The 284,735-nt window shown below is 50.7% G+C and overlaps 5 protein-coding genes and 2 pseudogenes across 5 annotated transcripts; 4 read left to right on the forward strand and 3 right to left on the reverse strand.

Annotated features, from left to right (window-relative positions):
* Window positions 1–21,074: 21,074 nt before the first annotated feature.
* On the reverse strand, window positions 21,075–112,497 carry HSF2BP (heat shock transcription factor 2 binding protein). The gene is made up of 7 exons (XM_012444800.2): window positions 111,924–112,497; window positions 99,795–99,898; window positions 92,888–93,037; window positions 90,257–90,389; window positions 73,638–73,755; window positions 56,686–56,789; window positions 21,075–21,838 (listed from the first exon to the last, which is right to left on the reverse strand). The coding sequence occupies exons 1-7, from the start codon at window positions 112,069–112,071 to the stop codon at window positions 21,630–21,632; spliced, it is 966 nt and encodes a 321-aa protein (XP_012300223.1). The 5' UTR covers window positions 112,072–112,497; the 3' UTR covers window positions 21,075–21,629.
* A 2,712-nt stretch (window positions 112,498–115,209) lies between these two features.
* Window positions 115,210–151,303, forward strand: RRP1B (ribosomal RNA processing 1B). The gene is made up of 16 exons (XM_012444792.2): window positions 115,210–115,355; window positions 124,601–124,683; window positions 127,493–127,550; window positions 129,051–129,136; window positions 129,776–129,837; window positions 130,187–130,316; window positions 131,363–131,427; window positions 131,803–131,984; window positions 136,583–136,677; window positions 137,586–137,683; window positions 138,793–138,812; window positions 141,442–141,579; window positions 142,122–142,840; window positions 144,844–144,996; window positions 146,236–146,299; window positions 148,491–151,303. The coding sequence occupies exons 1-16, from the start codon at window positions 115,226–115,228 to the stop codon at window positions 148,682–148,684; spliced, it is 2,277 nt and encodes a 758-aa protein (XP_012300215.2). The 5' UTR covers window positions 115,210–115,225; the 3' UTR covers window positions 148,685–151,303.
* Window positions 151,304–173,699: 22,396 nt separating this feature from the next.
* PDXK (pyridoxal kinase) lies at window positions 173,700–213,315 on the forward strand. Its single transcript, XM_021669434.2, has 11 exons — window positions 173,700–173,786; window positions 187,204–187,258; window positions 193,620–193,724; window positions 195,411–195,494; window positions 197,931–197,977; window positions 200,548–200,633; window positions 201,803–201,848; window positions 203,779–203,890; window positions 205,092–205,228; window positions 207,049–207,115; window positions 207,319–213,315. The coding sequence occupies exons 1-11, from the start codon at window positions 173,700–173,702 to the stop codon at window positions 207,429–207,431; spliced, it is 939 nt and encodes a 312-aa protein (XP_021525109.1). The 3' UTR covers window positions 207,432–213,315.
* LOC105713281 (uncharacterized) lies at window positions 207,581–213,315 on the forward strand (annotated as a pseudogene).
* A 6,269-nt stretch (window positions 213,316–219,584) lies between these two features.
* CSTB (cystatin B) lies at window positions 219,585–224,630 on the reverse strand. The gene is made up of 3 exons (XM_012444784.2): window positions 224,533–224,630; window positions 220,289–220,390; window positions 219,585–219,967 (listed from the first exon to the last, which is right to left on the reverse strand). Exons 1-3 carry the CDS (start codon window positions 224,596–224,598, stop codon window positions 219,839–219,841), a joined length of 297 nt encoding a protein of 98 aa, XP_012300207.1. The 5' UTR covers window positions 224,599–224,630; the 3' UTR covers window positions 219,585–219,838.
* Window positions 224,631–237,653: 13,023 nt separating this feature from the next.
* RRP1 (ribosomal RNA processing 1) lies at window positions 237,654–254,128 on the forward strand. Its single transcript, XM_064380204.1, has 13 exons — window positions 237,654–237,848; window positions 239,308–239,390; window positions 240,259–240,316; window positions 240,832–240,917; window positions 241,424–241,485; window positions 245,940–246,069; window positions 246,149–246,213; window positions 246,425–246,618; window positions 248,176–248,255; window positions 250,483–250,580; window positions 250,769–250,788; window positions 252,090–252,209; window positions 253,472–254,128. The coding sequence occupies exons 1-13, from the start codon at window positions 237,716–237,718 to the stop codon at window positions 253,726–253,728; spliced, it is 1,386 nt and encodes a 461-aa protein (XP_064236274.1). The 5' UTR covers window positions 237,654–237,715; the 3' UTR covers window positions 253,729–254,128.
* A 6,607-nt stretch (window positions 254,129–260,735) lies between these two features.
* LOC105713854 (uncharacterized protein FLJ46757-like) lies at window positions 260,736–261,648 on the reverse strand (annotated as a pseudogene).
* Between the last annotated feature and the right edge of the window lie 23,087 nt (window positions 261,649–284,735).

The raw sequence follows: 284,735 nt of genomic DNA on the forward strand, positions 1-284,735 counted from the left end.
GCAAGGCCAGGCCGGCCAACTGGCCCCTCCTCAGTGCAATTGGCAAGACACACATGTGGCCTGTGATGACACAGGCCCTGGCCTGGCCCTCGAAGGTCAAAGCCAGGAAGGGCCAGCCCTGTCCTCACAGGCCTGTGGCCAGCAGGTCAGTGCAGCCTCAGGGAACAAGTGAAGCGAAACACCAAGAACGGCCCCTCGGATGCAGAAGCCCCCGGCGGCATCAGGTCAGAACACGGCGCGGCTGCCTGTGGACTTGCCACCCCTCCCTCCTGCTCAGCTGAGTAACTCAGTGCTGCAGCATCTGCACTGATAGAAGCAGTCAGCCATCACAGGTCCCAGAGGCACGCAGGCATGGCCATTGGAAACAACACATGAGGACACGCAAGGCTGTCTCCACGAGACCATGACTCATCCCATCCAGACAGGCTGGGTCAGAAGCACAACACACCAGAGGTAAGCGCCCCCACCCCAGGACAGCCTGGCTCCACCACCCCCCACTCCATCTGCAGGCTGAGAGACCCTGTCCCTGCCCCACCCTGGGCCACTCTTGGCTGTGCCAGGCTAAAGGATAGCTGGCCCTGCCCTCACAGAGCACGCATGGCGAGGTCCCCGCTGCTGAGACAGCAGTCACCCAGCTCTTTCACTTTAAACGCTCCTGTGAGCCGGTGTCTGCTCTGAGCTGTGTCTTTCACACTGAGGTCTCTCCCACCCAGCCTGAGGGACCATCTCCCAGCTGCTGGGAGCTGACCCTGTACTCACAAGACACCTTAGCCCCTTCAGGCTTGAGGTCTGTGCACAGCTACCTTCAATGAAGAGCAGATATCATCCTTTCCCTGCTGAATTCCCCAGAGAGGAATGCATGGTTGTGCCCAGGATGGAAAAGGCTTCCCGAAGCCCGGGGGTGAAGCCATGCTCCATACTCAGTGCGGGAAGCCTGGGGTATCAGGAGGCCCCACTCTGCCCCTCATCCCGAGTTCCCGCTCAGAGGCAGCATCACACCTGAGAGCTGGAGGGAGGTTTCAGGGTGCAGTCTAGCCTGTGTGACCCCTCATTCCTAATAAACACCGGGCACCCAGGACAGCAGCCTCCTCTGTGCTCATGGAGTAGGCGGATGCAAATGCAGATGCAGAAAGAAGGAAGCCCCTTCTCCTGGATCCCACCCTGAGTCATTGCTGTGACGACCATTCCAAATGCTCATCTCCTTTCTCCAGCCTTCTCAGAAACATGAGGCTCCATAATGAAGTGCTCTGAGCCACTCTGCAGGGCGCAGCACCAGTGTTCAGCTCAGCTTCCAGAGCCCAGGAAATGTCCTGGCCTGGCAGAGCAGTGGGTGGCTGGTAGGACCCTGAGCTGGGCAGGGAGCCCCCTCCCCAGGCTTCTCTGTTCTTCCCCAGCCCTGGGAGGACTATCTGGATGGGGCCACCCTCTACCCACCCCACTGGTCTCAACACAGGCATGGCCATTCGAGACAACACATGAGGACAGGCAAGGCTTTCTCCACAAGACCATGACTCATCCCATCCCATGACTCATCTAGACAAAACTAGATTTGTGAGATGCTCAAACTCACAGGCAAGGACCCCCAAGAACAGCAGAGCCCAGCAGGTGAGGCCACCAGGGACAGCGGAGCTCAGCAGGTGAGACCCCCCCAGGGACAGCGGAGCTCAGCAGGTGAGACCCCCCCAGGGACAGCAGAGCCCAGCAAGTGAGACCCCCAGGGACAGCGGAGCTCAGCAGGTGAGACCCCCCCAGGGACAGCAGAGCCCAGCAGGTGAGACCCCCAGGGACAGCAGAGCCTGGCAGGTGAGGCCCCCAGGGACAGCAGGGCCCGGCAGGTGAGGCCACCAGGGACAGCAGAGCTCAGCAGGTGAGACCCCCAGGAACAGCGGAGCCCAGCAGGTGAGACCCCCCAGGGACAGCAGAGCCCAGCAGGTGAGACCCCCCAGGGACAGCAGAGCCCAGCAGGTGAGGCTACCAGGGACAGCGGAGCTCAGCAGGTGAGACCCCCAGGAACAGTGGAGCCCAGCAGGTGAGACCCCCCCAGGGACAGCAGAGCCCAGCAGGTGAGACCCCCCCAGGGACAGCAGAGCCCAGCAGGTGAGACCCCCAGGGACAGTGGAGCTCAGCAGGTGAGACCCCCCAGGGACAGCAGAGCCCAGCAGGTGACGCCCCCCCAGACACAGCAGAGCCCAGCTGGTGAGGCCCCCAGGAACAGTGGAGCCCGGCAGGTAAGGCCCCCCAGGGACAGCGGAGCCCAGCAGGTGAGGCCCTCTAGGGACAGCAGTGTCTGGAAGGTGAGACCTCAGGAACAGAGGTGTCCAGCAGAAGAAGATGCCTAGGGACAGAGGTATCCAGTGTCCAGTAGGCAAGGCCCCCCAGGGACAGAGATGTCAGCAGAAGAGGCCCCCTCAGGAGCATCCCCCTGAACGTGTGCTCCAGAGGAGACCCCTCTGGAGGCAGGTGGGTACAGTCTGGTGTCACCAGGCCAGCAGTCTGGTGGTGACATCCGGCATGTGCACACCCAGAGAACAGAGCCCATGCAAGTTCCCAGAGTGAATGCAAAGTTCTGCCGAGGATCCTCTGCTCTCTGCCTGGCCCAGGGGTGCGTGGGGAAAGTAGGGGAGGTGGCTTTTCTTTCCTATGGACCAGATCCCCCTGTGGGTCAGAGCTGAGCATCAGGACAGCACTCCCCCCAGCAAGCAATTATTCGCAGAGTCACCCTCCCAGGGCTGTCTTCCCTGCTGTCTTCCATGAAGCACCGTTGCTGCTGGTGAGAAGGAGGGAGAGGAAACCCATCTTCAGATGCTGGAGAACCTGCCAGGTATGAGAGGAACCAAAACTGATCTCTGTGGCTCCAGAAGACACAGCCAGGACGACTAGGAACAGTCAAACAAAGGCGTTTTCAACTCCGTGCTGAGAACTTTTGACAGTGAGAACGCTCCAAGAACAGACAGGATGAGCTGGAAGTTCCTCCTACCAGTGAGTCTTAGACCCACAGCTGCACGTTATACTGACCCTCTCCGCCCTGTACTGTCACCTGGGCACAAAAGCTTGCTGCCTGCCCTGCATCCTCACACCGGCTGGCGTGCCCTCCTTATCGCTGCACACTGGCCCCTGCCCAGTGTCATTCTTGACTTTTACATGAGCCTCGGAGAGTCCCCGAGCCCCCTGCTCCTGTTTCCTTTACATTTCCTGCAAGTCGAAGGTCTGGCCTGGATCAGTGATTCCCGAGTCATGCTCCATGGACTCGGAGGGGCTGGGCTAGGGTGGCCCGCTGGTCAGACAGGCCTGGGAAACGCTGGGCCCAGCAGAGTGAGCCCGCGTCGTTGCTGTGGATTTCTCAGAGCCTTTAATTGGCGCCTGTTGTGAATCTCTGAGAGAGCAACAGGGCTTCTAGGCTCCTCTGCCCCTGGAGCCACTCATCGGCAACATCAGGCAGGTCACATCCTGCGATGGGTGAGCGGCAGCCATCTGGGCTGGTGGTGCCGGGGTAAAAGCATTTACCAAGACAGGTGTAGTCAAAGAAAGGCAGATTTAAGAGAGGAGGTATGAAAACATGTGGCAAGGTTGCGATGGGCAGAATCCGCACAAGAGGAGCCAACTGCAAAGAAACGAAGGCTTGCTGGGGACTTTATAGGGTGGTCTTTAGGCTGCAGGGGGCTCCACGCAGTGTTGATAGCACCAAGGCAGCCGGGAACTAACCTGCAGGTGCCTGGCCACGGCTCGGCACAGGAAGATCATGTTATCTGTGCAGGAAGCCTATGTGTCCTGGACCATGAAGAAAGTCGGATCTATAGCTTATCTGCTTTTCTTTGCCTGCCCCCGGTCCTGCCAGCCTAACTCCTTTTCCATAATTAGGACTCCACGATCCCGAGAGCCTAACATGCCGGCACAGGCTGGGAGACACTGGCTGGTGCAGTAGGTGAGGGTCCCTGACGGCAGCGAGACACCTGCCGAGGCTCTGCTGAGACTCCAAAGGCACCCTGACATGGAACCAGAGAAAAAATTGAGGCCCCGGGTGGGGAGGCAGGAAGGGCTGCTTCAAAAGAAAAGGTCCAGGCTCCCATGAGCCTTTAACAGCCTCCCTGCAAGGCAGCCACTGACTGATACCTGCCAGGCCATCAGTGCAGGAGTGAACAGGGCCCAGGGTGGGGCTTTACCAGACGTTTCCAGAAGGTCCCCAGGGGAACCTTCACAATTCAAGGGCAGAAAGGATGTGGGGTCTGGTGAGGTTCCAGCAGCCAGAGTGGAGCCAGGCAGGTCTGTTCAGCTTGAGTGCCTGACCCATCAGCAGCTCGAGCTGGGTCGGAGCCTTCCTCCCTCAGCCCCAACCCCCTCCCTGCTACAGCCCCAAAGCAGACATGTCTGAACAGGTGTGACTAGAGGGGGCCAACAGGCAGGGCCCGTGGTGGGTAACACATGCTCACTCCCAACACTGACTGCAGACAGCAGCAGGGAAGGTAAAACCCAAATGATCACGGCTAGCCGAGTCAGCGGGTCTGGCGTGGGCTAGGGCACAGGTTGCTCTGAGCAGAGGCTGGTCTGGCCAGGCTCAGCACTGCTGACCCCTGGTACCTTGGGGAGGCACTGGGAAGTCTCAGCAAGGGAAGGAATGACTTATTTCTATTTCTAAAAGATCCAGCAAACCTCTGGAGAGAGAATGACTGAGTGTGGAAAGGCAGGAGTCTGGTGAGATGGAAACTGAAGGAGGAAACCAAATGGCTCTGACCTTTGTGATGGTCACGTTTGAGTCCACAGGCATGGACACAGAGCCCCATTACTCAGCCAAACTCTCCTCTAGGAGTTGCTGGGAGGGCATGTGGAAGCAGGTGACTTCAAGTAAGGGAGATTGTCCTCCAGCATCTTGGGTGGGGTCCTGTCAACAGCTGAAGGCCTTGAGAGCAAAACAAGCCTCCCTGAGGAAGGAGAGATTCCTCCCATGGACTGTGTCAGCTCCACTCTGAAAGTTTCCAGCCTGCATCTGCCCTGGATTTCAGACTTGCCTAAATAGCCCTCTACAGCTGCATAAGCCAGTTCCTTGCTGTATATGATGCAGCTACATTAAGCATGAAATGTCTATTTAGCATACAAATGTGCCAAAGAAAAAGACTGACACTGATCAGAATTTGGTGGCATTTGCTGCTGGAGCTGAGTGCAGGGGCTGCTCTGGAGATGGGTCCAGCCCAGGGCAGTGCCCATATTGAAATACACAAGAAAGGAAGCCAATGATGTGGGAGGAGACCCGGGAGCGTGCTGGCTCAGGCGAGAGGGACAGAAAGCACCGGTGCTGAGGGCAGGAGCACTTTGACCCCAGTGTATCCGGGCATCCAGGGAGGTGCAGGGGAGGTAGGGGTGGTGGAAGGGGTGCTGGTATCCGAAGGGCAGGAGTGGACTGATGGGAGACGTGTGCCGCCAATGTTTCCTGAGATGGAATGGCCGTTCCAGCCACAGTGCAGCTACATGGGACAGCCCAGAAGGGGCAGAGCTGAGTGATGCCAGGGCCAGCTTTGCCAGACAAGCTTGACAGTGGGTGAGCAGTGAGAACGTGAGGGATGTTCCTGATAGACTGGCTCTAGCATGGCGCTGCCATGGAAGTTTTCTAGGGAGGAAGGGGCCAACCAAGGTGAGGCACAGGGGGCTGCTGTGCCAATGGGCAGGACCACCTGTGCCAGGTTCAAGTGTGGTGCCAGCTTGCTGGGGTGTAGTCTTAGAACCAGTGAGAAGAAAAGTAGAAATAAGCAGGCAGGAGGTTCCTGTGGAACCTTTCAGAGGGGAGGCAAGGCCAAGGGGCTGGGCGGCCTAGGAGGGCCACCAGGACTAGTTCAGGTGGCCCAGAAACTAGCACCAGGTGGCCGAGGCCACAAAGAGAAGCTGATGAGGGGTGGCAGGGCAGCCAGGGCGTTTCCGTACTGAACCGTCCCCACTCGGTTAAAAGCACCATGACTGACACCGCGTCTGTGCACAAGGCGAGCAGCCACGGAGCAGCTCCTCTGAGAGCAGGTGAGGCACGAGGGCACAGAGAACCCCATTTCAGAGAACCCCATGGGGCGCACTGCAAGAGAAGGCTCCTGACAGAGGGGCTCTGTGGGGCTGAAGCTGTACCTCCCTGTGGAATTGCAACTCACTCACACATGCGGGCACACTTTCATACTCTCACACGTGCACACACATGCACAAGCCCACCAACACTCACGTGCCTATATGTGCACATACACACATACACTCACACGCAACCAAAGCCACCCCACCTGGCACCAGACGCCCCCTCAGAACTCCAGAGACTCCTGGGCGCAGGTCCCTGAGTCTGTCCAGGGCTCCAGCTCCCTGCTATGCTTGTTCCAGATCACTCTCCAGACTGCCCAGAGCAGGACTCCAGCTAGGGCCCCTCTGGGAGCCTCCCTCAGCCTCCTCCAGCTCACAGCCCCTTCCCTGGTCCTCAGGACCAAGGCAGATCCCAACCAGTGAACTCGAGAACCGGGACTTGGGACACAAGGGGATAAGAAATGAGTGTCCCAAAATGCTGCGATAACCATTCAGCACCCACTTGAATGAGTCTATCATCCTAAATATGAAAAGCAGATGCAGGTATTAAGCCAGTGTTTATGGCTATACTTAGTCCTCCCATATCCCAAGGAAGGATCAGGACTTCCGAAAATTCTAGTGACAAGCTTTCCAGGAAAAGCAGGCCTTTAGTGATGGCTGGTCTTGCAGGCTGGGAATGGGGATGGCTGAGCTCCAGGAGGAACTGAGCTCAGGTGCAGCCTGTCCAAGGGCAGTGGCTGGCTCCAGTATGATGCTAGAACATTCTGCTGCCAAGCAGACAGTCTGCCCTCTGTGTAAAGTTCAGACAGTGCCCTCCACACAGGCTTCTGCCAGCCCTCGTGACCTTGGGGCTGGCCTCTCTGTCCTCCCCATTCTTCATGTCCAGCCAGGTTCTCCCACACACAGGGCCAGGGTTGCCCGTCCCTATACAACCGGCTGTATTGAAAGAAAAAGGCATTTATGCCAAGGTGATTTTTGCCAAGAAAGAAGACAACCATGGGCCTGTTTCTGTCATTCCTGCTGCACTAACCCCATCAAAGTGTGACAGCCACTGCTTCCCAGGGGGCAACACAAGAACTGCTGAGCTGAGAAGCTGGTCCGATGACCTTCAACTGAGGAGAACCTGGAGGCCCTGCTCTTCTCCCGTTTCTGGACTCACAACCCCAAAACACACAATCATTCTTCCACAGTGTGGTGGTGAGTCATCCACATTGGGTGACCAATGGAGGCTTGGTAATTATCCAAAAAATTTAAGCCTCACCAGAGCAATTTATCTGGCCATCCATTGTGAAATGTATCTCAAACGGTCTAAAAAGATAGGAAAAAAAAAGAAAAATTCAGCCTGTAATCTTAGTACTCTGGGAAGCCCAGGCTAGGAGCTCAAGACCAGCCTGGGCAACATAGTGAGACCCCATCTCTACAAAAAAATACTGAAACTAGTGCCAGCTACTCGGGGGGCTGAGGTGGGAGGATTCCTTGAGCCAAGAAGTTCAAGTCTGCAGTGAGCTGTGATTGTGCCACTGCACCCCTGCCTGGATGACAGAGTAAGACCCTATTTCTAAAAAAGAAAAGAAAAATCCAGCCCTAACAGAACAAGACCAAAGCTAGGTATCCTCTTGTTTCCCCAACTCCTTCTGGGACAGCCTCCCTCTACAACTTTCTGTCCTCCTGGAAAGTGGCCTTCACTTGAGTTCAGCAACATTTATCGGATGTGGCGCTTACATCCCCAGCGTGCAGACACTGGGGACATAAAGAACACAGCCGGGTGGTGGCACAAGGTACAGAAACCATGAGGCCATGCTGGCCCTCCCAGCCCAGCCCCAACCACCCCTGCAAGTGACACCCTGAGGGGGCACATCCTATCCCTCAGTCCCGAAGCCCCTCTTCCCACCCCAGCTCCTTCTCTGACTCCTTGGCAGAGTGTGTGTGTCCTTCAGAGTCCAGCTCAGACACCACCCCACTGCCAGCCCCTTCCTACCAAAAGTGTCCCCTCCTCATCTGTGCTTCACTCTAAGCCCCAAAATCCTTCCATCATGGCCAGGACCTACCATCAACTGCCCAATTTAATCCCCAGCCACTCTTTCTAGAATTTAACCTCAAAATCCATGCCTGTGTCTGTGTCTATGGAATAATAATGGTTGCTAAGCGGAATATCTGACCAGAAGCATATAGGGAGGCGCACGTGAGATCATTCAGATAACAGGCCACGTGTGGTGCGTGCACACACTAGGCTCTTAGAAAACGTCTGCTGAGTATTCTGATGACTGATTTGAGTCTAACCCCCTGTTTTGTGAATCCCTGAATCTATAGGGTCTGACCCAGGGCCAGAGCACAGAGGTTCTGATACTCATCTGTCACACCGGCTGTGCCCAGCATTTTGGAGAGCCCTGCAGGGGGAGGAGGTGGGGTCTGCCCTCTGGAGAGCTGGAGAGCCCTGTGGGGGGAGGAGGTGGCAGCTGCCCTGTGGAGAGCTGGGTCGCTAGTGCATGTACACACTCTTTCATTCCTCATACTGTTCAGGCGTTATAAGTGTAAATTATGTAGCAAGTATGAGAATGATCAGGGATACACACTTTGACCTGCACTGGGGCAGGAACATAGGACTTCCTCCTGGACCTGTGTTCCACCGGAACAGAGCCCAAGGCAGGGCTCCTCCTATGCAGAAAGCTCTGCTGTGTTTTTTAGAAGCCCCACCCGCCAACCCCCAGGAAGAAGAATGGCCAGGGGAGCAGAAAGGAGAGAATGTCAACCCCAAAGTTGCATTCTTGAGTTGGTCACCTCCATGGGCAACTGAGGCTGTCCCTCAGGGACCCTCTGAGGAGCTGGGGTAATGGAGCTTGTCTGCTCCCCTGGGTGAATAGGGAGCACACGCCCTGCTCATGGGAGCGCTGCCCTGATGGGGTCCTGGCATCCCACCCTGCCCTATCTGGGAAGCCCAGGAGAGGGCAAAAGGGGCTGTTGGTCACACCTGCATACAGCAGTGGCTGGTGCAAAGCTAGGCCTGAAGCCGTGAGGAGGCATAAGAAGTGCCCAGGACCCAGACCCATCACTCCGTAAGAGACAGGGCTGTTGGTGTCATGCGGAGAAAGACCCTAGGGCTCCAAGCTCTCAGGATGTCAGACCAAAGCCTCTGCAAGACCCTTGTCAGGCGGTCACCCAATTGGTGCTCTCTAGAGGACAGAGGGGTAAATGGCAGAGACCCCCGAGAAACAGGCTTTCAAGACATCATGCCACCAGGGCACAGCAGGTGAACTCCTGACAAGTGCGTGCTGTGAGGCCCAGGCCCAAGGGGCATGGCACAGGAGGAGCCCATGTCTTGCTGCACGGGAAATCCACGGCCCTGGCCCAGCCTCTCTGGGGCCACTGCATCAGGACAGGCTCACGCTGGTGGCTTTGCTTGCCTCCAGTGTGCACTGTCTACAGAACATCTGGGTCCCTGGCTAGAGTCCCCGTCCTGTCCTTGAGTGCTCAGAGTATGCTAAGGAAACATCCCATGCTAAATGCAATCAGGGAGAAATGCAAACCTGGGCCCAAAACATGTCACATGTTCCAAGGTCAAAGGTGAAAGCTGTTTGTGACTGTCGCATACCACTTCTGCTCTTGGCCACAGCCCTGCCTCTCCCCAGTATGCTGCTCTGATAGTTGAGTGATGTTTTCGGTATGAAAAACTGTTACACCTGGAAGAAGGGGGCCCAGAAACCTGAGCTGCCGGGAAACCATGCTCCCCTCCTCCATTTGGAGGACGCAAGCCCACCCCCTAGGCCACCGTCAGTGGGCTGCTCTGATGGGGCTTCAGGATGTGCCCCAGCCTGACAGGAGCTTGCTGATTCTTGCCTCTGAATGGCCACGACCTGAGCTAGAGCACCTCAAGACAGCTTTGTGCCCAGAGGCCTGGGAGCTGCGGGGTAGCCTGGCCCCACTGCAGGTGGCAGGTCTGGGAGCCACAGGGAATGCTCTGCTATTCTGTACAATGCATTCTTCAGAGGCTGGGGCAACAGACAGTTTAATCGATTCCCTCTGAAAGACACTGTATCACGTGCAGGCTCGTAAGAAACGGGAATAACTTCAACTTTGCTTTGTTTGCTGTTCCTGGTGCGCACATTCATGAATCCCTAAAAACCTCTAAGCACACGCGCCGCCCCTGCCTCTCCTGCTCTGCTTGGTGGTCAGGCCACTCCATGCAGCAGATGAGCTCAGGCCCATGTGGCCTGGAACCATCTCTTCTACATGAGGCAAGGCCGGGAGCTCTGCCCCCACCCACAAGCACACGGAAAGGGAGAGGTGACCCCTTCCAAGCAGCAGACCCCGGGAAGGAGGCCAAGCCCTCCTCACATAGAACGTCTCCAGCTACCCTCTGAGGTGAGGGCTGCCTCTCCCAAACGGCACAAAGTGCAGCCCAGACCCGAATGTTTTGGAAGGTCTGGGAAACAAGAAAGTCTGCGCTGAGTAAGGGCAGGGGCTGCAAGTGACGGGGAAAGAGAAGCCACCATGTAGCCTGGAGAGTGGGCTGTGCCAGTCCTGCTGCCTGCAGCCTGCCCTCCCAGGCTGGGGATTAACACAGGAGCAGACGGCCTGGCTCAGAACCAAGCGTGACTAATTGAGAGGACAAACAGGAAGGCTTTTCACCTGCCCAGACCTCATTCAGGGTTTCCTACAAGACGATAGCATCAGCAGCCCTGGAGAGTACAGGCAGTTTTGTTCCTTGCTCTGAGTGTGTTGTGCTGATGACGTCAAAGGGGCCTAAGACAGCGCCCCAAACCTGGACAGAGCGCGGAGGAGAAAGAAGGCTGGCGAGCAAGCGCTTGGCCTTGAAGACCAGATCGCTCACCCCAAAGCCTGGGCCTGGCCTGAGGCTGGTTTACTGATTCCCCTTGTGATCCTAGCTCCTTTAACCTGAAGATGGAGCTTTTCTTCTGGCAATTTCCCAGGAAATGGGATTTTCTTCCAGCACAGCAGAGAAAACAGGATTAAGCAAGGGGCCTTGGGTCCTACGACAGCCTCCTGAGCTGGCAAGGGAGTTTGGTGGCTTCTGCATCAGGCCAGACTTCCACCTAGGTTTCTAGTGACAAGGTTGTTGAGTTTTAAGAGAGAAATGCAAATCTGATCAACATTTCACTCCAATGAGCAGACAGCATCAGGTTTGTCCTGCAGGATGCAGAGGTCTGTGTCACCTGTCACATCTATGCTTGACCTGTACCAAAAATAGTTAAAAAGATTATACAGCCGTAGAGACCTGGCCCTGTCTTCAGTGCCCACAGGGTAAAATATATCTTCTGGGCTCATGGGAGCACTGCAGTCACAGTGCCCTCCTGCCCCCTCATACAGGGGGTGCAGAGCCAAAAGCAAATGGGAGAGAAACATTCCCCTAAACCCTAGTTCCAGCCCACACAGCCAAAGGCCAACAACCCCTTAGAAAACCTTAATATGCGTGTTGCCAAATTCCTTAGGATTGAGGCAAAGGTGTAGTAGCGAGAGAAGCTGGCTGGACTAGAGTCAAGACGCAGGTATGTTTAGCACAGGAAGGAAGGTATGACAGTCCCTACACACAGAGACACAGACACAGAGAGATATGCACACACAAGCACAGGCACACAAAAACACAGACAAGACAGAGAAACAACACTCACATAGACAGTCACACAGACATACACGCACACATACATGCAGACTCATACAGACAGGCACACACAGAGATACAAACACAGAGGCAGACAGGCACTCACACAGACACACACAGATCTGTGGCCATCTCCACTGAATTCCAGGGACATCACTGAAACAACCTGAACTCTGTCCACACCTGGTCCAGGCAGTGTCTGTGGGTCAGGGCAGGGGTTGTGGGTGGATCCCACTGTGGTGTGACTGTGGGGAGAGTCCAGGGCAACTCAGCAGCCTCCAGGGAAGGACGCAGCCCAGGAGAGGTGCTCTGGGAGCCTGAACCCTAGTGGGTGACTTGGCCAGGTAGTGAGGGCAGCCCCCAAGGAATACTGGGGCCCAGCCAGTCAAGTGGCAGGGGCTCTGGCCAGCCTGGGTATGGGTGCCTTTTCCACCCAGGGCAAACCACAGCCATAGGGTCCGGGGTCCCCAAGGAAGAGAAGGCAGAATGAAGGTCTCTCAAGGCACCTTCTCAAAGACCAGGAAGACTGTGAAAGGAAAATAAATCTTGGGACCCCTAAATCACTAAGCCAAGGGGAAAAGTCAAGCTGGTGTCAACCAAAAATGAAATTCTAAGTCCCCTCGACCATCTGAAAGGAGCCCTCCTCTCAGCAAGGGCATCCCAAAGCAAACCTGAAAAACGAGTTCAGGCCACAATGGGAAGGGAAGTCAGGCATGCCTCATTCTACCCTCTTCCCTCTTGGAGTTACTGATAGAACATACTCTTTAAGAAACATTTACAATCTATCCTCTCCGAAGCCTGCTACCTGGAGGCTTCATCTACATGATAAAACCTTGGTCTCCACAACCCCTTATCTTAACCCAGACATTCATAAGTCTTTAGATAATAACTTAACTCTTTCAACCAACTGCCAATTAGAAAATCATTGAATCTACCTATGACCTGAAGCCCCCACCTTCCCGTTGCCCCGCTTTTCCAGAGCAAACCAGTGTACATCTTGCATGTATTTGATTGATGTCTCATGTCTCTCTAAAATGTACAAAAGCAAGATGTGCCCCGACCACCTTGGAAAGATGTCGCCAGGACCTCCCAAGGCTGTGTCATGGGTTCATCCTTAACCCTGGCAAAATAAACTTCCTAAACTGACTGAGGCAAGTATCAGATACTTTGGGTTCACAACCTGATGAGAGAACAGAAAGGCCTCCGTCTGCTGATTGCCCTCCTTGACACAGCACACCCACGTACCCGCAAATACAGCACGGCACACACTGAGGCTTCTGCTCCAGGCAGAACAGTTCATGGGACATTCAGGTGCTGCCTCCCTGAGCCTGGGGCTCTACCTCTATGGAACAGGCAGAGCCAACACATGCACCCCCAGCCCCTTTACAACCAGTTTCACACAACCTTTAGGTACACAGAGGTAAGAAATCTCATCCAAATGTGAGAAACCAGCCTCCTACTCTCATAATTGAAGGAAGTGTGCTCGTAAGATTCTGGAAAACTTACTTCCCTGGCTGAGGGTGGCGGAGGGAAGGACACTGATTCATCAAGAAGAGGAAAATGTTCCAAGTATGATGCATGAAGGAGCAAGCGTGCGATATATTTTTTAAGAATTTCCATGAAAATGGTTCTTTCAAAAAACAGCTTTGAGGCCTAAGGGGTGAGTTTCGGCTCCCAGAAAAAAATGCACACTTTGTGAATGTACGCTCACTCCACTCTGTCCTTGAGTCATCTCAATCTCTTCTAAGCTTCAGGTGCCCCTTTATTTCTTCTCTATCAGCATGGATTAAAAAAAAGAAAGAAAAGAACAAAGCAGAAGCACCTGCCACTGCAAGGCATGTTCTTACCTGCCCCTCTCCCTGCCCCCTCTGGCTTGGTCATGTCAGCCCTGGGCTGTGACCACCTGCCTGCCCAGAGCAGGAGGCATCTCGAGGAGAGAGGCCCTGTTAACCCTAAGCCTACTGATACCCTGTGCTGGCTTGCTGGCCTAGAGCAGGGAGGAGAATTTGTCCTGCTCCTGCCCTGGTTTGTTTCAGCCCCATGGAATCTAAAAGAAAGACTGAAAGAGAGGATTGCCGAATGATTCTAAGCAAGGTAAGATGGGTTGCAGTGATCCCTGGGCATGCAGCTCACTGAGACAGAAACAATAGTTTTATAAACTGCTGCAGATACTGAACAGAACCTTTTAAAAATCAAGACTTTTGATATTGATAATTAATCTCTGTCTCTATTCCGTGTGTGTGTGGTTTTTTTTTTTTTTTTTTTTTTTTTTGAGACCAAATCTTGTTCTGTTGCCCCAGGCTGAAGTGCAGTGGTGCAATCTCAGCTCACTGCAACCTCTGCCTCCACAGTGCAAGTGATTCTCCTGCCTCTGCCTCGCGAGTTGCTGGGACAACCACACCCAGCTGATTTTTGTATTTTTAGTAGAAACCTGGACAACCACAGGCATGTGCCACCACACCCGGCTGATTTTTGTATTTTTAGTAGAAACAGTGTTTCCCCTTGTTGGCCAGGCTGGTCTTGAACTCCTGACCTCAAGTGATCTGCCCGCCTCAACCTCCCAAAGCGCTGAGATTACAGGCGTGAACCACCCTGCCCAGCCTACTCTCCTTCTTCTTTCTAAATGTTATGGTGTGGTCAGGCGGCCACAGGATCCTATCACACATCAGCACATCTTGTCTCAGCACCAGCCTGGTGGGGAGCAGGGGTTACTGCCCCCCACCACACCGTCTACTCCCCATTCCGTTCCCTCCCTCTTGACCCCATGGGCCTGCTGGTGGCAGCAGAACAGCACATTGGCCAGAGAGGCTGCAGACCCTCTGTAGTTCAATGGCAGAACTGCAAATGCCCAGGAGCACGACAGACACTAATCTGGAAGCAAATGACCCTAGATGAGGTTACGGGCCAAGGGAAAGGGAGGTGACACCAAGAGGCACAGATTCTAACCGCAACCCTGTCACTCAAGTCCCGTGTCCTCACCTGCAAAGTGTGGCTGGTGATGCCGACCTCACAGGACTGACTGAGGTGAAGGAAAATGAGCAGAGGTTCTGAACTGCCACCAGGAAGCCAATGCTTTGTATCAGCTATGAGACTGCTGTTAACGTGGGATGCGTTACAATGTCGTAGACATCATTAAATGCTTTCAATGCTCAAGTGCCTGGTTACGTGCCTGGTACTACCCTAGGCCACACGAATTCCACAAGTCCAGGGCAAAGGGCTCCTTACCAGACAGCAAATGATCCTAGGGCGAGTCCCACAAACTCCCAGAAGTTGCAGAGGAAACATCAGATAAACACGTCCATACATTTTTGTATAGAGAAGGTTTCTCAGATTCTCAGAGTGGCCCATGACTCTAACAGCTAAGAACCACTGTTCTAGGGCTTAGAATCCAAAAAGAGAGCAGGTACAAGCCGTGGCCAGAGGAAAGGCTGCCGGTGCCAGCAACTGAGCATGAAGGCACGGGCAGCACAGAGGAGATGCTTTTCTCCCCAGTGAGCAGGTCGTGGGCCCCACTCCAGCAGGGACCTATCACCTCCACGTCAGCCCATACCATGCAGGACCAAGTGCATGTATGGCAGCTGGGCACAGTGTCCAGTGAGAACATGTACACTTGGGCCTCCAATCTGGGTGTGGCTGGAGTCTGTGCGGAGAGTGAAAGCTTTACCTTGGGGAAGCACATTTGGAAACAAACTCACTTCAGCCGTCTTCAGGGCTCTTCCCATTTAAGGTGCTGGGGGTGAGGGGGCGGCAATGACGAGAGGCTGCCAGTGCGGCCATCTGACGATCTTAAGAGCACGTTCCACTCCTTTTTACATTTGTAAGTGTGAATCAGAGGCTGCTCCTGCCCCAGGCCCGACAGCTGTTGCACAGAGCAAGGCGAGAGGTCTCCCAACCCATACCTGAGCACTCTCTGCTGCCCTTTAAGCATGCAGCAAGCCTGCGCTTACAGGGCCTCTGCACTTCTTCCCAAAGCCTGCACTGCTCCCAGACATCCAAACAGTAATATTTTGCATAAAAATATTTACTCCGAAAAGTTGGGCTGCAAATATGACTTCGATTAAAAAATATAATAGACTATGTGAGTGGGAGTCATTTTTCCAGCTAACAGTCATTTTATGCTATGATCTAAGAGCACTGCATGAACATTTATGGTGGGAAAAGCAGCAACTTAGCTCCATCGGAACAACGTAAAAATCCCATAATAAAGGCTATTCATGGCCAGGTGCAGTAGCTCATGCCCATAATCCCAGCACTTTGGGGGGCTAAGGCAGGCGGATCACTTGAATCCACGAGTTAGAGACCAGCCTGGACAACGTGATGAAACCCCATCTCCCTAAAACATACAGAAAATTAGCCCGGAATGGTGGCACACACCTAGAGTTGCAGCTGCTCTGGAGGCTGAGGCAGGAGATCACTTGAGCCCAGGAGGCAGAAGCTGCCATGAGCCAAGATCATGCCACTGCACTCCAGCCTGCGCAACAAAACACGATCCTATCTCAAAAAAAAAAAAAAAGGCTATTCATGAAGCTAAATAATTTTAAAATATGGTGAGCATATAAGCATAGTATAAATAAATGTTTGAGTTTTGAAAATCACATTTGTAATAACATTTTCAAATAATAATTATAAAATTCAGCAAATGGTGGGGGAAAACTGAACTATACACATGTGAAAGAATGGTGTTGGACCTTCAGCTGAATGATGTGTAAAAATTGACTCAAAATGGATCAAAGACCTAAACTAAAGAGATAAAACTATAAAACAAAGAAGAAAACACAGGAGAAAATCCTTGCACCAAATCATTTGATAATGATTTCTTGGATATGACACCGAAAGCATAAGCAATAAAAGAAAAAAAATCAATAAACTAGATTTAACCAAAATGAACTCGTGCACACCAAAGGACTTAACAGAGTGCAGAAAAGTCCAGAGAATGGGAGGTAACATCTGCAAATCCCACATCTGACAAGATTTCGCTCCTGTAACTCAACAACAGAAAGCAAACGATCCAACTCAAAAATGGACAAAGGTCTTGAATAGACTTTTCTTTAATGCCGCTGATTCTTCACTTTAAAATAGTTAAAATAGTAAATTTTAGGTCAGGCGTGGTGGCTCGCGCCTGTAATCCAGCACTGTGGGAGGCCGAGGCCAGCAGATTACCTGAGGTCAAGAGTTCGAGACCAGCCTAACCAACATGGTGAAACCTTGTCTTCACCAAAAATACAAAAAAAAATTAATTGGGCGTGGTGATGTATGCCTGTAGTCCCAGCTACTTGGGGAGCCTGAGGCAGGAGAATCGCTTGAACTCAGGAGGTGGAGGTTGCAGTGAGCCAAGATAGCACCACTGCATTCCAGCATGGGTGACAGAGGGAAACTCCATCTCAAAAAAAAAAAAAAAACAGTAAATTTTATGTTAGGTATATTTAACAATTTCAAAACTTTAAAACTGCAAATTAGAAAGGATAGTAACAACATTTTCATTTTGTAGCATGCACTAATTAGCACATTCAAAGGACTCCAATTTCTTATTCTACATCTGGAGATAAATTTAAATGTATACATTCTCAGAACGCAGAGGAAGCCGTGGCTCTTAAAGATGAGAGTTTGTGAAGACAGAGGTGTACCAGTTATCTCTTGCCCTGCTTACCTGGGCCTGGACTCCAAAAGCATCCCAAGGCCTTTCAGTGGCCTACAGGATGCCATATCCTACACTGTATCAGAGTCTATGCTCAGGCTCCTATACTGGTTGGAGAAGTTCTGAGGCATTCTCAGCACCTATGCCACGGAAGGAAACAGAGCAAACTTCAGGACTTCTCAGAAAATTAGTAAGTCTGCAAACGTTTTTATCAACCTTTTCCATTTCTATTAACGTGTGGCAAAACAGCTAATGGCAGGTCCAGCCGAACTGATGGAATGGGCAGGCACATTTACGAGTTTTATTCAAAACTTCTGTAAACCAGAAATAAAATTCTAAGCCTCTCAATCATCTGAATGACACCTCCTCTCAACCAAGGGCATTCCAAAGTTAGCCTAAAAAACTAGTACAGGCCGTGATGGGAAGTGGAGGTCAGACATGCCTCGTTATGCCTCCTCCCTTTGAAATTCAGGTGCAGCTGACTGATATAGACATTAGAACAGAGATCTTGAGATTCTCTGGCAATAAGACACCAAGTTCTAGCCTGACTGTAGTACAGCATCGCATGACAGATAGCAGGCCCTGAAAGAAATCAAAATATTATACCCTAAAATATGTTTCTTTGACATATTTTGAAATGGCCCTGCAAAGCTGTCTCTTGTGGGTAAAAGCTACATTCTGTAGAGAATCCTTTTCCTCTGCTCTGATCCAGGAGAGAATTAACTAAGAGTCTGGTACCCTTTTAAGTCTGATAAGAAACATTTCCACTCTATTCTCTCTGAAGCCTGCTACCTGGAGGCTTCATTTGCATAATAAGAACCTTGGTCCCCACAACCCCTTATCTTAACACAGATACTCCTCCTATAAATTCCAGGTCTTTTGATAATAACTTAACTCTTTTAACCAATTGCCAATTAGAAAATCTTTGGATCTGCCTAAGACCTGGAACATGCCCCCCACCACGCCCCTTCCAATTGTCCCACCTTTCCAGACAAAACAAATGTATTGTACGTCTCACACGTATTGATTGATGTCTTATGTCTCCCTACAATGTATAAAACCAAACTGCTGCCCATCCACCTTGGGCATATGTTCCCAGAACTTCCTGGGGCTGTGTCACAGGCCACTGGTCACTCACATTTGGCTCAAAATCAGTCCCTTCAAATATTTTACAGAGTTTGACTCTTTTTGTCACCACTTCCTTGACCACGGCATGACTTCCAGCCTTGGTCTAATTTTCTTCAGGCTCCAGACCTGTGAGCCTATGCTTGGTCCTTTAATTAACTTTAAAACCCTCTGGAATGAGTGAACAACACAGCCTATATAACTGTATGGAACTAGAAGAACTCTGTGACATGAGGCTTATCCCAAGCTATGCCAGAGAAGACATAGTCCCCAAAGCCACCCATGAAGTCTCCATTGCTGTCAATCAGAACAAGGGTTTGCTCTTTTCGGACTGAAGAGAAAGCAGCTCTGATGGTTAATGAGCTGCCAGACAGCAAGAGGCTTGCTCAAAGCCAGGTGGGGGAAGGGGTGAGAAAGGAGGGAGTCAAGTCTGACTGCTGGCCTGCCAGGTTTCACATCTTTATATACAAACTGACAGTGCCAAGGAGAAAAATAGTTCTTTAACTTAATCAATGTAAGAGGAATTCTGTTAAAATTACATTTCAAGGCCAGGTGCAGTGGCTCACGCCTATAATCCCAGCACTTTGGAAGACCAAGGCAGGCGGATCACTTGAGGTCAGGAGTTTGAGACCAGCCTGGACAACATGGCGAAACTCTGTCTCTACCAAAAATACAAAAATTAGTCCTCCATGGTAGTGCGCACCTGTAATTCCAGCTACCTGGGAGGCTGAGGCAGGAGAATCAATTGTATCCAGGAGGCAGAGGCGGCAGTGAGCCGAGTTGGTGCCACTGCACTCCAGCCTGGACAACAGAGTGAGACTCCATCTCAAAAAAAAATAAAAAATAAAAAAAAAACAACATTTCAAAATATATGCACTATTTTACTGCTTTGTCTGACTTTAAAATTCACAAGATCTCAAACACTACAAAGTCCGTGCTTTTACATATAGCTTTTTGAAAACTGAGATTTCTTTAGATCACTAGTTGTAAAAAAATTAAAGAACCTGTTTTCCTGTTGACCTTGATATGAAGAGCAGAAATATTAGAGAGGCAGGTCACTCCTTAAAATTGGCCTTAAGTGCTTTTCCTGGTATATACACTCAAAACATGGATTCGTCATATATTTCTTCCTGAAAGAGTTTTCGTAAGAACTCTTGCTATTCTTAGCACCTCAAAATCAGGAGAAAAGAAATGATCCTTCTTAACCACATCCATCCACTAATTAGCTAAACTACACAACATCCAGCAGTCTGGCCCAGGCTCACTCCTCTCTATACACTGCTGACCCCATCTCTGGCAGGAAAAAATCCTGTAGTCCTAGAGGCAACATCCCTCATTACCTCATTAAAAAAATAGCAATCAAAAAGAAGACAGTACCATGCTATTAAGAATAGAACAACAACATTCTCAATTCATTCACCAATAATCAGGACCTACGGAACCACACGGCACAGATGGATCGATTTCTCCCTCCATGAATTTTAAATTGCCTTTTGCAACATTCCTCTGGCTCAGATGAGCTAGTGTTCCACAATATGCTGGCTTGTGAAATCCAAGCAACTGTGCCTTCCTCTACACTTCTTCACTCAGCCTCTCAGCTTTAAATTGCACACTGCCTATAAAAATCTGCATAAAAGAAAAATGAAGTTACTCTGAAGTGCCATATGCAACAAAACAGTTTATTCTTGTGGACGGGGCTGCACTGGCGGGTGTGCCTGCATTGGTTTTGCTCTCACAGCATGCCCAGGGCCCGGCAGCCCTGCAGCACCACACGGAGGGAAGCAGCCCCCAGGGCCCGGCAGCCCTGCAGCACCACACGGAAGGAAGCAGCCCAGGAAAAGCAGGGCATGAGTTCTCCAGTGTGACTTCAAGGACTGATTTAAAGGGTGATATGCTTAAGCTTTGTGTCGCCACCAAATCTATCTTGAATTAGAATCCCCATAATCCTCATAATTCCCACGTGTCAAGGGAGAGACCAGGTGGAGGTGACTAGATCATGGGGGCGGTTTTCCCCATGCTGTTCTCGTGATAGTGAGTGAGTTCTCAAGAAAGCTGATGGTTTTATACATGTTTGGTAGGTCCTCCTGCATTCACGCTCCTTCCTGCCACCTGGAGAAGAAGGTGCCTTGCTTCCCCTTCAACCATGATTGTAAGTTTCCTGAGGCCTCCCCAGCCATGGTGAACTGTGAGTCAATTAAACCTCTGTCCTCTATAAATTACCCAGTCTCAGGCATTTATTTATAGCAGTGTGAAAACAGACTAAGACTAATGGCAGCTCTCACCCATCATGGTGTGCATGAGAAATGAAGTGTATTCTCCCTTGTTCTCTGCCAGTGGCCTACAAAACAAGCTGGACGGCAACCAGCAGGCAGGTAAGACAGACACAGCAGGGCCCTGGCACACAGGCACACCCATGCACAAAAAGGGAGCTGGAACTATCATTTCATTTAAGGAATCTCAACTAACTGCATGTGTTCTAATCTATTAAAGAGTTGTTTTTACAGTTATTTGTTAGAAGAAAAATAGGACTTCTAAGTCTATAGCCAAGGGCCCAGAACAATTTAAGGAGAGTTTTTTCCACCAACCAAGAGTAGTATGGTAATACGCAAAGATCAACTTCCTGGTATCAACTTTATATTTTAGACAGCAATGACTGTAATACAACTCTTCTGACTTTGGTTTTATTTTTATTCAAAAATAAAAGAGGCACAAAAAACATATAACTAAACTGTGCAATGTCATCCAAAATAGCAGGTTCACCAAAAGGTTACAAAGTAAACTTGCATTTTGGGGGAATTAATTACAATTACTAGAGAGAGAATGAATTGCTTTTCAAAGAAATGTATCTCAGAAAAATGCTGACCAATGGGGTAGATGGTTATTTAACTTCCGTTTTTTATGGGTGAACCTACAGGTCATAGTGTGCTGAGCAGTGAGAAGCTGCTCTGAGCAAGCCCTCTTCCAGCCAGCACAGACATGGGCCACTTTTCCAGAAGGACAGATTTGTTCATGGCCTCTCCTTTGGCAAGCTTGACCAACCACCTGCAGGTACTCTCACTTCCAGGGCAAGTTATCGGGGATACATATCAATTCATGTCCATCTCTAGTCAATCACATTTTGCCATCTCTAACAAATGGCACATGGTGATGGTTTTGGAATAATCAAATGAGGGACGGCATTTTCACCAAAACCCTGGTAGCCGAGCACACCTACACATTATGCTCTAGAGTGCGGAGATCTTCCAGGAGCTCTTGGGCTGCGGTTTGCAGGCGGGGATTGCGACTCTTGGACATTGCCAGGATGCGCTGCAGGGGCAGGGAGCTCCGGAACTCAGAGGCTGACTTGGAGAAGACTTCAGGTTCCAGAACCACAGACTGGACAAGCCTCAGTACATGAAGGCATACCTCTGCATCTGGATCTAGGGGAAAGCGGCAATGCTTCTGGTTAGAATAAAATTTTCTTTTTTTGTTTTTGTTTTTGTTTGTTTTTTGAGACCGAGTCTTGCTCTGTCACCCAGGCTAAAGTGCAGTGGCATGATCTCTGCTCACTGCAACCTCCACCTCCCAGGCTCAAGAGATTCTCCTGCCTCAGCCTCCTAAGTAACTGGGATTACAGGTGTATGCCACCATGCCCAACTAATTTTTTGTATTTTTATTTTGTTTATTTATTTATTTATTTTTGAGACGAAGTCTCACTCTGTCACCCAGGCTGGAGTACAGTGGCGTGATCTCGGCTCACTGCAACCTCTGCCTCCCGGTGTAAGGTCTTTTAGGCTGACTGATGGTACCATGGACACCATGGTAACCTCTGTGACCTGCACGGACACTCCAGATGAGTTCCTGGAACTAGAAAGTCTGAAGTAACTGGAAGACCACAAAAAAGAGAAGAATGGTCAACCCCTGCAGCACCTAATTAACTTGAGACATTCTTTCAATGTTCCTTATACCTGCGTCAGCTGATAAGGCAATTGGACTTTGTAACTGACCTTGGTCAACCTCATGACTCCAGACCCTACGACCCCTCCTAGCTTGCAAAAACCGCCCTAAACTGTAACTTCTGTAACTTTCCACTGCCGACCCCAAACCTATAAAACCAACTCCTATCCCACCGCCCTCCACTGACTCAGCCCACCCGCACCTGGGTGAATAAACAGCCATGTTGCTCACACAAAGCCTGTTTGGAGGGTCTCTTCATTCAGAGCGCACATTTAACACCAGGTTCAAGCGATTCTCCTGCCTCAGCCTCCCGACTAGGTAGGATTACAGGCGCGTGCCACCACAGCCAGCTAATTTTTTACATTTTTAGTAGAGACAGGGTTTCACTGTGCTGGTCAGGCTGGTCTCGAACCTCTGAGCTCAAACGATCCACCGGCCTCTGTCTCCCAAAGCGCTGAGATTACAGGCATGAGCCACCACACTTGGCCTAGAATAAAATTTTCTACCATAATCTACCCCTCAAGGGGTTCCCGGCCTTTCCAAATGACAGGTTTGACAGTTTAGAAAACTATAGGCTAATCTAGAAACAGAGTCACTGCTTGATGTAAAAGCTTAGCTCATAAAAGCAGCATCAAAAAACTAAATAGTCTAATAACCATCATCTTCAAATATTACAATCAAACAATTTTAAAGTGCTAAACTAGAAAAATGAGGGCTTTCTATGTTTGCCAGTGAGGACTAAACTCTGATTTTTTTATCTTGCCCAAATTCCTGTCTAAGGGTCTGGGGAGTCATGACCTACAAATCATAAATTGTGACTTTCCAACCTAACTCTGGTATAGCATTACGAGAAAAGGAAGACAATCAAAATATTTTACCCCAAAATGTGTTTCTTTGCCATATTTTGAAATGGCCCTGCCAAGCTGTTCTTTGTGGGGGGGAAATTTGCATCTGTAAAGAATCTCTATTAACATAGCTAGATCTTTTACTTCCAGACCCTCCCAATCCTGAAGAGATTAAGATCTGAATAGGAAACAATTGCCATCTATTGTCTCTAAGGGCAGCCACTGTAAGACGTCAAAAGAACTTTGGTCTCCACAATCTTCATCTTAACCTGAACATTCTCCTTCTATCAATCCCAGGTCTTGAGACAAACTCAACCATCAATCAGAAAATGTTTAAATTCACCTACAGCCTGGTAGCCTCTCCCCGCTTCTTCCTCCCACCCCAGCTTTCAGTTGTCCCACTTTTCTGGACCAAACCAATGTATTTCTTAAATGTATTTGATTGATGTCTCTTGCCTCTCAAAAATGTATAAAACCAAGCTGCACCCCAACCACCTTGGGCACGTGTTCTCAGGACCTCACTCATATTTGCATCAGAATAATTCTCTTCAAATATTTTATAGAGTTCGACTCTTCATAAACACTAGCATTCTGTCCACTTAAAAGACTCTTTTAAAAAGTATTACTTCTGGCCAGGCACAGTGGCTCACGCCTGTAATCCCAGCACTTTGGAAGGCTGAGGCAGGTGGATCACCTGAAGTCAGGAGTTTGTAGACCAGCCTGACCAACATGGACAAACCCCATCTCTACTAAAAATACAAAATTAGCCAGGCGTGGTGACATACGCCTGTAATCCCAGCTACTCAGGAGACTGAGACAGGAGAATCACTTGAACCCGGGAGGCAGAGGCTGCAGTGAGCCAAGATTGTGCCATTGCACTCCAGTTTGGGCAACAAGAGCGAAACTCCATTTCAAAAAAAAAGAAAAGAAAAGAAAAAGTTACTTTTTCACTCCAACTGCAGCAAATCCCTCAGAGACCACATAGCACCTATCAGGGCCACTGAGTTTACACAATGTCACTGGGTATACAAATTTCACATTGTTTATTTTCCATATGAATGGCCCTAGGAGTCATAGAATCTGGTAGCCTTGCATACATTGTAGCAACCACTAAAAATTAGCTAGACTAAAAACAACAAACCCAAGGGAAGCTTCAATCCTTCACCAGAGTGGAGCCAACTTTCCTTACCATTCCTCTCTACTGGCAGCCTTTACAAGGAGGTAAACTCACTTCTTGACTGAGTGCTGTAATTGGAACCAGGCTCAAAATCAGCACCTCTTTCTTAGCACATTTATTTAACAACAAAAAACCTTTAAAGATGCAGAGTGAAAGAGCGGACTCAGTCTCTCAGTGGGAGCTGCCACAGCACTAAGCCCCAAGGAGAAGCTTCTCACCTACAGAATCAGAAGGCTGCTGTGGCCAGGGAAGACAAAAGGCAACCAGCTACAGCCCTGGGGGAGGCCCCAGGAGCCAGCTTAAGCCAGGCTGTTAGAGCACTACTTTAAGGGAAAGGAGGGAAAGTTTCTCTAGCACAGACCTGCCAAAGATAAGGGGCAGCTAAGGCAGACACAGAGGCAAGGCCAAAAGCCATGGTGAAGACGCTTTGGCAACTCAGCCCTCATCCTAAGCTCAAGGAAAGGTTGGAAGAATCTGAAGCCAGCAGGACAGAAGGTACATACACAACAATAAAACCCAGACCCAGCTTAACTCCCCAACAATGATAGTCCAGCAAAAAAAGAGGAGCAGCCATTCCTGAGCGTAGCACTATCTACCTACCTCATTCCCCTCTGCAGGGTGGGTACACCACAGCCCAGAGGCCAAATGTAGCCCAGGACCTGCTTCTGTACAGGCTGCAAGCTAAGAGTGGTTTTACTTTTTTTTCTTTCTTTCTTTTTTTTGGAGACAGGGTCTTGCTCTGCCTCCCAGGCCGGAGTGCTGTGGTACGATCATGGCTCACTGAAGTCTCAATCTCCTAGGCTCAAGCCATCCTCCCACCTCAGCCTGCCAAGTAACAGGGACCACAGATACATGTGGCCACACCCAGCTAATTTTTCATATTTTTTGTAGAGACAGTGTCTTACCACATTGCCCAGGCTGGTCTCAAACCCCTGGGCTGAAGCGATCCTCCACCTCAGCTCCCAAAGTAGCTAGAATTATAGGCATGAACCATTGCACCCTACCAGGTTTCACATTTTTTAAGGGTAATTTTTTAAAAGTAAAAATCAGAAGAAAAATATGCAACAGGGACTACACATGGCCCTCAGAACTCAAAATATTTCCTGTTTGGTCCATTACAGAAAAAGTTTGTTGACCTTGCCTACTGCCCTCCACACAACGTCCAACACTCAATCAAACATTACAATGAAAAGGCAAAGGAGGCAGGGCCTGATGACTTACACCTATAATCCCAGCACTTTGGAAGATTAAGGCAGGTGGATCAGGAGGTCAGGAGTTCAAGACCAGCCTGACCAACATGGTGAAACCCTGTCTCTACTAAAAATACAAAAATTAGCGAGGCGTGGTGGTGCACACCTATAATCCCATCTACTCAGGAGGCTTAGGCAGGAGAATCACTTGAATCCGGGAGGCAGAGGTTGCAGTGAGCTAAGATCGCACCATTGCACTCCAGCTTGGGTGACAGAGTGAGACTCCGTCTCAAAAAAAACAAAAGGCAAAAGAAACAAAAGGCCCATTGTCAAGTGACAACAGAAGCAGACACACAGATAACCTGGAATATGACAATATAGAAATTTCAGAAAAAGAACCTGAAATAAATATAATTAATAGATGGGAAATCACTGTTTTAAGATTCTTACACTATACCTGAAGCAGCAGGTTATTATTTAAAGGTAGACAGTCCTGCAATGCATAACATTTCAGTCAACAATGGACTCACTACATGGACAAAGGTGGTCCTGTAAGATTAGACCGTATTTTTACTGTACTTTGTCTAAGTTTAGATACACAAATATCAGTGTTACAATCACCTACAGGATCCATTCACATGCTGAACAGGTCTGTAGCCTAGGAGCAATAGTTTCTGCCATATAGTCTAGGTGTGTAGTAGGCTGTACTATCTAGTTTGGGTGAGCATACGCAATGTTCATGCCACAGTGAAACTGCCTAGTGACACATTTCTCAGAGTATATCCCTGTCATTAAGTGAATGCTGTACTATGATTAAACAGTGTACTGTCAACCCTCAGCCAAATGATTTTTTAACAATGTTTTTAAGAGTGTAACGATAAACCACGAGTGGTGGTGCAGGTCTGTGATCCCAGCTACTAGGGAGGCTGAGGCAGGAGAACTGCTTGAACCCGGGAGGCAGAGGGTGCAGTGAGCTGAGATCACACCACTACACTCCAGCCTGGGCAACAGAGCAAGACTCCATCTCAAAAAAAAAAAAAAAAAGAAAGAAAGAAAAGAAAATTATAGGCTAACATCCCTAATTCTCAACAAAATCCTCAACAAAATACTAGCAAGCTGAATCCAACTGCACATCAGAAAAATAACACATCATTATCAAATGGAACTTATCACAGGGATTCAAGGATGGTTCAACATATGCAAATCAATAAACATGATACATTACATCAACAGAACAAAGGACAAAAACTATATGTTCATTCAACAGATGCTGAAAAACATTTGATAAAATTCAACATCCTTTTATGATAAAAACCTTAAAAAATAGGGATAGAAGGAATATACCTCAACATAATAAAGGTCATGTGTGACAAATCCGCAGCTAACATTATACTAAATGACAAACACTGAACTCCTTTCACCCAAGACCTGCAACAAGATGCCCACTTTCACCGCTCCTATCCTACATAGTACTGTAAGTCCTAGTCAGAGCAATCGGACAACAGAAAGAAATAAAAGGCAGCAAAACTGGAAAAGAAGGAGTCAAACTGTCCTTTGCTAAAAATATGATCTTCTACCTCGAAAAATCTAGAGTCCCCAAAAAAACTGTTAGAACTGATAAATTCAGTGAAGTTGCAGGATACAAAATCAATATACAAAAATCAGCAATGTTTCTATACACATACATAATACATACACATAATGAACAAGCTGAGGAGAGGACAGAGAGAGGAGAGGAGAGGAGAGAGAGAGAGAGGTGAGGGGGGAGAGAGGGAGAGAGGAGGAGCGGGGAGAGGAGAGGAAGGAAATGAAATCACATTTACAACAGCTACCAAAAAATTAAAATGCCTAGGAATAAATTTATCCTAGGAGGTGAAAGATCTCTACAAGGAAAATGACAAAACACTGATGAAAGAAATTGAATAGGACACAAACGAAAAGACATCCCATGTTCAAAGATTGGAATAATTAACATTATCAAATTAATCATACTGTCCAAAGTCATCTACAGATTCAATGCAATCTCTATTAAAATACCAATGTCATTTTTCACAGAAATAGAAAAAAAAAATCTAAAATTTGCATGGAAACAAAAGAGCCCAAATAGCCAATGCAATTATGAGCAAAAAAGAAAAAAGCAGGAGGCATCAGACTACTTGACTTCAAAACAGATTAAAAAGCTTTAGTAACAAAAACAGCATGGTACTGGTATAAAAATAGACACACAGACCAATGGAACAGAATCCAAAATCCAGAAATAAATTCACATATTTACAACAAAGGTATCAACGATATAACCTGGGAGAAGGACAGTTTCTTCAATAAATGGTGCTGGGAAAATTAGATATCCATATGCAGAAGAATAAAACTCGACCCCTATCTCTCAACAAATATTTAAAAAGCAACTCAAGATGGATTAAAGCTTAAATGTTAGACCCAAAACTAAAAACCACTAGAAGAAAATATAGGGAATACACTTCAGGACATTTGGTATAGGCAAATACCTTAGGCTAAGACCTTGAAAGCACAGACAACAAACAAAAATGGGCAAACGGGACTATACTGAACTAAAAACCTCCTGCATGGCAAAAGAAACAACAGAATCAAGAGACAACACGCTGAACGAGAGGAACTATTTGCAAACTACTCCTCTGACAAGGGACTAATATCCAGTATCTAAAAGGAACTCAAACAACTCAAATAAAAGAAAAAATAATCCCAGTAAAAAGTGAGCAAAAGATTTGAACAGATATTCCTCAAAATAAGCCAGAGAAATGGCCAATAAGTATGCAAAAATGCTCAGTATCACTAATAATCAGGGAAATGCAAACCAAAATCACAATGAGATATCCTCCTTACCCCAGTTAGAACGACTACTACTAAGACGACAAAAAACAGACACTGGTGAGGATGCGGAGAAAAGGGAACTTTTACACATTGTGGATAGGAATGTAAATCAGTAGAGTCCCTATGGAAAATAGTATGGCGATTTCTCAAAAAAAAAAAGAAACAATTACCATGTGATCCAGCAATTCCACTTCTGGACATTTATCCAAAGGAAAAGAAATCAACACATCAAAGGAATACCCCCATGTTTATTGCAGCACAGCCAAGAGACAAAATCTACCTAAGTGTCTGTCAACAGGTGAGCAGATAAAGAAAATGTGGTATATATACACAGTGGAATACTGTTGAGGCTTAGAAAAGAATGAAATCACGTCATTTGCAGCAACATGGATGGAACTGCAGGTCACTATGTTAAGTGAAATAAGCCAGGCACAGAAAGACAAATTTTGCATGTTCTCACTCATATGTGGAAACTAAAAAGTGGATCTCATGAAGGTAGACTAGAGGGACTGATAACAAAGCCTGGGAAGGGTCTGTGGGTGGAAGAGGGGATGAGAGAGGTTGGTCAATACAGACAGAGACAGAAGGTGTAAGCGCTAATGTTTGATAGTAGAAGAGGGTGATGATAGTTAACGACAATGTATACGATATTTCAAAGTAGCTAGAATAATACGAAATGTTCTCAATACATAGAAATGATACTCAAGGTGATGGATACTCCAAATACCCTGACTTGATCAGCTAGATCAGTATATATTCTACATATGCAATAAAATATCACGTATCACCCCACAAATATGTAAAATATTATATATTTTAAAAGTTTGAGAACAGAATGAAGGGAAGGATAACAGAAGAGAAGGATAACAGAAGGGGAGGACAGAGAGAAGAAAAGAGAAAGAAACAGAAAGATTTGCCGAAGTCATTCCCGTATCTCCTGGTCAGCTGAACTCCTGTTCTCCCAGACCCATGAACTTGGCAACAGGGTTCAGCAACCCCTGCCCAGCAACCCTCGGCCTTACTGACATCTCCTCTCCGATTCCTGGTTCCACCAGGATCCTCACTGCCTGGGTTCACATCCCTGCACCACCACTTGCTCCCTGGGTGAATTAGCACTGACCTGCCAGGGCTGTGAGTTAATGCATGGAAAGTGCTCACAATAGGGCTCAGCACAGAGCAAGCACTGAGAACTGCTCATGATCACCACTGTCATCTCATCAAGTACTTTGTACTGTCTGAATCTAGTTCATTTAAGTCTTGCCTTCTTGGCAAATTTCAAGTTCTGTCATACAGTACACAAGGCAGTAACCCTCACAGATCCACACCAGAGTGCTGTATACACTTCCGGCTGACACTGCACCTGAATACATACCACTGTGGTGAGCAGGGCTGGCTGGATCCACTGAGAGCTGCCTGCATCACAGTGAGGCCTACTGCATGTAGGAGGTGCTGTCCATACCCTGCATCAGGGACTACTGTTTGTGGGGTGTGCCAGCCCAGGCTGTCTATTAATGCCATACTCCCACACTGTCTAATAGACTAAGATCTGATATCAGGTAAATTCTAAAAATAAACAATGCCAAACATATCTTTGAAATAAGCTACATGTCATCTGCCACAGCACACTCAGCCAAGCAATAAAATTTACTTGGGTTTCCTCTGCTCCTTGCAGATCCTTTTCCTTTAGGCTAAACAAATAGGTGCCTTGAACATCAAACTACAATTTAAAAATACCCTGAAAGCCACCAATGTTCTCAACTACAATCTAAGAAGTATCCATTCAAATCATGCCTTATAGACTGCTATTTGTCCCAAGTGACCAGCGAGCATTTTCAAAAATCTCTCGCTTCTGTCAAGATGTTCATAAATCTTTTTGGCCTTTCACAGTGTTGTCTCCTCTGACAGCAGCTCCCCTCGCCATACACCAACACTGACTGTTTCTCTCAGATGACTACAGTGCCTGCCAGCTCTAACGCAGGAATGTCATGTGTGTTACTCTGGAGACAACATGAAGGACATCTCTACGATTACTTCTCTGCAGTAGAGAAGAAAAAATTTGGTGAGTCAAGAAAAAAAATCCCATTGAATTTTGTAAAACTAGTTTTACGAACTAACTGTATTAGTCCATTTTTATGCTGGTGATAAACACATACCCAAGACTGGGAAGAAAAAGAGGTTTGATGAACTTATAGTTTCATCTGGCTGGGAGCCCTCATGATCATGGTGGAAGGTAAGGAGGAACAAATCATGTCTTACATGGATGGTGGCAGGCAAAGAGAGAGCTTGTGCAGGGAACTTCCCATCTTTAAAACCATCAGACCTCATGAGACTTATTCACTCTCATGAGAACAGCACGGGAAAGACCGGCCCCGTGATTCAGTCCTCTCCCACCAGGTCCCTCCCACAACACATGGGAACTGTGGGAGCTACAAGAGGAGATTTGGGTGGAGACACAGAGCCAGACCATATCATTCCTTCCCTGACGCCTCTCAAATCTCATGTCTTCACATTTCAAAGCCAATCACACCTTCCCAACAGTCCCCCAAAGTCTTAACTCATTTCAGCATTAACTCAAAAGTCACAGTCCAAAGTCTCATCTGAGACGAGGCAAGTCCCTTCCACCTATGAGCCTGTAAAATCAAAAGCAAGGTAGTTACTTTCTACATACAATGGGGGTACAGAAATTGGGTAAATATAGTCAGTCTGGAGTAACTGGCCAAAACAGAGGGGCTGCAGGCCCCAAGCAAGTCCAAAATCCAGCAGGGCAGTCAAATTTTAAAATTCCAAAATGAACTCCTTTGACTCCATGTCTCACATCCAGGTCATGCTGATGTAAGAGGTAGGCTCCCATGGCCTTGGGCAGCTCCAGCCCTGTGGCTTTGCAGGGTATAGCCCCTCTCCTGACTGCTGTCCCGGGCTGGCATTGAGTGCCTGCAGCTGTTCCAGTGCATGGTGCAAGCTGTTGGTGGATCTACCACTCTGGGGTCTGAAGGACAGTGGCCCTCTTCTCACAGCTCCCCTAGGTGGTGCCCCTGTGGGGACTCTGTGTGGGAGCTCCAACCCCACATTTTCCTTCTGCACTGCCCTAGCAGAGGTTCTCCATGACAGCCCTGTCCCTGCAGCAAACTTCTGCCTGGACAACTAGGCACTTCCATACATCCTCTAAAATCCAGGGAGAGGTTCCCAAAACCCACTCTTTTACTCCTGTGCACTGACAGGCTCAATACCACATGGAGGCTGCCAAGACTTAAGGCTTGCACCCTCCGAAGTCACAGCCTGGGCTCTGTGTTGACCCCTTTCAGCCATGGCTGGAGTGGCTGGGACACAGGGCACCAAGTTCCTAGGCTGCACACAGTACAGGGACCCTGGTCCTGGCCTGAGAAACCACTTTTTCCTTCTAGGCCTCTAGGCCTATGACGGGAGGGGCTGCCACAAGAGTCTCTGACATGCCCTGGAGACATTTTCCCCATTGTCTTAGGCCTTAACATTCAGCTCCTTGTTACTTACACAAATTTCTGCAGCTGGTTTGAATTTCTCCTCAGAAAATTGGATTTTCTTTTCTATCACATTGTCAGGCTGCAAATTTTCTGAACGTTAATCTTCTGCTTCCCTTATAAAACTGAATGCCTTTAACAGCACCCAAGTCACCTCTTGAATGCTTTGCTGCTCAGAAATTTTTTCTGCCAGATACCCTAAATCATCTCTCACAAGTTCAAAGTTCCACAAACTTCTAAGGCAGGGGCAAAATGCTGCCAGTCTCTTTGCTAAAACATAACAAGAGTCACCTTTGCTCCAGTTCCCAACAAGTTCCCCATCTCCATCTGAGACCACCTCAGCCTGGACTTTATTGTCCATATTGTCATCAGCATTTTGGTCAAAGCCATTCAACAAGTTTCTAGGAAGTTCCAAACTTTCCCTCATTTTCTTGTCTTCTTCTGAGCCCTCCAAACTGTTCCAACCTCTGCCTGTAACCCAGTTCCAAAGTCATTTTCATATTTTTGGGTATCTTTTCAGCAGCACCCCACTCCCAGTATCAATTTACTGTATTAGTCCATTTTTATACTGCTGATAAGGACATACCCAAGACTGGGAAGAAAAAGAGGTTTAATGGACTTACAGTTCCACATGGCTGGGAAGGGCTCACAATCATGGCAGGACGTAAGGAGGAGCAGGTCACATCTTACATGGATGGTGGCAGGCAAAGAGAGAGCTTGTGCAGGGAAACTACCATTTTTAAAACCATCAGACCTCATGAGACTTAGTCACTATTATGAGAACAGCACAGGAAAGACCTGCCCCCATGATTCAGTAACCTCCCAATAATCTCCCACCATGATTCAATAAATTCCCACAACATGTGGGAATTATGGGAGCTACAAGATGAGATTTGGGTGGGGACAGAACCAATCCGTATCACCAACCAAAACTAATTATCTGATTCTCTAACCAAGAGAGAGTTACTGAGCTTTAAACAGTAAGACAGGTCAGATTCACGTTTAATATTGCCATAGGAGCCCTTGCATTAAAGTAGCAGTTTGAGTAGATTTAGTGCTATCATATACGAATAATACTTTCACAGGTGATGTTGACGTTTGCCCTTTTTTTGAGTGACCCTCACCCAAGTACAGTGCTCTTGCTGGTGCCATCTGCAGTGAGGGGAACAGGTTCTGGAGGGTTCAATGCCTTGCCTTGTCTTACCTAAAAGACCTGACTAACTGAAATTAAAACAAGAAGGCAACATGCCTGTGGAAATCCACAATAATCCTTGACAAACAAGCATGGGAAATGAAAAGGCAGGTGTGCTTTCAGCCTGTTCTTGGAGTACATTTAAACTATAAAAAGGGTGCTTGATAAAAAGGATCAATTTCAAGGCAACTTGACAAAAGTATTAACCATAAGATCTTGTTAAATTTAAATTAGAACATAATTTGATTTTTAAAATCATATCTATTAAGATATGCTTATATAAACAAAAGAATCCCTTCCCTGGAGAAAAATTATCTAGCTAATTCTTAAAAAAGAACTTAAGATTATAAAAAGTATTCCAACCAACCTTCTTAAAGAAAAAAACAAAGAGTAAGTAGTTGCCATTGTGTGGAACTAAGAGGGATGAAGAGAACAAGTAATAATAAACTGAAAAGTCTTCCACAGAAGAAAACTCCTCTCCACTAAAATCAAATCTTCATCAAGAATCTGCTAAACAAAATAAAACCATCCAGAATAAAACTGGTCTCTCCCTCAGTAATTCAATAAGGCAGAAGAGAGTATGGGCTGGCAGCGTCCCTCCCTTGCTGTCAAAACTGCCTCTTCCTTCCAGAGAGTCCTGCCCAATGACCAACGTCTGAAGTGGAAACAGCCCAGGAGGTCTCTAGGGCACTAGCCTTTCACCAGCGTACCAGAACCCACAGAAACCCAAAGTTTGCTCTCCCCTTCAAGGCACTCAGCTGTGTGTGTGTGATGAGGTATTATGTTTTCACCCCCAAAATACTGTCATTGTTCAGAACATTTTTGGAACTCCTCCTAGATTACCTTCAATCTGTGAGCCACACACAAACATCGGTGTTACCATCTTAGATTCTGATGCCACCTCCCCATCAGGATTCTAAGACTGAGAGTGTTACTTAAAAGTTATGTTGGTGGCCAGGTGCAGTGGCTCTTGCCTGTAATCCCAGCACTTTGGGAGGCCAAGGTGGGCTGATCATTTGAGGTCAGGAATTTGAGACCAGCCTGGCCAATGTAGTGAAACCCCGTCTCTACTAAAAATACAAAAAAATTAGCCAGGCATCACGACACATGCCTGTATTCCTAGCTACTTGGGGGGCTGAGGCAGGAGAACTGCTTGAACCCAGGAGACGAAGGTTGCAGTGAGCTGATATCACGCCACTGCACTCTAGCCTGGGTGACAGAGTAAGACTCCACCTCAAAAATAAAATAGAATAAAAAATAAAAGTCACATTGGCTACTATGAGCTTCATCTATGAGCCACTATGAAGGTGAAGAGACCAAGCGGCTCCCCCGGGCCCCACCCACACAGCTGGGTCCTCTCACCCACCCACCTGTAGGCTTACCTGCCCAGCTCAGAAGCATAGGACAGTCCCCAGTTGCGTGTGGAAACGCTGTTTCCACTTAGCCCTGGAGGACACTGCATCCTCCTGACTTTTCTCCGACCTCGCCTGGCTGCTCTGTGCTCCCTCATCATCTTCATCTGCACTGAAAATGCTGGCCCCACAGTTTCATCCTCAGCCCCGCCTCACCTTCTTAGCAATGCAGTCCCCTACCATGGCTACAGATACCTTCTACACAATGATGATTCCCAGCACCAGCTGTCCCTCTGGACCCCACTCCTAACATTCCCTCCTTATCCTCTCCAACGACACTGGCCTTTAGTCACTCCTATAATACTCCTTTGCCCGTAGCTGCCTCAGACCCTTCCCCTGCCATGCTTGGCCTGTGATGCTCTGCTCAAAGGTCTCACCACAAGTTGTCCTTTGCTTCATTCAGGTCTCCACTCAAATACCCAAAACAGGAGCTCCGCCCAACACTGTCTAGACTGCTCCTCATGCCACTCCATTTCTATTTGTATTACTCTATTATATATGCCATTGTATTTGTTCATTGTCAAGTCCCCTCACCTGAATATTAGTTCCAAAGGGAAACAACTCTTCTGCTCACTTCTGAGCCTGACAACAATAACCAATGGGGCTGGTCCACTCCCTGCATTCTGTCCCACCCGAGTGCTGGGAGCTCTACGACAACGGCCACTCCCTGCACACCAACCCAAGCGGAAGTGCACCCTCCCATGCCACCACACCCCACCCAGGGCAGGTTCAGCACCCTGGCTCAGCAGCACTGTCTGAAGAGGGGACACAAAGCTCCCTCAGTGTATTCTGCAGCAGACAAAAAACAAACACAACTACTCTCTTACTCTGAGTCCTTACTCTCTTACCTAGTTAGCGATTTTTCCTTTTTTTTTTATTATTTTTTTTTTGAGACAAGTCTCCCTCTGTTGCCCAGCCTGGAGTGAAATGGCGCAATCTTGGCTCACTGCAATACCTGTCTCCCGGGTTCAAGCAATTCTTGTGCCTCAGCCTCCTGAGTAGCTGGAATTACAGGCGCTCGCCACTATGCCTGGCTAATTTTTGTATTTTTAGTGGAGATGGGGTTTCACCATGTTGGCCAGGCTGGTCTCAAACTCCTGACCTCAGGTGATCTGCTGCATCAGCCTCCCAAAGTGCAGGGATGACAAGCGTGAGCCACCACGCCTGCCAAGGGATTTCACAATGAAATAGTTCCAGATAACAAGGTACAACTATGACTCCATTTGTAATATTCCCCACGGGATACAGAAGAAGGAATGATCAGACTTGAGGATGTGAAATCTGGAAAGTGGTTTCAGGTTGGATTTTGAAGGTCTAGGAACATCAAGTATCTACCATTTAGATGATTATGAAATGGGCTCATGAAACTTTATATAGTAGGCTATTTTATATTTCTGATTTTTTCTTTCCAAAATCCAAAAAGATGCTATTCCCTCAACCTTTACAGTAAATTAAAACTCCCTTATAATGGAATGTAACATCTTGGCTTCTTCCATTAGCTCATCTGTTTCTCAATTACACTCTAGCAACAGATTCCTCACTTCTCTCTTTCCAAAATCGCTTCTCAACTTTTTCAACATGATACTGTAGACAACAGATCACACACAGAGGAGAAGTGGAAAAGGTGTTACTTGGCCCAGCCAGGAATTTGCTCCTTTTCTAAAATATGCTTGCATGGCAGATGGGTCAGCTCTGATACATATGCAGAGCCTGAATCGCAACCAGATTAGTCCCGCTTCCACACATGTCAAAATACATTAAAATAAGCAGATGTCAGTAACCATAACAGAAATACCACTGGCAAACAGAATTCTCAGAATGGTATATCATCTATTAAAATGAAGGCAACACATCATTTTTACATTTCAAATTAAATGTAGGTTTAATTTATAAATTCGGCATGGCACAGAAGAAAACACAAGCTGAGGCAGAGGGTTTATAGTCAGGGGCCAGGGTATGAATGCCAGACGGGATGCTGCCTGACTGGCCTTGGCAAGCAAGGCTTTGACATTCTCTGAGCCTGTTTCCTTGTCAATACAACACAAAGTCCACCCATCTCAAAGAGTTTTACACAGCACATTGCATAATACATGTAAAACAAGTAGAAACCTACTAGTAGCTGTTAGGGCTCTCATTGGCTACTCTGCTTCCTTCGGCCATGCAGATTATCACATACTTATGGCCTGAAAGAATTATCTTTTTAAGAATTACCTTTTGCTTTGGTTTTCTGAAAAGTTTAGCTTATGGAGAGGACATTTTAAATATTAGAGTTTGTGTCAGTAAACATGTTTTTATTGTGATAACACAATGCGGGGCAAAGCAATACTTATGTCCCTCACTTTAAATATATGTACATATGCTACATTAGTCACGTATACTGAATTACTTACGTATAGTTAAAACAAAGACATAAGCATTCTCTTCATTGCAAATTAGATCAGAAATCCTGCAGAGATACCCAGATACAAATGCTGTCCCCACAAAGTCCATGAAGCCTCTCCCACCCCAAAGCACTCTGCAGAAGCCCCTCTGCTTTGACTCACTCCTGGACAGCCCCTCCGCCCTCTGTCCACGCAGCCTTGCCCTGGCGCTGGCTCACCTCCCTCCTACCTGCTGCCACTGCACACCTCGCGGAGGCCTCCCTCCACACTTGCCATCCCTAGCCTTCCTTCAATATGGCTTCTAGCACCACGATGCTAATGATTCTGATTTCCCCAAGGAGCCCCGGACATCTGGACGCCGGCTCTTGAGGCCTCTACTCAGTCCCCAGCCTCTTGGTCTTGTTTTCCTCTCCTTTTCCAGGCTTTCCTTAACCAGGCTACTCCGAACCCCTCAGCAACTCTGCCTTCCTTTCCTACAGGCCAGCTGGGAGTGCGTGGTGGCTCTGTCTCCTCCATTCACTTCCACCCTCATGCTCTAGCCTGAAGATGGAATCACTTCTGCTTCATCATATCTCAAAATAGCGCTCTCTCAAATTCACATTTTGAGTCTATTTCTCTCCCGAAAAGCTATCACCTTTCTGAGTCCAAACCCAACAAGGCAATGTGAGGAGTATGAGCAGAGGGACACGGCAACGAGGATGTGGTGACGCGTGACCACAGCCTGTGAAGGATACCCAGAGGTGAGGCCAGAGGAGGCTGGATCACAGACTTTGATCAGAACCCCTTCCGGTTTTCAGTGGGGACGTCAGTGGTATGATCTGACTGTGAAAGATCGGTCTAACAAAACGGCAGGGAGAGAGAGGGCTGAATCAGAGCGACCAGTCCTGAAGCCAAGGGAACCACCAACAGATCCCCTGGTAATCCAACAAGAAATCCTCAAAGCCTGGATCCAGTCAGAGTCTGCAGCAGACATTCTGGAAGTTACAACAGCCAGGAGCAAGAGGACACACAGCCTGACTGGACCTCCATGGTGGGAGTGAAGGGAAAGGCCAGGCCTCAGGGAGGAAAGGGGACACCATCAGCCAGGATGTCGAAGAGAGAGCGCAGGGCAAGCCCCAGGGGCAACATGGCAAGTCCATCTCTGGTAGTCACAAGGCGGCTGTGGGACATCCACGTGAAGGGAAGAACAGGCACTGGACGTGCTAGCTCAGAGCTTGGGAGAAAGATCTGGGCTCAAGCTAGATACTTCAGTGCCACTGTAATAAAGCAAGCAGTGATAGTCGTGGGTGCAGACGTGACTGTCCAGAGAGCATGCAGCCTTGGAGAAGAAGCTTGCTGTGGACAGGACCCAGGGGCAAGATGCATCTTCAGGAAAGCGGGTGAGGGAAAAACAGAGGTGTGAAGTACAACAGAGAGAGGGCATGTGAAGTCGCCCACATTTCCTACGCCAGCACAAGCACACACAGAGCAGACCCACTACAAAGCTAGGGGACAGAACTCCCTCAGGGCTTCAGCAGCAACGCCCCCTCTCCAGCCGCTCCCTGGACTCAGGTGTACCAGAGGGAAGGACAAGTGCTGCTGAGCTCTCCTCTCTGCTGGAAAACTAACCAATGATGTCTGGCAAAAATGACAGCTGCAGATGCTTCCTTTTCCAACGAGCTGTCTTCAGAGTCAGGGCTCTCTGAAACACACACGTTTTCCTGTATTTGAAAGTTTTAGCAAAGTGAAAAAGTTTGAATCTTTGGATAAATTGGAACTCAAGGCTTAAGTGTTCTTGGTATCTCTGACTTTTCTTCTCTTTGCTATAAAACTTTTGGATTAGACCCAAATCAATTCCACTTCCACAATGCTAAACAATTACAAAGCACACTAACACTGGAGTATACCAGTGAACAAACTTTAAATCTGTGAGAGTAAGAACTGTTTCCCTTGTTCCACAACACCAGCGGCGCACTTGGTCCTAAAGAGGCACTCACTAAGTGTTTAGTGAATACATGAATGAGCCCATGAGTGAGTGAGTCAAAGAACCTGTGTGTCCCCTGGCTGTCCGCTGCCACGGTTCTGCATGGGTGAGCCAAGCATGGTGCTCTGGAATCAGAAAAAGCAAGGCTTGATCCTACTCCTACTAGCTCTGTGACCCCAGAAAAAGCAGCTTTCTAATGCTGCTGCCCAGTGTGATGGGGAGGCTGACGCTGCCCACTCCCCAGCACAGCTATACTGCTGAGCCAGCTGTGTGGTGGGCCCACGTCGGGGTGCTCCATCCACAGAGCTACAGGCGTAGCCCAGAGGAGCACAAGACTCCCCTGAGAAGCTGTAAACAATGCTACCATCTCAGAGTGAAACTAGGAAAACCCACAACTTAGAATGTACATAATTAGAAATCCTCAATGTATGTAATTAGAAATCCTGGAAAATAAATTAGAAATGCAATCAATAACATATGAATAAAGGTTCCTGAATCACCCAAAACACCAATCAAAATGACCTTGCTGTAACCTTCAGAAGGCCAGACCAAAACACCTTCATTCATGTGATAAATGTAGATGAAACACTGCTAATTCCCCAGCTCTGGGTCACAGCTGAGCACAGAGCAATGACCAGGACTCGGTCTCTGCCCTCACCCTCACAGGGGACAGAGAAATTGTGCCAGTGGTGCCCTGGGGGAAGGCCCTGTGAACTGAAGGGGCACCTGGCAGCATGGGGGAGAGCATGAAGGATAGCGTGGGAAAGGCCATCACTGGAGCTGGCACTGTGGTGAGGGGAGGATGACACCTGGGCATCTCGGGGCTCACCTGTATCTAGCTCCCCACATCCTTCCACTTTGCTCAATTCCCGTCCTTTTGGGGCAACTTCGTGATGAGTAGTTTGATTTGCTAAGTCATTGGAAACTAGGAAGAAGTCATCTTGTCTGCATGGGACAAGAGCCTCCCAGTCACTAGCAAAGACAGCCTTGAGGCCAAGCCATCAACAAGCTTCTGATCCATGAGCCTCTGTGAGTGAGCAGGGCCCAAGGCAGCATTTCATGACCAAGATCACCGTGGGGCCCTCACAGGGGGAGGCGGCCAGACCAGCAGGGTCTCTTGCCAGACTGCCAGCATCCTGCCTTCCCCTGAAAAACAGCACACTTCATCATCTTGCCCTTTCAATCTGTAACTATTCAATTTAGCACTTAAGTTTGAAACAACAAAAAATCAACTATCCTTACTATCAGTCAGTTGCCATGCACTGGCTGACTCCTCTGAAGACATCAGCAAATCTACAAGTTGGGTGATTATCTTGGGAGCAATGGTTCCTAAACCTTTTTTTGAGTTTAAGCCCTTTTTCAATTCTGGTAAAAAGCTGTGGCCCAGTCCTCCCTCACCCCAACATCTACACATCCTGAGATCACAGAGCACACAGGGCCACGCTCCGTGGGTGCGGCTGTCCTCGGAGCTGATCTTGCTTTTCCCTCCTCCATGACGGTGCCTTCCTCACAGCTCAGCCTCCTTGGGACAGGGGGTGCTGTCAACCCAGCTGCTTCCTCTTCTCTCCCCATGAAGGGATAGCTCAGAGGTGCCAGCTGGACGAGCTATGGAGGACACACACAGCTCAGGCCTCAGGCTCTGCTTCCTTCCACCCCCATACACACAGGTTGCCTGTGTGTATGCGGTGAGCCTGACAGAACCCACAGGGCTCACTGCATACACACAGACAACCAAGGCACAGGAGCAGCAGGGCCTTCCCTCCCCTCCTGCTTCTCACAGGGCTACTGCTGTGCTTTTCAGGCAGCTCCTTCAAGTTTTGTTCCTGTTTTAAGAAATGGAACTCAAAATGTTTGGACCTCTAGGGTTTGGAATTCCTCAAATGTTACAGGATATTTATATCACAGTTCTGATAACAGGTACACTAAGTCAGCCACAAAAGTTACAGAATATGAAAACATGAGGCTCCATTGGGACGCAAGAGCATGCTCACCTTTTGGGGTGATGCGGCCTCATCCCTTCATGCTGACAATAAGGGCAATTTATTCTGAAGCCTGCACACCTCCGTGGAAAAAGTCATAAACCTGTCACAGAGAATTACACCCACCACCTAAGCTTCCAGACTCCCGTTAAAAACTTGAGAAGATACTGTAGCTCTTCAATTGCAAGAAGCGGGGAACTGGTAGCTAACACTGTGGGACAAACTGCCGGCACCCTCTCAAGGCCTGATTCTTTCCAGACGGAGAGGATGACAAAAATAACCTACACTTGACTAGCAATTTACCACTTACAAACTACTTTCACACATGTTACTGCATTTTTACTTTGGGAAGGAAGTCTTTAGCCCAAAAGAAAATGAAACACACTACTGTTAAGTAATCCTGCCAAATAGATAGGAAGTGCATCTTAAACCCAGCTGGACAACAGCGTGAGCCATTGTTAGGATCCCACTACAGACTAAAAAACTCCTAAAGGTAGCTTTCTTCCTATTTATAGTTAAAAGAATAGCCAAGATTAGTACAAACTAAGAGACAGTGGTAAGTGCTAAGGATATTTAAATTATAATTCAAAAGTTGGCCGGGCACAGTGGCTCATACCTGTAATCTCAATACTTTGGGAGTTTGAGGCAGGTGGATCACTGAGGCTAGGAGTTTGAGATCAGCCTGGCCAACATGGCAAAATCCCAACTCTACTGAAAATACAAAAATTAGCTGGGTGTGGTAGTAGGCGCCTGTAGTCCCAGCTACTCAGGAGGCTGAGGCAAGAGAATAACTTGAACTTGGGAGGGAGAGGTTGCAGTGAGCCGAGATCATGCCACTGCACTCCAGCCTGGTCTACAGAGCAAGATTGTCTCAAAAAAAAAAAAGTCATTTCAAAATTCTCATATCCAGTAGTATGTAATGATATCATTTCCAGATGTGAGGCCATCCTAGAGCTCAGAGACTTCAATTTCTAAGTGGAAAAGAAGTCAAGAGTTTCTTATTTGTTTTGTGACTTCCTGATTGTCCGCAAGCCTTAAACTTGTCTATAAGCATGAACTGAAGTCACCTCCACCTCTTACAAGTCATCACTAGTTATCACACAGAGCCTCTGCACTAAGCCTCAGTGTCCCCACCTACGAAATATGTCTGTCATCCAGATTACACCAAATTCCATGAGGAAAGGCTCTAGTCCAGTGCCTGTCACGTAGTAAATGCACAAGTAAATGTGCTATATTCACATCTGCCTCCCCAGCTGTTCACAACAAAGGCGCCCGTCGTGTATAGTCTGCACACACTAGATAGAAGGCAACCCTCCACTACCTCATCGCATCAATGAAAAGCTTGCCTTGGTAACACTAAGCATAAAGAATGACATAGTTATAATCTTCTGTATCCCTACAAATTAAATACTCTGTGCACAATCTTGAAAAATTAAATTTGTAGGTTATTTCTTTGACTAAGGTCTTCAATCATGCAAAGTGAAGTGAAACACGGCTAATTTCAGTTTTTAAAACTTTCACTGAACATTATTTGAAGCCAAATTAATGCTTTAGTTATGGGCACAGACATCCTCAATTGCGCTTATTAATGAGCGCTATCATGATTAAATGAATTATGCAGCTGAACCATGTGAAGCTGTCGTTCTCATCAGTCTAAATGGATGAGTACTGGCAGTTTCATGTGCTTCCACCGAAGCCCATCACCAGGGCCTGTGCCCGGTGCTCTCTGTAGGGCAACGAATTTCATTCTCCTAATTGCTCTGAAGTGATGTGAGCATCACCATTCTTCAGGTGGTCAAGGAGCTTGCCCAAAATCCACAACTGACATGCAGGGTGGGCACTCTAGCACCCCATCCCTCGACCTCCACTTCTTAGCCACATGCAGAGGGCTCTGTTCATCTCTATTTGCATTTGGTATCTTCATTTTTTTTTTCTTTTTGAGACAGAGTCTTGCTCCATCACCAGGCGCCAGGCTGGAATGCAGTGGCACGATCTCGGCTCACTGCAACCTCCGCCTCCCAGGTTCAAGCAATTCTCCTTCCTCAGCCTCCCCAGTAGCTGGGACCGCAGGCTCGCATCACCACATCCAGCTAATTTTTGTATTTTTTAGTAGAGATGGGGTTTCACCACGTTGGCCAGGATGGTCTCGATCTCTTGACCTTGTGATCCGCCCGCCTCAGCCTCCCAAAGTGCTGGGATTACAGGCATGAGCCACCGCGCCTGGCCCTTCATTTTTTTTTCTAAGAGACGGGGTCTCACTATGTTGCCCAGGCAGGAGTGCAGTGGCTATTCACAGGTGCAATCCCACTACTGACCAGCACGGGAGTTTTGACCTGCTCCATTTCCAACCAGGGCCGGTTCACCCCTCCTCAGGCAAGCTGGTGGTCCCCCACTCCCAGGAGGTCACCATATTGATGCCGAACTTAGTGCAGACACCTGATCAGCATAGTGTACTACAGCCCAGAACTCCTGGGCTCAAGCGATCCTCCCACCTCAGCCTCCCGAGTAGCCGGGACTACAGGCACACACCACCGCACCCGGCTATATTTTGTTAAGAAAAGCAAAGCAAGTAAGTGGTGTTGGCAGGATACGTTTTCAAGAAAATGGAGATGTTACCTCCAACTATCATGCCTTCTTTATATCCCTTTATTCTGCATATCAAGAAACTTGAAATTGATTTAGGACAGTTGGTTTCTGTATTACTATAGAAACAGTCAAAATACTTCAGCTAAAAGTACAAAACTGCAACTCAAAGTGGTTTAAACGTAGTAACATTTATTATTTTTTATAACAAGAAGTCCAGGGTTGGATCCAATGTCTTGATTATATTATTTGAGATCTAGGTTCGTTATTTTCTCTGCTTGCCCTGACAGCATCAACTGTAAGGCTGGCATTCGGGGACACATGCTTCCTTATTCATCTCCAGTGAAGAAGTCTCTCCCCCATCCCTCAGATCTAGATGTAGCTACTCAGGTCATGTGCCCACCTCTGGACCACGCACTGTTGGCAGAAGGATGCCATGTACTGACCACCTTATGCCTTGAATGCAAAACCCATCACTGGCACACAATAAGATGGCTAGGGCTGTCTCAAACCATTGATTTTCAATCCTGTCTCGTGTTAGAATCCTTTGGAGAGACTTACAAATCCTGACACCTGGGGGAAGGGAGGGGGAGGGGAAGGGAAGGGGGAGGGGAGGGGGAGAGGGGGAGAATGTGCTCTCTGAAACCCCCTTCTGGAGTTTAGCACCTCTTTCCCTAAGTCAGATGATCCACGAAAGGGAGGATGGAGCCCTGAATAAAGTTGAGGTTCTGTTAGAAATGAAAAAAGGAAAAAGGGTATGGGATAAGCCATCGATGGTGTCCATTCTACACAGACACAACCAAATCAATCATGAAGAAAGGCAACACAGGTCCTTCTCCAAGCTGAGATGGGCTCAGGCACAGCACCACTTTCACCAGTCTCATGGATGGCTCTGTGTCACGCAACACACAGGTGTGAGACAAAGGTTTCTCTTCATTCTTTTCTTGGTCTTAGCGTGCTGTCACCTGACACGACTGTAAGAAAGCCTCTGAAGGGTCCTACAGCCCCGCAGAATGTAAGCAGAGCTCTCCTGCACAGCCTCCCAGGTCAGATGGGGCTAGGGCCCCCACTCTGATCCGTTTCTCGGCCGAAGCTGTGTGGCTGTCCAGGGCCATGGTCTCTGTGGCCTGGCAGGGCGCTCTGGCTTGGGAGGGCGTGAGCCGGAAGAAAAGACTACCTGTGTGCTTTCCCGCCTGGCCGGGGATGCTCTGGGATGTCAGGACTTTGACAGGGCTCAGGAGGTCCAAGTTTTTCTTTACGATTTTAGCCCTTACACAAATGGTATATTTGTGTCCAAGAAACGTAACCCACAAATACTTGACAAATATTAACTCTCCAGTTTTTATCTCCTAAAGAGTTTCTTTTGACATCTGAATACAAAGGGTTTCCAAGACATTATGTAACTAAGATCATCATCAGTTGACTGTGTGCACAGCTGGCAGGCCTACAAATCATATGGAAGATTTAATTAGCTGGGGTTTCCTAATCTCATAAAGAACAATCGTCCTAAGCACCCAGATCCGTCATCAATGAGTTAATGAAGAACATTCAATGGCATCTTTTCTTAAAGAATAATAAAGAATTCATGCAGAAAGAATGATTGCCGAAATTATTCCAATATTGTGGCTTATAGTAAAACAAACAACAAAAATGGAGCAAGCATTACACTTTAGTAACCTACTTCGATGCCGTAAATGCCACTGTCTAAAGATGAACTGCAGGGAACAGTGAACTCCTAGCCCAAGAAAACGTTAAGAAAGGCACAGAGTATTTTGAAGCAAAATAGTTAATTCTTGTTCTTATTTTTCATTTTAGATTGAAATCCTGAAAATTAGGATCTGATTACCCTGAATACAAACACACAAAACTCTTTCAGTAACAAATCCCCCAAAGCAGCATCACCCTAACCACCCACCCTCTTTCCTCTCTGTCCATTCCTCCCAAGCTGCCCTTGTGCCCGACCCTGTGCTCTATGGGAAACCTTTTCAAAGCTCATCAATAATTTTCTGTTGTCAAAGGTTTCTCTTCATTCTTTTCTTGATCTTTGAGTTCTAAGTCTAACAACCATTGTATTCTTCTCAAAGAAATGTTTTTTGTCCCTCTTTTAAAAATGTAAAAGCCCTTGCCTGTGCCTATGTCCTGAATGGTATTTGCCTAGGTTTTCTCCTAGAGTTTTTATGGTGTTAGGTCTCATGTTTAAATCTTTAATCCATCTTGAGTTAATTTTTGTATAAAGTGTAAGGAATGGATCCAGTTTCAGCTTTCTGCATTAGATATCCAGTTTTCCCAACACCATTTATTACCAAAAGCAATGGCAAAAAAAAGGCAAAATAGACAAATGGGATCTAACTAAACTTAAGAGCTTCCACACAGCAAAAGAAACTATCAATAGAGTGAACTGGCAATCAACAGAATGGGAAAAAAATCTTTGCAATCTACCCATCTGACAAAGGGCTAATACCCAGAATCTACAGAGAACTTAAACAAACTAACAAGAAAAAAAACAAACAACACTATCAAAACATGGGCAAAGAATACGAACAGACACTTTTCAAAAGAAGACATTTATGCAGCCAACAAACATATGAAAAAAAGATCATCACTGGTCATTAGAGAAATGCAAATCAAAACCACATTGAGATACCACCTCATGCCAGTTAGAATAGTGATCATTAAAAAATCAGGAGACAACAGATGCTGGAGAGGATGTGGAGAAATAGGAACACTTTTACACTGTCAATGGGAGTGTAAATTAATTCAACCATTGTGGAAGACAGTGTGGCGATTCCTCAAGAATCTAGAGATAGAAATACCATTTGACCCAGCAATCCATTACTGAGTATATACCCAAAGGGTTATAAACCGTTTTATTATAAAGATACACATACACACATATGTTTATTACAGCACTGTTCACAATAACAAAGACTTGGTATCAACTCAAATGCCCATCAATGATAGACTGGATAAAGAAAATGTGGCACATATACACCATGGAATACTATGCAACCATAAAAAGGATGAGTTCATGTCCTTTGCGGGGACATGGATGAAACTGGAAACCATCATTCTCACAAACTGACACAAGAACAGAAAACCAAACACCGCATATTCTCACTCATAAATGGGTGTTGAACAATGAGAACACATGGACACAGGGAGGGGAACATCACACACCAGGGTCTGAGGGGTGGGGGGCTAAGGAGGAACAGCAGGGAGTTGGGGGATTGGAGAGGGATAGCATTAGGAGAAATACCTAATGTAGATGACAGAGCAATGGATGCAGCAAATCACCACCATGGCACATGTATATCAATGTAACAAACCTGCACGATCTGCACATGTACCCCAGAAAAAGTATAATAAATTTTTTTCAAAAGCTGTGATCAAGTAGTAAATAAATAATAAAATGTATAAAGCTACTTCTTGTAAATTTCCATTTGGATTTTTTTTTTACCGTGACGTCAAACTGACCACGTCACACACCAAATTCATCTTCACGTAAACTCATTCCCCTTTCTCAGTATCCTTTGAGTTAATTGTATCCTGGACTACAGTAAAGTTCAGATTACGTTCAACTTGTCAGACTGGATATATGCAAGCCAAACATCTTCTGACATCCCTTGACATATGAAGTGGCCATTTGACCACTCAATTATAACAACAGTGAAAAAAAAAAAAACATTTAAATTATATTTCTTATTAAAGTTATCATGTAAGCTTTGATTAATCAAAGAAAACAGTCCCAGCACTCCCTTGTGAAAAGGCTGACATCTTTGTTCTACCGGACCTTCTGAAGGACAAGTTTCAAGTCAACGTTTGAGAAATGTTTTTAAAGATAAAAACTACATCTTGTATTAGCTCACACTATTAGCCTACTGTTTAGACTAATAGACTCAACAGTGGGCTAATACAGAAGTACTAAGAGAAACACTTGACCAACATAATAAAACATTTACATTTAAAATTCTTTGTCAGTAAAGATCTTAAATATTTTTCTTTTCTATCAAATGGCCACCCAAGGTTCATGTAATAAAGAGGTTGCTTACTAGAATCATAACATATACAGTAATCTGACAATGCCCCACACTTGGGTTGAAAAGAATTATGAAGACACATCACTGAACATTCACTAGTTACTAACCCCCCAGCCTTTCTCTGTATTATGTGATATAGCCAAATTCCAGACACTCAAGGGAATCACATGCCATGTCAGAAGGCAACTGGGGCCATGGAAAAGATGTGGAATCAAAGTTGGGGGAGTGGGCACACTGCCCTCAAGGGAAGGAAAATGATGCTAAGTTAGCTTAAGACAAATCAAAGGACTCACTTACAAAAAACACTGGGTAACTCAGAATCTGAGGAAAAGCTAAACAGCCCAGCCTGGGCAGGGATAAAGCTGGCTGCAATCTGTAGGGCTCCTTTGCATCTCAGGTCAGCATTTATGTCTTGGCTTCAGCAACTGAGAACACAGATAAACTTTCTCCAGATGACCAGGAGCATGGCCACAGGCAGCTCTAGAGTCACATCCAAAAGTTCCATGGCCAAAGAATGGGGAAAAAACACTCTTCTTCACCAGCTCAAGCCAGAAAATTCCTGGAGAAAGACTCTAGCCCAGCACAGGGCACAAACCCACCACTAAAATCACCGCTGTGGCCACAGCCCTACAGCTAGCACTGCTAAGTCTCATCCTGGCCAGTGGTCAGAAGGGCCTGCTGTGGCCAATGAAGGCCTGCTGTGGGGGATGAAGCCCTGCTGCAGGAGATGAAGGCCTGCTGCGGGGGATGAGGGCCTGCTGCGGGGGATGAGGGCCTGCTGTCAGGGATGAGGGCCTGCTGTCAGGGATGAAGGCCTGCTGCGGGGGATGAAGCCCTGCTGCAGGAGATGAAGGCCTGTTTCGGGAAATGAGGGAGTCCCAATATCTGCAGTCCATGCACTGGCAGCCAGTGTATAGTTCCAGTGTGAAAGCCAGGAGGCTCGAGACCCAAGAAGGGCTGGTGTTTCGGTTTGAATCCAAAGACAGGAAAAGGCCTACGTCCCGCTCAAGCAGTCTAGGAGGAGATCCTTTTTATTCTACTGGGGCTCCAACTCACTGGATGAGAGCCACCCACCTGGTTGAAGGCAATCTGCTTTACTCAGTCTCTTATCCAGAGACATCCTCATAGACATACCCAGAGTTAATGTTCAGCAAAATGTCTGGGCATCTCACGGTCCAGTCAAGTTGACACAAAAATAACTGTCTTATGGACCACCTAGTTGGTTTGAATAAAAGCTTCAGCCAGGCGCAGTGGCTCACATCTATAATCCCAGCACTTTGAGAGGCCAAGGTGGGTGGATCACAAGGTCAAGAGATCGAGACCATACTGGTCAACATGGTGAAACCCCGTCTCTACTAAAAATACAAAAAAATCAGCTGGGCACGGTGGCGCACGCCTGTAGTCCCAGCTACATGGAGGCTGAGTCAGGAGAATTGCCTGAACCCAGGAGGCGGAGGTTGCGGTGAGCCGAGATCGCACCATTGCACTCCAGCCTGGGTAACAAGAGCGAAATTCCGTCTCAAAAAAAAAAAAGAAAAAAAAAAGCTTCAAACTTGCATGAAACCCAGCCTATTAATTTTCAGAAGTGATTTTCCCCCACTACACTCAATACCAAAGGTCAAAACAATTTTCCTAAAATAAACTCAGGATTAAGGGAGTTTACCCCTAAGCTGCTGGGAAATACCCCTGGGAGTTTCCTTTTAGGACACTGACCTGATGTGGGACCCCGGCTTTGTCTCTTATCTCCCACCCTGGGGGCCATGAAAACGAAAGGACACATTTGAAAAATACCCTTAAAGCAAGAAGCTAAGTTCTCTGTTAACCTCTGCCCTCTCACTTTCACTTGCCTTTCATGATCTAGGGGTGTGTGTGTATCAAATAAGTAAAATGCTTTCTCTGTCTCACCCAGCATTTTGACTGTTCAGTAAGGACAGGTGGTCAGGGATTTTTCCATCATACCCTTGGCTCCCAATTCATGGCCTGGAAGGGTGGACCATAGGGAGACCTATAGGAAGCTCTCAACCCAAGGTCATGGTGGCTCAAAAGTGGGTGGGAAAATCAGCTGGGCGTGGTGGTAGGTGCCTGTAATCCCAGCAACTGGGAGGCTGAGACAGGAGAATCACCTGAACCCAGGAGGCAGAGGGTTGTGAGCCAAGATCGTGCCACTGCACTCCAGCCCGGGCAACGAGACTCTGAACGAGACTGTCTCAAAAAAAAAAAAAAAAACCAACAACAACAAAAAATCTGGGTGGGAGTGGTAGCTGATGATCAGATTCTGGAGATGTTTTGAATGCAGAACCATCAGGATTTCCTAACAGATTGAATGTGGGTTTAAGAGATTAAAAGTGGTCAAGAATCACTCAAAGTTTTTTTAAAAGTCTGAGACACTAGAAAAATAGTTGTAATGAATAGAGATTAGAATTTGGCATGAGGGAAGATTAGGGGTTTAGTCTGAACACACTGAATGTGAATGTTTATTAGATGTCTATGTGGAGATGTCAAGTAGACCATTCAATCTATGAGTCTAGAGCTTGGGACAGAGGTCTGGGCTGAAGACACAAATCTGGTAGAACCTGATCAATGCTTCATGTTACTCAGACAAGCCAAACAGATATAAGTGGGAATAACTGCCTATCTGCCCTTTTAGCATTGAAAACATGGTAGGAAATGCAGCTTCCTGTGATCACAATAGCAGTCTGCATTAACAGTTACGTAACATGTGGTCACCATCTCAATACACTCTGTCCTCGCCAGTTATTTGCTAGAGTTCCATGCCAGTTCTGTGGCTTAAGAGGAATGTGAAGAATCTGGACAAAGCCTGGGAAAAAGCCAGCCATGTAGTTGAACAAAGGGAAGAAAAATGAAATCCAGCAAAGGTTAAAGGAAATGAGATGATTACTCAGGGATGGTTAACAGCAACTGGATCTGTACTCTCTGAATCAGAGAAGTCTACATACTTAAAAGTAACCTGCCACCTTCAGGGCAAGCAAAAGAAAAGAAAATGAGCTTTCATTGCAGCATGAGTTGTTGTTTTTTTTTTCATTTCAAGTCTTTTATCCCTAAAGCATGAGATATTTAGATTAGAAATAAAAAGGAGAACTAGCACCTATTTAACACCTACCACCTTAGGTGTTAGCCTAAACACTATTGCATTTTAACATACATTAAGACCCCTGAGGAAGAAATTCTCACTTTATAGATCAGAAAAGCAGGATTCTAAAAGGTTAGGTAAATTCACAAGCAGGAAAGCTGCAATTCAAATCTGGGTCTAATGAGTCCAAAGCCCATGTTCTTATTAAAATATATCAAATTTCTTAACAAGTTGATAAAAGTAGAAACTGATTACTAAAAGGGATAATGAGATATTTTTTTCCTCGATCTTTGAAAAATTGGAAGAGAATCTTACCTGCCCAGTATGTTTTCATGAACTAGACCTATTTAAAAGCAAAGGAGTAGAAGCCAGTTTACAAATTATCTCTTAGTCCTAAGCAGTTATGACAGTCTAGATTCTGAAAACAGTCCCACTACCACCAGCACCACCCTCAAGCACCGAGAACTATTCTTGTTCCTATTTTCCTATTCTATTATAAACTATATATTCACCTTCCTAAAACACATACCAAATTCTATAATTTAAGCTTTAAAGTAATCCCATACATAACTCAGGAGTCAAACAACCTAGGCTTAAATAGATCTTGTTTTGTTTGACTTTAGAACAAATGATTCCAAAGATTCTAAAGTAAGATGACCTTGCAATAGATTTATGAGGGGTTGGGCTGTGCTCCCCGTGTTGAAAAAACCAGTAATTATCTTCACGAATAAGAAAGCCTGGGATGATGTCCCAGAAGCAAATATTGCATTAACACAACTTAACAAGCACCTCATATTATCTGTTATTCAAAGCTTAAGCAGGAAAAGCCCACCTGAGTCAAAGAACACAATCTCCGATGAGCAGCAGGAACTAACACTCTTGGGTTGCTTGCTATAGACAGAGCTGCATAAATTAAGATGAAACCCATCACAATTTTCACTCACCCCAGGAAACTTTCGGAGGACCAGAGCTAAAAGGGCCATAGAGAACATTTAGCCTAAACTCTTCTTTAACTCTTTTTCTTAGGAGAAAGTAGGATTACTGGCTGCAAATTAGCCTAAGTAGAGACTGGCATATTGTTTCAGGGGAACTGATTCATAAACCAAGCAAAACCAGACCTAATTTCAACTAAAGGTGAGAAGTCATCCAGCACTAGCTGGGCGCGATGGCTCATGCCTGTAATCTCAGCACTGTGAGAGGCTGAGGAGGGTGGATCACCTGAGGTCAGGAGTTTGAGACCAGCCTGGCCAACATGGTGAAACCCTATCTCTACTAAAATTACAAAAATTAGCCGGGTATAGTGGTGGACACCTATAATCTCAGCTACCTGGGAGGCTGAGGCAGGAGAATCACTTAAACCTGGGAGGTGGAAGTTGCAGTGAGCCAAGATTGTGCCACTGCACTTCAGCCTGGGCAACAAGAGCAGAACCTAGTCTCAAAAAAAAAAAGTCACCCAGCACTAAGGCTTCCACCCCTGAGCCATGTCCTGCTGAGCAGCAGTCCCACAGATTGGTTGGGAAACAGAGTCTGGAGCCAGGTGGTCGGATTCCCAAATCCCGGCTCCACCACCCATAGCTATATAACCCTGCCACCTTACTCACCTCTATGTGCCTCAATTTCTTCATCTATAATACAAAAACAATATTTACCTTACAGGATACTGACAGTAATGCACTTAAAGCCATGATCAGTACTCAAGAAGTGTCAGGTATTCTTTTTTTTTTTTTTTTTTTTTTGAGACGGAGTTTCGCTCTTGTTACCCAGGCTGGAGTGCAATGGCACGATCTCGGCTCACCGCAACCTCCGCCTCCTGGGTTCAGGCAATTCTCCTGCCTCAGCCTCCTGAGTAGCTGGGATTACAGGCACGCGCCACCATGCCCAGCTAATTTTTTGTATTAGTAGAGACGGGGTTTCACCATGTTGACCAGGATGGTCTCGATCTCTTGACCTCGTGATCCACCCGCCTCGGCCTCCCAAAGTGCTGGGATTACAGGCTTGAGCCACCGCGCCCGGCCAGTATCAGGTATTCTTAATTATTCTCTCCCTGGCACCACCACCATCCCCTCCCACAAACCGACACTGTCCGCTTGCTCATGGTCCATGACAACCAGCCCGGATAGTTACCTCATAGTTCAGGACTAGGAACCGCCTCTGATTCTATGATTCCTGAGAGGAAAAAAGCAGTCCAACCCTGGTAGGTAAGTGTTATCAATGGAGCACAAGCGTAGCCTGGACCTGCCCTCAAACTGCAGAAGGTCTAGGGCTTTACCCACTTGCAAGCTAACAAGCTAGCACACTGGAGTTTTACAGATGCTGGCAGAAGACATAAACTCTTGAGTCTGAGACCAAGAACCTGTTATAGCAACAGTCATAGGCAGACTAGCAGTATTTATGCCAGCTTAAGACCCGGTTCCACAGGGCCACATACAGGCTGTGGGCTGTGTCTCAGGAGAGGAACCCCAAGCTGTGGCTGAACTTTGCCCTAGAGGGGCATTATCTTTACTACATGGGTGTAAATAAGCCCACCCTATGCTCTGGAAGGAGACAGCATCTCTGTCCTCTAAGGATGTCTGCTATACACACATCCTTGAAAAGATAGCCAAAAACAAAGGAGGTCGGTTCCTCTGCTCTTAACACACGAACAGGAGAGACCCTGTGTCTCGACAATATCTAAATAAATGGAGACATATACTTGTGTTCATGCACTGGAAGTCTCAATATTGCTAAAGTGTCAATTCTCTGCCAAAATGAACTGTTGCTTCAACACAATCCCAATAAAAATTCCAACAGGATTCTTTTTGGTAGCAAGTGATGAGCTGATTTTTAAATTCAAATGGAAAGGCAAAGGGCTTAAAAATAGACAAAACAACCTTTAAAAAGAAGAACAAAGTTAGAGGACTTACACTGCCTGACTTTAAGATTTATTATAAAGCTATCAAGATTTATTATAAAGCATGGTGGCCAGGCACGGTGGCTCACACCTGCAATCCCAGCACTTTGGGACACCAAGGCAGGCAGATCATGAGGTCAGGAGATCAAGACCATCCTGGCCAACATGGTGAAACCATCTCTACTAAAATACAAAAAATTAGCCGGGCATGGTGACTCGCACCTATAGTCCCAGCTACTCGAGAGGCTGAAGCAGGGGAATCGCTTGAACCCAGAAGGTGGAGGTTGCAGTGAGTCAAGTTCACACAACTGCACTCTAGCCTGGCAATAGAGCAAGACTCTGCCTCAAAATACATACATACATACACACACAAAAATAAGGCATGGTATTGGCATAATAATCCAAAAATAGACAAATGAAACAGAACAAAATCCAAAATGACCTTCACATGTATTGTCAACTGATTGTCAACAAGGTGCAAAGGCAATTCACTGGAGAACAAAGTCTCCAAAACAAATGGTACTGGATCAACTAGAAAGCCTTATGCAAATAAATAAATAAATGAATAAATAAACCTCTCACCACAAATCAAATACCTAAATATAAAATGCAAAACTATAAAACTGCTAGAAGAAAACACATTAGAAACCTTTGTGACTCTGATTTAGGAAAAAAATTACACAACAAAAGCATTATTCTTAGAAGAAAAAGAATGATAAACTTTATCACATTTAAGACAGGTCTTCTGCTCTTCAGAAGATGCTCTTAAGAGAATGAGAGACAAGCCACAAGCTGGGAAAAAATCTTTTTCCAACACATTTGTCAAAGGATGCACAAACTGAATACAAAAAGAACTCTAGATATTGAGTAAGAATCAATCCAATTTTTTAAAATAAGCAAAACATATGAACAGTTATTATCAAAGAAGTCATATGAATGGCAAATAAAACAAGAAAAGATACTCAACATCATTAGTCATAACAAAAATACAAATTAAACCACAGTAAAGTATCACAACATCCCTACTGGAATGTCTAGAAGTAGAGAGAATGACCAGACACAAATACACTGCTGCTGGGAATGTAAGATGGTACAACCACTTTGGAAAACAGGGTGGCAGTTTCCTAAAAACTAACATGCACCTACCATATGGCCCAGGCATTCCACTTGTAGGTATTTGCCAGAGAGAAACAAAAGCATATGTTCATGCAAACACTTGTACAACAGTGCGGCCACGCGCGGCGGCTTATGCCTGTAATCTCAGCACTTTGGGAGACCGAGGTGGGTGGATCATGAGGTCAGGAGATTGAGACCACCCTGGCCAACATGGCGAAACCCCATCTCTACTAAAAATACAAAATCAGCTACATGTGGTGGCACGTTGCTGTAATCCCAGCTACTTGGGAGGCTGAGGCAGGAGAATCGCTTGAACCAGGGAGTCAAGAGGTTGCAGTGAGCAGAGATCATGCCACCGCACTCCAACCTGGCAACAGAGCAAAACTCTGTCTCAAAAAAAAAAAGAAAAAAAATGCTCCCAGCAGCTTTACGTATAATAGTCAAAACCTCAAAAGCTGAATACAACCCAAATGTCCATCCCTAGCTGAATGGATACACCAGTTCTGGTGTATCTACAACATGGAATATTATTTAGCAATAAAAAGTGATAAACTATTGCTACACACAACAACATGGATGATCTCAAAATAGTTATGAGCAAAAGAAACTCAGCAAAAAAGAATACAAACTATATGATTCCACTTATATAAAATTGCAGAAAATGGAAACTACAGTGCAGAAAGGAGGTGAGTCACTCTCTGGAAAGCATGGAGGAGAGGAGCAGGAAGGAGGGACCACAAAGTGGCAGAAGGTGCCTCTGGAGGTCATGGGTTTGCGCATTACCTTGACTGTGATAGCAATTTTACAGGTGGATATCTATATTAACACTTGTCAATTGTTCACTTTAAATATATGCAACTTAATACATGTCAATTATACATCAATAAAACTATTTTTTAAAAAAAAGCATTCACCACCAAATGGAATTGACACTAAAAAATAGAAGTTAATTTGAATTATGAAAAAATAAGAAAAGTTAATTTATTTTTATACTTGGGTGAAATGTATACTCATTGACATATAGTGTTAAAAGTTATGATGAAATTGGGTCAGAACTGTAGGTGAGACTGGTAGTTAAGAGTGAAGAGGAAAGGAAGCAGTCAAGAGAGCTTTTTAAAGAAATTTTACAGCGTGCACACACTATACATGTGTACTTCTCTTCAGAGCTGTGGTGTCTTTCCAATTTCTTTTTACTCAAATTCTTTAACAATGGGTCTTCTCTTTTACCTGATAGAGCCACATACCCACATATAGTACCGTGCTGTTAAAAGAAAATGGGATATGTTGACGCTGTTTACCTGTTTTATGAGACAATTTTTCCTTGTGTTGTAGGGACACCAGTAAATCATAACCAAATTGAAAGCAATACTTCAGAAACAGAACTAGAGACAACTTAACATACAAAGGAATGTTCTAAAATTTGCAATCTTTTTTTTTAAAGAAATAACATCTTGAGATAATCAAAGAAATAACATCTTGAGATAATCAATCCTACTTTCTAATACTTTAAAGTTTCCTTCAGCTACAGAAGAGCAGGTATACAGTAGGCCCCTCTTATCCGCAGTTTTACTTTCTGCAGCTTCAGTTAGCCACAGTCAACCATGGTCTGGAAATATCAAGTGGAAAATTCCAGAAATAAGCAATTCTTAAGTTTTAAATTGCGCACCATTCTGAGTAGCATGATGAAATCTCGTGCTGCCATCCCGCTCCGTCCCATCAGGGATATGAATCATTCCTTTGTCCAGCATAACCACAGTACATACGCTATGCGCCCTTTAGGTCACTCAGTAGCTGTCTAGGTTATCAGGTCAACTGCTGTAGAACCACAGCACTGGTGTTCAAGTAACGCTTATTTTACTTAATGATGGGCCTAAAGCACAAGAATAGTGGTGCTGGCTTATTATTATAATTGTTCTGTTTTATTATTAGTTGTTTATAATCTCTATGTCTAATTACAAATTAAACTTTATCATACAGATGTATGAATTTTAAAAAACATAGTATATATAGAGGGTTTGGTGCTATCTCTGGTTTCAGGCATCTGCTGGGAAACTTGAAACATATCTCCTATGGATAAGGGAGGACTACTGCATAAACCGTATAAGCAGCTGTACAGATAACCACTCCTCTTACCGCTCAAAAGCCACCACAGCAAAGGGATGAATCCTGGACTCTCGCTGATATATTTCAAGCCTTTCAAATTGATGCTCACATTGTACAGGGACATCAGCATTAGCCTGAAATGTAAAAGAAAAAGGTGTTGGAATGCTCCCTCCACATTACATTTCACCCTAAACATATCTCCTAGTTAAGAGGACCTTAACATATTTAGAGCTTCGCTCACATTTTAGATGTCTAATTCTACAATCTGGATAATGAGCATTGTAATATAACATGTCTATGTGAGGCTACAGAAGAAAGGGAAACTTCAGCAATGATATCACATAATACTGCCTTTCATAGGCTCACATAATCAAGAGTCTCAAATGCAGAGAGGATCCCATGGGAAACCTCACAACCCATATTTATTGATTTATCTCTTTTATTACCAATACTGCATTAATATACAGGTAATCCTAAATTTAAAAGAGTATTGTAATCTCAAAGTTCAATTCAGCCATCTAAAATCTAAGGATACCTTTTCATTCAATGAACATTACACATGACATCCAGGTAGCCAGGTCAGGCCACAGGACTGCATAATCACAGTATGAGAAATGAAGAGTACTTCAATGCAATCATCCCTCACGATCAACAGAGCAGTTTACTGAGTAGAAAAGGACTTTACAAGCTGTTTCAGGGTTAACCACGGCTGGCAATGCAGAGTCTGATGAAAGTCAGAAACCTCAGGACTTTGGTTTCTGCAAATACTGCAAAATACAGAGATCCCAAACACTTTACACAGCAGAGCAATAAAAAGGCTAGACAAAGTTTTCTCAAAGCCTTTGAAATAATGAATGAGTTTGCAAGAAATGAAAGGAAAACATCTCTGATGAGGAACAAAGTAAGAGCACAAAATCTGAGAGAGAACTGCAAAAGATACTAAGATTCCAGAAGACAGGAGCTTCAGTTAGAGTGGCTTCATGCAGGGACAGAGGGAAAAGCCTCAGAGAGACACGGGCATTAAGTTCACAGGCCCTGCAGGGTAAACTTACAAGCTTAGCAGGAATTCACATTTTTGGTAGGCCTGAAAAACCCCAGGCCAGTACTTTTAATATAAAACAGACCTGGGATAGAAGCTCCCCCAGCTTCCTGGACATTAAAGGAAAGGATCCTCAACCTGGTCTTCAAAGAATTCCCACAAATACAGTACCAACAAATGAGAATGCAGTACAAGAAAACATAATAAAACACACGACAAAAACAAGACCAAGTAAGTAACAGCCAGCACAAAGAACCAACGACAGGGATAGAACCAAACATTTTTCAGATACTAGAAGTATCAACTGCAGAACAGAAAAACTAATATGTTTAATAGGTGGAGATAATTTTAAAAGAAATTAAAAACATAATCAAGAAACTAGGACTCTACGAATGACCAGCCAATTCAAAAATAACAGCAGAATTTACAAAAACAAAAACAATAATTAAAATGTAAAACTCAAGGATAATTAGACACATGGAAAAGGATAAATACTAAACAGAAAATAGAGCTCAAGAAACAACAGCAAGAAAGAAAACTAGATGAAAGAGAAGTTAAAGTACAAGGAGGCAAAAGTGAAAAGTTCAACATTCTTCCAAATAGGGTCCACAAAGAAAGAACAGAAAGAATGAAGGAGAAAAAATATTTCAAAAATGTTTTCCAGAAATGAGTAAATATAAATCCTCAGATTCAGGAGGCACAAAAAAGTCTCAAGAAAGATAAACGAAAATAAATACAAATCTACATATATCACAACCAAACTTTAGAAAATTAAAGACAAATTTTATAAAGCAGCCAGAAAGGACATATTACCTATAAAAGAGCAATTACACCAAAAGCTAGGCTCTCTATATTTACCAAGTATAAAGAGAAAATAATAATAAATTGCAAACCTAGCAAAAAGATTTTCATCAAAAGAGGTAAAAATATTGTCAAAGATAATCTCAGACATTTTAAACAAACAGATCTGAACTGAAAGAATTTGAAGGACGGACTACGGAAAAAGGAAAATGACATCAGAAGAATATTCTGAGATACAAAGAGAGGGTAAGTAAAGAGAGATGTAGGTGAACAGAAGTAAACATTAGTGGTAAAAGCAGTAATTAAAATCTCTATGGGATTTTTGAAACTTTTCAAAATAAGATACAGTCCATGACTGCATGTAATCCAGGATGTAAGTATTAGAACATTCTAAGATCCTTTACTGTTCAGGTGAGAAAGACATTAATTACTTTCAAGTATACCAAATACATCAAAGTATGCTTTAAAAAAGGGGCTATCACTGAAAGAAATAAAGGTAAACTTTCAAGACACTAGAAGAATAAAATGAAATCAAAAAAGATCTTAGTGACTTTGAAAGAAAGATAAAAGAGAAAGACCCTGTTGAAAGAAAGAATAGAAAAGGAATGGAAAGAGAAGGAAGAAAGAGGGTGGAAGGGAAGGAGGGAAGGAGGGAGAGAGGGAGGGATGGAGTGAGGGAGAAAGGGAGGTAGGGAGGGATAACTCAGAAAAAATCACAATAAAAAAATAGGACAATAAATCCAATTATCTCATTAATCACAAATGTTAATGAACAGGATATTCCTATTAAAAGACATAGATGATAGATTGTTAGAGGAAAAACAAAATGCAACCATGGACTATTTCAAAGAAACACACTTGAAACAAAAGTTTGCAGAAAGGGGCTGGGTGTAGTGGCTCACACCTGTAATCCCAGAACTTTGGGAGGCCAAGGCGGGCAGACAGCTTGAGGCCAGCAGTTCAAGAACAGCCTGGCCAACATTGCAAAACCCTGTCTCTACTAAAAATATGGAAAAAATAGCCAGGCGTGGTAACGTGCACCTGTAGTCCCAGCTACTAGGGAAGTTGAGGCAGGAGAATCTCTTGAAAGCAGGAGGCAGAGGTTGTAGTGAAGCAAGATCGTGCCACTACACTCCAGCCTGGGCAACAGAGTAAGATTCTGTCTCGGAAAAAAAGAAAAACAGTTTGTGGAAAGGTTGAAAGTAAAAGAATGGGAAAAGATATATCAAATGAATACTAATGAAAAAGAAGAAAGAGAAGGCTGAGGTCGCTACGTTAACAGAAAAGAATATAGATGGTACAGTGGCTCATGCATATAATCACAACACTTTCAGAGGCCGAGGCAGGAGGATAGCTTGAGCCCAGGAGTTGGAGACCAGCCTGGGCAACATGACAAGACCACATCTCTGAAAAAATATAAAAACTAGCTGAGTGTGGTGCCATGCACCTGTGGTCCCAGCTGCTGGAGCGGCCGAGGTGGGAGGATCACTTGAGCCCAGGAGGTCGAGGCTGCAGTGAGCTGTGATAGTGCCAGTACACTCCAACCTGGGTGACAGAGCAAGACCGTATCTCAAAAATAGTAATTAAAAATAAACAATAGTAAAAGAAAGAAAAGAAGGGAATGCAACTTTAAAAATTAAGAGGCTAAATATTTCATGCTGAAAAGTTCAGTTCATCAAGAGGGTAGCATTTTAAACTTGCAATGTACCTAGTAATATAGCCTCAAAAATACATAAAGGCACAAACTGAAAAACTACAAGAAAAAGCTGACCAGTCTACAATAATGGTAGATTTTAAGACATCTCTTACAGCACTTAATACATTAAGCTGATTCTCTGATCCATTACACAATTAAGTTAAAAAATCAATTTTTAAAGTAAGTTTTTAAACTCTAAGCAACATTTAGAAAATTAAAAGTACACCTCTATAAGAATAAGTCAAAGAAATTATGAGGAAAATTGGGCAACTGAGCAAGAATGACTATACGAAAATAAAACTTGTGAAGCTACTGGAACACAAACAAACACACACACACACACACACACACACACACACACACACACCCTTAAATACTTATTCCAGCAAAAAAAGCTGCAGCAATGGCAGAGTAACTTGCATTGGACTAACTCTCCCACCAGTAAGAATCAAATTCTGAACAAAATATAGGAACCTATTTAAGGGAATCGGAAGGCAGCCAAAGGCAGGCAGAAACTGAAGAGAAGTGGCCCCTTGAAAGAAGAGAGGTGGCTCATGCCTATAATCCCAGCATTTTGGGAGGCCAACATCGGAGGATTGCTTGAGCCCAGGAGTTCAAGACCAGCTTGGGCAATACAACGAGATCCCATCTCTTCAACAAAAAACAAACAACAACAACAAAAAAACATAGACAGACATAGTGGCACAGGCTTGCAGTCTCAGCTACTCAGAAGGCTGAGGCAAGAGAATCACTTGAGCCCACGAAGGCCAAGGCTGCAGTGAGCCATAATGGTGCCACTGCGCTCCAGCCTGGGTGATGGAGCAGAACCTTGTCTCAAAAAAAAAAAAAAGAGAAGCTTTTTTAGACAAAGAGGGCAAATATATTGAGGTTTAGGCAAGGCCACATGTGGGTAAACCTCCATCTAGGCACCGAGGAAGGAGAGCTAAGCAGATCCCGGGCACAGTCAGTGCCTGAAGAATATCTCAGTTGATAGTGTTACTACTCAGTTATTTCCTTTATATAATCCTTTATATATAATCATGTATTAGTTTATAGTCAGAACAATTAGTGCCTGAAGAATATCTTACTACTCAGTTATTTATATCTGCGTTCATAGTGGGAGGAATGCCTAGAGTAGACACGGTGCAGAGATAAATTAAGGAATAAGCAGCTATATATATATAATCTTATCTTACTTACAGTCGGAGGAATGTCTAGAGCAGACACAGTGCAGAGCACAATTTAAGGGAAAAACAGTTATATCAGGACAAGAACTTATGGCCCAGGAGGCAGCTCTCAGTATCGTAAAGATACCAGCTGTACGGCAGGCTTGGAGCAAGAGCCACTCCTCCTGGAGAAGGAGTTGTAGTACCTTGTGTCCAGTTCTTGTGGAAGGCTGCCCTCAGACCCGCAATCCCACGAATGTCCGAGGGCTTAAAACCCCTCCGGTATAATGGCAACTTGGTGACTGTATAACTTGTCAGCTCTCTAGCTACTGTGCTAAGAGCATCCTCCTACAGAAATCACTGGAAGCTGCCAGCAGGTGGCTGTAGACCTTGTCAGCTCTGTTGCTGCTTAAAGCATCCTCCTTTAGAATTCCTTAGAAGTAGCCTGTCCCTAGATAAGAGATATTGCACACTGCATCCTCTTCACTGCGCATGGCCCACCTCCGAGCCTCGGTGACCTGATGGGGGTGACCTCTGCTTATCGCCCACATGACTGTCTTGACCCTATCACTGTTCTTAAGATGACTTCACTCACTACCCTGCCCCCTAACCTATACCCAATAAATACAGACGCTCCTGGACGTTCAGGGCCTCGCCTGTCTCTGCTCATAGGTGGCGTGGCCCCCCGAGCCCACCTGTCTTTTCCAGTCCTTCGGTGTCTTGTCTCTTTACTTTTCGGATCCAGTGCCCCAGCATAGTAACAGGGGACACCCCACGACCCTGTAGGGCTTGACCCTACAGCCACACAGCACCCAGCAGCTGGTCCTCCATCAGAAACCTGTGGATGACCAGCTTGAGCAGTAAAACCACAGAGTCCAGGGTCACCAGGGTGGAAAGGAAGGGTAGAAAACACCTTGAAAGGAGATTTTCAGAACAAGTGAAGCACTAAAGTGTGCATGAAAACCCTTCAAGGTCAGGTATGAGGCAGAAAGAGGGAGAGCCGCAAGGCAGAGGAATAAGGCATAGCTCTGGCTACAGACCACATCCAGGGAGCCAGAGCTCAGGTATGAGTCAGGCAAAGCTAATGACCAGCTAGGACAAACATAATTCTCTTTGGGAAAAGATAAGAGTCCAGATCCCCCACAACCTACCTTCTGCCACCTCCACTACACATGCTATCAAATAAATACTGAACTAGCATCGCCGGCTAGGATGAGGAGAGTAAGGCACTTGCTTTGGGTGCAAATTGAAGGGAGTATCAAAATGCCCAGTAGCCCATGTTTTTTTAACACAGTAATTCAATATTTTAAAACATAAAAATAATGTAAAAAATGCCCTTATAAGAAAACTTTAATATTTTACTTTTTTTTTTTCTAGAGCTAAGGTCTCACTCTATCACCCAGGCCAGAGTACAGTGGCACAGTCATTGTTCACTGTCACCTACAATTCCCAGGCTCAAGCAATCCTCCTGCCTCGGCCTCCTGAGTAGTTGGGACTACAGGCATGTGCCACCACATCCAGCTAATTTTTTCATTTTTTGTAGAGATGAGGTTTTGCCATCTTGGCAAGCCTGGTCTTGAATTCCTGGCCTCAGGCAATTTTCCCAAGCTGGCCTCCCAAAGTGCTGGGATTACAGGCATGAGCCGCTGTGCCCAGTCCAAAATTTTAAATAAAGATGGAACTGGTTAACAGTGCCATACCAAGACATACTGGAACCTAAGGCAAAAGGAAAATCAGTAATACTGACCACGTCCAGTATTACGGGACTAACTAAAGATACTATGGTACATGTAACACACGCACTACGTGCATGCCACAGAAGATTCCTATTAGAGTTTTCTATTAAAATACTGGTTTCCCCACTAAACTTAGCTTGTCAAAAGCAAGCTCCATGCCTCGTCTTTATCATCTCACAAACTAGTATAGTAAGACAGGACACAATAAGGACTCAGTTTATTTACTGAAAAATGAATCAACTCCCAGTGATTAAAGATCAAAATATGTAAAAGCCAAGGTCTTCCTTCTCTTTCATATGACCATGGGCCCTTTCTTTTTTCATTTTTTTTTTTTTTTCAGACAGAATCTTGCTCTGTCACACAGGCTGGAGTACAGTGGTACGATCTTGGCTCACTGCAACCTCCGCCTCTCGGGTTCCAGCAATTCTCCCGCCTCAGCCTCCTGAGTAGCTGGGACTACAGGCACATACCATGACACCCAGCTAATTTTTGTATTTTTTTTTTTTTTTAGTAGAGATGGGTTTCACCATGTTGGCCAGGCTGGTCTCAAACTCCTGACCTCAGGTGATCTGCCCACCTCAGCCACCCAAAGTGCTGGGATTACAGGCGTGAGCCACCGCTCCTGGCCGACCATGGGCACTTTCAAAGCCCCTGGCAGTGCTATGGAGCCAGAGCAGACAGAGCTACGCAGGCACCCTCCAGAGCAGGGGTTCTCAGTTCTCAAAACAGGGTCCTCGGCCTCCCAGCGGGCTACAGAATAAGCCACACTGCAAGTCCTTTCAAGTCTCAGTGACAATTTTTACACTTATTCAGAAGTTACTTACTAGTAACCCATTTAATGAAGTATTAAGGGCTACTCAAATGTAGTGTTCATGAGGAAAATTTAGCACCTTAACTAGAATTTAGTGAGTTGTCTAGCCCAGTATTCCAAGGAGAGAAAAGTTCCTGCTTCAGATCACAAACGCAGAGTTGCAATTCCTTAGAATTAAATACATTGCCCATGGCTGCTTTCCCGTAGGCAATAACAGCAGGACTGAGGCACGGCAACAGAGATCATATGACCCAAAGAGCTAAAATACTTTCTGTCTGACCCTTTACAGAAAACGTTTGCTGACCTCTGCCTTACAGCATGAAAGTAAGAAAAACCAATCTTCTGTACATCTTAAAAAGCAAAGCTAGCATCTGGTGATAACTGTAATACAGGGCAATCTTCTGAAAAGATGGCCAGTTGAAATTCTTTGCTGACTGCCATTTAGATTTAAGGTGGCAAAAACAACTCCCAAGTTGGCAGGTGTCTTTAAATTTCTATATTTGGTCAGAATCAGTTAGCCTTAAGCTAAAATGAAACACATATACTTGCAACAACCACGTTGCCACCTGAGACCTCACGTTGCTGCCAAGATTCATCTCACACAAGACCAAAGACTTCTAGGTCACATAAGAATTAGCAAAAAATAAACCCTAAAGGCTCTGTTTCTTACGCAAATATTTTGTCTAATATTTCTATTCCAACCAAAAGTATCTGTAAATAGTGTATCAAGTTTCCAATTATCAAGTCTAAAGAGACTGCCCATTCAATTCACTCTTCTAGTATTGAAATATTAAATGTCATTTCTTGGCCAGGTGTGGTGGCTCACGCCTGTAATCCCAGCACTTTGGGAGGCCAGAGTGGGCAGATCACTTGAGGTCAGGAGTTCAAGACCAGCCTGGCCAACATGGTGAAACCCTGTCTCTATGAAAAATACAAAAATTAGCTGGGTGTGGTGGCGTACTCCTGTAGTCCCAGCTACTCAGGAGGCTGAGGCCGGAGAATGGCTTGAACCTGGGAGGCAGAGGTTGCAGTGAGCCAAGATGGCACCACTACACTCCAGCCTGGGCGATAAAGTGGAACTTCGTCTCAAAAAAAAAGAAAAAAAAGTCACTTCTCAAACTAGTATACTAACTGTTAGGCTTTTCTTCCAATGACAAAAAAAAAAGTAGGCAAATTCTGCTTCCTACCAAAACCTCAGCAGAAATTCTGTTATAAATGGGGCTAATGAGCTCCAAAAGAGCAACTTCCCAGTCTCTGCAGTCTTGAACATCTAAGATGCATCTGACGTTTAGAATAAAAGGACTGAAAATATGCCTAAAATAATGGTATTGGTGAACTCAAAACGCTACATAAGCAACACAAGTAACTCATCTTCAATAAAAAGCAAGTTCTCTTTACCTAAATATACAAGGTCTCGGGATAAACAAGCTCAAAGTGTGAAAAGCCAGAAAAGCACTCCTCTGGAGCCAACACAACTGAGTCACTAAAAGTAGATGTGACGTAACTTGACCACCTTATTCTTCATCTTAAAAGAAAATATAACTTGTAACCTACAGTAAGAGAAGAAACACACCCAGTACTTCAAAACAAACTAGCAATAAAAATAAACAAGAAAATGAGTATCTGTGAAGTTCACTGGCCAGAAACAAGACAGTCATGCTAAACTGACCAAAATCTAAGGTAGCCAAATTAGCACCATAAAGTAATTCTAAAGTAAAATAAGTAATAAAATTCTTACAAAAGACTGCATGTAATTTGAGAAAGCAATTAGCACAGCAATACAGTATTTTCAGACCAAATTATTCTTGACAGAATCTTAAGAGGCCTACCAATTTTTCATTAGACAGAGTACAGTAACTAATGACTTACCATACTTTAGATTCTGTGCTTCTTCCCTCAGTCAAGTTAGAATGTAAAAACCTGTGGTCTGTATCATGCAATCCTCAAATATCTGTATCTTAATTTGTATCTATTATGTTACAGTGAAGACATATAAAAAGATACAAAGAATAACACAATACCCACCTCTCTGGTTAAGAAAGAAACCCTATAACCAGAGTTGAACAGCCAGAGTTGTGAATGCTACTCAAAGGAGTACTTCAAGGAAGTGTAAGCACTAGCTACATCTGATATTTAAACTAGCCAAGCATTTCTAATACTTTAGGTATGAAATCTTCTTTCTCTGCATGTCTGCATCAACAGCAGCATACTGCATGCAATCTTCCACACCATGGTGAGATCTGTTTCTGCTGATTTGTATAGCTACAACCTAGTTCCACCGATAGATGCCAACCTTCTAACACATCACAATTTCTTTATCTATTCTCCAGCTTAGAGACATTTAGGTAATTTCCTAGTTTGTGTGATTACAAACACCGCTGCTATACCGTTTTCTGTACAAGCGTCCTGGTATCCTATGTAAAATGTTCTCTGGAGTGTACATGCAGAAGGGGACTCTCTGACCTCGGCATGTGCATACACAGCCTCCACAGACCAGATCGGCAGGCTCCACATACCCTCCCTCAGCACATGGACAGGTATAAGCTTCACTGTGGCTTCATGTCCAATTGGAAGTTTGTCATCATCCGATTGGGATTTTTTTCAATGAGAGGCACTGAAAAGGCATCTTATTAGGGTTATAATTTGCTTTCCCCTGATTACTATGGAGAACAAGAATCTTTCCATGTTGATGAAGCTCATGCATGTTTTATTCTGTAAATTGCCTGATTTTCTCTTTTGCCAATTTGTGTATTTGGTTATTTGCTTTTTCCTTATTGAAGAGGTCAAATAAGCAAATTACTTAGTTATGTGAGTTTTTTCAAGTGTACACAGAATGACCCAAACTAGACAGGGTAAAACCCAAAACTGCCTTTCAGAAGAGCTAATGTTCACAGCACCATCTACCAATCTATAACTCAACAGAGAAATAGAAATTGTAGCTGAAAGCTATGCCACCTGGAAAGAATACACATTAGTTCACAGGCCCCAAATGACTTTCAGATACTGAGTTTTGTTAATATCTGGAAATGATGAGAACTCTAAACTTAGGAATTTGAACACTATCTAGATAGTTTGTCTTGAAAAACATACTTCCTTCACCAGGACAATTAACTGGCATGCAATGCCTTACGATTATCTTACAAGGTCCCTAAAGATAACTGTCCTACCTAGAATTACTAAAGCTGTGACTGGAAACTGTTTAGAAACTCCATCATGTTTGAAGATTTCCTTGCAGCCAATGCTTATGCGAAAAAGCGATCAGGGCCACCAAAATGCACAGTAACATTCAGTAGGACTTTTAGTAACAAACAAGGTAGAACCACACCCAGAAAGCGAGGATTTGCTCTCACCCATCAGGTAACATTTACTGAGCACTTTCTCTGTCCTGGACTGATGCTCTCCAGAAGTTTACAGGAAATGGGAGAGAGACAAACAAAGCAACCAGTGAACAAAGTGTGGTACAAGCTTTACAGCGCCCTCTCCACACTTAATTCTCAAGGCTGCTATTGTCTTAAGACATTTTGTGGAAACACTTCTAGAAGCATCTTCGAAAAATACAGTCTGCACTGTGACTATCCCAGATGAATTCTTTGGAAAACAGGAGCTTGTGGGTGGCTCTGATCCACAGACCCAGCCGCACGGCTACTCCACAGAGAGGTGGGGCAACACCATCACCCTGATTTGCCCACAAAGCTGAGCTGATTTTCCTGCAGTGCTCACAGCTGCTTCTGAAGTCAACTGCACAAAGAACTCGAAACTTCCCACAAGCCGTACTCACTGATGCCATCCTACTGGTGACGTCTGGGGAAGATGCTGGGTGGGGATAAACCAATAGTAACTTCAAGAAACAGGGACCATAGAGAGCCGAAACTCCAAGAGACACTTCTGTACCCTCCACCGTGCACCTGGATGAGACAACCTTGCTGAGCCACTGTTCTCCCACACATGACAAATATTCTCTGGCCCCTGACAGTAAACTGAACTGTGTCAGTTACCTCAGCTTGGTAAAAGCAGAGGTGTGCTCTTCACAGACATTGCACGCCAACCGCAAATTTGGGGACAGCGTTAGCTTGAGAACCAAGTGACCATTCAGGAATGTGGGTAACTCCCTCCCTGCAGGCCTCTCTCCTCACTCCAGGTGAAGAACCACCTTAAACTCTGGGCCTTCGGCCATCCCCTTCAATAACACCTCCAGCAGGTCTGACTTGAGGAACAGTTAGTGTAGATATGAAAAGGCCTTTCATGGCCTACTCAACAAGGACTGGTAAAATCCTAGGAAGCATGAGCAGTGAGGGAAAAAAATAGCCTGGCCTAAGTCTAATAAAAAACAATACTTGCAGTTGCCAAGTGTTACCAAGTGTCAAGGAGAATGGAAACGCTGGGGTCCTGTGGCAGCAATAGAGAAACAAGAGCCACAAAAAGGAGTCTTTGGGCCCTCCACGTGCGGCTCAGTGCCAGGACAGCGCTCAGGGTCCCCCCGCCACCATCCCAGGGTCTGGGCACAGCACAGATCCTGCCCACACCAGGCCCTGGGAGCACAAGCCTGGGTGACCAGTGGCTGGAGGGAAAGGAAATGGACTGAGGTGTTGACGATGGGGAATGTTCCTGACACATGTCATCCCATGGCTGAATGACTGAGGAGAAATACACAGAGAAGAAACAGACAGGACCCTGGCAGGGGCATGCCACCGGCTGACTGCACTTAACTGCCCTAGCCTTGGCTGACAGAGCCCTCACTGCACACAGTTCTGTCAAGTGGCCACTTCTAGCAGACACCTGAGAGGCTGACAGGAACGGGGAAAATTACCTGGAAGGTGTGGCTGTCAAGGTTGAAAAGTTATGACCACTACAGTAAATACAATCCAGTCATCCTGCTGGCAGCACCTACCACCTCGAGGGGACTCCAAGGTCAGCTGGTGTACCTGGCCACCATATGCTGGAAGTTCCTAGATTTGGAGAGTTAAAAACAGGGTCTTCATTAAAAAGGTAAGTAAACTAGGAATAGCCTGAAACCATATGGCTGGGGAGGCTATGCCACTGAGAACTCACAGAGGCCAAGTCACAGCAATGTCCCATGTATGACCCTTTGAGTGTTTGCCACAAAAGAGATGGCTATGTGGCCCAATGGCAGAATCGCATCTGACCTGCAGGGCCCACAGGGATTTCAGGGGGAAGCAAAGGGAACACACTATGAGCCAACTCTGCATTCTGGGAAAATGCAATATGTCATGGTAAACCCAGGTCAGCAAGCGGTTTGAAACAGTGGCCATGGCCTGGGAGACAAAACAGGAGATAGTAGAGAGGGGCACTGGAAAATACCAGAGCAAGAGGTGACAACCAACAGGGCACATCCCAGAGGAAGGCTCAACACACAGGCAGGAGGATTACACATACATACACACACTCCCCCACACATCATAGACACCATACACACATATCACACACCACCTACACACCACCCACCCACACACCACACACACACAACATACCACCCACACACCACACACAAATCAGACACCACACCCACTCACACACACCCACTCACACACCACACACACCACACACACACACAACATACCACACACACACCACACATACACCACACACAAATCACAGACATCACAATCACACATCACCCAGTCACACACCACCCACTCACATACCACACAATCAGACACCACACACACATCACACACCACCCACACACCACACACCACTCACACCAACACACACCACACACCAACACACACCACACCCACACCACACCACATGCACACACATACCACACACATATCACACACACATCACACCACACACCCACCACATACCACATACCACACACACCACACATACCCAAACACCACACACACCACACACCACACACATCATACACATCACACAGCCACCACACAGCCACCACACCACACCACACACAACACACACACACCAACACACACAACACACAACCACACACCCACACCATACACACCCCATACACACACCACACACCACACACACACCACACACCCATATTCGCCACACATTCCACACACTTCCCCCTACTCCACACACACCCCAAACACCCTCACACACACAGCCCACATCCCCCACACCCACACCACACCCCCACATATACCCCACACACACATCCCACAAACACATATACCCCATACCCTCCACATATACACACCATAAACATCCAACATACACATACCACACAAACACATCCTCCTCACATACACACATACACAGCCACACACACATGATGCATACCACCCCCACATCTCCCCCCACATAAAATACACTCATCCAAATCCCTAGTCCCACATATACAAACACACCACAGTCACACACGATACCCACCTCCCCTCAACATATATACACACACACCACACACACATTCCCTCACACACCATAAACATGCCCCACACAAACACATACCATACGCACACCAGATACCCCCAAAACACCCACATACACATATACCACACACAAAACACATCCCAACCCCTCCACACACACACCCCGCACAAAGGCACCCACATCCACACCGCACACACACATCCCAGCCATATGTGCCTCTGACACGAGAGAAAGCAAAGGTGAGTGGAATAAACAAGGGAAGGCCAAGCTGAGGCAGCCACACTCACCCCTTCACCCCTGTGCGGCAGGAAGTAAAGCCTGCTGGGACACCCACCTGCACAGGAAGGGTAGAGCAGGGAGGCCGTGAGGGTTGCACCAAGGTCTGTCTCCACCACTATGGAAATGAGTGGGAGCTGAGTAAGGATATAGAGGAGGATCCCGGCGGGACTGGAGACCAGGAGAAATGACAAGAGTCTGTGCACACGAGGCAGCTTCTTCCCAAACCTCACTAAGCAGCCCCAGCTGTAGGAACAGAGGAGGAGGATGGCTGGGCTGGTCAAGGCTGAAAGCATCAGGAAATGTGATGCACACTGGGGCTGGTGAGCTAGAGGGAAGGAGGCCATGGGGGCAACGGTGTGAGAAGGAGGAGGAGGAGGAGGAGGTGGTGGTGGTGGTGGTCTTGCAGTTTAGAGGGAACAATGGTAGGAAGGGAGGCAGGGAGGAGAGCAGGTATGCCCTGAGTGCTACAGCGGTGTCTACCAGACAGTCCACCTCATGACTATGTGCAGCATCTGGCCCAAGGCAGACGACTGCCACAGTCAAAGGCACATCAAATCTGGGGAATTGAGAAAGGCAATCGACCTTGAAATTAGATTATTAAATGAATCACCCCTAAACATGTTCAGGTCACTCAAGATAGCAGGAAATGGGGAAGGGGATGCCAACAAGCCAGTACTCAGTGAACAAGGGAAGTGTCTGGATGGTCAGAAAACTGCAGTGATGAGAAAGGCTGGATGTGAGGGAGAAATTAGTTGCTTGAATTTTCAAGGAGGAAAAATTTTTGCATGAGACTGGAAGAGAAACAGCCTTTAAAAATGAGCATTCTCTGTCTCAAAAAAAAAAACTACATATGCATATATGTTACACTATATTATATGCATTACCTAAGTGCATATAATTTTTAGTACAAAATACTAACATTGACTAGAAAGTTTGGTTCTGGATAAGACGGCCTAAACACACCCTCCAGTCTTGCTTCCACTGAAAGCAGCTATAAATTCCAAAGAGAATATATGAAGCAGTTATTTGAGGACTCTGAAAAGTAAACAGTAGCAGGCAGATAGGCAAAGAAGATCAAAATTTAAGAACCACTAAACCAGCAGTGAGTTTACCACTTCTTCCTCTAGTGTCCCTGGCCTGGACTCACGGGAGCTCCAAAAGCCGTAAGTAGCACTGAGCCATGTGGAGAACACCAGAAGGTCTCTGGTGAGGCTCCAGGAGTGGGAAAGGGGTCTTCTGCCAGCAACCACGCGCAGTGGCGGTGGCGGCATCCCCAGGTAACTCAAACTCTGTGGGAAACGAATTTTCCTTACACTTGAAAGCTCTATGACCTTCTCAACCCCTGCTGCAGGGCCGGACGAGGGCAGAATCGCAGGCGCTTGGACACTGCAGGGTATATGAAGCCCCAGCATTCCAGGTGAGGGACTTTAACTAAAATGTACCCAGAGAGTTAACAGCTCAGAAAAGTGACCTCACAAAGTTGTTTATAAACTCTGGCCTCATCCCAAGGTGTGGCTGTGTGGATCTGATCACAAACAGTATCTGAAAGACTCAGAACTGCAGCTCCAATTACCCAGCTCTCAGACTGGCCACTGGGCGGCACTCATGGGGGCAGTTCCAACAGCTCTGTAAAGGCTCTTTGAAAACAGGACTGGCACAGGAAACCAAACAGAAAAGGCTGGTTGGAATCTGACCTAAAGGGGTTGATTGCCTGTGAAAATAAAACATCAGCATTTTCCAAGGATTTAAACAAGACCAGTGATCACATAAATGTCCAGGATAAATCCAAAATTACTTGGCATACAAAGAAACAGGAAATCTCAACTCACATGGAAGAAAACCATCAAGAGACACCAAGGCCAGGATGATACAGATGTTGGAAGCATCTGGTACAGACTTCACAGAAGCTCTTACTTTTAAAAAGTGTTCCACAGCATGGCATGGTGGCACATACCTATAGTCCAGCTACTCAAGAGGCTGAGGTGGAAGGAATACTTGGAACGCCTAGGAGTTCGAGGCCAGCCTGATCAATGTATGTAGAGACCCAGTCTCTTTAAAAATAAAAATAAAAAAATAAAGATGCTCTAAGAAGTCAAAGGCAACACTCAGAATGAATGGTGTGAGTGGCAGAATCCTACACTGCTCCCTCTCCCCACGATTTTCTGCCCTAATCTCTGGGACTATAAATTATCACATGCTGATTATGTCATTGCCTGGAAAAGGGGATTCTGTGGATGTAATTAAGGGTTACTAACCAGCTGACTCAAGAGTTTATCAAAAGGAGTTTATCCAGGTACGCCTAATCTAAACACATAAATCCATATGAAGCAGAGAGTTTGCCTTCTTGAAGTAAAATTTTTAACAAAAGAATAAAAGCAGACAGAGTCATCTTGCTGGTAGCAGAAGAGGAAGTCTGAGACTGGAAACGTCAGAAGGACTCAATGAGCGACTGTGGCTTGAAGACAGGCCCATGTGCAAAGGAATGCAAGCAGCCCCAGCAGCTGACCCACAGCTGACCAGCCAGCCAGGACACGGGAACTCGGTCCTGAAACCAAGACACTGGACTCTGCCAGCAACTTCAAAGTGCCCAGAAGCAGATTCCTCCCCCAGAGTCTCCGAAAAGATCCCAGCCTGGAAAACACCTCAATTCTGGCCTATGCAGAGAACCCCTCAAACCCACTCAGACTTCTTACTTACCAAACTATGAAATAATAAATGGTGTTGTTTTAGCCACCAAGTTGGTGATAATTTGTTACATAACAATAGAAAACAAATACAGATTTTAGTACCTGGAAGTGGAGTGCTACCATAACAAAGACCTATTTAAATTCATTTTGACATAACCATGAAGTATCATGTGATAGTATCTGGGGCTCACTGATTGCTCTAAGGTTAGTACATTCCTTCCTTAAATTTATTTTTCTAAAATCCTATTTAAGAGAGTGCACCCCCTTAACTTCTCCAGACAATTTATTTCCTCTGGTTTTTAGAACTACCACCAAAATTAACTGTGTTTACTTGAAGAAAGGCCCAATCAGCACATTCTAATTAATTGTAAATAGAATTAACTTTTTAACATCATCCACCATACACTTTGAGTTTGGTACACTGTCCTGGCTTCAAGTCTCCCAGAAGCTGCAGTATGGTGTCCAAGAGCACTCGGCTTGAATTAACCAAGAATTCACGACCACATGCTATGGCAGCAACGTCTGCAACAGAAAGATGAAACAAAGCATCAAGATTATGAAGACTTCAAACCTAGCAAATTTTGTGCAGACGTGTATACCTACGTAACAAACCTGCACGATCTGCACATGTACCCCAGAGCTTCAAGTATAATTTTAAAAATTATAAAATTCAACATTTTATGGCATTCCTTGAGACTAGATATCACTGTACAGTCTACCTAGGTCAACTGCCTTACGGGTCATTTTCAGGACCCATAATGCCACCTACCTAATGAGGACACTCATTGAAAACACTTTGTGACCTTTTGTTTAAATGTTATATTGGATAGTCTTCTTACAATAATTATTAGCCAGGGCCTATAAAAGAAAAGATCGGCCAATCAGAATGTAAAACGAGTAATTCTATATGACAAAACACTACAAAAATTAAAGTTAGCAGACAAAAGGAGAATGCTGTTTGTACAAGATGTGTCTACAAAAGACTACATTTCACAATGTATTGATTGGAATATTTGCTAATCAATAAAGAAAAAAAAAATTTTGTGCAGAACAGAGTATTTATTACTGTTTTTCTGCTAAAAGACCTAATAAAAACACAGCTGACAATGAGGTATTTAAAAATGAAATTGCTAGGCATCGTGGCTCACAACTGTAATCCCAACATTTTGGGAGACTGAGGTGGGAGGATCGCTTGAGGCTACAAGTTCAAGACCAGCCTGGGCAACACAGCAAGACCCTATCTCTACAAAGAATTTAAAAATTAGCCAGGCATGGTGGTGCGCACCTGTAGTCCTAGCTATTCAGGAGGTGAAGGTAGAAGGATTGCTTGAGCCCAAGAGGTAGAGGTTACAGTGAGCCATGATCATGTCACTGCACTCCAGCCTCGGTAACAGAGCAAGGCCCTGTCTCAAAAAAAAAAAGTATAACAAAAATGACAGCCCAGAAAGAATCACTGACAATCACAAGAGCTACTGAAATAGTAAATTATGTGCACTGTGATTAGCAAGTGCCGAAAGAGTGAAACAGAGCCCTGGAATCTAAGCATGTCTGCAGTCCGTACGCTCCAGAGTACTGCATTAAACAGCTGTGGGCAGTTAGGGTCCAAACATAAGGGAGGGCTGATTATCTTATCTGGGACTGAGGATGTGTAAATTCACTTTTAATAGCATCCATAATCTGAAAACCCAAAAACCAAAATGCTCCAAAATCTAAAATTTTTTGAGCACTGACAAGATGCACAAAGGTCATGCTCACAGAGCATTACAGATTTCAGATCTTTGAATCAGAGTGTTGAAACAGCAGGTATAATGCAAGTATTCCAAAATCCAAAACACTTCTGGTTCCAAGCATTTCAGATAAGGAATATTTGATCTATATTTGCTAATAAGTTTTAGCCATGATACAAAATTGAAAACTGAAATTATATGCAGTCAAAAAAGACTATGAAAACTGATTTTGAAGAAAACTTATTTTCTCAATTTTATGTCCCATTGTGGATCAGCAAGTACCCCATTTCTTCATGCCTGAGGCCCTGCAAATCGGCGTAAAGACCAGACCAAGTAATTACACTGCTCCCAGTGGGCAGTGCTGCAGACACTACTGGCTCCATCAACATTTCCAAATACCTGTCAGTATCCAGTGATCCAAGTACGTTTATGTACATGTTTCTAAGAGTTTACTTTAGTTAGATCTGGCAGTAAAGCACGATTCAAAGTGACTAAGATTTCTAAGCCAAATGGTCAGACCAAGGTGGAAGAGAGACAGGCCAGCAGCCTTGTCTTTCTCCTGATTTTAATAGAAATGCTTCTAAAAACTCACAGTTAAGTGTGATGTCTGATGTGTTTCTGGTAGATACCCTTTATCAGTTTAAAGAAGTCTTCATCTGTTCTTAGTTTGCTAAGAATTATCAAAAATGGAAGCTGAGTTTTATCACTTACTTGTTCTGCCTTTGACTACATGTAATCTTATGCAGAATATAAAATTTCATCTACGCTCCTAGACCAACTTCATGAACTCAGATCTTTGACATTCCTATTTATTTTTGTTCACCTGGTCTGAGATGGACCAAAAGAGGAATATTAAAGTCTTCTAAACCTAACAGAGTTTTCTCCGTTTCTACTTGTCTTTGCAGCATTTGGCCACATCATTGGTGCTGTGTCTTTGGGTACATACTTTCATGATAGCCATAACTTTATTGAGAACAGAACCTTTCACTGATACAAACTTACCTTCTTTGGTTAATGAATTTTAACCTGATAGGTACATTTTCCAGAATATGACACATTCTAGTTTTACTAAAGAAATATTTTAGGAGAAAAATGAACCAAGTAAGCATTTGACATCATAAACACAAAAGATAGCTTTTAGGTAGCTTTTCAGGGGAAAGCATTATTCATGTAAATAACTGCAGACCACATACTGAAACCCAGCAGAAAAAGAGCTATAGTCTCTGGGAGCCTGACTCCAGAGATAGGTACCAGGTGAGCCTGGCCTCATGTTCAGACCCTTGAGTAGTCCCCTACACTGTGACTCACTTGTCAGAAGTAGAATGCAGCAGAACGGATACCACGAGCCTTCCAAGGATGGACAGGAAGAAGCCTATGACTTCCGCTTTGGTCTCCTGCCACTTGCTCTAGGATTCCTAAGTCACTGTGAAAGAAGTCCAGCTACCCTAAGGCTGCCATGATGAAGAGACCACACAGAAATAGCACAGTGGAGGCCAGGCATGGTGGCTTACACCAGTAATCCCAACAATTTTGGAGGCCAAGGCGGTGGATCACTTGAGGTCAGGAGTTTGAGACAAGCCTGGCCAACATGGCAAAACCCTGTCTCTACTAAAAATACAAAAATCAGCCAGGTGTGGTGGCTCACACCTATAATCCTAGCTATTTGGGAGGCTGAGGCAGGAGAATCGCTTGAACCCGGGAGTGGAGGCTGCAGTAAGCCAAGACTGCACTACTGCACTCTAGCCTAGGAGACAGAGCAAGGCTCTGTCTAAAAAGAAAAGAAAAGAAATAGCACAGTGAAGAAGCCTTGAGACTCTATGAGGGGAGAAGAGAGGGAAAGACACCTCACTAGTCCCCAGCTGTTCCATCCCTCAACAATTTGAGTCATTCCAGCTAAGGACCCAGATGTCGGAGAGCAGCAGCAGCAAATTGTCCCTGCCAAGCCTGACCAAATTGTAGACTCATGAGCAAAATTAATGTCATTAAGGAGGTTTGTTATACAGCAATAGAAATATTACTAATACTGAAGAAAAACAAACAAACAAAAACTATATCATAGCAAGCAACAACACCCAACACGACAAATTTACTGATAAATGAAGTCTGTCTCATATATCTAGTATTGTAGCTGCAAATGCCAATGCTGCGTTTCATTAAATATCACCAAAACATGAACTACGAAGTAAAATAAATGTGAATAAATTCCTACACAGACTGCTCCAGTATTTGTCTGTTGGAATTTGTTTGTTTTACATGGCAATTTGTACTTTGCTTACTGTTAATCTATCTAGAATGCTTGTGAGTCAATTCAAGGCTACAGAATTGACTTTGTTACATTCACCAAAAGTAAAAAACTCGTCAGTTTATTTTTCTGTTAAAATGGTTTTTCTAGGTTCATTTTTCATTAAAAGTGTTTATAGGTAATTCTAAAGGTTAACATACTAATTATATAATTTAAGAAATGGGCCAGGCACGATGGCTCACGCCTGTAATCCCAACACTTTGGGAGGCTGGGGCGGGCAGATCACAGGGTCAGGAGTTTAAGACCAGCCTCACCAACATGGTAAAAACCCATCTCTACTAAAAATTCAGAAATGAGCCAGGCATGGTGGCACATGCCTATAATCCCAGCTACTCAGGAGCTGAGGCAAGAGAACTGCTTGAACCCAGGAGGCGGAAGTTGCAGTAAGCCGAGATTGCGCTGCTACACTCCAGCCCGGGTGACAGAGCAAGACTCCAACTCAAGAAGAAAAAATAAAAGAAAAAGAAACACATGAAGCACAGTGGCTCATGCCTGTAACCTCAGTATTTTGGGAGGCCAAGGAGGGTGATCAGCTGAGGTCAGGAGTTTGAGACCATCCTGGTCAAAAAGGTGAAACCCCGTCTCTACTAAAAACATAAAAAAATTGGCTGGGCATGGTGGCGCGTGCCTGTAGTCCCAGCTACTCAGGAGGCTGAGGCAGGAGAATTGCCTGAACCCAGGAGGCGGAGGTTGCGGTGAGCCGGGATAGCGCCATTGCACTCCAGCCTGGGTAACAAAAGTGAAACTCTATCTCAAAAAAAAAGAAAGAAACTCACTCAAAATCACACAACTACATGGAAACTGAATAAGAATAACTGCTCCTGAATGACTACTGGGTACATAACAAAATTAAGGCAGAAATAAGTAAGTTATTTGAAACCAACGAGAACAAAGACACAATGTTCCAGAATCTCTGGGACACTACTAAAGCAGTGTCTAGAGGGAAATTTATAGCACTAAATGCCCACAGGAGAAAGCAGGAAAAATCTAAAATCAACACCCTAACATCACAACTAAGAGAACTAGAGAAGCAAGAGCAAACAAATTCAAAAGCTAGCAGAAGACAAGAAATAACTAAGATCAGAGCAGAACTGAAGGAGATAGAGTCAGGAAAAATCCTTCAAAAAAATCAATGAATCCAGGAGCTGATTTTTTGAAAAGATCAACAAAATAGACCACTAGCCAGACTAATAAACAAAAGAGAAAAGAATCAAATAGACACAATCAAAAATGATAAAGGGGATATCACCGCTGATCCCACAGAAATACAAACTACCATCAGAGAACACTATCAACACCTCTACACAAATAAACTAGAAAATCTAGAAGAAATGGATAAATTCCTGGACACATACACCCTCCCAAGACTAAACCAGGAAGAAGTCAAATCCCTGAATAGACCAATAACAAGTTCTGAAATTGAGTCAGTAATTAATAGCCTACCAACCAAAAAAAGCCCAGGACCAGATGGAGTCACAGCTGAATTCTGCCAGAGGTACAAAGAGAAGCTGGTACCATTCCTTCTGAAACTATTCCAAAGAACAGAAAAAGAGGGACTTCTCCTTAACTCATTTTATGTGGTCAGCATCATCCTGATACCAAAACCTGGCAGAGACACAACAAAAAAAGAAAATTTTAGTCCAATATCCCTGATAAACATCAATGTGAAAATCCTCAATAAAATACTGCAAACTGAATCCAGCAGCACATCAAAAAGCTTATCCACCAAGATCAAGTTGGCTTCATCCCTGGGATGCAAGCCTGTTTCAACATACACAAATCAATAAATGTAATCCATCACATAAACAGAACCAATGACAAAAACCATATGATTATCTCAATAAATGCAGAAAAGGCCTTCGGTAAAATTCAACACCACTTCATGCTAAAAACTCTCAATAAACTAGGTATTGATGGAATGTATCTCAAAATAATAAGAGCTATTTATGACAAACCCACAGCCAATATCATACTGAATGAGCAAAAACTGGAAGCATTCCCTTTGAAAACTGGCACAAGACAAGGATGCCCTCTCTCATCACTCCTATTCAACACAGTATTGGAAGTTCTGACCAGGGCAATCAGGCAAGAGAAAGATATAAAGGGTATTCAAATAGGTAAAGAGGAAGTCAAATTGTCTCTGTTTGCAGATGACATGATTATATATTTAGAAAACCCTATCATCTCAGCCTAAAATCTCTTTAAGCTGATAAGCAACTTCAGCAAAGTCTCAGGATACAAAATCAATGTGCAAAAATCGCAAGCATTCCTATACACCAATAATAGAGAGCCAAATCATGAGTGAACTCCCACTCACAACTGCTACAAAGAGAGTAAAATAACTAGGAACACAACTTACAAGGGATGTATGTGAAGGACCTCCTCAAAGAGAACTATAAACCACTGCTCAAGAAAATAAGAGAGGACACAAACAAATGGAAAAACATTCCATGCTCATGGATAGGAATAATCCGTATCGTGAAAATGGCTATGCTGCCCAAAGTAATTTATAGATTCAATGCTATCCTCATCAAGCTACCATTGACTTCCTTCACAGAATTAGAAAAAAATATTTTAAATTTCATATGGGGCCAGGCACAGCGGCTCACACCTGTAATCCCAGCACTTTGGGAGGCTGAGGCAGGTGGATCGCCTGAGGTCAAAAGTTCAAGATCAGCCTGGACAACATGGTGAAACCCTGCCTCTACTAAAAATGGTGGTGCATGCCTGTAATCCCAGCTACTCAGGAGGCCAAGGCAGGAGAATTGCTTAAACCCAGGAGGCAGAGGTTGCAGTGAGCTAAGATCACACCACTGCACTCCAGCCTGGGCAATAAGAGTGAAATTCCATCTCAGAAAAAAAAAAATTCATATAGAATCAAAAAAGAGCCCATATACCTAAGACAATCCTAAGCAAAAAGAACAAAGCTGGAGGCATCACACTACCTGACTTCAAACTATACTACAAGGCTACAGTAACCAAAACAGCATGGTGCTGGTACCAAAACAGATATATAGACAAATGGAACAGAACAGAAGCCTCAGAAGTAACACCACACATCTACAACCATCTGATCTTTGACAAACCTGACAAAAACAAGCAATGGGGAAAGAATTCCCTATTTAATAAATGGTGTTGGGAAAACTGGCTAGCCATATGCAGAAAACTGAAACTGGACCCCTTCCTTACACCTTATACAAAAATTAACTCAAGATGGATTAAAGACTTAAATGTAACACGTAAAACCATAAAAACCCTAGAAGGAAACCTAGGCAATACCATTCAGGACATAGGCATGGGCAAAGACTTCCTGACTAAAACACCAAAAGCAATGGCAACAAAAGTCAAAATTGACAAATGGGATCTAATTAAACTAGAGAGCTAATGCACAGCAAAAGAAACTACCATCAGAGTGAACAGGCAACCTACAAAATGGGAGAAAATTTTTGGAATCTATCCATCTGACAAACGGCTAATGTCCAGAATCTACAAAAAACTTAAACAAATTTGCAAGAAAAAAAACCAACAACCCCATCAAAAAGTGGGCAAAGGATAGGAACAGACACTTCTCAAAAGAAGACATTTATGCGGCCAACAAACATATGAAAAAAAAAAGCTAATCATCACTGGTCATTAGGGAAATGCAAATCAAAACCACAATGAGATAGCATCTCACTCCAGTTAGAATGGGGATCACTAAAAAGTCAGGAAACAACAGATGCTAGAGAGGCTGTGGAGAAACACAGACACTTTTACACTGTTGGTGGGAAAGTAAATTAGTTCAACCATTGTGGAAGACAGTGTGGCAATTCCTCAAAGATCCAGAACCAGAAATACCATTTGACCCAGCAATCCCATTACTGTAGGTATATATCCAAAGGATTATAAATCAATCTACTATAAAGATACATGCACATATATGTTTACTGCAGCACTGTTCACAATAGCAAAGACTTGGAAGCAACCCAAATGCCCATCAATGACAGAATGAATAAAGAAAATGTGGCACATATACACCATGGAGTACTATGCAGCCATAAAAAAGAATGAGTTCATGTCCTTTGCAGGGACATAGATGAAGCTGGAAACCATCATTCTCAGCAAACTAACACAGGAACAGAAAACAAAACACCGCATGTTCTCACTCATAAGTGGGAACCGAACAATCAGAACACATGGACACAGGGAGGGGAATATCACACACCAGGGCCTGGGGAGTTGGGGACTAGGGGAGGGATAGCACTAGGAGAAATACCTAATGTAGATGATGGGTTGATGAGTTGATGAGTGCAGCAAACCACCATGGCACATGTATACCTATGCAACAAACTTTCACATTCTGCACATGTATCCCAGAACTTAAAATATAATAAAAATAAAATAAAATAAAAATTTCAAAAAAAAGTACAAAAATTAGCTGGGTGTGATGGGGTGTGCCAGCCTGGGTGACATAGTGAGACTCTGTCTCAAAAAAAAAAAAAAAACATGGCAAACTTACTTGCCTTCACCTAGAAAAATCAACAATTACCCAGAAAGTTATATCACTCATTGGAATTCTATTTCACTTCTCTCAAGTCTTTTTTTTTTCTTTTCTGAGATGGAGTCTCACTCTGTTTCCCAGGCAGGAGTGCAGTGGCACAATCTCAGCTCACTGCAACCTCCGCCTCCCGGGTTCAAGTGAGTCTTCTGCCTCAGCCTCCTGAGTAGCTGGGATTACAGACACGTGTCACCATGCCCGGCTAATTTTTGTACTTTTAGTAGAGATGGGGTTTCATCACCATGTTGGTCAGGCTGGTTTCAAACTTCTGACCTCAGGTGATCCACCCGCCTCAGCCTCCTAAAGTGCTGGGATTACAGGTGTGAGTCACCGTGCCCAGCCTACTTCTCTCAAGTATTAAATCCAGTTATCTCCATGCAAAGGACACCTGGAGCCCCGTGGGGTCATGCTCATCTAAAACATACATGATCTCTTCTTACATTCTATTAATCTGGAAACCTGTAAAGCTGACTGTGCTTATCTTCTCACTGAAGCTACCTAAGAAGCAGCATGTTTTTAAGGAAAAAGTCCAAGTCCGCAAAACAATGACCTGTATCTAATCCATACTCTGTCAACTGAAGGAAGGACCTTATCTAAGGAAAGACTACAAATTAACGAAGACCAATCACTGAAAGACAATTAAGAAAATTTCTATGATTAACTGGATATTGTAGATAATAGATACCCAATATTTCTGAATTAGGAGGATGGCTATATGATTGGACTAAATTGAAAATGTAAGAACCACGTCCATGGAACACAGAAACCTAAAAGTCTTCAGTGCTTTCATAATCCTCTCATTGACAGCCTCTAATATCCCAGACTATCATAAATCTTTCCATCTATACAGAAAAAGATTTGGCCATGCTCTGGGGTCCATTTTACTTCATAAAATGGCATGAGAAGAGGAAGAAAGATGATTCTGTCCCCAGCAGTTTTTGAAGACATTTTTGGCTACCACACTTGGGGGTTGCCTCTAATGGATAGAGACCAGGGATGCTGCTAAACATCCTACAATGCACAGGATTATGATGTCAAGGGTGAGCCATGCTGCTCCAGGGCACACCTGAAAAACCACTGCCAGTCAGCCTGTCCCCGATCCAGGGGCCAGGACTTACAGCTGCCTTGTCTCAGAGCCACTGCAGCTCAGCTACACTCAATAAAGTCTTCAGGCCTTGCACTAGATCACCTTGAAACCTAATGGCACCACAAACCATATAATCCCTGTTGCTAACTGAATATACCCCACACTTTTCTTCTGGTCAACTGATTATGAAGTAGCATTACTTTTTCCTTCTCATATGATAGTACATCAACGTAATACTCCCACCCCAGCCCTTTATTACACTTGCCTGATGCCAGAGAGCCTCAAGGTTAGCCCCATAGTCCAACAAGTGTCCATACCCAGAAGAGATCTTGTAGACAACACTCCCATATCAAAGCCTGACTTCATGCTGTTTGTTAAGAGGATTTTTTTTTTTTTTTTGAGACAGAGTCTCTCTCTTGTTGCCCAGGCTGGAGTACAGTGGTGCAATCTCAGCTCACTGCAACCTCCACCTCCTGGGTTCAAGCAATTCTCCTGACTTAGCCTCCTGAGTAGCTGGGATTACAGGCATGTGACACACTCAGTTAATTTTTGTGTTTTTAGTAGAGATGGGGTTTCACTATGTTAGTCAGCCTGGTCTTGAACTCCTGACCTCATGATCCGCCCACCTCAGTCTCCCAGCATGCTGGGATTACAGCGGCTGACCAAGAGGGTCTTATCTTAAAAGTACAGAGTCAATGCCAGGCTGGTGACGAAGTCGCCTGGGTCCATGTTCCAGAGCAGGCTTCCTTCTTATAGGGCCTCGAATTATAGCTGGTGATGAAGTCGCCTGGGTCCAGGATCCAGAGCAGGCTTCCTTCTTATAGTGCCTCAAATTATATTTGTTTGCTACCTGTTGCCTAGAGTCTTAAAAGTTTCTGTTCCGCTATTATCCTGACAGATGATTCAGAAAAAAATCATGTTGATCTGTGCTCAAATTGTAAATCAACTCTCTCCAAATCGACCTCACCTTTCAGGAGGTTCAACCACAATGGGGGAACCGGGACGGCCCTAACGATCTCTTCTAGAGTTCAAGGTGCATGAGAAACAAATGGGTGCTCAAAGAACCGCCCAACAAAAACAAGGACTCCCACACAGCTAGAAAAAGATGGGCTGTTCTGAAGACATGGGAAAAGGCAGCTACTAGCTCATAAAATGGTACAGTCACTGCAGAAACCTGTCTGGCAATTCCTCAAAAAGCTAAACAGAGTTACCACACCCTGCTATTCCACACTGTGGTAGATACCCAGACGAACTGAGACATACATCACACATAAACTTCTATATGAATGCTCATATCAGCATTATCCATAACTGCCAAAACAACCCAAATGCCTGTTTGTTGACCCTTCACTGCTGACTTAGACTCTCTGACACCAGAAGACCAATAAGCCAAAGTTCAAAACTGGCACCTTATTCTTCCACATGCAGAGTCACACCATTCTAAGACTAGGATACCATAAGGGTTATCTAGTATCAGACTCTTCTCAGAAGACAAAACCGAAGGTCATATATGCAAGAATACAGGGTTAGTCAGTGGCAGAAGCAGCAACGGACACAGGGCCTCAAGCCCCACCTGGTCTTTTCTGCACACCACGCTGCCTCCATGTGTTGGTGTCAGTGTGTGGAGAAGGAGGGATCGGCAGGCCAAGAGCAGCCATGGTCACTGACACAAAGGTGCTCTGCTGGTAACTTTGTGCAACTAGGAAGGTCCCTGGAAGACTAAGCTGCATCCGGTCCTGCCCCCAAATTATCAATAATTGAAAAGTAATTCTGATGCTGCAATCATTATCTAAGATTATTTGAATGCATAAACCAGAGACAAGGAGTACAATCATAATTTTCAAATCACTGAAAAGCAGAAAAAGCATTTAGAAAAGTTTTCGCTGACAAGTTAAGCAAGTCAATCTTCACAGGAATGTGAAGATTTACAACTCTTTTATGCTTTTCATTTGCCCTCTTATCCAAGTTATTGGAAACAATCACATTTCTTATCAATGTGCTATCATTTATCAAAGTTCACAAAATGTAAAGTAATTAGAGCAGATGCTACTATTCCAACCTTGCAGATGTCCAAAGAACTGACATCCTGGAAAGTAGATTTGCTGGGCCCAAACTCCTCGGCACTACACTAACCTATCTTTAAAGATAGAAATTTAACCATTTCAATGTTTAAATAAATTCCTGGTTCCCAGCTTTAGCTTAGGGTACAGAAAACTGATAACAGCTACCCATTATTTTTGGGGGCAGAGGGAGAGATAATTCACCAAAATCACAGCTTTTCTTGAACACATTAGAGAGCTAAGGCTGGACATCAGCCAACCAATCTGAAAAATGAGAAAAGGCAGCAGCCTGCAAGCAGATACATGAAGCAAGAACTTGCTCATCTGGGGCATATGCTGGACACCATATAAGGCAGCAAAAAGAAAAAAAGAAAGAAAAAAATCCTGCTAAAATATTTAACAAATCACAAAATCAGCAGATGCCCTGGGCTGGTGATGAGTGGAGAACTGGATTACAGAAGGATGGAGTGAAGGAGATCTGGAGGAAGGAACAGGAGCTCCACAACCTAACTGTGGTGGGTAAACAGCTGTATGCCTTTGTCAAAACCTATAGAACTGCAAAAAGATTAAAAAAAAAAAAAACAACCGAAGAATGAATTCACTGTATATAAAATTTTTAAAAGAACATTTGTTTTAGAAGGAAAAGGATCCATTTGACAGCTAACCCATGGTCTCTGTTACCTATACCACAGAATAGTCTTGGTATTTGAGACACATAAGCCCCCAATGCCTCTGCAAATCAGCACTTTAATAAAACATTCTTCCCAGTCGAATTCATTAATGTGCAAATATAAGTGCCCACTATTCAACTCTTCATAAGAGTTCCTATGTAAACCACCACCAGCACAGGAAAACAAAGCCATGCTGAGCTTGAATGCTGGGCAACAGGGTAGCTTCACTCACTAGCCCACTGCCTCACCAGCCTGCCAGTCAGCCATTCAGGCAGCTCAAATTCACAACCAGCAAAATGACAAATCGCATGGATCATATGCCTCTGGGGTCACTTGCAAGGAGATGAAAATGCAAATCATCAAATTTGCAAATGCCTTCTGTTAAAAGACAACCTTCAAACAATGTTTTAAAAGGGAGAGCAATGCAAGCCTGCTACAACTGTAGGTGCCATGATGAGCGTGCAGAATTCTGCCCCACACTGGACAAACCACTGGGCCGAGTAAGGAATAGCCAGAAAACACCACAATCTCAGCATCCACCTACAAGAAGTATCACCAAGTTTTAAGGGATTAAGAAAAAAATGTCTACACAGGACCGGCCCCATTAGGATTTCAATAAAAGAAGAATAATGCCATGAGGAAAATAAAATTTTCTCTCTCTTTAATAGCACAGAATTTGCCTAAGAGCAGCATGGGATAATAATAATACAGAAGAGATTAAAGATCATGTAAAAAAAAAAAGTTAACAGTCTGAAATTAAATAATTAAAACTTAAAGCTGTTGGGATTCCTTTAAATTATCCCAAGCATTAAGAGGAATGTGGCTCTGTGGCTGCAAATTCTACCTTTCTTTCCTGTAAATAATTAAGACCAAACTGTGCTGGAGATAAGACTTTCTCAGATAACCTTCCTGGGAATGTAGCAATCTGTAAACAGGCAAATCACTGTGGGATCCACACTGGTCTTGTATGGAAATTGTTGCAATCCTGCTGGAACTTCTCTGTCTCTGCCTATATAATTCTTCACTTTGGAACACTGACCCCGTTGGTTTGGAGGTGGTATTTCTGAGTGGCCATTGTCAAGCTCTGTGCACAAATAAACTCTATACTTAGTCATACTTTCTGAATCTCATTGTTCAAGCCTAAGTCACAGCAATGTATTGAACCATTTCACTGACTTCAGAACAAAGAGCCTCAATACTCACTAGTACATTGCACCTCTTTTTCTTTTTTTTTTTAAGACAGAGTTTCACTCTTGTTGCCCAGGTTGGAGTGCAATGGCACAATCTTGGCTCACTGCAACCTCCCAGGTAGCTAGGATTACAGGTGCCCACCACCACACTCAGCTACTTTTTTGTATTTTTAGTAGAGACGGGGTTTCACTATGTTGGCCAGGCTGGTCTTGAACTCCTGACCTCAGGCAATCCACAGCCTCGGCCTCCCAAAGTGCTGGGATTATAGGCATGAGCCACTGCGTCCAGCCACATTCCACCTCTTTCTATATTAAGTAATTTTTGGGGGGTGGGGGACGGAGTCTTGCTCTGTCACCCAGGCTGGAGTGAAATGGTGCCATCTTGGCTCACTGCAACCTCTGCCTCCCAGGTTCAAGCAATTCTCCTGCCTCAGACTCCAGAGTAGCTGGGATTACAGGTGCACATCACCACACCTGGCTAATTTTTTTTGTATTTTTAGTAGAGACAGGGTTTCCCCATGTTGGCCAGGCTGGTCTCGAACTCCTGACTTCAAGTCATCCACCTACCTACCTTAAGCCTCCCAAAATGCTGGGATTACAGGCATGCGCCACCATGCCTGGCCTCTATACTAAGAAATTATTTAGTCCCTGGACTTTATCCCTTATGACAGTTTTGATATGGAATTTTATCATAACTCCCAGGGAAAGCTTTACTTTATTACCTTTTAGGAGAATTTTACTGAAGAGACAATGTAGGTTTTTGGAATTATATAATTATACTAAAACAATAGCAAAGAGCTCAGTTTAACCTTAGCTTAAGGCTTTTAGTGTAGCTAGCTAGACAGTAAAATTATGATTCTCCATAAAAGCAGCTAAACTTAGTTGTCCTTTTTTCCTGTCAAGATACGTAACTACACAGAACATGAAAACTCATCTGTTTCCTTTATATCATTCATTCTCAATAACTGATACTTATCAGAATCACCTGGGGTGATTTTCGAAAATAAACACACCTGGTACCTATCCCAGATCTATGGAATCAGATTCTCCAGGGTGCAGCCCAGCATTACTATCTGAAAACATTCCAGAGAGATGTTTACACGCATTGAACCCTGACTGTAACACCGGTCTCTACAACAGTCACTACAGTTGAAAAGAACCATAGGCACACTTCATTTTATCACTTTCGATTTAACGTGCTTTGCAGACACTGTTTGTTTTTTTTTTACAAATTAAAGGAATGTGGCAACCCTGCATTGAGCAAGTTTGTTGGCGCCATGTTTCCAACAGTATGTGCTTACCTCACGTCTCTGTGTCACATTTTGGTAATTCTTGCAGTACTTCCAATTTTTTCATTATTATTACATCTATTATGGTCATCTGTGATCAGTGATTTTTGATGTGACCACTGTAATTGTTTTGGGGCACCATGAACCACACCCATATAAGACAGCAAATTTGATTAGTGCATGTTACTTATCTTCTGACTGTTCCAATGACTGACCATTCCCATCTCTCTCCCTCTCCTAGGGCCTGGCTATTCCCTAAGACACAACAATATTGAAATTAGGCCAATTAATAACCCTATGACGATCTCTAAATGTTCAAGCAAAAGGAAGAGTTGCAAGTCTGAAATCAAAAGCTAGAAATGATTAAGCTTAGTGAGGAAGGCATGACCAAAGCTGAGGCCTGCTGCAAGTTAAACCTCTTGCACCAAACAGCCAAGTTATGACTGCAAACACAAAGTTCTTGATAGAAACTAGAAGTGCTACTCCAGTGAACACATGAATGGTAAGACAGTAAAACAGCCTTATTGCTGATATGGAGAAAGCCCAAGAATTCTAGATAGATCAAAAATCAGCCAGAAAAATTGCTCTTCAATTCTATGAAGGCTGACAGGGTTGAGGAAGCTGCAGAAGAAAAGCTGGAAGCTCATACAGGTTGCTTCATGAGGTTTAAGGAAAGAACTTGTCTCTATAGTATAAAAGCACCAAATACAGCAGCAAGTGCTGATGGAGAAGCTGCAGCAAATTATCCAGAAGATCTAGCTAAGATCATTGCTGGAGGTGGTTACACTAAACAAGAGATTTGCAACGTAGACAAAACAGCTTTCTATTGGAAGAAAACGCCATCTAGGACTTTCACTGCTAGAGAAAATTAAAGGCCTGGCTTTGAAGCATCAAAAGACAGGCTGACTCTCTTGTTAGGGGCTAATGGTGCTGGTGACTTTAATTGAAGCCAATGCTCGTCTCCCATTCTGAAAATCCTAGAGCCCTTAAGAATTATGCTAAATATACTGTTGCCTGTGCTCTAGAAATAGAAAAACAAAGCCTAGATAACAGCACATCTGTTTACGGCATGGTTTACTGATATTTTTAAGCCCACTGTTGAGACCTACTGCTCAGAATAAAAGATTTCTTTGAAAATACTACTGTTCATTGACAATGCACCTGGTCAATCCAGAGCCATGATGGAGATGTACAAGGAGAGTAACGTTGACTCCATGCCTGCTAATACAAGATCTATTCTTCAGCTCATACATCAACAAGAAATTTCAACTTTTGAGTCCTATTTTTTTTAAGAACTACATTTCATAAGGCTACAGCTGCTACAGACAGTGATTCCTCTGATAGATCTGGGTAAAGTAAACTGAAAACCTTCTAAAAAGGGTTCACCATTCTGGATGCCATTAAGAATATTCATGATGCAAGAGAGGAGGTCAAAAAAACAACATTAACAGGAGTTTGGAAGAAGTTGATTTCAATCCTCACGGATGACCTTGAAGAGTTCATGACTTCAGTAGAGTAAGTAACTACAAACATGGTAGAAACAACAGATGAGTTGCTTCTTATGGAAGAGCAAAGAAAGTGGTTTCCTGAGATGGAATCTATTATTGGTGAAGATGCTAAGATGTTGTTGAAATAAGAACAAAGGATTCAGAATATTACATAAACAGTTGACAAAGCAGCAGCAGGGTTTGAGAGGCCTGACTCCAATTCTGAGAGATGTTCTACTATGGAAAAAATGTTATCAAACAACATCACATGCTACAGAGAAATCTTACATGAAAGGAGTGGCAAACTTCATGGTTGCCTCATTTTAAGAAATTGCCACAACCACCCAGACCTTCAGTAACTACCACCCTGATCAGTAAGTGGCCATCAATATCAAGACAAGACCCTCTACCAGCAAAAAATTGTAACTTGGTGAAGGCTCAGATGATCATTAGGATTTTTAGCAATGAAGTATTTTCTAATTAAAGTTTGTACATTGTTTTTTCGACATAATGCTATTGTACATATAACAGACTACAGTATAGTGTAAACATAATTTGCATATGCACTGGGAAACCAAGAGCTTCACGTGACTCATTTGCTGTTGCGATATTTGCTTTATTGCAGTAGTCTGGAACCAAACATGCAGTATCTCCAAGGTATGCTTGCACTTACTTGTTACAATTCCAGCCAGAGCAAAAACAAACTGATTTTCATCTGAATCAAGTTCCTTGACATCACCATCCAGTGACTTCACAAAACTCTCCATTGTTTGACCAGTGATGCTGAAAAACTTCAAAGCTTTATCCTGAAAGTGTGGAAATCATAGTGTCATATCTTTTTACAGACACTAGTGTGTCTGTAAAACATTTTAAAGTGCAGGATATAGAAGATTCTAGTTCTAATCACAGAATATCGTAAAATCTATTTCCTCATTAAAACTTCCCATTAAGAGCAGAGAAAGCAGCTTGAGTCATGCAGCAGCAGGAAAAACTACCTTGAAGATTGGTGGACTCTTCATATGCACATTATGAAATAGGACAAATGTACACAATGATGAAGGTAAATGAGAAGAATTCGCTGAAAAATGTAAGCAAAATATACTAGAAAAACATGCTGTCTATTTGCTCTGGGCATTAAACCAGAGGTGTTCAAACCTTTAGCATGACTTTTTAAAAAAAAAAATCTTAACGAAAACACGTAAAAGAGATGAAGACTGGCTCCTCTGGTAGGTTAAATCTTCATTACTTGGCAAAAAGCATTTCCAAGTTTGAACACTTCAGTTACTTCCTTTGGGGTGCTAGGGTGCTGAAAAAGAATTTTAAAACAAATGCACATTTTAACACAGTTTAAAAAAATGGAAAAATTTGCATTTACAAATGATACAAGAAAACTTCAAGGATGATAAAAAATAATCTAAAACTGGGTTGTGGTGATGGTTAATGCAACTCTAGAAATCTGCTAAAAAACACTAAATTGTACATTTACAATTTTATAGTATGTAAATTAAACCTAATAAAGCTCAACCAACTTTTTAAAACACATTTAGTCTTTCTACCTAAAGTCAAACACAACTGTTATTTCTATTACCCGTAAGTAATTTACCACTGGTTTCCTGACACACACCCCCTTTTCACTTTCGTTTCCCGTCATGATCACACCATCCTCCCAGAGTCAAACACCAGTCTTTTTTGCCCCTCTTGTCCCCTCCAGGTGCTCACTCCCCCTTGCCGTCACATCTGCCTCCACTGCCCTGGCTCTCACACACATTCCTTCTTTCCCATCTCCCTGCAGAGGGCCGAGCTCACTCCAGTCAGACCAGCTGGAATGACCACCTCATCAGTCATCCTGTCTAGACCCGAGGTGCCACAACCCCACCTCGGTTCATCCTCACTCACTGTCAGGTCAATCTTCCTAGAATTCTGCTCTTACACTATCACTCTTTTACTGGAAAACCCTTAGAGAAAATCTAGTCCTACCACCTAGAGGAGAAATTATCAACCTGGTATTCAAGGTCCCAAAATCACATCCCAACCTACCTTTAAGCTTTATCTCCCCACTACTTTCTTACATTAACTCTCCACTGCTGACCTACTCACTGTCCTAAAACAAACCCATCTATTTTCTGCCATTTCTACCTGTTCATCAAGGCCAATTTCAAATTTATCCTTTTCTGTGAAGTTCCCTGATAAACACCCACATGCATATGTGCACACGTGCACACACATACACACACACACGGTTGAACCTTGAACAACAAGGGTGTGAACTGCACAAGTACACTTACACAAGAATATTCTTCAGTAAAAGTTACACCAAGTGTGTCTGCCTCTCCAGCATCCCCCTCCTCCTCCCCTACCTTTACCACCCCTCAGACAGCACGGCCAACCACTCCTCTTCCTCCTGCTCTTCAGCCTACTCAACTTGAAGATGATGAGAATGAAGACCTTTATGATGATCTAACATATAAAAAATGTGTTAACCAACTATTTAAGTTATCAGTAAAGCTTCCAGTCAACAGTAGAAAGAGTCAAAAGTTCTATGTGGCTTTTCAACTGTGCAGGGGGTCAGCGCCCCTAACCTCCACATTGTTCAAGGACCAACTGCATCTATATGTGTATGTGTATGTATAAACACACGTCTACATCTACACACATGTCTATCTGTTAAATAACATATAATATTCAATAAATTAAATACTACATTAACCATGAGATAATATATAAAAGCACTTTTGATCTTGTTAAACTCACACACATGTAAAATATTAATACTGAAGTGGTAACATATCCACATATACCACAAGGGCTCCTGGAGAGAAAGGATCTGATTTCATTCACTCTGCAGTAGGTTACAATGAACCATATAAAATTGGTATTCAATAAACTAGCTGATGAATGAACAAAAGAAAATTGAAAGGAAGATATGGACTTAGTCACGCCTGTAATCCCAGCACTTTGGGAGGCCAAGGCAGGCAGATCACTAGGTCAGGAGTTCAAGACCAGCCTGACCAACATGGTGAAACCCCATCTCTCCTAAAAAATACAAAAATTAACCAGGCATGGTAGCACACACCTGTAATCCCAGCTACTCAGGAGGCTGAGGCAGGAGAATCACTTGAACCCAGGAGGTGGAGGATGCAGTGAGCCAAGATCACACCGCTGCACTCCAGCCTGGGCAACAGAGCAAGACTTCATCTCAAAAAAAAAAAAAAAGAAAGATGGACTTAGTCTTTAAATGCCTTAAAGCTCTAAGTTACACAAGCATTAATCAACACTATTTAGAGAGCCCAATGACCATACTTACTCCTCCCAAAATGGCCTTGACGACTTCCTCACTGCTGGAGACGCCCCACAAGAGGGTACAGGCTGCTGCTCCCATTTCTGTACAATACTCTGCCTGCTGCAGGAGTTGCTGCTTCGCTTCATTCAACTGCTGTCGAAGAGCCAGTTTCTCCTGAAAGCAAAGCAAAATCAGAAAAATAAATAATAGCATTCAACCCTGAAATATCTTTATTACATTTCCTCTTTCACAAAGATATTTATTAAAGAAATGCAAATATAATTATAGAAAATAGTTGCAAATGAAAGCTAGTCCTGAGAGCCATAATCCATATCTACAAAAGAAACTTTAAAGGCAAAAATACTTGAGAAATATCTGAGGAAGAACATTCTACTATATTATGGTTGATAGACCCACAGATGTGAATTCATCTGCTTTAAGTAACTACATGAAATATCTCAAGCCCCAAGTGACTATGCCCAGAACGAGCACCAACAGAGACTTCTGAACAAAGTAACAACCTCACATAGCAGTTTACCCAGAGAGCAACATTTCTAAGACAGGGGACTGCCTCCTCCAAATGGCTCACTCCATTATAAAAAAAAATGACATCTGCCAGAGGCAGATGCAAAATAAAAGGCACTTGGACATCAGGATTTATGAAAAAGCAGTACTTTAGAAAAACTCATCCTATATAAACATATCCTTAAGTCCTCATAAGAATATTCCCAAAGGTGCCAGTAAATATAAAATACACAGCTGTGAAGCTAAACAAGGAAAGAAAACCTAAAACCTAAGCCCAGGCAGGAAAGATGGGAGCAGGGGCAAAAGGAAACCTGAAGGCTGGGAGTCCTATTCACGCCTTGCCACAGCAAGCCAGTACCAGTCTAACAAGGAGATGGAGGCTAGGAAGAGTCTCCTACCCTCCCACCAGCAACGTTTGAGACCTGAGCTGGGCAAGTCTCTGCCATGGCTCTCTTCACAAGGGAAGTGCAGGGAATGGCCCTCGGGATGCAGCCCCTCTGACAACACAAACACATCTCAAGGATTCACCCTGTGTGTACTATTAGAGTGATGTGGGCTTCCTAACCTCTTCAACCGCCAGCACCAGGTACCTGAAATTCCTTCAAAAGGTGTGATATAATAAGACAAAAACTGAAAAATATAAAACCCTAGTTAAATTCATTTATACCAAATGTAATAGTTACATAAGCCACAAAGTTAAAGTACATTAAATGCTGCAGATTTTTCTCTTAGAGAGAGGAATACAAGACAAAGTAGAGGGGACTTTTCACCCCCCTGGAGGAAAAAGGGAGCTTTGGGGCCACAAATCAAAACTGTGGACCTCACAACTTAGATTAGGGTGGCCCACTCATATTTACCTGGAGACAATGCATCTGGCAGAGATTCATACACATTCATACATATATACATGTGTATATATGTATGAATATGTATACATGTATATGTGTATGTATACATGCATATATGTATGACTGTGTATGAATGCTAATACTACATCATGTGATTTGTCACCTCTGGGTTTTTAATGTCTTCATTATAACAACAATCTGGACTCCTAGATTCATCCTCCCAGTGTTTGTAGCTGAACACAAGTCATGGTGACACATGAAAAAAAATATGTCATAGCACTTCCTTTTGGAATTCTACTTTTTCTCACACTTAAGCAGTCTGCATCTCAATTAGTCAGGGTATGGTGGTTCTTCTGCACGACCACACAGACTACTGAGAATAAGCAGGCAGGACTCTCCTCACTACAGTCACATTTGGTAGTTGCAGGAGGATATGCCCCAACACAGGGTTCCACACGTAATACAATAATATCAAAATAAGAAAATCATAGCATTCCCAGGAACATCAAAAATAAGAATAATTTTTTAAGTGTAAGACCTATACAACGAAAACTACAAAACATTATTGAGAGAAAGTAAAGAAGAGCTAAATAAAGAGGTATACCATGTTCAAAAATTGCCAAGAATCAATATTGGTAAGATGTCAAACAATATGTAGGTCAGTTTCTTCCCAAACTGACCTACATATTCAACACAATCCCTATCAAAACCTCAGCAGACTCGTCCTGTACAAGGTGATAATCTGATTCTGAAATTTCTATGGTAATGCAAAAGACTCAGAATATCTAAAAAATTGTTTGAAAAAGAAGAACAATGTTAGAAAACTAACAGTGCCTGATTCAGAGGAAAAAGCAAACTAATTATAAACCTATTGAAATAGAACTAGTGTGACACTGGCATAAGGATGGACTTATAGATCAATGAAACACTGACATGTCGATTGATTTTAATGAAGGTGCCAGTGCAATTCAACGGAAAAAGGATGGTCTCTTCAAAATCGATGCTAAAAAACAACTGAAAACTCCGTTCCTGGCCATGGTGGATATGTTTCCTCCACAGGGATTTTGTTGGGTCAGTGGAGGAGGTGTGCTGGGTCTTGATACCTGCTTATGATGTGAGGAGGCTGGACCAGGAAAGAGTCCTGACAGTAGCAACGTTTGAACTCTAGAGGAAAAAGATCCTAGCCTCCTGGTATAGGCACAACTGTTGGAGAATATTGAATTACTTTGTTGTTTTTGAGATAAGGTCTCACTCTGTTGCTCAGGCTGGAGTGCAGTGGCACAATCTCGGCTCACTGCAATCTCTGCCACCCGGGTTCAAGCGATTCTTCTGCCTCAGCCTCCCCAGTAGCTGAGATTACAGGCGTGTGCCACCATGTCTGGCTAATTTTTGTATTTTTAGTAGAGATGGAGTTTCACTGTGTTGGCCAAGCTGGTCTCAAACGCCTGACCTCATGATTCGCCTGCCTTGGCCCCTTCTCTTCATTTTTAAAAATGAATTACATGTTTTATACTAAAGACGGGGTTTCACCATGTTGCTGAGGCTGGTCTCAAACTCCTGGGCTCAAGCAATCCTCTGGCCTCTGTCTCCCAAAGTGCTTATAGGCATGAGCCACCAGTGCCCGTTTCCTCGGATACATCCAAGGTGCATGCGTCACTAGTTTGCTTCTTTTTATTGCCTTGTATTCCATGGTATGTAGATATCACAATTCGTTTAGCCATTTCTCCACCGAAAGAAGTCTGGGTAGTTTCCAAGTGTTTTTCTGTTACTAATGAAGACACCAGGAACACCCAGGTGTAGGTTTTTGTGTCTGTGCCTTTACTCTTCTGTGATAAATGCCCAAGAGTACAACGACTGGGTTGTACGGCACATGCATGTTTAGTTTTGGAAGAAACTGCGCAGTTGTTTTCCAGAGCGGCTGTACCATTTTATATTCCCACCGACGATGCATGAGCGATTCACTCTCTCCACGTCCTAACAGTATTTGCGGTCACCTCTATGTTTAATTCTAGTCGTTTTGATGGGTGTATTGTGGTTTCATTTTGCATTTCCCTAACAGCTAGTGACGTTGCATATTGTTTCATGCACTTATTTTCTGTCTGCATGTTCTCTTTTATGAAACGTTTTTTTCATGTCTTTTACCCACGTTCTAATTGGACTTTTTTTAAAATTTCTTCCCATTTCATTCCTCTTTTTCAAAGTTGCCTTAGCTATTCTTTTTTTATTATTATTTTTGAGTTTGAGCTTTTAATATATTCTAGATACAAGTCCTCTGTAAATATATGGTTTGCAGGTATTTTCTCCCAGTTTCTAGCTGGTCATTTTATATTCACAGGTTCTTTCAAAAAGCAAATGTTTTAAATTTTGATGAATTCCAATTTACTGATTTCTTATCCCAGCACTCTGGGAGGCCCAAAGCAGGAGGATCGCTTGAGCCCAGGAGTTCAAGACCAACCTGGGCAACACAGTGAGACCCCATCTCGATAAAAAAATTTTTTAATTGTTTTAAAGATTACACTTCAACAGAATTGTTCTTGTAAAAAAAATTAATTAATTAAATTTAGCTGGGTGTCATGGCACATGTCTGTAGTCCAGTCACTCTGGAGGCCAAGGAGGAGGCTGGCGTAAGCCCAGGAGGTCGAGATGCAGCAGCTATTACTGCACCACTGCACTCCACCCTGGCAACAGCAAGACCCTGTCTCAAAAGAAACAGAAACAGTAAGTTTCTAGAGTCCCACCTTATCATCTGTACAGGCCTGGACAGAGACACCAAAAAACGCCACAGATAAGGCAGCTGCCAGAAGAGAAACGACCTTGTTACGGCAAATTGCAGGAGCTTCCCTCTGCATGAACCTTGCGGGGGCTTCCCTCTCTATTAACCTCGTGGGGGCTTCCCTCTCTATTAACCTCGTGGGGGCTTCCCTCTCTATTAACCTCGTGGGGGCTTCCCTCTCTATTAACCTCGTGGGGGCTTCCCTCTCTATTAACCTCGTGGGGGCTTCCCTCTCTATTAACCTCGTGGGGGCTTCCCTCTCTATTAACCTCGTGGGGGCTTCCCTCTCCATTAACCTTGGGGGAGCTTCCCTCTCCGTTAACCTTGGGGGGGCTTCCCTCTCCGTTAACCTTGTGGGGGCTTCCCTCTCTGTTAACCTTGGGGGGGCTTCCCTCTCTATTAACCTTGGGGGGGCTTCCCTCTCTATTAACCTTGCGGGGGCTTCCCTCTCTGTTAACCTTGCGGGGGCTTCCCTCTCTATTAACCTCATGGGGGCTTCCCTCTCTATTAACCTTGGGGGAGCTTCCCTCTCTGTTAACCTTGGGGGGGCTTCCCTCTCCGTTAACCTTGTGGGGGCTTCCCTCTCTATTAACCTTGTGGGGGCTTCCCTCTCTATTAACCTTGTGGGGGCTTCCCTCTCTATTAACCTTGCGGGGGCTTCCCTCTCTATTAACCTTGTGGGGGCTTCCCTCGCTATTAACCTCGTGGGGGCTTCCCTCGCTATTAACCTTGGGGAGCTCCGCTCTCTAATAACCTTGGGAGAGCTTCCCTCCATATTAACCTTGTGGGGGCTTCCCTCTCTATTAACCTTGGGGGGACTCCCCTCTCTATTAACCTTGGGGGGGCTTCCCTCTCTGTTAACCTTGCGGCAGCTTCCCTCTCTACTAACCTTGGGGCGGGCTTCCCTCTCTATTAACCTTGGGGAGACTCCCCTCTCTATTAACCTTGGGGAGGCTTCCCTCTCTATTAACCTTGGGAGAGCTTCCCTCCGTATTAACCTTGTGGGGGTTTCCCTCTGTATTAAACTCACAAGGGTTTCCATCTGTATTAAATTGGTGAGACCATTCAACAAGATTTTTAACTAGAAACAGGGAATAGTTGGGTAAAATATTCCCATATTTTAAGGTCAAAGTTCCAGGGCAACAAAACTCTGGTGATTTCAAACTACTTTATCATGGCTGTTTCCTCCTTCTCAGTATGCATTTACTGGAATGGCTTCCTTTTTTTTTTTTTTTAAGACCAAGTCTGGCTCTGTCACCCAGGCTGGAGCACAGTGGAGCGATCTGGCCTCACTACAACCTCCACCTCCTGGGCTCAAGCAATTCTCCTACCTCAGTCTCCCAAGTAGCTGGGACTACAGGCACACATCACCACTCCCAGCTTACTTTTGTATTTTTTGTATAGAGACAGGGTTTCACAATGTTGCCTAGCCTGGTCTCAAACTCCTGGGCTTAAGCAAACCACCCACCCTGGTCTCCCAAAGTGCTAGGATTACAGGCATGAGCCACGGCACTTGTACTACTATTATTCAAAATAAAAATACATCCAAGCCCCAAATTTTATAAAAAGTGTTAGAATAGTTCTAGTTGTGTGGAAAAGGAAATAAGTTATGCCACACAAAAAGTTAAAATATATAACTTTTAAGAAATATTATTAGTTTCTCTAATATTTATATAAAATATAACTGGTTATGTCAAAAATATAATAATCCCCAAATTAATTACAAGTACTTCTGATTTAATACATCTATCTCCAATGATAAGATACAATGTACATAATTTTTCCCCCAAGATTCTCATTGCTATGGTTCATATGTGGTTTGTCCCCACCCAAACTCATGCTGAAATCTGATCCCCAGTGTGGCACTCTTAGAGGTGGGGCCTAGCGGGAGGTGATGGGTCATGGAATGGATTCTTCATGAATAGATTTTGGAGGGTGAGTGAGTTCTTGCTCTCACAGGAATGGATTAGTTTCCCTGACAGCAGATTGTTAAAGAGTCTGGCTTCCTCAGTTTCTCTCTCTTGCTTTCTCTTATCATGTGATCTCTTCACACAGGCTGCTTCCCCTTCTGTCATGATTTGAAGGAGACTGAGGCCCTCACCAGAAAAAGAATCTTGAACCTTCCAGCCACCAAAATCTTAACATAAATAAACCTCTTTTTTTTCTTTTTTGATCTGGAGTCTTGCTGCCGCCCAGGCTGTACAGTGGCACGATCTTGGCTCACTGCAACCTGCACCTTGCAGGTTTAAGGGATTCTCCTGCCTCAGCTTCCCGAGCACCTGGGATTACATGGTGGCTAATACATGGCTTCACCATGCCTGGCTAATTTTTGTATTTCTAGTAGAGACGAGGTTTCACCATGTTGGTCAGGCTGGTCACGAACTCCTGACCTCAGGTGATCCGCCTGCCTTCGCCTCCCAAAGTGCTGGAATTACAGGCATGAGCCACTGCACCCAGCCAACCTCTTTTCTTTATAAATTACTCAGCCTCAGATATTTTGTTATAGGAACACAAAATGAACTAAGATAATTATGAACCTTTATATTTTAGGGCAGATTTTTAAACATAAAAGTTAAAAGATACCAAGTGAATGATCTACATGTCAACTGGTTATAAAATCCATCTGTTCACCTACATTCCAACCCACTAAGAATATATACATTTACAAATACAATTTATTGACAATTAAGAGTAAAACATTCAGACCCACTGCTTATCATAAGTGAAAGGCTGTAAGCCAACTCCACTTTCTGGCATGGTGAGAGCCTGTCCCTGAGCATGGTACCTTCTTCTCTCTTATGCTGTCGGCCTGCACGGTTTCCAGGCGGGCTTTAAAGTGCTCACAATCCATTTTCAGCTGCTCTAATTCTTGCTCTTTCCTTTCCAGGTCTAGGAGAAAGAGATATAAAAATACTCAAGATATTTCAAGTCACTAATCTCTCCAGAAGCATCTATTTTGCCCAATCTTCACTTAGTAAAATCTGCACTGATTTCTTGGGTGGGATATTTGCATTTCTAACCTGTCCTGGAATAAATAATATTCTAAAAGTCTTGTTTTTTAAGTTCATCTCAGTTTTTAGTCCACAGCACAAAGGACTTTGGTTGTTTTCTGTTTTGTGTTTCTAAGGCCTCACTTTACTGCCAGACTAGTACTCAGGGCTTCAAGAAAATGTGTTATTTAAAGGACTGAAGGCAGAGCTGAGAAGCACGACTGTCTCATGGCACAGACTTGCTGCTACTCCCTGAGAAGCAGAAGGCGGCTCGGGAGTGTGCAGAGCCAGCACAGGCTGATTCACAAAGCTAGTGTCACCCACTGGCAGACTGACTCAATGGAACAACTGCAGTAGTAGGCACTGGAGGAGGAAATGACAGCGATAAAAATCAGAAAATGCTACAGTGAAAGAGTGGGAACTACATAATACAGCCTCTCCACCACACTCATTCAGCTGCTGAGTCAACAGCAGCCAACAAAAATCCCAAAAAATCCATGCCAACAAATCAAGCAAAAGTATTATCAACTTTAAATTTAAAACATTATGTTGCAGAAATACTGACATTCAGAAAAATCAAATACGTAATACAAATTAAGTGTTTGATCTCAAGAACTAGGACAGCATCAGTTTTTATACCAACATATACGAAGACTGGAGGTGGCTAAGAGCTAATGGTATAAATTCTCTGATTAAAGTAGCGATGCTTTAGGACAGTGATTCTCAAACTGCAGAGTACATCAGAATCCCTGGAGGACTTGATAATAAGAGTAAGCTGGGTCCCATCCACGGAGTTTCCAGTTTGGAACGTCTGGGGTGAGCTTGAGAATTTACATTTCTAACAAGTTCCTGGGTGAGACTCATGCTACCTGTCGGGGACCCACACTTTGAGAACAACTACATCTGGGCAGTAACCTGGTTTCTCATTCCTAACAAAATAAAGTGAACATATAACACATGACCAACAACAGCAAACCACGGGAACCCATCCACAGGAATGTTAAAGCACAAACATGGAGGGTACTGAGAGGCAGTACATAATATGTGTCACATGAGGGCGTTTCACTCCTTTCTACATTCCCTCTCCTAATCCTTGAACAGAGAAAAACACAAGGCAACTTAGGTTATCTGTATGTCTCATTCTTCTATTCTCACTTGTGATGAGTGAGAAAGCCTCAAAGAGCCAGACACCTCGAAAACAGAACATTACTGCACCCTAGAGGAGAAAAAGCTCACAGACACTTCCTCAATTATGTGCAAACGAAAGAGAAGGGGTAGAGCTTTCAAATCTAGGGGTCTGGGAGGACAAGAGGAAACCCAAATCAGAAACTTGTGGGGACTGCTTAGAACCACATGGGTATCTCCAGAGCTCTAAAGGAAGCTTTAATAAAAGGAGGAAGAAATAAAGCTAGTCTCTAAATTTTCTAGAGACCCTGTCCTAGCAGAAAGATTAGAACCTAAAAGTAAATATTCAGACCAGATAAACATTATAAAATTGGCTGCCAAAGCTTCTTATAAAATGTGTTTCTTAGGGTCCAGGCTCAGTGGCTCACACCTGTAATTCCTTTGAAAGACTGAGGTGGGATGAATGATCACTTGAGGCCAGGAGTTCAAGACCAGCCAGGGTGAGACCCCCACCCCATCTCTTAAAAAAAAAAAAAAAAAAAAAGCATTTCTCAGAAATAGGGCAAAGTACCTTTGGACTATTTCTTCTCCCTCAAGTCAGAGTTTCATTTTCTGCTCTATTAAGAAATATTGTGCCACAATAACTTTTACTGGAATTATTGAATTTATCTTAATCCTGGCCACTCAAAAAATCAACTAGCAAGCACTAACTATGCTTTCAAAACTACATACCTGCATTATTTGTAACAGTGCTAAATGAAGACATTATTTATATACTTACACACTACAATCACCGTATATGAAATACCACCTACGGTCATAGACAAAAACTGAAAAAGAAACAGATAAAATTTCTGGGATTTAAAAGTTTTTCTTTGTACTTAACTGTTAAATTTTGCTTCTACTATTAAACTATTACTCAAACATGGTAAAGGAAATAGGAAATCTCTACAAACCTCATCATGTGTAAAAACCTGTGGGAATTAACTCTGACCACCCAAAAGGGCTCTCTTGCATTATGGTAATTTCAGAATCACTTGTTCTAGACAGCTGTGCACAACCCTAGTGTAAGTTAACATACCAAAGGGACAGGGTTAAAACATCCCACTCTACCCTAGGCAATTTCAGAGAATTCCAGGTCAGTGACCAGGGAGGCCACACCCATTCACACCAGGCTCCAGGGGAGGTGGCAGGTGCCCTCCTGCTGTATGAGGCCGCCGCCTTGTGGCCAGATGGGAGCATTGCTGCTGCCTTGGAACAGAACTCTTAACAAGCTACCTAAATCCACCCTGAGGGCAGGGATTTGCACAGGTTTTGTTTTACGCCTACCCTCCAAACGTCTATATGGAACATAGTACGCAGTACATAAATACTTGTCACATAAATGAATTTCACTTCTTTATACATTCCTTCTGCTAATCCCTGAACCAAGAAAAACACACGGCTACTTTGGTTATCTGTATGTCTCATTCCTATACAATAAGAATATATTGCTTTTGTTAATTTTTTAAATCCAGAGACAGAAATAATATGAACAGTGTATATTACAAATGACCTGAATCATAGGCCATTTGAACATCTATGTATCTTCTGAAAAAATAATTTTTTTTTTTTTTGAGACCAAGTCTTGCTCTGCTGCCCAGGCTGGAGCGCAGCGGCACAATCTCAGCTCACTGCAACCTCTGCCTCCCAGGTTCAAGCACTCCTCCCACCTCAGCCTCCCAAGTAGCTGGGACTACAGATACCCACCACCACGCCTGGCTAATTTTTGTATTTTTAGTAGAGATGGGGTTTCACCATGCTGGCCAGGCTGCTCTTGACCTCCTGACCTCAAGTGATCTGCCCATCTTGGCCTCCCAAAGTGCTGGGATTACAAGCGTGAGCCACTGCACATAGCCAATAATCTTTCCACAATGCAGGTCTAATAACATGAGAGTAGGCCAGGCATGGTGGCACATGCCTGTAATCCCAGCTGCTAGGCAGGCTGAGGCTGAAGAATCGCTTGAACCCAGGAGGCAGAGGTTGCAGTGAGCTGAGATCATGCCATTGCACTCCAGCCTGGAAAACAAGTGAAACTCTGTCTCAAAAAAATAAATAAATAAATAACATGAGATTGGCTCTCTCTCTCGATACTCAACTTATTCACAGGGAGGGTACAGAAAGCTAGATATGAAAAGGAGGATTTCTAAAACACTAATCAAATAAAACTATACAAAAGGGATCAATTTATCTTACCATTTCTTTGTCACCTGGCATGTGAGGTCAGGAGTTCAAGGTCAGGTCAAGTCTGGACAACATGGTGAAACCCCATTTCTACTAAAAATACAAAAATTAGCTAGGTGTGATGGTACATGTCTGTCGTCCCAGCTACTTAGGAAGCTGAGGTGTGAGGATTGCTTGAACCTGGGAGGTGAAGGTTGCAGTGAGCCAAGATCACACCACTGCACTCCAGCCTGGGCAACAGAGCGAGACTTCAACTCAAAAAAAAAAAAACAAAACTAAGATCAATCTTGCTGAATTCAGATGAATTCTATTGATTTCCCAAACCAGGGTCAGGGAATTTTGCTTTTCATTCACTGACACACATATATGACATAGATAGTGGGGCAGTCAGGGGTGATATTCCAACACTACACGCCTCTTCCCCCTCCATCTTCACCACCTTTCCACCGTCTCTGTCCATAAGCTCAGCATGTTTTTTCTCTCTACCTTCCCATGTTCTGGACAATCTCCATGTGGTCCTTCAGACCCTCTCCACTCTGATCTGTGTCCCAGGAGGTGGACGTGAACAACCACAGCAACAGTGGCTTCCTGTTGGACGCAGTAGCAGCCCCACAGGAAAGTGGAGGACAAGGGATGACTAAGGGTGGGACATGTCTCCCCACTCCATCCTCTCTGCTGGGTGAGGCCTCAAGTGCTGTCAAGCATTTGTCCAGAGCAGCGCCTCTCACCAAGTCTGGTACCTCTCTCCCTTCTGCTCCTTCGGCCCAGGGGAGGCAATGTTGCTCTGCTTTGCTAGCTCCTGGATGCCTCTTTCTCTAGGCACTGGTTCCCTTATCCCTGATCACACCTTAATCTCTTCACTTTTCTCTGTTTACTCCTTTTGTTCCCTGCCAGGATATGGACATGACACACTCTGATGTTCTTTCTTTGGGCCACAATAAACTCTGGGTCAAAGTAATAATCCTTTTCTTGGTCCTCATTCTTTTGTTCCACTCTTCATGGGTATTTCTCAGGTTCCTATTTCTACAGACTACAAATAATTCTTCTCAGAACTGAAACAGGGGTAGCTCATATCAAACTCTCAGGAAATCAATCTCAAAATATCCTACAAACTCTTTAGAAATCACATAGTGTGCCAGACATAGGTGATGGAGAGGAAGGCAGCAAATCACACTGCCATGTGTGTACCTATCCAACAATCTTGCATGTTCTTCACATGTACCCCAAAACCTAAAATGCAATTAAAAAAAAAAAACCCATAGTGCAGTGGTCTTCCAATCCTACTGCTAAGAATCTAAGAGTACCTGGGGAACAATTACAGTCCCATAAACAGCTAATTAATAGCTGCACTTTACAACGTTAAACTTTTTATTTGGAAGTAATTTCTAATTCACAAAAACTAATACCAAAAAAAAAAAAATGCCTATATATCTCTTTACCCAGATTTACCTACTATTAACATTTTTTTTTGCCACATTTGCTCATCATTCATTTATTTAATTTTAAAAAATTTTCTTTTTTTGAGATGGAGTTTCACTCTGTCACCCAGGCTGGAGGCAGTGGCACGATCTCGGCTCACTGCAACCTCCACCTCCCAGGCTCAAGCAACTCTCTGCCTCAGCCTCCGGAGTAGCTGGCATCACAGGTGTGCACCACCATGCCTGGCCTTTTGTTCGTTTTTTGTGGTTTTTTTATTTTGAAAAAAAATTTTAAATACAAAAATTAGCCAATGTGATGGCATGCGCCTATAGTCCCAGCTACTTTGAAGGCTAAGGAAGGAGAATTGCTTGAGCCTGGGAGGCTAAGGTTGCAGTGAGCCAAGGTGGCGCCACTGCACTCCAGCCTGGGTGACAGAGGGAGACTCTGTCTCAAAAAAAAAAAAGCTGTTGGTCAAATCTCTCACCAGTATATCATGGCTGCACTAGTCTGTATTCTCTGCTGATATTTTCAATGACCACAACAAGGCTGGTTCACATTATTAATATCAAAAAATACATAAATAAATTTTAAAAGGTTAAAACTATTTAACATTTTAATTATTTCAGAAATGAGACCAAAATTTTAGGTGTGTTGTCAATGTACAAAAATAATTCCAGCTCCTCTGAGACTTTCAGTAAATATCTGACTGCCACTAAGGTGTCAAATTGTTGTTTTATTTCTCATCATATCATTTAACACTTCAAATGCAACATAACGCACGAAAAATGTTTTTTACAAAACAATGAAGATTTAAACAGACTGAATGGCTTTTTTGTCATTTCTCTCTGAAATGAACAACTGCCAATCAAGAAAAGCAAGGAATTGCTAGATCTTAGTGATTTAATTATAAAACAAAAATATCTGACTCCTCTTATTTCAAGCTTCTATATCAGTTTAACTGGAAGTACCTTCACGACGCCAGCTGAACTAATTGAAAACTTCACCATTTGCAACTCCTTATCTGTGGTACTTGTGTCTTCTTGCTACTTCACAAGCAAAACTAAAAACAAACTGGAGGCTGAAAATGATCATCCAAATATCTTCCAAAACCTCGGACACTAAATCTGTGTCTTCATCACACCACCTTCATTGTACCTACTGATTTTATAAGTACATGTTCTAAAACTTAATTTTAAAAATATGCAGAAAATACAATTTTCATCTATTTTACATCTAGAACCACCATATACTATTACATAAAATTTTATTTTTTTGAAAAACAGGATTTTCCTAGATTTAAACAAATTTTTGACACCCACTGATTTCATCACCACTGTGGGATGAATAAAGCACAAGAAGGGATGAAAGAAAACAGAGGGTGATGTTTCCCTGAGTACTTAACTGTCGCTACTTTCACAAGGCAAATGGGGATGCCTACAGTGTTGTCAGGCTTGCATTTTTTTTTTTTTTTTTTTTTTTTTGAGATAGTGTCTCACTCTGTCACCCAGGTTGGAGTGCAGTGGCACAATCTCAGCTCACTGCAACCTCCGCCTCCTGGGATCAAGTGATTCTCCTAACTCAGCCTCCTGAGTAGGTGGGATTACAGGTACACGCCACCATGCCCAGCTAATTTTTGTATTTTTAGTAGAGAAGGGGTTTCTCCATGTTGGCCAGTCTGCTCTTGAACTCCTGACCTCAAGTGATCCGCCCGCCTCGGCCTCCCAAAGTGCTGGGATTACAGGTGTGAGCTACCACACCTGGACTGGCTTATATCTTTTGCAAACGTAGATGAGCCATACTCAAACCTCCATACACCTTTCCGAAACTCAGGAAGTGACAATGTTCTTTATCCTAAAAGTGAAGCTGCTGGGCTGTGAATTGGAGTCTCTTCATTTCCCCAAGGGTTCCCGTGGTTTCCCCCACCATCTGAGGAAGTGCTATTTACCGAGGAGTCCCATGAGCCAGGCACAGGGGTGCACACCTTGTAGAGCTTCTCTCATTTTAAACTTCGCTATATCCTATGAGGTAAGCATTACTATCCCCATTTCTTAGGCAGTATATAATGATCCTGTATCTCTATTCTCTCACTTCCCATTGTAAATCATGACACTTTGTCCTGACTTCACCACCAGACTAATCAAACGTCCCTTCCATTCCATCCATACAGCTGCAGTCCCACACACTAACGAAGCCCAAGACTTTCCTTGACAAATGCTCTAAGTCATCTTCCATCAATCCCTCAGACCTACCTTACATTCACATAGAAAAAACATGACCCTGAAAACATCATTTTCATGGTTATTTCCATGTGGTCATTTCCAGTTGACTCTCATCTCAAATTAAAAACAATCTAGGATTGTCTTCTATAAACTGCTCATTTACTATCCCTAATTCTGCTATACCCCAATCCTTATCCCACAGAGCAATCAAACACTAGCTGATGAACCTGCAATCAGTCCTGTTCAGTCCCATGTGTGACTTTCACACATGCCACCCTAGCCTAGAACATCTCCCCTTCTCCTCATCGATCATGCCTCTCCCCAGTGCTCATCAACTCCCTAAGACTCAAAGGCAACACCTTCGTCAGTATCATTCCAAACCACCACTTACCTTGCCCAGTCCTCCCAAAGGTAGATGCTGTGCTAGAATTGGAATGAAGCCCCATTCACTACATGATATACCACCTCTAGTCCTCTAGCTGGCTAACAAGTTACTTTATAGCCTGAACCCATCTAAACAGAACTAAACCCAGACTCTAAAAACAAACTTCTCAAATCAGGCCCACTCCTTCCCTGCCTCCATTCATTTCTACCTTCAGGTTGCCTTTTGTCACTGCTTAAGATTGGAAGCACACAGTGACTCACACCTGTAATCCCAACACTTTTGGAGGATGAGGCAGGTGGATCACAAGGTCAGGAGTTCGAGACCAGCCTGGCCAATGTGGTGAAACCCCATCTCTACTAAAAATACAAAAATTAGCCAGGCATAGTGGTGGGCGCCTGTAGTCCCAGCTACTTGGGAGGCTGAGGCAGAAGAATCGCTTGAACCCAGGAGGCGAAGGCTGCCGTGAGCCAAGATCACACCACTCTACTCCAGCCTGGGTGGCACAGCAAGACTCCATTTCAAAAAAAAAAAATAGATTGAAAGCACATATTAACCTCTAGAAGAAGCAAAGGGATGGATATTAGACCATAGGGATAATGGGAGAGTAGAAGAATCAATATGGCAAACGGCTCTTGCTGCCATTTGGCATATTGTACAATCGTGGATTTCCTCTGTAGATCTCTATTCTTAGAGTCATGTCCAACATGATTAGGAAGACAGGCTCCTGGGAGAGCTTGGGGAGGGCTAACAGATCTAGGCCTTATAGAAAGAAGGATTTTTATTTTTCTTCATGTTGCCCAAATGGTTAAGACCTCAAGAGCCAAAATTAGATAAAAGATGCCTTAGGAGGCCACAGTCCACTCTGATCCTTCCTTTCTCTTAATACCACGTATCCTGGAGCACATGCGAGTTTCATGAGATAGCACTGCAAACTAGAAAGGGCATGCAGGCCAGGCACGGTGGCTCATGCCTGTAATCCCAGCACTTTCGGAGGCCCAGGCAGGAGGATCACCTGAGGTCAGGAGTTTGAGACTGGCCTGGCCAACATAGTGAAACCTAGTCTTCACTAAAAATAAAAAAATTAGCCGGGTGTGGTGGCACATGCCTATAATCCCAGCTACTCAGGAGGCTGAGGCAGGAGAACTGCTTGAACACATGAGGCAGAGGTTGCAGTGAATCGAGATGATGCCACTGCACTCCAGCCCAGGTGACAGAGCAAGACTCGGTCTCAAAAAAGAGAAAGAAAGAAGGGCATGCAGAGACAGTAGGGAAGTCCCTCCCTCAAGATCAAATCTCCAGCCAGGGAGAGAATGATAGGCAACGAGGGCCCTGCACTCCCACCAACTTATAAAGTAAAATGGAAATAAAACCACGTTGTCTGAAGAAGCATAGGGTACCATGACAACATCTAAAAGGAAGATGGATCACGTCTAGGTAATCAGATTGGGCGGTGACTCCAGGCTGAGGCTGTGCCCAATAATACAAAGCCTTTTAAGCCACATTACGGTTTTATTTAGGGTTTTGGATGATAGTGAGTTTGGGTGAGGTTTTTAGTTTTTTGTTCTTTATCCTAAAAGCAGAGAAGCTTCTGAGACTTACGCAGGTGAATGGCATCATCAGATTGAACTGCCACAAACTACTCAGGCTACAGTATGTCCAAGGGACTGGAGAGTGGCAGTGAAGAGACTGCCAAGAGGAGGCAGAACACAGCAGTGGAGACGGACTCAGGTTGATGATTCAGGACGCACCCATGAAGTCACACTCATAAGATGCACCACCAGACAGGTTTCGTGGGGAGTAGTGAGGAAGAGAGACAGGTAACAAGGAAGCCTCCTGGGTCTCTAGTCTGGGTGGTAGTGCTCTGGGGAGATTGAGGCAGGCCAGTGTAAGACAGGGGTAGGGGATGGATAGCATGAGGCAGATATGACAAGAGGAAGTAAAAATTAGCTTGCACCGAGAAAGCAAAAGTCTGTCCTGACTTTTGTCAGGTTGGAATAACAAACACAGATAAAGTCAGGTGCCAAGTTAACAGAAAATATGTCTCCCAAAGACAATCCAACTGTAAAGTGTCACAATGATCTCTTCTTTGAGTGACTGCTAACTTCTTAGGCGCTGAGAAGCCTTACTCTGTAAAATTCCAGACTGTCAGAAATTTTGTTGTTTGAAATTATACCAGTAAGAAGATCCCACTCTTGCCTGCAGGATCTAAATCACTGTGACACAGAAGAGACTATTTCCAGCGACTGCAGAGCTTCAAGTAAGGGATTTCTAGAACAATGTTCCACATCTACTTGAATTTTCTAGTTTTCAAGGAAACAGGACCTGGCTCCACTTCACAGACAGACTTGATACTGGTCCCTTTAGACACAGCTCTATTTTGCTTCATTTATGCTTCACCTAATACCACTCGTCTCCAAGTCCTCTAACAGCTCTATCCTCTTCTTTGTTGAGATGCCCTACAGTTTCTCTGGTGTTCTGGTGTGGTCTTCCTCATTGCAGAGAGCCATAAACCTCACTCTGTCAGACTGTGGGTCTGTTCCTGGTGACCTCAGACTACTAATTAGGGCAGGGCAAACATTTAGAATTTGAAATAATCGTGAAACAAGTAGGAAGAAATGTCAAGCAGGAGTCAGACACAGGGCCTTGAGCTTGGGGAGAGTTCTGGGCTAGAGATTAAATCCAGCAGCCACTGGCATCAAGATGGTAGCTAAAGCTATGAGTGTGCATGAGGCTGCCTAGGGAGAAGCCATGGGGTGAGGCAAGAAGGGGTCTAGGCCTGAGCCTCAAGCACTATTTGAAGGCTGCTAAGCAGAGAAGGATAAATCAGCAAAGGAGAATAAGCAGGAATCGCCAGAGAGATCATGGAAAAAGAGGTGACTCTATAGCCTGGGGGAGGCCGGGACTATAAGATCTCCCAAAGTCTGACTGTGATCAAGTGACCACAGATTTGTTTGTGGCCCTCACTGGGTTTGGCTTTGGCAGGAGAATGATCACTAAAGACACTCATGTTAACTAACTCACAAGACCCCGATGTATTTTTTAGAATGCCAGTTTATTTATTTACAGTGAGAATATAACCAACCAGCAGACTGCCATACACTGCTACTGGTGTATGTCTGTTTACCTTCCTTTCCTGAAGATAAATGCACAAGGAATGACTCATCTCAGAAAGTCGATGGATGAGCATGAAATCAGAAATTAAGAAGTCAATGACCTGACATTTTGGCAACCAATGACATGGCACATATCTGGCAGGGTCCCAGTAGGAAAGACAAATAAACACAGATGTTGAGACTTTTCTGAAAGGACCACTTACAGAGGGGAGAACAGAGATAAGGGAACCACCGAGGGACAGTGAGGCACCCAGGGACTAGCAACAGCCCTACAGCCAAAGAAGCAGGGGGAGAAAACAGCATTACTGGAGTCCAGCAAGAGCTAGGACTGTGGAAGAGGCCTCTAGACAGGAGTCTTTGTTGTGGAGGGTGCAGCTACTGCCACACAACAGCAGCAAAGCAGGGAGGGAGCAGGAAGAAACACCCCAACCCAACCTCTCTCTCCACCCAGCAATACCTTCCATTGGTGACCCCCACTGGCAGCCAGCAAGGTAACTGCGGGAACCCCGTCTGCAGGGATTCATGTCCCAGAGTACACCACAAGGCAGAGAAGATGGATCTGAGGAAACCAACCACAATGTAAACAGGGCAAGGCATTGTGGTAACCACAAGAAGCATCCCTTCCAACTGGATATGGCTGGCCTACTCACCAGACACATTTGCACAACCCAGAAACTCATGTTCTTGGGGTGAGCTACCTTCTCGTATGGAGGAGTGCCAGGCCTGCCTGGGCCCTCCGGATGCACCTTTTCTAGGGGGCATAGAGTGAGGGCTGACAACCAAATGTCATGCTGTAAACTGGCCTTAACCATCAAAGGTTGATTTAACCATGATTCAGTCTCAATCAACCAAGTGCTGAGTCAATCTCAGAATATCTCCAGGAACTTCAATAGTCTCCTAAACTGGTATTAAACATAATGGCTCAGCTCACATCTCAAAAGTCTGAATGGACACCAAAGCCTAAACTTCAATCAATTCTAGAAAGTGACTCACCCATTCACCTAAAGATAAGTGAACAAACTTCCAGCTATCTCTACTGACAAGTTAACTCCATGCAAGGTTTCCATATGGCAAGATCCTTAACTTACACAGTAAGTACTTAGTTTTCAGAGCAGAGCTTTACAGTTAGCAAAAGTATAAAATTCTTCTGCCAATGGAGAGAGAGAGAGAAAAAGAAGCTGATAAGAGATGCTCAGAAAACTGGCAACCTTTCCTCTATCACCAACTTACATATGTCCAAGTTACAATGTTGAGGAAACCTCCCTTTTCTTAGGTCATCAGACTCTCCCAAATATCATCACAAGGACTATAAGAGTGCCTTAAAATGTGTTTAAAATTACTTATTTACCTAAAAATGTGTTTACAATTACTTATTTACCTAAGGTAAATCTACCAGAACAAATTAGTCACCACTAATGACTACCAAAAATGCACACTCACTTTTTTCTACAATCTTTAATTTCTGGAAGCTTTCCAGCACCTCCCCATTTAGTATTCTAGGTAAGAAATCACGTATTTGCATCACTTCAGTTGTCAGCCGTTCCAGGTCCTTCTTTCTGACTTTAACAAATTCCTCTTTGGTTCCCATGTGCTAAAAGAACAAGCAGATATTATATTTTTCTTCATATGAAAAAAAAAAAACCAGCCCAAGTCAACTTGTTTCCTTTTCTTTCATGCTTCTTATGTTCATAATTGTTTCAAATCATTCTTTACCTACTGCATGTTCTGCTATCTTTTTATGTATATATAAACATTTCGAAAGCTGAAGCTTCAGCCTTCAAAAAGGGGGCAGATGTCAAAAATAATAAGTGCAAACAGGCCAGGCATGGTGGCTCACACTTGAAATCCCAGGACTTTGGGAGGCCTGGAGTTCAAGACCAGCCTGAGCAACAGAGAGAGACCCTGTCTACAAAAATATGAAAACACGGTCAGAGGCCAAGTGCGGTGGCTCACGCCTGTAATCCCAGCACTACGGGAGGCCGAGGCAGGTGGATCGCCCGAGGTCAGAGTTCGAGACCAGCCTGACCAATATGGTGAAACTTTAGCCAGGCGTGGTGATGCACGCCTGTAATCACAGCTACTCAGGAGGCTCAGGTGGGAAGAAGGCTTGAGCCCAGGAGTTGGAGACTGCAGTGAGCTATGATCGTGCCACTGCACTCCAGCCTGGGCAACAGAGCAAGACCACGAAAAAGAAAATGCATACAGGAGCCGTATTCCTAAAAGTCAAAGAAAACGCCTGAAACTTTTTATCATTGCAGCGCCAAGCTGATCAGGAGGAAAAGGAAGCCATCTTTAGTGGTTTCCTACTGGGTGTGCCAAGCCCTCTGCGGGTGATCGCATCTACTATTCACCCCAGGCCTCCAGGATTGTCCAGATGGAAATTAAGGCACGAGAACTAGGTGAGTCTCCAGGCAGCACAATTAATACGGGGCAGAAGCAGGATGTGAACACGGATCTGGTCCCAGAGTCCGAGCACCTTCTCCATCGCACTCAATCAGAGTTACAGTTACAAAATCAAAGGAGGGGCCGGGTGCGGCGGCTCACGCCTGTAATCCCAGCACTTTGGGAGGCTGAGGCGGGCGGATCACGAAGTCAGGAGATCGAGACCATCGTGGCCAACATGGTGAAACCCCATCTCTACTAAAAATACAAAAATTAGCCGGGCGTGGTGGTGCGCGCCTGTAATCCCAGCTACTCGGGAGGCTGAGGCAGGAGAATCGCTTGAACCCAGGAGGCGGAGGTTGCACGGAGCCGAGATCGCGCCACTGCACTGCAGCCTGGCGACAGAGCGAGACTCATTCTCAAAAAAAAAAATTTTTTTTAATTCGGTGGAGGGCAGACTGTCTCTAAGCCTGGCGCTAAGTCCCGGAGCAGGCCTTCGGAGGGAAACGGGGCTTCCACAGGGCAGCGAGCAGAGTGACCGTCCATCCCACGCTCCCACGCCCGCTTTGGCGCCACTCAGCGCCCCGCCGCGCGCGGCCTCACAGACCTGGCCCCCGCGTCGGTTTGGAGGCCAAGTCGCCTCGCGCCTAGGCCTCCACCCCGTTCTGGCCCAGCCCACGCTGTCCGGGGACCAGGTCTCCAGGCCTCCCCAAGCACGCGAAAGCGGGCCGTCCGCGAGCGCAACGGGCGAGGCTCTGAGGGGTGCGAATGGCCAGGGTCTCCTCACGGACCCAACTGACCTCCTCGGCGCCGCTCGCTTCGCCCATGGCCGCCGCCCCCTGCGCTGCGTTCGCTTGCGCGACGGCGGCGACCTCTGACCCCTCACGCCAGAAAGCGCGGGAACGTGTCCACGGGGGTCGGGAACGGAGAGCCGCGAAGCTCAAACCTCGCAGAAATTGCGCAGCATTCTCCGCCTAGAGGGCGAGGAGCGGCCTTGCTGAGGGCCCGCTTTGGCTCTTCCGGCTTAGCCCGGGTTTTAAACTTGTTATCTACGAAGCAGAAGGAAAGTCAGCCCCTGGTGTAAGCTTCGAGTAAAATAAATCGGAAGGGTCCTTTTCTGTTTGGCGAGGAGTGCTGCCCTAAAGGGGACTGCGTTGAGACGGGCAGTCTTGGCTGGAAACTCGCCTCCGCAGCCCGCCTTCCCTCGCTGGGATTCAGGCGCTTTCATATTAAGGGTTGAATTTGACAACAGGCACCTCGGGAGGTCGCCCAGATAACTGAGCGAGGGCAACAGACATAACCCCCTGCTACGTTTGGAGTCATCTAGGCCATTAACTTGCCCCAGCACGCCCGCTGAGTCCGCGAACTATAGGATGGCCTCCGGGTTATACATGGACCCAAAGCTGATTTCTTCCCTGTCCCAAGCAGCCCGCCCTGCCCGGCTCCCCGGGAAGCGCGCGTGCTCTCCAGGCCTCGGGACGCCGGCGCGGGCGCCCCTGCACTGGCACCAGGGCTCCGTGGTAGGGGCGCGCCGAGCCGCCCGAGCCCCCGCCGGCGCTGGCGAAAGGAACGCCCTCCACCCGCTCCGCAGGCCCCAGTGCCGGCCTTTGCTTCCAGTCTCAACTCCACCCGGGGGACCCGGAGGCGCCACAGTTAACTTCGTGCCACGGAGATCGCAGGAGAACTGCGGGCTCAACGGGGTGTGCTAAATGGCAGTAAATATCCTGGACCGTGGCCAGGCGCGGTGGCTCAAGCCTGTACTCCCAGCGCTCAGAGGCCGAGGCGGGAGGATCGCTTGAGGCTAGGAGTTTGAGACCAGCCTGGGCAACATAGCGAGACCCCGTCTCTATAAAAGATAATAAAAATTAGCGGGCGTGATGGCGCGCGCCTGTAGTCTCAGCTACTCAGGCGGTCGAGATGGGAGGATCGCTTGAGTCTGGGAGGTCGAGGCTGCAGGGAGCCGAGATCGCGCCACTGCACTCCAGCATGGGCGACAGAGCGAGACCTTTTCTCAAACAAATAAAAATCCCTAGACTGTTTACAAAGAGCCGTCCGTCTCTTCCTGGCCAAGTCCTAACCCTGGCTAACTTCGCCGTCTACAGCCTCAATTCTGGCAATCGAAAGGCAGCGCCGGCGCCAAGCATGGGCGGGATAGACCGCTACGACGGCTGCCGGGGCCAGGGCCGCGCTCACTCCCAGAGCGCGCTGCGAGCGCCGGCGCCTTCGTGACGCCATCAGCCCGCGCGCTACAGCCGCCTACTGCGCAGTCGCGGCTCGGGCGGACGGCGACGGCTCCGCGGTGGTCGGTTGGCGGCAGCGACACTGTGGGTTGCGCGGCCGGGGATGCTCCAGCGGACGCGATGGCCCCCGCCATGCAGCCGGCCGAGATCCAGTTTGCCCAGCGGCTGGCGTCCAGCGAGAAGGGCATCCGGGACCGGGCGGTGAAGAAGCTGCGCCAGTACATCAGCGTGAAGACGCAGAGGGAGACAGGTGGGCGCACGGCGGCGGTCAGCCGCGCCACATGGCGGGCCGGGGGCCGGGGCCGGGGCTGGGGCCGCGGCTTCCGCGCGTTGTCGTGACACCCAGAGTGTCCTCCGGTTTCCGCGCTGCCAGAACTGCTTCTTGCTATGTCTAGTGCCTTTTTACAGTTGAGCAAACAGGTTGAGGGGGTTCCGTTACTTGTGAAAGTCACGGTGAGTGGGGAAGCTGAGAAAAGACCCACATGGGTCGGGTTCTCTGGCTGGCATCTGGCATCACTGGGCTGCCCTGATTTGCCCTGGTGTCCGGTCGGTGATTCCCGCCTTTCTTTGGCCAGCACCTTTACGTGCTGGGGCTGCAGGAGAGAAGACAGAATTCCTACTTTGGAGGATCTGTTAGTAATAAAGCAAGGAGACAAACAGGAAAATGAAGTAGATCTTGTGTAAGTGTAGTAAAGGAAATGAAAACCAGGTAGTATGCGGGCGTGATGGCTCACACCTGTATTCCCAGCACTTTGGGAGGCGGGGGCGGGCGGATCACCTGAGGTCAGGGGTTCGAGACCAGCCTGGCCAACTTGGTGAAACCTCGTCTCTACCAAAAATGCAAAAATTAGCCGGGCGCAGTGGCGCGGGCCTGTAGCCCCAGCTTCTCGGGAGGCTGAGGCGGGAGCCTTGCTTGAAGCCGAGAGGCCAAGGTTGCAGTGAGCTGAGATTGTGCCATTGCTCTGCAGCCTGGGCGATAGAGCAAGAGTTTGTCTTCTAAAAAAAAGAAGAAGAGGAAGAAGAGAGAGAAGAAAGAAAACCAGGTAATAGGAAAAAAATGAAAGAGGTTGCTCTTCTCTATAGGCTGTTCTGAGAAGGCTTCACTGGGGTGATGTTCAGCTGAGATCTGAAGAGAGATCAGCGGAAACCAACTATGCAGAGGCAGGAAGGAGCTTCGCCTCCCCTAGGAGTGATTGAAAGACCAATAGCTGGGGAGGGGGAGAGGGTTATGAGAAGAAGCTGAAGATGTAGGCAGTGGCCAGATCACACAGCACTGCTGTTGAAGGGTTTCATTTACCTGATCCAAAAATACTTTCTGTAAACTCTTGAATAAGCTCATATGATATGAACTACAATGTGTGATAGAGGTTTTATGCTGCACCAAGATAAAGTTTGATTTAGCTACTGGTGGTATTAATACATTAGAATCTGCTTAAAAGAACAGATATTATCTCCCCACCACTGATATTCTCAGTTTGTTTTATTTTAAAGAGAAATCACCCGACTACCCCAAAAAAGAAAATACACTTTCCTGGGAACTCTGGTGGAAAAAGGAATGAAAACCAAAATTCCTGACTTTGATTCCATTAGGAATCTCCCTAAGGGATTTTGTTTGCTGGCACAGTTTGGGGTACCCCATGTATGCTGGTGGTTTCTAAACCTAAATTGTTGACCCAGCCCTTTCCTGCTTGCAGCTCCAATGTGCCTTGCTAGCCTGGCATCTCTCCCTGGCACCTCACACTCAGAATGCCACAAAACGGCCTGTTTTCTTCCCCCCAAAGCCTGTTTTTTGCTGCTGCTCCTCTGCCACCTGTTTTCTCTTCTTTTAGTTGCTGGTTTCCGCAGCCACTCAGACTCCAGCTGGACACACAGGATTGTCCTGGACCCCTCTGTCTTCCTCAGCCTCTTGTCCTGACCCACATCCAGTGTCCCTCAGCCCTACCTTCACCTCCTGTTGAAATAAATTCTCTGACCTTAGGCCCTTTGTGTTCCCTGGACTTCTGCACCTACACGTTCCCTAACTGGCTGCCTTAACTTCATTTGTGCCCCCGTGAATCTCCTCCACAGACCAGCCCAGGGTCATCTTCCTAAAACAAATCTGATCCCACATCACCAATATTTTTGAAATCCAGTGTCTGCAAGTCATGATCTGTCCTCAGGTGCTCTTCCTCCTAAGCCCCATGTGACTGCTTCGTGTTCCATCAGCAGAACCGTTCGTGGTTCTTGGTGTACAACACACAGTTTCTCACCTCTCTGGCTTTGCTTCTCCTGTTCGCTCTGCAAAGAATCCCATGCCTTCTTCACTCCCGGCATTCAGTTCAATATCACTTCCTCCAAAAAGCCTTCCTAGCATCTCGCCCTACTCCTCTAGGGTTCTAAAACATCTATTGTGTCTTTGTTGTAGCACTTAGCTACATTGCTTCTTATCTGTTAATGTGTCATTCTTCTCCAGAGACACTGTAAGCTTCCATCTGTTTTCTTAGCCAGAAGTGGGAGTACATGTAGCCATAAAAGGTCCTGACCTGTGCAAGAGCAGAATACCGAAAGCAATACGTATGGGGCTAAGACAGCCTAGGCAGAGAGCCTTTTGCGCAAACTCTTTGGTGAGCCGGCCCAGGATTTGCAAATGCTGGGATTATGCAGGGGCCGAAGACCAGTTTACACCAGTGCCCCAGAGTCCTATCTGCTTAGTGCCTGTCACACCCAGGGTTACTTGTACATCTTGTTCACCACCACATTGCATGGAGGACAGAGGGCCTTCAAAAAATAACTCTGCACTGTGAGCATGATGGACAGTGATAACGGACAAGAAAACAAGGTCTCCGCCACAGCGCTGCCCCTTCACAGTCAAAACAATAATTTGGAAATAACTTGACCTGATATTTGACCCCCGTTGTCAGGCTGAAACTTTTTTGCATCTTGTCTTAGGCATTATAAAGGAAATCAGATTTCACTCTTCCTCAAACATGAGCAGTTCTGCAGCAACATAAATGGATAGCTTTGTAATTTTAAAAATAAATTAGAAACGTTTGTATTGCTTTAAGTAACAGAATGTTGCGCTCATGCTTTAACCGTTCAAGTTGGATACTCACAGTCATAAAATGATCACTCTGCATGGCTTTCATTCATAAAGCTCATTTGTCCCAATTCATTCATTCATTCACTCATATATTTAGCAAACATTTATAGAATGCCAACTGTCTACTACTATGTACGCTATTTTTGGCACTGGGAATATGGCGGTGAGGAAAACAGACGGTCCCTGCCTATCTTATCAGTTCTGCAACTTTAAACATATCTACTAAAATGGAGAGGCATTCTAAAATCAACCTGGTAACAATTTCATTTGCATCATTTTTTTCTTTTTGGCAACATATAAAATAACAGTACATCGTGTTGTTGATGGTATCTTAGATTCAGTGTAGATGATGGAGGAAATAAGTTTTTTTAATAACAATGGAGTTAGGGTTCTCTCTACCCAAGCGTCATAATACATAGGAGATGTGGATGTTTTGACACTGGGGTGTGTTCAGGTGTAACACTTAACCCCATCTAAAATGGCTCCTGGGCTCATTGCGTGCTGAGAGTAGCTGTTGGATTTGCTCATTTCAAAACTTACTGATATTTCACGTCTACATGTCTCACTTTGATGTTCACCTCACTTGTTTTGTGTGTGTGTTTGTTGTATTTTTTTTGAGAGATGGAGTCTTACTCTGTTTCCCAGGCTGGAGTGCAGTGGTGCAATCTCAGCTCACTGCAACCTCCACCTCCCAGGTTCAAGCGATTCTGCTGCCTCAGCTTCCCAAGAAGTTGGGACTACAGGCATGCACCACCACGCTCAACTAATTTTTGTATTTTTTTTTTTTTTACCAGAGACGGGGTTTCACTATATGTTGGCCAGGCTGGTCTTGAACTCTTGACCTAAGGTGATCCGCCCACCTCGGCCTCCCAAAGTGCTGGGATTACAGGCATGAGCCACTGTACCCGGCCTACCTCATTCGTTTTGAAATAACTAAGCCTATATTGTATTGTTGTAAACACACAGTTGTATGAAGTTTAAGAAATTTAGCCTCAAGAATACAGAAGAGCGGTGAGACCAAACTGCTTCAGATAATGTACTTTGCCTTTCAGAGTTTTGAAAGTTGTTCAGTAATAAACATTTCTCTCTTTTACTTTGAATACTTCAAAAATTGTTGGCTTGTTAAATTCCTAGGTGAACACACACACACAGAAATATATGGAAAATACATGTTTTAAAAGGGAACACAATGTAACTAGACTCTGGGAAGAGAGAGTGAGACTATTATTATTGTGATGGCTCACCAACTCAATAGTGCTTTATTCTTAGTGTTTCACACGTCTTGGGTTTGACCCTAACCATCTATCTTTTGTATAGTATAGGTGATAGAACTGAGGCTCGAAAGTCAGTTGACAGTTTTCGGCCACTGGGCCCTTGTCAGTAGGAAGCTGGGGACTACGCCAAGGTTTGTTTCAGTGCTGTTCTGTTGCCTCCTGGAAAAGAGAAAATCAGAATATCTTTTCTCATTGTGTTAGTCTGTTCTCATGCTGCTAATAAAGACATACCTGAAACTGGGTAATTTATAAAGGGAAGAGGTTTAATGGACTCACAGTTCCATGTGACTGGGGAGGCCTCACAGTCATGGCAGAGGGCAAGAGAGAAATAAAGCAGAGGCATGTCTTGCATCGTAGCAAGCAAGAGGGCATGTGCAGGAGAACTCCCCTTTATAAAACCATTAGATCTTGGCTGGGTGCGGTGGTGCACACCTGTAATCCCAGCACTTTAGGAGGCCGAGGTGGGTGGATCACGAGGTCAAGAGATCTAGACCATCCTGGCCAACATGGTGAAACCTCGTCTCTACTAAAAATATAAAAATTAGCTGGGCATGGTGGTGCAAGCCTGTAGTCCCAGCTGCTCAGGAGGCTGAGGCAGGAGAATCACTTGAACCCGGGAGGCGGAGGTTGCAGTGAGCTGAGATTGCACCACTGCACTCCAGCCTGGTGACAGAGGGAGACTCCATCTCAAAAGAAAAAAAAAACAACCTGTTAGATCTCATGAGATCTATTCACTATCTGTAGAACAGCATGAGAAAAACCTGCCCCCATGATTCAGTTACCTCCCACCGGTCCCTCCTGGTTTTGTGGGGATTATTACAATTCAAGGTGAGATTTGAGTGGGACACAGCCAAACCATATCACTCACCCAGCCCACTTTGCTACCTGCTGTCCAGGATCTGTTGTCGCTCTGTCAGAATCTACTGTTTTCCATTTTGAACACCTCTGTAGCACATCATATTGTGCCTTTGCCTGTCATGGGTGTGGGCTGTCCACAGTAGATCCTGGGCAGATCACATCATCACTTACCGTTGGCTTGACCCAGTGGTATACTTCCAAGACCATCTGGAGAGAAATATGCTGTTTTTAAGTGAGGAAGACCAGAGTACAGAATATTATGCCATTTAGGTCACATACACAACTGTAACTGTGATGTAAATAAATGCACAGGAAAGATCTGGAAAGACGCACATCAGACAGGTGGCGTCAGTCCCTCTGGGTAGGAGCCTGGGGTTCGGGGGCAGGGAGCAAGCCAGGCTCGTGATGATAGCACTTTGATGGTGGTAAGGTTCTTCGCGGTAAACACGTGTTTTTGTCAGTTAGGACTCTTTCAGTTGCAACTTGACAGAACATCCACGCCACACTAGTTTTAAGGGGGAAAGTGAAGCACAGCTTTGTGGAGGAGCTCAACTGCTGGTGCCAGAATCTTGTTTTTCTCCACTGCAACCTCTGCTGCCCCAAGATTGTCTCCATTCTCAGACAGGCTCCACTTATGTTACCAGGTGGCTGGGAGCAGGTGCAAACCCTGTGTTCTGTTCAGGTGCAGTAGGAGAGAGCTAGAGACTCCTTGGACCTGAGCGGGAGGATCTGTATCTGCAGAGGGTCGCTTGGCTTTTCTTGAACCTGTCCTGTGGCCAAGGGAATTCTGTTGAATTGGCTAAAGCTGCCTCCCCTCCATGTGGGGTAAACCCTACCCAGACCACAGTGTCCCTCTGTGCCCTGCTTGAAGGTGGGGAGCCTTGGAGGGGAATCACCATGTAGCTGCCCAGCAAGGACAAGGACTGCCCCGCGCCTGACCCCACACAGTAACCTGTGTCCTTTAAATCCTCTTTTTGTTTTTAAGTTGATTAACGCTGCTGCCTTTCCAGTGACGTCATTGTCTTAGTCTGTTGCATTGCTATAAAGGAATACCTGACGCTAAGAGGTTTATCTGGCTCGGGGCTCTGCGGGCTGTATGAACATGGCTCCAGCATTTGCTTCTGGTGAGGACCTCAGAGAGCGTCCAATCTTGGCTGGAGGGGGAGGACAGTTGTCATGTCACATAGCAAGAGAGGGAGTAATAGAGGAGGGAGGTGCCAGGCTCTTTAACAGTCCGATCCCACAGGGACTAGGAGTGGCACTCACTTAATCCCAGGAGAATAGCACCAAGCCATTCATGAGGGATCTGTTCCTGGGACCCCCACACATCCCACTAGGCAGAGTTTTTTAAATAAAAAGAAGACAGCCATGCTGTCGCTTTAGTAATCTCATGCACTCCCTTTTTTTCTTCTTTTTATTAAGGAATATTTCAAATATATAAAAAGCACACTCACTGCTCTGTCTCTGCTTTTATCAGGACCCGGCCAGTTTGTCTCCTCTGCCGACTTCCTCCTTCCCCGTAGGTTCGTGTGAACCAAATCCCAGACATCTCATTACATTTCCAGATGTCCTCAGTATGTATGTATCTCTGTAGTATAAGGATCCTTTATTTAACATAACCACAGTACCATCATTACACCTTAAAAAAAAAATCCTTGACAGCATGAAACATCCAATCTGTTTAGTTTTTCTCATCATCTCATAAATGATTTTTATGGCCAGTCCAAATGAGGACCTCCCATTGCATTTGGTTAATGTGTCTGCTAAGACTCTTAAATTCTACTAGTTCTTACCCGTCTTTTTTTTCTGTACAGTCTATTTGTTGGAGGACATCGGTCACATTTCTTACAGAGTTTCACATATTTGGGGTTTTGTTGACTGTGTCTCACTTAACGTGTTCCTCTGTTTCCTGTATTTCCTATCAACTATATTAATAGCTAAGATTTGACACAGTTGGGTTTTTGGGGGTTTTTTTTTTTTTTTTTTGCTTTTGTTTTTGCAAGGATATTTCACAAGGTGGGTGTCTCGTTCTTCCTGTTGTCATCACCTCTGGCACTGAATGAATGATTGCCTGTGTGTGTTAGTGATTGGTCAGTGGGTTTGGAGGTTTGGGTGTTGATGGTCTCACACATCCGTTTTCAGTTTTGTTTGTTTGTTTGTTTGTTCGTTAGAGAGACAGAGTTGCTCTGTTGCCCAGGTTGGAGTGCAGTAGCATGATTATAGCTCACTGCAGCCTCAAATTCCTGGGCTCAAGCCATCCTCCCACCTCAGCCACCTGAGTACTTGGGACTACAGGCACATGCCACCATGCCCTGCAAATTTTTTGGTTTTGTTTTTTGGGCGTGTGTGTATGTGTGTGTGTGTAAGACAGGGTCTTGCTCTGTCACCCAGGCTGGAGTACAGTGTTACAGAGACTGGGTTTTGCCATGTTGCCCAGGCTGGTCTCAAACTCCTAAGCTCAAGTGAGCTGCCACATGCGGATGCTGTCTTTTCATCTAATGTGTTAGCAGCCATTTATGATCCTTGCCCAAAGCCTTTAATTCACTGGGGATATATGTGGTCTTCGAACATGATTAAATATAAGTGCAGGGCACTGTGACCAAAAAAACTGCTGTGCTCATGACTGCAGTTGGCTCAGCTCTAGTGGGCTTTGTCACTCATACCATACTTACATTATCCATGTGAGGACCCCAGGCATGCCTTGTTCATAACAAGAGGGCAAGAGAACCAGTTGGTACGTCATCTCCTCAACTCTGAAAGGAAGTATACTTCAATGAACTAGTTTTAGGATAGTTCCTGATACCTTGGTTGTACATGGAAAACTATCACAAAAGAATCAAAATGTCGGCTGGGCACCATGGCTCACACCAGTAATCCCAGCACTGGGAGACCAAGGCGGGCAGATCACCTGAGGTCAAGAGTTCAAGACCAGCCTGGCCAACATGGTGAAGCCCCATCTCTACTAAAAATGGAAAAAATTAGCCAGGCATGGTGGCGCACACCTGTAATCCCAGCTACTTGGGAGGCTGAGGCAGGGATTGCCGTGAGCCGAGATCGTGCCACTGCACTCCAGCCTGGGTGACAGAGCAAGACTCCGTCTCAAAAATAAAAAAAAAAAAAAAGAATCAAAATGTACCATTATAATGTTGATGGGAGAACGCCCCTTAGTAAAGTGAAAATCAATACCTGTAAATTAAGGTAAACTCACTCTGAATACACTAAATAAACTGTGGCCTATCAAAAAAGGTCTTTTTGTCACTTTTTAAGTAGCTTTCGGAGCATTGAAGATCACGTTGATTCTAAGTATTTATTTGTTTGCATTCATCTAGTTTATACCACTTTGTTGCTCCAAGAGTTCTCCTAGTACCTTCTAGTAAAACGTTAATAAAGACCATTTGTAACGCATCAAGACCTGAGGATTCTGTTTGTTCTAACTTCATGGTCCATAGGCTTGGAAACTCCAAGAGTGTCCACCTACCTTATCATTTTGTGAGTCTTTATGTCAGTGAGTGAATATTTTATGACACCCGGGGTCTACTCGGGAGATCTAAGGCTGAACGAGACTTGGTCACTTAGTCATAGATCATGAAGGCAGCCAGAGAGCACGGAGTAGCTAAGAACAAAGCCCACCGTGGTGATGCCGCAGTAAATGACACCACTACAGGGAGGGTGACTGGGAGACAGCCACTTGGACCTCCTCTAGGATCCTTAAAAGGGTCATTTTTGCAACAATGTTCCAAAGCGGTGTCAGAGTCCCCAGGCCCTTTCCCAGGCCTTTGACTTTCAGATGTCCTGTGTGGAGCTCCCGTGTTCTCAGCCTGCCTGGTTTTCTGTTCTTGGGAGTGAGGCTGCCCGTTGCTGGGCTTGTGATGACTTGAGCAAGTCCTGCCTCTCCTGTAGGATTCGCAGTTTTACTTCACAAGACCAGCGAAAATGTTGGTGTGCGGGCGGGCTGCACGTGGGGGCCAGGGAAGGCCTTGACAGGGAACTGATTTCATAAGTGGGCACTTTGTTGGTGAATTTCATGTTATGATGACATTTGCTTCCTCATACTGAGGTGGCCTCCACCGCCACCCTGCCTTGTCACTGATAAAGGCGCAGGTATGGTAGTCATGTATTCGTGTTTCTTTTGTAACAATAAGGAAATGTTTGCTTCAATTTTTAAAAAGACATTTGCAAATGAAAGAGTTAAAATGTATGTGGTGTACTTCCCCAGTTTCGCCACATCAAGCAAGGAGACGCTTAGACTCTACGGTAAGATGTTTGTGCTGTTTTGCCTTCCAGGAGGTTTCAGTCAGGAAGAACTTCTAAAAATCTGGAAGGGGCTCTTCTACTGCATGTGGGTGCAGGATGAACCCCTTCTGCAGGTAACTCGCGTTCCCTCTCTCATGCTCCCGGGTTTTTGCTGTGGACGGAAAGAGACTTAACCACTCAGACTCTGCCAGTCCCCCATACTCTGACGCATACTGACAGTCATGCTTCAAGGAGTCATTTTCTTACCTCTCCACACGGAAAGAGAAGCAGTGTCAACGTAGTTAGATGAATTGGCTTTTCCAATAAAAGGAAGGGTGTGCATCTGTTGTCAAGGTACTATTTCTCTGTAAAATTCCGTAGGTTCCATGGTGGGATTTATATCACTTAAAGTTTCTCTCTTCGGCTAAGTTTATTTTTTGTGGCCAAGGATAGCAGGACAGGAGCATAACCAGTGAGGACCCTGTGAAACCCAGGACAAGGCAACCGCCTCGCTGGGCTTCGGGTTCCATAGAAAGACCGCACACCCTGAGGTAGAGGAGCCAGCCTGGACGAGAAGCACATGCCAGTCTCTGATGCAGATGACAAGTACTCAGGGCGAGATTTTCCTTTTCTGGGTTTTAATTTGCAGCCTTGCCACTTGTCCCATAATAACATGTTTTAATGTATTTTTTTTGACTGAACATATTTTGAGTAGGAGCAGGACAAAATATTTTTATATTACATTCAGAAGTAACAACCAACAGCTTTAGTGGAGGAAGAAAACCAATGGACAGGAACCTCCTTTTCCCGCTAAGGAAAACAGTCCGGGTGGGGTGTGAGTGAGACTGATGAGGAGTGAGACTGAGGTGTGAGTGAGGCTGATGAGGAGTGAGACTGAGGTGTGAGTGAGGCTGATGAGGAGTGAGACTGAGGTGGGAGTGAGACTGATGAGGAGTGAGACTGAGGTGTGAGTGAGACTGAGGTGTGAGTGAGACTGATGAGGAGTGAGACTGAGGTGTGAGTGAGACTGATGAGGAGTGAGACTGAGGTGTGAGTGAGGCTGATGAGGAGTGAGACTGAGGTGTGAGTGAGGCTGATGAGGAGTGAGACTGAGGTGTGAGTGAGACTGATGAGGAGTGAGACTGAGGTGTGAGTGAGGCTGATGAGGAGTGAGACTGAGGTGTGAGTGAGACTGATGAGGAGTGAGACTGAGGTGTGAGTGAGACTGATGAGGAGTGAGACTGAGGTGTGAGTGAGACTGATGAGGAGTGAGACTGAGGTGTGAGTGAGACTGAGGTGTGAGTCAGACTGAGGTGTGAGTGAGACTGATGAGGAGTGAGACTGAGATGTGAGTGAGGCTGATGAGTGAGACTGAGGTGTGAGTGAGACTGATGAGGAGTGAGACTGAGGTGTGAGTGAGACTGATGAGGAGTGAGACTGAGGTGTGAGTCAGACTGAGGTGTGAGTGAGACTGATGAGGAGTGAGACTGAGATGTGAGTGAGGCTGATGAGTGAGACTGAGGTGTGAGTGAGACTGATGAAGAGTGAGACTGAGGAGGAGTGAGACTGAGATGTGAGTGAGACTGATGAAGAGTGAGACTGAGGTGTGAGTGAGACTGATGAAGTGTGAGACTGAGGTGTGAGTCAGACTGATGAGGTGTGAGACTGAGGTGTGAGTGAGACTGAGGAAGAGTGAGACTGAGGTGTGAGTGAGACTGATGAGTAGTGAGACTGAGGTGTCAGTTAGACTAGCGAGGAGTGTGCTTTTCTCACGGAACCCCAGCAACACAGGGCTTCTGTTGGCGCCCTCCCACACAGGCTCCTCCCCAGCGGGGCATTCTTTCCCAGGGACACCTTCACCCAGGACAGAGCCCAGAAAGCTGACTCTACCTTCATACTCCACCTTGTCTCTGACCAACCCAGGTGGAGGACTTGCCCACACCATGCGGTCAGCATCCTCAGCATCTACCCTCTGTGGAGTCTGTCTACCCTGCTGTCTTGCATTTCACGTCATTTGTGGGGTGATGATGAGTTTTGTTTGGTTGTTTTTTGACAGTCTCACTATGTTGCCCAGGCTGGTGCAGTGGTGCAATCATGGCTCACTATAGCCTCAACTTCCCTATTGCTCAGTGATCCACCTGCGTCAGCCACCTGAGTAGCTGGGATTACAGGTGCATGCCTCCATGCCTGGCTAATTTTTTTACATTTTGTAGAGACTGGGTCTCACTGTGTTGCTGAGGCTGGTTTGAACTCCTGGACTCGAGTGATCAGCCTGCCTCAGCCTCCCATTCCAGGCATGAGCTGCCATGCCTAGCTTAGATGTGAGTTTTTGTTTTTTGTTTTGAGATGGAGTCTCTGTCACCCAGGTTGTACGGTGGCGTGATCTGGGCTCACTGCAACCTCCACCTCCAGGTTTAAGTAGTTCTTTCTCAGCTTCCCTAGTAGCTGGAACTACAGGCACACACCACCGTGCCCAGCTAGTTTTTGTATTTTTAGTAGAGACAGGGGGTTGCCATGTTGATCAGGCTGGTCTTGAACTCCTGACCTCAAGTGATCCACCCACCTCGGCCTCTCAAGGTGCTAGGATTACAGGCGTGGGCAACCACAATTGGCCAGATACAGTTGTAAAGCCAGGAACTGATAACTAATTTGTTTTGTCTCTAGTTCATTTGAAGTGATAACTAGAGATGCTTTTTTAAACATGTAGCTTAAACAGTTCTTGCAGACATACCAAGTTAGCTTAATAGTCTACCAATATTGGAAATTACGCATTTGATAAAATTCAGATATTTGGATGCATACTTCTTACCGGAAGCAACACTGAGAACAAGAGGCGCAGACTCTGCTGGCAGCAGAGGTGGAGGAGGAAGGAGGAAGCAGGCCAGGTGGGGCGTCTCCTATTGCCCCACGGTAACCCCCGCGTTTCTCCCCCCGACCCCGCAGGAGGAGCTCGCCAACACCATCTCGCAGCTGGTCCATGCTGTTAACAACTCAGCGGCTCGTAAGTCCTGTTGTTTCTTCTCCTGCCTCCCGAGCTTTCCGGTGTGCTAGTTTAATGGGAACCTTGTGCTGGTATTGTGCAGCTGTCAGAGGACTAGCCGTTCCTGTTTGTAAAAGCTGTGATCGACTTAGTCGTTGACTGCTGAGAGGGTGAAGTGTCTTGAGGAGAATCAATTTGACACCTCAAAAATTTCAGAAAATGCTTTTAGAAATACCAGTCCTCCAAATCTCCAAATTCTGAGTTAACACCTGGAGCCTGGAGAGCCAGATGCAGAGTCCCCAGTGACCTCTGGATGTCAGGTTCATCTTCGCCAAAAGCAGAGCCGCCACTGGTAATAAATACGTAAATATGGCCGCGACTATGAAGTAATTCCTCTCCACCAGAGAAAAGGCAGAGGGGGCATCTGTTAAGGTGCTTCTGTGTCGGGCACTGGTTACTCCCAAAGGCGGAAAAAGGCAGCAGGCTTAGTCTGTTCTGCCTAACGCTCTTCAGAAAACCATCCTAATGACTTCAGCAGCCCCCAGTGGTTCTCTGAATACTAGCTGACTCACAGTGAAGAAAATTCTACATGCGACGCATAGCGTAGATTTGCAAAGAGGAAAAAAGAATTGTGCAAAAAGAAATAAAGCCCCAAAAAAATAAATTAACAAAAATTGTTTTTGAATAAAAAAGTGCTTGATTTGTGGGTCAGAAGAGAAAAATTGAATGCTTTGTGCTGTAGCTCATCCAGATGACACCTATCATCAGACAAAAATCTGAGTTTCTACATGGATTATATAAGAGTGAGAAGTAATGGTTTGGGATTGATTGTTAGCTACCGATGCAGTAGGAAGGCTCACTAGCAGTGGAATGAGGAATCTTGATTTTAAGGGAAACATGGCTTTTGCAGTGGATAAAGGAACAATGCTCCAGAGAGCATTCTAATCTGGTGTTACAGTGTTGCCAGCCTTCCTGTTAATATGTTTTTATTTAACTATAAAAGATCATGGCCGGCACGGTGGCTCAAGCCTGTAATCACAGCACTCTCTGAGAGGCGGGGGCGGGTGGATCACTTGACTTTCAGAGTTTAAGACCACCCTGGCCAACATGGCGAAACCTGTCTCTACTAAAAATACAAAAATTAGCCAGATGTGGTGGTGCACACCTGTAATCCCGGCTACTCAGGAGGCTGTGGCAGGAGAAATTTGAACCCGGGAGGCAGAGGTTGCGGTGAGCTGAGATCGTAGCATTGCACTCCAGCTTGGCCACCGAGTGGGACCCCGTCTCAAAAATAAAAAGTGAAAAAGTAAAAGATCTGCACAATCCAGGTGATGTTTAAAAATAAATACATATAAAAGAAATGAGTGAATATAATTATGGAACAGATTTTCTGGCTGCCCAAGAGTAACTGAGAAAAGCGAATAATAAATCATGCTAGCTTGTTTCTCTTCATTATTTTCTTGCTGTATGGTAATATGTTAATGCGGAAGCCAAGTATTTAGAGCCTTCTGTTCACTGCAGAACACCTGTTCATTCAGACCTTTTGGCAAACCATGAATCGAGAATGGAAAGGAATAGACAGGCTACGCCTGGACAAATACTATATGGTAAGATCTGCCACAGTTACTTCAAAAATTCCTGGGAAGAAAAGAATGTCCTTTATCTTAAAAACAATGGAAAGGTTTATTTCTGAAGCACTTTGGGAGGCTCCAGGCTTAGTGTGAAGGAAGAATTTGAATGTGTCCTGGAAAGCTGCTCTGTTTTAGCTTTTGCAGCTCTTAAGGATGAGTTTGGGGAGCAATAGTGACTATGTTGGGTATTTTTTGAGACAGAGTCTCACTCTGTTGCGCACGCTGGAGTGCAGTGGCACCATCTCAAATGGCTGCAACCTCCACCTCCAGGGTTCAAGCTATTCTTGTGCCTCGGCCTCCTGAGTAGCGGGGACTACAGACATGCACCACCACGCCTGGCTAATTTTTGTATTTTTAGTAGAGATGAGGGTTTGCCATGTTGACCAGGGTGGTCTTGAACTCTCGGCCTCCCAGAATGCTGGGGTTACAGGTGTGAGCCACTGCTCCTAGCTGTGAATGTATATTTTGATCTAGAGGTTAAATATGATTGTTGTGAATATTTTTTCACTTTTGGGATCCAGGCCATACCGTTTTCATTGGTCTCCTCAATCTGGTGAGTTAATTAATATTTCTTACCTTTCCTTTTTTTTTTAAACAAAAATTGCCTATCTTTAGCTGATTCGTCTGGTCCTGAGGCAGTCCTTTGAAGTCCTGAAGCGGAACGGCTGGGAAGAAAGGTCAGTAAACTATTCGAGCAGCATCTGGTAGCCTTCAAACTTAAAAGGTAGAGTGGTTTTCAAGTTTTCTGATCCGTGCCTCCTACTCTGTTGAGTACCGTGAGATGCTAGATACGTCGTCACCTATAGAGGATTGAAATCCAATAGGAGGTATAAAATAGTTAAGTATATATGACAGTTAACATTTTATACTGATTTAAGTGATTGCTTTTTCTCCTTGGAAAGTTTTAGCTTTGCGTTGATTGTTAGGCAGTGGAGGTACTAGACGGAATATTTTTTGTTTCTCTTTGGGAAGTAAGAGGTGTTGGCGTACTGTCACTAACAGAGCCATGTATGTTTGCATCTGTAGCCGAATCAAGGTTTTCTTAGATGTCCTGATGAAGGAGGTCCTGTGTCCTGAGAGTCAGTCTCCTAACGGAGTGAGATTCCACTTCATTGACATTTATCTGGATGAACTCTCCAAAGTCGGGGGGAAGGAGGTAAGCAGCTGCCGACAGGCCACCCATGGGGTCAGGGAGCCACCAGTGTTTGCCATCGTAGCCAGTCAAGTGCTGTGGGGTGGCACTTCACCTGACCAGCAACTGTAGCAGCATGAATTGCTTCAGTCCTGCCTTGGAAATGTGTCCTAAGCCGCTGGTGGGATGGGATTTATGCACTGAGGATGTACATAACAGTCTTACCTGTAAGATAGAATTGAAAGCAACCTACAGACTCCAGTAAAGAACTCACTTACACAGAGGGGTGCTCAGGATCTAGGGAGCTTTATAAAATGGTAGGAAAGCTATGCAAATGATAGACATTTTTAAGGTACATACTCATGTAAATAGACAAAAGGCTGGAAAGGAAACATACATTTTTTAGTATGTAAATGATTCCCTGAATGTGGGAATATACACAGATCTTAGTTTCCTTTCGCAGGTGTTTTTTTGTCTTACACTTGGAGCACTGTCCCTGTTTGCCCCTCTTGTAGAGGGGGTGTATGCATGCCCTGTATCAAGTTGGTGCAACCCGAGGCCCGAGGGCTGCGTGCCGCCTGGGGCAGCTTTCAGTGTGGCCCAACATGAACTCATAAACTTTCTTAAAATATTATGAGTTATTTGTTTTTAACTCATCAGCTATTGTTAGTGTTTGTGTATTTTGTGTGTGACCCAAGACAGTTCATCCAGTGTGGCCCAAGGAAGCCAAAAGATTGTGCACCCCTGTTCTGTGTGTTGGGCTATACAATAGTGCAGGTTGGGCTGGCTGGCTTTCTCCAGCCACTGCTCTAAGATACCGAGTAGCAGGAGGGCGGCCTTGATCTTGAGCCTGGTTCCAGGCTTCTGCGGCGTTTCGCGGGGGCACTCTTGAGCCTGGTTCCAGGCTTCTGCGGCGTTTCGCGGGGGCACTGAGGCTATGTGAGACAGGCATTACTTGGTCTAACTCCACCTTTGTAACAGACGTAAATGGTCCCTTTTTCAAGGACGTGTCAAGAAGGGAAAAGTCTCTTTGTTTCTCAGTTTTTCCCTTTTTTATTTCTAAATTACAGCTTTTGGCAGATCAGAATCTCAAATTTATTGATCCATTCTGCAAAGTCGCCGCGAAGACCAAGGAGTAAGTGGTTCCCACATTTGTTCCTGCTGCTGCGAGGCACTTGCCTATGGGGAGCCTGGTGCGGGGTACCTGAACACTGCTTCACAGCAGAGAGCAGCTGGAGAAGGCATCGATGCTTTGGGCAGTGATTTGGCTCTTCGCTTCAGTATTTGACTCACTCATTCCAAGAATACCCTCCCACGCCCAGAGATCTGACTGCTGGGCGTCCCATGCCTGTCAGGTGGCACTTGGGCAGTTCCTGGCAGATGCTTGCTGGCTCGTGAGGGCCGCTCCAGACCCCAGTGACGTGTGCAGGGCTTCCCTGTGCGCTACTGAAGCCAGCAGGCCAGGCCGTTTGTTCTAATCACCTGCCCGCCACTGTGCTTTCTCCCTCAGCCACGGCCTGGTGCGGACCATAGCGAGGGGCGTTTTCGAAGCTATTGCAGATCAGTCTCCTTTTGTGCCTGAAGAGCCAGTGGAGGAACAGAAGACAAAAGTGGGCGATGGTGACCTCTCTGCAGAAGAGACGCCCGAAAATGAGGCGACGTTGAGAAGAGCTCTCAGTAAAAAGAAGACAGGTAAGAGGGTGTTATTGGTCAGTCTAGCTTTCTTTCTGGTAAAATCCTCAAACAGTTTTTAATACATTTGTCGGCATCTTACTGAGTGCAGCCTAGAATTGATGGCTCTGCCTCAGCCCCTCCCAAGAAAGGCAGTAGAGGTGGGTTCAGCGTGCCTGGGGGGTGTCCCATGTGGCGTACACATTTCTCCGCCTCCCGGGACCTCAAGACTCTCCTGAAGGATTTTCCCGTTGGCACTGCCGGTGTTTTGGGGTTTGTTTGTTTGCTTTGTTGTTTTGTTTGACGTACTTCAGCACCTTAGCATGGCCTCGTTCCTGTGGGTTATGGGGCGGTATACACCTGTTTCTGTAGCCGTCCTTTCTCACCCCACAGCTTCCTTCAGGTTCTTTCGCTTTGGATGTTTAAATGCCCACTGTGCTGACATCATTGTTACTACTGTGTCTATGGACTTCGTGTAGAATGTGCATTTGAAGTTGCAGGCCCGTCAATACCCTCCCCACAGTGCTTTATGGCATCTCGTGCACAAAATGAGGGAAATGGTGAGGACGCAGTTGACCCGTGCTGTTCAAGTGTTATGTAACCATTTAAAAGCAAAGTTACCAAAAACTAAGGTCCAAAGGAAATTTAATATACGTGTATATATATTTTTAAAGCAGGGCACAAACTCTACGTAGAAGGAGCCTGATTTGTTGTTTGGGTTTTCTTTCATTATTACGGCTACATAATAGTTGTGCATCTGATTTGTTTTTAAACGTTTATTTGTGCTTTTATTTTTTTTCTTCCTAAAGGGTCATTTTATTTATTTTGATAGTTTAGGGAACAGGTGTGGTGATTTCTGAGATTTGGGCGCACCTGTCACCTGAGCAGCGTACACTCTTCCCAATGTCTTGTCTACTATCCGTCACCCACTCCCACCCTTCCCCCTGAGTCCCCAAAGCCCACTGTACCATTCCTAAGCCTTTGCATCCTCATAGCTTAGCTCTCACTTTTAAGTGAGAACAATTGAATATTTGGTTTTCCATTCCTGAGTTACTTCACTTAGAATAACGGTCTCCAGCTCTGTCCAGGTTGCCGTGCATGCCGTTATTTTCATTCTTTTCTGTGGCTGAGTAGTATTCCATGGTATACATACCACACTTTCTTTACCCGCTCATTGGTCAATGGGCATTTTAGGCCGCTTCCATGTTGTTTTAGCTGTGAATTGTGCTGCTACAAACATGCATGTGCAAGTGTCTTTTTCATATACTGACTTCTTTTCCTCTGGGTAGACACCCAGCAGTGGGATTGCTGGATCCGATGGTAGATCTACTTTTAGTTATTTAAGGAAGCTCCACACTGTTTTCCATAGTGGCTGTAATAGTTTACATTTGCACCAGGAGTATAAAAGTGTTCCTTTTCACCACATCTGTGCCAACACCTTTTTTTTTTTTTTTGAGACAGAATTTCACTCTTGTTGCCCAGACTGGAGTGCAGTGGCACAACCTCGACTCACTACAACCTCCACCTCCCAGATTCAAGCAATTCTTCTGCCTCAGCCTCCTGCGTAGCTGGGATTACAGACGCCCGCCACCATTCCCAGCTAATTTTTTGCATTTTTAGTAGAGATGGGGTTTCATCAGGTGGGCCAGGCTGGTCTCAAACTCCTGATCTCTGGTGATCCTCGGCCTCCCAAAGTGCAGGATTATAGGCATGAGCCACCACGCCTGGCCATCAATATCTATTCTTGTTTTATCTTTTAGTTATGGCCATTCTTGCAGGAGCGAGGTGGTCTATCATTGTGGTTTTCATTTGTATTTCCATGTATTTGTTGACCGTTTGTGTATCTTCTTTTGAGAATTGTCTGCTCAAGTCCTTAGCCCACTTTTCGTTGGGATTGTTTCTTTCTTGCGATTTGAATTCCTTGTGGATTCTGGGTGTTAGTCCTTTGCTGGCTGCATAGTTGGCAAATATTTTCTCCCATTCTGTTTATTCTGCTGATTATTTGTTTTGCTATGCTAAAGATTTTTCATTAGGTCCCATCTATTTTCGTTTTCATTGCCTTTGCTTTTGGGTTCTTGGTCAGGAACTCCTTGCCTTTCCAGTGCTGTCTTCTCTAGTTTCAGGTATCACATTTAAGTCTTCGATTTGTCTTGAGTTGATTTTTCTCTAAGATGAGAGATGAGGATCCAGTTTCATTCTTCTACATGTGGCTTGACAGTTATCCCACCATTTTTGAATGGGGTGTTTTTTTCCCTGCTTTGTTTTTGTTTGCTCGGTTGAAGATCAGTTGAGTGTAAGTATTTGGGTTTATTTCTGGGTTCTCTCTTCTCTATTCCATTGGTCTACGTGCCTGTTTTTATACCAGTACCATGCCGTTTTGGTGACTATGGCCTTATAGTATAATCTGAAATCAGGTATTCTGATGTTTCCAGGTTTGCAGGTTTGTTCTTTTTTTTGTTTTTTTTTTTAGGAGAAAGAGTCTTGCTCTATCACCCAGGCTGGAGTACAATGGTGCAATCTCAGCTCAGTGCAGCCTCTGCCTCCCAGGTTCAAGTGATTCTCATGCCTCAACCTCCCTAGTAGCTGGAATTATAGGCATGTGCCACCACACCCAGCTATTTATTTTATTTTTAGTAGAGACTGGGTTTCACCATGTTGGTCAGGCTCATGTCGAACTCCTGACCTCAAGGGATCTGCCAGCCTCGGCCTCCCAAGGTGCTGGGATTACAGGCATGATTCACCACGCTTGGCCTCCAGATTTGTTCCTTTTACTTAGTCTTGCTTTGGCTATGCAGGCTCTTTTTTGGTTCCATGTGAATTTTAGGACTGTTTTTTCTAGTTCTGTGAAGAATGATGATGGCATTTTTATGGGAATTGCATTGAATCTGTTGATTGCTTTTGCCAGCATGGTTGTTTTCACAATATTGATTCTACCCATCCATGAGCATGGGATGTGCTTCTGTGTTTCCATTTGTTTCTGTCATCAGGGACTTCTTTCAGCAGTGTTTTGTAGTTTTCCCTGTAGAGATCTTTCACGTCCTTGGTTAGGTGTATTCCTAAGGCTTTAGGGTTTTGTGTTTTATTTTTTGTTGTCATCGTCGTCGTTTTGGTGGGTTTTTGGCAGCCACTATAGAAGGGATTGAGTTCTCGATATGATGCTCAGTTTGGTCGTGGGTCGTGTGTTTAGCAGAGCTACTGATTTGTGTACATTGATTTTGCATCCTGAAACTTTGCCAAATTCATTTACCAGTTCTAGGAGCTTTTTGGATGAGTCTTTGTGGTTCTCTAGGTGTACGATCATACCGTCGGCAAACACTGTTTGACTTCCTCTTAACCAGTTTGGATGCCCTTTATTTATTTATTTTTGTGTCTGATTGCTTTGGCTAGGACACTGTTTATGCTTTTAAAAAATGTGGAAGAATAAACCAAAATGTTTTATTCATTTATTTATTTATTTATTTTTAGAGACAAGGTCTTACTCTGTCACCCAGGCTAGAGTGAACCAGATTGATTATGGTTTACTGCAGCCTTAACCTCCTGGACTCAAGTGATCCTCCCACCTCGGCCTCCCAAGCAGCTGGAACCACAAGCACACACCTCTTTTTGTAGAGACAGTGGTCTCACTATATTCCCCAGGCTGGTCTTAAACTCCTAGGCTTAAGCGTTCCACCCACCTTGGCCTCCTAAAGTGCTGGAATTGAAGGCATAAACACCACGTCTAGCCCAAAATGTTAATAGTTAGCTGTAGGTGGCAGAATTATGGGTGATTTCTGTTTTCTTTGTACTTCTCTATTTTCTACAGTGATTATATATTATGTTTAATCAGAAAAAATCAAGCCGGGCACAATGGCTCATGCCTGTAATCCCAGCACTTTGGGAGACCCAGATGGCCGGATAACTTGAAGTTAGGAGTTCAAGACCAGCCCGGCCAACACAGTGAAACCAAGTCTCTATCAAAAAATACAAAACTTAGCCAGATGTGGAGGCACACGCCTATTGTCCCAGCTACTCAGAAGGCTGAGGTGGGAGATTCTTGAACCTGGGAGGCGGAGGCTGCAGTGAGCCGCAATCACACCACTGCACTCCAGCCTGGGCAACCAAGCAAAACCCTGTCTCAAAAAATAAATAAATAAACAGATAGATAGATAGAATCAATAATCTTTTTTTCCTTTTTTTTTTTTTTTTTTTGGTCAGACCTGGTCAACAGGAAGTAATTTTTCTTTTTCTTTTTGAGATGGAGTTTCATTCTTGTCACCCATGCTGGAGTACAATGGTGTGATCTTGGCTCACCACAATCTCCGCCTCCTGGGTTCAAGCAGTTCCTCTACCTCGGCCTCCCGAGTAGCTGGGATTACGGGAATGCACCACCATGCCCGGCTAATTTTGTATTTTTAATAGAGACAGGGTTTCTCCATGTTGGTTAGGCTGGTCTTAAACTCCCGACCTCAGGTGATCCACCCACCTTGGCCTCTCAAAGTGCTGGAATTACAGATGTGAGCCACCGCGCCCAACCTTCTTTTTTGCTAACAGACACCTAATTAGACAGTGGCTCCTGTGAAAGTAGTCACCTCCGTGTATTTGGTATGTCAAGAATTTGGTCTTTGGGTGTATTTTGACAGCACTGGGCAAAAGTCATTCCAGAAAAGATGGACTCAGTGATGAAAGCGGAAGAGATGGCTGTGGAACCTTCGAGGACTCGGGGCCGCTTCTCCAGGTGGGTGGCCGTTGTTGCTTTTCATGAAATACAGATTTGCTGTGGAGTAGCCTGACTAGAGAATTAGGGTCACAACTAGTTAAGCTGTAAGACCTGAAATATAAACTCCTTTTTAATCCTTTCAGTCACTAAATGTCACCTTCCTAAGAATAAGCTTGTTGGAGACAAGGAAATGTGAATATGATGGAGTTTTGAAAGAGATAGTAGCCCTGATTTTGAATGGCTAAGCTCTGCGCTGTTCTCTACCACAGAACCAGCTCTAGTGGCACTTTTCAAATAAAAAAAGGTTTACCAAGTACAGATTGCACATCTAGATTAAACTTAAAAAGAAGCACACCCTCCAGCCAGGCGCAGTGGCTCACACCTGTAATCCCAGCACTTTAGGAGGCACAGGCGGGCGGATCACCTGAGATCAGGAGTTTGAGACCAGCCTAGCCATCATGGCGAAACCCCATCGCTCCTAAAAATACAAAAATTAGCCAGACGCAGTGATGTGTGCCTGTAATCCCAGCTACTCAGGAGGCTGAGGCAGGAGAATGGCTTGAACCAGGGAGGTGGAGGTTACAGTGAGCCGAGATATGCTAGTGTACTCCAGCCTGGGCAACAGAGCGAGACTTTGTCTCAAATGGAAAAATGAAGCACACCCAGGTAAATTTTGTTGTATGTACTCTATCACAATTTTTTTTTAAAGAAAGAATTACTTACCCAGCTTCTCCCAAGAATAGACAGAACATGAGTTTGTTAAGATAGCGCTTGTGCGCCTGGGTGCCAGGCCCCAGCACGAGCTTGTTTAGCCTGTCTGTGGCCAGATGCTTCAGTAAGGGTTTTCTCTTACGACAGATGGGAGTGTCCAAGTCAGGCAGTGTTGTGTGGCTGCAGACTTACGCTTAGTTTCTCTTCCTGCCTAGTTTGACTATAAGGCTGTTGCTGATCGACTCCTGGAAATGACCAACAGGAAGAACACCCCGCCCTTCAACAGGAAGCGTCTCTCCAAACTCATCAAAAAGTCAGTGACTAAGGAGAGGGTCTCTCACATCATCATAGTGGGTCAAGCCTAGCCGCTCTAGTTCCGCTCCCCTGGTGTGGGAAAGCCCTCTGCTTGCTCTTCTCTTCTCTCTCTTCTTTGTCCTTTAATGTTTTTGTTTATAGCAATGTGATAGACACATGTAAACTGAAAAATTTAATGGAAACTGCAGTCCCACCCCTCAGGTTCTGTTCTTCCAGTGCAGCCACACTCACCTCTGAGCTGCTTTAGAATGATGTGAGGAGAAGCTTATTCGTGTCTAAAATTAACCAACCAGAGACTGATGTGCATCTGCTATTTCAGTGTCTTCTGCTGGTGTGCTGCTGAATAGACAGGGTTAATTACTTACCTCTCCCCTCCCTCCCATGTGCATATGCCAAAAGTGTTAGTTAATTCAGCTGTCAGTGTTGATGTCACTCTGACTGCAGTGACATGATGACCTGGAATTCACTGTAGGGCCTCATGCGCTGCTTGCTGTCACTGGGGACAAATGACAACTGTCTGATCCCACTCTGGGAGCCGGGCACTGCTCTGGGCGGTTTGCACACTTTCAAGTCTTCCTTGTTAAGCCCCTAGAAAGCAGCTCCTGTAGTTTTGTCCATTTCCCAGCTGGGTTCCCAGGGCACAGGATGGTCCTAGCTTGCCCGAGGTCCCTGCCATCCAGTGTCCCCTCCCCCATCCACCTCCCCACACTGTGCCTCGATGCTCCCTGTTTGTTCTAATGCACAAAAATTGTGTAGAGCAAAACACAGCTTTGCCTTTCTCCACTGGAGAATTGGATATAAGCAAACTTGAATTTCTTAGTTTGATTTGGGTGTGCCAAGATGCACCTTTGCCTGCCGTGTCCTCGCTGGTGTGCTGGTAACGGGGGGTGGCACTGGCCTTGAGCTTTTTTGCCTTTGTATTGTACCATCTTGCCTTCACAGAATTTCCTCTCTAGCCTCCCCTTCTGGAGGAAAACGTGAATTAACAAATACTTAACTATTGCTTATATTTTAAAAATTGAATACATAAGTCTACAGAAGACAGAAAGAAGGGATTTCTTTATGAACATTTGTGACTTTCTTTTTCCTTATTATTTTATGTTTTAGATTCCAAGACCTCTCTGAAGGTGAGGCATGCCAAGGATCATCATTCATGGTGCTTTTCATGAACTGGGGGTGTTGCTGCCAAACACTGAGAAACAGGATTGAAAGAACTTTACTGAAAACCTCTAATAAGAAATAATAGTCCTCAGCCCAGGCAAAATAGCGAGGCCTCATATCTACTAAAAATGGAAAAATTAGCCAGGCACGGTGGAGTGAACCTGTAGTCCCAGTCACTCGGGAGGCTAAGAGGGGAGGATCGCTTGAGCCCGGGAGGTCCAGGATGCAGTAAGTTGTGATCACGCCACTGCACTCCAGCCTGGGTGACAGAGCAAGACCCCAACTTTTAAGAAGGAAAGAGCAGTCCTTACCTAGTCACACCGCAGTACAGCTGTGAGGAGTGGCACAGGCCTAGGGCCCTCTGAAGCCTGCCCGCTTTCCTATCCCAGGCTCTCCCCTAACGCCAGAGCCGGAGGGCAGACTCCTCTCAGGTGTGAGTGGTGTGAAGTTTTGGTTTGGTTTTTGTTTAACTAGATGGATTTTCATTGGCCTAGCAAGGTTTTAAATGGATACTCTATGAAGGTGAAAAATGTAATTTCTCAGAATCCCTTTCGTTTGCTGTTATGATCAGCGTTGCTCCTGGGAAGGGCTGCTGTAAGCTTGGTTATCTTCGGACAAGTCAGCGAGGTCACCGCATACTCCTCATGCACTACGGACACTTGAAATTGGGAAAAGCCAGCCGGGCACGGTGGCTCACGCCTGTAATCCCAGCATTTTGGGAGGCTGAGGCGGGCGGATCATGAGGTCAGGAGTTCAAGACCAGCCTGACCAATATAGCGAAACCCTGTCTCTACTAAAAATATAAATTAGCTGGGCGTGGTGGTGCGCGCCTGTAGTCCCAGCTACTCGGGAGGCTAAAGCAGCAGAATTGCTTGAACCCAGGAAACGGAGGTTGCAGTGAGCCAAAATCTCACCACTGCACTCCAGCCTGGGCGACAGAGCAAGACTTCGTCTCAAAAAAAAAAAAAAAAAAAAGAAATTGGGAAAAGCAGCAGCAAGCTTGTTGGGATGCGAAGGCTGCATTAGCCAGGCCCCAGGTTCCTGCCATGGAGGTGTCACTCGGGACTTGTGAGCAGGCCCCAGGGTCCAGCCATGGAGGTATCACCCGGGACTTGTGAGCAGGCTCCAGGGTCCAGCCATGGAGATGTCACCCGGCGGGACTTGTGAGCAAGCCCCAGGGTCCAGCCATGGAGGTGTCACCCGGGACTTGTGAGCAGGCCCCAGGGTCCAGCCATGGAGGTGTCACCTGGTGGGACTTGTGAGCAGGCCCCAGGGTCCAGCCATGGAGGTGTCACCCGGGACTTGTGAGCAGGCCCCAGGGTCCAGCCGTCGAGGTGTCACCCGGCAGGACTTGTGAGCAAGCCCTAGGGTCCAGCCATTGAGGTGTCACCCGGGACTTGTGAGCAGGCCCCAGGGTCCAGCCATGGAGGTGTCACCCGGTGGGACTTGTGAGCAGGCCCCAGGGTCCAGCCGTGGAGGTGTCACCTGGTGGGACTTGTGAGCAGGCCCCAGGGTCCAGCCGTGGAGGTATCACCCGGGACTTGTGAGCAGGCCCCAGGGTCCAGCCATGGAGGTGTCACCCGGCGGGACTCGTAAGCAGGCCCCAGGGTCCAGCCATGGAGGTGTCACCCGGCGGGACTCATGAGCAAGCCCCAGGGTCCAGCCATGGAGGTGTCACCCGACGGGACTCGTGAGCAGGCCCCAGGGTCCAGCCATGGAGGTGTCACCTGGTGGGACTTATGAGCAAGCCCCAGGGTCCAGCCGTGGAGGTGTCACCTGGCGGAACTTGTGAGCAGGCCCCAGGGTCCAGCCGTGGAGGTGTCACCCGGGACTTGTGAGCAGGCCCCAGGGTCCAGCCATGGAGGTGTCACCCGGCGGGACTTGTGAGCAAGCCCCAGGGTCCAGCTGTGGAGGTGTCACCTGGCGGGACTTGTGAGCAAGCCCCAGGGTCCAGCCATGGAGGTGTCACCTGGGACTTGTGAGCAGGCCCCAGGGTCCAGCCATGGAGGTGTCACCTGGCGGGACTTGTGAGCAGGCCCCAGGGTCCAGACGTGGAGGTGTCACCCGGGACATGAGCAAGACCCAGGGTCCAGCCATGGAGGTGTCACCTGGCGGGACTTGTAAGCAGGCCCCAGGGTCCAGCCGTGGAGGTGTCACCCGGGACTTGTGAGCAGGCCCCAGGGTCCAGCCGTCGAGGTGTCACCCAGGACTTGTGAGCAGGCCCCAGGGTCCAGCCATGGAGGTGTCACCTGGCGGGACTTGTGAGCAGGCCCCAGGGTCCAGCCGTCGTGTCACCCGGGACTTGTGAGCAGGCCCCAGGGTCCAGCCGTGGAGGTGTCACCGGGACTTGTGAGCAGACCCCAGGGTCCAGCCGTCGAGGTGTCACCCGTGACTTGTGAGCCCTTGCTTTCCTTGGCTGAGAAATCCACAAGCTTTTTTAAGTCTGTAATTCCTGTGTCAGCTGCGTTCAGGTTTGGGTGGGAGAAACAGAAGAACAATGATGAGGCAGAAATCGGGAGGGATGCCGCCCTCAGGCCGCTGGGGCAGAGTCTCAAGTGTCTGGAGAAGCTGACAGTGTGTCACTCTGGCATCCAGGAGGCAGTATATCTCAACTCAGTTTCACTGAGGACATTTCTGCTGATGAAGATGACCAAATCCTCAGTCAAGGAAAGCATAAGAAGAAAGGAAATAGACTTTTAGAGAAAACTAACTTGGAAAAGGAGAAAGGTAAGCTGGAAAGCTGAAAAGATGGCGTGACTCAGCCCCTGGGAGTGCCGTGCATCATGGAGGCCTCCAGACTTGAGCCCATGCCTTCATAAAGCATTAGCAGAGCCCAGAGCTTCAGTTTTTAATGGCTGAGAGCTAAAGGGGATTTTCCGAGTGTTCTGCTGTTTCCGGCAGAGCCACCATCCCCGCCTTTGCCCCACCTCGCCCTACTCATATCTCCCAGCTCCCCAGGGCACCTCTGCGGGGAGCGCTGGGGGGCGGCTGTTTGACGACCACGCTAGATCCATGGTTTTTACCTTTGGGATCTAAGATTAATGGAAATCAGATCATGTGTGTTTAAATGGACGGAAGGAAGCCTTCCAGTTGCCGCTGGGGATGGAGGAAGTGGGGCTGACAGCAAAGGTTAAAGTAGGCACACTGGGTACCTCAAGGGAGACGGAATCTTTCCTGGTGGTAGAATGTCGGGAAATTCTGTCCGCCAGTCATACTGTTTCAGCCGGCATTAGGGTGCTTGTTGATGGGTTTGTGTCTTTTTAGGAGTCTTTTTTGTGTCTTTTGTGCAGAGGAAGAGGACAGTGAAAGCAGTCTTCAAAAGAGAAGAAGGAAGAAGAAGAAGAAAAAGCACCGCCTCCAGCCTGAAAATCCAGGCCCAGGGGATGCAGCCCCGTCCCTAGAAGAGAACAGGGGCAGGGAGCCCGAGGCCACTGGGCAGAAAGCCCTGAATCCACGTGCGGCCCAGCCGGGGGCAGAGGCCGCATCCAGCACCGGAGAGGAGAGTGGCTCTGAGTATCCTCCCACTGTCCCCATGCACAATAAAAGGAAACGGCCACGGAAGAAGAGCCCGAGGGCCTACAGGGAAATGTCAGAATCAGCAATGTTGCCACCAGAGGATGTGTCTCAGGGTGGCCCGAGTGGCGGCCATCCTCAGGGACCTAGAGGGTCCCCGACAGGTGGAGCCCAACTCCTAAAAAGGAAGCGGAAGCTCGGAGTTGTCCCCGTCAATGGCAATGGCCTGTCTGCGCTGGCCTGGCCTCCACTGCAGCAGGAAGGCCCTCCCACCAGCCCAGCGGAGGGGGCAAACGGCCACCCCACCCCACCCCCGTGCAGGAGGGTGCAGAAGAAGGCGGAGCCCAGCAGCCTGGAGCTCTGTGGCCTGTCCAGCCAGAAAACCGCAAGCCTGAAAAAGAGGAAGAAAATGAGAGAGATGTCAAACTTGATAGAGCACAACGGGGTGTCGGAGTCCGAGGCCGGGCAGCCCCAGGCTCTGGTAAGGTGGGAGGCCCACAGGCCAGCTCACCACAGAGGCGCTCAGATGCGTCCGGGGGTCTCCCTGTCTCCTGAGGGAAAGGGTGGGGGCCGGCGGCCAGGCCTCTGGACTCAGCAGCATGTAGAATAGGGCGTGTTCATAACCCCCCTCACTCAGGAGGAAATCACAAGTGACCAATTACTCAGGTCTTCTTCAGCCACCTTCACTCCCCCAGGCCACATGCTTGGGTTTGGAAGGGCCCGCCCCAAGCCGGGCAGGTTATCCCGTGGGCCAGGTACTGCTGCCCCAGGTGTGTTCAGTCTGCTCTGGGCCTCCATCAGATCCGGGTCTGGTTTTCTTCATCAGCACGTGGCCAGTCGCGGCCCCTTTGGCAGAAGAGGAAGGCCAGAATTCTCTTCCGCACTTACTGCCTTTTCTGTATTCTTTTCTTTCGTTAGCTCCCCTGCTTCCGAGAAACTTCACCAGCAGGACCACTTATCTTCTTAATGGGAAGACTTTCCTTCTGGGATCTTTAGAGCCAGATATAAATGAGGAACCAAGCTGTTGATCAGGTTTTGGGTCTTGCTCTGTCACCCAGGCTGGAGTGCAGTGGCGCAGTCTCAGCTCACTGCAACCTCCAACTCCCAGGTTCAAGCGATTCTTCTGCCTCAGCCTCCCAGGCAGCTGGAATTACAGACATGGGTCACCATGCCCAACCAATTTTTTTGTAATTTTTGTAGAGATGCCATTTTGCCTTGTTGCCCACGCTGGGCTCAAGTACTCCGCCTGCCTCAGCCTCCCAAAGTGCTGGGATTACAGGCGTGAGCCCCCGTGCCTGGCCCCGATCCACTTTTCACACCACCTCTGGGTGTGCTGGGCTTCCAGGCCAGGGCCAGTAAACATCATTTCACTGGAACAGCCACGCCCACTCGTGTGTGCAGGTCCATGGCCGCCTTCACTCTGCAGCGGCAGTCAAGTGGTAGAGATGGAGACCTCTGGTCTGCAGAGCGGAAAGTAATCTGCCCATCACAGAGTTGGCACACCCGTGATCAGCTCTTGCTTTGCACACACCACTTTTCGGAGGTTATGACATCTTTGTTGAAGCGGACGTGTGGACCCGGCAACGTGCTGGCTTGGGGCTGAGTGTCTGCAAGTGGCTAGCGAGTGAATTTGTGGTCAGGGAAGCAGAGCACTGAGCTGGACGGCAGGAGGCTGCCCTCAGCGCTGCCATCACCGCCCTGACTGCAGCCTGCCCCTCACTGTACCTGCAGTGCTGCTTCCTCAACGAGAGGGCCAGAGACATCGTCCTGGGTGGTGGTAGAGAGGATGGGGTGTTGCCGAGTCTCAGGGTGGAGGGAAGCTCTCCCCAGCAGAGGGAAGGCGCACAGGAGGAGCCCCTCAGGCCTCCTGCCCTCGAGGCAGCACCCTTAAACCTGCCAGAGCCGCCCATGTGTCTTCAGCTGCACTGGGCTTCCCAGAACTCGTGAGAGCCCAGGACGAGATCCGATCTCTGGGTGGCTATCAGTCGCTGCACGCACAGTGAGCTTTTCTTCATCAGCACGTGGCCAGTCGCGGCCCCTTTGGCAGAAGAGGAAGGCCAGAATTCTCTTCCGCACTTACTGCCTTTTCTGTATTCTTTTCTTTCGTTAGCTCCCCTCCATGGGTATCACTGCCCTCCATGCCAGACTGCCAGTGCAGTGATGCTTCAGCTACAAATGGAGAGTGAATTATTCTTTAACAGATGGGCCTGAAAAGCCAAAACCCTCCATTTGAGAATGAAGATAAAAATGGGTCCTCACCCTGAGAGGGCGTTGCATGGTGCTGTGATAGAGGTGGTCGTGTTGTGTGCAGTCTGGGCTCTGGAATCAGGGCTGTCTGCAGACGCAGTGCAGGAAACTGCAGGCTGCGGGGTGGGCTGAGCGGGTGGGCTGGGTCCCCTTGGGCTCTGCCGCCTCCTGTGTGTGTGGGCGGTACCAGAGGCTCTCGTCTGACCCCTCCTCCCCGCTTCTCGCCCTCACTCACAGGGAAGCAGTGGGGCTTTCAGTTCCCTGAAGCAGCAGCAGCCGAGGGCAGAGAGCGACTTCGTGACGTTTGACACCCCCTTCTTACCAAAGCCCCTGTTCTTCAGAAGAGCGAAGAGCAGCACTGCCACCCACTCTCCAGGCCCTGCCGTCCAGGTGCGCATCCTCCCAGGGGCGGCACAGCCCGTTTCTCCACAAGGGCACAGATGGGCTTGAGCTGACAGTGTTTCCCATGCCAGGCTGGAGCCCCACTCTGGCCTCTCAGCCTGGCCACAGCGGGCAGGTTTCCAGCCGGGGCCTCATGAGGCCTGGGTGGTCTGGGACCCTCCCTGAGGGATCACAGTCGGGAAGGGGACTCAGAGCGGCAGTTGATGCCGCACATCTGCCTCCCAGGGCTTCCGGCTCCGGGTTTGCAGAAACCGGTTTTCTCATGAAATGTCACGCTGTGAGCGCAAGTGGCACGAGTCAGCAGTAGCAGATCCACTCAGAAATGCGGGTCAGCAGGAACCTGAGAAAGTGCTTCCTGATGCAGGCTGGACCCGCTTGCAAGAATTTAAGTAGGAAAGAGCACATTTGGTTTTGGGGAACCGTTGGAAAGATAGTTTGGAGTCCTTGTGCACAAAAAGCTGGCAGCTGTGTCCACTGTCCATTGAGGTGAGACCCCATTGGAGGCAGCGCCTCACGCGTGTGTCTTCAGGTTACAACTTCAGAACTCTCCAGCAAAAGGCAGGCGAGTCGTTGGCGTTTGTCCTCACAGGTTCTCAGTGGTGAACTGTTTTTAGGACGGTTCAGGCACCCTCGCTGTTTGCCTTTCTTCCCCAGATGGCAGGACCTGTGGTGTAATGAGGTGGTGACCGCAGGTGGGCCACGGGTGCGAGCACCACTGCCCAGGCTGGGGGAGGCGTGCGGGGAACACTGAAGGACGGAGGGCGTTCCTGGTGGAGCCCCAGCAGGACAGTCAGTTTCAGTCTTGGCCGCAGTCCCTTTGGCCTCTTACTGTATGCGCCACTCAGTAAGCAGCAGTGTGGGCGGCGGCCCCTCCAGGACAGGTTCTCCAGGATAACCTGACAGGCAGACCACGCGCCTCCGCGCACTGTACTCAGTAAGCAGCAGTGTGGGCGGCGGCCCCTCCAGGACAGGTTCTCCAGGATAACCTGACAGGCAGACCACGCGCCTCCGCGCACTGTACTCAGTAAGCAGCAGTGTGGGCGGCGGCCCCTCCAGGACAGGTTCTCCAGGATAACCTGAGAGGCAGACCACGCGCCTCCGCGCACTGTACTCAGTAAGCGGCAGTGTGGGCGGCGGCCCCTCCAGGACAGGTTCTCCAGGATAACCTGACAGGGAGACCACGCGCCTCCGCGCACTGTTACTCTTTTTGTTGTTTCTCTTCTGCAGATAAGCAAGACGCCGTCCAGCTCCAAGAAGGTCACCTTTGGGCTGAACAGAAACATGACTGCAGGTAAGTGGGGTGTGCGGCGGCAGGCTTCTCAAGCACAGCTGCGACTTTGGCGTGGCTCCTAGCCAGGTTGGCACAATCTAGGCTCACTGCAACCTCCGCCTCCTGGGTTCAAGTGATTCTCCTGCCTCAGCCTCCCAAGTAGCTGGGATCACAGGCACCCGCTACCATGTCCAGCTAACATTTGTATTTTTAGTAGAGAAGGGCATTCACCATGTTGGCCTGACTTCAGGTGATCCACTTGCCTCGGCCTCCCAAAGAGCAGGGATTACAGGCATGAGCCACCGTGCCCAGCCCCTCAGTGCCCATTTCAGAGTCAGAAGGAAGCACCTATGTGTCCCTCGTCCTCAAAGGGCTGTGAGTGGGGTGCCAGTGGTGAGTGGGCAGCCGATTGCTTGGGACCTCTTAGGAGAGGCTGCCCGGTGAGACGTGATCCAAAAGCCGTTTTCCCAAGTGTCTTAAGTACTGCAAGCCGCCCCACAGAAGCCATTTGAGATCGCAGCGGTCCATCAGCTGTAGCTGCCTCTGCGAAACTTCATAACCACTTGTTTCCGGGGGGACGAGGACGGGAAATCCCCGTCTTCCTAGTTCTCGTATTGCTGCCATCCATTCGAGTTGCTTTCACAGAAGAAACCGAAGTTTTAAAAAGTATTATGAGTTTAGGACCTGACTCTCGTTGGGAACGACAAGTAATTGAGTGTGTGTATATGTGAGTGAGTGTATGTGTGTATATGTGTATGAATATGTGAGTGTGAGTGTATGTGAATGTATGAGTGTGTATGTAAGAGTATGTGTGGGTGTATGTGTGTGAGTGCATGTGTGTACATGCAGCAGTATGTGTGTGTGTGTGTGTGTGTAGGTGTGCCAGCATGTATGTGTGTATACATGTGCCAGTATGTGTGTACATGCACCAGTATGTATGTGTGTATGAGTGTGTACATGCACCAGTATGTGTGTGTACATGCGACAGTATGTGTGTGTATGTGCCAGTGTGTATATATGTGTGTACATGTGCCAGTATATGTGTGTGTACATGTGCCAGTATGTATGTGTGTACACGCACCAGTATGTGTGTGTGCATGCGCCAGTATGTGTGTGCATGCACCAGTGTGTGTACATGCGCCAGTATGTGTGTGTACGTTGCGAGTATGTGTGTGTGTACGTGCACCACTGTGTGTGTACGTGCGCCACTGTGTGTGTGCATGTGCCAGTATGTGTGTACATGCACCAGTATGTGTATGTACATGCAACAGTATGTGTGTGTGCATGCGCCAGTATGTGTGTACATTGCCAATGTGTGTGTACGTGCGCCAGTGTGTGTGTACATGCACCAGTGTGTGTATGTGTACATGCACCAGTATATGTGTGTGTACATGCGCCAGTATGTGTGTGTGTACGTGTGCCCATGTGTGTGTGCGTGCACCAGTATGTGTGTGTGTACGTGCACCCATATGTGTACGTGTGCCCATATGTGTGTACGTGCACCAGTATGTGTGTGTACGTGCACCCGTATGTGTGTGTACGTGCGCCCGTATGTGTGTGTACGTGCGCCAGTATGTGTGTGTATGTGCGCCAGTATGTGTGTGTACGTGCGCCAGTATGTGTGTGCACGTGCGCCCGTATGTGTGTGTATGTGCACCAGTATGTGTGTGTGTACGTGCGCCTGTGTGTGTGTGTGTGTGTGTACGTGCGCCAGTATGTATGTGTGTGTATGAGAGTGTGTGTACGTGTGCCAGTATGTATGTGTGTGTGAGGGTATGTGTGTTTAGGGAGAAGAGACTCGGAGAGGAGGAGTTCACCCAGCCTTTACAACTGGAGAGAATGAACGGGACAAATCCTGCAGCTCCACATAGCACAGATTTGTCCCAGACACAAATGCCTGGTCCACGACTTGTCCAAAACAGCCCCAAAGTTCACGCTTCCAGGAGCCACCCTACCAGCAGCTCCCCTTGGTCTGGGCAGGTGGCCCTGGGCCTCCCTTGGGAGGGTGGGGTGAGGTGAGGCGTGGGATGTGGCTTCACTGCCCTCCTTGCCTCAGGAGGCTCTCAGGCCTGCTCTCTGCAGAGCCTTGAGCTGGCCCCGCTTCGTCCTAGCAAATGTGCAGGGTTGGCACCCAGGCGGGATGCTGTCTAGCCTGTTGAAGGGACAGCTGTTGGACTCGCTTAACGTGGGGCCTTGCTCTCACTTGGGACAGAATTCAAGAAGACAGACAAGAGTATCTTGGTCAGTCCCACGGGTGCTTCCCGGGTGGCCTTCGACCCTGAACAGAGGCCCCTCCACGGGGTGCTGAAGACCCCCACCAGCTCGCCTGCCAGCTCACCCCTGGTGGCCAAGAAGCCCCTGACCGCCATGCCAAGGAGAAGGCCCAGGGCCGTGGATTTCTTCTGAGGAGCAGCAGAGTCCCTTGAAAAAGACTGCTTTTGTACAGACTACTCTATAAATTATACCTTTAAGAATGTGGGGCCTTTTATCATTTCCTGAGCTCCTGTAAGTTGTGTGCGAGGTTCTGAATGTGCGCAGGCTGCTGCATCCTGGCCCTCGGAGCAGCTGCGGGCGTCTTGGTTGAATCTTGCTGCAAACCATGTGTTTTTGAGCTCTCCAGGATTGTACATTTTTGGGTACCCTCGGTGATTCCCACTGGTGTAGGAAATGAGACCCTCTGTGAAGCTGAGGAGAGCACGTGGATCTGAAGTTTAAATAATCAATGCTGTTGGCACAATGACAGGTAGAACTGCACTTCCTGGGGAACTCAGATGTGCGGGATTCGTACTCATTACCATGCTAAGCTGGTTTTCTGGTTTGTCTAGTCTTAACAGTCTGTTTTCTTTTAAAAGCATGTAGGGCTTCATTGCCATGTTCTGTGGGTGTTGGGCAGGTTACCGATCAGGAAGATTCTTGTCACAGAATCAGCAATACCATAGTTTTTCTACATGTGCTCAGCTGGGGGCGTGGACAGGTAGGGGTGGAGGAAGAAGAGGCTCTGTGTTCTGGAGGCTTTTTCTTCTCCTCTCCCTACCTGGTTTCCCTCCGTTTTCCTACCTCTACGGCAAGCCCAAAGTGTCTTCTCAGGAGGCCAGCACAGCCCCCGGCTCTCACCCAAGACCCCACCCCAGGCTGAGCCCTCTGCTGAGGTCCTTGCATGGAACACACTCATTCCTCCAAGCCCTTGCGCTCCCGTCTCCCTCCCTACGTCCACGTTCCAGCCGAGTCACTGCCTGACCATCAGAGGCTGTGGTGGGCATCTGGAGCCTGCTCCCGCTCAGCTCCCTTTCCTCTAAGATGCGGAAGCATGCACTTCCAGAGCTTTCGACAGTCCTTCTCATGGAAGCTTGTTACAAACACACGGGAGCGGAAGGCTCTCCCCTGTGGCTGGAGAAACAGACGTGAGGCCTTGTTTTGAGCAGTGATTGCTGGATGATGGATCTGATTAAGGAAATGTCTGGGCCTGGGCCTGAGAGCTGGAGAAGGTGCAGATTCAGAGTGAGCTGCTGCTGAGAAGAGCCGCCAAGGCCGCACCTTCCCCGGTGGCTCGCGCAGCTACAATCCGGATGTGATACACGGGTGGGTGTATGGTTTGGGCTGGCATCCAGCACTCTCCCAGCCAGCGTGCTCTGCTCAGGCCCAGAAGTGAAAGCCGCCTCCCTCCCTTTATGCCTCCCATATAGGAGCCCTGGGTTTTGGTGAAAAACCCGGCCAGTCCCTTTCTCCACTGCTGCCTCCCAGCAGAGGGCCCCAGGTTGCTCCAAGGTCCTGCTGTGGCTTTGGACAACGTGGCTTCGGCCCCTGGGGCTGCACAGCTGCATGGAGTTTCCCTCTGTCTCATTCTCGGAGCCGAGGGTGGGGTTTCGCCCGTGAATGTCACGCTGACTTGCTGGTGTCGAGAGCTGTCGGCTGGCTGGTGAAAGCCCTGGTGAAAAGAAAGCATTCAGTCTGTTCTTCGCCTACTCCATCATATGGTTTTGTCACAATGCGCCATGAGAAAAATGAGTGAGCATTGTGCCGTCACGTAGTCCCTCAATGAGCAGTCTTACGTACAACACACCCGTCGTGGCGGCCACATGGTTCTAATGTGCTGCGTTGGATACACAATCACATTCAGAACCAAAACTGATACAGTGAGATGATTACGGTGAGCAAGTATTTTTAACTTTTCATTTTTTTTAAGTTTCATTCTTCTTAGAATATTTTTCTAACAATATTTGTTGCAGCTTTAAAGATGGGTCATAGAGGCAAACAGGCCATATAATCCAACATTGTTGAGGTGTCTGAAGACATTCTGAGGCAAAACTGGCACATTTGTTCCGCAGACTATCGCAGGAATGTTTCTTCCTAGCATTTTTATGCTATCTGTCTACTCCGAGGAAGCAGCGAACGTCCTAGAAACGCACTCCTGTCAAAACCACGCCTGTGAGTGGCAGGGCGCTTCTCGGGTTCTGTGTTTCCTTCTCTCACTCTCCTCACTTACTCCTTTTTATGAGTAAGTCACCTAGGTTTACAGTCACTTATTTTTAATGCCTACGTTTTGGCAGCAGGAAGAAAACAATTTTTTACAAATTCTCATGACATGCGCACAAGAATATGTCACATAAAATGTGTTTAGACTACCAGCTTTCTATTTAAGCATGATATTTTCTAAGTAAAATTGCCAAGTGGACTTGGAAGTCCAGAAAAGGAAATAATTTAAATTAATGCTGGTGATCTTAATAATATTTTGTAAAATGCCGATTCCCCTTCTCCACAGTCTGGTCAATTTTGTACAGTTAGGGATCTGACCTGACAGGTTTGTTAACCTCTCTGACTTACTCAACTGAAAGCACAAAGAAGACTACACAGAAAGTCTGGAAACAGCTGCAGGTGCTGGAAGATGAGTCGAGCTGTCCTTTAACTTCTGTGTGTCTTTTCTCTGAATTCGGGACTTTGTTTGCGATCAAATTGTACTAGTGCCTGCAGGGTTTCTCAGGACTTGTCAAAGCCAAGTCCAATTAAAAAAAAGTCTTTGCCCTCCGATTTGTGTTTGATGTTGACTTTCAGTGTGTGTAAAAATAGGCCTCGCTGGGAGCTGCTACAGCGCAGCAGGATTTGGAAGATGTTTGCAAACAAGACTCTGGGTACCAGTCTTGTCACCACGTGTCTGCTGCTGGCAGAGCTGGTGGGGCTGCTCAGCGGACCTTCTCCAAGCGCTGGAAGCAGGCCTGACTGCACAGGGACTGACAGCGGTGCCTGGAACATCCGCTCTCAGGCCTTCACTCATGACGGTGAGTGGAGAAGTGCCAGTGTGCCGGGTGGAGACCCCCTGCCACAGCCCAGAAACTGACGGCAGTGAGGATGAGGCAGGCACAGGTGGACTGGCACCTGCAGACAGAGCCTGTTCTGGGCATTGGCAGTGGGTGTGGTCAGTGTCAGGCAAGCAGAATACAAGCATGGCACAGTCTTTATGGGCACACGTTCCCCGAAACAACTTCTTCACGTATACTTTGGATGCCAGACGAATCCACAGACACTGGACAAGCAAGCAAACAAAAACCCTGGGCCAGGCGCAGCGGCTCACACCAGTAATCTCAACACTTCGGGAGGCCTAGGCAGGCAAATCGCTTGAGTCCAGGAGTTTGAGACCAGCCTCAGCAACATGGCGAAACCCTGTCTCTACAAAAAAAAAACAAAAAATACAAAAATGAGTCAGGCGTCGTGGCGTGCACCTGTAGTCCTGCTACCTGCAGCGCCGAGGCAGGACGGTTGCCTGAACCTGGGAGGTCAGGCTTCAGTGGGCTGTGATCATAGCGCTGCACTCCAGCCTGGGCAACAAAATGAGACCAGGTCTTTAAAAATAAAAGACGAAAGCCCTAGGGGAAGAGGGAAATCGGTTATAATGTATTATCAAAAATGTCCAGTTTTCGATTAAAAAATAGTTAAGACATTCAAAGAAACAAGAGAGTGTCACGTGCACAAGGAGGAAAGGGGCAATAGACGCTGCTCTTGAGGCCACGCAGGTGCTGACGGTAGCAGGCAGACTTCAAGTTCACGTCACTAAAGGAAATCATATTTAAAGAAATAAGAGATGGGGCTGGTGCGGTGGCTCAGCGCCTGTAATCCCTCCACTTTGGGAGGCCGAGGCAGGTGAATCATGAGGTCAGGAGTTTGACACCAGCCTGGCCATCACGATGAAACCCATCTCTAAACATACAAACATTAGCCAGGGAGGCTGGGGTGGGAAAATTGCAAGATGGTATGACAGTGTCCCATCAAATAATACCAAGAGTTATTTTTAAAAGGAACCAAATAGAGATACAGATGTTAAAAAGCACACTAACCAAAATAAAAAATTCACTAGAGTCCCTCTAGTGACTTTTTGATTTCAGTTATATTGTCAATTTGAGGGGGTAGAAGAGAGAGCAGATTTGCAGATTAATAGAAATTATGTGATCTGAAAAAAAAAGCTGATGAACAGAGCCTCAGAAATGCAGCCTCATCAGTGCCCCAGCACACACACGGCAGGAGGACTAGAGGAGGAAAAATACTCAAAAAAAAGTGGCCAAAAACTTGCCAACGTTGAGTTTATCTTCCGTGGAGTGTGTGGAGTTTTTAGATGTGTACGCTGATCACAAACTGCACACATCTAAGTCACTCCACACCCTCCACCACCCAAACAGCCAAAATGTGGAAAGACGAAACTTCAAAGCAGCCGGGGAAGAATGACTCATCACGTATGAGAACCCCCATAAGATTGAGATTTTTTTAAACCTGATTAAGTCAGATATTTTTTCTGGCTTCTCATTGGAAAAAAAAAATAGGCTGAAGGTGGGGATGAGACATTCAAAATGCTGAAAGAAAAAAACCAAGAATATTTTTTAGATTGAGGTGAAATTCACATAACCTTTTTTCTTTTTTTTTTTTTTTGAGGCAGGCTGGAGTGCCGTGTTGTGAACTCAGCTCATTGCAACCTCCACCTCCCTGGTTCAAGCAATTCTTGTGCCTTAGCCTCCCAAGAACCTGGGATCACAGGCATGTGCCACTACACCTAGCTAATTTTTGTATTTTTAGTAGAGATGGGGTTTTACCATGTTGGCCCAGGCTGGTCTTGAACTCCTGGCCTCAAGTGATGCACCCACCTCGGCCTCCCAAAGTGCTGGGATTACAGGCGTGAGCCACCGCGCCAAGCGGCATAATCATTTTCTAAAGTGTACACTTCAGTGGCATTTAGTGTAGTCACAGTGTTGTGAGACCACTCCATCTACTTCAGGCGTTTTCATCACCCCAACTGAAGGCCTGCACCCCTGAGGAGTCAGCCTGCTCCCCTCCCACCAGCACTTTCTAGACATGTCGTGAACGTGGACTCTTTCCACTGTGGATTCTGGGTTATGTTTTGCCTGTCCCCGCTGGTGGGAGGGTGTCTGCGAGGTTCCTGAGAGACTGGGCTGGCAGAGGACATCCATGTTTCCTTTTAGAAGGTGCCATCCCCGTGGCACCCAGAGCAGCCCTCACTGGCCTCTGGCGCCTGCCTGCCCTCAGTCCCTCATCAGATCACCTCCCACCATAACTGAGCAATGGAGGGGAATGTCACCCTTGGGTGACGTTTGATTTCAGTTACCGTGCTTTTTAACATCAGTATCTCTATTTGGTTCCTTTTAAAAGTAATACCTATTGGTATTATTTGATGAAACACTGTGATCATACTATTTTTTTTTTTTTTTTTTTGAGATGGAGTCTTGCTCTGTTGCCAGGCTGGAGTGCAGTGGCACAATCTCGGCTCACTGCAATCTCTATCTCCCGGGTTCAAGCAGTTCTCCTTCCTCATCCTCCCAAGTAGCTGGGAGTACAGGCGCCTGCCACCATGCCCAGCTAATTTTTTTTTATATTTTTGATAGAGACGGGGTTTCACCATTTTGGCCAGGATGGTCTCGATCTCTTGACCTTGTGATCCACCCGCCTCAGCCTCCCAAAGTGTTAGGATTGCAAGTGTGAGCCACCACACCCAGCCCATCTTTTATTTCTTTCAATATGGTTTCCTAGCTGGACACGGTAGCTCACGCCTGTAATCCCAGCACTTTGGGAGGCCAAGGTGGGCGAATCACTTGAGCTCAGGAGTTCACGACCAGCCTGGCCAACATGGTAAAATCCCATCTCTACTAAAAATACAAAAATTAGCCGGGTATAGTGGCACATGCCTGTAATGCCAGCTACTCAGGAGGCTGAGGCAGGAGAATCACTTAAACCTGGGAGGGGGAGAGGTTGCAGTGAGCCGAGATCAGCCTCGGGGACACAGCGAGACTCTCAAAAAAATAAACAAATACGGTTTCCTTTAGTTTTATGTGAACATAATGCTGGTGCCCTCGGATGGGGACTTGGGTTTGGAGAAAGCCTGTCTCTTTCCAGGCCCTGCATAGGTTCTGGGTGTCCTGGGGATGTATGGGCTTTTCCCGGGGGACCCTTTTCTTCCCTGGGCTCTGTGCATTTGCAGATGTCCCTGTATCCAGACCTCACAGTGAATTCTGGTGGGTCCCTGTTCATAGTGAAACCGAGGCTTAGAGAAGTCAGGCCCCTTGCCCGGGTCTCCTAGCTCATCTGCGCCCAAGCAGGGATCCCACCCCAGGTCTACAGGAGTGCAGAGCCTCCAGCCCCCACCCCCACCCACACTGGCTCCCAAAGGGCTGCACTCTGCCCCTTGCAGTGTGGTCCTGGAGCAGCAGTCCATCACTCACAGCTGGCTAGAAATGCAGGAGGCTGCCCAGGCCCCTGAGTCACCCCCCACGTTTCACCAACTTCCCGGAGGCCCTGAGACACGCACACGGTAGAGAAGCGCTGGTCCAAAGCCCTGCTGCGTTTAACTGCCTGCAACAGGATGGCCCTTGGTAGACATTTGCCAAGTTGGATCCAGTTGAAGAACCACAAATCCAAAGGGTGTGGTTGGGCTTGGTTTTTGTTGGGCATCCCTAAGGTCCACACTGGAGAAGCCCCCCAGACCCCTCAACCCTCAGGAGCAGACCGCAGACCCCCGACCTCAGGAAAAGACCCCCAGATCCCTCAACCTCAGGAGCAGACCCCCAGACCCCTCAACCCTCAGGAGCAGACCCCCAGAACCCCTGACTCAGGAGAAGACCCCCAGACCCCCAACCTCAGGAGCAGACCCCCAGACCCCCTGACCTCAGAAGAAGCTCCCCAGACCCCTCAACTCTCAGGAGAAAATCCCCAGACCCCTCAACCCTCAGGAGCAGACCCCCAGACACCCTGACCTCAGGAGAAGACCTCAGACCCCCTGACCTCAGGAGCAGACCCCCAGACCCCCTGACCTCAGGAGCAGACCCCCAGACCCCCTGACCTCAGGAGAAGACCTCAGACCCCTCAACCTCAGGAGAAGACCCCCAGACCCCCGACCTCAGGAGAAGACCCCCAGACCCCTCAACATCAGTAGAAGACCCACAGACCCCCGACCTCAGGAGAAGACCCCCAGATCCCCTAACCTCAAGAGAAGAACCCCAGACCCCCAACCTCAAGAGAAGACCCCCAGATCCCCTGACCTCAGAAGACCCCCAGACCCCTCAACCCTCAGGGGAAGACCCCCAGACCCCCAACCTCAGGAGAAGACCCCCAGACCCCCAACCTCAGGAGAAGACCCCCAGACCCCCAACCTCAGGAGAAGACCCCCAGACCCCCAACCTCAGGAGAAGACCCCCAGACCCCTCAACCTCAGGAGAAGACCCCCAGACCCCCTGACCTCAGGAGAAGACCCCCAGACCTCCTGACCTCAGGAGAAGACCCCCAGACCCCTCAACCCTCAGGAGCAGACCCCCAGACCCCCTGACTCAGGAGAAGACCCCCAGACCCCCGACCTCAGGATAAGACCCTCAGACCCCTCAACCTCAGGAGAAGCCCCCCAGACCCCGACCTCGGCTTTTCTTGCAGCCTGTGTTTCTGAATACACAGAAGAGAAGAGAGTGCAGCAGACACCCACCGCCCAGTATCCAGAATGGGCCCAGGTTAACGTTTTGCTGTGTGTTTTCTTGATCTATTCTTTTTGACTGAACCCTCTCAAATTATGGGCCTGGCATGGTGGCTCAGGCCTGTAATCCCAGCACTTTGGGAGGCTAAGGCAGGTGGATCCCTTGAATCCAGGAGTTCAAGACCACCTTAAGCAACATGGCGAGACCCCATCTCTAAAAAATACAACAATTAGCCAGGCATGGTGGCACGGGCCTGTAGTGCCAGCTACTCAGGAGGCTGAGGTGGGAAGATCGCTTGAGCCCAGGAGGTTAAGGCTGCAGTAAGCCATGATTGCACCACTGCACTCCAGCCTGGGCGACAGAGCAAGACCCTGTCTCAAACAGAAAAATAAATTATGGGCAACCTGGCATTGTGTCCCCAAACACTCCAGCCTGCATTACCAGGTGACGTTTATCTCTGTAATCATATCACCATGGTTACAGGAAACCAATTTAGGTCAAGGACATCTTCATACAAGCTCATGTTCAAATTTCCCTGGATTTGTTCTCAAACTGTTTTTTCTCACCAGGAAGTAACCAAGGATGTGCAGTGATTCTTGTCTCAAGTTCCTCTTCCAGAGCGCCCCTCATTTCTTCTGATGATATTCCATTCTGAAGAGTATGTCTAACCTTGACCCCACGGCCCAGTGGGTTGCGTCTGTTTGCCCTGGGGGTGGTCTAGCAGGGTTGTGGCCTATCCACTCTGTCACGGGGACCCCTGTGTGGGAAGTCGTGGACGTCCGACACCCCTGACGGTGCTGAGCCAGGCAACTGATGGCCTAGTTGCCATGACAACCCCAACCTCAGCTTTCCAGCTTTCTCTAGGACGTGATAATGCCCCTGGCCCAGCATCAGGATCCAAATCCAGAGCTCACAGGCTGGCTTCCCCTGACTTGGGCCTGCAGCTCAGGGCAGCACATGGGCAGGCGTCTTCCCATGTGTCCCCACAGGCAGCCGGAGGAGGCCTGTTCTCATCCAGCCAGGGTGCTGAGCTGGCACCGCGGGGACACAGCAGACTCCAACAAGACATCACCTCCCCAGAGCTCCTGCCTCTTCTCCAGCACAAACCGTCATCTAACTTTAGTTGCTAAGCTGTGGCTCTACCTAGCACCCCAGAGATCAATAAAGTCCAGGGTTAGCACAGCAGGCAGCAGACACGGGGCTGGTTTGTTCATCGCCTGAGAATAAACTTTATTATTTTATCAACTCCCCAGCTAAATGTCACTTTTATAAGTGAAACATAAGCCAAGCCAAAGTTTTGTTTAAAAACACAATGCTGAATGCAGAAAAGTGACTGGATTTAGGTTTCTTAGCCTACAAAGCCCACAGGAACCAGGACATCGCTGCTGCCTCTGAACATTCCATTCCTGCTTTGAAGTTCCCAGGGACACCGGAAAGGAGGGGCTGCCTGCAAGGTAGGAGAACGCCCACCCGCCCCCAGTGCCCCAACCAGTACACTCGTGCACACTGACGTGGAACAGCGGCAGCCCACCGGGCGCAGGGGTTCATGTCTGCAATCCCAGCATTCTGGGAGGCTGAGGAGGGTGGATCAGCCTGGGCAACATGGCCAAACCCCAGCTCTACCAAAAATAGCAAAAAATTAGTTGGGCATGGTGGTGCGCACCTGTAGTCCCAGCTCCTCAGGAAGCTAAGGTAGAGGATCGCTTGAGCCCAACACACAGAGGTTACAGTGCGCCAGGATCACACCGCTACACTCCAGCCTGGGTGAGAGCAAGACTCCATTTCATAAAATAAAAAATAAAAACCCAGCCAGGCACTGTGGCTCACACCTGTAATCCTAGCACTTCGGGAGGCCAAGGCAGGCAGATCTTGAGGTCAGGAGTTTGAGACCAACCTGGCCAATATGGTGAAACCCTGTCTCTACTAAAAATACAAAATGGCCAGGCATAGTGGCGTGCGCCTGTAGTCTTAGATACACAGGAGGTTGAGGCAGAAGAATCTCATGAACCCACCAGACGGAGGTTGCAGTGAGCCAAGATTGCGCCACTGCACTCCAGCCTGGGCAACAGAGCAAGACTCCATCTCAATAAAATAAAATAAAATAAAATAAAATTTAAATTTAAAAACACACATATACACACAAACAACTGCAGCGAGCGAGGGCCCCGTTCTCGGGTGCGCCCACACGCTCACTGAGGGTGGGTGCAGATCGAGGAGCCCCAGGCACTCTCTCCTTTAATAAACATGCCTGGCACCCCCGCTGTGTGCCCAGGCGTGCCAGGCACTGGGATACAGGCCAGAAGGACAACAGAGACTACTCAGAGTCCGGCGGCCAGAGAGCAGATGAGATGGAGGAAGTAAACCAGCAGCGCCATGCAAGCCACAGCTGTAACTTTTGATTACCTGGTAGACACTTGTTTGGGGTTTTTTATTTGGTTTTGTCTTTTGTTTTTTATGAGACAGAGTCTCACTCTGTCGCCCAGGCTGGAGTGCAGTGGCACTGTCTCGGCTTATTGCAACCTCCGCCTCCAGGTTCAAGCGATTCTCCTGCCTCAGCCTCCTGAGTAGCTGGGACTACAGGCACACGCCATCTCACCCGGCTGATTTTTTTTTCACCCAGGGTTTTACATGTTGGCCAGAATGGTCCCAATCTCCTGACCTCGTGATCCGCCTGCCTCAGCCTCCCAAAGTGCTGGGATTACAGGACTGAGCCACTGCACCTGGCCATAGACACATTTTTTAAAAGAGAAAAACTGGTAGAATATTTTTTAATAATGTATTTCCAAAATATCATTTCAGCATGTAATCACTATAAAAAAGCGTTGTAGTAAGTGTCTGAAACCAGCGTGTATGAATGCTGGCGGCGTGCATCACCTGGCACTCTGCGGTCACAGGCGGTTTCAGCTGCGATACTGGCCGTGGCGATTCTGCAGCTAAAGCTGAGGGGAAGTTTGTCCAGAGGACAAGTCGTGGTGAGGACCTCAACAGGGGGAACGGCACCCAAGCAGAGGCACAGAGGAGGGGACAGCAGTGCCGCCAGAGTGCAGGTGGGCCGGGCAGGGGGGCTGTGGGAGCCATGGGGGCCGGGGCGGGCAGTAGGGAGGGTTTGGGCTTTGTCCTGTGGGCACTTCAGGAGCCACTGGAGAGCACCTAGCAGGCAGCAGGGGAAGGAAGGGTCAGAGGCCAGAAGAGACCAGAGGCGGGAGGGCAGCCGGGCCTGGGGCGCACACCTGGGCTCAGCAGGGAAGCGCAGAGGACGGGCTTCTGGCCGATGTGGGGGGGCGGGTGGGGAAGAGAAGACAGGGTGTGTCTTCTTCCTGCAGTGTGTCAGCCTCTCTCCATCTCGCTTTCTCATCCGTGTCATCTCCACGGCCACCTTTTCTTTCATTCTTCTTTCTTTCTCTCTCTTTCTCTTTCTTTCTTGACAGTCTCACTCTGTTGCCCAGGGCCCAGTGCAGTGGTGCAATCTCAGCTCACTGCAACCTCTGCCTCAGCCCCTGTAGTAGCTGGAATTACAGGCACCCACCATCATGCCTGGCTAATGTTTGTATTTTTTTAATCTTTTTTTATATACTTTTAAGTTCTGGGGTACATGTGCAGATCATGCGGGATTGTTACACAGGTGCACACATGCCATGGCGGTTTGCTGCATCCACCCCCCATCATCTACACTAAGTATTTCTTCTGCTATCCCTCCCCCATCCCCCCACCCCTTGCTATCCCTCCTCTAGCCCCCCATCCCCCCACCCCCCAACAGGCTCTGGTGTGTGATGTTCCCCTCCCTGTGTCCATGTGTTCTCATTGTTCAACGCCCACTTATAAGTGAGAACATGCAGTGTTTGGTTTTCTGTTCTTGTGTCAGTTTGCTGAGAATGATGGTTTCCAGCTTCGTCCATGTCTCTGCAAAGGACATGAATTCATCCTTTTTTGTAGCTGCATAGTATTCCATGGTGTCTATGTGCCACATTTTCTTTATCTAGTCTATCATTTATGGGCATTTCGGTTGGTTCCAAGTATTTGCTATGGTAAACATATGTGTGCATGTGTCTGTATAACAGAATGATTTATAACCCTTTGAGCATATATATACCCAGTAATGGGATTTCTGGAGTAAATGGAATTTCTATTTCTAGATCCTGGAGGAGTCACCACACTGTCTTCCACAATGGTTGAACTAATTTACACTCCCACCAACAGTGTAAAAGTGTTCCTATTTCTCCACATCTTCTCCAGCATCTGTTGTCTCCTGATTTTTTATGATTGCCATTCTAACTGGCATGAGGTGGTATTTCAGTGTGGTTTTGATTTGCATTTCTCGAATGACCAGTAATGATGAGCTTTTTTTCATATGCTTGCTGGCTGTATAAATGTCTTCTTTTGAAAAGTGTCTGTTCATATCCTTTGCCCACTTTTTGATGGGGTTGTTTGTTTTTTTCCTGTAAATTTGTTTAAGTTCTTTGTAGATTCTGGATATTAGCCCTTTGTCAGATGGGTAGATTGCAAAAATTTTTTCCCATTCTGTTAGCTGCTGGTTCACTCTAATGTTTCTTTTGCTGTGCAGAAGCTCTTAAGTTTAATTAGATCCCATTTGTCTATTTTGGCTTTTGTTGCCATTGCTTTTGGTGTTTTAGTCATGAAGTCCTTGCCTAATTTTTGTATTTTTAGTAGAAATGGGGTTTCACCATGTTGGCGAGGCTGGTCTTGAACTCCTGACCTCAGGTGATCCACCCGCCTCGGCCTCCCAAAGTTCTGGGATTACAGGTGTGAGCCACCGTGCCGGCCACCTTTTCTTTACTTCTGAGAAGAGCTTGGGAAGCCAGGCAGCAGGCGGGCCTCCGTCCTCATCTCCACTAACCTGGCCCTTGCAGGCGTCCCAGGCTCCCAGCGCCAGCCTCCTGGGGTTTGGCACACTGCAGCCTCTGACCTCTCTCCACTGCTCCTTTGGGAGCACGTGCCAGAAGAGACACTTCCTCCATGGCCTGGACGGACGCTGCTGCCCAGCTGGCAGCTGGCTCGGGAGGACAGGCTGCCTGCAGGAAAGGGCAGCCCAGGGTTTCTGTCGGGGGCTGAAGCAGGGAGGCCAGCCCTACCTGGGGGCTGGAGGTGGCATTGACTAGGGGGTTGGAGGGGTGGGCAGACAGCAGCTGAAGCCCCTTCTCTGCAGGTTTTGCTGGTGTGATCCCCTTTTAGGAAGTAGACCCCCGGTGGAGGGAATGGTCAGCTGCCTGCGTCTGTTAGGATTCAGCCCCTGTGTTTTCCCAGAGGGCCATGTGCGTGCCTTTTGTTCCTAGGACTCGGTGCCTTTCTGAACCCAGTCTAAAAATTGCCGCAGCTCTTTCTGGTATTAGTCACTGCCTGGTGACTAAGGCTTCAGTCCGTCAATCTTTAAATCCTATAATTATTTCTCTGCCCAGGTTTTTCAGAATAAAAGTTGAAAATGTACTGAACTGACAGCTACCGGATTTGATTCCTATTGGATTCGTACCTTCCCCAAGTGGCCCCGATCACCACCACAGCGCCATGTCCTGGAAAATTGTTCACGCCGGCCTTGAAAACGCGGGAGAGGCGCAGGACTGGCACTCAGCCCCGCCCCCGGTCACGGGCTTTCTGCGGGTGAAAGGAGACGGTGCTTTGTCCCTGAAAACACCTGCAGGCAGGGCTGTTTATTTTTAACACGGTTGAGCAGGCGACTTTATCTGAAATGATTATGTGCTGAAATCTGATGAAAAGGCTGTAAGATGAGCATGGCCGGGGTAGCCGCCAGGTGTGTTCTGCGTGATGGCTTTTTATGAACCTGCTGGACAAAGTCCCTGCTCTTTCCTTGCTCAGCCCCAGCCACAGCCCCACCTCCCCCGGGCTTATCTTCAGTTCCCCAAACCGCCATACCGTTGACCCACTCATTGGCCTCGTTGTGGGGACCCTTCAGCCAGAAGGCCCTTCCCCCTTCCTGCCCAGTTCTGGCCCTGGAAGGGCCCCCAGGCCTGCCATGTGGATGCTGTTTGTTAGAGGCCAAATGTTCAAGGCCTCCAAATGCACATGTCGAAACGTAATCCCTAGAGGGATGGTATTGGGTGGTGGGGTCTCCCGGAAGTGGCTCTTTTCATGCTGGCTGCTATAGCAGGTGCAGTCATGGGCGACCTCGCGAGAACACCTGCGCTGAGAAGTGCGGCAGTGAATGAGAGGCCCATGTCTCCCAGCACTTGGTGTCGTCAGCGTTTTGGATTTTAGCCATTGTGATAGGCGCTTAGTGACGTTTCACTGTTTGAGTTTGTGCTTTTCTCATGGCATGGTGTTCAGAACTTCTGTATGTGTATTTGCCATTCGTAGATCTTCTTTGGTGTCCAGATCTTTTGTCTATTTTTCAGTTGGATTGTTTCTTTATTGTTGAATTTTAAGAATTCTTTGGCCAGATGTGGTGGCTCACACCTGTAATCCCAGCACTTTGGGAGGCCGAGGCAGGAAGATCACTTGAGCTCAGGAGTTTGAGACCAGCCTGGGCAACATGGTGAAACCCTGTCTCTACAAAAAAAAAAAAATAGCCCAGCATGGTGACACATGCCTGTAGTCCCAGCTACTCAGAAGGAGGCTAAGGCAGGAGGATCACTTGAGCCCAGGAGGCAGAGGCTGCAGTGAGCTTGATATGTGCTACTGCACTCCAGCTTGGGTGGTAGAGCAAGACCCTGTTAAAAAAAAAAAAAAAAAAAAGGCCGTGGTGGTGGCTAATGCCTGTAACCCCAGCTCTTTGGGAGGCTGAGGCAGGCAGATCACTTGACCAGCCTGGCCAACATGGCGAAACCCCATTTCTACTAAAAATACAAAAATTAGCCAGGCGTGGTGGCGGGCGCCTGTACTCCCAGCTACTCGGGAGGCTGAGGCAGGAGAATCTCTCGAACCTGGGAAGCGGAGGCGGCAGTGAGCAGAGATCGCGGCATTGCACACCAGCCTGGCGACAGCAAGACTCCACCTCAAAAAAAAAAAAAAAAGGAAAAGAAGAAATCTTTGTATATTTAGGACTCAAATCCTTTACTGATGTTTTATAAGATTCAGAGATTCTTTTGTTGGTGGGATGCAATACAGTGACACTCAGCTAGAGGAGAGGCAGAGCCTGTGTGACTTACAGCTCCACCCAGAGGAGGCCGCCGGGCAGGGTCACCCGGGGGATTAGCCTGGGAGTTGCTGCGGTGCCGCCTCCTCCCATGAGTTCAGTGTGGAAGCGGTGCCTACTGTGCAGGAGGGAGGGCTGCGTGGTCATCACCGGTGGCCCTCCTCAGTGTGGTTGGCCGGCTGCCGCCCCGCGTTCCTCACGGTCACAGACATCATGGGTTTCCACCTGGCCCCCAACAGTGGCAAGAGGGTCTCCTTCAAGATCACTCTCCTGCTGGGCTGCTCTGCCTTCCCGATCCTTGTGTCCCACATGCAGCCGGCCACGGCCATCAGCGCTCCCCTCGGGGGCGTCTGCTTTTCGGTGCGCCGTGGTAAGTTTGGCCGAGACCGTCTTCATCTCGCTGCTGGCGCACAAGCAAGGCCTGCAGCAGCCGTGCCCGTCCTGCTGCGTCACCTGGCTCTGGAGAGAATCGCCCAGCTACTTTGTCTCAGGGAGCAGTGTTCCCACAGGCTCCCAACCCCCTTCTGTCACCTGATAGAGTTGTCCACTTTCTCGGCATGTTGAACAAAGAATCGAACAAAATGCAGAAAGTATCAAAAGAACCAAGCCATGAAAGACAAACAAGGAAAGCGCAGACTTACCGAAGACGTTCCAGAGTGCGGCAGGCCGGAGCAAGACGCTGGAGCCTCTTTTTTTTTTAGATGGCATCTCACTGTCGCCCAGGCCGGAGTGCAGTGGCATCATGTCGGCTCACTGCAACCTCCGTCTTCTGGGTTCAAGCAATTCTGCCTCAGGCTCCCGAGTAGCTGGGATTGCAGGCGCCCGCCACCATGCCCGACCAATTTTTGTATTTTTTAGTAGAGACAAGGTTTCACCACATTGGTCAGGCTGGTCTCAAACTCCTGACCTCAGGTGATCTGCCCACCTCAGCCTGCCAAAGTTGGGATTACAGGCATGAGCCACTGTGCCCGGCCTTTTTTTTTTTGAGACAGTCTTGCTGTGTCTTCCAGGCTGGAATGCAGTGGTGGTGTCTCGGCTCACTGCGGCCTCATCCTCCTGGGTTCAAGTGATTGTCTCACCTCAGCCTCCCAAGTAGCTGGGATTACAGGCGCGCGCCACCATGCCTGGCTTTTTTTGCATTTTTGTAGAGATAGGTTTTGCCATGTTGTCCATGCTGGTCTCAAACTCCTGGGCTCAAGCGATCTGCCTACCTTGGCCTCTCAAAGTACTAGAATTACAGGCTTAAGCCACCGCGCCCAGCCAATACTTTTTGGTATATATGCAGAAGGGGGATTGCTAGAGCATGTGGCAATTGTATGTTTAATTTTTTGAGGAATTGCCCAATTTTTTAACAGTTGATTGATGTATCCACTCAGCTACCCATCCCTCCATGCATCCCTGCCTCCATCATTCAACACCTAGCGAGTGACTGCCGCCACCCAGATACCGTGCAGATGGGGTGCTGCAGGACTGCTCTGAGGAAGTTACAGCCAGTGGGAAACGTGGCTTTCCTCACTGCCAGCGTCTATTATAATACCTGCTCCAGGCCCATCATCTCGTGTGATTCCCACAAGAACTCTGCACGAGGGACTCTTATTACCCCTGATTTCCAGGTGAGGCGCCAGTGACCCAAGGGACACCCCTTGGGTATACAAAGTCCTTATTAAAGCCCAGAATTGTCTCTGGTGTGGCTCACCTTGGGCAGGGCACACCACAGATGCCAAGTGAGGGCATGGGAGCTGGCAGACCTTGTGGGGCTCTGACACCAGATGGCCAGGTGGGCGCGGGGCTGAGCAGACGGGAATGAAGGACCGTGTGCTGGACTTGCAGAAGTGAAGAGGAGACCCTCTGCCGCTAAACAGCCAACTTCTGCAACTAATCTCTTTTATTTGCATATTTAATCTTTATAAAACTGTAGGGAGGATTCACCCACTTTCATACCATGAACTCATGATCTGAATATTCATGATGTGTTATTAATTCATGAAAGTGTCTCACATGGTTTTTATTTGCCAGTTTTCAAAGATTCTTTAAAAAATACAGACGCCTGCTGCTGATGAGGCAGTGCTAAAATGATCACCAGCTGTTTCCTGGGGCATAATTTGGCAATGTACATTAGAATCTACAGATTAAATGATCCTTTTAGCTGTCATTCTACTTCAAGGAATTTAGACTTAAGAAAGCAGTCAGAACTGCACACAAAGATTTGCCTTCAGGTATGTCCAATGACATACTTATCATAATAAAAAGCCGGAGACAAGCTGCCTGTCCAATAACAGAATTAAAGAAATCCTCGTAGGTCCACATGATGGGAAACGCTGCAGCTGTGAAGACGCCTGGGGAGCGCAGGAGTGCGTGTGGAGAGGCTGCGAAGGGCAGTCGGCCTATTCATAGTGTAGCAGGATTCCAATTTCGCAGAAGAAAATATTAACAGCAATATGTTTCTCGAGTGCTTCTTATCATATGGAAATTTTATTTATTTATTTTTATTGTTTGAGACAGAATCTTGCTCTTGTCACCCAGGCTGGAATACAGTGACGCGATCTCGGCTCACTGCAACCCCTGCCTCCTGGGTTCAAGTGATTCTCCTGCCTCAGCCTCCCCAGTTGCTGAGATTGCAGGCACCCACCACCAAGCCCGGCTAATTTTTATATTTTTAGTAGAGACGGGGTTTTACCATTTGGCCAGGCTGGTTTTGAACTCCTGACCTTAGGTGATCTGCCCGCCTCACCCTCCCAAAGTGCTGGGATTATAGGCAGGAGCCACTGCCCCAGCCGATATGGAAGAATTTAAAACCAAATTCTTCAGTCCATGAAATAGTAGCTTGGAGTTCACCAGCCATGAGGGAACACGGAACTTTCCACCAGCTTCTACAGCACCAGGGCCGGGGGGAGATACATATTGAAGAAGAAACCCTCCCTTGTGCCTGGATGGCTGATCTGTAGGACACCTTAATGCACTCTCAGATAGATACTGTCACCTCTCTACGGAGGAGATGGGGAAACTGAGGCCAAGAGTTGACCGACCTGTGGCTCCAAGGTGGCATGGCAGTCAGAGCTGGACCTCCACCTGGGCAGTGTGAGTCCAGCATTCGCCCTGGTGTATAAACTAGATTGTAGTTTTTTTCTTGTAAAAACTGGTGATATGGTCTGGCTGTGAGTCCCCACCCAAATCTCACGGCGAATTATAATCCCCACATGTCAGGGGAGGGATCTGTGGGAGGTGACGGGATTGGGGGGCCATTCCCCCATGCTGTTCTCACGATAGTGAGTGAGTTCGCATGAGATCTGATGGTTTAAAAGTGTGGTGCTCCCCCCACTGTCTCTCCTGCCACCATGTAAGACGTGCCTTGCTTCCCCTTCCCCTTCTGCCATAATTGTAAGTGTCCTGAGTCCTCTGCAGCTTTTCTTTATAAATGACCCAGCCTCAGGTAGTTCTTCACAGCAGTGTGAAAATGGACTAATACAACAGGGTCTCCTTTTGTTGCCCAGGCTGGTACCAAACTCATAGCCTCAAGTGATCCTCCCACCTGCTGCCCAGACTTTTAAATTTTTCATTCATTCATTCGTTCATTCATTCATTCATTCATTCATTTCAATTTATTTTTGAGATGGAGTCTTGCTCTCAAGACTCCATTGCACGCCAGGCTGGAGTGCAATGGCGTAATCTTAGCTCACTGCAACCTCCACCTCTTGGGTTCCAGAAATTCTCTCACCTCAGCTTCCCAAATAGCTGGGACTATAGGTGCACACAACCGTGCCCAGCTAATTTTTTTTTAATCTTTAGTAGAGATGGGGTTTCACCACATTGGCCAGGCTGATCTCCAACTCCCAACCTCAGGCGATCCACCCGCCTCAGCCTCCCAAAGTGCTGGGATTACAGGTATGAACCACCGCACCAGGCCTTGTTTTTTGTTTTTTGTTTGTTTGTTTTTGAGATAGAGTCTGTCGCCCAGGCTGGAGTGCAGTGGTGTGATTTCGGCTCACTGCAACCTCTGCCTCCCAGGTTCAAGTGATTCTCACACATGCAGGCCAGCCCCAGACCAATGTATTTCTTAAACGTATCTGAAGTTTCATGTTTCCCTAAAACTAAGCTGCACCCTGACCACCTTAGGCACATGTTCTCAGGACCTCCAGAGGATTGTGTTGATGCAGAGAGGAGACAGGGAATACTGGGTGGAAGAGGGCAGTTCCCTGGCAAAGGCTCCATCCTCAAGCCTGAACACCCATGGCCCTAAATGGGAACATTCATTCCCGTTTTTGCACCCAAAAGTTGCCTTTTGGTCTTCCATGCCCCTCCCTCATCTTGTACCCATATAAACGCCAAACCCCTGACTCCATAAGGAGAAAAACAGAAGAGCAGAAGGATGGCAGAATGGCACGGCAGAGAGAAGAGGAGTGTCCGAACACCAAGAGGTATTGGGCTGGGGGATGGTCGGAGAGGAGACCAGCCACTGGATGGCCAAACTCCAAGGGAAGATCATCCTCCCACTCCATCCCCTCTCCAGCTCCCATCCATCCCACTGAGAGCCACCTCCACTACTCAGTAAAACCCCCGCATTCATCCTTCAGGTGCACACTGGACGAGGACCTGGGTACCAAGAGGGCACTGGCTAAGACTTGAGCCATCTGCAGATGGCAAGCCTAAAGAGCGCACTGTGACACACACCCACCTGGGCTTCAGGAGTCGCAGACACCCACCCCTGGATGCTGCTGTGGGGCTGAAGCCCAGGGGCGCTCGACCCTGCTCCTGCACCTGCCCATCTGCATGCTCCCCCTCCCGTAAGGGGTTTGAACGTGCAGCTCAGCAGACAAGCCGCAAGCCTTGTGGTTCTCACACTGGCCATTTTAGAGTTGCCAAGGGAACTGGATACACATACGTAGGCCCAGCCCTGTCCTACCTCACTGAGCCACACCCCATTGCACACCCTGCAAGGGAGGGTGAGGGAACTCTCCCGTTTCAGTGCCACGGGCCACGGTCACTCATATTAGGCTTAGAATACTTTTTTCCCAGTATTTTAGTTTGACTCTTTCTGTTGACATTTTCCAGGGTTCACCGTCCTTTTAGGGCACACAGTGTTGCCACCATAACTCAGCGGGTCACACCTTGAATGCTCTGGCCAAGACCAACTTGGTGTCAGTTCTCTCGGGTCCCCTCTTTTCTCACTGAATGATTTTCTGGACACCATCTCCGGGCCCCCGTCCACTTGCCTCCCCAGGCAGAGCCCAGCTCTGGGTCTCTCCAGCCACCTGTTCCCTCGGGGAGAAGGTCACCCCTCCAGGGCCCTCTCCCTGGAAAGGCTGAGCTGGGGTGCAGGATGGGGTGGCAGACCACTCATCTCCTGGCTAGCCAGAGCATCTTCTCAGCAGACTTATGTCTCGAAGGTCTTTACTATCTGAGTCATCAAGGAAAAAGGTTTGCTCTTGGGCTGATAATTAGTGGCAACTGACATGTGCTCATAAAAACACCGAATTAGCTCCTCTGCCCACACTGTGGCTTTCACCCTTGGGTGGTCTCAGAAGCACCCGAAGAGCTAAAAAGGAGCTCGGGGTGTGGCTCAGTGAGGTAGGACAGGGCTGGGCCTAGGCATGTGTATCCAGTTCCCTGGGCGACTCTAAAATGACCAGTGTGAGAACCACAAGGATTGGCTGTCTGCATGGCAGCTGGGAACAGGCAACCAGATCTTTTCATTTTTGAGATGGAGTCTCACTGTGTCGCCCATGCTGGAGTGCAGTGGTGCAATCTCGGCTCACTGCAGCCTCTGCCTCCTGGGTTCAAGCGATTCTCCTACCCCAGCCTCCTGAGTAGCTGGGACTACAGGCGTGTGCCACCACACCAAGTTAATTTTTCGTATTTTTAGTAGAGATGGGGTTTCACCATGTTAGCCGGGATGGTCTCGATCTCCTGACCTCATGATCTGCCCGCCTCAGTCTCCCAAAGTGCTAGGATTACAGGTATGAGGCCCAAGAAACCACAGGCAAAAATATACTCACCATAATGTCATTTTTATAGTTTTGACCTCTGAGTACCAGGGCCCTCTGTCGAGGAGGAGGGTCCTGGAGCCCACAGGCCTGGAGGCCGCTCAGCTCTCTTCTACACGTCCCCTACTCCTTCCTCTTAGTGCTTGGGACCAGGGGTGTGATAGGGTTGGGGGTGCTGGGGAGGGAGGTCATGGGTGATGGATCAAAGTGGGGAAGGAAAAATCCACTGCAGAGAGAGAGGGATTCATCCGGTGCTCCGAAGAGCCCACGGCGGGAGACTCAGCAGGATGGGCGAAGGGCAGGAGGGGCAGTGGTTGGTGCTGCCTCTGTGGGTTTCTGGGGCTCTCACCCAGCACTGCTTGTCACCAGCTCTGTAATCTGACTTCTCCTTAGTTTGTTAGCGTCACAATCTGTAAGTTTGGGAAAGGAGAGGATACTTTCTTTCTTACAAAGGGTGAAAAGGTTGCAGCCTTTAAGGTGGTGAGAGGGGAAGAGTTCCATGGACCCTTTTAGAGGACTTGCAGCAAAGGCGTGGCTTCCTCACTGGGCACCAAGCTCGAAGCCCTCGTGGGAGGGGGAGCACGCAGGCGAGCGAGGGCGAGGATCGGGAAAGCGCTTCTGGCCCCATGGTGGCATCTTGGGATGTGGTACACTTAATTCTCTTTTAGCACCTGTCACCTGTGGACCACTAAGTGTTAACCAGCTCAGCGGAGAGTCAGAGTGACAGCCTTTTACACACTGCCTTCTGTTTTTTTTGTCATTGTTGTTTTGAGATGGAGTTTCGCTCTTGTTGCCCAGGCTGGAGTACAATGGCATGATCTCGGCTCACCACAACCTCTGCCTCCCAATTCAAGCAATTCTCCTACCTCAGCCTCCCGAGTAGCTGGGATTACAGGCATGTGCCACCAGGCCAGGCTAATTTTGTATTTTTAGTAGAGATGGGGTTTCTTCATGTTGGTCAGGCTGGACTCAAACTCTCGACCTCAGGTGATCCACCCTTCTCAGCCTCCCAAAGTGCTGGGATTACAGGCATGAGCCACTGTGCCCAGCTAGACCCTGCCCTCTTGGTACCCGGTTCTTTGTCTGGCATCCAGGAAGAATCAGGTGATATGGACTTGAAGGATGGTGAAGAGGTTTTACTGAGTGATGGAGGTGGCTCTCAGAGGGAATGGGAGCTGGAAAGCAGATGGAGTGGGAAGATAATCCTCCCTGGTCAAACTCCTCTCCACGTTCCGACGTTTCTTCTCTCTCTCCTTCTCTGCTGTGCCACTGCACTCCGCTGTCAGTGAAGTTTTGGGTTTTTATGAGTACAAGGATGGGGTGTGGCGGGCCAGAGTGGTTTTGGAAAAGCACCACGCAGGCGGGAGTACAGGGATGTGAAGTTCTCATGCAGGGGCACGGGCCCAGGCTTGTGGGTGGGGCCCTTGCTGGGGAACCGCCCTCTTCTATCCAGTATTTCCCTGCCTCTTATCTGTATCAGTGGCCCTCCCAGAGACACGGGTACTTCAAGGGAGGAGGGGTTGGGGAAGGAGCCCTATGCTGAAAGGGTTGGCTAAGCATACATATGCCGCAAGTTACAGGAGGAGTGGTAAACATTCCTGAAAAGGATCTGGCTATGTGCGTATTAAACAAACATGCATGTTACATACAACCTGTTTTCACTCTGAGGTGGAGTCTTTTTTTTTTTAACAATTTGTGTTGTCACCAATGGGGTGGAGGCTTCACATGTGAATGTGTCGCAGTGAGGCCCTAAACGTCAGAGTCTTCTCAGGACACGCAGGCGCTCAAGTGCGCAGCCTCTGTAAACCGGCCAGAGCCGGTCCATGGTGGGGGTCCCTTACCAGGAGGAGGTTCCTGAAGTCAGTGTCCTGCCCAATCAGAGCCGTGGTCACGGCGGTGGGACGGGGTCAGCCGGCTCAGCCAGCGTCTGCGGGGGGATGAGCTGCAGTCGTTTACATCTGGCTCATGATGGGGCCAGTGCGTGTGTAGCCGCTGGAGAAAAAGAAGACACTGTGGGGCTAGGTGCAGTGGGTCACGCCTGCAACCCCAGCCCGTTGGGAGGCCCAGGTGGGCAAATCACGAGCTCAGGAGTTCAAGACCAGCCTGGCAAACACGGTGAAACCCCGTCTCTACAAAAATACAAAAAATTAGCTGGGCATAGTGGCGGGCACCTGTACTCCCAGCTACAGGGGAGGCTGAGGCAGGAGAATCGCTTGAACCCAGGAGGTGGGGGTTGCAGTGAGCCAAGATCACACCACTGCACTCCAGCCTGGGCAACAGAGTCAGAGCCCATTTTGAAAAAAGAAAAAAAGAGGACGTGGCAGTGAGTGCAGTCTGTTCTCTAAGTGTAGGCTACGCAGCTCAACCCTCGCCTGGCGTTGCCTGAGGTGATGTTTGTAATTTGATATCTTATCGCCTCGGAGCCTGTTCCGTGGGTCCTACGGTCTCCATTTTACCTTTAGTGCTGTTCAGTGTTGTGTGTAAACCCTAAAAGGAGGGCATAAACGGACGTAGCTGACCTGTTCCCTCATGGCCAGGCACTCCATTTTAGGGTTCTTCTCACGTCCCCTTTGCTACAAGGTGCTCCCTTGGTGGAGCGGGGCTTAGGATTTTATCTTAGTCTACGCTCCTCTGTAAAGTAGTGTGAAGATTCAATGTGTTAATGCATGAAACCTGCTCGGTGCACAGTACATGCTCAACTGATGTTAGCTGCTGTCATTATTATTATTATCTTGAGATGGAGTCTCACTCTGTCACCCAGGCTGGAGTGCCGTGGTATGATCATGGCTTGCTGCAACCTCTGCCTCCTGGGTTCAAGTGAATCTCCTGCCTCAGCCTCCCAAGTTGCTGGGATTACAGGCGCCCACCACCAAGACCAGCTAATTTTTTTTGTTTTTTTAGATGTAGTCTCATCCTGTTGCCCAGGCTGGAGTGCAGTGGCACAATCTTGGCTCACCCCACCCTCCGTCTCCCAGGTTCAAGTGATCCCCCTCCCTCAGCCTCCCAAAGTGCTGGCATTACAGGCATGAGCTACCAAGTCCAGCCTATTATTTTTTAGAGATGGCTTACTTATGTTGTCCAGGATGGCCTCTACCTCCTGGGCTCAAGCCATTTTCGCTCCTCAGCCTCCTCAGTAGCTGGGACTGCAGGCGTGAGCCGCCGTGCGTTGCTTAAATGTTAGCTATCATTAATGGACAACTGTTACTAATTAGATATACTTTCTTTTTAAAACCCGGACCTCTAAGCAACGTCCTCCCCCCTCAGTCCTCAGCACCCGCCTGGTCGGGCATCGGGTCTCACCAGGCTACAGAGCCGTAGATGCGCTGCCAGGTCACCAAGACTTTAGCCTGGTGGTACTGACCCCAGGGCCCCAGATCACCAAGTCTGCAAGTCTGGAACCTAAAGGCCTCCATTCCATTCGGGGGCAGGGAAGCCGCAGTGAGTGCATCAGCTGTGGGAAGCATAGGGGTGGGAGGTGAAGGCGGTGGGGTCCCCTAGGGGGTCAGGCTTGTCCTCGAAGGCAGGCCCTCCACAGGGAGACCAGGTGGGGGTGGGATCCGATAGGCGGCCAGCCCAGGCCGGGGCACCTGTGGATGGAGGGCTGGGACCGTCTGCAGGCAGCGCCACCGGAGCGGGGACTTGGGGTCTGCAAGGGTCTAGGGTGCCCCGGAGATGCCTGCTGCCCCAGGCCGCTGCGGGGGAGACTGGGTCCCGTCAGCCTCGTGTCCATCAGTTCCTGCGGCCCTGGAGAGGGGACGTGGATTGGACTTGGGCTCTGGGCATCGTAGGAGAGCGAGTGCGCGGTTCCCTCGGGGATCCGGGGTCACTCCTGCGCCTCGGCGCTGTTCCCACGGCCGCCCACACTCCCGTGGCCTCGCGCCGGCCCGTTCCCCCCGTGGCTCTCCGCGTTGTGAGAGCGTCAGGGGCGTGGCGCCCGGGCCCCCCAGTCTCCCCTGCACGCGGCGGGGCGCGGGGCTGGGGCGGAGCACGCGTGTTGAATGAATGAACGAACGAACGACGCTACAGAGCCCTCTCCAAGCGGAATGAAAGTGCAAACCCCGCGTTCCGGGCGGCGGCGCGGCGGGGGTCCGGTTTCACTTCCTCCCGGCCCGGGGCGGGGCCTGCGCGCCTGTCCCCGCCCCGGCCCGCCCCCGGCGCCGCGCGGAACTCGCGGGTTCGGAGCCGCCCGCTGAGGTCAGAAGGAGGCGGCCAGGGCGTCCGAGCAGAGCGTCTGCGCCGAGCGAGGCCGCTGCGCGCCGGAGCCGGAGCCGGAGCCGGAGCTGAGGACAGCGGGGCCGGGGCCCGAGCCGAGCGGAGCCCGAGCGAGCGGCCGAGCCCGCGCCCCTCCCGCCTCGCCCCGCGCCGCCGCGGCCAGGCCCGGCATGGAGGAGGAGTGCCGGGTGCTCTCCATCCAGAGCCACGTCGTCCGCGGCTACGTGGGCAACCGGGCGGCCACGTTCCCGCTGCAGGTACGCGCCGCCCGCGCTTACGTAACCCGACACGCGTGGCCCCCGAGCCCGTGACCTTGGCGGGGCCGCCGGGACGAGCCTCGGGTCCCCGAGGGAGGCTGGGGAGCTGCGGGCAGGGCTGGCGCGGGCGCCGGGGGCAGGCGCGGGATGAGCCGCCCGCTCTGCTGGGCTGGCCGGGGCGGGAGCGGAGGGCCGAGCGCTGTGGGCCCCGCGGGTGGGACGGGTCCGGCATCGGGGGCGCCGCGAGGAGGGAGCCCCGCGCACCGCCTGTGGCGCAGCCGCGCGTCCCTGCCCCGTCCCGCGGAGTGGGGTGGGGGAGGACGGCTCCCGGAGGCGAGGGATGGCGGCAGAGCCCGGGAGTCCCGGGGCGGTCACGGGAGCCGGGACCTTTCCCCGTGGAGCGCGTAGGCGGCCGTGGAGCTCGAGGGGTTCGCGCGCACACCTGCTGGGCCTCTGTGGGTCGGGAGGTCGAGAGGAAGGAGGAAGACGCCGAGTGAGGTCACGGAGCCCACGAGGGTGGACTCTGCTCTTGGCCTGACCACGCCAGGAGGTGGCCGAAGGGAAGAGGGCGGGGTGCCCCGCACCCTCGCATCCCTGCAGGTGTTTGCTCTGAGGGAGCAGTTCGGGACTGTGTGCATCGGCTTTAGGGAGCCCCCTTTTAAAACGCATTAGCCAGCGACTTCCTGGTTGCAGCTAAGTGGCCCTTCGAGGGGTAGGAAGGGCCTGCATGCGGAGGGACCAAGTTAGAACCAAGGTGACGGCACTTCCTGGCCTTGTCAGCAGAGGGCTGGGGGGGGCGGGGGCCTGCCGGGTGGTGGCGCTCCTGTGCTGCCCACCTGTGGCCTGGTCCTCGGGGAAAGGAGCAGGTATGCCTGGTCCCTGTGCGGGAGCCCACGGACACAACGAAGGGCCACCTGGTCATGGTCGGGCCTGCGGTGCACGCTGGCCTGGGAGGAAGACAGGACGGGGAGAGCAGCGCCTGAGTGGAATTTGAGGGCTGACCTAGGCGTGCCCCCAGGAGGACCGAGCTGAGCGCAGAAAGGCAGGGGTTCGAGTCTGAAGTGAAGTGGCAGGCTCGTTGGGAAGGGGGTGATGCTTCCCAGGTGGTCTCACTTGAGCCCCTCATTCCAGCCAGCTGCAGCGGACCCGGACCCTGCCGGGAGCAGCAGAGTGCACCTGTTAAGCACTGCTCTGGACCCCTCCTAGCTTGAGGAGGGTGGGAGAGGTCACCGCGGGCTGGTGGATTGCTTGGGCAGAGTCAGAGGCAGGATCCTGCTCGAGAAGAAAGGTGCAGGGTCCCCGAAGCAGGGGCAGCCAGGGAGGGTGGAGCCGGGGGCTCAGAGGACAGTGTCCGCTGTCTTGGCAGGAGTGTGCAGGTCGTGCGGTGTCTGTCCGGTTCCTCCTCCCATCCACCTCCTACTTCACTGGGCAAACTGTTTTCTTTGCTTCACCTGGGATCCCCCAGTAATGTCCCTCGTTCTCAAACTCCCAGTGACTCAAGGGAGGGGTGTCCTCTGGTTGCTCACCTCAGGCAGAGCCTTGTAAGGATGGCGCTGCCATTCTCACCTGGGGTCTCCCCAGTGCCCAGACCTCTGGGCTCCCATGCAGGCGTTTTGCTCCCATACCCCGAAGTCCCAGCACAGCTGGACAAGGAGAAGCAATGCACTGGGGAGGGGCTGAGATGGCTGCGACCAAGCCAGCCTGGACCAGCCCTAGTGGGCACAGGAGGGTCTGGCGGACAGAGCCTGGAAGTGGCCTTGGGGCTGGCGTTTGCTGCTTCCAGCCGCAGTTCCAAGGGGAAGCGTCCTCTAAAGTCTTGAGCTGCTCTTGCAAGAGTTTGTTCTTGATTTTGATCACCATGTGGCTTAGGACTCCAAAGCCTTGTTTCCAAGGCTGAATGTGGGGAAAGAAAACTTAGAAACTGGCAGAACAGAGCCTCTGGCTGAGGCCCAAAGATTTGCCTTAATGCTACTTGGAATGAGACTGGAGAATGCCTGAGGGGTGTGGCATGTAGCAGGGCGGCTGAAGAGGCTGTTTATGGGGGCTGGCCCAGGTGTCTGGGGGTCCCACCTCAAAGCAGGTGTCTCCTCACCTTGGAATTCTGGTTCCTGTGCCTGGTGTCACCTGCAAACTAGGTGCAATACTCGTTTGCAAGATAGCACCAGGGCCCACTGTGCCCTGCGTGCCAGGCTTGGGTACACCCATTGCCAGGGAGCTCCTGCTGATCCCCTGGGAGTGTGGCACAGATTCGTCCTGACTGGACCATCTGCATGTCTGGGCCTCAGAGCTGTTCTTCCCAGACACTTTCTGCCAGGTCCTCTCAGTGTCACTCTGCAGCCAGGAGGCAGCCGCCCTCCCTGCGCAGAGCAAAACCTTGAGCCTGTATTTGGCTTTTGTTTCTGGGTGTATGCCCAAGGTACATTTTAGTGGCGGGGAACTGAAGGAGGGGAGCATGTTGACATGACCAGTGCTGGCGGGAGGTGCAGGGTCAGGCAGCATGATTTGGGCTTGCAGATTGCACGTGGAGGGCAAGAGCAGGCTTGCGGTCTGGGGGTGCATGGAGGAGAGGAGCTGGGGGGCTGCCCAAGTCAAGCACAGACCAACCCAAGGACAGGCCTTGGGATGCGCCTTGGGGCTTGGATTCTAGGCAGGGGGAGAACAGGAAGGAGTGGAGGAAATGAGCTGCCGCTGTCTGTCCTCCCACACTGCTGGGACTGTTTGCTCCAGGTATAGGAAACCGCAGGTTCTGTCAGGGCTGGGAGGTTTGGTTCTTCGGAGCCCTGGTGTGTGTGTGGAAAGCCTTCCCGGCTCATCAGTTCAGCAGCTCGTGCGTTTCTGTAGGCCCCACTGCACCGTGGAGATCCTTCGGCCTCAGGGCAGCCTTCCATCCCCTTTTGCCCTATTGCTTCCGTAACCCTAAGGCACACAGCTGCAGGGTTACGTGGGAGTTTGCTGGGGTAAAAATACCATGCACAACTTTGGGGTTATATAGGAGTTGCCCGGACTGCTGAAACAAAGTACCACACACCAGGCGGCTCACAGTAGCAGAAATTCGCTCTCTCATAGTCTGGGGGCCAGAAGGCTGAGACCAGGGTGTGGGCAGGGCCGTGCTCCCTCCATACTAGGGTCCTTCCTGGCCTCTTCCGGCTCTCGGTGGCCCCTGGCTTCTGGGGCTCATGGCCAAGTCCCTCCAGTCTGTGCCTCTGTCCTCACATGGCCTCCGCTCTGTATGCGTTCTTAGAGGCACTCACGTGGGATTCAGGCCCACCCAATGATCTCATCTTGGAATCTTACATCAGCAAAGATCCTCCCCCCGCTTTTTTCTTTCTTCTTTTGAGACAGAGTCTTGCTCTGTCGCTCAGGCTGAAGTGCAGTGGTGCAATCTTGGCTCACTGCAACCTCCACCTCCTGGGTACAAGCAATTCTCCTGCCTCAGCCTCCTGAGTAGCTGGGGTTACAGGTGTGTGCCACCATGCCCAACTAATTTTTCTGTATTTGTTTTTAGTAGAGACAGGGTTTCACCATGTTGGCCCAGGCTGGTCTTGAACTCCAGACCTCAGGTAATCTGTCGGCCTCAGCCTTCCAAAGTGCTGGGACTGCAGGCATGAGCCACCGCGCCCAGCCCAAAGATCCTTTTTCCAAGTAGATTCACTTTCACAGGTTCCATTTAAACGTATCCTTCGAGGGTTCAACATTCAACCACTGTGGGGTAGAAGGAGCCTTCAGAGAAATTTGAAAGTGGCATAAATTGAGGGGTGAATTAAAGGCCCGGAAGTTGATGATGTCAAGCCATCCTTTTTGGAAGTGAGGGGAGCAGCATAGCCATGAGTCTGCAAGCTGGGCTTTGCAGAGATTGTCCTGAGCACGTCCAAGGCCAACGGCTGCCCTGCCGGGAGAGGTGAGCCCGTCCTGACACCGCCTGTGCGTCCCGTCCGGGTGGAGCGGTAGTGGGCTCCTGCTGTCTGGGTGATGTCCACGTCCTTCATCTGTCAGCTTCTGGAGCAGCCAAGGCCGGGCGCCAGGCACTCCGCCTCAGACACATGTGGCCTCCGTGTACCAGGGTCATGGTGCAGGTGTCCTCTCATATGACCACTCCAGCGGGAGGAGGTCATAGAAACCAGACATTAAATTAGTGAATACAGGCTTTGAGAATCTAACTGGGGAGCTTAACTCAAGACCCATTTAAATACCACATTGCAGAGACCAGAAGGCAAGACTCTGGGACCCCCTGCACCCCCCAGCAGAAGACGCTGTGAGGTGGGTGGCTCCGCTTGGGACCTGCGGAAATCAGCCTCTTCCCTCTCCCGGTCCATTGGTGCGGAGCAGGCCTGAGGGGCTTGGTGGAGGTTATGTTTCTCTGTCCAGGGGCCTCAGTGCCACGCCTGCTGGCAGGTGGACTGTGGCTTCAACACCACACAGGGAGAGGCAGGGGCCCCCTGGCCTGGAACCCTGGATGCCAGCACCTGCTCTGACTCCTACCTGCTGAGTGATGTCGGCACAAGTAGCTGGCAGAGGTCCAGGGTCTCAGCTGCTGACTGGGCCCCGCTGCTCCGGAGAGGAGCAGCAGCTGCAGAGCTTTGGGACTTCAGCACTTTAGCAGCACGTGGACGCGAGCGGCGAGTCACCTGGGGCTCCCAGAGATACACAACTGGGTTCCAAGGGGCTGGCTTGCAGGCCTTCAAGGCAGGGGCTGATTTCCAACCTCGAATTTTTAAGGATCCCTGAGCCCAGGTGCGGCAGCTCACACCTATAATCCCAACACTTTAGGAGGCCGAGGTGGGTGGATGCCTTGAGCCCAGGAGTTTGAGACCAGCCTGGGCAACATAGCAAGACCCCATCTCTACAAGAAGAAAAAAAGCTGGCTATGGTGACTCACATCTGTAGTCCCAGCTACTTGGGAAGCTGAAGTGGGAGGATCACCTGAGCCTGGGAGCTGAGGATGCAGTGAGCCGTGATTGTGCCAGTGCACCCCAGCCTGGGTGACAGAGTGAGACTCTGTCTCAAGAAAAAAAAGTAAAAAATAAACATGCATGGAAATACAATTTATTTTTAACCAGTAAGTCGATAGACAATACCAATGCACTAGGTAAACCCTGTCTCAAAAAAAAAAAAAAAACTCCCTCTCTGCAGGGCGGCCTTCTGCAGAGTGGTGGCGTCGCTGGAGGGTTCTCCTGGGGAAGTGGTTAAAACACCTGGTGTTTTGGAAACTCTTTACGTCTTTTTCTTAGAATTCCCAGGATAGAAGGAGACTTTTCTTTCTTCAGAACTGCACTGGTAAGATCCTGGAAGAACGTCACCCTGCCTTTTAAAAGACATCATTTTTGCCTTAACATTTTTCAAGGTGACATGGATTTGCAGACATTACAAAAAAGCCGGCGCTGGACCATGCCCTGTGGCTCACGCCTGTAATCCCAGCATGTTGGGAGGCTGAGGTGGGTGGATCCCCTGAGGTCAGGAGTTAGAGACCGGCCTGGCTAACCTGGTGAAACCCCATCTCTACTGAAAATTAGCCAGGCGTTGTGTCTCACTCCTATAGTCCCAGCTACTCAGGAGGCTGAGGCAGGAGAATTGCTTGAACCCAGGAGGTGGAGGTTGCAGTGAGCTGAGGTCACGCCACTGCACTCCAGCCTGGGCGACAGAGCAAAACTCACTCTCAAAAAAAAAAAAAAAGAAAGAAAGAAAAAGAGCCAGCGCTGGCAGGTGCGCCTCCTGCTTGCCTCGAGCGGCTCCGCTAACTTCCCCAGAGGTGATGCTGATACTGCAGTTGGCGACTGTTCCCGCATACTCTCACGCTGGGCAGCTGCCCTCCTCCCGTCTGGCTGCGATTCTCTTTCTCCCCGGCCTCTGCCAGTCCCTGGGTCTGAGCCAGAACATGCCCAGTCCTGGAAACAGGCGTGCTTCCTGGTGTTTCTTTCATCCCTCTCCAGGAAGGAACAAATTGTTTCGTTTCTTGCTTTTCTGACTGTCTTACTTTGGGACTGAGGTTCTGCTGCTCCTGTTTGGCTGTCGTGGAGAAATGCAAGACCTTATTGGTCCCATCTGCTTTGCTTTTCTTTTTGTTCCCCGCCCCCACCCATGGAGTCTCCCTCTGTTGCCCAGGCTGGAGTCAGTGGTGCGATCTTGGCTAACTGCAACCTCTGCCTCCTGCCTCGGCCTTCCAAGGAGCTGGGACTACAGGCAGGTGCACCACCATGCCCAGCTCATTTTTGTATTTTGGTAGGGATGGGATTTCACCATGTTGGCCAGGCTGGTCTCAAACTCCTGACCTCAGGGGATTCACCCGCCTCAGCCTCCCAAAGTGCTGCTACCGAGCCCAGCCTATTGGTCTCATTTTCTGATTTTTCCCTCCTGCCTCTAGCCCTAACCCACATCAGTGCATGTGTATGTGGGTATGCTTGTGTGTACAACGCTGTGTGTGTCTGTGGGTGTCCGTGTGTACATGATGTGTGTGCGTGTGTGTGTGTGTACATGGTGTGCATGTGGGATGCATGTGCGTATGGGGCATGTGTGCATGTGTGTATGCACATTTCTGGGCATGCATGTGTGTCCTGGGCAAGCGTGTGTGCACGTGTGTGTGTGGCGTGTTGCTCTGCAGGCCCCAGTGTTGGCTGGCCCCCTTCTTTCCTGTAAGTGACTTCCCTCTTCCTAGGAGGCTTGGTGTGACTGGTGTTTTCTGGAAGGAGAGGGCAGATCCACAGAGCGGTCAGCTTCGGGGACACCGGGGCTACTGATGGGCTTTGTGGCCTCTTGGCCTTGGTGTCTTCAGGTGCACACCCACACGGAGCTTTTGAAATGGAACCATGCGTGCCCAGTTCACAGAGTGGCGCCGAGGAATAGAACAGAGGGAACTTCTCAAGGGGAAAGGAAGAGAGGAGGCGTCAGAGACAGGCTGAGCCAAAAACTGCGATTGGCTGAGGAGGAGCGGGCAGCCACCCCGTGCCAGTCTATTTCCCTGCTCCGCATGGGGTCTCTGTTTTAAAGGGTTCTGCGGCCAAGACAAGCCTGCCAGCCCCTGTCCCTGTCCTTGGCCACTCCTCCGGCAGCTTTCCCCATTCCTGAAGCAGGTGGCTAGCCCTGCTCAGCCTCCTGTCCCGTCTCCTTCCCTGTGACAGTCACTGAGCCGCTGGAAATGTGGTCACCCTAGGACAGCTAAACGAGGAATCTGTGTGGTGCACGCAGGTGTGGCTGTCCCCTAGGGCCACTTGCTGTGTGTGGGAGCGAGTTCCAAGGGGTGGGAGGGAGTCAGCACTCGGTGGAGATGTGCTGGCCGGGGCACAGAGAACGGCGTCCAGGAGGGTGCAGCGGGCGTGAGGCCCTGGAGCTAAAGAAGGTGGCACTTTTGCTGCATGCTCTGGGGCTGGAGGGGGCCTGAGGTCATACCAGGGAGCCCATATTGGGCTAGGAATCCTGCTTTGGCAATCCCCGAACTTAGCCCCCAGCTGTCTGGCCATCTGTCTGGGCACTTCTCGGCCAGCCATGACCTCTGCCCTCGCTTGGCACTTTGCAGTGAGCCCAGCACCCGGCAGCCCCTGACCGGCCTGTGCACGGTCCCCCTATGGTGCCGGGAGCCTGGAAGTAGGGGACTGGGTGTTCGTGTGGTGTGCCATGAGCAGGGCTGGGGCCCGGGTGATGGGGCCGGGGCTGTGAAGGCTGAGGCAGGGGTGGTTCAGGGATGGGGGGACTCTGCTCAAGGGGGGCTCAGGGCCATTTCCAGCAGCAGTTCCCCTTGGAGATTGTAGGACGACGGACATGGTTGACCTGAACAGTAGGGCTGACCAGTGACAGACGGTGGGAGGGACATGGGTGCGCGGGCCCCAGGCTGATCAGGGTGACGCTCTCCCGTCCTCTTTCCCAATTCTGATTTCCTACTACGGTGGTCAAAGGTCTTGCAAAATCAGCTCTCGAGAGGGTTCTTCTGGGTGTCTGCCTTCTGCTTCTGCGCAGCACTCACCCTGTCTCTCCTGGAACTCCTGGAACAAGGGTGGCCAGGCCAGGGTGAAGGAGCTGCACTGGAATGTTCCAGAGCGTCCCCCACTCCTGCCGTTGTGAGTCACTCTGCCTCCCCGGAGGAGAAGGATCAGCTGAGCCGCCGTGCTCACGTAGTGTCTCGCTGTGCCTTGCTGTCTGCCTCGCTGTGAGCAGAGTGGGCGGATTGCACTAAGGCGTGCACGTGGGCCCTGGGAGGGAGCGGAGAGCAGCCACTCCCGCATGTGGCCAGGAGGAAGGATGCTCACATGGCTGGCGGAGGGAGGAGGACCGAGGGCTGCGCCTGGCAGAGGATGAGCTTGTGTTGTGGGCGGCAGGGAGAAAGGGTCGGGGATCTCCTCAGCCTGCGTTCTGCTGTGGCTGCTCCTGTGGTGGAACTGGATGACTGATGAGGTGGAAATCGCCTTCCCCTGCCCCAGTGACTGCCGCTGTGACCCCCACAGGAAGTTCCCATGAGGAAGTTGGAGCCCTTTCCAAGCCATCCCACTGGCCCAGACTCCGCTGGGATTATTTTGACCCCCCAGGGCAGAGTGTGGCCATCTGACTGGCTTTCTCTCTTGGCAGGAGATGGGGCGCATGCCTGCAGGTGGGGGAGCCCCAGTAGGTTGCACGGGTGAATAGTGCAAAGCCCATCAGCCCCGAGGCTCTTCCCGCCCTGGCTGCCCTGTCTTCATGGCACTTTTCCGCTTGGTGGTGGCCTTTTAGCCCACTGGTCCTTCCCAGGCAGCTGGAGCGGAGTCACTCCTTGCGGTAGAGGCTGAGCAGGAGCTTGTCTTTCAGACTTTTTGGCGGAGACACCCAGGCTTTCTGTGGCAGCAGTGGGTTTGCCAGTGCAGCCAGAGGCCAGGGGCTTTGGCCAGAGCCAGCAGGGATCCCCAACCCTGTAGAACCCTCCCAGGGGCTGGTGTGCTGTCGCAGAGGTCACGCAGGCACGGTTGCAGCAGGGTCTTGCAGGCTGAGAGGACGGTTTGAGTTGAGAGAGGGAAACTGGCAAGGCACAGGGGTTTCAGAGCTTCCGGGGGTTCGGAAGGTGCCCAGGCCTCTGCAGCCCAGTGAGGAATTCAAAGGGTGGTGGGTGACCCAGTAGCCAGGGGCATCACTGTAGGCACGGGACACTCCGGGGCTCTGAGCTGCATCCCGTGGGCAGCAGCAGACCCTCAAAGGCTGAGTTTAGAGGGGTATATCTGGAGGGGGTGGGGAGTTCACACTGAGGGGTGCTAGGAGCAGAATGGTAACACAGGCCAGGTGCGGTGGCTCAGGCTTTGTGATCCCAGCACTTTGGGAGGCTGAGGTGGGAGGAGCGCTTGAGCCCAGGAGTTCAAGACCAGCCGGGGTAATATAGTGAGACTCCATCTCTACAAAAAATAGAAAATTAGCCAGGCATGGTGGTGCACGCCTATAGTCCCAGCTTCGCAGGAGACTGAGGCAGGAGAATCACTGGAGCCCAGGAGGCGGAAGTTACAGCAAGCCCAGATTGTGCCACTGCACTCCAGCCTGGGCGACAGAGCGAGATCCCTGTCTCAAAACAATGCAAAAAACAGTAGCACAGTGGCCGATCAAACCATCCCAGGAAGGGGGTGAGTCTGGCTCATACCTGATTGACTGATTTGATTTGATTTTTTTTTTTTTTTTTTTTTTTTCAAACAGAGCCTCGCTCTGTCACCCAGGCTGGAGTGCAGTGGCGTGATCTCAGCTCACTGCAACCTCCGCCTCCCAGGTTCAAGCGATTCTTCTGCCTTAGCCTCCCGAGTAGCTGGGATTACAGACATACACAACCATGCCCGGCTAAGTTTTGTATTTTCAGTAGAGACGGGGTTTCTCCATGTTGGCAGGCTGGTCTCGAACTCCTGACCTCAGGGATCAGCCCGCCTCGGCCTCCCAAAGTGCTGGGATTACAGGTGTGAGCCACCGCGCCCGGCCTCGTACCTGATTTAACGTATGTGCTGCCGAGCTCTGTGGTGTGGATACTTCCACTGTGGCTGAATGGGAACTACCAACCTGAGCAGGAAGGAGGCGCAGCGGCCTCCGCCAGGTAGTGTTCCTTCCTGCAGACGCAAGAGACGCCAGCTCAGTAGACAACAGCTAGGGTGTAATGCCAGCGAACTCATTAGGAAGTGGTGAGGCTAGAATATTCATTATGGTTGCTTTTAATTAATTTATATAGGCTGGGTGTTGTGGCTCATACCTGCAGTCCCAGCACTTTGGGAGGCCAAGGGAGGAGGATTGATTGAGCCCAGGAGTTTAGGACCAGACTGGGCAACATGGTGAGACTCCGTCTCAACAAAAATATATATATATAAATTAGCCAGGTGGTGGCATGCACCTGTGGTCCTAGCTACTCAGGAGGCTGAAGAGGGAGGATCCCTTGATCTCAGGAGTTCAAGGCTTCAATGAGCTATGATTGTGCCACTGCACTCCAGCCTGGGTGATGGAGTGAGACCCTGTCTCAAAAAATAATAATATAATTTACATAATTATAAGTTTTGTGACACTTGTTTTTTTTAAGTAGAGATGGAATCTTGCTATGTTGCTCAGGCTGGTCTTGAACTCCTGGCCTGACGACCCTCCAGCCTTGGTCTCCCAAAGTGCAGGGATCACAGCTGTGAGTCACTGTGCCTGACCATACGACTCAGTTTTTTATAATGACTATATGTAAAACTGACCTACACTAGTGCATCCAGCAGTCACATGACCCAATTCATCTTCAACGCCAGCAGCAGTCATTGAGTCCTTTCACTTCGAATCTCTGATTTTCCCTTCTGCCCATCAGCCTGAGAAAAGTCTGCTTTTGAAGGGCTCATGTCATTCGATGGGACTGTCCTCCATGGGAGGATCCTCCTGGAAGACAGAGCTCATCACATTGACAGGTTCAGCCCACACTCAGGGGCTGCCCGAGGGTGGGGGGCCCCTGAAGGTCGTTCTTAGAATTCTGCCACCGCAGAACCCCACAGGCCATTGGAGGGATGGGGTTTACCGTAAAACAGTGTGATTCACATTCACAGACCAGCCGTGCTGTCCCGAAAGGGCCCAAGCTGATCCCACCAGTCAGCAGGGCTGCTCACAGGGCGCTGGCCTGTCCCTGTTTAAGGCGATCCCTGGAAGGCTGTGGAGGAGCCCAGCTGCCCGCTGTGTTGAACCTTGGGCCAAGAATCAATCTGTCCCTGGCTCCCTTGGGGGTGGGGAAAGATGACGTGTATCGGGCAGAGTCCAGTCCAGAAACAGAAACCAGAGCAATGATTGTAGAGGCAGTTGTTCAGCCAGGTATCGAGAAACAGAGGCAAAAAGGGAACACAGGTGTCATGGAGGAGACCCCTGCCAGCACCGGCTCCACGCAGCCGACCCTGGCGTAAGAGAGAAGAGCCGGGCTCTTTAGAACTTGGAGCTGGGAAGGCGGGTGTCTGCCAGCTGGTGGGTGCTGGGGGTCTGCGGGGTGTGTGATGAGTGATTCTGCGGTGGTGGGAAAGCCACAAAGTGGATTCTGCTGCTGCTATGGGAAGGGACGGTCACTGCCCCTGTCCCTGTGGGGAGAAGAGCCCCGGGGGGAGGAAGAGGCAGCAGGCAGAAGCCCGTTCTCTTCGCAGGCTTCAGTTTCACGCTCTGGTCCCTCCTGGCCTTGCGTGGGAGGGAGCCACTGCCGTACAGAGATGTGAGTTCCAGAGGCACGGTCTGGCACGGAGTGTCGGGTTCCAGCTGAAGGACAATCGTAACAGCAGGATGCCTTTCTCTGGGGTCCCAGGCTCCCGTCCTGGACCTCCGCACCCCGCCCCCCGCGCATCCTCGTCTTCTGAGTGTGGCTTTGTCTTGCACATGCAGTTGGATGGGTAGACTCTGGAAGCATCCAGACGGGCTTGTGATGCTGATGAATAAGCTGATTTTGGTGGGGTGTATGAAATGGAGATGCTAGCCCAGGGGCTCAGCTCACTCCTGCTCTCATTTAAAAGCAGAAAATAGTGACTTCATTCTCGGATACGTTTGCCAGCCCCAAAGGATTAATTACAGGCCCAGAAGCAGTGGAGCAGAATATTTTGGCAGGATTTTTAGGATTTGTGTCATCGTGGCTTAATATGTGTTTCTTCAGAGCCGTTTAGAATTTTAAAGGATTTGAAATACTGCAAGCTCTCTGTGTATAGAGGCTGTGGAATCAGGCTGGTACATGTGCAAAGTGCCGGTTTTATTTTTTATTTTTATGTTTTTTTGAGACAGGGTCTCACTCTGTTGTGCAGGCTAGAGTGCAGTGGTGCGGTCACAACTCACTGCAGCCTCCACCTCCCAGGCTCATTGATCCTCCCACCTCAGCCTCCCGAGTAGCTGGGACTTCGGGCGTGTGCCAGCACACCCCGCTGATTTCTGTATCGTTTGTAGAGACAGGGTTTTGCCATGTTGCCCAGGCTGGTCTTGAACTCCTGGCCTCAAGCTGTCCTTCCCACTTCAGCCTCCTAAAGTGCTGGAATTACAGGCATGAGCCACTGTGCCTGGCCGCAAAGTGCTAATTTTAACTTTTTAGATTAATAAAACTGCTAACATGTATTTCATTTGTTTAGTGGTAATACCCGCTTCAAAGAAAGACCTTGGTAAATACAAATCCTAAGCAGATAGCTCAACTAATTATCACAAAGCGAATCCCACCCAGTGGAGAAACAAATTTGAGAAGCCCAGAAGCCCCTCCCATCACCTGCCACCCCCTGCCCTGGAAACAGCCGCTTTCCTGGTGCTGATACCAGAGCTGGCGCTACCTGGATTTGAACGTGAAGGTGGAACTCAAGGATGGTTGACTGTTCAGATGAAACAGGGAGAGAGGGTTTGGGGCGTTGCTGGTGCACGGGAGAGGGCAGGGATGGCCCCTGGAGATACAGGAAGGAGGCCACCGCTCCGTCTGTCTCGAACCCTCACCCTCTCCCTCCCTCTCTGTCCTCACACACTCACTCCCTGTCTCAGGCTTTTGAGCATCTTGTCCCGGGAAGAGGGGTCAGCTGTGCAGCCCACAGGGCGCTTGGCCCGGCTTCCTCCAAGGGGGTGGGGTAGACGCCGCATTTTCACAGCAGAGACAGCCTCCCAGCCTCTGTGCTCCGAGGTGTGTGGACAGAAGGGCATTGCCTTTGTTTTATTGTTTAGTTTATTAGTCTTATTAAGCACTTTCATTGGATGGGATTTCTGGAATGATCCATGATGTGCTTCTCCATGGAGGTCCTGCAGGCTGGGCAGTGGCCTCCCAGGCTGGTTGCTCCCCATCGAGAGAAGCTCCGCTCCAGACATTCGAGGCCCTGCACACGCAGATGTCACGTGTGACTCGCGGAGAGCCTCCTGCTCCGATGCGTCGGCCTTCCAGCCTGCATTCAGGGGCCTGTACCTGCTGGGGCTCATTCACTCCCCTCATCCAAGTCGGCGCCTGCTGGGGTTCACGGGACCTTCCTGTTCCTTCTCTGTCTTGCAGGTTTTGGGATTTGAGATCGACGCAGTGAACTCCGTCCAGTTTTCAAACCACACAGGTAAGGCGTTGGCTCCAACAGCTGACGCAGAGCAGAGTGGGGATGAGGGACGGGACTTCCATGTGGACGGGAACTGGGGTCCCTGGTGTCGGTCGGCAGAGCCTGCACAGCACATCAGGGCATAGACCTGGGTGGCCTCACCTCTGAGCAGGGCTGTGTTGACTCAGCTTCACTGCCTTGGGGCGTGTGACCCAGTGCAGGTGACAGAACCTCTCGGTGCCTCGGTTTCCCCTCTGTAAAACGGGAGAGTGATCCTAACTCCGGCCTTGGGTTGCCAGAGTTGATTAGGTCAATTGCTTGAAGCGCTTGGACCGAGGCCTGGCTCAGAGCGCAGCCGTGCGACTCCTGCTGCCGGCCGGCCTGCCTGCCTGCAAGGTGCTGTTCCTGCCTCCTGGCACTGAGGAGGGTCCCCCGCAGGCTGGTCATGCAGGTTTTCTCTGTTAACGGCAGTGCTGCAGGAGCCCGTGTGTACATCTGTCTCCGTGCATGGGGATGCTGAGGACTTTGCTGGCTCAGGGGACTGAGGGTGGCCGGCCTCAGAAGCCCCTCACAACGTCCCAGGCCGTGCTTCCCACACCCCAGCCCCACAGCCTGGAGGTGGAGGCGCTTGGAGTCCTCCCTCCTCTCTGTGGTCCCTGGACTGCTTCGTTGGCAGGAGAACAAAGCCACTTGGTTCTTTGAAACACCCCACGTTGCTTCCTTCCCCTGAAATTTCTCTGAACCCAGACGGAACCTTGGGAGCACAGAACGTCCCAGAAACAGCATCGACAGGATGTGGGGGGGCCTGGCCCCCACCCTCGGGAGCAGGAAGGAATGCCGTGGTTTCTCTTGGGGCGGGCATGACACGTGCTGAGTGAGAGGACAGAGCTGCTCGGCCGGCGCAGATGGACAGGCTTCGGCTCTGGCGAAACCCTCTCCTGCCTTTGCTTGCTGGGCACACTGGGGCTGCGAAATACAGAGATTGTCCCAAAGACTCGGGCCTCCGGGAGCCTCCCCGGGCCCACATGTTCGTCCTGGCTGCTCGCCACCCTCCCATAGGATTGAGTTTTCAGTGGGTGAGCTGGCTGGCTTGGACAGTAAAGCAGGGTGTTGAGTGTGTTTCTGGGGACGGTGTTGTCCTCCGTCAGCGTTGCGTCAACACCCGCATAGACCCGGCTGCCCTGCTGTGGATTCCAGGATGTGGGAAGGGCCCTGGGCTTTGGTGATGCCTTCCGGGCATGCTGGAAGCTTCTCAGTGGGTGATGGGCTGGCTGACCTGAGGACTCCGAGACAGAAAGGGATCTCTGGCCTGCCCTCAGAGTGCTGGGATGACGACAGGACCCCAGGCGCTTGGGAGCCTCTGCAGGTGCGGTGCCAGACAACCAGCTTGGGGGCTTCCTTTCCCGTGGGGCCCAGCCTCTGTTTCCTGGGAGGCCCCACTCCAGCCTCCTCCAGATGCCGTGGGGGGCCTGCTGGTTCATGACCCCTTAGCCGGCTCCCAGCACCCTGTGCCCACACTCTCGGGGTCAGCTGTCTGTGCGGCCTGATCAGGAGGCCCCGGGTAGCTTCCCTAAGGCCGCCTCCGTGGCTCAGGGGCAGCTCCCTAGGGCAGTGCCGGCAGGCATCAGTCTCCCCTGTACCGGCGCCTTCTGCCTGCTCCCTTTGCCGCCCCGCCCACACTGTGCTGCCGGGGAGTGAGACTGGTACTCTGGGTGCCACGGGAGCTGGTGGTCAGGACGGGGGACTCGGCCGCCTCCATGCAGCCCCTCGGCCCCTCCCGGCTCCCGCGCCGCCCACTGCGAGACCCTCGCGGAGCTGGAGGCGCTTTCTGTTTTTCCTTTCTCCCACCCCACCCACTGGCCGGAGGTGCTCGTTTTTCACCAGCGTCACCTCCAGGAAGCATTTCACTGGGCCTGATTATGCACAAGGAGAGACTTCCGCACACGCCACGTGCCTCACGCGTTGTGGGGGCCGTTCTGCTCCGGGCACCCTTGCTCCAGGGCTGCACTGCCCAGGCCATCTGAGGGTCCCGTTGCCCTGTCCTCCTGCTGCGTGGCCCTTCGTGTATGCCCAGGACGAAGCTCATGCCCTGCGTGACCGGCCACGTGAGCTCAGCCACAAGCAGCCCTGCGGACGCCGCGTTGTTCCCACTTTCTGGCTGTTGGGGGTCATGCCGCTGTGAACGTTTGTCTAGACAGTTTTTGGGGGGATGTGTTTTCAGTTCTCCAGGGCACACCTAGGTGTTGGAGGTGCGGTCACACAGGCTGCACCTCATTTGGCAGGGAACTGGGATGACGCTGCCAGGGAGCTCATTAGCAGCTCTGCCAAGGGTTTTCTTTTTTCTTTTTCGTGTGTGTGTGTGTGTTTGTGTGTCTGTCTCAAAGTCTCTGTCATCCAAGCAGGAGTGCAGTCGTGTGATCATGGCTCACTGCAGCCTTGACATCCCAAGCTCAAGAGATCCTCCCTCCTCAGCCTCTTAAGGGACTGGGTCTATAGGTGTGCACCACTACACTCGGCTAATTTTCCTATTTTTCACAGAGATGGAGTCGTTGTGTTGCCCAGGTTGGTCTCGAACTCCTTGGGCTCAAGCGATCCTGCCCCCTCAGCCTCCCACAGTGCGGTGTTCACAGGCGTGAGACTCCACGCCCCAGTCTTTTCCTTTTTTAGAGACGACGTCTCTCTGTCGCCCAGGCTGGCCTGCAGTGGTGCAGTCAGCTCACCACAGCCTTGACCTCCTGGGCTGAAGCGATCCTCCTGCCTCCTCCGCCTCCCGAGTGGCTGGGACTGCAGGTGTGCACCACCATGCCCACCGTGGGCCCGAGGTTGTTACTGGGTGGTCATGTGGGCAGCTTCTGCCTGGGATGGCCACAACGCCAGACTGCCAGTGGACACGGGTGTTCCACATAAGCCACATTGCTGGTTCCCTGATACCTGTTGGGGGCGGGGGAAAGCTGAGCCCCCAGCTGCCTGCAGAGCCCACCTGGTGCAGGCCTCGCCGCCTTGGGGCTGCTGCTCACGCTCCTGCACCCTCCCCTGGCTAAGCCCCCATTCCTTGAGGCCACCATTCATTTTTCCACACTCTGAGCTGTGCCCCCCAAACCCAGGACAGCCGGGCTTGGCAGCCTCCACCTTGCAGCCAGCATTCCCAGTGGCCCCTTCTAGAGGATTTCCTGGAGCTTCCTGTCTGAGCTTCCTGGCCTGAGGGCGTCAGGAAGGAGCTTGTGAGCTGGAGGTCAGCAGGTGGACGGGTCATACATCCTGGCTTTTGGAACGTGGAGCCAGAGAGGGTGGGACAGGTGACCTGCTGCTGGACTTGGTGGTCCTTGCTGCAGGGAAGGGGAGGCTGCTGTGAACACAGGAGCTGCAGGGCTGGAGAGGGCCGGGACCGGGTGCCTGCCGACGGGCACCAGTGAGGGGCCGGGACCGGGCACCTGCCGACGGGCACCAGCGAGGGGCCGGCCCAGACTCCCTGGCCGGCTAGGGTCGGACAGGCGCGCCAGGCCCCTTGGACTTCCCGAGGAGCTGCTTGTTTGGCCTCTGTTTTTTCATCTGTAAGTGGAATGAGTTGGACAGGGGAGCCAAGTGCCCTCCCCTGTTCGAGAAGGTTCTTGTGGGCTCTGGGCCAGTACCATGTCCTGCAGTGGGCAGGGGGCACCCAGAAATGTGAGACCATGTCCCCTTGTTCCGATAGGAAGCTGGGCCTCAGAGGGACCTGGGGCCTGCGTCTGAGACCTGGCAAGGGCTAGACATCTCCCCATCCTCATGGCTGTTATGGCTGAATTGCGTCCCCCCAAATTCTCATGTTGCAGCCTTACCCCCAGCACCTCAGAGTGGACTGGATTTGGAGAGGCTGTCGGGGTGGGCCTTGATTCAATCCAACCGGCATACTTGTAAGCAGAGATGACACAGATACACACAGGGACAGCCCCATGAGGACACAGGGAGGCGATGCCATCTGAAGCCCAGGGGAGAGGCCTCAAGGACCAGCCCTGGCGACGCCTTGACCTTGGACCCCAGTGCCCAGGACAGTAGGAGAATCAGTGTCTGTCATTGGAACCTCCTGGCCGCGGTCCTTCCCGATGGAACCCTGTATTAGTCCATTCTCACACTGCTAATAAAGTCATATCCGAGACGCGGTCCTTTACAAAGGAAAAAGGTAGACTTGACTCACAGTTCAGCGGGGCCGGGGAGGCCTCAGCAAACTTCTCATGGCCAAGGGGAAGCAAACACGTCCTTCTTCACATGGCGGCGGTAAGAAGTGCAGAGTGAGGGGCGCAGGGCTCTGAAAGCCCCTTAAAAAACCGTCAGCTCTTGTGAGAACTCACTCACCATCACAAGAACAGGACGGGGGAAACCGCCCCGTGATTGAATGACCTCCCACCAGGTCCCTCCCACGACATGTGAGCTACAATTCAAGATGCTCTTTGGGTGGGGACACAGCCGGGCCATATCAGCTCCCCAGGAAAGCAGCACGTGTGCAGCCATGTTGAGCCCCACCCTGCTTAGGAAGATGCTCAGAATCCCAGAGCAGAAAGGACTGGGAGGGACCATTGCTTGCCTCCCTCCTCCTGCCCCTCCTCAGCCCCCCATTCACCCCAAACCCCTGCCCCCGCCTGGCAGAAGCCTCCCCAGGACACACCCCACACCAGAGGGGCAGGCTGCCATGTGAGGCACTGACCTCACCCGTGGTGGGTACGCCTGACCCTCCTGACCCCCAGTGACTGTTAACCCGGGGTCCATCAGGGGCTTGGTCTCTGGCAGACCTACCCCTCAGTGCATACACGCTGGTGTCCCGCGCAGAGTACAGGGCAGGTGTCCCCAGCTGCACATCCCAGAGGCCACACTGTGCCTGGAGCATGGCTGCTGCTTTTTTTTTTTTTGCAATGGAGTCTCACTCTGTCACCCAGGCTGGAGTACAGTGGCACCATCTCGGCTCACTGCAACATCCACCTCTCGGCTTCAAGCAATTCTCCTGCCTCAGCCTCCCAAGTAGCTGGAATCATAGGCGTGTGCCACCATGCCTGGCTAATTTTTGTGTTTTTAGTAGAGACGGCGTTTCACCATGTTGGTCAGGCTGGTCTTGAACTCTGGACCTTGTGATTTGCTGGCCTCGGCCTCCCAAAGTGCTGGGATTACAGGCATGAGCCACCACGCCCAGCCACAGAGCGTTGCTTCTGACTGCAGGCTCAGGACATTCATGCCACACGTGCTCCTGTGCAACAGCTCCTGGGGAGAGCCAAAGACGTCCCTTCCAGTGGGAGCCAGCAACTGGTATGCAGGAGGGCCCTCGGGGGCAGGAGCTGTGGAGCCCTCCTCTGATGTGGGAATTCAAGGGATCTTGGCCACGGCATGGCGTGTGGGCTCGGAGCCGGCCGTGACCTACCCGTGCATGACACTTGGACTTTGCTATTCTAGGAACCCACGCATCAGTTTTCCTTATCTGCTGAAAAAGACTTGCGTAGAGGGATTACTCACGTGGGAGGAGCTCAGGAGTCCCTCGGTGTCAGCCGTTTCTCATGGGCAAATGTGGGGTATCCATGGTGGGCCCCTCCCTGTGTGGGTGGCTGAGTGGTGCTTTGAGCTGGAGCTGTGGCCAGATCCCACGATGCAGGAAGGGCTCCCAGGAGGCTGGCGGTCCTGCCTGCAGGAAGCAACGCGTCGTCCTCTTGCGCTGATGCGCCTGTCCACTGGGGCAGTCACTTCACCCTGGGTACCTGCGGGGCCGAGGGCAGGCTGCACACCTGGGCTGAGGCCTCCTTGTCATTCATGTTTGTCTCTTGCTCAGGAGCTGATCTACAACTGGCTCTAATTGCAGCTTAATAAGCCTGTGGGGGAGGAATGGGGAGGTGGGGACATGACAAGCCTTACCTGCCAGGGTGTCCTGGTGGTGGTGGCCGAGCACACCGGCCTGAATAGCTGGGAGCTCATGCAGGAGACGCTGGGAAACAAGAGGCTGTGAAGTTGCAGGGAGGGAGGGGCCGGGGCACTCCGGACAGTGATGCAGGAGTGACACAGCTGTGGGCTGCTGTGTCCCTCCCCACGCCCCACCTGTACCTGGGAAGCGGCACCCACAGGTGTCAGGGGTCTGGGGAGCTGAGCGCCCACAGGAACTGGCAGTGGGAGGGTGGGGGCCACTGAGGTCATAGCAACGATCCCTGAGAGTGTAGGGGCAGAGGGCTTGCAGGGGGCTGGAGGCGTCCCATGTGGACAGCTGTCAGGACCTGCCAAGCACTGTGCCTGTTGATCTTCAGGCCTTGTGCCAGTCCCTGGGGAGAAGCCATCCACCAGGGGCCTCAGGGAGAGTGGGCGGGTGTCGAGGGAAGCCGGAGGCCCCATGCCTGGCCCCCTTGTGTCTGAGTCCCTGTGGTTTCTCTGCCGCTAGGCTATGCCCACTGGAAGGGCCAAGTGCTGAATTCAGATGAGCTCCAGGAGTTGTACGAGGGCCTGAAGCTGAACAACGTGAATAAATATGACTACGTGCTCACAGGTGGGTGCCGGCGCGAGCTGCCGCAGGGGCCTGCGGACCCCACTCCAGCCAGGGTGGGCTCAGGGAGGCCCAGAGCACCCCTACCCTGGCCCATCTCCCATCCCTGCTCCTTCAAGGAGGGCCTTGGCGTGAGCATGACCTATACATGTTCAAAGGTCATATATAAGGGTGGGCACGGGGATCGAACCTGTAATCCCAGCACTTTGGGAGGCCTAGGAGGGAGGCTTGCTTGAGGGCAGGAGTTGGTCCTGACCACGTTGTGCCTGCCTGGACAATGACTGCCCTGGCAATGCCAAGTCGCCCCTCCTCCTGTGGCCACACTGGGGTTCCGGTGCCCAGGGGAGGGTGCAGGCGGGATGTTGGGAGCACTGCCCGGGGAAGGGCAGGGGGGTGGGACACTCAGGTAGGTGACGGGCTGTTACCTAGTACACTGGCATCCTTTGTCAACTTTCTGGTTAAAAACAAATTGTATTTCAGGACAGGCGTGGTGGCTCACGCCTGTAATCCCAACACTTTGGGAGGCCAAGGTGGGCTGATCAGAGGTCAGGAGTTCTAGACCATCCTGGCCAACATGGTGAAACCCTGTCTCTGCTAAAATGACAAAAACTAGCCAGGTGTGGTGTCGCGAGCCTGTAGTCCCAGCTACTCGGGAGGCTGAGGCAGGAGAATTACTTGAACCCAGGAGGCGGAGGTTGCAGTGAGCTGAGATTGCCCCACTGCACTCCAGCCTGGGTAACAGAGTGAGACTCCATCTCAAAAAAAAAAAAAAAATTATTTCTATACATATTTATATTTTATTTTTTTGAGACAGCGTCTCACTCTGTGGCCCAGGCTGGAGTGCAGTGGTACATTCGCAGCTCACTGCAGCCTCAACCTCCTGGGCTTAGGTGATCCTCCCACCTCAACCTCCCAAGTAGCTGGGACTAAAGGTGTGCACCACAATGCCCAGCTAACTTTTTTTTTTTTTTTTTTTTGTAGAGACAGGGCTTTGCCATGTTGCCCAGGCTGGTCTTGAACTCCTGGGCACAAGTGATCCACCTGTCTTAGCCTCCCAAAGTGTTAGAATTACAGGTGTGAACCACTGCACCCAGCATCTCTACATGTTCAAAGGTCATATATAAAGGTGGGCACAGGGGCTCGAACCTGTAATCCCAGCGCTTTGGGAGGCCTAGGAGGGAGGCTTGCTTGAGGGCAGGAGTTCAAGACCAGCCTGGGTAACAGAGTGAGACCCCTGTCTCTACAAAACATTTTAAAAATATAAATTAGCTAGGCATAGTCCCAGGTACTTGGGAGGCTGACGTGGGAGGACTGCTTGAGCCTGGAGGTTCAAGGCTGCAGTGAGCTGTGATTGAACCACGGCACTGTGGGCTGGGGGACAGAATGAGACTCTGCCTCAAAATAAATAAGATTAAATTCAAGTGTCATATGCTTATTACTGGAAGTAGAACTATAAATAAAGGAAAGATTCCTCCTACACCTCTCGCCATGGGTTCGTGCCTCTGAAGCACAGCGTTTCTGTTGGGAACGTGGCCGGGTCTGCCCTTGGTGTCTTGGGACTGTGGGGTCACCCCGCCTCCCCCGCCCCTCCCCCTTGCAAGGCGTGCTGGTGCTTCTCTTTCTTGGAGCCACAGTTGATTGTGGTGAGTCTCCTGTTTTCCGAGGGTGACCTGGATTCTCCCCCCGAAGGTTATACGAGGGACAAGTCGTTCCTGGCCATGGTGGTGGACATCGTGCGTGAGCTGAAGCAGCAGAACCCCAGGCTGGTGTACGGTAGGCAGGGGTCCACCGTTGGGCCTGGCTGTGTGGTCCGCACAGGGTGGGGCTGGCCTGGGAGCCTGGGAAGGGACGTGTCAGCTTCCTGCCTCCTCTGCACCCCTCTGTGCCCCTCTGTGCCCCGCCTCTTCAGGCCGGTGAGCTGCATCTGCCAGGCCTCCGAGGATGTGGGCCTGCTGAAGTCCGCAGGCTACAAGCATTTGCTGGTGACCCTGGTGTCTTGTGTGGCTGGTGGGCGACAGGAAGGGGTGTCAATGTGCTCATATAGTGGGCCTGCTGTGTGAAGGCCTGGGGCCCAGGCAGCACCGATGTGTGACTACACTGACTTTAAAGGCAGAGGGGGCAAGGGGCCCCACCCGGGCAGGGCCAGGCTAGGTAGTGGGAGGGGAGGGGCAGGGCCATACCCAGGCAGGGCCAGGCTAGGGAGTGGCCAAGTCTTCAGGGGCATCTGCCTAGATGGGTCTTTCCTTAGAGGCCAGGCAGCCCTGGGTCCATCGCATCACCCAGCCTGGCAGACAGGCTCACTCTGGGGTGCAGGTCTCCTGGGCAGCGGAAGGGCAGGCCTGGCCCCGAGCATTTTGCCACACTGTACCGTTGCCCAGAGGGAAGGTGCTTGTCGGGACAGACATGTGAGGCCTGGGTTGTGTGTGCTCCAGCCCCAGGAGAGGAAGGGAGCCACTGCACCTGCTTGGGTAACAAGCAGTGGTGAACAGCACCTCACAGCAACTGGGATGACCGCCATCACACACACAGAAAATAGCAAGTGTGGGTGAGGATGGGAAACCCTCACACTGCTGGTGGGAATATAGAAGAGCGTGGCCACTGTGGAAAACAGGCTGGGAGTGCTCCAACAAGCAGGACACAGGCACCATGTGACCAGCAAATCTGCACAGACACCACGTGACCAGCAAACCTGCACGGACGCCACGTGACCGACCAGCAAACCTGCACGGACGCCAGGTGACCCGCAAACCTGCACGGACGCCCCGTGACCCACAAACCTGCACGGACGCCACGTGACCCGCAAACCTGCACGGACGCCACGTGACCGCAAACCTGCACAGACACCACGTGACCAGCAAATCTGCCCTGGGTAAATATCTGACAGAGCTGGGAACAGAAACTCAAGCAGAACACAGACACCTTGTGACCAGCAAATCTACACAGACACCATGTGACCAGCAAATCTGCCCTGGATAAATATCAGAGAGAGCTGAGAACAGAGACTCAAGCAGACGCACGTATATGCCACGGCCACAGCAGTGTTATTCCAGTGACCAAGGTGGATACAGGCTGTGTCCATTGGTGGGTGACAGACATAATGTCTGTGTGCACAGTGGAGTATTACTCAGTCTGGAAAAGGAAGGAAATTCCACTCCACATTGTGGATGAGCCTGGAGAATGTGATGCTCTGTGAAAGAAGCCTCACGCCAAAGGGCAACTGTCACATGCTTCTGTTATCTGAAATATCCAGGAGAGGCCAGTTCGTCCAGGTAGAGAGCAGACTAAGGCTGGGTGCAGCGTCTCACGCATTTTGGGAGGTCATCCCAGCACCTTGGAAGGCTGAGGCAGGCGGATCACCTGAGGTCGGGAGTTCAAGACAAGCCTGGCCAACATGGTGAAACCCCATCTCTACTAAACATAAAAAAATTACCTGGGCGTGGTGCACACCTGTAATCCCAGCTACTCGGGAGGCTGAGGCAGGAGAATCGCTTGAACCCAGGAGGCGGAGTTTTCAATGAGCCGAGATCATGCCATTGCACTCCAGTCTAGGCGACAGAACAAGACTCCGTCTCAAAAAAAAAAAAAAAAAAAGCAAGCAAACTAGATGTTTCCAAGGCTTAGGCAGGGAGAATGCAGAGTGAGTGTTTAACAAGGACAGGGTTGGTTTGGAGGTGGGTGGCAGTCGTGGTTAAAGAACAGCGGGAACGTCCTCACTGCCCGTGAGTTGCCTAATAATGGTTAAACTAGCAAAGATTAAGGTAGATACTTTTTACTACATTAAAAAGTTAAATTTAAAAAGAGAAGAATATTTGCTTCAACTTGGCAGCTTAGAAAAGAAAAATGCCAAATGCAGTTACTCACGCCCAAAATCTGAGCACTTTGGGAGGCTGAAGTGGGAGGATCGCTTAAGCCTAGGAGTTCAAAACCAGCCCAGGCAGCATGGTGAGAACCCATCTGTACAAATCATTTGAAAGTTAGCTGGGTGTGGTGGCACATGCCTGTGGTCCCAGCCACTTGGGAGGGTGAGGCAGGAGGATCTCCTGAGCCTGGAAGATTGAGTCTGTGGTGAGCCATGATTGCACCACTGCACTCCAGCCTGGAGCAAGATCCTGTCTAGAATTAAAAAAGGGGCGAGGGGAGAAAGAAATGTTGAGGGTTTCTTACTCGTCAGCTGTAGCCCTTGCTGATAAGATGCCTGTGTCTCTGCAGTGTGTGATCCGGTCCTGGGTGACAAGCGGGACGGCGAGGGCTCCATGGTGAGTAATTTCGTGCGTGCGATTTAAAAGCGCGATGAGTGGAGCTCTTCCTGTCTAGCCAGAAGACAGGCCCACGTCTCTAAGTGTCTAACCTGGTGAGACTCCTCTGTCCAAGGGAAAAGAGACAAACCTCGTTAAGAAGGAGGAAGGGGACCCACAAGTTTTTTGGAAAGCGCCAGACAGTAGATAAATATCTGAGGCTTTGCCGGCGCACGGCCCTGCCACGGCCGTTCCTGTCAGAGCACAGAAGCCACCACCGGCGAGAGGTGCACAAACAGATGACGATTTCCTTTTTTCTTTTCTTATTGAGACAGAGTCTCGCTCAGTCGCCCAGGCTGGAGCGCAATGGCACAATCTCAGCTCACTGCAACCTCCGCCTCCCAGGTTCAGGCAATTCTCATGCCTTAGCCTCCCGAGCAGCTGGAATTACAGGCGTGCGCCACCGCACCCAGCTAATTTTGGTATTTCTACTAGATAGGGTTTCACCATGTTGGCCAGGCTAGTCTCGAACTCCTGGTCTCAAGTGATCCACCTGCCTCAGCCTCTGAAAGTGCTGGGATTATAGGCGTGAGCCACCATGCCCAGCCCTGAATGACTATTTTCTAATAAAATTTCATTTGTGGACACTGAAATTTGAATTTTCTGTAATTTTTGTGTGTCACAAAATGTCATTCTTTTTTTGACTTTCTTTTCCCCTAACCATTTAAAAATGTAGACAGCATGCTGAGTGCAGTGGCTCACGCCTGTAATCCCAGCACTTCGGGAGCCCAGGCATTCAGGATCAGCCTGGGCAACGGGGCAAAACCTCACCATCTCTAATCAAAATACAAAAGAGTTAGCCAGGTGTGGTGGCACCCACCTGTAGTCCCAGCTACTTGGGAGGCTGAGGTGGGAGGATTGCTTGAGCCCAGCAGATAGAGGCTGCAGTGAGCTGAGATTGCACCAGTACACTCACTCCACAGAGACCCTGTCTCAAAAAAGAAAAACAAATCTAGAAACCGCTCAGCCTATGAGCAGTTTCTGCATCCTGCAGACCTTGACGTGGGATCACGTGGACGGAGAACGAATCCACGGTGGCCAGCCCAGACGCCTAGAATTCAGAGGCGGGAGGAGCCCCGGGTCACCCTGCCTGTGGGTTTTCAACTCAGCTGGGTCAGTGGTTGAAGTCAGGATGTCTGTCACTGGGCGTCTCATGAGTGGGTGTGCTGGTCTGCTCAGCGTCTGTCTTTGTCCACTTTCTCCCGTGCTCGTTCTCTGGAAGGTTCCGTGTGCCCCGTGCCCACCCCAGCTCGCAGCCCTCTGCTTTCCCTTCACGGTGCTCCCTGGCGTGGGCTCTGCTGATCCTCGGCAGACGCTCGTGTTTGGATCACGAAGAGCTGGGGCCGCTGTCCCGTGCAGTGTGGCTAAGGGATCTGGCCCCTTGATGTTGTCACATTTGTTTTCCTGAACGACAGTGGCCTAAACATGAGCCCCTGTCTCAGACGAGCAGTCATCCATATCTTCCGTTTCCGTGAGGTCAGAGGGGTGTGTTGGGCCTCCCTACCCAAAACGGGGCTTTAAAGAGCTCTCCGGGCCGGGCGCGGTGGCTCAAGCCTGTAATCCCAGCACTTTGGGAGGCCGAGGCGGGTGGATCACGAGGTCAAGAGATCGAGACCATCCTGGTCAACATGGTGAAACTCCATCTCTACTAATACAAAAAATTAGCTGGGCATGGTGGCGTGTGCCTGTAATCCCAGCTACTTGGGAGGCTGAGGCAGGAGAATTGCCTGAACCCAGGAGGCGGAGGTTGCGGTGAGCCGAGATCGCGCCATTGCACTCCAGCCTGGGTAACAAGAGCGAAACTCCGTCTCAAAAAAAAATAATAATAAAAAAAATAAAGAGCTCTCCTTCCATTTTCTGGTCCAGGGATCGGGGACTCCAGGCACCGCCCACCCATCCTTAGTGCCTCCTAAGCCATGTCACAGCCTGGTCGCAGCGGCCAGTACGTGGCCACCTCGAGTGCTCTGAGCACCAGTGCAGAGGTGCCCCCTGCAGGGCCCTGATCTCCAAGGGAGGTTTCCGGGAGCAAAGCGAATGAAGGGATTGGAGACTCAGGCCACTCAGCCAGCAGGGGCTGGCGGAATGTTCCATAAAGCCCGCAGAATTCTCCCAGAGCTGCGCACTGGCTTCAGCTTGAATTTGATCATTAGAGAAAACCATGTGTTGAATTGTTTGTCAGGCAACTTAGACAAAAACAAATAGATGAAGAGTGCGGGTCGGGCTCCCAGCCCTCCCCGGATGACCGGGGGACTCCACCCACCCGCCGGGTTTCCCTTTTCTCCTCTGCCTCCTCCCTCCGTCTCTCCTTCACCTCGTCCTCCTCCCAGGCCGTCTGCAGAAACTCACCGTGCCCGAGTCCTCCCTCGGCCCCTTGGGGCACTCAGGGTTCCCACTCTCGTGTGCCTCTGCCACACGTGCCCCTGCACAGTCAGGGGTCTGGCCCCGAGCCTGGACTTGAGGGGTCTTTTTGGGGAGCACTCCCTGGCGGGCATCCCTCCCGGTGACTCTCCTGCTGTCTCCTTTGTTCCCAGTACGTCCCCGAGGACCTTCTTCCCGTTTACAAAGAAAAGGTGGTGCCGGTTGCAGATATCATCACGCCCAACCAGTTTGAGGCCGAGTAAGTCATTTTATCATCATTATATTAAGTTATGTTTTACTTTATTTATTTTTTGAAATGGAGTCTCACTCTTGTTGCCCAGGCTGGAGTGCAGTGGCGCGATCTCGGCTCATTGCAACCTTCTTCTCCCAGGTTCAAGCGATTCTCCTGCCTCAGCCTCCCAAGTAGCTGGGATTATGGGCGCGCAGAGCCACAGTCAATTCTTGTATTTTTAGTAGAGATGGGGTTTCACCATGTTTGGCCAGGCTGGTCTTGAACGCCTGACCTCAAGTGATCCACCTGCCTTGGCCTTCCAAAGGGCTGGGATTACAGGCGTGAGCCACTGCGCCTGGCAGAGTAAGTCATTTTAAATGGCGAAACGCTACCAGTCCTTCCCCAGGAAGAGCCACAGAGTCCCTAGGAGCAGAAGAGGAGGGGCGTCCCGGAGCTGCAGGCTTGCGGGGGCCACCACAGCGGGGGTGGGGGCAGCTGTGGAGGAGGCCAAGTCACCTGCCACCCTGTGAGGAGAAGCGAAGTGCGTTGGGCCTGCCTGCCTGCCTGCCTGATACTGAGTTTGAAAAGGTCTTTTTTTGGGTGCATGCCCCGCCCTCCAGCTAAAGAATCAGATGCCAAGGGGAAGCTGCCAGCGCCCCAGTCCCATGAAGCGTGGAGCCACCTGAGGAGGGGGCATGTGCCTGTCACAGCTTAGCTCTACCTGGCCCTGAGCCAGGTCCCGAGCCCCCCATTCACACAGGGATGGGGGCGGCTGGACTCTTGGAGTCCTGGGATCCCTGATCTGGGCCTGTCCGAACCGGGGGCCCCGAGCCATGGGTGGCCTGCACATGCATGAATCGTTAGCGGCTCTTTTGACTTTGTGTGGACGTCAGTCACCCACATTGGGACCCTGCGCTGTGGCGTGGGCCTTAAGTGGGGGCCGTGGCTGCTGTTCGTCACCATGGTTACCTATAAACAGCAGCCATGACTGGGCCTCGCCTGCCTCCTCTCGTGTGAGGGGCCCCTTTGGATCCAAGCCCCACATGTTGCAGAGGCCCTGGCCCGTGGTGGCCATGGACAGAGTTCCCTGTGGGGATGGCGGTTTCCAGGGCTGCTGGGGTTTTGGGAATGTCAGCACACAACCGGGAGAGGAAAGGCTCACCTGTCCCCGCTCGCCTGCCCCGCCTGTCTTCCAGGTTACTGAGTGGCCGGAAGATCCACAGCCAGGAGGAAGCCTTGGCGGTAAGGAGACCCTCGGGGGCCTGTGCGGGGCAGATGTGCCCCTCACGGTGGGGACGGGAGACAGGCTGCCTGAGTGGCACCGTGGGGTCATTTCTCCCCAGTGGTGACTGAACCATCCACCAGTCAGGGGTCTCCAGAGACCAGCAGGATATGTGTGCGTGTGCGTGTGCGTGTGCACCTGTGTGAAGACATATTACAAGGTGGTGGCTTGAGCCACTGGGGGCTCCTGGGCAGGTTTGGAATTTGCAGGGCAGGCTGTTGGGAAGGGCGGGCCGGACGCTCGACACAGGAGCAGATGCAGCAGCCCGAGGCGCGGTTTCTTCAGTCATTTTCTCCAAGACTTGGGGACCGCAGGTGTCGTGTAGGCATCGAGCCTGGGTGGAGTCACCTTAGTCCTTTCAGCTGCTGTGACAAAATGCCTGAGACTGGATGATTTATTTAAAAAACAGAACTTTCGGCCGGGTACGGTGGCTCACGCCCCTAATCCTAGCACTTTGGGAGGCCAAGGTGGGTGGATCACTAGGTCAAGAGTTTGAGACCAGCCTGGCCAACAAGGTGAAACCCCATCTCTACTAAAAATACAAAAATTAGCCGGGCGAGGTGGTGGGTGCCTATAATCCCAGCTACTGGAGAGGCTGAGGCAGGAGAATCTCTTGAAACCAGGAAGTGGAGGTTGCAGTGAACCAAAATCACCCCACTGCACTCCAGCATGGGCGACCAAGTGAGTGAGACTCCATCTCAAAAAACAAACAAACAAACAAAATGGCCGGGCGCGGTGGTTCACGCCTGTAATCACAGCACTTTGGGAGGCCGAGGTGGCAAATCACAAGGTCAAGAGATCAAGACCATCTTGGCCAACATGGTGTAACCCCGTCTCTACTAAAAGTACAAAAATTAGCTGGGCGTGGTGGCATACACCTGTAGTCCCAGCTACTCGGGAGGCTCAGGCAGGAGAATCGCTTGAACCTGGTAGGCGGAGGTTGCAGTGAGCCAATGTCGTGTCACTGTACTCCAGCCTGGGTGACAGAGTGAGACTCCATCTCCCAGAAAAAAAGAAAAAAAAACCCAGAACTTTGTTCCCCATAGTTCTGGAGGCTGGGAAGTCCAAGGTCAAGGTGCCGGCAGGCTCAGGGTCTGGCGAGGGCTGCTCTGCTGCCAGGACTGCGCCGTGTTGCTACGTCCTTATGTGTGGACAGCCCATGCCGCTCCCTCCAGCCCTCTCGTCGGGCGTGGAGAAGGGGTGCCCTCATGATTTAAGCCACTGAGGAGCCCCTCAGAATGCTGCCATGTGGGTGTGATGTTTCCACATTTATTTTAGGGCAGACACCGGCAGACTGCAGTGGGTGTCCACGTGCTTTGGGCCGCGTTCCGAAGCAGCCCGGCCCTGCCCTGAGTTTTCACAGCCCAGGAGCCTGGTCCCGGGAATGGACCACTGCAGGGGCCACTCCTCCCACTTTGAGGCCTTTCACTGAGCTGGTACTGGGCCCTGGGGCCGCAGAGTCAGTGGGCCCTGGGGCAGGGTCCAGGTTCTGGTTCTGCTCTGGACACGTGCTATGTGGCGATGCTGTGTGTGTGTGTGTGTGTGTGTGTGTGTGTGTGCATGCGCACACGCACATTCATGCTGCCTACTCTGAGGTGACTGTGCAGTGGAGACAAGAGTTTCTACGAGAGTTACAGAAAAGCCGAGGTATAGAGAGCCCAGCTCCTCCCTGCTGCAGGACGGGACGAATCTGTTCATTTACCTGCCCAGACCCCAGGGGGAGGCCCTCTCGGGTCACCTGGGGGAGCCACACTGTTTGGACTGGCAGTTTTGTGGGGGATGGTGGCTGACCAGGTGGCTCGCTCCCCTCCCGGGAGTGCCACCACTGGGAATGGGCTGCGGGGAGTGGGGTGTGGCGGCCGTGGCTGACGCTCCCCATGCCGCCGGCAGGTGATGGACATACTGCACTCCATGGGCCCCGACACAGTGGTCATCACCAGCTCCGACCTGCCCTCCCCTCGGGGCAGCGACTACCTGATCGTGCTGGGGAGCCAGAGGAGGAGTAAGTGCCCCAGTCATGCACCATGGGCTCCTCAGGTTTTCCCAGAGGAAGATGTCCTTTGGGGCTGCAAGAGTGTTTTAGGTTCAATAGCATGAAAATTATGCTTTATCCAGCACCAGGATGACACCCCCATTTTAAAGGTTCTCAGGGGTCGGGTGGAATTCCCAACACCGCACAGGTCATGATGAATGGCCCGGCTGGGACCGACTTCCACAAGCCCAGCATCATAGACCTCCCTCAGGGCCGGACTGCATCCCTGAGCTCACTGGGAGGACACCTCTGCCTGGCTGTGCTGAGTGTTTAAGTGCAGAGACACCAGCTGGTTGACTTTCTCTGAATTGTGTGAAATGATGCAGAAGGCTGGAGCCATGAGCTAAGCTAGTGGCCCCAAGTCCACACCCACGGCCCCGAGAGAACAGTCCTGTGTACAGCCTCTACACCACTGTGTCTGCATGTGGACATGGGAGCCCTGTGGGCACACACATGGGCACAAATGCACATACACGTGGGCACACGTGCACACATACATGTGACACACAGATGTGCACGTATGGGACAAATGTGCATACATGTGGGCACAAATGCATATACACATGGATGGGCGCACACACAGACGGGCACACAGGCATACATGCACACACAGGCATACACATGCAGACACATGTACACACATGCAGACACGTACACGCAAACATGCACACAGGCACATACAGTCGTGCTTGCACACATGCATACATGGGCACACGTGGACAGGCACACATACATGTGGGCACATACATACACATGGACTCACACATGCACAGACCACAGACACATGGACACACACACATGCACACATGCAGATGCACACACACGCACATGTGCATGCATGCATACACGTGGATGTACACACATGCATACACATGGACACACATACACACTTGGATGCTTCCAGACATCTACTTCACGCTGTTGTTACTCTCGGGAGCTGCACAGCAACCCCCGAGACCGGCCAGCCTGTGTGTGTGGCCCTCTGAGAGTGTAGTCTCATTTCCCTTGCAGTGGTGATGGGGCCCCCATGCATGCCCCCGTGTCCTGAGTGAGGCCACCCTGTGCCCCTGTGACCCTCGCTGCCACTGTGCCCGGGAGGACCAGGGACGGGGAGGCTGGCCGTGGCAGAGGAGCCACAGGCCTCAGCGGCCTTGCCCGTCTTCTCCCCCAGGGAGTCCCGACGGCTCCACAGTGATGGAGCGCATCCGGATGGACATTCGCAAGGTGGACGCCGTCTTCGTGGGCACTGGGGACCTGTTTGCTGCCATGCTCCTGGCGTGGACACACAAGCACCCCAGCAACCTCAAGGTCAGCCACACTCCTTGCCCCCCTCCTAGGCCACCCCCGTGGCACCTCGTGGCGAGCAGGCTACGAGAGCTCTGGTGGGGGGACCCTGCTGAGCCAACAGGGCCTGGCGCTGAGTGCTGGCCCCAGTTGTGGGGAAGGGCAGTGGCCAGGCCGTGGGCTCCGCAGTTGCACCTGTCACCCTCACATCACCTCCCCATCCCTTATTTGGGACCTAGGGATACTCAGGGTCTTGGGGGGTTCGGGTGAGAGGCGCTTCACAACAGACCCGTGGGGCCCCACCCGGATTCAGAGGCCGCCCGTCTGGCGTTGGTGCAGGGCTGTGGGGTGCATGGGACTGTCTTGTCCTTGGTGACCTGGGAGCTGCCGTGGAAGCGTGGCCACCTGCAGCATGTTTCCCACAGTGTGACCACGGCAGCAACCTGAGGGACTGAAAGGCCGGAGCCGCCTTCAGGGACAGTAGGCGGGAGGCTGAGGACAGGGTCCGCGCACAGTCAGAGAGCCATCTTTCCGGGCGTTGTCTGGATGTCTGTCTGCATTTTAGATTTGCAGAGGTGGGGTGGCTTTGCTCAGACGCTGCTGGGCGGAGTGGGTCTGTTGGTAGACCAACATGGCAGGTTGGGATGTGGCGTCTTGGGAGACTTTCCTGTGTGTCTCGTGGTTAAGTGCACAGCTCAGCGGGGACAGAGGGGTTTTGTTACAACTGTGTCACTTAGATCCGTGACCTCCTGTGCTACGTGCAGCAAAGTTGCATTGGGGCCTCGCCAGGTGGTTTTGTCATCCGAGTCCGAGGACCTCTGGAGGGTGTCTTCTTACAACACTGTTCAGAGCCCGGCCGTGTTTTGAGGTGGTCCCCAGCCCCTGGGCTCATCCCCTTAAACTCCCCTGGGTGCTCCCTGCTGCATCTGCAGTGGGTTTAGGGGGAGGGAGGGGCTTGCCATCCCTTTGGAATGTGGGGCAGGGCAGGGGTGCCGTGGGAGCGGCAGGAGGAAGTCAGGACACCTCCGTCACCGTTGGGTGCGCCAGGGAAGGAAGGATCCAGGGGTCAGGACCTGGAGGTGGCTCTCCCAGTGCTGTCTCTGCCGGGCTCCTCAAGGGGCCACTTGTCCCCCGGGGCGCACCTCCTCCCCAACAAGTCAGTTTCAGCTGAGTGTCCCGGTGTGTAAAACGGAAGAGGTGGACTGAGGCCCTTCACCTCCCATGCACCAGCCCTCTGCACAGCCCAAGCTGGAATGTGAATGCACGGTCCCCTCATTCCGTCTCTTCTGGCCCCTCAGGGACAATTAAACGGGGCCATTGAGCAGGCCTGCCGTGTTTAATTGGTGGCACAGGGCAGCGGAAACATGCCAGCTGGTGCCCCAAGGAGGCCTCGCTGCCTGGCCACCTAAGGTCACATTCTGGGTTTGGCCAGCCCAGGGTTGTGAGTCCGGGAGCGAGGCCCCCGTGCCCCCCGGGACCTTTGCCTGAGCTTTAGGCAGGAGCGCCTCCCCTTGTAGACTCGTTATAAGGAGTTAATTCTGGGAACTCTTACCAAGCACCTGCTGCCTGCCAAGTTCTATGCAGGTCACGAGGCTGTCCCTTCTGTGAGCCATCTCTGGTCCAGAGAGGTGGCTGGTACCAGGCGTCCGCTCAGCTCTCCAGGCTCTCTGGTGGGCAGTCGCAGCCTGTCCTCCGGGGCTCAGCGCGGGCACTGGCGGAGCCGGCTCCCCAGGCTTGGCGAGCAGGCCAGTCCTTGCATTCACTGCAAGTCACCTCCTGGCAGCAGTGGGCACGTCGGGTGTCGTGAATGGGGCAGGGGCACAGCAAGTCTCTCCTCCCTGCAGGTGGCCTGTGAGAAGACGGTGTCTGCCATGCACCATGTTCTGCAGAGGACCATCCAGTGTGCAAAAGGTACAGCGGCTGGGCTGCATGGGCTGCGTGGGCTGCGTGGGCTCCTGGCTCTCAAAGCGGGTGGGACGGAAGAGCCAGCAGGTGCTGGGTTCGAGGGTATGACCAGTGTCTCCTGCTGGCCTCGCCTTTGGGAGTCAGGGCAGCGGGCAGCGGCAGGAGCCCCTCTGATACGGGAGCTCAGTGCTCCTCTGCCCGCTCTGCAGCCCAGGCCGGGGAAGGAGTGAGGCCCAGCCCCATGCACCTGGAGCTGAGGATGGTGCAGAGCAAAAGGGACATCGAGGAACCGGAGATCGTCGTCCAGGCCGTGGTGCTGTGAGGGCCTCACCGCTCCCCGTGACGCGCAGTGCGTCGGTGTCTCCGTGTCTGTCCCTGTGAAAACGTGTAACGTCTGCCTTAGAGCCATGACCGAAACTTGATATTTTTTTCTTTCATGAGTGTCCGGCATCCGCTGGTCTTCATTGTGAAATGTGCCAGTCGTGCTTTGTGAAAAATAACAAAGCGGTCACAGAAATCTGTGATCTGAAAACCCGGCTCCCCTCCCCACACGGCTCCGGGGCCTCTGGGAAGATGCCCCCATTTGCCATCTCGGGGGTGTTCCACAGGGGAGGGTGAGTGGGTGGGGCCGAGACTGCTGTGCGTGGAGCCTCGGACGGGCCCCCGGCTGCCACTGCTGGGCCTGGCTGGGCCTGGGTGGGCTTTCTTTGCACCTCTGAAAAGGAGCTGGGTGGGAACGGTTAGGATCAGGAAGAATTATGCCAAATAGCTTTACCATCATTCCTATCATATCCTGTTGATTCCTGTATTCGAATTTTCGTTTCTTACTTTGCTTCTTGTTCAGTCCCTGGGGATTTCAGATCGTAGGCTGTCGTTTTACCGTGTGGGAGGTTGATGTGAGCTCACTCGGATGTGCACAGGTGCAGCGACAGGGACCTTCCCAGGCCCCGGCAAACTCAAGTCAGTCTGCAGTCCTCTCGGGGGTCCGCAGGACCTCCTGTACCCCGTGGGCGTCTTCTGGGAATCTGCTGAGCAGCGTGAGGAAGATGCTAGTGCAGTGAGGTCCGTGCTGGGCCGAGGGCAGCTTTGAAGCCCTGGAGAGTCACCCCATCAGGTTCCCTGCGGAAACTCGCCTCATCGTGCTGTGGCAGGCTGAGACTGCACGTTTGCCAGGTGCTGCCCGTGACAGCGCATGGAACCACAGCGTTTGTACAGACAGGACAGAGGGGTGCCCGCTCCCCAGCCCCGCTGGCACATTTAACCCTTGTCCCCTGCCCTCCCTGCCCTCAGTTCTACATTCCATGCCCCAGCCAATGCCCAGGGGCAAGAGGCCGCTCTGGGAGCTGCCAGTCTTCTCAGGTGGATGTGGGCACGGTGGGGACAGGCAGCTCCCAGGCCCTTGGGCAGGCTGGGGTGGCAGCAGAGGACCCAGCACCAGCTCTAACAGTCCAGTCATCCTCTGCTCAGCGGTGCCCCGAGCTTCGGGTCCCCCAGGCATACCTGGAGGCAGCAGTGCCTGTCTCTGGCCTGCCTTGCTCTCAGCCACGCCCCTGCACCCCTGTACCCCATCTCTGGAGTATGCAGAGGTTTGTGTCTCCAGGGAAACCATAGCTGGGGAGAAATGGGGAGATGCAGAAAGCGGGGACCCCTGGGAAGCGGACTCTCCAAGGGGTACCCCCACCCCGCTACCTTCCCCACGGGCAGGCCCTCCCGGAGCCCACACCCCGCTCCAGTGTCTTCCAGAAAGACTCGCTTGCCAGGAGTGTATTTTTTACTGAAAAATGCCCCAAAGCGAAGACATGCAAGTCTAGATGGAACCCCCACCCCTCCCCACTCTGTTCGTTCTGAATGTCTTCACGAGCGTGCGTCAGGGTGCCTCGCTCCCCCACCTCAACCAGCAAGTCGGGCACGGGTTTCCCTGCCGTGTTTCCTGGCTCCGAGGACGTGGGTGCCAGGCCCCTTGCAGTCCAGGGCTGCCCGTCCCTGCAGGGCACCACCGCCCCAGCAGGAAGGAGGAAGCCTGTGTCCGGAGCCTGGCGGGGAGGCGGCCTCCCCAGTGGGTGAGCGCAGGGGCCCGCCCGAGCTACCAGGGCCTGGGGCCTTGGTGGGGCTTTTAAGTGGAAATGCCCGCACCGGCAAGTGGAGACTGGGGCGTGTGCCACGTGGCCAGAGGAAAGCTTTTCTTTTTCTCTCTCTCTTTCTTTTTTTTAACACGAAGAGCGAGTGGAGCAGCAGGGGGAGAACCTAAGTGTTTCTCTTCCCTGAGTTGGTGAAAACCCACCGTGAGAGCACAGCGCCGGCCGTGGGGCTCCCGGCGAGCAAGCTCCGATTCTTGGCTCTTTGAGGCTGGTTTCAGAGGCTGAGTTCCCACATCAGGTTTGGTTTTTGGACTTCCCTAATTAAGCAAGAATTAGGAGAATGACTGTCCCCGCAGGCGCTTCCCGTAAACCCTGAGCTCCCTGTCGCAATCCGAAACTTCCCCTTCTGTTTTCTTTGGCTGTATCTGCAGAGCCAGGAGAGGCCTGGGCTGTGACTAAGGAGAAAGAAATGGGGGTGTCTGAGAGCAGATGGTGCCTTGGTGGCTGCAGGGCTCTTGTGGAAATCGTTAGCCCCTGTGGGAAAGGCGGCGGGCATCCCCCCAGGCGTGTTCCATCTCTCGTGACTCGGGCAGAGGCCCCGGTGGTCTTGGTTTTCTGTTTCCTATCCAGGAATCGGCCGTGGGCATTGGCCGTGGGCTTTCTTGTGGCTTGGATCCAAATTAGAATTGATCTTCTTTCTACTTTCCCTGGTTAGTAACACGTAAAACACTGAGCAGAGTTTCTTTTAAGGGGAGCGCTGTATTCGTGCAGCATGCCTGCTTATCATCAGGGTACAGAATTTTAATACTTTCTTAATCCATTTTTTCAGACTACTTGTAGACCATAAGGATGAATTCCACAATGGGATCCTTTTTAAAATCGATCTTGAATTATTGCCCAGTCCTGCCAAGGTTACTGTGTGCATCTGTTAACTCTGCAAGGCATATAAACAGTTACTGCGGACGCTTCGCTTCATGTCCTGTTCTTAAGCTCGTTAAAGCCAGTTTTAAAATGTCTGGTCTTACATGGACGGAGGCTTGGCTCAGCCACGCTGAGGAGTAAGTGAGGGTTGTTTTCATCTTGAGGTCACCATTCTAGAGAGTTGCCTACAGCAGGCGGGAGGCCCAAGCCCCTGGGGTAACTGTCCCCACTGCCATGCGAGGTCAGAAAATAAAACTGTGTGTGTGAGCTCAGGCCTCTCTCGTGGTTGGTGTCAGAGAAGGCAGAGCCCGCAGTGGGGCACAGGCCCTGGGAGGGTGCCGGCCAGGGAAGGTGGCATGGATGGCCCTCAGACCACCGGGCCCCGAGCAGCCCCCCACCCTGCCCATCCACCTGCCCTGGCCCCAGCCTCTCGTTCTCTTTAGAGAGAGGTGAGAGCGCTTTCCTTTTCCCTCCTGCCCTCCGATGGGGCCCCTGTATGGGGCAGCAGAATCCGCCTTTATGCAGATCAGAGGCACTCGACTGTGTGCCTGGGCTGTGCTCTGCTGCCCAGGTAGCCGGGAGTGTCCCTCTCTCCCTGCCTCCCGCCTGGCCTCAGGGCCTCCTTCACGCACCCCTCCTTGTGGAGCACCTGCCTGGGCCCAGAGCGGGGGGACTGGAGTTTGTGAGTGAGCAGAGCAGGTTATATGCAGACAGGGAAACCAGAACTTTGGACTGGGCTTTCCAAGTCCAGCTGGGAGCTCTGTGGTCCCCCAACACCACTCTGCCCGCCAGAGGGACATGCCCTTCCTTCCACGTGGCCTCTCGCCACCAGGCCAACGGCTTCCCCTGAGACTCCCTGGAGAGCCGGCTCCCGTGTCCGTCCACCAAGCACTCAGATGGATGCTGATTAGCAGGCCCCCGGGGGCACCCAGAAGGATCCCAGGCCCTAGGGAGGGTGGCTCTGGGAGGCCAGATCTACTGCCCAGAAGTCTGTCAGCCTTGAGCCAGGGAAGCCTGGAGCTTGGCCTAGTGGGTCTGGGTGGACACTGTCCCCGTCCCCTACCCCCCACCAGACTCCAAGCACAGGGGAAGAGGCCTGAGCCTGTGTGGTCCTGTAGCTGTGGGCAGAGCTGGCCATGTCGTGTGTGTTCCTGCCTGCCAGGTGCAGGTGCTGGCTGGCCACCTGCAGGCAGAAGGAGGTGGTAATCTTGGATTTTATTTATTTGCTTTTTGAGACAGTCTTGCTCTGACAGCCAGGGTGGAGTCTCCGCCCCCCAGGTTCAAGTGATTCTCCTGCCCCAGCCTCTCGAGTAGCCGGGACTACGAGTGCACACCAGCACACCTGGCTGATTTTTGAATTTTGGTGGAGACAGGGTTTCACCATATTGGCCAGGCTGGTCTCGAACTCCTGACCTCAAGTGATCCACCCGCCTCAGCCTCCCAAAATGCTGGGATTACAGGCCTCAGCCACCGCACCTGGCCGAATCCTGGACTTTTTAGAGGCAGCACCTCCCTTGGCTGGAGTTGCTGAGCAGCAGGGGTCGCCACCAGGCCAGAGCCAGGCCGGGTCTCTGAGTCCCCGGGAGGTGGAACGTGAGCCGCCCTCACCCTTCTAGGGGACTTCCTTCAGTGTGCGGCTCGGCTCTGTTAGGGGGTAGGAGCCCATGCGTGTGGCCTGTGCCATGCTCCCCAGTGAGTAGCTGGGCTCCGTGCGCATCCCGTCCCTGCGGGACCCGGCGGGCATCGCAACGTGGCAGCTGTGCCCCGGCCAGGGCCCATGGTCGCTCCCGCTGGGGGCTTCCTGTCGCGTGTGTGTGTCCTCCTGTCGCCTCTGTTCTTCGTTCTCAGTGCAGAATGTTGCCTGTTCCCAGCGGTGAAGACGCCGGTCTCCATCAGTGTCTAAAACCACATTCCTGCCTCTCGCCCCACAGTGTGTTCATTCGTTTAAAACAGTTCAATGAGTAAGTTTAGATCTGACCGGTCAATATCTTCAACTTTATAGTAATCGAAAGCTCTTCCTGGAATTTTTCTTTCATTCTGGCAGCGTAAAGTCGTTTTTAAGTTTTCCCGCTGTCTGCGCCGAGCAGGACCCTGTTCCAGAGCAGAAGATTTCCCCTTCCATCTCTGACCCCCTTCCTGGGACAAGCCTTGTTGGGGGGCCCTGGCTTCAGAGCTGTGGTGGGAACAGCACCCTCAAATGCCAGCCTCCTTTCTTCCCATCCACCAGTTCACTGCGGGGCCATTTCTGGTCTTTGTCCAACAGGAAACCCATTTCTGGTGGAATCTGCCTTCCAGGGCCACAGGGCCACTCAGCGCAGGCATCTCTGTCCTGCGGGTCAGTGCTGGGACGGACAGCAAGGACGAGCCCAGTGTCTGGCAGATGGGGTGGGTGAGAACGGAGAGGGGAGGATGCCACCCTAAGCCTGTATCTGGGAAGTCCCCGACACGGCCTGGGTACTGCCTGGGAATCCTGTCCTGAGTTAAACCATGAGCCGGGCCTCGCCTCGCCCAGCAGCCTGCGAAGCCAGCATCTCTGTGAAGGTGGATGGAAGCGTGGAAGCGCCTTTATCCTCATTTTGAGCTGTAAGCCTGGTCAGTGGCCTCCGAAGCCCTCAAGTGACTTTCCAACCCAAGACCCAGCCCCTGGGAGGAGGAGGGTGGGTGCAGGGCTGGTGGGCAGGCCTGGAAGACCCTTCTAGTGCGTCCCCAAGTGTGTCGAGCAGCTGGGAGGACCTGCGCCAAGCTCAAGCGGTCGTAGGTCCCCTTGAGGTGTCTGAAGCCCCTTCCTGGTGACGGGAGGTGGAGGCACTGGTGTTCTGGGGAGCCCTGGAGGGCGTGAAGTCTGGGGGGCCTTTGGGGTGCCTTCAACTCCAAGGCCGCATCGTTCCTGATGAGAGCTTTAGTCAGAGCTTCATCTAGTGATGGCAAAACTGGACCAACGGGAGGACTGCGGCCCGGCCCGGCCCCTCCCTGGAACGGAGCTCAGCTCTTTGGAGGTGTCAAACCTGTCGCCCTGCGGTCCCACTGCTGAGGGAGCATGGTGTCTGCGGGTTCGGGGGTGGCTTCCTTTGCCGGGAGCAGCCGGCCCCGCGTGTGCCCTGTGGATGTTTGTGAGCCTCGGTCCCCGCAGCGCTGTATAGGCTGCCTCTGTTTTGTGCTGGTCCTGTTGACTTCTATGATATCTACAAATAAATATTTTCATGGCGATGGTGTTGAGATGTGATGGTTCCTTCCCATCCCAGCAGCTCCCTACCTGTGACTGGCTGAATGCCCAGCACTCTGCCAGCCACGCTAAGGGTTGCTGCTGGAAATGGTGGCAGCTGACGCCCTAAAAATCTCCCCCTCAGAGGAAAGGGCAAGCCCTGCCCCTGCCTGCCAGGCCCCGGCCCCTCCATTCTCTGCCTGCAGGCTAGGCCAGCCCCGGGGTCCTCCCATCCTGTGCTCTGTTCTCTGCCTTGGGGGACTGGCCTGAGTGCCTCAGCGTGGGATCCCTGCAGGACTTCCCAGGGCAGAGCCCTCAGGGATAGGAGGCCAGGCCTCCCTTCCCCGCCCTCCCTGCTCGATTCTGAGGCCCAGCTCCAGGTGTTGGCCAAGTGTGTCTGCTCCTTCTGGGTTCCAGGCCCACCCGGCTCCTTCACGCCTGGGTGGTGACATCGCCGTGCCTCTGAGGCAGATCCCGTTCTCCCCTGACTCACGTGCACCTGTGCAAGAAATCCACCGGCCATCTCCAGCAATGCCAGGCTGGTTGCCCTGTGCCAAGACAGGGAGAAGGGTAGGAGAGGACCCTCTGCAGAACCAGCCCCTCCCCGACGAGGCCCCGCTCTGGCCACCCCTCCCCATGGAGGACACCAGGAGCCGCAGACCCCGGACCAAAGAGCACACAGCAGAGGGCATGGGGTGCCGAGGCAGGGGGTCTGCGGCCTCATGTGTGGGATTTGCTCTGTGTTGACACACTGCTGCCTGCACCCCTCCTGCCCCTGCACCGCTCCCCCTGCACCGCTCCCCCTGCACCCCTCCTGCCCCTGCACCGCTTCCCCCCGCACCGCTCCCCCTGCGTCGCTCCCCGTGTATCGCTCCCGCCCCCCGCACCGCTCCCGCCCCCCGCACCGCTCCCGCCACCCTCACCACTACCGCCCTCGAGGCCACACTGGCTTAGGGGTCCAATTCTGGGATCCTAGGAAAGAGGGCCTGGGCTCCAGTGGCATGGGGGTGAGGATGGCAGAGGGAAGGAGGCCGGGAAGGGAGAGAAGGGACCGGATGGGCGGTGAGGCTCGTGGGGGCCTCTGTGGTGACCCCACCGGCAGGGTGTGGTTGTGGACACCTCCCGGGGCTCAGGGTCCTTCTGCTAGGCCCTTTGGGGCTGTCACACGCTCGCTGGGATGGACTGACCTTGAGGGTTTGCTGTCGCCTGTCCTCCACCCTGGCAGGACCTTTCCAAGACACTGGCGGGGACAGGCCGGGCCTGGCCGGTGTCGGGTAGGCTGCACTTTCCGGAGGCTCTGATCGCAGCCACCTCGCCCCAGCTGGGATTCTGCCTCAATTACTGCAGCGAGGAGGTTCCCCCACAGGTGCAGGCTCAGGCTGGCCTGAAATAGCCTTCCCCTCCACGAGGCCGGCACAGCCCCTGTACACTGCCCTGCTCATGCCCCCATCCACACCAGCTCCCACCAAGCCCATGCCCCTGCCAGTCGGGAGACAGGGGAGACAGACTTATCTTTCCTTCTTTCTCTTTTTTTTTTCTTTTTCTTTTTTTTTTTTTAAATAAGATGGGGTTTCACCATGATGGCCAGGCTGGTTTTGAACTCCTGACCTCAGGTGATACACCCACCTCGGCCTCCCAAAGTGCCAGGATTACAGGCGTGAGCCACTGCACCCGGCCCTTTCTTTTTTTTTTTTTTGAGACAGGGTCTCACTCTGTCGCCCCAGCTGGAGTGGAGTGCAGTGCAGTGGTGAGATCTCAGCGCACAGCAACCTCTGCCCAAGCAATTGGGCTCAAGCAGTCCTCCCACTTCCGGCTCCCGACCAGCTGGGACCAAGGGCGCACCGCCACATCTGGCCAATTAAACAATGTTTTTGTAGAGATGAGGTCTTGCCATGTTGCCCAGGCTGGTCTGGAGCTCCTGGACCCAAATGATCTTCCTCCTTGGTTGATTTTCTCCCAACAGTGTGAAAATTATGCAGAAGGCTGGAGCCATGCGCTAAGCTAGTGGCCCTGAGATCACACCCACTGGCCCCGAGAAAGCAGTCCTGTGTACAGCCTCCTCACTGCTCTCTCTGGGTGTGGTGTGGACATGGGAGCCTTGCAGGCACACACATGTGGAGACGCAGACACGCACACACATGGACACGCACACACGGACACAGACATGCACACGTGGACACACACGGACATGCACACATGCAGACACACACTTGGACACACGCAGACAGGCACACACATGCGGACACACACAGTTAGATGCATCCAGACAGCTCCTAGTTCTTTGCACCCATTACTCTCGGGCTGCGCAGCGACCCCCGAAGTCGGCCCGTGTGGTCTCTGAGGGTCGTCTTCACTTTCCCTTGCCGAGGGGATGGGGCCCCCATGCACGCTCTGAGCCCGAGCGTCCTGAGTGAGGCCACCCTGCGCTCTGCCCATGACCCTCCCTGGACACGGAGGCTGGTCCTTCCCTGAGTGGGAGTCGCAAGTCGTTTGGCTTCTTCCCCGTCTCCTACTTGCAGCCCCCAAATGTGCCGCCCTGGGCCCTGCCTCGGGTTTCCAGAGGGAAATGGCACAGGCCGCACTCCCTCCCCTGCCGGCACCCTCATCTCTGATGGAGACCGTGGCCTCTCCACCCGGAGGCCAGCCACCTCCCTGAGCTCTGTCTGCCTACGTCTCTGGCTGCCACTGACCCCACCAGCACGTTGGCCCGCTGGCCTCTCAGCAGGCCCTCCCCTCCCTCCGCCTCCCCCCGACTGACTGGCAGACTCAGACCTTCACGAGCCGCTCCTGGGCAACGCTGCCTGGGCAGCATCCTGGTCAGGGCTGTGGTCGGGCCATGGAAGCGGCCCCCTGGCCGAGACTGTCAGGCCTCCACGCCCAGGCCTGGCCATTTTAGCCTTGGTGACCCACACGTACGCCTCTGGATGGTCTCCGGGAACAAGAAAGTCTGCAGCAACCACAAGCAACCAGGTGGCCACAGAAAGAAGTAAAACAACTTGTTCCTACCTGAACTAACTGCTGCGGCCCACACCCATTATTCCTGTTCAGCCGTGCAAAAATCTCCCCCGACACTGAGTTTCTCAAGCCCCCACCCCTGTAACTGTGTAATCCACTGCACCCTCCCCTCCGACCGCAACCCATACTCCCCACCCTATGCTCATGCCTGATTGTAATAAACGACCCCTGCCCTTGTCATGCCCATCCCGTGACGCCCTTCCCTTCCCTAGATTACCAACCCCTGCCCTTGATGTCATGCATGCTGTGACCCCCTCCTCCTCCCCAAGATCCATGACTGCAGCTGACTATTTGCCCCAAGCTATATGACCAGTCCCCTTTCCTACCCACTTTGCTAACTCCTTTCTCGGACGTGGCCCGCTTGCACCTAGGCGCGAAATAAACGGCCTTGTTGCCCACACAAAGCCTGCCTGGTGGTGTCTTTACCAGAGCAACATGTGGCAGAGAGAGACCACAGTCTATATCCCCAAAAGAGGTCACCCCGCTGCCAGAAACCCTGCCAAGCACATTTGCACCCCTGGAGTGTGGGCGCAGAGGTCAGCCACGTTCAGCCCGTTGCACATTCATTCCGGCTGCAATTCTCATCCCTGGGCTCAGGGCCGGACCTAGACACACGAGGCCGGGCGGGCATGACCCAGCAGCCCTCAGGATTTGTTTCCTGTGATTTTTGGACCCTTAAGGAGCACAGAGGAGGATGGGGAGGATGGGAAAGGGAGAGAGGCCAACGGTGGCCAAGTCCAGCCCCTCCCGCCGCTCCCAGGCCAGGCAGCAGCCTTCTGAGCAGCACGGAGACCCCTCTTGTCCTTCCAGCCAGCCCTCAGGGGCTCGCCCCCGCCCCCTGCAGTCGGCCTTGCCATCACAGCTTTCCTGAGGGACACATAGCTCTCTCTGCCCTGCACGTTGCCAGCGGAGCTCCCTGTCCCCAGATCCCAGTGTCCCTGCCACAGCTCAGCTGTTATGTGGCCACATGTGCTGCAGAGGAGTCTGGGAAGTGTGTCTTTTCCATCTGTGCGGCTGCAGAGGAGTCTGGGAAGTGTGTCTTTTCCATCTGTGCACAGTTGTATAGTTTTTCTCGCCCTTAAGGGAGGTGAGCAGAAGGATCTGGGCAGGGAAGGCCCGTCTCTGGCCACCTACGATACTAAGTCTCTTACAGAGGGGCCACACCTGTCTCGCTCTGCATGCAGACCTGCAGGGCACCCGGCACAAGGACACTCAGATGTGGGCAGGAGCCGGGAGGGAGAGACGGCCTGGAAAGGAATGAGCGTGAGCTCAGTCGATGGTCGAGGCTGTGCCGTGGGAGCTCACAGAGTGCTGAGCTTCCAAATCTGGAGTCCTAACCTGGCCTTCTGTGGGACGGAAAAGAATTAACACTGCTTCCGGGCAGCTCAATTAGGCCGCCCTAGATACTCTACCTGGGAGTGGAATATTACTCAAGCCTACAATTTTCTCTCTTGTACAATTTGCATCCAATTATGTTATTCTGTCTTTAGCGCAAATCTAATCTCATCTCCATCAGTTGCCCTGCTTCATAACGCATGTTTCCTGACAGCAGTGAGAGGAGACGGTGTGTGAGGCTGCAGCAGCATCTCCTGGCTCCTCTGGGCTGGGGAGGATACTGTTGGCTTTGCCCGGCTCCCCCCAGACCCTCTCTGCACAGACAGAACCTCAGCTAACAGAGCCTGGCTGCCCTGTTGTGCCAAATCAGGAACACAAAGACGGCAAAACCTACGGGCACCGGGCGCCACCAGTGGCTTACACCTGTAACCCATCCCACCACTTTTCGGGGTTGAGGTGGGTGGATCACTTGAGCTCAGAGTTCAGGGCCAGCCCAGGCAACATGATGAAACCCTGTTGCTACAAATATAAAAAAACACAAAAAATTAGCAGAACATGATTGTGTGCCCCTGTAGTTCCAGCTGCTCAGGAGGCTGAGGCAGGAGGATCACTTGAGCTATGGGAGGCTGAGACTGCAGTGAGCTGTGATGGCCCAACTGCACCCCAGCCTGGGCAAGAGAGAGACCCTGTGTCAAAAAAACAAAACCAGGCCTGGAGCAGTGGCTCACACCTGTAATCCCAGCACTTTGAGAGGCCGAGGCAGGCGGATCACCTGAGGTCTAAAGTTTGAGACCAGCCTGATCAACATGGTGAAACCTCATCTCTATTAAAAATACAAAAATTAGCCAGGCATGGTGGCAGGTGCCTGTAATCCCAGCTACTTGGTAGGCTGAGGCAGGAGAATCACTTGAACCAAGGAGGCAGAGGTTGCAGTGAACCGAGATGGCACTATCGCACTCCAGGCCGGCGACAAGAGTGAGACTCCATCTCAAAAAAACAAAACATTAGCTGGGCATGGTGGCGCGTGCCTGTAATCCCAGCTACTCAGGAGGCTGAGGCAGGAGAATTGCCTGAACCCAGGAGGCGGAGGTTGCGGTGAGCCGAGATCGTGCCATTGCACTCCAGCCTGGGTAACAAGAGCGAAACTCTGTCTCAAAAAAAAAAAAAACCTGCCAGCTTTGGGAAAAGTGACACTCACTGAGAATTCCGTGTGGAGGGCAGGACACCCGACCAAGGTGACAGTGTCACTCAAGAGTGGGTGACCACAGGTTGGGGACCCACAGCTGCCTGCTCAGCCCAGGGACCGTGCCTGCCTCGGGAGCTTCAGAGCGAGGGTCTGGGCTCTCAGCGTGGGCCGGCTCCTTGCCTAGCATCTGCTCAGTGCAGCAACATCGGCTGGGGCCCCAGTGGAAACAGGCGGCGCTCACGGGGCGGCCTGAGGAGCGTCTGGTGTCTAGTGTGTGCAGGCTGTGTTCTTTCAGGACAGCCCCGCATTACCAACAGGGAGCTCGGGACACGTGGCTCCACGGGAATGCTCCAGAAGCCTCCCGCATGGCACGGCGTTCAGTGAGGCTCCAGGCTATTCCGCACGCGCACCAGACTGTGCTGCTGCCTCTCTGTACCAGAGCATACAGTGTGTGAGTGGATCATCTGAGATCTGAAGCCAGTTACACTCCAGATTGGATTTACTCACGCTGCTTGATTTTACGGGAGAAACTGAGGCTTGGGGCCAGGATACACTCAGAGCAACAACATGCAAATTGTGGTGGTTAGGCGCGCGGGCCAGTGGGGGCGGTGTCCATTCTGGGCCCACCACCACTTGCTGTGTGAGCCGGGCAGTCTCTGCAGCTTCCACGCCCCGAGTGGAAGGACCTGCCCAGGGTGGTTCAGACGAAGAAAAAAATCCAAAACAAAGGAGGCAGTCTGCAAGGATTTTTAAAATATATATTTTTTGAAAATAGTTTGAAAGTAATTAAGATCCCTGATTGGAAGGGGGAAAAAAATCAACACAATGAAATTTAGGAACAGAAATTGCAGGAGCAGCTGCTGCACCCAGCCCCGTCCACCCAAGGGGCGCAGCCGGGAGACGCTCATTTTATGATCCCAAGTGCACGCTCCGGCCGACGCAGAATCACAATTACCAGCCTTCGGGTGGAAGGACCCTGTCCAAAGTCAGGGTCAGAAATAGGACAGCTCATCGTGCTTGGCTTTGTTGGTCTGGTAGTCAGACAAGGTCAGGGGCTTGTTTTCGTGAGGGAGACTTTGGAATACTCGCAAGTGGACAAATTCGTCGTCACCGACATGCACCTGGGGAAGAGAGTGGAGTGAGCGCAGCCTCTGATCCCGAGTGCCCTGCGGCATCTGCAGGTCATGAGCAGCCAGCTGAAGACAATCCTCTCTTCTCCTGCAAGTGCGGTGGCACCTCGCACCCCACGTGTGTTCCCTTAGGGTTCTTAGCTCCCCAGAAGCCCCAGCCCTTCTCCTGAAAGGCTGACACACACAGTAGGATGCTTATCTTCAGGGGCACCCACAGGACGCCCCAGCACCCGAGGCCACACAGCCCGGGCTTGCACAGGCAGCTCCTAGCAGCACGTGTTCGGGCCAGGCCCGCCCAGGCCCACACTCTACCTTGATGAAGTAGTTCGTCCCCGCAACCACCTGGCTCCTGAAGGACACAGCCTTAAACACGGGGAACTTCTTGTTTTCTTTTTCTTCAAGCTGGGATCTCACCTAGGCAGAGGGCACAGAATGGGGATGACTCAGGGGCTTCTTAGATTCTCTCCTGCACACGCACGCGCACACACACACGCACACACGGGATGCTGATACTGGCTCTTCACACGATTGTCTCACAACTGAGGAGATAAACTGTCAGCCTAATAATAAAGTAGAAAAAAACCAGTTCTGGCCGGGTGCAGTGACTCAAGGCCACAATCCCAGCACTTTGGGAGGCTGAGGCAGGAAGATCACTTGAAGTCAGAAATTCAAGACCAGCCTGGCTAACATGGCAAAACTCCATCTCTACTAAAAATACCAAAATTAGCTGGGTGTGCTGGCAGGCGCCTGTAATCCCAGCTACTCGGGGGGCTGAGGCAGGAGAATCAGTTGAACCCAGGAGGCGGAGGCTGTAGTGAGCTGAGATCGCACCACTGCACTCTACCCTGGTCAACAGAGCAAAACTCCTTAAAAAAAATTAAATTGGCTAGGCATGGTGGCTCACGCCTATAATCCCAACACTTTGGGAAGCTGAGGCGGGTGGATCACTTGAAGTCAGGAGTTCGAGACCAGCCTGGTCAACATGGTGAAATTTTGTATACTAAATATACAAAAATTAGCTGGGTGTGGTGGCGGGTGCCTGTAGTCCCAGCTACTTGGGAGGCTGAGGCAGGAGAATCACTTGAACCAGGAGGCAGAGGTTGCAGTGAGCCAAGATCATGTCACTGCACCACAGCCTGGGTGACAGAGTGAGACTCCGTCTCAAAAAAAAAAAAAAAAAGGCCAGGCATGGTGGCTCACATCTGTAATCCCACCACTTTGGGAGTCTGAGACACATGCATCACTTGAGGTCATGAGTTCAAGACCACCCTGGCCAATATGATGAAACCCCATCTCGGCTAAAAATACAAAAATTAGCTGGGTGTGCTGGCTTGTGCCTGTAATCCCAGCTATTCAGGAGGTTGATGCAGGAGAAATGCTTGAACCTGGGAGGCAGAGGTTGTAGTGAGCCGAGATTGTGCCACTGCACTCCAGCCTGGGAGACAGAGTGAGACTCCATCTCAAAAATAATAACAATAAAAATAATAATTAAATCTAATGAAGTTTAAAAGTACTCTGGGGCCAGGCACAGTGGCTCATGCCTGTGATCCCAACACTTTGGGAGGCCGAAGCAAGAGAACTGCTGGAGCCCTGGAGTTGGAGACTCCATCTCTAAAAATAAAGTCAGCCCGACGAGGCAGCATGCTTCTGTGATCCTAGCTACTGAAGAGGCTGAGGTGGATCGCGGGGACCCTGGAGTCTGAGATGACCACAAGCGATGATCGCACCCCTGCACCCCAGCCTGGGTGATACGGTGGGGTGGGACCATGTCTTAAAAAAAAAAAAAAAATGTGCTGCTGCCTAGGTTAATGGGAAGGCCTAGGAGCATCCCCGAGCGACGAAGCTGGTCTAGAGAATTACGGGCTTAGTTTGAAAAAACAAAACGAAGTGGCAAGAAGCAAGCCAGTTGGGAAAGAAAGGGAGTGGCCCAACATTACGGTTGGTGGAGCCACCAGGGCAACCGGGCCCAAGATACTGCCACCTCCCAGCGCCAGGGAGGGCCCTTGCTGGGACAGGCTCAAGGACAAGGCCTGGGGCCCGGGCAGGAAGGGGTGGGGAGGTGCAGAGGGGAAGCTGCCCTTCCACTCCTGTTCTCTGGGGAGGTGGGAAAGGGGGTGCCCTCCTGCACCCCTGTTCTCTGGGGAGGTAGGGAGGGAAAGGTGCCCTCCTGAGTCCCTGTTCTCTGGGGTGTTGGGTGAGAAAATACCCTCATGCCCTCCATTCTCTGCCCAAGGCCACCATGCTTCTCGCTGCATGGGCACAGTGGCTACCTGTGTCTGGAACCAACCTGTGTGCCCTCTCCCAGCAAGGTACAGAGGGCCTGTGGGGACGCACCAGTGCGGCGGCCCTCACCCCCAGACACTGACGGGCCCAGCTTGGGTCTTGCCCACAGACCCGCCCAGGGCGTGGGAGGAGGAGGATGCGCCTCTCTCTTTGCTGGGTAGGAAAGTCTGCAGGGCACAGTGGGGAAGCCCCGGGGGAGGCGGCCGTGCCAGGCAGAGGTATTGGTTCCAGGCCAGGCTACCTGCTTAGCACAGGCACTGCCGCCGCTGACAGGGAGCAGCGTGGGCTGGCCTCTCACCAGGGCAGCCCCAGAAGGGCAGGATCATTAGGAAGCCACAGGTGACCAGTCCTCAGGGGTCACAGGCAGCGGGGCTGTGAAGGCACAGGGACGGCTCTGGGGGAGGGTCCCCCACGCAGTGGCACAGAATGAAGGACTCTGCTGGCCTTTGGACTGGGTCAGCCTCTGGTCTCCACCCTCCTTGTCTACAAAGTATGACAGGAACCCTCGGCCCGGCACGCTCCCATAGGAGTCAGTAAGACAGGCCCCGACTAGGGGAGGCCAGGAAGCGCCCCTGCCCTCTCCTCCCAGCCCTTCCTCAGAGACCACCCGAGAGGAGGCTGGCCTGGTTCATGTGCCCGTCCTAACGTCCCTCCCAGTAGCAATGGCTGTGCCTACTCCAGTCACTTTTGAGATACGGACTCTTCTCTCCTGGCTGCCACAAGAACTCATTCTAAGCTCAGAGTGGGTGACAATGAGGGATTTCTCAGGCCTGGAAAGCCAGAAAACAGGTCAGGAAGAGCAAGGCTTCTATGAGTAGCTGTGGGGAAGAAGAACCACGTTTCCAGGCGCAGCTCCCACAAGCAGTCTGGGCAGGCAGGGGCCAGACTTTGCCTCATTTCCAAAGGTGTCATGGGACTGACTCATGCCGCCCCCCTTCCCGCAGTCAGATGGTCAAAGCCGCCTGAGTGGTGACACTGTGGGCTGACCACATCTGGACGCAGCAGCAGGGAGGAGAGTTAAAGGGGAAAGAAGGCTGGGCGGTGGTGCATGCCTGCGAAATCCCAGCACTGTGGAAGGGCGGGGCGAGAGGTCACTTGAGCCCAGGGGTTCGAGACCAGCTCGGCAACATGGTGAAACCCTGTCACTACTAAAAATACCAAAAACTAGTCAGGCGTGTTGGCGGGCGCCTGTAATCCCAGCTACTCGGGAGGCTGAGGCAGGAGAATCGCTTGAACCTGGGAAGCAGAGGTCGTAGTGAGCCGAGATTGCACCCCTGCACTCCAGCCTGGGTGACAGAGAGACTCCATCTCAAAAACAAAAAACACAGGCCTCAGCGCCGCCTGGACCTGTTCTTGCTGGGGCATCCACTTGGTCACCAACCATGACAGCCAGGCGCGTTTGGCCTGCGCACCTCGGGAGGGGCATCCTGCGCACAGGACCTGCCCATTTAAGCCCCTCCAGAACCCTCTGGCAGGCGCAGAGCAACAGGATGTCCATTTTACAGATGAGTAAACCGAGGCACAGAAAAGGCTGCCGTCTTCAACCCAGATCGTTTTTATCTTTTCTGTGTTTCAACTTTTTATTTAGACTTACAGTTTGAAACAGTGCCACAATGAGCAGTGTGTAAGAGAACCTGTGGTCTCTTCATGCAGATACACTTCTTAAGTTTTTAACCCACGTGCCTCATCACTGGGGACCTCCTGCACTCCCTCTCATGACTTTTTTCCTGAACAGCTGAGGATGCTGACAAAGATTCTTGCGTGGCCACACTGTAGTCGGGCTCCTGAAGGGCCTGGACCACCTGCGCCCTTCCTTGTAAAATCGTTTTCGCAGGAAGCCTGGCTGTCGGTTTAGCGACCCTCCCCCGCCGCCGGCTTTGGGATCACCGCGGAGATCCGGGCAGGCAGCGCACCCGCGCCACCGCCTGCGACGCCCATCGCCCTGCCGGCCTGCAGCCCGGAGCGCCTCCCCCGGGGGCTTCCCCCACTGATTGTCCATCCGGGCGCCGCACCCTGCTCCGAGGCTATCAATTCCCGCGCGCCCTCGCTGGGTTCCGCAACGGGCCCAGTATCTCCCCGCACGCCCGCGCGCAACGCCCGAGCGGAGGGAGGCCTCCCACCGCCACAGCCCCGGACGGCCCGGGGTGCCCCGTCGAGTCCGCCCGCCCCGGGGGCGCAGCGGGGCCCAAGCGGCTTCCCCAGTCCAGGAGCCGCGGCCGCGTCCCCGAGGCGAAGGCGGGACCCCCAACGGCCCGTCCCCGCGGCCCACCCACCTGGTCGGCGATGTTCTGGGTCTCGGCGGTGGCCGGCTGCGCGGCGGAGGGCGCCCCGCACATCATGGTGGCGACGACGGTGGGACTCGGCGAGAGGACTGGACGAGGGTACGCGGCGGCGCCTCCGCTCAAATAGACGCGGCGGTCACGTGACGCGCGGGCGGAACCAAGGCGCGGGGAGGGGCAGCTTGGCTTGGGAGTCCCCGGCGGGGTCGCGGTGGTCCCGCAGGACGGGGCGCGCGGGGCGGGGCGCAGAGCAGGATGCGGAGCGGGGAGCCTGGCCAACCCGCGGGCTCCGTCTCCGCGCCCAGGGCCGGTGTCAGGAGGGAGCGCCCCCCCTCCCTGGGTTGGTGTCGTCTTCCCTGGCGCGAGTCACGAGGGCCGGGGCGGGGGCGCGGCCGGGTGTCGCCGGCGGGTTGGGCGTGCAGGGTGGGACGACAGGGGAGGGGCAGTCGAAGTGGGCGCAATCCTGCAAGGTGGCGGCGGGTCCGGGCCGCGCCCAAGGGACGGCGCGGGTGGGGTGCGCGCCTCCCTGCAGGGGTTGGGGTCCCGGCCCCGCGGGGGCAGGTGTGCGGGCTGCAGTGGACATCACCGCTTGTGACCCGGGACACTGAAGGCTGAAGGGGATGGACAGAGGGGCCCAGGGACTGGGAGACGGCGCCCACGCGCCTCAGTCTGGGTGGGGACAGGGCGTAGAGCAGTGGGATGAGAAGAAGGCAGGGCTCGCTGGTGCGATTGGGGCTTTAGGATTTCTTTTTCTTTCTTTTTTGTTTCTTTATTTTTATTTTTATTTCTATTCTTTCTTTTTTTTTTTTTTTTTTGAGACGGAGTTTCGCTCGTTACTCAGGCTGGAGTGCAGTGGCGCGATCTCGGCTCACTGAAACCTCTGCCTCTCGGGTTCAAGCAGTTCTCCTGCCTCAGCCTCCTTAGTAGCTGGGATTACAGGCGCCCGCCGCTATGCCCGGCTAATTTTTTGTATTTTAGTAGAGACGGGGTTTCACTGTGTTACTCAGGCTGGTCTCTAACTCCTGAGCTCAGTCAGTCTGCCCAACTCGGCCTCCCAAAGTGCTGGGATTACTGGCTCATGCCTCGCCCAAGCACCTGGCTAATTTTTGTATTTTTGGTAGAGACGGGGGTTCACCATATTGGCCAGGCTGGTCTCGAACTCCTGGCCTCGTGATCTGCCTGCCTCAGCCTCCCAAAGTGCTGGGATTACAGGCGTGAGCCACCACTCCTGGTTTCTTTTCTTTTTCTTTCTTTCCTTCCTTCCTTTCTTTTCTTCCTCCTCCTCCTCCTCTTCTTTTTTTTTTTTGACAGGGTCTTGCTGTGTTGCCCAGGCTGGAGTGCAGTGGCCTGATCACAACCCGCTGCAGTCTGGACCTCCTGGGCTCAAGAGATCCTCCCAGCTCAGTCGCTGTAGTAGCTGGGACCACAGGCTCACCCTACCACACCCAGATAAATAAGAGAGAGTTTCACATGTTGCCCAGGCTGGTCTGGGACTCGAGCAATCTGCCTGCCTCAGCTTCCCAAAGTGCTGGGATGACAGGCGTGAGCCACCACACAGGCCGTTTGGTTTCAGATGTCGATTAGATGGACCCTCCTGGACGCCAGGCCCCAACAGGAGCAGCCCATGAATGGGTTGTGGGGCGTTTCCCTTACATGCCAGGGCACAGCCTGGTCTGTCGCTTCAGGGAAGGGCCCAAAGGTGCAGTCAGGTGTGGTTGAAGCCTGAGGGATCAGGACAGAGACTCCCATCACTGTTGAATGAATGAAGGCAGACTTGCCCCCACAAAAATGGAAAACTCTTCTATGTGGAAAACAAAGCGTCAGAGAAGCAAATGGGAAAGAAGAGAAAGGGCTGTTGGCCGCCTGTGCGGGCCCTGCAGCTCTGTGGGGCTGGTGTGCTGGGAGGCGTCGGCCTTGAGGCCTTGGGTCCTGAGGCGCCTCCTGGAGTCAGATCCTTGCTCTCCCTGCTGGAGCTGAGTCCCAGGTGCCTGCATTTTACAGACGGGAGGGTGGCAGCTGTGGAAAGAGACAAAGCTCACACAAATGAGAACAAAAGGCCGTTTATTCAGGGCTTGCTGTAAAGGGAGTCGCTGTGTTGGCAGAGATTCCACAGCATGCGGGGGCAGGGGCAGAGAAAAGCCTGGAACGGAAGGGGATGCTCAGGCACACCTGAGGCAGGCTGTGGCCTGGGGAACTGGAAGAGGGGCTCACCAGGAGCGTGACCATGACGGCTCCGCTGCCCAGGCAGTCACTATCCTGCCACCCGGGGTTGCAGCAGAGAGTTTGAACTGCAAGGCTGTTCAACTAGGAGATGGGAGGAGACTCAAATCCGCCTCCCTGAGGAGTTTGGGGCTGGGGACTTTCGGGGTTTGCAGTGGGCTGAGGGCAGGGGCCATTGGCGGGTGGAGGAGTGCAGGGCGAGGTCGAGGTCGTGACGGAGTGAAAGGAGCTGTGTTCTCATGCTGGTTCACTTCCTCTGTGGGGCTGTTCAAACTGGTTGGCCTGGAATTAAGGATCCGAAACACCCTAAGGAATTCTTAAAGAAAAGCCTCATGATGCTTAAGTCAGAGATTCCATCTGTAGGAACAGTGGGGGTGCAGATGGTCACGAGTGCTACGTGACTCTTGGGAGTGCCGCTTTTTTTTTTTTTTTTTTTTGAGACGGAGTTTCGCTCTTGTTACCCAGGCTGGAGTGCAATGGCGCGATCTCAGCTCACCGCAACCTCCGCCTCCTGGGTTCAGGCAATTCTCCTGCCTCAGCCTCCTAAGTAGCTGGGATTACAGGCACGCGCCACCGTGCCCAGCTAATTTTTTTTTTGTATGTTTAGTAGAGACGGGGTTTCACCTTGTTGACCAGGATGGTCTCGATCTCTTGACCTCGTGATCCACCCGCCTCGGCCTCCCAAAGTGCTGGGAGTGCCGCTTTTGACCTTTGTTACAGCAGGTTTTTTTTTTTTTTTCTGAGACACAGTTTCACTCTTGTTGCCCAGGCTGGAGTGCAATGGCACAATCTCGGCTCACTGCCCACCCCCCGCCCCAGGTTCAAGCAATTCTCCTGCCTCAGCCTCCCGAGTAGCTGGGATTACAGGTGTGTGCCACCATGCCCGGCTAACTGTTGTACAGAGATGGGGTTTCACCATGTTGGCCAGGCTGGTCTTAAACTCCTGACCTCAGGCGATCCACCCACCTCAGCCTCTCAAAGTGCTGGGATTACAGGCGTGAGCCCCCGCATCCAGACTATAACTCTGTTTCTGATGAAGCTTGGCTGTGACTTGATTTCTGTCCAGAACCTGTGCAGAAAGCTTCTGGCTAGCGGCAGCTTGTGGTCTGGCCTCTGGACGGTCGCTGTGGTTCAGAGCTCTCTCTCACGTTTGGTCTGGCCGTTTTCTGTTTGTGTTCATTGTCTCACGACGTCAAAGCTGCCTTAGTGCCGCGGGTCCGGTGCAAGCGATGTTTCAAACCATCTTGGAGGGCAGGTGCTGGAGCGCAGCTGCCTGAGTGTGGACCCAGCCTCCTTTCCCCTGCTGTGTGGTGAAGGACTAATGGCTGAAGCCCTCTGTGCCTCTCTGCGGGGACAATGCTAATAACCAGCCTCAATTTTTTTTAAAAAGGACTAAGTGAATTCATAAGTACAGAAAGCACGGGACAGTGTCTGAGCTCCAGGGTAAATTGTCGGTGTTGTTATTACACCGTTGTGTTACTACACTAATAAAAGTCAACCTATAATTTGTATGACTTTTTCAATCAAAAGCCCTGGAATTGTTTTTTTTTGTTGTTGTTTGTTTGTTTTTTTGAGACAGGGTCTGACTCTGTTGCCCATGCTGGAGTTCAGTGGCGTGATCACAGCTCACTGCAGCCTGGACCTCCCAGGTTCAAGCCATCTTCCCACCTCAGCCTCTTGAGTAGCTGGGGCTACAGGTGTGCACCACCATGCCTGGCTAATTTTTAATTTTTTTGTAGAGATGGAGGTCTCACTATGTTGCCCAGGCTAACCTTAAACTCCTAGACCCAAGCAATCCTCCTGCCTCTGAAACCACCTTTGCAAAAATTGTGTCCGTGAGAAGATGGTGGCAGTGCAGAGATCTGTTGTGTCCACCCCTGCTGGGGCCTTTAGCCTCTAGGCTGCCTTGAGTATTCCTGCGCTTGGGCTGAGCTCACTTTGGCAGACATTTAGTTGACAGTTAAGAGGATACTGGCCCTTCCCTAAAATTCAGCCACCTTTGCAAAGCTCATGAGGCTAGGAGAAGGCGAGGAGCCTGAATTCGGCGAAGGTGCAGACGAGCAATTCCCAGCCATTGTTCTAGAGGTCACAAGACGGCAAGCTCCCCAGTTAGTCCTGCGGATAACGTGGCTACGGTAGACTGGCCTTTTGAGATAGCTGTGCGGGTTTTCAGCATGTCTGAGTCCCATGGCTCTGCCTGGGCCCACCAACCACAGCACCTGTGGCGCCAGCTAGAAGCAGCTCAGTGCAGGAGGACAGCTTCCCACGATTTCATCCCCGATCCACCCAGTCAGCAGCAGGCCTGTATTGCCTCGCCACCCATCCCCTTCCTCCAAACTGCCTTTGAAAAACCCTAAGCCACAGGACTTCAGTAAGATTGATTTGAGTAATAACTCCATCTCCCTGTGGCCTGGCCGGCCTTGCATCACTTAACGTTCTTTACTGCAAAGCCGTGGTCTTTGTGCAGCGAGCCGGAAGAACCTGTCGGGCGGTTCCACCCCGGCCTCCCAGAGCATCAGGATTACAGGCGTGAGCCACCACACCCAGCTCTCAAAGTGCCAGGATGACAGGCGTGAGCCACCACGCCCGGCTCCCAGAGCGCCAGGATTACAGGTGTGAGCCACCACGCCCGGCTCCCAGAGCATTGGGATTACAAGCATGAGCCACCATGCCTGGCTCCCAGAGCGCCAGGATGACAGGCGTGAGCCAGCACACCCGGCTCCCAGAGCGCCGGGATGACAGGCATGAGCCACCATGCCCGGCTCCTCCCATTCTCTGGTGCCAGAGTTTTTCATTTTACTGAAGGCAAGGGAAAAAGACCAAATACCTTGCCTCCCCACTTTGAGAAAGAAAACAATTAGCATAGTTCTTATCTGAGGAAAGTGCACCCTTTGAAGTTATGGGGCCCAGAGAGGAATGAGAATGAGGCAGCAATCACATGCTGTTTCTTCTGGAGCTGCTCACCGTCTCTGGAGACTGCTTCCTCTCACCACAAGTGAACCTAACGCTGCTGCGCACTGGACACCGTAATCCATACAATGTATAGCCAATCACTAATCAATATTATTTCTGTAAACCAGTGAGACTTCCTAATAGGCAACTTTGTATCAGCCTGCTCCTTGTCCCCCTTTTGCCTTTAAACACCTGCCTGTCGGCCGGGTGCCGTGGCTCACTCCTGTAATCCCAGCACTTTGGTAGACCGAGGTGAGTGGATCACTGGAAGCCAGGAGATCGAGACCAGTCTGGCCAACACGGCCAGCTTCTACATAGCCTGTTTCTACTAAAAATACAAAAAAATAGGCTGGCACGGTGGCTCACGCCTGTAATCCCAGCACTTTGGGAGGCCGAGGTGGGCAAATCACCTGAGGTCAGGAGTTGGAGACCAGCCTGGCCAACATGATGGAACCCCTGTCTCTACTAAAAATACAAAAACAATTAGCCAGGCGTGGTGTCGGGTGCCTGTAGTCCCAGCTACTAGGGAGGCTGAGGCGAGAGAATCGCTTGAACCTGGGAGGTGGAGGTTGCAGTGAGCAGAGATCGCACCATTGCACTCCAGCCTGGGCAACAAGAGTGAAACTCGGTCTCTAAAACAAAAACAAAAAAAGCCCGTGTGACAAACAGCACTCCCAAGGCAACGTGGAAGTGTGTCCTGCCGTCCTCAGCTTCGGCCCGGGCACAGTCTCCACATCAGTTCTGCCTCCGCGTCTCCCTTCCATGGGAAGAAAGGAAGGAAGGACTTACAGGAGTTAGGGCCACCTCGGAGACTGTGAACGTCACTTACAGGAGTTAGGGCCACCTCGGAGACTGTGAACGTCACTTACAGGAGTTAGGGCCACCTCGGAGACTGTGAACGTCACTTACATTTGAAATCTGTATTCAGAAGGAGCAAAGTTTGAAACTCAAACTACTTCAGAATCTCACTTTTGAAATCTTGGGTTTTGCCAGGGTCGGTAGAACCGAAGTCTGTTTGATTGAGGGAGTTTTTTCCGTGTGCTTCCTCCTCCACACGCTGATCCAGGCGTCCTGGGGGTTCTGGGCTTCCTGTTAATACTCACACTGAGTACTAACACAGTGACTCACGCACCTGTTCCTGCTTCCAGTCAGTTGCTTGTGTTTCCATCATGCAAAAGTGGCATCATGAGGATTTGTTGCTAATTAAATTCTAGACATCAGAGGGTCTCAGCCCATGCAGTAGGTGATGGGGGCTGTGGGCTCCAGGTGCTGTGGGAGGGCTCCTGGGCCCCATCCCGGCACCCTGTTGATGAACCTGCAGGCGGCGCTGCCGGGGAGCACTGGCTTGCTGGGCTAGGAGGTCAAAACCGCTCTGCTGCAGGATGTCCCCGCAGGCCTCAGGTCCCTCCCGTTTGCCGAGCCTGTGCTGGAGGATGTCCCCACGGGCCTCAGGTCCCTCCCGTTTGCCGAGCCTCTGCTGCAGGATGTCCCCGCGGGCCTCAGGTCCCTCCCGTTTGCCGAGCCTGTGCTGCAGGATGTCCCCGCGGGCCTCAGGTCCCTCCCGTTTGCCGAGCCTGTGCTGCAGGATGTCCCCGCGGGCCTCAGGTCCCTCCCGTTTGCCGAGCTTCTGCTGCAGGATGTCCCCGCGGGCCTCAGGTCCCTCCCGTTTGCCGAGCCTCTGCTGCAGGATGTCCCCGCGGGCCTCAGGTCCCTCCCGTTTGCCGAGCCTGTGCTGCAGGATGTCCCCGCGGGCCTCAGGTCCCTCCCGTTTGCCGAGCCTGTGCTGCAGGATGTCCCCGCGGGCCTCAGGTCCCTCCCGTTTGCCGAGCCTGTGCTGCAGCTGTCTTTCTTAACCACTGCTGCCCTGCCTTCTTCCAAGACCTGCGGGTAGATCCAAAGCCCCGCAGATTTCTACTGAGGTCACGTCCTGGCAACGTGAATTCCGGTGCTCTCCACATTTCTCTGTGAGGATGTCGCAAAAGCCAGTGGCTTCCAAGGAAACAGGCCTGAGACCGGGCGCGAACTGTTCACCCTCACATCTGGCTGTGCGCCTTACGCACCCCTTTCACATGTCCGCTTTTGCTGTTGAGAAGCCCCTACTGCAAGGATGGGGAGAAGAGACAGAAAATGAAGGAGACACCGCGTGAGCCAGGGGACGGAGGCCACGGGGCACTTGCCTCTTGGACACGATACAAGGAAAAGTGCTCGGAACTCAGGTCTTCAGCAGCGTTCAAAACACACAAGCACAAGATGGTGGCAGGTGTGTCATCAAACTCTCGTCCTGCGCAGGCTCTGGGACGGACACCTCGTCGGCGGCAGGTGCGCAGCGCGCTCGGGGCTAGGCCACGGGGCTGCGGTGCCAACACCTCCGTGTGTGACTAAGTCCCGCCGTAGGATGACTAAGCAGGACCAGACCAGAAACTGGATAAGCTTCTCAGAGCGTGGCCCTGCCCGACATTGTTCCAGGAGGGGTTCCCCATCCGGACCCCAAGAGAGGGTTCTTGGGTCTCGCGCAGGAAAGAATTCAGGGCGAGTCCACAGACTAAAATGAAAGCAAGTTTATGAAGAAGGTGAAGGAATAAGAGAATGGCTGCTGCATAGACAGAGCGGCCCTGGGGGCTGCTGGGTGCCCATTTTTATGGTTATTTCTTGATGATATGCTAAATAAGGGGTGGGTTATTCATGCCTCCCCTTTACAGACCATATAGGGTAACTTCCTGCCATTGCCATGGCATTTGTAACCTGTCATGGTGCCTGTGGGAGTGTCGCAGTGAGGACGACCTGAGGTCACTCTCCTGGTCATCTGGGCTTTGGTGGGCTTGGGCTGGCTTCTTTACTGCAACCTGTTTTATCAGCAAGGTCTTCATGGCCTGTATTTTGTACCGACCTTCTATCTCGTCCTGTGACATAGAATGCCTTAACCTGGGAATGCAGCCCAGTAGGTCTCAGCCTCGTTTTACCCAGCTCGTATTCAAGATGGTGTCGCTCTGGTTCAAATGCCTCTGATGACATGTTTATGCAATGTTTGACCCACAGTAGATGAGGCTGTGGCTAAGTCCTTGTCTTGTGGTTATCGAGAGCATATCACCAATCAGCAAAACGAACAGTGGTGGCCAGGCACAGTGGCTCGTGTCTGTAATCCCAGGACTTTGTGGGGGCCAAGGTGGGAGGATTGCTTGAACTCAGGAGTTCAAGACCAGGCTGGGCAAAGTAATGAGACCCCATCTGTGATGGTTAATACGGAGTGTCAACTTGATTGGGTTGAAGGATGTAATGTATCGACCCTGGGTGTGTCCGTGACGGTGCTGCCAAGGGAGATGAACGTTTGAGTCAGTGGGCTGAGAAAGCGGACCCGCTCTTAATCTGGGGAGGCACCATCTAATCAGCTGCCAGCAGGGCTGGGGTATAAGCAGGCATGGGCCATTTAAAAATTTGAAATTATGGTCTTTAATATTCATTAAAAACTAGGTCATATTTTCTTGTCTCCACCTCTACCCCAGGGGAAAAAAGAGAAAATACAGTGAAAGAGAGGTTGAGCCCTGGTGTGACTTTCAGTCAGAAATGGGTTACACTGGACGGGTGCGTGGCTCACACCTGTAATCCCAGTACTTTAGGAGGCCAAGGCGGACGGATCACAAGGTCAGGAGATCGAGACCATCCTGGCCAACATGGTGAAATCCTGTCTCTACTAAAATTAGCTGGGTCTGGTAACACGCACCTGTAGTCCCAGCTACTTGGGAGGCTGAGGCAGGGAAATTGCTTGAACCTGAGAAGCAGAGGTTGCAGTGAGCCGATATCATGCCACTGCACTCCAGCCTGGTGACAAAGCAAGACTCCGTCTCAGTAAAAGAAATGGGTTACACTGTAGCCAGTCGAGGTGGCTCACACCTGTAATCCCAGCAGTGTGGGAGGCCGAGTGGGGGGTGGGCAGATCACTTGAGGTCAGGAGTTCGAGACTAGCCAGGCAACATGGCGAAACCCCGTATCTACTAAAAATACAAAAATTCGCCGGACGTGGTGGCGGGCACCTGTGGTTGCAGCTACTTGGGAGGCCGAGCAGGAGCTACCTGGACCAGGGAGGGGGAGGTTACAGTGAGCTGAGATTGCGCCACTGTACTCCAGCCTGGGCGACAGAGTGAGAGTCTGTCTCAAAAAAAAAAACGGTGGGGGAGTTACACTATAGAGGGTCTGTGTTTCTGCCTTCAACAGGTGATGCCAGGAGAAGAGATTTTTTTTAAGTCACTTTATTCTATTTCCAAGCTTAGTCTTCCCTATTTTTAGAGACCACCTCCACGTCCTTTCCGTCTGAAGCCTGGCATCTTGAGCCTGCTGTTGGGGGGTGCTCCCGACGCACAACCTCACCCTCCTAGCACCGCTGAGTCCCTCCCACCCTGTTCTTAGCATCAGGGTGAGACTCACCTACTGTGCGCCACATGCCTGCTGTGTGCGGGATGTACCCACTGTGTGTGACATACCCACTGTGTGTGCCACATGCCCACTGTGTGTGGGATGTACCCACTGTGTGTGTGACATACCCACTGTGTGTGCCACATGCCCACTGTGTGTGGGATGTACCCACTGTGTGTGTGACATGCCCACTGTGTGCGACATACCCACTGTGTGCACCACATGCCCACTGTGTGTGTGATGTATCCACTGTGTGTGACATACCCACTGTGTGTGTGACGTACCCACTGTGTGTGTGACGTACCCACTGTGTGTGTGACGTACCCACTGTGTGCACCACATGCCCACTGTATGTGTGACGTACCCACTGTGTGTGACATACCCACTGTGTGTGTGATGTACCCACTGTGTGTGTGATGTACCCACTGTGTGTGACATACCCACTGTGTGTGTGATGTACCCACTGTATGTGTGACGTACCCACTGTGTGCACCACATGCCCACTATGTGTGACGTACCCACTGTGTGTGTGACATACCCACTGTGTGCACCACATGCCCGCTGTGTGCGGGATGTACCCACTGTGTGTGTGACGTACCCACTGTGTGTGTGACATACCCACTGTGTGCACCACATGCCCGCTGTGTGCAGGATGTACCCACTGTGTGTGTGCAGGGCCGCTTCCCATTCGTGCTTGTCCCCTAGAAAGTCACGTCTGCTGGAACCTCGGAATGTGGCCTTAATTTGGAAAACAGGTCTTTCCAGGCATGGTTAGTTAACATGAGGTCACAGTGGATTAAAGCAGGCCTAAGGCCACTGACTGGCGTCCTCATAAGAAGAGGGCAGAAACCGCCTGAACCCTGGCGACAGAGCGAGAATTTTTTTTTTTTTTTTTCTGAGACGGAGTCTTGCTCTGTTGCCAGGCTGGAGTGCAGTGGCGCAGTCTCGGCTCACTGAAACCTCCACCTCCCAGGTTCAAGTGATCCTTCCACCTCAGCCTCCCGAGTAGCTGGGACTACAGGCACGTGCCACCACGCCCAGCTAATTTTTGTATTTTTAATAAAGATGGGGTGTCATCATGTTGGCCAGGATGGTCTCGATCTCTTGACCTCGTGATCTGCCCACCTCGGCCTCTCAAAGGGCTCGGATTACAGGCATGAGCCACCGCGCCCGGGGGAGACTCTGTCTTAACAAAAAAAATAAATAAAAACGAAGAAGAAGAAGAAAAGGAGAGGCCACGGAGATGGGAAGAACACTTGTGAAGACACACACAGGGAGGGGCCGCGAGAAGGTGGAGGCAGAGCCTGGGGAGATGTGGGGAGCGAGGAGGGGGTGGGGGAGCACTGGGAGCCGCCAGGAGCTGGAGGCGGCAGGAAGGACCCTCCCCTGGAGGCTTCAGAGGAACATGTCCCTGCAGACACCTTGGTCTCAGCCCTCTGGCCTCCAGAGCTGTGAGAGAATAAACTACTGTCATTTTAAGCCACCCAGTTAGTGGTTAGGACCCACAGGAAAGGGACGTCTTCCCTGTACATCGCATAGTATATATATTTTTATTTTGGGAGGCAGAGTCTTGCTCTGTTGCCTAGGCTGGAGTGCAGTGGCGTGATCTCAGCTCACTGCAGCCTGCAGCTCCGGACCAAAAGCAATCCTCCTGCCTCCACCCACACCCCCTCCCAGCCAAAAGCTGGAACTACAGGCAGGCACCACCACACTCGGCTACTTTTTGTATTTTTTTGTAGAGACAGGGTTTTGCCATGTTGTCCAGGCCAATATATATTTTTCAGCACAGAAACAAAATTTGGCTTTAATGACATCACACACGCCCTTGGACCTATCTGTTCCCATCAAGTTGAGCCTAGAGTTGAAACACCAAGGCTGGGCCAGGCGCGGTGGCTCACACCTGTAATCCCAGCACTTAGGGAGGCCAAGGCAGATGGATCACAAGGTCAGGAGATCAAGACCATCGTGGTTAACATGGTGAAATCCCGTCTCTACTAAAAATACAAAAAATTAGCCGGGTGTGGTGACACGCACCTGTTATCCTAGCTACTTAGGAGGCTGAGGCAGGAGAATCGCTTGAATCTGGGAGGTGGAGGTTGCAGTGAGCAGAGATTTTGCCACTGCACTCCAGCCTGGGTGACAGAGCGAGACTCCATCTCAAAAAAAAAAAAAAAAAAAAGACCAAGGCCGAGAACACCCAGGACCCAGAAACATGGAATTTTCTACCTTCTAGACAACGAAACACAAGTGGGACGACCTCAGGACAGGACGTAGATCAGCGTGATGCCGCGTGGAGTGGAGAGATGTCGGTCTGTCTTTATCACGCGGCATCATTGTGCAGCTTCTGTCGCTAACCTAGGCCCAGGGAGCGATTCACAGCTGCTTCTCCAGTCGCACCCTCCAGGCACTGAGTGCAGGGCAGATACAACCGACAAAAACCACTGCTGTTAGGAGCTGCCGTGAGAGTGGGCGTGACTGGGAAACACATGCATTCCCCAAATTCGCATCAGACTCTTTTCTTCAGTGGGGGGAGGGAGAGAGTCGCGCTCTGTTGCCCAGGCTGGAGTGCAGTGGCCCCATCTCGGCTCACTGCAAACTCTGCCTCCCAGGTTCAAGCGATTCTCCTGCCTCAGCCTCCTGAGTAGCTGGGATTACAGGTGCCCGCCCCACGCCCGGCTAATTTTTGTATTTTTAGTAGAGACGGGGTTTCACCATGTTGGCCAGGCTGGTCTCCAACTCCTGATCCAGGTGATGCGCCCATCTCGGCCTCCCCAAGTGCTGGGATTACAGGCATGAGCCACTGTGCCGGCCTTCCAACTCTTTATGAAAAATTTCAAACGTAGACGAAGTCAGAAGACAGGTCACTGGAGACCTGTGTTCCTGCCGCTGGACTCCACAGCTGTTAACAGTTTGCCGTAGTTGATTACTGCATACACACGTGTGCGTGTAATTTACTTTGTGGCAGAACGAATTTCCAGACGTCATGACACGTCACCTTTACCAAAGAGTTCAGCAATTATTTCTAAAAATAAAGAACATTTTTCTACATCAGAGGATGGCAAACTATGGTCCTAGGCCAAATCCAGCATTTTAAAAATAAAGTTTCGAGCCGCGCGCGGTGGCGCCTGTGGTCCCAGCATCTCTGGAGGCTGCTGCTGGAGGATCCCCGGAGCCCGGGAGGCAGAGGCTGCAGTGAGCCGAGATCGCACCACTGCACTCCAGTCTGGGCCACAGAGCGAGACCCTGTCTCAGGAAAAAAATACAAGTGGGCTTATGAATAAAATGAGATTAAAAAACAACAGAGCATTGCCTCCTGACCCCGATCAACCACAACCCTCCACGAGACACAGGCGCGCGCCAGCGATGGTTCCGCGCATGCGCACAGGCAGGGAGCGCGTTCCCTCTCTGCCGCCTTCGGCCTCCGGGGGCTGCAGTTGCGCAGCTCGGCCACTGAGCGGCGATGGCGTGCGCCTGGGCAGTGTCGCGGGCGTGTGACGTCACGCCGCGCGCCGGGCCAGGAAGAGGCGGGCGCAGGCGGCGTGTGTTCGGTGTGCTGGAACCGGCGAGTGAGAGGCAGGGCCTGTTGGCCGCCAGCGTCATGGTTTCGCGCGTGCAGCTCCCGCCTGAGATTCAGCTGGCTCAGCGCCTGGCGGGGAACGAGCAGGTGACCCGAGACCGGGCGGTGAGGAAGCTCCGGAAATACATCGTCGCCAGGACTCAACGGGCGGCAGGTTGGCATGGGTGTGGGCGGCTGGGGTTGTTGCGGGTGCCAGCGGCGGCGGCCGGGGCTAGGGGCCCTCCGAGCTTTGTGGAACACCCACGTGGCCGGGCCGGGTAGGCGGGGCCCACGGGCCTGTTCCCGCTGCTACCGGCTCTCGGCCTGCCCCCGGCGCTCGCGGCCGCTTTCCCTCATAGTGCGGTGACGTCTGGTCCCTCTGCGAGGACGCTCCTCCCCAGCCCCCTGACTCCTGTCCTAGCTCAGACGTCCCTCCCTCCAGTAGACCGGGTACTCCTGCTGCCTTGCTGTTTGGGCACCCAGCGTTTTTCCCTCATGGAAGCATTTCTCACTGTGTGCAGTTTGTGCTCGTGGTACCCGCGGTTCTCCGAGCGTGGCCCCCCATCAGCGGTAGCATCCCCCGGACATCTGTTAGAAATGCACATTCTGTGCTGGGCGCCGTGGCCCAAGCCTGTAATCCCAGCTACTTGGGATGCTGAGGTGGGAGGATCACAAGAGCCCAGCAGTCCAACCTGGCAACATAGCAAGACCCCATTTCCATTAAAAAAGAGAAGAAAGAGATGCAAATTTTAGGGTCCCAGCCCTGCGAAATCAGGACCCGCCGTCTGCTCTAGGAAGCTGTTGAAGTGCCTCTGCTGCCCACACTCAGCCTGTGAACCCCTGCTCCAGGAACAGGTTGCCAGACACGCAGGACTTCAATGAATGTCAACTGAGTAACGTTTCGCATTTTTAAAAATTGTTTTTCTGAGTAAGACGTCACTCTGTCATGCAGGGTCACGGCTCACTGCAGCCTCTACCTCCCAGGCTCAGGTGAGCCTGCCATCTCAGCCTCCCCAGTGGCCGGGACAGCAGGTGCTGTGCCACCAGGACCAGCTAAGTTTTGTATTTTTTGTACAAATTGGGGTCTTCCTATGTTGCCCAAGCTGGTCTTGAACTCCTGGCCTCAAGTGATCCCGCCTCAGCACTCAATTCCAAAGTGCTGGGATTACAGGCATGAACCACCGCACCTGGCCTGAGTAATTTTATATCTGTTTCCCTTGCTAGTCTGAATGCCTGAGTTAATTTTCTTCTTTTAACATTTGAGATATGTTACAAAAAAGTGCAGAAACCCTCAGTGTAATGCTGGATGAATTATCACCAACACATTAACCTATGTGGCCACTCTCCAGCTTAGGAAATGGTCGAGATTCGCAATTTTGAATTTCCAAAATGGAGTACCTTGCCTGATACCTTGTAGATTCTCAGTCAGTTTCACTGAGCACATGAAGTGACAGTTACCTGGAGGAGCCGCACAGCCACAGTCACATCGGGTTTTGGGTTAGAAGGATTGTTTGAAGGGAGGGTCAGATTCTGCCCCCCACTGCCTTTACTGTAAGTGGGATTTTGGTCTCATCCAGACAGTCACATTTCTGTGACTTCCTTTCTGGCACTCAAATGTTGCTGTTTTGATGCAGATGGTTTTACTCACGACGAGCTGCTGAAAGTGTGGAAAGGACTGTTCTATTGCATGTGGATGCAGGACAAGCCGCTCCTCCAGGTGAGTGGGGTGAGCAGCACAGGAGGGTGCAGAAGCAGCGGGGGAGGGTGGATTGGCATCTCCTCCACCCGGTTTTAATACGGCCGAGGACCCTGGGGGAGGTCGTGTAGCCTTGATGCTCGGTTCTGCATGGCTGGTGGGTGTGGGCCTTTGGTTAGAGTGAGTCGTACGCTTGCTGAGGACGTGACTGACTGAGTTGTGCGCTGTAGCAGCACTGGCTCTGCGGGTGAAAACTGGGTTTTCTGTTGGTCCTGGGTTGCAAACAAGTTCTGAAATAGTGGAAGCCAGTGGGCTGAATCAAGTCTCCTGAGACAAGCACTTCTCCCACTAGCCTTTTCCAAACTTTGTTTCTCAAATTGTGAATTTTGGGGTCTCCTTCAAAATCGCCTGGATGGTGAGGTGCTTAGTTAAATTCAGATTCCTGGGCCATGTTCCATGCCCATTGGATTATCAAGGGGGGCTGTGAAATGTGTCTTAGCAAGTGCCCTGGGTGCCGCATGGCACGGTGATGCAGGCAGATGGTGGGTGATCTCTGGGGTCGTGCAGCTCTCCTCCTCCTGGTGGTTGGGGGCTGCCAGTCCCAAGGCTCCCTTCTGCTCTCCCACGACTCTCTGTTGACCATGACTCTCTGTTGCTTAGGGCACAGCCCCTGTTAGGAGGGCAGTGCCTGCCGTGGTCGTGTGAGAGGCTGTTGACCCCGGCTGTAGAGGGAGTCTTTTGCAGTAGGGTGAAACCTCCAGTCCACTGAGCCGAGATCCCCTGGAAGCCGACTCTGTGATGAGTGAGTGAGTGAGTGGGTGAGTGCGTGGCTGTGTGTGTGTTATTGTGAGCTTCAGGGCTGAGGGGGTTTTTGTTGTTTCCTGCACAGGAAGAATTAGGAAGGACCATTTCCCAGCTCATTCATGCTTTTCAGACCACGGAGGCACGTGAGTATGCTCTGCCATGGTTGGCTACATTTGTAGATGTCAGAACCTCAGAGCATCACAGACACCTCAGAGCCACCAGACGCAGGAGGTTTGCGTTCTCAAATCCAAAGCAAGGAGCACCTTAGAGCAAGAGAGCGCCAGCTGGTGTCTGCGGGCTCAGCAGGTGTGGGACGCTGGTGTCTGTGGGTGCTTGTGTGAGATGCCGGTGTCTGTGGGTGCTTGTGTGAGACGCCGGCGTCTGTGGGTGCTTGTGTGAGACGCTGGCGTCTGTGGGTGCTTGTGTGAGACGCTGGCGTCTGTGGGTGCTTGTGTGAGATGCTGGTGTCTGTGGGTGCTTGTGTGAGACGCCGGCGTCTGTGGGTGCTTGTGTGAGACGCTGGTGTCTGTGGGTGCTTGTGTGAGACGCTGGCGTCTGTGGGTGCATATGTAAAGAAGGGGTTCCTGCGTGTTCTTGCCTCACTTCCCAGAGTGGCTTTGCGCTCCTCAGTGGTTCTCTTCCGGCTCTTCCCCTCCAGAGCACCTGTTCCTGCAGGCCTTCTGGCAGACCATGAACCGCGAGTGGACGGGCATCGACAGGCTGCGCCTGGACAAGTTCTACATGGTGAGGCAGCCGCCAGGGCGCGGGGGTGGGGGCAGCTGGGGGCAGAGCCAGGCCGCGCCTGGGTACATTGTACATGGTGAGACAGCCGCCAGGGCACCGGGGGTGGCCTCCCATGCCTGCAAGAGCAGTGTCGTGGCTGCTGGGCTGTGCTCTGTCATCGGGGGTCCTGGGGGTCTGCGTGTCCTTTGCTACTATTGACTGTGGCTGAGACCCTTCTGTGGGCGTGTGGCCATGCTGATCAGTAGCCTAAAGCGGGGACAGCTGCAATGGTGTTGAGCCCCATGGAGGGGCAGGGGCATTGTGGGGCAAACTCGGAGCTTTATTCAGGGGGTGAGGCTTGGCATCCGTCTGTCAGCAGCTCTGGGGGTCCAGCGGTATGCTTGGGGATGGCAGAGGTGACCACGGCCGTGGCCTCATCCTCCAGTGGCTCCTAGTACATGGGGAAGGGTGGTCTGGTGAAGTCGGGCTGGGCTTCTGTTAACACGAACCTCCTTCTGTGTCTAAAGCTCATGCGGATGGTCCTGAACGAGTCCTTGAAGGTTCTGAAGATGCAAGGCTGGGAAGAAAGGTGGGTGCACGGCGGGCCTGGTCTCGGGGGACGCTGTTCTTGGGGACGCGGTCGTGTGTTTGTCTTTTGATTTTTTGTCATAAGGAGATGTCAGCCTTTCCATTAAAGCATGCCCCAATGGTGCTTAGAGTGAAGACATTTTTTAAAATAAAGATTAGTTTGTGTGTTTGTGGAAAGGGTGCTGTTCATCCCCAGGCTGGAAGGTCAGTTCTCACTGGGAGTCAGAAGGGAGTCCTCTCATGAAAGGGTGTCCAGCCAAGGAGCTTCTTAGAAAAACACGGCGTGCTCAGCTCTGTTAGCAGTGCTTTTTGTGATTTTGAAGTAGGTCTCACTGTTGCCTGGGCTGGAGTGCAGTGACGTGATCTCGGCTCAACCTTGACTCAAGTGATCTCCTGCCTCAGCCTCCCGAGTGGCTGGGACTGCAGATGTGCACCACAGTCCCATAGTTTTTGTGTCTTTTTTGGTAGAGACGAATTCTGTCCTGTTGTCCAGGCTGGTCTCAAACTCTTGGGCTCAAGCAGTCTGTCTTCTAGTCCTCCCAAGTTGTAAGCAGTGTTAATTGCTCCTAATTCTAAAACTATGTAACTTGTCTAGGCTTTTCACTTTCAGCAGCAGCGCCTGAGGTGGGGTGGCCTGGGCCCTGCGTGTTCTGTCTAACCGTGGGCACCTGCGGGTGCCAAGCTGGGCGGGGGCAGACTCCCATCCCGGCAGTGTTGCCGCTTCTGTCTCTGCCTGCCGCCAGCCCCTGCTCCCAGAGACCGAGGGGCGTAGGCAGAGATCTGACCCCTGCCGCCAGCCTGGCACACCCGAGCCTCTTGATCCAAGTTAAGGGCAGCATTTTCTAAACCTTCAGAGGAGGCTGAGTTTTACAATACAAAATGAGTTTCTAAGTGTTAACATTTTAAAGTTTTTAAAATTAATTTAAAAATTTTAGATTTCTTTGTAGTTTTTTTAAAAATGAGTGATGCATACTCAATATAAAAAACTCAAAACCTAGGCTGGGCGTGGTGGCTCATGTTTGTAATCCCAGTACTTTGGGAGTCCGAGGCAGGTGGATCACAAGGTTTGGAGTTTGAGACCAGCCTGGCCAACATAGTGAAACCCTGTCTCTACTAAAAATACAAAAATTAGCTGGGCATGGTGGTGTGCACCTATAGTCCCAGCTACTAGGAAGGCTGAGGCAGGAGAATGGCTTGAACCCAGGAGGCGGAGCTTGTGGTGAGCTAAGATTGTGGCACTGTACTCCAGCCTGGCGACAGAGTGAGACTCCATCTCTAAAAAAGAAAAAAAAAAAAACCTCAAAACTTTAGGAAACATTATTTTATTTATAATTTATTTTGTTTTTTTTATGGAGATGGGGCCAACTCCTGGGCCCAAGTGATCCTCCTGCCTCAGCCTCCCAAAGTGTGATGACAGATGTGAGCCACTGCTCCTGGCCAAACATTACAAAGTGAGTGCAGGCTCCAGGGTGGGCGCAGCGGCTCACGCCTGTAATCCCAGCGCTTTGGGAGGCCGAGGCAGGAGTCCAAGACCAGCCTGGCCAACACGGTGAGACCCCATCTCTACTAAATACACAAAAATTAGCTGGGTGTGTTGGGGGGGTGCCTATAATCCCAGCTGCTAGGGAGGCTGAGGCACAAGCATCCCTTGAACCTGGAAGCTGAAGGCTGCAGTGAGCTGAGAACGTGCCACTGCAGTCCAGCCTGGGCAACAGAGCCAGACTTTGTCTCAAGAAAAAACAGTAATGTAAACTCCAATGTTAATGAAAATGTTCCATCTGACCCTGCCACGGCCCTCTTGTGTATGCATGTGTGTTTACAAAAGTAAAGGTGCACACTCCTTTTCACTACAGTCCATCAAAGACATCTGTCCGCATTCTGCCCTGTGGCCTTTTTTTGGCGGGGGGAGGAAGGGTTTAGAAAAATACATTCAGAATTGATTTGTAATTTATATGTTCAAGGAGTTGATTTTGAGTATCTGAGGATGAAAACTAGAACCCAAATGTCACATAGATGTTAGACCAGAGACCATAGCTTATGGCCTGAGTTAGTGTAAGGCATTGCTGTCTTTAGGGTTGTGAAGTTCACACATCCTTGCCCCAGCCATTTTTTTTTTTTTTTTTTTTTTGACATGGAGTTTTGCTCTTGTTGCCCAGGCTGGAGTACAATGGTATGATCTCAGCTCACCGCAACCTCTGCCTCCCAGGTTCGAGCGATTCTTCTGCCTCAGCCTCCTGAGTAGCTGGGATAACAGGCATGTGCCACCACGCCCAGCTAATTTTAGTAGAGATGGGGTTTCTCCATGTTGGTCAGGCTGTTCTCAAACTCCAGACCTCAGGTGATCCGCCTGCTTCGGCCTCCCAGAGTGCTGGGATTATAGGCATGAGCCACTGCACCTGGCTGCCCCAGCCTTCTTTTCCTCTTCCCTTCTAAAAAAGTATCAGGGCCAGGCGTGGTGACTCACACCTTTAATTCCTTGTCACGAATAGCTGGGTCTGGTGGTGTGCACCTGGAGTCCCAGCTGCTTGGGAGGCTGAGGTGGGAGGATCACTTGAACCCAGAGGTGGAGGCTACAACTTAGCTAAGATGATGCCACTGCACTCACCATGATAGCTGATAAAAAATAAAAACAAAAAAATTAGCAAGGCTGGGCCTGGTGGTTCACACCTGTAATCCTAGCACTCTGGAAGGCTGAGGCGGCAGATCACGAGGTCAGGAGATTGAGATGATCCTGGCTAACACTGTGAAACGCTTTCTCTACTAAAAATACGGAAAAAAAAAAAGAATGAACAGGCTGGTTATAGTGGGGCAAGGGGATCCCTTGAACCCAGGAATTTGAGGCTGCAGTCATCCATGACTGACCCACTGCGCTAGCCTAGGTGATAAGAGTGAGATTGTCTTTTTGGGGTTTTTTTTTTTTTTTTGAGACGGAGTCTTGCTCTGTCACCAGAATGGAGTGCAACGGTGTGATCTCTGCTCACTGCAACCTCCGCCTCCCAGATTCAAGCGATTCTTCTGCCTCAGCCTCCCGAGTAGCTGGGATTACAGACACCTGCCACGACATCCAGCTAATTTTTGTATTTTTAGTAGAGACGGGGTTTCACCGTGTTGGCCAGGATGGTCTCAATCTCTTGGCCTCGTGATCCGCCTGCCTCAGCCTCCCAAAGTGCTGGGATTACAGGCTTGAGCCACCGCACCAATCAAGATTGTTTCTTTAAAAAAAAAAAAAAAGAATCAGCAGGAGTTGGCCTGTGTTTGCCTGAGTTTCTGTAGGTTGGAGTGGCTGTGGGTGTGCATTTGGGGCAGTGGTGCCTCTGGTTTGGGGGGATTTCCACGCTTGAGTTCCCTGGCAGGACTGTGACGCCCCGAGCCTCTTACTCATTCTAGGACTTAGTGTTGTGGGTGACCCCATAGGGGGCTCGTGACGTAAGCGGAATTAACTGTTAAAGGGATGATTTTACTTCGGTTAACTTTTTTTGGCTTCTTATTGCAAGAGCACTTTCCTCACTGTCGCTGAGAACTCAGTACAGGAATCATTTGGGAGACCTTGGTGCCTTGCCCCGTGCCCGGGACCCCGGTGCTGGCAGTGGCGTCCACGCTTCCCACCCTCTCGGATCTCCTGCAGCCGTAACCGGGCTGTCGCTAGTGCCCGTGGCATCGTCCCCGCCTGGGAAGTTGGGCCCGCGCGTCTGTGTGTCTTCCTCTTGGTCTCAGTGGCTGTACCTGCCTGTGCCTGCTTTGTCCTGAGCCTTAGAGAGCGTCACGGGTGATCTCAGGCCTCGCCGTGGAGCTTCCTGAGGGTCACACGGTTAACAAATCCAAGTTTGGCATCTGCATTATTGAGCACCGCAGGAGGTCCAGAGGCATCTAGATGGTAAAGATGGTTCCCTGGGGCTGTCTGGTCTCCAGATCCGTGCCAGGGAGAGCTCTGGTGGACGTCACGGATGGAATGCTCTGTGCGGCAGGGCCCAGGAAGCCAGCAGGCTCCTCTTGGTCCTCGGCCCCTTTCTGGGCCTCCACTTTTCTCTGCCCATGCTGTCCTGACCCGTCTTCCTCAGTGGTTCCCAGTGGGGACAGCAGAGGGGAACACCAGGCAGGTGGAGGCAGTGTCGCGTCTTAGCCAAGCCTTTCCCACTGCTAGCTGTCTTGAGGACAGAGGGAAGGCCCGTCTGAATGTTGACACGTGCCGCATTTTGTAGCTGAGATGCAAACTCAGGCTGTATGTTCTGGTGCTGGTGATGCTCACGTAACTCCCTCATTGCAAGACCGCTTTGAGCTGGAACAGACCCAGGACCATTGATCTCACCTGCGTGGACGTGAAGGCTGGCATGTTTGCAGACGGTGGCGCCTGCCCGCACTGCTGTTCCCACTGGAGCGGATAACTGCGGAGACTGAGGACACACTGGCTTGGGGCTCGGCGAGGCTGCCTGTCGTATTTGCTTTTTCTTTCCTCAGACAGATCGAGCAGCTGCTGGAGCTGCTGACCACTGAGATCCTGCACCCCAGCAGCCAGGCCCCCCACGGGGTGAAGAGCCACTTCATCGAGATCTTCCTGGAGGAGCTGAGCAAAGTGGGCGCCGAGGAGGTGAGGCTGGGCTCCGGCGGGGCGGCAGAGCTGGGTGTTTGTGGAGGACGAGCTGAGCTCCTGCCGGCTTTCCCCGCAGCTCACGGCAGACCAGAACCTAAAGTTCATCGACCCCTTCTGCAGAATCGCCGCCCGGACCAAGGAGTAAGTGCTGGGCAGCCTGGTTGGGCCTGCCTCCTTCACTGAGTTCTTCTCTGGGGCTGCCATTTTGGGGGTACCGCTCCCTCCAGGGAAGAATCCGGGTCGCAGAGTGGCCACTGGCCGTGCAGGTGGGGAGAGACTGCAGGGCCGTCGGCTGCTTCCGCATGGGAATCCAGCGCGCCGGGCCTGTGCCGGCCTCTGCTCTGCCCCTCAGTTCCCTGGTTTTGAACAACATCACTCGAGGCATCTTTGAAACGATTGTGGAACAGGCCCCGCTTGCCATCGAAGACCTCCTGAACGAACTGGACACGCAGGATGACGACGCGGCATCAGACAGCGATGAGTCCTCGGAGGGCGGTGGGCGCGGAGACACGCTGCCCGGGAAGAGGTCCCAGAGGCCGCCCGCAGGTGGGGGCACAGCACGCCTGGCTCCTCCTGGGCGCCTGGCCTGGGCCGAGCCAGTGTGGGCTCCTGCTGGGTTGCTCCAGCCACCTCCTGCCCGGTCCCCTTGTCTCTGCCCTCTGCAAAGTCCATCCTCAGCGTGGAAGCCAGAGCGACCTCTGTGACCCGCAAGCACACGGGTCATTTTCCCTGTCAGCCCCCAGCCTCTGGTGTGCTCCGTGCCTTCTCCGGACCCCTGGGCTCCTCGGTCTAACCCGGCACGCCTCTGGCTCAGTCAGACCCCTGGGCCCACTCCTGCCTTGGTGCCGAGTCACCTGTTCCTCCCACCGTCTGTCCCCCATCACTCTCCGGGCCTCTCCTAGCCTCCCGCGCAGTCCTTCCCTAGCCTCCCGGCCTCCCACAGTCTCCCACGCAGTCAGTCCTCCCCCAGCCTCCCGGCCTCCCAGCCTCCCACAGTCTCCCATGCAGTCAGGCCTCCCCCAGCCTCCCAGCCTCCTGGCCTCCTACAGTCTCCCACGCAGTCTGGCCTCCCCCAGCCTCCCGGCTTCTCCCTTCCTCCCCCAGCCTCCCCCAGCCTCCCGGCCTCCCAGCCTCCCCCAGTCTCCCACGCAGTCAGGCCTCCCCCAGCCTCCTGTGCAATCTTCCCCATAGCGTCACCCTGTGGCACGGGATGTGAATCACTTGCTCACGTTCCTCGTTCCTGGTCTGTCTCCCCACAGGACAGTGAGCTCTGTCCACACTGACCGTGCCTGGGTTCAGGCCTGAGACCTCAGGGCACCTGACTGATGTGGGATGGGTGGGTAGACCTGCTCCTCCCTGCCTGCCGGAGGGCACTGGGGGCAGCCATGGGGTCCAGCCTGGCCCGTTTCTGGTTTGATGCTGCCTCCCTGTCCGAGCCTCCTGGGTGGTCTGAGCTCTAAGTGTGGCATTCTGGTGCTGTGGTGGGCGTGTCTTTGACCATGCTCAGGACCCCGGTCTACTTTTGAGTCAGGGCTGTGGGTGCTGTGCCCCTTGGCTTCCTAATCAGAAGACCCCCTCCCCACCGCGCCCAGCACTTGGCCCGGCCACTCTGTGCACGTCTCCCTGGTCCCTGCCTTGCCCTTCTCTCAGTAGCCGAGGAGGCGCCCGGCAGGTCCGCCAGTGCCTGCTGCCACCTCCAGAGCAGACCCTTGTCACATGCTGCCCCCACAGCCACCTGTTGCCCGGAAACCTTTCTTCTGCAGACAGTGCCGTTAAAGCCCCAAGTGCCCAGGGCAGCTGGAGCGCCTGACCGAAACCTCGGTGCCCACAGCCTTTGTTCCCCGAGGTGCCAGCTTGTGGACAGCCACTCAGGGCCATCTAAGCACCTCTGCCCTGGGATGTCTTTTTTCCTTTCCAGGCCCAAGGTGGCACCTCTTGTCTGATCCATATGAGATGAGAGATCACCGTCCCTTCAGCTGCAGGCTTTCCTGCCTGTGCCCGCACTCTGACAGGGCACACGGAGTGGGCTCTCCGTTCTCGGGTGTTGGGGGCGGTACCTGTTGGGCGCGGGTCTTGGAGTTCACAGTGTCCCTTTTGTTCCAGGCTCCCTCTGCAAGACTGAACCTGAGGCTGGCGAGGAGCAAGCAGGTGACGACAGGGACAGCGGTGGCCCCGTCCTCCAGGTGGGTGCCCTGAGCTCGCAGCTTTGCCCTCAGCCTTTGCCTTCCTGTGCAGCCGCCGGCTCCGGAAGAGGAGGGGCTGTTAGGAGGGAGGATGGCAGCCACCGGCTTGAAGAGTCACCTGCACAGGGGTTAGCCTTGAAGGAGGGATGGGTGCCCCGACCCTGCCCACCTGCAGGCAAATGGGGTCATTGAGAGGGAGCTGGGTCCTGGGTGGGCGAGCTCAGAGGCAGGCCCACGCTGTCCAGGGCCGGCCTCACCTCATGCCATCCTCACCTCACACACGGGCAGCTCCCCAGATTTCCTGCAGCCCCCTCATTGGGGTGCTTGGCTGAAACGAGACGGTGCAGGCCAAGTGGCCAGCTGTGGGTCCCAGTGAGGAGTCCACTCAGCCAGTGGGGTCTGACTCCAGGCATGTTGGTAACCTAAATGTCTTAAGTTTTAAATATGATTATCTGTGGACTTAATACAGTCTGGATATCTTGGGTTAATATTGATCAGATTAACTTGTTTTCTTCATCCTTGTCTGTGTGTGGCTTCTAGTCTTGTAAATCTGCTGCACGCTCCTGGCGGGTGTGGACCCCCAGCCCCCACAGTGCACCCCCCATAGTGCACCTGCAGTGTGTGTGCCCTGCAGTGCGTGTGTCCCGCAGTGTATGTGCCCCGCAGTGCGTGTGTTCCACAGTTTGTGTGCCCCGCAGTGCATGTGCCCCGCAGTGCATGTGTCCCCCAGTGCGTGTCCCGCAGTACGTGTGTCCTGCAGTGTATGTGCCCCGCAGTGCGTATGTTCCACAGTTTGTGTGCCCCGCAGTGCATGTGTCCCCCAGTGCGTGTGTCCCGCAGTTGGTGTGTCCCCCAGTGCATGTGCCCCACAGTGTGTGTGTCCCGCAGTGTATGTGCCCTGCAGTGCGTGTGTCCCACAGTTTGTGTGTCGCCCAGTGCATGTGCCCCACATTGCATGTGTCCCACAGTGCATGTGTCCCACAGTTTGTGTGTCCCCCAGTGCGTGTGCCCCGCAGTGCGTGTGCCCCACAGTGCGTGTGTCCCGTAGTGCGTGTCCCCAGTGTGTGTGCCCTGCAGTGCATGTGTCCCGCAGTTTGTGTCCCCCAGTGCGTGTGCCCCACAGTGCGAGTGCCCTGCAGTGCATGTGTCCCCCAGTGTGTGTGCCTTGCAGTGTGTGTGCCTTGCAGTGCGTGTGTCCCGCAGTGCATGTCCTGCAGTGCGTGTGTCCCCCAGTGCCTGTGTCCCGCAGTTTGTGTCCTGCAGTGCGTGTCCCACAGTTTGTGTCCACCAGTGCGTGTGCCCCGCAGTGCATGTGTCCCCCAGTGCCCGTGTCCCGCAGTTTGTGTCCCCCAGTGTGTGTGCCCCGCAGTGCGTGTCCCGCAGTGCATGTCCCCCAGTGCGTGTGCCCCGCAGTGCGTGTGCCCCCCAGTGCCTGTGTCCCGCAGTTTGTGTCCCGCAGTTTGTGTCCACCAGTGTGTTTCCCGCAGTGCATGTGTCCCGCAGTGTGTCCCCCAGTGCGTGTGCCCCGCAGCGCGTGTCCCGCAGTGCATGTCCCCCAGTGCGTGTGTCCTGCAGTGCGTGTCCCGCAGTTTGTGTCCCCCAGTGCGTGTGTCCCGCAGTGCCTGTCCCCCAGTGCGTGTGTCCCGCAGTGCGTGTCCCCCAGTGCGTGTGTCCCCCAGTGCATGTGTCCCGCAGTTTGTGTCCCCCAGTGCGTGTGCCCCACAGTGCATGTCCCCCAGTGCATGTGTCCCGCAGTGCGTGTCCCGCAGTTTGTGTCCCCCAGTGCGTGTGCCCCACAGTGCGTGTGTCCCCCAGTGCGTGTCCCCCAGTGCGTGTGCCCCGCAGTGCGTGTGTCCCACAGTGCGTGTCCCCCAGTGCGTGTGTCCTCCAGTGCGTGTGTCCTGCAGTGCGTGTGTCCTCCAGTGCGTACGTCCTGCAGTTTGTGTCCCCCAACGTGTGTCCCCTAGTGCGTGTGCCCCACAGCATGTGTGTCCCCCAGTGTGCATGCCCAGCAGTGTGTGTCTGTAATGTGTGTCTCGCAGCTTGTAAGGTGCCTGCTGTGCTGTGGGGTCAGGGCTGCAGGACTCTCAGTGAGGGTGGGCTGTGGTCTTGTGAGCCAAGTGGAGAACCTGCAAGTGGGACCAAGTGCTGTCTGGGTCTCAGGGGTTCTGCGTTCTCAGAGCACACAGAGGGTGACTGACCTTGCCTCCGACGTCTCCTGAAACAGTTCGACTACGAGGCAGTTGCTAACAGACTGTTTGAAATGGCCAGCCGCCAGAGCACCCCTTCTCAGAACAGGAAGCGCCTCTACAAAGTCATCCGGAAGTGAGTGGCTGAGGGCGCTGTGTCCGCCCTGCTGCCCCGGGAGTGGCCCTCTCCCCTCAGACCCCGAGGCCCTCCACAGCCCCTGGGGTTCCCCTGGCTAGGACCCTGCAAGCCCTCTGGCGGCAGCTTTTTCCTCCTCCTGCGGAAGCCGCAGCCGTGGTGAGCGGGTGTCTGTCTTACTCTTTCAGGCTACAGGACCTGGCAGGAGGTGAGGATGCCCGGCACTGACAGTGGCACCCCCTTGGAAGTGGAGCTCCGTCCTCATGGGCGTGGACCGGTTCCAGGGGTCATAGCATGTGCAGTCTTTGCGGAGAGGCCCGGTGGTGTTTCTGAGGGACGGAGGCAGGGCTCAGGGCTCCACAGCTCTCGCTTCTGTCGTTTTTGCTGAGGGGTTCTCAGACTTGAGCGTCCACTGGAGTCCCCTAGAGCCTGTGAGACGGGGTGCTGGCCGCAGGGGCTCCCAAGCGCTGACCACAGTGCTGCCGCTGGTCTGTCGTGCAGCAAGTATCTGTCGTTGGCAGCGTGTGGCAGAGGGAACCGGCACAGGTTACGGATGGGAAGGACGATTTCCTAGGGCCCTAATGGTTAGAGATGTAAGCGTTTCCCCAGCGTTTCCTAATGAAACAGGTCAGACCCGCGGCACAGCTGCAGGGATTTTATGGTGGAGGCCAGCACATCCCCGGGCTCCAGCCTCTGCACTTCCCGTCCTTGTGTTAAGCTCCTCAGTCTGTCGTCACGGGGGAACATGTCATGAGCTGTCGTCCAGGGTCTGTTTCTTTTTTGAGACAGTGTCTCGCTCCGTCGCCCAGGATGGAGCGCAGTGGTGTGATTGCAGCTCACGGCAGCGATCTGGGCTCAAGCGATCCACGTCCACCTCCAGTCGCTGGGCCCACAGGCGCACGCCGGTGCTTTGTAGAGACAGGGTTGGCTGTGCTGCCAGCGTGGTCGTCTGTGGTTTTAGGACAGCGTGCGTCAGTGAGGCGCGTGAGGATTGTGTGCACCTGGCGGCTGTGTTGCGGAAAGTCCCCTCGTGCCCCAGCGTGGGCATTTCTAGGCTGTAGACTTCGATGCATGGGTTGGGTGTCACTCTCCGGACCCCAAATCCAAAATGCCGCAGAATCCACAGCTGAGTGCTGCATGCTCGAGGGAAATGCTCATTGGAACATTCTGGATTTGGGATTTTCAGATTAGGGATCTTGAACTGGTGACTATGATGCAGACATTCCAAAGTCCAGAACCATCTGATGTTCAGAGCAGTTCTGGCCCCAGGCATTTAGGTTCTTGGAAACTTATCAGTGCTCCGGGAACTGGCGTCTCCTCACGGGCTTGAGTCTGAGCTGGTTCGGTGCAGCTGTGGTGGTCCCGATGCTGCCCCCGGCTGTTAGAGCAGGGCACCTTCTCACACACGCTGGCGGGCGGTGGCGCTGGCTGGGGCCTGCTGGAAGCATTGAGCCTCAGACCAAAAGCCCGTGGCCCCCAGAACCCCCTGACTTCTGCCGTGGTTCTCAGGCATCTTCCCTGAGGACGAGATCCCGGAGAAGGCTTGCAGGCGTCTGCTCGAAGGGAGGCGGCAAAAGAAGACAAAGCAGCAGAAGCGTCTGCTCAAGCTGCAGCTGCAGCGCGTGAAGGGTAGGTGGTGGGGGGGCAGGAAGGGTAGGTGGGGGGGCGGGAAGGGTGGCGGAGGGGCGGGAAGGGTAGGTGGTGGGGGGGTGAGAAGGGTGGTGGGGGGGCGGGAAGGGTAGGTGGTGGGGGGGTGAGAAGGGTGGCGGGGGGGCGGGAAGGGTAGGTGGTGGGGGGGTGAGAAGGGTGGCGGGGGGGCGGGAAGGGTAGGTGGTGGGGGGGTGAGAAGGGTGGCGGGGGGGGCGGGAAGGGTAGGCCCGGGGGCGGGAAGGTAGGCCTGGGGTGTGTTGGCCATGAGGGCATCGTCTTCACCTGTTGTGCAGGGTCTCCCCCTGAAGCGTGAGTGCCCAGTCCCCGTCCTGGGTGCCTGCTGTCCACGTGTCCCAGAAATGCCCTGTCCTTGGCATCGCCCCCACCTCGCCTTCCTCGTCTGCAGCTCCCGCCAGCTGTGTGTGCTGCCCTCCCTCCCAGCCTTGTTTAGATCCGATCCCCGTCCGCTCCTCCCCTGTACCCTCCAGAGACTCCTGAGCCTCTCCGCTTTGGTCCTTGATTTCGGGGGTTGTCTTCCCTCCGGGCCTCTGGCCACTTGAGTATGGGTGGCGTGTGACACCCTCACCAGGGGCAGCCCTGCACCTGCTGCAGACCACCCAAGGCCCAGAGCTGCCTGTCTGCGGTGGAGGGGCCATGCACAGTGCCGGGCAGGGTGTGGGGCCCGTGGCCAGAATGGGGCGCACAGGAGGGAGATGGTGGCTTTCCTTGTTACTCTCTCTGTGCTAACTTGGCCCCAAGGCCTGGGGATCCACACCTATGCCGACCACTCATTTCCCATGGAGTGGTGGCCTCCTCTCTACAGCCAGCCCTTGGCCTGGTTCCTGCACCCGCACCAAACACTATCTGCATGGCTCTCTGTGTGCAGCACGTTGTGTTAACACTGTTGGCCCTGGCATTCAGGGCCTGGCATTGCCTAGCATCTTCTCCTTCTGACTTCCCTTCTGCCCTGAGCCTGGTCCTGCCTGCTCCTCCGTGCCTTTGCTCCTGGGTCTTGTGACCCTGTCCTCACACTGGTCCTCCCGAAGTCGGCCCTCGCTAGGGTCCTGGGCCGTGTGGATGGAGCTTGGTGCCCACACTGGGCACGGGATATGCCTGGCCGGCTGCGGCCGTGTTGTCCTCACAGGTCAGCGTCCTCCCTGGCATTCTCAGCCCGAGTTGGACTGAGTGAAAGGAGCCCATGGTGGCATTCTCTGGCTCATGGGGCCTTGCTGTTTTGTCAGGGAAAGGTGAGAAGGAGCCCTCGAGCCCAGGCATGGAGAGGAAGAGGAGCAGGAGGAGGCGCGAGAGGGCCCACCCTGAGGTGCGGGCAGAGGCTGCTGAGCAGCCAGGCACAGCTGAGCGGGCCCTGCTCCAAGAGCAGCCCAGGGGCCGCGGCCAGAGAGGGGCGCGCCAGAGGAGGAGGATGCCTCATGCCCGAGCCCGAGCAAAGGTGCCCAGCGTCCAGGAGCCGGAGAAGAAGAAGAAACGCAGGGAGTGATGTGGCCGGGCCCAGGACAGGCAGGGAGGGAGGCCAGCTTGCACCGAGGGACGAGGCTGACTGGGCCGTTCCGTGGACTCGGGACCACAGCTCCAGAGCTCCTGTGCCAGGCAGAGGCGAGGGCGGCACTGGAGAGGTGGGCCTGCCATCAGGAGCCGGCGTCCCGGGAACCGCTCCTTTCCCGAGCCTCTGCCTGTGGCTGTGATGACCTGTGTCAGAAGGTCAGCTCTGGTGACTAAAAACTCCGCCTGCAGCAGGACTGGCCGCTCCCGCCATGGGGGGTTCCGAAAATAAAACGCTGCGCAGCCCTTGCCCTGGAAGTGTCGCTCCTGATACGCCCTACGGACGTGTGGGAGGTGGCAGGTGCCAGCATCTGAGCTGTGTGGCCTTTTATATTCGTGTTTGTGGAGAAATCTTGTAACACATTTCTCCTTTCACAGAGCACCCAATTGTTCACAGGGCTGTCTGGACGGGCCCTTTTGCACCCCTGCCATCTGGGGGTTGGAGTTGTGCAGGGAATTCTGCTCCAGTGAGGCCGGCGTTGCCGGGGTGAGTGCGTGTGGTGGGAAGGGCTGGCTCCTGCGAGCGCCTCACCCTACGGCTTGGAGGCGGGAGCTCACCCACCCTCCTGGATACCTGAGGGTCCGCAGTCTGCGCGCCTCCTCCCCTCAGCCAGGTCACATCACACTCAGCGTGTGCCCTGCCCCTCTCCCCGAGGGTCTGAGGCAGCCGCAGCCTGCAGGAGCCTGTGAGGGAGGTGGCGGGTCCCTGACAGTAGCTCAGGGCTTTCCACCTGCAGCCTGCAGAGGGGACAAGGGGCTGCCGTGTTGGATTTTGCCCACATCTTCTGTTCCATGGGTGCCCAGTCAGCCAGGCTGTGCAGGGTCAAGTGACAGGCCGGGGCTTGGAGTGGGCTTAGGACCGGGGAGGACCCCCAGGCCTTGGCTGGCATTGCGTAGACCCCGGACTGCACCCAGTTCCCCAAAGCCCTGCTGCATTCGATTGTCCCCCCGCCTCCATGGAGGTGGCAGCTGTTGACACCTTCAGTCCCACTGAGCCAGGCAGCTGGGGCAGGCTGAGGGGCAGTTAGGAGCCAAGGAGAAGGAAGGCCAGGGTCCGTGTTCCAGCTGTTAGGGTTCTTTCCCCAAAGTGACTTAAAAAGACAAGCGTGGTGGGGCGCGGTGGCTCACGCCTGTAATCCCAGCACTTTGGGAGGCCAAGGCAGGTGGATCACCTGAGGTCCGTAGTTGGAGACCAGTCTGACGTGGAGAAACCCCATCTCTACTAAAAATACAAAATCAGCTGGCTGTGGTGGCGCATACTTGGAATCCCAGCTACTCGGGAGGCTGAGGCAGGAGAATCTCTTGAACCCGGGAGGCAGAGGTTGTGGTGAGCCAAGGTTGTGCCATTGCACTCCGGCCCGGGCAACAAAAGCGAAATTCGTCTCAGAATAAAAGACAAGTCGTACAACATAAATTGCTGGTGACGAGACTCGGGCCCGGGCAGTGTTCCTGGGCCTGGCCTCTTCACCCCCAGCAGGGCCTGTCGGGAGGAGCTACTGCAATTGGAGGCCTTTCAGAGGGAAGGGGGCACATTCTCTGGCTCACAGGGTCTTACCGTTCTGTCAGGGAAAGGCGAGAAGGAGCCCCCGAGCCTGGGCGTGGAGAGGAAGAGCAGGAGGGGCGTGGGCTCATGGCACCGTTTTTGTTGAAGTTTCTTTGCTCGGAAACTAAGGAAACAACCATGCTAACAGAAGTTTCTGGAAAAAAGCAAATTAGTCCTGTCTAATTGCAGTTCTGAAACCAGAAGCCACTGACTTCGGCTCTTCTCACATGCGTGTTCACAAGGGGACGTTTTCACAGCTGCTGGCGTGTCACCCTCTGGCCGTCTCCACTGCAGGCTGGGTGCACATTTCCCATCTTCAGAATCGTTTTAAATAACCGCATTGTCTTGTGACGTGAATGACTGAGTTCCTCTCCTATTGGTAGGCTCTGATTTTTATTTATTTTTTATTTTTATTTATTTATGTATTTATTTTTCAGATGGAGTCTTGTTCTGTCACCCAGGCTGGAGTGCAGTGGTGTGATCTTGGCTCACTGCACCCTCTGCCTCCTGGGTTCAAGCAATTCTTCTGCCTCAGCCTCCCGAGCAGCTGGGACTACAGGCGTGCGCTACCATGCCCAGCTAATTTTTTTTTTGGTATTTTTAGTAGAGACGGGGTTTTACCATGTTAGCCAGGCAGGTCTCAAACTCCTGATCTCATGATCCATCCACGTTGGCCTCCCAGAAGGGTGGGACTACAGGTGTGAGCCACCACACCTGGCCTCTTATTTTTATTTTTTAAGAGACGTGGCTTGCCATGTCACCCAGGCTGGAGTGCAGTGGTGCAATCACAGCTCACTGTAGCCTTGAACTCCTGGGCTCAGGCGATCTGCCGCAGCCTCCCAGGTAGCTGGGGCTGTGGGATGACAGGTACCATCGCCACAGGCTGCGGGCCCTTCATCGAGGTCACTCTTGTTTTTATTCGGCAATATTCCTCCTCCAGCCGGAAATAGAGCAATGAGAACCCTCCAGGAAGGTGGAAGTGGCTGCCAGCCATTGCACCTCAGAGGCGCTCGGATGCGGAAGTCAGGGTCATTTTGGTTTCCCCATAGAAACTGTAGTTCCAGCCACTCAGGAGGCCAAGGCAGGAGACTCGCCTGCGCCCACTAGAGAAGCAGCACTGAGGTAATTCACAGAGTGCAGCTGGCCCGGCCGAAGTGTATATAATTCAAGCGTTTTCAGCATAGAGTTGTGTGGCCATCACCACAGTCCACTTTAGACCATTTTCAGCCCAAAAGAAACGGTATGCCTTGGCCGTCACCCCTCCGTCTCCCCGCCACCCCCACTGATCGTTCCGGTCTCAGGTGGCCCTGTTGTGGCCATGTCGTGTTAAGGGACTGCAGCACGGGGTGTTTTGCGTCCGGCTGCTTTCACGCAGCAGCGTGGTTCCAGGGCTCGTCCCCGCTGTGGATTCTTCCTCGTGGCTGAGCCACAGCCCGTGGTACCGAGGGAGCACGTTTCATCTGCCCGTTTGTCCACTGGTGGGCATTCGGGGTGTTTCCGCCTTGCGCTGCATATGGGGTGAGTTTTCATGTGGACGGAGGCTTTCATTCCTTGGGTAGGCGGCTGGGAGTGTTAGGGCTAGGTTCAAGCGATTCTGCCTCAGCCAACTAGGTAGCTGGGATTACAGGCACGTGCCATCTCACCCAGCTACTGTTTGTATTTTTAGTAGAGACAGGTTTCATTCACCATGTTGGTCAGGCTGCTCTTCAACTCCTGACCTCAGGTGATCTGCCTACCTTGGCCTCCCAAAGTGCTGGGATTACAGGCGTGAGCCACCGCGCCCCGCGTCCTGACCTTTCTTACAAGACTCAGCCCTGTGACCTAATTTAACCCTAAGGACCTGCTTAGAGGCCCCATCTCCAGTCACACTGGGCACTAGGGCTTCAACATGCACATAGAGCGGGGGAACGACACAGTCCTGTTGACAGCAGGGGTGTGTGTGTGTGTAGGTGACAGCAGGGGTATGTGTGTGTGTAGGTGACAGCAGGGGTATGTGTGTGTGTAGGTGACAGCAGGGGTGTGTGTGTGTGTGGAGTGTGCCTTATTTATCATGAGGAGCTGCCTCACAGGACGGGCTGGCAATTCGGAGCTCTGCAGGGCAGGTGGCCGGCTGGAGACTCCAGGAAGGTCCTCTGGCGAGGGGAGCTTGGCCTTTTAAGGCCTTCACCTGGTGGGCTGGCCGAGGCCCCCTCACTGGAGGCCCACCTGCTTTACTCAGGCGCTGATTCAAATCGGCCTCATCCTGGAAACACCGTCAGGCGCTCCGCCCAAAGCTGGGACCGGGGTCTGCTGCAACGCAGGCCCCTCGCTGTCATGTGCTGCCCGTGACCGCCCGACTCGGGATGGGAGTTTGTCTCCGGTTGTAGCGGACACCCATTCTAGGGTTTCCCTTCTGTGTTTGAACCTCCCTTTCCTGAAAGAATTCTGGCTTCCTTTACTCCCAATACCCAGTTCATGCAGAACTGAGGCCGCGTGTGGGTGCCCTCCTCACCCTCCTCTGCTGCCCCCGAGGGAACCCTCCTGCATCGTCACCTGCTTTCACATTCGGGCTTTGACGCCAGGACCCCCGCTCCTCACCCAGCCTGGGCCTCCATGGCCCCCACCCGCACAGTGCAGCTCTGGCCTTGGCCCCATCTGTCTGGGGCTCGTGAGGGAGCTGGAGGGAACCCGGTGGTGCCTTGTGAGCGGGAGTCTCCTGGATGTTCCTCGTCCAAGGTCCAAGGTCACAGGCAGGACCTGGCAAGTGGCGGCGCCCCACCTCCCCATTTGAAACCCACAAGGAGGAAGAGAGGAGACTTCTCAACTCAGCCACCACGGAGACTTGTGGCCATCCCGAGAGCTGTGGCCACGTGAGCACGACGCTCCATGCTGGGTGTGGGTGAGGGTCTTCCAGGGACCCTGAGCTTTTTTTAGGAACAACTTGGAGATGTAATTCAGGCAGCGTTCAGTTCCCCGTTGTCGGTGCACAGTCGGGCAGCCGTGTGTGCGGCACAGTTCGTTTAGAACATCTCAGCGCTCCAGACAGCAAGTCCCTATGCAGGGCCCCTTTACCTGGAGGTGATCCGGGAGGGGCCTGTGGACTCGCAGGTGTGAGGCGGGTGCGCACTTACGACTTCCTCGAGCAGCTCGACGGTCTGGGGCAAACATGCTGTGTCCTCGCTGACTTCAGAACTTCAGTAGCAAACCCGCACCACAGCTTCACAGTTGTCACAGGCTCTGCTCGGAGGTGACATTCTGGGGACTGAGCAGCAGCTCCGGAGTTAGATTTGGAGGGGCCATGCCCAGGCTGCCCTGCTTTACCTGCCGGCCCTGGTACCGATAGCTGGAGACCCAGCTGCAGTCCAGCCAGCCCACACGCCTCACATGCCAAAGGCTCTTCCCTGCAGGCTCAGCTCAGGCAGCCTGGTCGCCAGAGGTGCCCATTTTCCTGCCTGGCATGGCTGAGCAGGGCCAAGAAACAGCCTTGGATCCCAAGACCGCTCCCTCAGCCAGAATGTTCTCTGCATGAGCTTCTCACTCTCAACTATGGTTGTGACCTAGAACTTTCCCGGTAGGTCCTGCGGGAAGCAGAGGCTTTGCGCAGGTGCAGGAGGCTCAGCAGGGAGCAGCCTCCAGCGGGGGTGACGGGAGGGGCTGAGACGGGGGCCGCAGGGCAGCCTCCAGCGGGGGTGGGCGCTGCAGCTGCGGCGGGGGTGACGGGAGGGGCTGAGATGGGGGCAGCAGGGCAGCCAGCGCCCTGGGCGCTGTGGGGCGCTCACGCAGGGGTGTGGCCTGCCCAGGCAATTTTGGACGCACTCTCTGGCCGTGGGATCGAGGCTGGGTTTGGGGACAGTCCTCCCACCAGCCCCGGCATTGGAACACTGACTCGTGTCTCCCGGAGCTTCCACTGTTGCATATACTGCATGCTAAAGATAGACCGCTCATGAGGACTGTCCCCCGTCATTAGCCCAGAAGTTCCCCGGAAGGGGCACAAGACCCCAGGCGGTGACTGCTGAGGCCTGCATGGTGGCGGATGGAGTGGACATGGTGGGGGCCGGTGGTGGGGCATGGAGAGGAGGCCTGGTCTCTGCAGTGTGTGTGGTGCTGTAGCCTACCAGGAAGCGGGTCTAGGAGTGGGCATCCGTGTGCCCAGCCCCCAGCGCCTGTGATAAGGAGCCGGCCCCACAGCCGCAGCCTGCAGTCTGAAAGGGAACATCTCCATCTCAGATGGGAACCTTTTCCCCAAATGTGCTCTTCTACAGTGAAGAGAATGGCCAGCACTGTGCCGAGCTGCTCAGAGACGATACCTCCAGGCACCACCTACCTGGACACAGGGCTGGTTTTATTTCCTGAACGGATCAGCCAGAGGAGCTGCAGCAGACTCCCACCTAGCCTGTGGCTGCTGTGCAGGCGTTCGGAGTCTCCCCACAGAGGCCATCTCCCCAGCTCGCAGCCCCCCGCCAACGGACCCTCTCCTCTGTGTGGCCTGACCTCTCCCCCGCGTGGCCTCTCCCTCGAAGCCTCTCCCTCATGTGGCCGCTCCCCCATGTAGCCTCTCCCCTGTGGCTTCCCCCATGTGGCCTCTTCCCTGCGTGGCCTCTCCCCTGTATGGCATCACCCGTGGATTCTCATCATTGCATGGAGCCTGGCTTACTGTGGGTGAGGAGCAGGGGGAGGCTTGGCCTTTGGGTCCTGGCGTCCACAGTCCACGGAGGGCAGCCTCGTCCCCTCCCTGTCCCTCCCCCAGGGATGTTGCTGCCCCTTTGTCCCTTCCCCTGTCACCTGCCCTCTAGGACCTGCAGGGCTGCAGTCCCATCAGCTGCCTCTAGGGGGTGCCCGTGGCCCTGGAATGGGCTTGGGGGAGAATGGGCCGCTGGGCCGCTCCAGGCCACTTGCTCCACCACGTCCTCGCTGCCCCACCTGACCCAGGATCCCTGTGGGCGAGGGCCTCATTCTCTCCCCGAGTGAAGCCTCTGCAGGTGCTTCAGGGGGGCTGGCGCCCACCTCTACCTGTGTGCCACGACCTGGGGTGGACTCCACAGCCGTGGCCCTCCTGGCACTGTCCCTCCCCTGTGTCCTGGCGGGTGTGCAGTGGGGACAGGCACCCTGGGGTCCTTGGAGGCTCAGCCCTCACCCCTGGGACTCCACTGTGGCCCGTGTCCACTCAGGGCTCATCCCAAAGGCCTGGCCAGGTGGGAGGGGGCTCCACATAGGAGCCTCTCCTGGCCCCTTCCCCACCACGGCATGGGCACTTCCTCCCCCCGGGGTCTCAGGCTTGTGGGCCCTGCCCAGCTACCCAGGCCCCAGAGGGCACCTCTGACCCTTCTCTTTGGGGTCTGCCCTGGGGGCTCCAGGCCACTTTTCCCACCCCATCCTCCTGGAGCCTCCAAGCACCTCAATTCCGATGTGGGGAAAACAGAATCCTAGGAAGAAACCTCACAGCTGTGGGAGGGGGAGGGTGGCCGGGAGCTCCAGCTGCCCCACAGGACCACTGAGTGAAGGCAGAGCCTGGGAGGAAAATCAGAGCCGTGCATCAGCCCCATCCTGTTGGGGCTGGTGTCCCTGGTGAGCAGCACCTGCCACCCCCTGGAAAGGGATCTGGAGAAGCAGCCTCAAGCCTCATAGCCCCGCTCAGCTCCTAGCAGCCCCTGGGTGACGGTGTGAAGGGGAAGGGCAGGGGGCTGGAGGAGGGAAGTGAGAAGAGTGTGCCCGGGGCCCTAGGAGGGCTGGGCTGGAGGCGTGTTGGGGTGAGGCGGTGCTGGCCGTGCTCCTGTCTGAGATGGGCAGAGGGAAGGTGCCCAGGGCTGCGCTCCAGGTCCCCAAGCCAGTCAGTCCCTCACTGCTCTGGGTTTCCTCACCTGCACAAAGGGTGGGGCCTGCGCTCTCCGGAGGCCACATGGAGCATCCCTGAGGCACTGAGTCTGGTTCGTTTCTGGAAACCAAGGAGGAGGAGGACATTGATAACGGCCTCCCTCTGTTCTCTTTCCCCGGGGTGCGGCTCATCCATCCTGTGGTTTCAGATTTGCCTGGCATGTTGCAAGACCGCCTGGCACTCAGCTTGCCCAGTGCTGCCTGGCCCGGCAGCCTTTTCCCAGGCCTCACAAGGGCGGCACAGACGGGAAAACTCCATCGGCAGGGCCGTCGCCCCCAAGGGCCGCCTCAGCCCCACACCACGCCGGGTCCTTTGACGGTCACGTGGGTCCTGGGAGGGAGCCTGTGACTCTTCCTGGGGTTGCAGCGATGGGGATGGGGTGTGGCGCCAGCCTGGCCCCACGGCTGTGGACCCCTCGGCCCTCCCGACCTCACTTCTCTTTGACATACAAGCCTGCATGGCATGAATTCCGGTGATGACCGGCCGGGCCGGGCTCCCTGTGCCCCTGGCAGCGCTGCCCAGGGCTGCCCTCTGAAGCCACTCTCCTTCCTTCCTGGGGCTCCTCCCTCCCTCCTGTCTTCTCTCTTTTCCTACCTAAATGTTTATCCAGTCCCTCCTGCATCTGTGCTGTGCAACAGATCACCATGAACTTGGTGACTTCGCCACCACTGCATGTCAGCGCCCAGCTGTAGACGAGGATCTGGGAGGCATGGCTGGGCCGGCCCGGGGCTCCCAGGCTGAAGTGGGTGCTGGGCTGCAGGCCCTGGAGGTGGGGCCTCTCCCGTGCTCCCTGGCCGTCCGCAGGTGCATTCTTTTTTCTTCCGCATCTTCTAGAGGATGTAGTCTTGGCAGTAGGCCTCCCGTTTCTCTCATGGGCTATTCCTGGGGTTCCCTCAGCTCCTGGAGGTGCCCACAGCCCCCTTCCCCAAGGCCCCCTATCCCCACACTGCGCTTCTTCAGTGCCAGCAGGAGAAATTCTCTCTCATCAGCTTCCTCGGAGAAGGGCTCACCTGGTCAGGCCCGCACGGGGCCTCCGATATGCAGCGACCTTTCTCCAGTTACGTTCTGAGCTATTCTTTTGCCCCTAGAAGGGTCTCTTCTATAGAATAGAGTAAAACTGTTATGAGATTGTTACAACAAGCTCTTGCAGGCACCTGCACTTGGCAGAAGAGTCGATCGAACTCCATCTAGACGGGACTTCACTGAAGGGGCCTCAGTTTCCGTCTCCTTTGCAATCAAGACAGTTCTTTCTAGAGGGAGTGTTCGGCTTGACCCTGGTCTCAGCCCAGGTTCCCAGGGGCTATGTGCCAACATTTGATGGGGGATGGGGAGGTGCAGTCCCAGGGAAGTGAGGAGGGTGTGGGGAGAAGCGGGGCAGGGGGGAGGGAGGGAGTGGGGAGGGAGAGGGAGGGCAGGCTCCCGCTGCCTCATGGAAGAATTGAGCGTGGCTGCCTGAGCCCCGGCCATGGTTCTGCGACGTCCAGTGTGAATTTGCCAGGTGTTCTGAGAAGGGGACGCTGGCAGGGACACGGACCGTTCCTGAGCTGGCCTTCCTGCGTGGGCCCAGATGCCGGCGCAGGTCACACTCCTCTAGTGCTGTCTGCACCAGGGCAGCAGCAGCCCCATGCGTGCTCCCCAGGACACAGTTCTGAATCAACCTCTCACGGGCACATTGAATTGAACCTGGCCAGCGTCTGTGTCCTGGCAGTGGAGGCTGGGAGGAGAGTGTCGGGGGCTCTGTCCAGGGAGGCAGGGCTGTCGCTGGGGGAGTTATGAACAGGGAGGAGCTTGCTGAACAGACTGGAGCAGCGCGGGGGCAGACCGGGCCCAAGAACCACGTCCTCCTCGCTCTTCGGGATCCGGGCCAAGTCTCCCGCCTCTCTGGGCCTTGGTTTCATCTCTGTAAGTGGGTGGAGGGCAAGATGACCGCTGAGACCTGCCCGGATCTGGGGTCCCGCCCCTGGGGCCTTTGCAGCCTGGGCTGGCAGCACTGCGTGGTACGGGGAACACCTGCAGGGGCCGCACCCCACCGCATGGACTGGACTGAATTCTGTTTTTTTCTTTTTTTCTTGGTGTGAATTCTACTTAAGCAAAGCCTGTGTTTCACCCCATCGAATAGACTGGAGTGAATTCTACCTAAGCAAAGCTTGTGTTTCCCACCCAGGCCCAGCTCCTGTCTCCCGGAAAGATGAGGACCTGCGCTTTCATCCGTCAGCATGTCCTGTGCGCACGAAGGTTTCACTGCCCTAAAAACACCACTCCAGTGAGGATCGGAGCGTTCAAACGTCTCCTGCTGTCTGCAGCAGTTGAGTAGAACACCCCCCAAATTAGACCTGATTTGGAGTGAGGGTCTTTGCAGGTGTAACTAGTTCAGGGTCTTGTGATCATCCTGGATTTAGGGTGGGTCTTAAATCCAGTGACTGGCGTCCTCATGAGAAAAGGAGAGGCCACGGGACAGCGGAGGCAGGGGTTGGGGTGGCAGCCACAGCCGAGGGACCCTGCAGTCACCTGAAGCGGGAGGGATAGGAAAGGTCCTCCCTGGAGCCTTCGGAGCGAGCGGGGCTCTGTCCACGCCTTGGCTTCAGCCTTCTGGCCGCCAGAACTTTGAAGGAATCCTTTTCTGTTGCTTTGAGCCACCAAGTGTGTGTAATTCACTACAGCGGCCACAGGAAATTAGGCGTCATTTCTCTCTTTTTTTTTGAAACAGTCTCACACTGTCACCCAGGCTGGAGATCTCAGCTCACCGCAATTTCTGCCTTCCAGGTTCAAGCGATTCTCCTGCCACAGTCTCCCGAGTAACTGGGATTACAGGCACATACCACCTGGCTAATTTTGTATTTTTAGTAGAGACAGGGTTTCTCCATGTTGGTCAGGCTGGTCTCGATCTCCCGACCTCAAGTGATCCACCCACCTCAGCCTCCCAAAGTGCTGGAATTACAGGTGTGAGCCACCTTGCCCAGCCAGTCACTGCTACTCGGGAGGCTGAGGCAGAATTGCTTGAACCTGGGAGGGGGAGGTTGCGGTGAGCCGAGATTGCGCCATTGCACTCCTGCCTGCGTAACAAGAGCGAAACTCCATCTCAAAAAAAAAAAAAAGTGACCAACACATTTTATGAGATAATGTAATCTCAACACCAAACAAACAAGGACATTACCAGAAAGGATAATTACTAGCCAATCTTAATTATTAGAAAAATATTTTTAAAAACAGCAAAAAAAATTTAGCAAAATTCATCAAGCAGTGGATTTTATCCCAGGCACTCAGGTTTAGTAAACATTACAAAAGGTGCCCAGATGATCCGCCTGTTTCCACTCTCACCAGTTAAAGGAGAAAAGGCGAGTGCCCATCTTACTGGTTCATAGCTGATAATCAAATTCAGCACAGCAGTGGCCTCCAAAATTCTACAGAAAACACTTGCTTGATAGCAAAAAATGTTAAAAGAATTAATTTTTTTTAAGTATTCGGGTCTTGCTGTATTGCCCAGGCTGAACTCAAACTCCTGAGCGCAAATGACCTCTTGCCTCGGCTTCCGAGCAGCTGGGATCACAGGTGTGAGCCCTCGTTCCCAGCTCAGAAGGGCTGCTTGAAAGTTAGGAACAAGCCCAGGCCTTCCCTTCTGGATGCGGTTGAGCTGGAGCTCACTGGACCTGGGGGAGAGGAACAGGGATGAAACAGGAAAGGTGCTCCAGAGAAAACACCTCCGTTCCATCCGCAGTGGACCTGTGAGCCGCCACGCCCCCGCCCTCCTCTCAATTTCTAAGAATGCCACTCGTTTTTAAAACAGATGTTATTTTTTATTTTTGCCTTAATGATCCATTCATCTGCTGCTCTCTGAACAGTGAGTGTCTGCCCGGCTCTTGCCGGGTGTTGGGGAGGCCCCTGGGGCTTCCCTGCCCCCAGCAACAGGAGAAGGAGGGGAGGGCTGCGGGCCGCTGGAGGAGGTAGTGGTGCCTGAGCTGGGAGAGTGGCCGGATGGGGAAGGGAGCCATGTTGGCCGGGGACTGTGGGGTGGGGAGGGGGCTGATGCTGTCTGTGGACTGCAGGCGGGGAGGGGGCTGACCATGGGTGCAACCTGGGCAGACGTGACCAGGACAGAGCAAGGATACCATGGCCACGGAGCTGACACTGGGCCAGGGCAGCCTGGATGCTGAGAGCAGAGGGGCCCACGCCGCCCTGGCCAGGCTTGCACACTGCTGGGGAACAGAGGGGGTCCCACCTGGGCCAGCAGGTGACGTAGGAGTGTCCCTGTTTTCCCAGCACCGACTCCTGGTGACCAGCAGAGACCGCGTCCCCAGCTGGCACTAGTCACTGCAGCCCCAAGCTCTCGCTGTTGGATAAACCCTTGTCCGCGGTGAGCTGTCTTCAGAGGTGAGCTCTGGGGTGAGAGAAGGCGTCAGTGAAGGACATGGGAAACTCATTTCAGAGAGGCAGAGGAATGGGCTTCTAGAACCTCAGGCTAACGTGCCTAAAGGAGGAGCAGGCATGGATCTCACAGGCGCGTGTGTCTAGGCCTCCCTCGCGGTCCCAGGCCTGCTGGCTTCAGTGTCCAGGTCGGCGGGGGCTGGCGGGTTGTGGTTCCCACAGACGCGGCAATGCGGTCCGCCCCAAAGAAAGGGAGCGGGGCCTGACAGCATCTCCTGGAGGAGTTCCTGCCCGGCACCACTGCTTCTTGGCTGGTCGCTCTGTCTTTAGGCTGCTTTGAGCAGGATAAGCTCTTCTGTTATGAGAACAGGCGCCTGGAAAGCAGACGGAGACCGTGACTTGTCCTAGCCCCAGGAGTTTACACAGTGAGGACCCACGCACAAGCCCAGGGCCTTGCCCTCAGACCCACCGCCCCACGGGACCTGGCCTCAGACCTCACACAGCCTTGGCTGCTCATCTTCAAGGCCCCAAAACTCCTGTTTCTGTTTTTTGGTTTTTTTTGGGGGGGGGATGGAGTCTTGCTCTGTCACCCAGGCTGGAGTGCAGTGGCACAATCTCGGCTCACCACAACCTTCGCCTCCTGGGTTCAAGTGATTCTCCTGCCTCAGCCTCCCGACTAGCTGGGATTACAAGTGACTGCCACCACGCCCAGCTAATTTTTGTATTTCAGAGACGAGGTTTCACCATCTTGGTCTTGAACTCCTGACCTTGTGATCCACTTGCCTTGGCCTCCCAAAGTGCTGGGATTACAGGCAAGAGCCACCACACCCGGCCTCTGCTCCTTTAAAAAAAAATTTTTTTTGAGACAGGGTCTCACTCTGTGGCTCAGGCTGGAGTGCAGTGGTGCAATTAGAACTCACTGCAGCCTCAACCTCCCGGGCTCAGGTGATCCTCCCGCCTCGGCCTCCCGGGCAGCCGGGACCACAAGTGCAGCCCCCGTGCTGGCCTCTGCTCTCTTCTCCACACGAGAGAAGCAGCCCAGGGCGACACCTGCCCAGGCCCTCCTAGGTCTCCTCAGGCCCCCTTGGGTCACCAGGGCCAAGGTCGGCCACAGGTCAGGTGTTCACAGGCTGGTTTCAGGCTGGGCCTGTTGATCACACGTCCTGGGAGGGAAGCCCATGTCCCCAGAGGCCTCTTCCCTGGTCCCCGTGCCTGTCCCCAGGTAACCTCGGCCTCTGCTTTGTCTTGGATAAACTGTGGCCCCACAGAAGCTTCAGAAAGTGAAACGCTGCCCCTGGGAGCATCTCGTCCCTCTTTCGCGCCTTTTCTAATTTGGTGCTGAGACAGCAAACCTGAGCCTAGGGTGTCCGTGCAGACAGGCGCCCAGCCAGAGGCCCGGGTCTTCCAGCAGCTCACACTGTCACCGGGACCTGGCCTGCTCCTGGGGTTCCCGAGAGCTGTGGGGCTGCCCCCAACACCCAAGTCCCATTAGCGAGGCTGGGGGCTCCTCTCCCTTTCCTGGCAGACTGGGAAGCCAGGCTCGCCTCCCCCCTGCCCCCACCTCCTCGATTCTCGCGGGATCAAAGGTGTCACAAGTCAGATTCCTTAAAACTGCTTTCCACGGGAACCCAAAATATCTGTTTCTAGAAGTGTTGGCATTCAAGAGCTGGAGATGACTCACAGCCCAGCCGGTGTCTCCTCTTCCGCACCCACGCTGTGGGGTCTATTTCTAGACAGGCTGGTTGTGTGCAGAGTTCAGGGAACCCGGCTCTTCCAGAGTCTTGTCTTCACTGGAACGTTCCATCAGTGGTTTTGTCCGGAGTATCCGGCGCGTGGTTTGCAGTCACTCCCCTGAAGCTCGAAGGCGGCGATGAGCTCTCTGAGTGATCAAAGGCAAAGCCACTTTTGTTCCGCGTCACTGGCCCTGTACTGACGGGTGTTTAATTGCATCAGGAGATTTTCTGACGGAGGCAGTCGTGCGAGTGTGGAAATGGTCATCACAGAAGCCACGCTCGAGTTTGTGCTGTTCTCAGGAGGCCTTTGTCCCGAGCCCCGAAACCCACCCTGGCCACAGTGCTTAGTGTCGCCCCATCCCTGGACAGGAAGCCTAGGGCCAGAGCAGCCCCTGCCCGTGAGCAGTGAGGGACCTTCCAGCACCTTCATTCAATCCATTCCTGTTTTCTCATCAATGACGTGAGGATGAGAATGCCTCAGAATCACAGTGCTCACCTCACAGGGCTGTTCCGAGGAGTCAGAGGCGACACACAGAGCAGCGTGCACACAGCAGGCACCCCATGTGTGCAGGTCCCTCCTCCATCGGGACACTTATCTAACCCTCCCTGACAGCACACAGCAGGCGCCCCATGCGTGCAGGTCCCTCCTCCATCGGGACACTTATCTAACCCTCCCTGACAGCACACAGCAGGCGCCCCATGCGTGCAGGTCCCTCCTCCATCGGGACACTTATCTAACCCTCCCTGACAGCACACAGCAGGCGCCCCATGCGTGCAGGTCCCTCCTCCATCGGGACACTTATCTAACCCTCCCCGACAGCACACAGCAGGCGCCCCATGCGTGCAGGTCCCTCCTCCATCGGGACACTTATCTAACCCTCCCCGACAGCACACAGCAGGCGCCCCATGCGTGCAGGTCCCTCCTCCATCGGGACGCTTATCTAACCCTCCCCGACAGCACACAGCAGGCGCCCCATGCGTGCAGGTCCCTCCTCCATCGGGACACTTATCTAACCCTCCCCGACAGCACACAGCAGGCGCCCCATGTGTGCAGGTCCCTCCCCGACAGCACACAGCAGGCACCCCATGTGTGTAGGTCCCTCCTCCATCGAGACACTTATCTAACCCTCCCCGACAGCACACAGCAGGCGCCCCATGTGTGCAGGCCCCTCCTCCATCGAGACACTTATCTAACCCTCCCCGACAGCACACAGCAGGCGCCCCATGCATGCAGGCCCCTCCTCCATTGAGACACTTAATCTAACCCTCCCCGACAGCACACAGCGGGCGCCCCGTGCATGCAGGTCCCTCCTCCTTCTGGACACTTATCAAGTGCCTCCCTGACAGTGCCCTATGTTGGCTGCAGGTGCCCTGCCCACTGGAGAGAGAGCCCCTGGAGCGAATCCGGCTGGGCATGGCTCTGCCTCTTCCAGCTCTGGACCGGTGAAAGCCTCTCCAGCTGCTCTGCAGGGCCACATGGCACTGAGGCCCATGCTGCTGTCAGATGGCCCTGATGGCTGCAGACCACGGCATGTCTAAGTCCTTAAAAGTCCTAAATGAGCTAACAAACCATTCGTGAGATCTTTTCCGTCCTTACGAAGACCTGGAAAGCCTGTCAGAACTTGGAAACGTGCTGCGGTGGGTTCTGGAGGGTGGCGTGGGGTGCTCCGGCTTCCTCTTCCGAGGTCGGGACCCTCCGGCACCACCACAGCCCTCAGTAAATAGCTGTCCTTGGCTGCCCCTCGAGCCTGGGGCGGCCCCCTTGGAGGAAGGACCTGGGAGAGGCTCGTGCAGATCCCCTGGCTGGGGTTTTTTGGGCAGAGAAATCTCAACCCGTTGTGGAGCAAGGAGGAAGGGGCATGGGGAGGCCAGGGGAGACAGGAACCTTCCCACCAAGCTCTTCCCCGGGCACAGGGCGACGTTCCCCTCAGTCCCCAAGTTAGGGCTGCACAGGGGGGCAGAACTAGGGGTGCTGAGGTCCAGGGTTGGGAGGGGCCTCACGCCTGAGAGGAGATGAGAAGGAGAAGCAACAAATTAGCACCAGGCGGCCCAGGATGGTGACCAGGAAGTGACTGTGTGAGGCGGCCGTGTCCAGCCGCTGCTAGGGTCAGACCTGTGGGCCGGACCCTGAGCTGCGCTCTGGAGAAGGCAGCCCTCCAGGCCCAGGCATCCCTGGGCTTTCCCCGGGCAAGCAGCAGCAGCCAGGAAACCTGTCCCACGGGAGGGACATCACAGGGCCCTTGAGCCGGAGAGATGCATTTGGGAGTGGGGGGTGGGGGGTGGGGTCTCAGTCCAGCAGCAGTCCAGGGAGGATGGCAGCCAGCTCAGCCGGCACTAGCAGGGTCTCCTCCGGGGCAGACCCCTCGGGCTGCGGACCGTGGCTGAGACCCCTAGGGCTGTCCCTGGATCCTGTCTTATGCCAGCCCCAACGACAGAGCCTACACCCAAATTTTATTCAACAATTAGGGGACTCCATATTGTTAAGAACACAATTCTTCCCAAATTGATTTATTGATTTGATGCAAAATCCCAACCTTAATCCTAGCAAACTTTTGTCACAGAAATGAGGAAACTGGTTTTAAAATTCATGTAGAAATGCAAAGGACCTAGAATATCCAAAGTTTATTTGGGAAAAAAACAGTTAAAAATTACAGTGATTGAGTCTGGGCATGGTGGCTCATGCCTGTAATCCCAGCACTTCGGGAGGCCGAGGCAGGTGGATCACCTGAGGTCAGGAGTTTGAGACCAGCCTGGCCAACATGTAAAACCCCTTCTCTACTAAAAATGCAAAATTTAGCCAGGCGTGGTGGCATGCACCTGTAATCCTAGCTACTTGGGAGTCTGGGACAGGAGAATTGCTTGAACCCAGGAGGCGGAGGTTGCAGTGAGCCAAGATTGCACCATTGCACTCCAGCCTGGGCAACAAGAGCAAACTCCATCTCAAAAAAAGAAAATTACAGTGATTGGCTGGGTGTGGTGACTCATGTTTGTAATCCCAGCACTTTCAGAGGCTAAGGCGGGCAGATTGCTTGAGCCCAGGAGTTCGAGACCAGCCTGGGCAGCGTAGTGAGACCCCGTCTATACCAAAAAGAAAGAGCGAGCAATTGAGCAGGTGTGGTGGCATGCATCTGTGGTCCTAGCTACTCCGGAGGCTTAGGGGTGAGGATGGCTTGAGCCTGGGAGGCAGAGGTTGTAGTGAGCTCAGATCATACCACTGCACTCCAACCTGGGCATGACAGAGCCAGACCCCGTCTCAATTTTAAAAGTTATTAAAAACAAAACAAAAAAATACAGTGATGGCTGGGCAAGGTGGCTCACGACTGTAATCATAGTACTTTGGGAGGGAGAGGTGGGCAGATCACGAGATCAGGAGATCAAGACCAGCCTGGCTAACACAGTGAAACCCCGTCTCTACTAAAAATACAAAAAATTAGCCGGGCATTGTGGCACATGCCTGTAATCCCAGCTACTCAGGAGGCCGAGGCAGGAGAATCCCTTGAACCTGGGAGACAGAGGTTGCAGTCAGCCGAGATTGTGCCACTGCACTCCAGCCTGGGTGACAGAGAAAGACCTTGTCTCTGACAAAAAATCCACAAACACCCCCCACCCCAAAAACGCCCGTACTCAAGTGTCAAATTTGATGAAACATACTTCCAATCCATCAAGGACTTCTGGTGTTTGATGATGGAGAATCCAGTGTCCATCAGTAGAGTTTGGGGCCATGGCCTTGATTTGTGCTAAGACATCAGCAGTTTAAAGCAACATTGTGCCGTCCTACCCATGTTTCAGGTCCCGGTCAGTGGCACTAAGAGTGTCCACGTCGCTGTGCACCTTCACCATCCCGGAGCTTCCTCAGCTTTCCAAACTGGATCTCTGTCTCCGTGAAACACTCCCCGCCGCTCCCACAGCACTTCACTCTACCCGCTGTGTCTATGGGTCAGACTCCTCTAGGGACCTAAGTGGGGTCACCACAGCCTTTGGCTCTTGTGATCAGCTTCTTTGGCTAAGCCTCGTGTCCGTGAGGTCCGTCCGTGTTGCTGCACGTGTCAGAACTGCAGGCACCCCCGCTTTACCTGCCATTGCTTCTGTACCATTGACACCCATGCAAATGGGAGTCCCATAAAAAACATATCCAGGAACATCTTAGTCTCCCCATGAAAACAGTTCTGACCTCCCAGGCCCCCCAGGGATCCAATGAGTCCATACCGGAGGACCCCACACCCCGTCGCCTCTACCCACGCAGATTCACCCGAGATTATCGCCACACTTCTACTCAAACGAGCATCCTCCTGCAAAGCCACAGTGCCGGTGTCTCTCTGAGGCAGTTCACAGCAGCGTTTCATTGGAGTCCGATACCTGGTCCGCGCTCGGGCTCCCAGCTGCGCCAGTGTGTCACATGCGGTGCTTTTCCAAACCAGCGCCAAGGCTCATGCCTCCTCAGCCGTGGCTTCTTGTCCCTGTTGTGGCAGAAGCCCCCGGCCCTCCCTATTCTTCCTTCTCCTTGGCAGTTTGAGGACAGCAACTCAGAAGACAAGGCGCTTCCCGGGGCCATCATGGAACAGCCCTCCCCAGTGCTCCTGAAACAGGCAGTGCTGTCTACAGCAGGCGTCTTGGCAGCGTGGAGAGGAGAAGCCACCCGGCTGCCACTTCCACGTCGGATTTGGTGCTGCTCTGGCTGACGCACGTGGACAGGGAACCACCCCAGTGTCGGTGGTGCCCGTGACCCTAAGGCTTCCACATCCCGGGAAGGCTGGCAGGAAATCCTGTGTGTCACTCACCCTCACTGCCAGGAGTCACCCGGTGGTTATTGGACTGAGGCCCACGCGGCAGGACCGGCTTCCACAGGAGGCCACCCACGCCAGGCTGGTTGGTCACCACAAACCCGCGCTGCCTTCCCCGTGTCCTCAGCCATGGCCCTTGTTCATCAGACGTGAAAAGAGCCCATCAAGGACCATCTAATGGTGCAGAGTCCTCGCCCAGCCACACAACGGCCTTCACACAGCTGCCCTTGCGGAAATACTTTTTTTTTTTTTAACCTGAGTCTCACTCTGTTGCCCAGGCTGGAGTACAGTGGCGTGATCTCCGCTCACTGCAACCTCCGCCTCCCGGATTCAAGCAATTCTCCTGCCTCAGCCTCCCGAGTAGCTGGGACTACAGACACGTGCCACCATGCCTGGCTAATTTTTTGTATTTTTAGTAGGGACGGGTTTTCGCCATGTTGGCCAGGATGATCTCGATCTCCTGACCTCGTGATCTGCCCCCACTCGGTCCCTCAAAGTGCTGGGATTATAGACCTGAGCTACCGCGCCCAGCTGAGGAAATAAAATTTAACTCTAACCTGCCTATGTGTGCACACACTGTCTTGTTATTCAATGTACCAACATATTACTTTAATATTTTGATAACTTTCTCATTTTAATTGGTTTTCTTTGCAATCAGATGTGTTTTATTTGTCAACATCCCTTGAGAAGTCGTCCATAGGGCTCACCAGACAGCCGGCTGGGCCGCAGCATAAAAACGTTAAGAACGCGCGTGCCTCGACAGTACGCGCTCTACAACTGGAACCACACAGAGAACGTTGGCAAAGTTAAAAAAACGTTAAGAACTCAGTCAGGTGAGGTACGGTGCCTCACTCCTGTAATCCCAGCATTTTGGGAGGCTGAGGTGGGCGGACTGCTTGAGGCCAAGAGGTTGAGACCAGCCTGGACAACATAGGAGACCCTGTCTCTACTAGAAATGAAAGGCCAGGCGCGGTGGCTCACGCCTGTAATCCCAGCACTTTGGGAGGCCGAGGCAGGGGGATCATGAGGTCAGGAGATCGAGAACATCCTGGCTGACACGGTGAAACCCTGTCTTTACTAAAATACAAAAAACTAGCTGGGCGTGGTGGCGCGTGCCTGTAGTCCCAGCTACCCAGGAGGCTGAGGCAGGGGAATCGCTTGAACCCGGGAGGCGGAGGTTGCGGTGAGCCGAGATCGTGCCACTGCACTCTAGCTTGGCAACAGAGCAAGACTCCATCTAAAAAAATAAATAAATAAAAATAAAAATTAGCTGGATGTGGTGGTAACATGCCCGCAGTTCTAGGTACTTAGGAGGCTGAGGCGGGAGGACTGCTTGAGCCCAGGAATTTGAGGCTGCAGTGAGTTATGACTGTGCCACTGCACTCCAGCCTGGGTGACAGAGCGAGACCCTGTCTTGCAAAAATAAAAACAAAACAAACCCAACAACCTTGGTCTGGAGGACTGGATGGATCCAGGTCAAAATGTGTGCAGGGTCCTGTGGATGATCTATGAGTTCACACCACCCTCATCTGGGCCACAATATGGGTCATCCCATGGGTGGGGACACCAAATGGGCCACTTGGTTGGGGTGGTGACCTCGAGAACTCTCCTCAGTGAGAGTCCTTGGCAGCAAGCAAGTCGCTGGCTGAGCAGCTCCGCAGACACGGCTTTCCCACACGCCCCAGGGTTTCGGCAGCCAGCGCTCGCCCCCGCCTGAATCAGCCGTTCCCCGAGGGGGCTGGTGTCTGGAGACTTCTCAGTCAGCTGTTCCTGCCACACTGGCATTTTCAGTACGGAGAAGTGGTTCCTTATTGACTAGAAGAGGCCAAGTGACTGGTGATCACTTTCTTTTCAAAACCAATCTTCAGAGGGAGGGATTCGCAGGCTGTCACCTCCGGGTGTCAAATGACATTTGCTTTCTTCTCCCTGACTCTCTCTTTGGTGTCACTGGATTTACAGATTTTCTTTTCTTTTTTTTTTTTTTTTTTTGAGGTGGAGTCTCACTCTGTCACCCAGGCTGGAGTGCAGTGGCACAATCTCGGCTCACTGCAACCTCTGCCTCCTGGGTTCAAGAGATTCTCCTGCCTCAGCCTCCTGAGTAGCTGAGATTATAGGTGTGCACCACCATGCCCAGCTAGTTTTGTATTTTTAGTAGAGACAAGCGTTCACCATATTGACCAGGCTGGTCTCAAACTCTTGACCTCAGGTGATCCACACAACTTGGCCTCCCAAAGTGCTGGGATTACAGGCATGAGCCACCGTGCCCGGCCTCTCTTCACTTTTTTGATGGTGTTCTTTGAAGCACAAAAGTTTCAACTTTTAAGAATTTAAAAATTGGCCAGGTGTGATGGTTCATGCCTGTAATCCCAGCACTTTAGGAGGGTGAGGTGGGAGGATCACTTTAGGCCATGAATTCGAGAACAGTCTGGCCCACGTGGCAAAACCCTGTCTCTCCTAAAAATACAAAAATTAGCCAGGAGTGGTGGTGCGCGCCTGTAGTCCCAGCTACTCGGGAGGCTGAGGCAGGAGAATCGCTTCAACCCGGGAGGCGGAGTTGCAGAGCCGGAGTCACGCCACTGCACTCCAGCCTGGGCCGCGGTGGAAGCTTTAACTTCGATGAAGTCCAATCTATTTATTTTTTTGTTTGGTTGCTTGTGCTTTTGGTGTCATATCTAAGAAGCTGTTGCCTAATCCAAGGTCACCAAGATTGATGCCTATGTTTTCCTCTCAAAGTCTTATAGTTCCCGTCTTACACTTAGGTCTCTGATTTAGGCTAAATTTTGTCTGTGGTGTGAGAAGGCTCAGTTTCTTCTTTTGTATGTGGCTGTTAAGCTGTCCCAGTATCATTTGTTGAAAAGATCATTCTTTCCCAATTGAATGTTCTCGGGGTGCTGTTTTGAAAATCAGTTGACCGTGTATGTAAGGGTTTATTCTGGAACTCGTAATTCTGCCTCGTTGATCTCTACGTCCATCCTCACGCCCAGTCCCTCAGCTTTCTTCCTTTTCGAGGTTGTTTGGTTATTCTGGATCTTTTGTATTTACATACAAAATTTTAAGGCCAGCTTTTCAATTTTTTTTTTAAAGCAGCTTGGATTTTGATAGGAATTAAGTTGAATCTGCAGATCAGCCTGGAAAATCGCCATCTTCACAATAGTAAGTTTTCTGATCTATGACCATGGGACGTCTTTCCATTTGCTTAGGTCTTTAAAAATGTTCCTTCAGGCCGGGCGCGGTGGCTCACGCCTGTAATCCCAGCACTTTGGGAGGCTGAGGCGAACAGATCACCTGAGGTCAAGAGTTTGAGACCAGACTGGCCAACACTGTGAAACCCCATCTCTACTAAAAATACAAAAAATAGCCAGGTGTGGTGGTGCACGCCTGTGATCCCAGCTACATGGGAGGCTGCGGCAGGAGAATCTCTTGGCCCGGGAGGTGGAGGCTGTAGTGGGCCGAGATTGTGCCACCGTACTCCAGCCTGGGCGACAGAGCGAGACTTCGTCTTGGGGGAAATATCGTTGTTCTTTCAGTTATACTTTGTAGTTTTCAGCGTGCAGATCTTACACATCTTTTGTTGAATTTATCCCTAGGAATTTTAACTTTTGCGATGCTTTTGCGAGTGGTTTTCTGAACTTGACTTTCGATTGTTCATTACTATTTATGGAAATGCAGCATATTTTTGTATATTGATTATGTTTCCTGCAGCCTTGCTGAATTCACTTATTCATCCTGATATTTGTTGATTTGTGTGTGTGTGTGTGTGTGTGTACGTAATCCTTAGGATTTTCTTTATATAAGATCCTGTCATCTGTGAATAAAGATACTTCCACTTCCTTTTTAATCTGACGCTTTTTATTATTTTCCTTGCTTGGTGGTTCTTGTTTGAATCTCTAGTAGAATGTTGAATAGAAGTGGTGACAACAGAGATCCTTGTTGTATTCCTGATTTTAAGGGGAAAGCATTTCGTCTCTCATTATTAAGTATGACGTTAGCTGGATTTTCTTAAGTACTGTTTTCACTTCAGATTTCCTTTCAGCTTCAGGTTGAAGCAGCTTCCTTCTATTTCTAGGTTGTTTTTTTTTTTTGAGATGGAGCCTCATTCTGTCACCCAGGCTGGAGTACTCACTGAAACCTCCACCTCTCAGGTTGAAGGGATTCTTGTGCCTCAGCCTCCCAAGTAGCTGGGATTACAGGCAGGCACACCACCATGCCCAATTAATTTTTGGATTTTTAGTAGAGACGGGGTTTTGCCATGTTGGCCAGGCTGGTCTCCAACTCCTGTCCTCAAGCAATCCACCCACCTCAGCCCTCCCAAAGCGCCGGGATTACAGATGTGAACCACCATGCCTAGCCTGGGATTTTCAAGTCTCAAGGCAACCTCACATTCTTGGAATAAATCCCACTTAGTTGTGGTGTGTAATTCTCTCTGTGCATGCTGGATCTGATTTGCTAGTGTTTTGTGGAGAATTTTTGTATCTATATTCATAAGGGATGTTGGTTTGTAAGGTTTTTTTTCTTGTGATGTCTTTGCTCGCTTTAACATCAGGATAGTGCTGGCTCCTGTAATGAGTTGGGAGTGTTCTCTTCTTCTCTGTTTTTTTGGAAAAATTTGTGAAGGATTGGTATTAATTCTTCCTTAAGTGTTTGGTAGAATTTGCCACTATAGCTATCTTGGCCTTGGTTTTTCTTTGTAAGTTTTTAAAAGATTAGTAATTCAATTCCTTTACCTGTTACAAATTGATTAAGATTTCCTATTATTTCTTGAGTCGGTGTGGCAGTTTGTACCTTTTTAGGAATTTGTCTATTTCATCTAGGTTATATAATTTGTTGGCACACAATTATTGATCTTATTTTCTTTTTTAAATTTATTTTTTTTATTGTACTTTAAGTTCTGGGGCACATGTGCAGAACATGCAGGTTTGTTACATAGGTATACACGTGCCATGGGGGTTGGACTTTTTACTTCTGTAAAGTCAGTGGTAGGTCAGGCACGGTGGCTCACGCCTGTAATCCCAGCACTTTGGGAGGCTGAGGCAGGCAGATCACCTGAGGTCAGGAGTTCAAGACCAGCCTGGCCAATATGGCAAAGCCCTGTCTCTACTATAAATATGAAAATTACTAAGGCAAGGTCAGGGAGGACAGAAGGAGCAGAGGGCAAAAGCTCGCTTGATCTTGATCTTCAGTAGGAATATAGACAGTGAGCACAGGGCCTCACGATCCTTCTGACCTTTTGGGTTTTAAGCAGGAGCTGTCAGATTTTTTAAAAATTTATCGGCCAGGTGTGGTGGCTCATGCCTATAATCCCAGCGCTTTGGGAGGCCAAGGCGGGCAAATCACTAGGTCAGGAGTTCGAGACCAGCCTGGCCAACATGGTGAAACCCTATCTCTACTAAAAATACAAAAAAATTAGCCGGATGTGGTGGCAGGCGCCTATAATCCCAGCTACTTGGCTGGCTGAGGCAGGAGAACTGCTTGAACCCAGGAGACAGAGGTTGCAGTGAGCTGAGAGCATGCCACAGCACTTCAGCCTGGGCAACAGAGCGAGACTCGGTACCAAAAAAAAAAATAGAAAAATTAGCCAGGTGTGGTGGTGTGCACCTGCAATCCCAGCTACTCAGAAGGCTGAGGCAGAATCGCTCGAACCCGGAAGGCGGAGGTTGCAGTCAGCCAAGATGGCACCATTGCACTCCAGCCTGGGCGACAGAGCGAGACTTCATCTCAAAAAAAAAAAAAAAAAAAAAAAAAGGCAGTGGTAATGTCCCCGCTTTGACTCCTTATTTTAGTAATGTGGATCTTCTTCCTGTCGTTCTTGGCTAGTCTTACGAAAAGTTGATCAATTTTGTTAATCTTTTCAAAGGACCACTTCGATTTTGCTGATTTTCTTGTTTTTCTGTTCTTTCTCTCATTCATTTCCACGCTAAGCTTTATTATTTCCTTCCGTCCACTTTGGGTCTAGTTTGCTCTTTTTTACCTAGTTTCTTAAGAGGAAAGGTTATGGTTTTGCTTTGAGATCCTTATTCTTCTTTTACAAAAATACCCTTTATTTTTCGGAGCAGTTTCAGGTTCACAGCAAAATTGAGTGAAAAGCACAGTTCTGATAAGTCCCCTGGCTACACATGGGGCCTTCCCCACCACCGGGACCCCGCAGAGGGCCTCACTGGCCGCAGTGCGGAGCCTGCACGGGCCCAGCACCATCGGTTTTATTGTCATTGTTTTGAGACGGAGTCTCGCTCTGTCTCCCAGGCTGCATCCAGTGGTGCGATCTCGGCTCACTGCAACATCCGCCTCCCGGGTTCAAGTGATTCTCCTGCGTCAGCCTCCCAAGTAGCTGGGACTACAGGCATGAACCACCACACCCCACTAATTCTGTAATTTTAGTAGAGGCGGGGTTTCACGCTGTTGGCCAGGCTGGTCTGGAACTCCTGACCTCAGGGGTGATTGGCCCGCTGAGGCCTCCTGCGGTGCTGGGGCAGGTGTGAGCCACTGGCCCAGCCTATGCTTGGCGCTGTACATTCTGTGGGTTTTCACACATGAGTATGGCATGGATCCTCAACAGTGTCCTGCAGAGTAGCTTTATGGCCCTGAAAGTCCTCTGTGCTCTGTTTATCCATCCCTCCCTTCCCCCCCCCGACGACCACTGATCTTTTAACTGTCTCCATAGCTGTGTCTTTCCCAGACATCACGTGGTCGGAATTGAAGGGTGGTAGCATACACCAGCCAAAAACCTGCCACTATGGCATAAGAATTATTTTATTTTAGCTAAAGACTCTAAAAATAAAAGTAGTTGCAAGAAGTGCGCTTAGACCCCCGCTTTTCTTCCTGAAAGCAGGAGATTAAATTCCCATATGAGAGCTGAGTTCCCTACACCAGGAGGAAAGAAACATTTTTATCACCAGAGATGGGGATTCGAGACTGAGCGAAATCTGTACAAACAGATCTTGTTAAAATAATTCTCGTCTTTCTTTTACTCGCCTCGTGTATTTTAGTGACTTTTCCACAATTTCCTCTCTTTGCTCAACCTGAAGACACCTAGACCTGGCCACGTCTTTCGGTTTTCACCTTCTCGTGGGGACTTCCATGAACCCGTAAAGCAAAATCTGTCTGCTTTTCTGCTGTTAGTCTGACTTAGGGCAATTTGATTCTCAGGCCCAGCCAAAGACCCCAAGAGGGTAGAGGTAAGGTTTTTCCTCCCACACAGAATCACACAGTAGGGAGTTTTAGACTGGCTTCTTTCACCTGGCAGCACACACCTAAAGTTCCTTCATGTCTTCACACTTCATTTCTTCTTAGTGCTGAATAACAGTCCGGCGTCTGGATGGCCGTAGTTTATTCATCTATTCACCTACTGAAGGACATCTTGATTGCTTCCAAGTTTTGGAAATTATGGATAAAGCTGCTATAAATATCCAGGTGTAGGTTTCTGTTTGGTTGGCTTTTTGGTTTTGTTTTGTCTTGAGACAGGGTCTTTCTCTGTCGCCCAGGCTGGCATGCAGTGGTGTCATCACAGCTCACTGTAGCCTCGAACTCGTGGACTCAAGCCGTCCTCCCACCTCAACCTCCTCAGTAGCTGGGACTACAGGTGTGTGTTGCTACACCTGGATAATTTGAAAACATTTCTGTAGAGATGGGAACTCATTTAGTTGCCCAGGCTGGTCTTGACCTCCTGGGCTCAAGCGATCCTCCCACCTTGGCCTCCCAATGTGCTGAGATGACAGGCGTGAGCCCCTACACCCAGTCCTGTGTGCGGGTTTTTGTGTGGCTATAAGTGTTCAGCTCATTTGGGTAAATACTGAAGAGTGCAATTGCTGGGTCCTATGGAAAGAGCGTGTTTACTTTTTTTTTTTTTTTTTTGAGACAGAGTCTCACTCTGTCGCCCAGACTGGAGTGCAATGGCGCAATCTCAGATCACTGCAACCTCTGCCTCCTGAGTTCAAGTGATTCTCCTGCCTTAGCCACCCAAGTAGTTGGGATAACAGGTGCCCACCATTATGCCTGGCTAATTTTTGTATTTTTAGTAGAGAAGGGGTTTTACCATGTTGGCCAGCCTGGTCTCGAACTCCTGACCTCAGGTGATCTGCCGACCTCAGGTGATCTGCCCACCTCAGCCTCCCAAAGTGCTGGGATTACAGGAGTGTGTTTACAAAGTAAACTGCGCCCAGCCAGCATGTGTTTGCTTTGGTAAGACGCTGCCAAACTCTCTTCCAAAGTGGCTGCGGCATTTTGCATTCCCACCAGCCGTGAGTGGGTGTTCCCACGGCTCCATGTCCTCACCAGCATTTGATGTTATCAGTGCTTTGGATTTTACCCGTCCTAATAGGCATGTAGTGGTTTCTCATTGTTTTTCTTTCTTCTTTATTAATGCAGATGTTTACAGCTATAAATTTTCCTCCAATCACTTCATTTCTGTATTCCATACATTTTGATATGTTGTAGTTTTATTTTCGTTCATCTCAAAGTATTTTCTAATTGATTTTGTGATTTCTTCTTTGATTAATTGGTGATTTAGGAGTGTGTTATTTAACTTCCACATATTTGCGAATTTCCCAAACCTTCTTCTATTAGTCATTTCTAATTTCTAGATTCCCAGGAACATGTCAGGGCCTTTCAAAGCCCCATGGGGACATCCCATTCCCCAGCTTTCTTTTAAGGTTTTGGTCTTCTTGTTTGCTCCTACTGGTACGCCAGCTAGGCAGCTGTGATGTTAAGCAGTTGCCATGGATGGTTCCCAACAATCATCCCAGGGAAACTGCTGTTCCCAGTAAGGTCTGAGTCAGGTCAATCAAGACGAGCCCTGCAAGGGGTGGTGGTAGGGGGTTCCTAGGAAGCTGCCAGACAGGTCAAATAGTGACAATTATCAGGGGCGGGGCTTCTGGGAGCTCTAGACCCATTCTAACTCTGCCAGTGGGTGCCAGGATGCTGGTTTTCAAGGCTACTCTGGGGGGTGGAGGAGCGGGATAGACACAGTGACAGCTAAAATGCCCCAACACTCACTGTGCCAATGAGATTCAGCTGTTTTTTTTTTATTGACTAAATGTTCCTCAGAGGGTTGCAAGCTTTTGGTGAATTTCCAGAGTTCTGGAAAAGTTCACTTTCATTATTTTTGCCAGTGTTCTCATTGCTTTTATGGAGAAATAGATTTGGAGGGGGCCCTACTCTGACATTCTGAAAGTGGCTATCCCTGATGCTTGGTTTTTGAACATCGAATAGTATTAAATTCCAAGACATCCTCTCCCTCTTCCCCACTGCCTCTTTCTCTCTCTCTCCCCCCATCTCCTTCTCATTTTGACGTCTGGTCCTAGCTTCTCAGCTCTATGTGGCTAGTGGTGGTCGTCCTGTGGGGCTGGGGTGAGGGACCAGGGTGAGGAGATGACCAAGACCTGCTTCATCTGGGCGGCTTGAGTCCCTGTGCCTCCCGACCCTGCCCTGTTCTTGGTGGTGGCCTGTAGCCATGGTGTCTGGGCGATGGTGGTCCCATGAAGGTCTGTCTGTAAGAGCCCCTTTCTGATTCTCTTAATAAAATCAAACTCTGTGCCAGGAGAGGTGGCTCACGCCTATAATCCTACCACTTTGGGAGGCCGAGGCAGGTGGATTGCCTAAGTTCAGGACCAGTCTGGGAAATACGGTGAAACCCAGTCTCTACTAAAATATAAAAATTAGCTGGGTGTGGTGGCGTGTGCCTGTAATCCCATTTACCTGAGAAGCTGAGGCAGAAGAATTGCTTGAACCCAGGAGGTGGACATTGCAGTGAGCCGAGATCACGCCATTGCAGTCCAGCCTGCGTGACAGGGTGAGACTCTGTCTCAAAAACAAATAAATAAAATAAGATCAGACTCTGGAGCTCAGGCTGGCCTGAGAAAGGATGTGTCCCTGGGAGGTCCGCCTCTTGTCCCCCAGTGCCCTGTGACCTTCGGAGGGGCAGGGCCTGGAACTTGGCCCACAAGGAAAGGCACTGCTTGCTTCCTTCTGAAAGTGCTGAAGGAGACCCCTCCCAGCCTTGGTGCTGGGAGCATTGCTTCCTTCGGGAAGCGGGCAGATCCTCGAGGGGCTTCCTGTGGGCCGCAGCTTGCTCCGAACAAGCCGGGGCGCTGGAGCCAGGCAGAGGCATTTCTTTTCACATGCAGTGTGAGAAGGACCTGCCATTCATTTTTACCATCAGATCAGTCAGAGAACAGTTTTTCTCTGGGTGCATTTTCCCCAGGGGTCAGGCCTCCAGCCAGGCTGCCCCTCCTGTGTTCCGGGAGATGAAGAAGACACAGTCGGCTCTCCCTTCCTCTCCTCCCGCTGCAAACTTCTGGCTTTGGAGCCGTTCTTGAAAGGAGCTCCAGGGGGTCCCAGCACTCTGTATGCCGAAGACAGATGGCATCACTGCCAACCCCGCAGTCAGAGCCAGGCCCAACCCTGGTCGGGGCGCAGTGCAGCCGTCTCCATGCTCTGTTACAGCTCCCTCAAGGGCTCCGCGGAGTGCAGCCGTCTCCAGGGCCCGTCACAGCTCCCCCAAGGGCTCCTCGGACACCACGCCGGGTGGTCTGGGTGTGGAGAGTGAGCCTCCTCGCAGCTCCTTAGAGGAACCCGTCTTTCCTGCAGGGTCCCACAGCATCCGCAGAGGTTTGTGAGGGTCCATGAAAAGCTTGTGTCACCAGGATGTTCATGTTGCAACATTGTCAGCATTTGTAATCCAGTGAAAACCCCACAGGGTCCAGGTAACGGGAAGAGCGTAGTTTCCTCCAGGCCGTTTCCGACCGGTCAGCTCGCCTCTGAGACCCACCAGTGCCCCTCTGCCCAGCCAGGCCACGCCCATACTGTCCCCTGCCTGGAAACCACTCCTCCTTCACACCTGCGGCCCTCACACCCCCGCCCTGCCGCTCCTTCTTGGTGAACAGCTCACAGCAAGGCCTGCGGCCACAGCAGGCAGCTTCCTCTCGCGGACACGCTTGCTTTAAATAATTCAGCTGTCCTTTCGGAGACGATTCACCAAAGCTGCTCATTGAGGGGAAAGATCGTGAGCATGGCGGCTGATCCCTCCTCTGAATGGGACCTTGGGGACTCGGCCTGGCCACATGGAAGCTGCAACTGGAAGGGCTGATGGCCACGGGCGCCTGGAGGGATGCAGCCCCGTCAGGCACAGCGTCTGAGCTCGGAGACCCTCCTGCTGCGCCTGAGAACCCAGTGTTACCGAAGACGATGGCACCAGACCCCGAAGCGGGCAGGGAGGCAGCGGGCACTCCTGGGCGTATGCAGGCTCCTCTGCAGGGCGGGGAGGCTCTGGCTCACTTAGACTCCTCCGTCCATCACAGAGTAGAATGTGGAGTCGGCCACGAAAATCACAGAAACCTTGTGTGGGCCCCCAGCCTGGCAGGAGGGAAGAAGTGAAATTGGGGGTGCACCTGGTAGAGACACCTCCCCAACCCCAGACCCGCTGGGCCCTCTGCAGGCTCCTCCTCTAGCCCGGCCAGTGTTCACAGTGGGGGCACGCTCACTGAGCTCTCACACTGCTTTCCCTCCTCTCCCTGGCCCCCGGGGACTCCCTGTCTGCCAAGTGATACAATGCACACCTTCAACTTAGCAAGTTCCACCCTGACACAGCGTCACTCCAGTCAACGTGTGTCTGAAAGCCCTGCCACAGCGACTCCGTCGCTCCTTCCTGCTCTTGGTGCTGGCTTTTTGTTTTTGTTCGTTTGTTTGAGACAAAGTCTTGCTCTATCCCCCAGGCTGGAGTGCAGTGGTACAATCTCAGCTCACTGCAACCTCCGCCTCCTAGGTTCAAGCTATTATCCTGCCTCAGCCTCCGGAGTAGCTGAGACTACAGGCACCTGCCACCATGCCCTGCTAATTTTTGTATTTTTAGTAGAGATGGGGTTTCTCCATGTTGGTCAGGCTGGTCTCGAACTCCTGGCCTCCTAAAGCGCTGGGATTACAGGCGAGAGCCACCACATGGCGCTGCTTTCCATCAGTTTGACTCCCGCATCTGTTAGAAACCCCACACGCGTCCTTGTTCCTGCTGTGCTGTTTGCTTTACACAGTCATCGTCTTTGACTGTTAGGTCCCCAAATGAACCACCTGCCCCTGCCTCAGGGTCTGCTTCTGGAAGACAGAAATCTCCAACAAAGTGGGGAATGTCACTTATGGAAGGAGGGGTAGTTATGCTCACGCCCCCCGAAATGGATGAAGGCGGAAGCAGTGCCAGTGATTATGCGGGTGACTGACACCCATGATGAAAGGGGCAGCCCGCACGGGAGTCAAAATATATTCAGCAGGCCGGGTGCGGGGACTCAGGCCTGTAATCCCAGTTCTGTGGGAAGCCGAGGCGGGCAGATCACTTGAGCCCAGGAGTTTGAGACCAGCCTGGCCAACACGGTGGAACCCCATCTCTACTAAAAATACAAAAATTAGCCGAACGTGGTGGCATGTGCCTGTAATCCCAGCTACTCGGGAGGCTGAGGCACAAGAATCGCTTGAATCTGGGAGGCAGAGATTGCAGTGAGCTGAGATCATGCTGCTTCACTGCAGCCCGGGTGATAGAGCGAGACTCCATCTCAAAAAATCTATCTAATTCAGCAAAACAGGACAGAACCCAAGGAGAAATGGCCAATACAGCAGCTTCCTGGGGACTTCAGTGCAAGCCCCTTGGGTAGAAAACGCAGATGAAGACAAACATGAGCTGAGGACGGGGGTGTCGGG

This window comes from Aotus nancymaae, unplaced genomic scaffold (genome assembly GCF_030222135.1).
Source record: "Aotus nancymaae isolate 86718 unplaced genomic scaffold, 86718_ANA_hifiasm-v0.15.2.pri h1tg000022l_1, whole genome shotgun sequence".
NCBI lineage: Eukaryota > Metazoa > Chordata > Mammalia > Primates > Aotidae > Aotus > Aotus nancymaae.

Bases quoted from the DNA above. Each gene is read 5' to 3' on its own strand.
- RRP1 (XM_064380204.1), top strand. From the start codon at position 237,716: ATGGTTTCGCGCGTGCAGCTCCCGCCTGAGATTCAGCTGGCTCAGCGC. The intron at 240,317-240,831 runs GTGAGTATGCTC...CTTCCCCTCCAG, and splicing joins TTTTCAGACCACGGAGGCAC to AGCACCTGTTCCTGCAGGCC. The intron at 246,619-248,175 runs GTGGGGGCACAG...CTTTTGTTCCAG, and splicing joins GTCCCAGAGGCCGCCCGCAG to GCTCCCTCTGCAAGACTGAA.
- PDXK (XM_021669434.2), top strand. From the start codon at position 173,700: ATGGAGGAGGAGTGCCGGGTGCTCTCCATCCAGAGCCACGTCGTCCGC. The intron at 187,259-193,619 runs GTAAGGCGTTGG...CTCTGCCGCTAG, and splicing joins CCAGTTTTCAAACCACACAG to GCTATGCCCACTGGAAGGGC. The intron at 201,849-203,778 runs GTAAGGAGACCC...TGCCGCCGGCAG, and splicing joins GCCAGGAGGAAGCCTTGGCG to GTGATGGACATACTGCACTC.
- RRP1B (XM_012444792.2), top strand. From the start codon at position 115,226: ATGGCCCCCGCCATGCAGCCGGCCGAGATCCAGTTTGCCCAGCGGCTG. The intron at 115,356-124,600 runs GTGGGCGCACGG...TTTGCCTTCCAG, and splicing joins GAAGACGCAGAGGGAGACAG to GAGGTTTCAGTCAGGAAGAA. The intron at 136,678-137,585 runs GTGGGTGGCCGT...CTTCCTGCCTAG, and splicing joins ACTCGGGGCCGCTTCTCCAG to TTTGACTATAAGGCTGTTGC.
- CSTB (XM_012444784.2), bottom strand. From the start codon at position 224,598: ATGATGTGCGGGGCGCCCTCCGCCGCGCAGCCGGCCACCGCCGAGACC. The intron at 220,391-224,532 runs GTGGGTGGGCCG...CCCTCTGCCTAG, and splicing joins CCCAGAACATCGCCGACCAG to GTGAGATCCCAGCTTGAAGA. The intron at 219,968-220,288 runs GTAGAGTGTGGG...TCTCTTCCCCAG, and splicing joins GGACGAACTACTTCATCAAG to GTGCATGTCGGTGACGACGA.
- HSF2BP (XM_012444800.2), bottom strand. From the start codon at position 112,071: ATGGGAACCAAAGAGGAATTTGTTAAAGTCAGAAAGAAGGACCTGGAA. The intron at 73,756-90,256 runs GTAAGTGCAAGC...TTTCTGTTGCAG, and splicing joins TCTGGCTGGAATTGTAACAA to ACGTTGCTGCCATAGCATGT. The intron at 21,839-56,685 runs GTAAGAGGAGTG...GCTTTCCCCTAG, and splicing joins GCTGTGGTGGCTTTTGAGCG to ATCCAGATGCAGAGGTATGC.